This window comes from Musca vetustissima, unplaced genomic scaffold (genome assembly GCF_032173495.1).
Source record: "Musca vetustissima isolate MV318-11 ecotype Yass unplaced genomic scaffold, APGP_CSIRO_Mvet_v1 utg1079, whole genome shotgun sequence".
Taxonomy (NCBI): domain Eukaryota; kingdom Metazoa; phylum Arthropoda; class Insecta; order Diptera; family Muscidae; genus Musca; species Musca vetustissima.
The window spans coordinates 400869-665619 of record NW_026885679.1 but is presented as its reverse complement, the minus strand read 5'-3'; the positions used below and the strand labels follow the sequence as shown (position 1 = coordinate 665619).

General features: G+C 33.3%; 4 protein-coding genes across 4 annotated transcripts; 2 read left to right on the top strand and 2 right to left on the bottom strand.

Annotated features, from left to right (window-relative positions):
• The first annotated feature begins 44242 nt into the window (after positions 1-44242).
• On the top strand, positions 44243-213812 carry LOC133332905 (homeotic protein deformed). Its single transcript, XM_061541275.1, has 6 exons — positions 44243-45020; positions 47950-48050; positions 48122-48302; positions 68506-68894; positions 70052-70155; positions 213713-213812. Exons 1-6 carry the CDS (start codon positions 44243-44245, stop codon positions 213729-213731), a joined length of 1572 nt encoding a protein of 523 aa, XP_061397259.1. The 3' UTR covers positions 213732-213812.
• On the bottom strand, positions 107774-109733 carry LOC133332908 (uncharacterized). Its single transcript, XM_061541277.1, has 5 exons — positions 109526-109733; positions 108911-109460; positions 108201-108844; positions 107996-108142; positions 107774-107927 (listed from the first exon to the last, which is right to left on the bottom strand). The coding sequence occupies exons 1-5, from the start codon at positions 109716-109718 to the stop codon at positions 107809-107811; spliced, it is 1653 nt and encodes a 550-aa protein (XP_061397261.1). The 5' UTR covers positions 109719-109733; the 3' UTR covers positions 107774-107808.
• On the bottom strand, positions 168271-180100 carry LOC133332902 (transmembrane protein 26). The gene is given in 8 exon segments (XM_061541270.1): positions 168271-168481; positions 168546-168755; positions 168819-168873; positions 171837-172043; positions 172117-172271; positions 172347-172527; positions 172594-172877; positions 179907-180100. Coding segments are annotated over 8 exon segments (1497 nt in total).
• Positions 204779-219622, top strand: LOC133332907 (syntaxin-1A). The gene is made up of 2 exons (XM_061541276.1): positions 204779-205706; positions 219591-219622. The coding sequence occupies exons 1-2, from the start codon at positions 204832-204834 to the stop codon at positions 219604-219606; spliced, it is 891 nt and encodes a 296-aa protein (XP_061397260.1). The 5' UTR covers positions 204779-204831; the 3' UTR covers positions 219607-219622.
• The last annotated feature ends 45129 nt before the right edge of the window (positions 219623-264751 follow it).

Below are 264751 nucleotides of genomic sequence, written 5' to 3'. Positions count from 1 at the left end.
AATCTTAATAATCCATTTTATATAACAATTCCAGAGATTGTCGACGTGGTTAGAATATTATTTAATTGTTATATTCTCTAATTTATCACATAGTATTTCATTTTACTGCCAGTTTTTGGGCAGTAAAATGAATTTCTTATAGAATAAGAAATAGTTTTTGGCTATTTAAGTTTTATTCTGAATATGGATATCAGTTATTCCTTTTCTTGCTAATGTTGCTTTACATAATAATATTTGGTTTGCTCTAATTTTGTCCTAATAAATGTTGCGATTCAATCCAAACCAAAATCTCATAATAAATGTTTTGATAAAATATTTTTTAGATGTCGAATGGAACGGTTGTTTGAATAAACAATTGTAATTTTCAGATATTTTCAAGATTCGTATTATGAATTTTTGAATAAAAATGTGGAATATGCATTTGGTCATAATAATTTCGAACGACGAACAGTGTTCCAGAATCGCTGTTTTCAGTAAACTTTGAGCGGATAGATCATATTTTTATAGTGTGTTTTTTTTTTTTTTGTTCTACCGGTAACATAAGCTGCTTTCCGGAGTATCCAAAACGATTCTGTTCAGTATTTGCGGAGGAATTCAGTGTCAGAGTATAACTGTGAATTTTTTTAATATTTTCCATCAACATAAGAGTGTTTTTGTGAAAATATAAAAATAAAAAAAAAATCTAAAATATATTAATTTAATTTGTTTGGTAAAATATCATTCGGTTGAAATGCGAGCTCAAAATCACAAAATAACAAAATTTGGAAGGTACCTTTATATGGAGCTAAACTAAAAAGTGGACCAATTCTGATGATTTTTGGTTGGAAGATTTACTACACTATGATATCCAAATACCAAATTCCGCCAATTCAGTCAATTATGTTTATGTTTAGAATACCATACATCTTCGGATTTCGACAGACAGACATGGAAAAATTGTACATGGCAAAAATAATACATGACAAAATTGTAAGACAAACATAAAATTAATTTCAATAAATACAAAAATAGTTAAACGCGCGAAACTTGGTGGTACAAAAGTATATATGGGCTTGAAGATGACACTTGTAGGTATCTTTCGGCGAAAACTTGTTCAACACAGTTCCATAAAAGTTATATTACACTAAAGTTTGGAATTTCAATCAAATTTAGTATCTGAGTAAAAATAAAATTCCCCGTTGGTTGTAAACGCGTGTGTAATTTATTAAAGTTTTTATAAAATACAGCAGTCCAACCTACTTATCAAAAAATTAATGAAGGCATTATCTTTTACAGTTTCGGAGAAATAGTAATTTCAGTCTGGATTTGAAAAAAAGAAATGTCCTAATGGGGAATATGATAATTTTAAAGAGCGCGTCAAACCCACACCTTCCAATATTTTTAAATAATTTTTCCGTTTCTTCAATTTCAAATTAATAGTCGGTGACGAATAAAATGGCCCAAGAAATTCGATTTTTGTACCTCCGTACTACGTTACGTATATCTATACAGTCCTCTATCTATACTTTTCATCTACACAGTCTTCAAGATTGTTCCTTTAAAATTTTCGTTAAAATATATTAATAACCCAAACGTGGCCTATACCAGTGTTGCGAAGTCGTTTTCGGAGTCTATAAGTCGAAGTCGCAATGTGTAATCACCTTATCCCGATTTTCCCTGTTTATGGCCAAAGACAGCACCGTTAATGATTGGGGAATGCTCCAGGGATCCAGTGTGTCAACGCCTGTATTTTGACTAATTTTTGGCTTTGACTTACAGGTTATTGGTAGTACGAGTCGGGTTAAAAACGCGTTTAAAGTCGGATCTCGGTTACACAACCCTGGCAAAAAAAAAAATAGAACAAAATTACTGTTATTTCGTTAAATGAAATTCGATAAAACATTTAAAAAATTCCTATTGGGATGAAAGACCTTGGTGAGTAAACCCCAAACAGAAAAAAATCGCTATAGATCAAAGTTCGGAGATATGGCGTGATAATTTTTTTTTTTTTGCTGGTGATCCTATTATGCTTGAAGAGATAGCTTCATAGCTTGCTGTTGTATGTATTTTATGAGATTACAGTACAATAGAATGAGGTATTTTTTTCGTAGAACCTTTCATCCTTCTAAGTCGATTCCTTGTGTGTCATTTTCGTCCTTAATTTATTGAACCTTACTCCAATTATCAAGAGATTCGATATTACATCCGCGCAATATTCTACAAAATGTTACATTTCGAGGAAAAAGTGATCCGGTTATCTAAAGTTTAAACCCAATAACCAGCCATAAAATCCAAACTTTGGTCTATAGCGAATTTTTCCTTCTGGGGGTTTCATATACTCACAAAGGTCTTTTATCTCCAACAGGAATTTTCCACCCCAAAATTTGTCGCTCATTGATATCGGGGTTACCGACATTTCGGAGATCTGTATAAACGTGTACCAAATTTGACTGTCTGCAAACAAAAGATGCGTCGGTAAAATGTTGTATCTCAAAAATCTAGTTTGTCGTTTTAATATGTAGTATGAGGTTATTGCGAGCATACCTATAACCTTAAAAATAATAATAAAATATCTCCAATAAAAAGGGATATATGGTGATATCCAAAATTTTAGTCTTCCCTCCCTTTTCTCCTTGGGGAACAACTATTTTTTACGTTTCCCAATGATAAACGTTGCCTTAAAATCTTATTAAAGCATGCCACTTTATTTCTGAGGACCGAAAATACCACATTATTACTGAAACTGATAAATAGTTGAAAGGAGATATTCTATACACTGAGGTAGGTAATTAACATATTTGAATGGAGCCTAATATAGTAAAAACCATAAAATAACAAAAATTAAAATATACATTTCTTAGAATGCAGAAAATCATACCACGTCCACATGTACATATATCATGCAAATTATTCCCAAAAAGAAAGTATTCGCAGAAAGGCAAATTCGGCGAATGTTAAGAAAGTGCGACACAAAACATAAATAACAATGTCCCCACATCGTCCTAGTCAATTTTACATTCTTGAGAACTTATTTTACGCAAAAAAAGAAAGAAAGAAAATGAAAGCAACAACAAACAAGAGCAGTAAATGAACCTTCGCACATTCACCAAAATAGCAAAAAAAAAGAAAAAAAAACGAGGCAAAATCCAACAAAGAACGATGAATATCTGTCTGTCTGCCTGCTGGCATAAGATGACAAAAATAAAGACAAGGATTATGTATCTCTGCGTACATCGTATGATCCAGAAGTACACACGAGTGCCAGTGCGAGTTCGAGTAAGTATGGCTGGCTGGCTGGCTGACAAACCGTACTCTCGTGTAAGTGTAACTAAAGTGAGGAGAATAAGGGCGAAAAATCAACGAATCATTAATCAATCCTTTCATGATGTGACGCGGTGCGTGTCCTTTTATGTTCCAGAAGAGAAAATACACAAGACAAACAGACAAAAAAAACACACACAACTGAAAAGAAAAACAAAAAATGTGTGAGTTCTGTCAGTATATAAAGCAAGAAGGGAAAAACACACCACACATTCATACATACGTACATAAAAAAGAAGTATGTATTCATAGTGAGGGATATTTGAATACGAACTCTGGACACCTATAAATGTACAACTTTTTACAACGCTAATTTTGTTTCTTTGTGATATTAAAAAATAGTAGATTCTTGTAGTTATAGAAAATTGACTGCAAATCAAATACAGTACGATGTATTTTTTGAAGATGTTGAATATGAAAAACCATACGAAACATTCCGAAATGGAATTTTGGAAGTTATTTGAGAAATAATGTTCCATTTTGATATATTAATATCAACATGCCCTATTTAAATTTTGCCTACTGTAGCCATGTTGGGTTGCAACCAACAATTTTATTCTCGCCATAAACTTACACTTTCCCTTAGTGTTCTTTGTCGTTAAGCCTTAAATTTCATTTTTTGTGCCTCAACAATAAAGGGAAGGAAAAAATGGTAACAGTAGAATTTGTATCTTAATGCAAACAAGCTAACGCTGAAATGAAAATATACAGCAGCCAAAATTTACACAGGAATCGAGAACAAATGAAAAAAATACACACAGCAAAATGGCGACAGTATTTGGAGGCGAATTTACAAACTAAATTCTATAAATTAAATAAATTCTACATATCTATTGGTAAAACGCGAATCCTTCTTTTCGTTTCTTATTTTCAAAAAGTTAACAAAAAGTAAGAAATATCCTACTTCTGTCCGATCGACAGGAACTTTTGGTTTTGGCCAAAAAAAGGCGCGAGTTAAAGATTATATAAATTCATAAGATACCTACAGCTAATTTTGTTGAAAAAATATGTCCAAATTTACAAAATACGAACTTGGGTCAATATTTACACCCTACTCAACCATGTTGACTGGGTATTATAGCTTTGTGCAGCCCCAAGAGTTTGTAATGCCAAAATACAAGTCCGTCATTATAATTTGTAAACACGATACAGGCCACAATTATGGACCAATTTTCACGACCTTTTGTCTGTTAGATGGATTCTGGCCAATGAAGACCCCTATTGTTTTTGGTAAAGATCGGGGATGAAATGGGCCAACAACTTTTTTGTCTGATTTTGTGGTCACGCCAGAGGCCGCAATCGAGCCAAAAAAACATGCCTGTTTTAATAAAGATCGGTCAATATTTAACGGGTCAAATGGACCCTGACTATTGTTGTGAAAAATGACTATAGCGTATATATTTACCCATTAAGGACACAGACCCGAGAAGTTGATAGCATATCCAAGAGGAGTGGTTGACCTTTGAATTTATACCAATTTTATTGTCGTATGTGCTCGGATGTGGGAGTTGCACTTAAACATTTACAGGTGTTTACGTATTCATATATTATTTAGTAACTCCTTACCAACCACAAAGAGGGCGAAAATATAGCGCTGATCGGTTTGAATTTGTCCATGAGGATCCAGGTATTGTCAAGGACAACGCCTATAATTTTCGGTATATAATAATATCGCGATATAATAATATTCGGATGAAGTAGACTGAAAATTTAATTTTTGTGTATTTTTCGTACCGTTATATGGGTCAATTTTGATTCTTTTTAGGACAGGAATGTGCTATACAATGAGAACCCAAAATATCGAGTTACAACCAGTTCGGCTGACAAAAACATTCCCAAAACATTATACATAATAATACATAACATTATACATAATAATACATAACACTACAATTTCAATTGTGAGATTTGACACACAATGAGAATACTAAGTACCAAATTACAGTAAATTCGGATTAAAACGAGTCCAAAATACCGAATATATGGTGGGTACCGCTATATAGGGGCTACACTGCAAATTGGGTCAATAATTATAATTTTTGGTAGGGAGATGTGTTATATAATCAAAATTCCAAAAATACCGAATTTTGGGAGTACCATAACTGCTGCATATCCGCAAAAAAATTGTATGGTATGTTGTTATTGGGTTTTGTGGTGGGCGAACAGGATGAACATCTTTCGACTTTCCTGTATTGTAGACTCAACAAAAGCCACAGTAAACATTTCCAATGTCCTTTCGCATTTAATTTTTAAAACAAAACATTTTCATTGATCCATTTATAATCTTTATATCATTTCATCAGTCAAATTGATTTAGGAATATCATTGTAAAACAGATCCTACTTCTATCTCGACTGCTTGTGCAACTTCTTCGTCTTTTTTATCGAGCCGTACACTAAATACCACATGACGAGAATTTAGCTCTAAATAATCTACAAATTTGTTGCTCACACGATTTTAGATAGGGTCCTCAAAGACAAGCAGTTGGGATTTGTATGGCCTTTTTTACTTTTACACGATCCTAGCTTATATCTTCAAAATTTCGAATAAACTGTACATTATGAAAAACTGTCTGATTCGTCTGAGATATTTGCATAATTATATACGATTATGCTAAACACGTAATAAATCTTATTGGAGGGAGCCAGATCGCTACATTATTGAACCGAATTTCCGGATAATAAACCACATTTTTGTACCGTTTCTAATCAATCGATTAAACTTATATGAATATCATTTGAAAGCTATAAACTACTAATCACATGGAATATTTTTTTTCCTCAACAGTTAAGGAAAGATAAACAAATTATAAAAAGTTCTCTGAGAATTTTAACTTGAATGTATATAAAAAATTATTTGTAATAGTGACAAACGAAACGACAACCTCAATATACTCCGCATCACATGGTACAACCATAATACAAACACACACTCTTAACATTTTTCTCCCCAAAGAAAAAAAAAAAACATTTTAAGCAGAAAACCGCGTTGATTAGATGACATTCGTGGATTCTTGTCAAATAAGCCTATTTGACTGACAAGGAAAGAAATTCTATTTTAGCCGACAGCATGCTGTCAGATATCTTTTTAGCATAAGGATAAGATTGTTCATAGGAAAGATACTTCGTATATATGGGACACTACATGCTTCCGTATGTACTTTCGTTTCGTTTAGGTCGAAAGGGAAATTCGGAAGCGATTTAACTAACGGAGGGGAAGATCAATAGAATGTATTAAAATAAAACGTTTTCTTATTATGTCATGCAAATGTATTTAGGTAAATTAGATTTGTGGTTGGCAGAGTTGTTTGGGTTCAGGAAAGTTTTCTGAGCAATGGAATACATTTCAGGCATTAATACTACCTATAAGGTTATTCACTACTCCATCCTCAGAATTCATCACACTCTGTTGAAAGTGTTGTATTGTTACACCAAAGCTTTTAAAAAATAGAAAATTTGTGCGGAATCTGTCCGAAACACTATTAATGCACATCATATGTTTTATGCATGTGTGCAATATACTTGCACATATCAATATGTAATAACTGCATATGTATTATAAATCCAAATAAAATATTTTATATCGCAATACCAATGCAATATCGAATATGCAATGACCCATATGCAGAGCAATAAACTTCTTGGCGACGATATGAAGGATGATAACAAACATGATGGCACATAATGAGAAAGTCTGTGTTCAATTCTTCACCCCATTTCAAAATACGTGTGTACACTTACTTTCTTTTCACCCACCACTTACCCAAGAAGACTGTTGAAACAGAAGCCATTACTGAATTGTTTTGTTGAATGATGTAAGAGACAAAATTTCCATATCTCTTCCCAGCCATTTATAGGATTGTGGGAAAACATTTGGTTATTTTTTCCCTGCAACATTTCGTTGTAAATATTTCTATTCTAGTTTGTATGTATGTACAGAGTACAGAGTTATGTGTATGCGTGTGTACATATGTTTGTGAGTGTGTTTTTATCATATCTTTAATCTTGACTCAATATTCACTTGACATTTGATTTCAATCTCCTTATGTCAGCAAATGCATCCATCATTTTTAACCATTGAACGCAAAAGGGAAACAAGAGATAGAAATGTGACAGTTTTTCCTTTTCTTTTCTTAACTTTGACAAGAGACAAGTAGGAATGTTCTAAGTTACCATTTTGAAGAAAACAAGCAAATGAAAGAAAAAAACTTGTTGTTAAAAATGAAGGTTATTTTGAATATAATAACTAATTTAATTCCTAAATAAAATCAAAAACGATAAATAGTGGATTGATCATTTTGTTATATCTTAAAAATAGTTTGCCTTATATTATTCGGGTTCGAAATCCATTATAGAAGAGCTCCATCTACGACTCTGAATAATCTTATTCACATCCTAAAAACAGTACTGCAAGTATCTATTGATCTTATGTTGAACCGATTTAAACAAAACTAGTCTCACATCAAATAACTCTTTACTTTAAGAAAATGATCGATTTTTTTTTTTATTTATTTAATTATGTGGTCCGAAGCATAATTATTAGACAAATTATGCGCAACCTACAATGAAGTTTGCGAGGGAGCTTAAGGGGACCCCACCCATTCTCAGTTTAAAAAATTTTAAATTTGTTTTTTGATTTGATTCGAACCTGCACTAATTCAAGAATGGTCCTACAACATTGCAAGCGGAAATCTTAACAACTATTAAAGATATAGCCGATTTATTGTGTCGGCATCGCGATAAATCCAGTCGGTCTATATCTTCCTTACTTTTTGACTCAGTTTGTGGTCAAAAATAGGCGATTTTCCAAAAAAAAACTTTTTTTTAAACATCCCCCATTTTGTTAATTGTCGAACGATGTCAATAATTCTAGTTCGTATGACTGACTTTTCTGTAATCACAAAAAAATTTTAAAATTGAACTTGTTATTATATATACACTGCGTGTCATAACTATAGACGCACCTTTAATTCAATTGGTATGTTGACAAATAAAATGGACCCATCAAGTTATGGTTCACAATAAAACGATAAAAAAACACATATTATTCAACAAAAATAATGAATTTATTCTTTATGGTTTCGCGAATTCTGCACTTTAAAAATTACTGGTGTTGCATAACTATAGACGCACTTTTACAAAATTAGAAAAATTTATTTTTTAAAACTTAAATAAAAATAATGGGTAGGGACTCCCTTATTTTGCATAAGTTCAAAAATGTTATCCATCACACTGTTGATCAAAATTTTTCGCAAGTCTTCATCGTTTGACCGCCATTCATCGATAATCACTTCTTGGAGGTAAAATACAGTTTAGTATTGGCGGTTTTCTGCATAGACACGACGAGTCAAGATTCCACACATGTTCTCGATCGGATTCTGGTCGGCGACTTTAATGAACTAATATATATATATATATATAGCTAATTTCAATTTCCTGATTTGTGGCTAAACTACACAACGTAGGCACATGTGATCAGTTACCATGGACAATATGGTTCGATATAATCACTGCATCAACCCAAAACGGATGCGGATTTTCCGTGTTTTTTTTTTAATTTTTCTTATAATCAGGAAGCGCAACCAGATAATGGACCAAACAGATTATAGCATTTTAGAACTCGTGATTTTGCTTCGTTTAGTTTATATCTCATGAATGTGCTCACCGTAGCTTCTTTGCAATTGAATTCCAAAGCGGAAAATTTGGTGCGTACATTTTTATAAAAAATCAACCTAACACGTAAAAAAATCAACCCAACATGTAATTTTAGTTTTTTTATGTGGCGAATTCCGCCCAAAAAAACTGCAAAAACGTATTTTGACGAATTCGCGAAATCGCGTTATTCTTCGAATTGTTTTTACAGGCAATCATGCTTGAGTTATAATATTCGCGAATCTATTTGAAAATTGGTCAAAAATACATAGATACGCGAATAATATGCGTATTTTTCAAAATTGAGTATGGCGGCAAATCCGCTGTTTTTAACCAATACTTTTAAAATAGGTGTACTTTTGTGTATTTTCACTGGCGATTACTGAAATCGGATGCGCATAAAAATCTTATGTACGTTGTTTTTTTATGCATCACACTTTAGCCGCTGAATGAAACATACAAAAATGAAATTTTTGGAAGAGATTGATTTGTTGTATGGGAAAACCGCATGCGCATAAACTGATTACAATGAATGTGTTGATCATTTTAATGTTGATCATTTTCATATATTGTAGTAATTTTTAAAGTCAAAACTCTTGTCAGAGGAATCTTCTGATATTTAAGAATCATGTAAAAGAATTTGTAAAAGAAAGCGTCGCAGAATTATGAAGATGTATAGTTCGCGAACGGACTAGTTCAAATTCAGTTCAAAGAGCCAGTGAACTAGTTCAGCCAAAGTCTTTCGTTATAGTTCATTTGTTATTTATCAGCTGTTGGACTAAATTTAACGAAACGATAAATTACGTATATGTATTAAAACAATTAATGATAAAAAAATAAATTTATTTATAATTCGAATATTTTTATTAACAAATAAAAATTTTATGTGTACTATCCAAACGAATTTGCAATCTTTTTATTTACATTCATATACACAGTTATTTCACGAACTAAAGTACAAAGGATGGTTCAGTGCACGATTCATAGTCGTCGTTCACGAATGTATATCGGCGAACTATTGAACTAAAATAATAAAGTAGTTCGTTCATGAGAGTTAAACAAGAGAGAGCTATTTTATTAATGAACTAGAAAGTATAACTTTATCAAAATCAAAACATAATCAAAAACATTTTGTGCCAATTCAAAAATTAATTTATATTTTTTTCAATGTGATTATTTGTGAAAAAATCGAGAATTTGAATTACAAGATATAAAACCGCTATAACTTTTGTGCGCAGCATCCGATTCGGTTCGAATGAGTATCTTTTTCTTAGCCTATGTACCAAAAATCATGAATGAAACACTTGATCAGAATCAAATTTAATGTTGATTCAACCATGTTCGAAATCACAATAAAGCTTGCAAAATTTAGGTTAGAGCTTTGAAGCTACTATTATTGAAAATATCGGTTCAATTCATAGACTCCATATAACAGTACTCTCAATATTCGGTATTTTAAAGCTTTTTCGCACGTTTTCCAACAGAATTGGAATTTTAGCGTTTCTCAAATATGGTTCAACTAACCCCAAGCTTTAAAGCATTTGCGTACGTTTTCCCACTAAAAATGATCGTTATTGGTCCGCATTTTAGGGTTGCCCCCATTAACGCTACATCCGAAATTTGATATATTGGGACCTGTTTGAACACAATTTTATGTAATTTTATATTTTGGTTTCTCATTGTGTAAAAAATCTTCCTATCAAAAATTATTAATATAATAAATATCTGTTTTCATGTTAGTATAGCTCCCATATTATGGTACTGACCACTTTTAGGTATCTTCCCACCGATGTGACTGTAATTGCATATAAAAGGGTTATAGAAGGCTGCTATATAAAAATACAGAAAATTATCAATATAAGTCCATGTTTTGACATAGCCTACATATAGTGGTAGCGCTCCCCACTGTCTGTATTTTGAAGGTGTTATGCCCCCATATAAAAGTTCGCCACATTTTCGATGTTATTAAGTTTTTAACTGAATTTCCTCATGGAATCGAAAATCGGATTCCTTGTGAATAAAACACGTGTTTCCAGAAATTATTCAATATTGGTTAATATTTTAAAATAGGCCCACATACAAAGGTCCTGTTTAATTTTCGGTAATAGAAATATTTTGCAAACTGCGTTCATGTTGCGTTTCTTGGATTCTTATCTACTGTCATTGAAATCGATAAGAAAGGGACACTGCTCAAGCATACATGATGTATGTATCAATTCAATTTCCTACACAATACTGCACATTCCGAAACACATCATTAATTATATCTAAAAAAAAGACTATGTTGGACATTGTAGTATGTGTTCTCTATTTCGTGACTACTTTTTTATTAAACAATCACGTGAAGTGTCAGAAAAGAAGTATAATCTTTTACTTCTTCTCAACAATCTGCAAATTGTTTTTTGCGTGTCTATTACTTTGAGAGTGAGAGCTCAGATATTGGATTCGTTTTAAACTTCAATTGTATTTGTCAGATTTAGAAACTGGTCTGGTCATTTGATGCGATTGGCCGCGTAACTTACCATGAAGTTTCCAATTGTTGTTTTGCAGGAGATTCGTGTTAATTATTTGCTCTACATACATACGTCGATGCAAACACCCATGCATTCATGCTCAAACACATTGCATGGCCACCCCTCTTATGGCAGTGTGAAAATAAAATGGCCTCACATTGCTTCTTGAATCCAGATGCGTTTTATTTTTGTTCTTGTTCCTTTGTTACAATTGATATGTCAATTGTGACATTAATGGATCAATTCTACAATGAAATTGTCCAAATCTTCCGAAAATTCCAAATTGAAATAATGACAAGTATAAGTGTGACTGATGAAAGAAGGAATGGAAGGCGGACATTGAGATCTTTATGTTAGACTTTTGATGTTACAGTCTTTAAGGATATTTGCTTTGTAAAACTGAAGAAATCATTTTTCATTTTTGTTTTATTTTTAGGATTTTGATCACTTGGATGCTAAATATTTTCTAAAAATGTTTCGTTGAAAAAAAATATATTTTTTACACTATTAATTGTGCCATTTTTGGAATATTCTGTTTTAATCTCAGTTTTGTTGTTTGATGTTTGATGAAAACCAATTTAAATCCTTTCACTATAGCATGGAGCGTTTCCTTTCACTTATAACACCTCGAAGTGGTTATTTTATTTCCATATATTCCGTAATTTACGGCAAAGATAACTATAATTTGGGATTCCGAGTTCTATGAGAATTTCTGAAAATCTTGGTAAATATTAGTAATATTTACAGTGTAGATTGTAATTTTTATTTTTTGGAATTTGTGACAAATTATTTAGACACGTTTCTTAATCGAATTGGTTACAATTTATTATTTTGATTTTGTACTGGGTATAATATCTTTTCACCAAAAATATATAAAGGTCCCGAACAATTACAGCTATTTTAAGTGTCATGAGGTAGAGTATAAAAAGTTCATTCCGGCCGAACTTAACGTTTTTATTTGTTTTTTATAACGCCAGCCTTATGTTTAATGAGGGTATATACACATTGCTCCCGCAAAAATATGACTCATCGAAATATTGGTTTTAGACCCGTGTCCGGCTGGCCGGCTGGTGCGCACGGTAACTCTAAAAGGGAGTAACAGATTTCGTCCAAACTTTGCATATCGCAATATTTCTTCCAATCTTAATTCAAGTTCGAAGATTAAGAATATCGTTCCACTTCTTCTGGTACCTCCCCCACAAAATGGTCTAAATTGTGCAAAAAAATATATATATTTTATAATATCATGCCAACGGACTATCCGATTTGAACCAAACTTTGTACAACCTATTATTAAGCAGAGATCAAATTCGAAGATAACACCCACTGGTTCACCCCTTCTGGTACATGCCCCACAAATGGTTAAAATGTTCAATATTTGTATCTTATCTGGCGGATGGAATGCCCGATTTGAACCTTCTGGTACCTCCCCCAAAAAAGAGCCAATATTTTATAAACACCTGTTATATTTGTTATACCCTACACAACTATGTTGTCAGGGTATTATAGATGTGTGCAGCCCCAAGAGTTTGAGTTTGTACTCCTGAAGGACATAGACTCGAGATGTTGATATTATATCCAAGAGTAGTGGTTGACCTTTAAATTTATACCAAGTATCCAATGTTCCTTGAGGTTCCAGTTATGGTCAAGGACAACGCCTATAATTTTCGGTGATGATCTGATAATAATTTTGGGATGAAATGTACCGAATACTTAATTTTTTATGTTTTCTCGAGTCGACCTATAGGCTACAATTGAAAGCCGAACATCACAACACAACCCACGGTGAAGGGAATCTGGACAAGTCGGTCAAGAGGGTACAAATATCGCAAAATATTGTCCAAGCTCAGAACATAAAACCACAGAAAGTTAGATTTTCGTGGAAGTTGTGTAGGGTATCATATGGTCGGCTCCGTCGGACTATACTGCTCCGCTAACTGGTTTTAATATATTTAATTTTGGTCAACTTTCTAAGATCCTGAAAATTGCCCTAAAATGATAATGTCCTAATGCTTCAAGTCCGTCTGTTAAACATCTTAAAAAATGCAATACAAATTAGCATATTTAACCCACAATTCCATTATTAGGAATATCCGTATGTGTTTTGGATTACCCTCCAATGTTGGAATCGTTTGTTGATATTTCGTTTTTTCCTGACAGCAGCTCACAATGGTATATACCAACATAAAATTCCTAACCAAATTTTTATGTTTTGAATGATTACCTCAAAATTAACGATGTTTTTGTTTATTAAACAAAGATCAGATGATAGTGAATGATTGTTGAGTCAAAAGGTCTCGAGTTGGATATAGCTCTTATATACAATTTCTCCCGAGTTTATGAAAATTATGCACCAATCACCTATGACTGTCTGATGAAACTTGACCTGTTCCAAAGTTTGAATTAAATTGGTACAGATTCAAATATATTACCAACCAAAGCTACAATATTTAATGAATTTTTGTCTATTGTATTCATAGTTCGTACGACAGCTATGAATGCCTAGTGTAACGTTTTAATATTTGGAATCAATAGGATTATAAGCGTACCCGCCAGACAACCAACAATTTTTTTTCGAGGAAATCACCTAAGGGTTTGAGGAGCGCCCTCGTTGATACATAGCGATTCCATAATCTTCTCAGAAGTTGTAACATAGTTAAATGTTTTTTTTTTTTTTGACATACATATTCAATTTCATAAAATTTTATAGATTCGTCTGCATCTTTCCAATTTAGAAATACCATTCCATGGGAAAATATGCATCTTAAAACATAATATTTCTACAAATATCTACTGTTAACTATTTTTCTACATAAAAGCTTAATTTTAATTAAATCATGATTCATACAGTAACAAATTCAGAATTGTATACGAACAAGAGAAATATATACAGTAGCTGATTAAATTTCAAACACAAATTTATTTTGAATAATATCTAAGGCATGGCATCCAACCAAGCAAAGCTATGTATTTCGTATTGTAATCGATTATTTATGGACCGACGAAAGTTTTTGTAAAAAAGAAACAACACAAAAACAGAAAACAAAATGAAATTTCCAAAAGATTCTCAAAGTCCTCAAATGAGATTTTCAACATCTTCAATAGATGTTACAACATCACAGCGGTATAGCTGCGTTCATTGTCCGCTGTAAAGGTTCGCATGTAAGCATCTACCACCATAGTTTCATTCCATGTATTTTTTATACACACACAGTTTTTCAATAAATTCGATGTCAATCATAATTAGTAACAAAAGACGTTGAAATTTCTTATTAAAAAAGAAAAACAACAAAACAAAATGCCGACAATAAGCAAACGTTTGGAAATGACTACGTTTCTTAAAGAAATTTAAATGTTGGGAAAAAAATAATTTGTAGTTTTTTATTTTGATTTTTCAAATATGTGTAAAGCAGTAGCATGCAAATATTAATGTAGTTCATTTCGTGTACATAAAGTATAAACAAATCTTCGAATAACAAAAAAAAAAAGCAACAAAAATTATGCTCTGAAGAAAAAATTTTCAAACATTTTTCGTAATGAAATAGGAATGTAATCAATTAAGTCGGATTAAAAATAAAGAGCAAAATGTCTAAAATTTGTATGCAGTAACCCAGAACTTACACTGGAATTTTCATTGCGGATTTATTCTGATTCTATAGGTTATGGGCACAGGGCCAAAACGGGGATAAGGAAATTAAGGGTCGTAGAAAAATATTTTATTATTAGCCTTCCATGAAGAATGGGCAAAAGCCTAAAGATCGCCGGGCGATCTCGTAGAATGGAACACAAAGTCTAGTAACAATAATGAGTCTTCTTTGGGCGCTGTAGAAAAATTATTTTATATCAATTCTGAACAAGCATGGGTCATAGAAAGTGGCGCACCTTCTCATATGTGCAATAAGGAATCGTATTTTGTTGATCTGGACAAAAGATATAATGGAGTAGTGATCGTCAGGAAATTTTATTCTATGATTGTGTTCCCACCCTCGGAAAACACATTTACGCATTCCACCTATTCGTCAACTATAAAAACGTATTCGACAGTCCCATCCGCTCAGAGGTGCTTAAAGCCGAGTCTTCGTTCGGCACTCCTGCAAAATTGATACGCAGGATAAATTTAACTGGCAAAAGGTCAGCAATGCAAGTTGCAAAGGTTTTTTCGGAACCCTTTATGTGACAGCCTATCTTGTGATCTACTGGAAAAGGTCATTCGAGATGCAAAGGTGAACAGAAATTACACTCTGTATACCAAACAGAAAATATTTTACTCGCCTACGCCGATGACATATCCATAATGGGACGAACATTGCTTGCGGTAACTACTTGCGTTGAACAAATTGAGAAGGAGTCTGCCAAAGTGAGACTGCCATTAAAAGGTTAAAAGATCGAGCTGATAGTATCCACGCACAAGACGTCCAATAGACTCGAACCGACTGTGAAACTTGAACACGACAGCTTTGAGGAAATCAAAGATTTTATACACCTCGGTACCGTCATAAATAAAATAAATTACATCAGTTTTGTGATTCGAAGAAGATAGTGTTAGCCATAGATGCTAGAATGGTCTGAACAACCAAATTGAAAATACTTGGTCATTTCTCGCCAGATCAAATGGATCTGAAGCATCGGTAGATGAGGTAACTCGTGGAATGTTTGAGAGAAAAATCCTCCAAAAGTTCTACTGACCGATGTGCGACGACGATTAATATCGGCGTCGAATGAACCAAGAGCTATACCATCTATACACGGAGATCGACACAGTATTGAGCTGCAGGAACAATGATGGCTAGGCCATTTTGTGCGAATGGACGAGGATGCGCCAGCTTAAAAAGGTATATAAATGGATACGTATTCGATGGAAAGATCAAGTGGAAGATAGCATATCGAAACATGGTCTCTCAAATTAAAAAAAGACAGCGCAAAAGATCAACGCACTTGGAAATCTTTTTTAAGTTCGGCATATGGAACAAATGTTCTGTCTCAAGCCAGCTAAGTAATAAAGTAAAATTATGTTCTGTTTTATAATAGCAAATTGATCATACAAAATTTAGGGAATCCCTGATTTTCTAATTTCTCTAAAAGCTAAAATTATGATCCAAACAAAACATTAAAAGGGGCTTTGGCGATTATTGCTTACATCTATCAAATAAATCAAAGGCTATTTCCGGCAACACATCTTCCGATAATATCGTAGTTATCGACAGATGTCGGAAAATGACCACGCATAATTTTTACACCATAAGGATGTTAAATTTGTCATTCCGTTTGCCAGCCATCGAATTTTTTGTCGGAGACCCCAAAAAGTTTATACATTTTAATCTGAAGAAAGTTATATATATTAGCCATAGTTTTCATAGGCAACCATTGCTAATATATATAATTTCCATTTGTTGAAATTACGACAGATGTCGCCATAGTTGAGATGGATAACTACTCCTCTTAGGATATTGTTTTTTGTTACGGGGACACCCCCATTCTCGGGGTAAATTTTTTATTTAATTCGATTCTACACTAATTCAAGAATGTCTCTCAAGTGAAAATATCAAGAACTCTTGAAGATATAGCCGATTTATTGTGTCAGCATCAAGTGACGGCTAAATGGCTTCTCAAACTTTAAACTCGTTTTTCTCTTTTGCGAATGGCGGGCACGATAACTCAAAAACTAATTACCCAATCGATTCCAAATTTTTACACGTTTCTCTGTGAGTGTATAGCTTTCGTATGAACTAGGATAAAGCCAATCGGTAAAGATCTTCCTTATTTTTTAACTTGGTTTTTGGTAAAAAATCGGCGATTTTCCAAAAATATTTTTTCAAAGGTCCACCATTTTGTTAATTCTTGAGCGAAGTCAATAATCCTAGTTCATACAAGAGCCAGACATGTACTCTTTCTAACACCGTTGGAATTTTCGGATTCCGATGTTCCAGTGAGGAGTTATCATCATATATTTGTGCAAAGTTACAAACCTTAACAAGCATTGGTATTGATTTATCAGCCCATTGAAAATCTTGAAAAATTTAAATCGAGAATTGGTGGGGTTCCCTTAAATGAGATATATCGGTCTAAATTTCAGCGTAGCCCCCAAATAACGGGAAATTGTTTCGACTAAATCTCCCTACCCGCTTAGTCAGGGAAACTCTCTACACAATGGCAATCTCAAATATTAAATTACAACCATTTTGGTTGAAAAACATAGAACAATTTAATTTTTAATGCCAAAGATTGGTTGGAATAGTATTCATGTATGTGAAATAGAGTTATGGCTTTTTTGCAACCTCGTATCCCAGTATCGTACTTTGATGAGATTTAGTCATTTACATAAGATTTAGTCATTAATAGATATAAGTTTACTTCAGATTTTTATAAAAAATCAAAAATCATAACCCTAATGATCAATATTTTAAAGTTCCGTCATAAACTATTTTGCAAAAGCAAATTACAAATGGTATCTCAAATAACCCGCCAACACTACTGACGTTCTGTCTTAAAAATTGCGATCTCTACCGTGATTTTAAAAGACAGACATGTCTAAATCTACATTGAATTTTATTTCAATGAAAATTAATATACTTTCTGAGACATTTGAATATTACGAGATGTTTGACAAATTTTATATACTCTCCAACTTATAGTGGAGGGTATACAAATATATAGTCAAATACCCCAATGTTTTCTTTATAATTTTATTTTTTTTTGAAACACCCTATTACAAAAATTTACCAGAGTTACAAAACCAATGACAAACATAATGTGCCACTACATTGACACAGATGCAGCTTAGAGAAGAAGAAGCACAAAAAACTACAAATAAAATAAAAAATACAATAAGACTGTTTTGAAGACAGCCATCAACAGAGGCATCAGACTTTAACTCCGTGTGTTCCAAAAAACTCGCAAACCAAATATGTACTGGCAGCCGACCATCATCATCCATCCATCCGTCTGTCGTTGTATTGGATTTGTTGGGGTAAGTACGACGGGCGAGTAGATTTCATGATTGAAATAATGATTAATGAATTTCACTGCCAAAAAAATTCAATTCGAATTTAGTGCGCTTATAGCTTATGGCCTAAAAACGGCTCAAATGTAATGCTACAACTAGGCATTCGTATATCCGAATGGATGCTGTCGCATGACGGTGGTAGGCCGATAGTGCTGGTTTTGTTTTCATGCCTAGCCGAACCACAGAAAAGAATCTCCTTAAAAATAGACAAAAACCATATAATAGTGGCCGTTCACTTATTCCTATTCCTACCTACGTACGTACATACGATACATGCCGCATATGATGTGAATCTCACAGTGTACCATGCAGACATTGTGGGACTAGATCGGCCTACAGTGTTGCCCTGGCATCGAGCTCAACATGATGGTGGCATACGAGTACATGAACGATGGATGAATGTATGGCTGCATACAACAGCCTGTTGTGTGAGTAAAGACTTGCATATGTTGCATGTGGTAATGATGTTTGGCCCGGTGGGTATGCCTGCTGTTTTACGAAAAACTAAGCCAACGACAACAAAACAATGGCATGCAACTCCTCAACAGCGACTGACTGTCTTTCGAAAAAAGGCAGACAAGAAGAAGACAAAATGTTTTTTTTTTTCACTGGTCCAACTCTTTTTGTTTTGTTGCCAAATTATTTCAAATATGGCGGTGGTCGTTTCCTAAATATTATCAACGATTTTAATATGAAGTAATTAAACCATCTACCATATATACATATATGTAAATCCATATCTACTGCTTTGTTTCTTACTAAAACATTGGTGTATTCTCCCAAAAAAATATGTATGCCATAGTGTAAATACGCGTGCAGGAAACCATCATTTTGTTTTTCCAGTTTCAAGTCTATTAGATTTAATTATAGTGTCCAAAGAAACATCAGTTTGAATTTACAATTTAGTTAATTTGTAATAATTATCTTTTACAGAAATCTTCCTCCGTTAGACATGACCACCAACAAAAACAAAAAAGGGGAAACACAAAAACAAATAATTCCATTTATATGATTCCACTTTAGCCATTCACAAATGGCCTAAGGAAAAAATGGTTAAACTCTTCTCGCGTTCTTGTTGTGATTTAAATCATGCAACCCGAAATATGGAACAGTGTTGTCAATGTTCCTAAAAAATAAAGGGTATTAAGAGGATGATAAATTCTGTCTTCCAGTTCGTCTTCGGACGGCTCACAAGTATAATACGCCCAAAGTATAATTTTACAAAATGGCGATTTGTTAAGCCTTTGCTTAACTAAGCCTTCGCTTATTGAAGCTTAACTCGATTTTTTTAAGATTTTTTAGACTTTGTCTACACATGATATATGGCCCTATACCTTTAAGTATTAATTATTCAAGAATGTACAAATAAAGTTCACAGGTGCAGATCAGATCAGATTGAGGAACAAATGTTGGCTATTCAAGAGCTAAATTCGGAACTATCATGTACATTGTGTACAAAGTACAATATTTGCAAATATTTTTTTTTTTTATAAATTTAATATACATATTGAACCCTTTTTGACATAGCTCATAAAGCTTCTGTCACCATTTGAAATTCCGGTCTCGTGAAGGGTGAGAAGAATATTTGCGAGTATTTTTTATATATGTCCATATTTTGGCATTGCTCCCATATAAAGATCTCACCCAATTTTCGGCACTTATTTTGCAAAAATTTTTGATATTTATTTTTGATATAAAGATCCTACGCATTTTTGGTATTTTGAAAGTTATAGTGGCACATTGCCGTCAAAGTGGATGTAGAAAATTTACACATTCGGACATAAAAGTCTTTTAAACATTTCTTGAAAAAGATATTTAAATTATAAAAATATAAAAATCTTTTATATAAAATGATAATTTAATTATCCAGTTTTATTTATATTTCCATAAGATATTATTTTTTCGCTGAAAATATCGATAACATCGGAGAAATGATCGGCATGTTAGCAGTCGTAACATCGCCCAGGAGCTACAAACCGATCATAAAACTGTTTTAAACCATTTACACAAAGCTGGATTCAAAAAGAAGCTCGACACCAATTAACAGAAAAAAATGTGATGGATCGAATTTCCATCTGCGAAAGCTTTGCCAAACGGAATGAGATAGACCCATATCTTAAACGGATGTTGACTGGAGATGAATAATGGATCACACACGATAACCCTGTACGAAAACGATCGTGGTCAAGAGCGGCGAAGCACCTCAAACGGTGGCCAAACCATGACTAACGGCCAGGAAGGTTCTGCCATGCATTTGGTGGGACTGCAAGGGGATTATTTGTTATGAGTTGCTTCCATATGACCAAACGCTAAATTCTGGTCTCTAGTGTCAACAATTGGACCGTTTGAACATATCAATTGACCAGAAACGACCAGAATTGGCCAACAGTAGAGTTGTCGTATTCCCCCAGGACTACGCTAGGCCACACACATCTATAGTGACTAGACAGCCCTACCAGACCTTTGCAACATTCTAGTAGCACATGTGCTATGAAAGTATAAAGAAAAATGAAAAAAGTGACCGGATAGCAATTGACCAGAAACGGCCACCAGGACAACGCTAGGCAACACACATCTACAGTGACTCGCCAGAAACTTCGGTAGCTTGGTTGGGAAGTTTTAATGTATCAGCCATCGACTACTAGAGTTTTTGCAAATAGAGATCAGGGCTTCTATGAGAGAGGCATTATGAAGTTACCTTATTTGGCCCAAATCGGTCATTCGGAAGCATGTTAAATAAAGTTATATAGTTCATTGAATTCGTCAAATCTCATCATCATTTTTGGGAATTTTGCTCCGTTACTCCTGAACTACAGCCCGAAATTCTTCATATACCCGTCTTTGCGCATATGTCTGTAACAGGCAAAAGGTAACGAAATAGACACATGGTTCCGTTTGAGAATATGCATAGAATCACTTTCTAAGTCGATTTATGCATGTCCATCCGTCCGTCTGTTCATGTTAAGTTATAAACAAAGTACAGGTAGCATTTATGATCCGAATTGGATGAAATTTGGCACAGCTCATCTATTTGACCCATGACAAACCCTATTGAAATTGTGAAAAGTCGGTTATGATTTAGACATAGCTTCCATATATATTTTCGTCCGATTTAATGTAAATGGTGCACCGAAGGCCCTATATATCTTTCGATTTGCACGAAATGAATTAAGTCTAGAATACTGTATGTTAAGTTTCATGAAAATTGGTTCAGATTTATGACATATTAATAGGCTTTGGGGAAGATCTAGGCGAACCATTACATCTATATGAACAAGAGTAAAAGGAGTATTTCCATTGAACTAGTACGGCCCGGAACTACGCAAATTTTTACCAGAAAATGATCACTATTAGACCCTGTTTTATGGCTAAGGGTGATAACCATAGTTTAGCATATTTTAAATCACTCATGGTCCCCTACACCAACTACCCGCACTTATCCAGGGACTAATAAGTACCCCATAAAAACTGTATACGCTGTTACCAAAGACCCCTTACCTAGAATCATTCTACACCCAAAATCACAATATTGCCAACACTGGAAACAACTCATAGAAGTGATTCCACTGATATCTAATGAATGTCGGCTCACCGTCCTTTTTTTTTGCTACAACTATAATTCAAAATGGTTAAGAGCCTAAAGGGTTCTTAGATTTTTTAATATGGTAATTGCTATTTTTGTTATTGTTGGTAATGCTGCGACTTCTAACAAACCATCATCTATCCATTCAGCCATCCATCCGTCCATCCACATGAACAGTTTTCTCTGTGCGTTTCTATCGTTGGTCTGTAGTGGTCGTTCGAATAATTATCTCCATCTTTTAATGAGTCAAAGTGAAAATTTTGTTAAACATTTTCCATCAAAACATCACTTTAGGCCAAATTTTAAACATAATATGACAGTTAATAATATTTTTCCCTTCCAATCGCCGCCTCTCCTCGTTGCTCTTTGCTTGGCGATACTTCGGGCCAATGATAAATGGTAAACGTTTTTCGAAATTGTTCATGTTTGAACCATATTTAATTTTGTGACTGATGTTTCTTATGAACTCCGAACGGCGGCAGTCCGTCGTCCATTCCAATCCAATTGTGGTTGGAGATTTTCTTCATTGTTGTTGCTGTTGCCGTTGGTTGACCTGTCTCCTGATACAAGCCAAGTTGGTTGGTCGGTTGGTTGGTCGGTTGGTTGGTCGTTTGACGGTGACGGTTAACTTGGGTGACCGTTCGAGTGTAAATTGTCTGTAAATACTTGTGTTTATCGTTAATTATAAATCATTAGTTTTAAGGCTGATGTTGAGACTGGTGCTGCTGCCCCCGATGTTCACGTTGATGTTGTCGTTGTTATTGTTTTTGTTTAGCAGCAGCAGTTGCGACCAACTACCGATAAAAAGTATTGATTTCAGTTTTGTTTTTGACTTTTGACAACGATTTTGGACCATTTCAAATAGAACAACAAAATGCCAGGAAAACAAAGAAGATGAACGTCATTGGATTCCTTAATTATGCATAAAATATTTAAGAGAACTACTACATCATGATCGATGATGTTTGGAAATGAAAAAAAAAAATACAAATACAAAATGTAAGCCATCGTATTTGAGCAAATAAGCCCCCTTTTCTAAGGTTTGTTGCTCCATGTTTCTCCACATTTCAAAACAACGTTTAGTTCGCTGTTAATTTCATTTAAGTAGTTTAACTATAAAATGTTGTTTAATTTGCGTAGTGATCTTCGAAAAAAACAATTTGCCAATTCTGAAAAATGACTTTTTTCCGAAGCTGTCCGCAGTTATGATAATAACCTGTAATTTGCAAAAAAAGGCAAAAAACAGGCACGCAAAACTTATCTGTGGCAATAACCAACGGGCAAGTCCACGAAATGACTGACAAGCGAACATCAATGAATGAAATTTGGTGAAAATAAACGCGTGTACTGGGAAGTGCATGTTTAAACGTCGGTGACAGGTATTGATTTTATTATTAATCGAAATAAAATGCTTACACGCATCCCGTGGAGGCCCGAGGTGTAAGCAAATTTAAATTTTTAATCTATGCTAAGTGGAAAATGAGATGGCGATTTTAACCGTTTAACAACAATTCATCATTTAGTTGACAATATTGCGGTATTCTTCATTTATAATCTGATGGTATTGATTCTCCAATTCACCATCTTCTTAAAGTTGTTATTACGAGAACACCAACATATATACCGATTTTTTACGTATAAAAACAAATATTACCCAGCTGTGGCCAGAGTTTGTTACGGAAAAAATGTTTGTAAATTTGTAATTTTTAATAATAACGTAAAACTAACTAAAATTATCACAAAATTGATATAAATGTAAACAAATTAAAAATACTCGATAATCCGGAAATCTCGGTATTCCGAATAGGGGTCTGCAATCATTTATCCGGATTAGCGAGTTTTTACGGTATATACATACGATTTCCAAAAACATTATATATTTAATTACCCTGAAATTCGGTTGTTTTATATGCTTGTACTCTTAGACAAGAAAAAAACTAAACCATCACAAACAAATTTAACAAACGCCCTATGTGACAGATATCCCATTTTTGGGCATAATTAGAGAAGTTGGTCTATGGATAAAAACAAATTAACTGCCAAACCATTTCAAGTAGGCTGCCAAAATCCGGCTAAAATCCTTTTTTTATATATCAAACAACTTTTAATGTAATATATTTTTTATTCACATTTTCCTATCATAATAGACATATACTATCACCTATCCCCATGCCTATTTCAATTTACAGGTACAGAAAGTGTCTCGAAACCTGTAGAGAATCTTATAAATTTTAATGGAACAGAAGGATCAGCAAATCTTATTACACCCTTCACCACACTGTGCACAGCGTACTGAATTAGGTCCAGATTAATGTATGCGAAGTTTTTTTAAATCGATTTCTAATTCGATATATATAGCTCCCATACATATAGCTCCCATATATAGCCAAACGTGTGTTAGAATCAGTTCAGATTAGGATATAGCTCCCATATTTTCGGTCCTTAGTGCATAATTTAATTAAAATCAAACGAAAATATATTAGGTTGGGGAAGAAGAAATCCATTATTTTTCATCGAAAATGTCGATAAAATCGGAAAAATGATCGAAGTTGACCGGCATGTTTGCAGTCGTAACATCGCCCAGGTGCTAAAAATGGACCATACAACTGTTTTAAACCATTTACACAAAGCTGGATTCAAAAAGAAGCTCGATATTTGGGTGTCACACCAATTAACAGAAAAAAATAGGATGGATCGAATTTCCTTCCCGAAGCCTTGGCCAAACGGAATGAGATAGACCCATTTTTTAAACGAATGGTGACTGGAGATGAGAAATTGATCACATATGATAACCCTGTGCGAAAACGATCGTGGTCAAAGAGCACCTCAAACAGTGGCCAAACCAGGACTAACGGACAGGAAGGTTATGCTTCGCATTTGGTTGGACTGGAAGGGGATTATTTATTATGAGTTGCCATAGGGCCAAACGATAAATTATGCACAATGTATAAAATTGAGCAAAGAATGAGGTAATTGTGTTTGGTAGATATGCAGACATAGCACATATATACTTTCGACCAACTTCGAGTTAATCGGGCTCCAAATAATCAAGGGGTGTCCAATTTATATATATTTCAGACAATATCGCTTCCCAGGATATTTTATCTGCCTTCAAAAATCATCTTTTGTTTGGAACTTTTTTTGGTTTTTGATTCATGAGTTAATGATCTCCCTGGTCCAATTCCTTGCCCTGAAAACAACTCCAGATTGTCATGTCACCTCCTCTATGCTTTAACGAATACGTCAAATCCTTTAAATTGAATTTAAAGTCGTCAGAAATTGGCATAGTCCTCTCTTCTTTACATTCCAGTAGAGTTGAGCGTGTTGAATTCAAGTCTGCCTTTTAATTTTTTTTTTAAGAGATATTTTCGGTTATTCAACTGTATAAACCGACCTCTACAACATTTCCTTATTTCGCTAATTTTTAAACCTAAGCGGTTTCGAATTTAACTACAGGATGCAGTGGAATTATTTTAGATTGCCCTTTAAATTGAAAACGACGCCACGTTTCGCGTGGCCTTCTCCCAGTATGAGGTGGCGATTTGCGAACAGTTCATCTGTTAATCAAATATTTGCACCCAAGTCTAAACAAGCCTATCGAGTTCAAACCAATCCAGAACTTCATTGAGGTCACTAAATTAAACCGAAAAAATTTAAAAAATCAAAAAAGGTTTATTTGAGCCGGATAAATATCCTGGGGATATCGCCGGAAATTATTAATAATTTTATATCCTGTGGCTTTGTGACCTTAAACATGATAGATTTTATAACGTGATATGTTTTGTATTTTTTTTACCGAGATTTGTATTAGAATATAAAATGGACTTAAACCACCTTCAAAATAAATTACTCATATCTAAATCCGGCAGTGGTGCGAAATATTTTTGACTAAAATAATATAGTAATTTTAACAGGCTGATAGGCACCGCGGGTTTAGCTAATTTTATAATAAAAATCAAACAGCTGTTAAAAAACATTTTAAAAAGAAAAATATGAGATTGGAAATATTCAAAATTCGCAAATTCGTTCCTTAAAATCTTGGTATGACAGATTTCCTGATATTTTTATATGCAAATACAATACATTGTGGCCAGCCAATTTTCCTAGCACAGACATTTTTTATATTTCATTGTTCCAAAACATATTATTGTCGTCATTGAATTTAGTAAAATTCACATAAATATTTAAATCACTCACTTCGAATATCAAAATAACAGTTTTCAGAAATATTATGCCACACAATGTTTTCCAATTACCTTCTGTTATTAATGTATTCGCATTAATCGCATCTAACAATTGGAAATTTGTTGACATACTAGACAACACACAGTCAGTCAGCCAGTCAATCACACTTGTCAACGTGTCATTTTGCAAATTTACATAAGAACATCCCCAACATGTTCGATCGGAAATCAACCCCCTATTTAGATTGGCTTGTTAGCGCTACTTCCCCACAAAATGAAATGTTGGGATACGCATCATATACATCTGCTTGAGGAGATAAATGTGTTTTTGTGCGTAAATGGTGGCTACACATTAAATTTCAATTCTTTTTTAATTAAGTGAAAACCTATTTAATATTTATAAATATTGAGTGTTATTATTTGTTGTTACTAGTTTTGTCATTATGTTAATTTAAAACATTAAAGCAATAGCCAATAACATCTATGGTATTCCGCTTCACCGTGGCTCAGACACATATTTCATTATTAATTTTTTAATACAAAAATGAGTAGCTTTTTATCGAACTTAGTTAATAAGTTGTTTATGGGTTCTATGACAGTTTTAATTTTTTTAATTATATTTTAATTATTGTCTTCGGCATATTGACTGGAGCCTAGAGTATATATAATTCAATGATAGGATTCATATACATTCAAAACTATTGCATTTAGTTCGTATTGAATTGCCTTAAATTTGATTTTGAAACCTTGACCCACTGTCCCCATCTAACTACACAGATTTACATTTATATAACAATAATAATAATAAAAACAAAAACAACAACATAATAGCAATGCCAACAAAGAACATACAGAGCGTCGTCAACAGCATAATGTGCCACACAGCCAACACCACACCGGGTGTACGTACATACGTACGGTAAGACCAACAAACACAAATCCATTAATCAAAGTTGTGCAGCAAGTGAACTTCCTTTGCCGCTTGACAGTCGCAACTGATTGCAAGAGTGAGTTTGGATTGGGATTTTGTTTTACTTCTTCTTCTTCTTTTTATTCGGATTCTTATGCTCTTTTGGGCCACATTGTAACAGCGACATCCGAGGCCACCCCATAAGTTGTACAAGGCAGACATGTTGAATTTTTTTCTGGGTTCTTAGTGTCGTTTTTGTATTATTATTTTTTGAACATTCCTTTTTGGTTGGATTTTCCAAAGAAAAACGAATAGGAAACAAAAACAACAAAGAAGAAGAAAAAACAACTACTACTAACATTAACTGTCATGTCAATCATTTGACCAATGTTACTTTTTATACAATTTTTATTATTTTTTTCTATATCAACTTGCAAAGTTTAGGTTAGGCGAAGCGAGAGAGGGAGAGAGAGACTATGTTCATGGTCTTCTCTGCAAAAGTTTTGTTTTGGTATTTAAATTACATTTTAATAAGGAGCAACTGCCTGTTATTGACAATAAAAATGTTGCATAATATGTTTGTGTACTACACGAATTGAACGTTTGATATTAGGATTTGAAAATGTAGGACTAGGGGTTTACAAATGAAATACATATATGGCAAATCATTTATTCAAGTGTGACATAGAGGAAAATATTAGGTTGGGGAAAATGTCGAAAAAATCGGAGAAATGATCGAAGTTGACCGGTATCTTAGCAGTTGTAACATGGCCCAAAAGCTAAAAATCAACCATAAAACTGTTTTAAACCATTTACACAATGCTGGATTCAAAAAGAAGCTCGATGTTTGGATGCCACACCAATTAACAGAAAAAAATAGTATGGATCGAATTTCCATCTGCGAAGCCTTGGCCAAACGGAATGAGATAGACCCATTTTTTAAACGGATAGTGATTGGATCACATACGAAAACGATCGTGGTTAAGGAGTGGTGAAGCACCTCAAACAGTGGCCAAACCAAGGCTAACGGCCAGGAGGGTTCTGCTATACATTTGGTGTTTCACCAGGACAACGCTAGGGCACACGCATCTACAGTGACTCGCCTCCGCCAGAAACTTGCAAATTTCTCGGATAAAAATTGAGCTTGGTTATGGAAGAGGCATTATGAAGTTACCTTTAAAATGGCAACAAATCATATAACAAAACGTGCAAATCGGAAATCCGCCATACAGTTCGGACTTGGAACAAGCGATTATCATCCTTGCAAATTTCTCGTCAATGATAAAAAATTGGTATCTAGGGAGGATTGTGAAAATCGACTACTACAGTTTTTTTTTTCAAATAGAGAGCATCTCGTTTGACATTTTCCATCAGGATGTTTAAAAGGTTCCACGTCAAACTATCACCTTGTCTGAATCCTCGTTGGGTTTTGAAGGGCTCCGAGAGAGTAACATGTGCTGTTTGGTGTACCGAGTGCCATTTCTGTTCACCTTTGCGTCTCCCTTTTCCAGGTCCATTTAACTTTAACTGCTGACCTTGTGCCACTTAAAATTATCCTGAATAGCCGTATAATTTTGCAATAATTTAGCAGACATGGCTTTTAATACCTTTGAACGGTTTGGGCAATGGAATAGGGCTTTATAGCCGATTAATAGGTGGTTTTTCGTGGGTTTTGTCCAGGATTTGGGGCAATGTGAAATTCTGTTGGATTTGCCAGGAATGAAGCCGAATTGATAAGATCAAATTATTGGCGTCAGTCGTTCACTCAGCACACTGGATAGCGATTTATATGCGATGGGAAGGAGACTAATTCATCTATAGTTGGCACATATAGTCTTGTCTCCTTTTTTGTGCACTGAACACAGGAGCTGAGGTTCATTGGGCATGCATTCCTCCAGCCAAATTATACTAACCAGTTGATCCATGCTCCCGATCAACACCTGGCCACCGGTCTGGAATAGTTCTGCTGGTAATATATCGGTACCTGCTGCTTTATTGTTCTTTAGCCGATTAATTGCTATACTGACCTCATCTAGGCCTGGTGGTGTACAATCTATACTGTCATCTCTTATTGGTTGTGGGGTATCTTCTTCATCGCCACTATTTGATACCAGAAACTTTTCAAAATGCTCCTCCCAGACCCTCAGCCCGCTTTCTGTATCTGTCGTCAGGTTTCCTTCTTTATCTCTACAGGAGGATGTGCCTGCACCAAAGTCTTCGATTTGGTGTTTTACTCGTTGGTTACATTTTATTCTCTCTCGCATTGCGTTTTGCTACTGTCTGCAGGGTTGTCCTATACGCTGCATTTTTCGCCTCTGTAGCATTACGACACTCCCGATCGAACCATGGGTTTCTTGATGGTGGTTTTTGGTACCTAAGTGTTGCTTTTGCTGCAGTTTGTGGGGAGTGGGCAGTTCGTTGCCATTGTGCTTCTTTATTATTATCGCTTTCGTGTAGCAGGTGGCAAGGCTTTTGCTGTCGAGTTTCCGTATTATATTAGATCGCCCTTTACTGCTTTTTAGGACGATTGCGAAAATCGACTGCTATAAGGTTATGGTGCGCTTCTCGGATCGATCGAACGTCTAAAACACTGGATTGAATTTTCGTTGTTTGATCGGGAGAAATCCAGGTGGCCTTGTCTATATCGAGATGCTTGAATCTGGTGCTGCTAACTACCATGTTTTTGCTGTCAGGAAGTCATTCACCCTTTGTTGTTGTCGGATGTCTCTAAATGTAAACCAAATTTTCCGACGGCGTGTCAAAAAATATTTTCCCCTTCCGATTTTTGCATTAAAATCTCCTAGCAGAATTTTAATGTCATGGCCAAGGCAGCGGTCATATTCTGTTTCTAGTTCTTCGTGAGTACATTCGCTAAAGCGAAAACTCCGCCAGTTCTGTTCCAAGTGCAGATTTGCAGATCGTGGTCCTTTATACGTTTGTAGGGGTCGTCAACATTTGGGACGCTCGATGGGGACAACTAACCCGACGCCTCGACCCATTTTTTTTATAATTCTTATGGGTGAACTCGGGGCACATATCAGCTCACACTTTCAACGCAACTTCTCTTTTGAACGTATAACGACACATTCATATTTTAAATCAAATATGTCAGATAATTTTATATAATGTTAAATTTTATTTATACGCGTGCCATAATTAAATTTCGTTCAGGGTAAATACTATTACAATAACTAAATTTTAATTACAAATTTATTGAGCTGTTCCTGTTGTGGTCACATATGCTGTAGCACAATATCAATGAGGCTGTCTATATTAGCAAAGTCGACTCAATTTAAAATGCTATTAAGTGAGCAAAAGTGTGGTTATGGATTTCATTGGTCGTAGTTTATGTTATTAAAAAATAATTATTCGACTTTGGAAACAACAGTGGTACAAGTGAAACCAAATAACGTGGAATGGTATCGTTTCATTTATTGTTCATATAACTCTTATTTGAGAGGAATTATAAAAACATTTTACGTTGTCATTCTCTCATAGTCTCTTAAAAATTATTGCAATTATAATCCAATTTTTGTGCTAGTCACCGAAAATTTAACCTTAAAATCCTATGGAAAAAATTGAAAGAATATTAATTTGTGTCAACTAGTAAGTTGCTACATACTACGTTCTCTTTAAAATCAATTTCATATTAATTATTTCTCTAAAGTACTTCAATTCTAATTAATTTCCACATTATTAACATTTTTTATCAACTATTAACAACTTAATTATAATAGTTAACTGAACTCGACTCAAATTAATTACTGTAATCATAAATGGATCAAAACAGCATTAAATGCCACAAAAATAAAAAAGAAGAAAAAAAAAACAACAGAAAATGAAAACAAGACCATAAAAAAGTATAAACTAATGAAATGAAAGACTATTAATTATAGTCGTAATTGCAGACAGAGCAAATAAAAATCTTAGCGCCAAAATAACACTTAAACTAATTGAATACAAAAAATGAATTGTAGAAAAACAACTACACAGACACATACACTTCACTCCACAAACTCACTTATGTTTTACCTCCTTCTCCCAAAAATGTGTTGACGAAAAATTGGGTACGGCACACTTTGAGCTCTTTTCGGCTATCAAAAATGTTGCATGTCATTTTCCGAATTTATGTGTATCTCAATGGAATAGCCAACAGCAGCGGCAGACGATAACCCAAAACAGCTAACCAACAATGGACAATAATTTTCACGTTAGGGAAATGTTGCCGATCTCATAAAGAATTTACAATAAACAGCATAGCCAATAATGATGATGATAGCGGCGATGACAAGAACATCAACAACAAGGTTGTGCCGCCACCGATACAAGTAGCAGTAACATCAATATTACCAATAATTTTTGTATTGTTTGGAATATTTAACGCAATAACAACAATTATTAACCGATATTGCAAGTCAGCATAATGTCTGCACCGTCTGTGATGCGTCTGTCAGGCATTCATATCCCTTTTTGAGGAGCATTACACTTAGCAAAATATTGATATGAATTAAAAAAAAAAATATCGAATGAAAGGGAATATTTTGAACATTAATAAGGATTTTGATAATAATAATTGGAAGACTTCCATATTTATTTTAGAAGAAGTAAACATGAAACATATTAGGTGCATACTAAAAACCCCAAATAGCCATACTTTTGTTTGAAAAATCGGTGAAACTTTAAAAGTGAATAGAAGAAGCACTTTCTCAAAGAAAACATATTGTTGGCAAAATATTGAAGTCTTATTGGCATACTTCAACATATATTAATTTTTTGTCATATCCCCATAAAAAGTACCCAGCCCATTTTGGCTACACCACATTTTTCAACAAACATTTCTAGAATTTAGCATTACGGGTTTTCATGGGATAAAAACCTTCTGACAGAATTGGTTTAACCCTTACCGGCCCAATGTTGCCCAAAGGCAACAACATGTTTTAGAGCTTATATTTAATACACAGACCATAAATATATAAATTCAAATTTTTGGTCAAGTTTAGGTCAAGTTATAGAAAACAAGGGAAAACATGTGTACAGTACCAATTTGTGTATTCAGTCCAAATTATTTAAATCGCTTCGTATTCGAATAGTACGAAATGCGTCATCAGAATTATTTTTGATTCTTGTAAAAAAAATGGAGATTTATTTAAAATGATTTTTCGTCGATATTGCATTTGGTTATCTTGATATTGGACTTTTATTTTCTAGTAAGTATGTACTGGATCTCCCGAATGCAAGGATGTAGCGATGTCAAATTTTGTTTATATCCTATTCAGGACAGTTGCATTAAATCTGGGTACATTAAACCATTCTATAATCACGGTTAAAAATTCGGGGTTCAAAGGGTTAATGTGAGTCCTTATTTTGACGTACCACTCGTAGCAGTGTCCCATCTGATTTTAGATGTCCTAGCCTATTTTTCCACATGAAGTTTTTGTAATTTGGCATAGTATATTAGATATTCGCCACATTTTTTATCCGAAGTGATAGAGTTAATATTTGCCTTTCCGTTTGCAACACTTGGAAATATTCATCTGAGGCTTTTGTTATTTTGAGATCTCTCATCCTATCAAAAATTATCAATATTGTTCTACTTATTAGGGTAGCACCCATATAACGGTACGTCCCAAATTGCGATATTTTGAGTTTTTCTCACTCTACCAACAAGTAAAAAAGTTTCAGTCGATGTTGCCGACAGATATGTACCCTCAGCATATGGTTTGGTTTATTCATTTAATATAAGGTATATGTTTCTATCAAAGAGTTTTCGGGTTTTGTTCATATCGGACATTCTATTCGCCTGATATTGGATTTCTAAATAATGAAAATTTTCACCATTTGTGAGGTAGGTACCAGAAGACATGAACCAATGGGTCCCATCTTCAGAATTAATGATTGAATTGATGTTTAGTTCAAATCGGATCTTCCGTTCGCATTTTGTGGGGGAGGTACCAGAAGGAGTGTTTAGAAGAAATATTACGATGTGCAATTTTTGGATGAAATATAAGGTATATGTTTCTATCAAAGAGTTTTCGGGTTTTGTTCATATCGGACATTCTATTCGCCTGATATTGGATTTCTAAATAATGAAAATTTTCACCATTTGTGAGGTAGGTACCAGAAGACATGAACCAATGGGTCCCATCTTCAGAATTAATGATTGAATTGATGTTTAGTTCAAATCGGATCTTCCGTTCGCATTTTGTGGGGGAGGTACCAGAAGGAGAGTTTGGAAGAAATATTACGATGTGCAATTTTTGGATGAAATCGGTAGTTCTCGTGCATACCAGCCGGCCAGACAGACATACGGACGGAATATTGTACAACGACTCCAAATTGTCTGAAACAGATTTAGTCCAAAGAAACATGGGGAATAAAACCAATATTTTGAAGAGGCACATTTTTGGCGTATCCAAGTGTATATGCCCTCATTAGCCATATGTCTTAGGGGCTAATAAGATAACCCAAACATTCGGTGCTTTAGTGGATGGACCGACATTAATAATATCATGTTTTTATAAAACAATACCTCCAATTTTTGATATTTTGAGTATTGGATTTTTTAACCGAAATGTTTGGTTCTCTGTCGGTAGAAATTCCCTCCTACAAAAAGTACCAACACCGAACCAAGATAGAAGATTGCATGTCCTATTGTTAGCACCAAAATTTGCCTGTCCAATATATGGCATATATACTTAAAGGTGTACCTTTATTGATCATTATTATTAATGAGATTAAATTCAGAGTCAAACCAAAAATGTTCCGGGACAAATAAAAATAGACAAATAAAAATTGGTGCATATTCACAATTTTTAATCCATAGTCGGAATCACACTATATTAGTGGAATTATATATGTCTCATAGTCGGTAAGATGATTTTATGTGTTATATATTCATATCTATAATTCGTGAAGTCATATATGACCTCGACAATATTTTCAAGCGGACCAAAAATGGTGGCTTAATTCAAAAATGTTATTGGTACGTGATAATGATCAAATGGACCTTGCCATATAATTTACACTGTATTTAACGTATCAGCAGAAAATACCCTTTGTCACAGTTTATTCGCTCCGTCTGAGTTATGAAAATGTAGTTTCGATTCGCATTCCAAATTCAAATTTTGTTGACAATTGGTCAAGTGGCGTATAGCCGGATTATGTATATCGATATTTCTTGAAGTCTGGATAAAGATATATATTATATACTCACAACAAAGGGTTGTAGTTATAAAATAGCGTTTTACCACTTTAATTTATAAATAAAAGTTTTTGGATAACATGTTTCATTCAGTTTTGCTTACAAATGTTTCATTCACCATTTCAGTCGAATAGAAACGTAACATAGTGTTTCCTTTTGAAAATCACTAAAAATTCACATTCATTTATCGGAAAAAATGTGCTTGTCATATCTGCCTTATCTTCCGTAAATTAATCATAAATTAAAAAAATTTCAAATCTTTTAGGTGTCATTTAAAATTTGATTTTTCTAAGTGTAACCAATATACAACTTTGTTTTCCTCTTGCATATACAACAAACAATAACAGTAGCCAAAAATATAAGTATACAGTGGCAACACACAAATTCCATTCATTTATGTATCCACCCAATTCATACATTCAACCACGACGACCTTTAAATAGTCCACACTGCAAGCTTGAACAAATTAATAATAAAAATAATAAAAAAAACTTCCCAATCAATAAATTGAAGCACAAAATTGAATTTACAATGGCAGCAAACTGAAACGAGACTATGGACTGGACTTTAAATTCGATATGGATTTCGTGATACTTGGATTTTTATTTCAGAAAATTCTACCAACAAAAATCCATAAACGATCGATTTTCTTCACCTCGAATACAAAAAAGAAACGCAAATGTAAAATAAAATTTGAACTCTCAACTTGGGAGCGCTGTTTTGTTTGATTTGTGCCACACAAAAGCAATGAAACCCCGTTGCTGCCGAATAAAAAAACAAAACTGTTTCAAAAGCAAACAAATGTTTGAAATTTTCTTTTTTTCTTTTTGTTATTGTATTTTGTTTTGCTGTTGTTGTTGTTTTTGTATCTTTGCTAGGGCAGATGGCGAAGTGGTTAACACAAGGAGGCGGTGTTATGTCAAACATGATGACGTTTCACAAAGAAGCACGTCATGCGCCATTCGTATTTTTGTTCAATGAGAAAATGAAATGGTAGATATTGTTGTCTCTGTCTTCCAGCTAATCTCTTACAATTTGTATTGCATGACAGTATTGTCTATAAAACTGCATTCAGGTAGACTAGTGATCTGATTACTTCTAATATGTGGAATGAAAACAATGTTTAGGAATCTGGACATTTGTTAAGACATTCTGAAATGCAAAACACATAGAATGTGTTAGATGTACCGGAAAAAACGTGTACAATTTCAATTTTGATTTTAGCCAGAAAGTTTTGTAATTGTACTGAAATATTCTAAATGATGAAAAACTGGTATAAAGTTTTCTGAAATTATAAATGTAGTTTAACTCATTTGGTGCCTTTTAAAACAACACTAACAATTGTAATACCAATGCTAGAAAACAAACGTTTTCTTGGGCAATTTCTATCAATGTTTTATTTATACTCTCCTAGCTTCATAATAAAACTATTTTTTTTCGAAAATAATAATTTATTAAACATATATTAAAGCTTTAAAATCTAATTTAAGTATTTGAAGAAAAAATCTCTGACGTTATGTGGGTTAATATAATATATGCCTTTTATATTATAATTAAAATTAATACTGATAAGTTGTGATTAAACAGAATTCGCAATAAAATTTTCAAAATAGAGCATGTTTGGGCATATAATATTTATATAAACGGGAAATTACATATATCGGATAAAATAAATTTATTTTAGTTTAACACTATTCTATACTTTTGGGGAGATTATTTAAGTCCAAGTATTAGGTTGGGGAAAAATAAATCCATTATGAAAATGTCGATAAAATCGGAGAAATGATCGAAGTTGACCGGCATGTCAGCTTTCAAACGCTAAATTCTGATCTCTCGTCTCTACAACTGGTCCGTTTGAAGATTGCAATTGACCAGAAACGTTCAAAATTGGCCAACAGGAGAGGTGTCGTGTTCCACCAGGACAACACTAGGCCACACAAATCTACAGTGACTTGCCAAAATCTTCGGGAGCTTGGTTGGGAAGTTTTGATGCATCTGCCATACAGTTCGGACGTGACCCCAAGCGATTATTATATTTTACTTGCTTTGCAAAAGTTATTTAATGATAAATAATTGGTATCTATAATTTTTAATTTTTGCAAATAGAGAGCAGGACTTCTGGCCCAATGCGGACATTCCGAAGCATGTTAAATAAAGCTCTATAGTTCATTTAAAAATAATAGATTTCGTTTTTCCCAACCAATATGTTCATTATAGCATCTAGTTTTCTGTAAGATGACAGGGTGTAGATAAATTAAAAACATATGAAAGACAATCATTTGCATTTTAAATAATTTTCAACTCTCTTGATGTATGTGGTCGGATACAGGGTACTATAAATTATGATATTTTTTACTATTATTAGAGGTCCAAATATTGAATAACAGTCGACCTCGTCCACCTTACTTCGCCGCTCAACAGTTTTTTGGCTTTATTTCAAATCGACATATTTTGTATTTAATTAAAACTGATTTACATATATAACATAGGCCAATATATTATAATACAAATATTTTGGCTTTTCCAAAACCCGGAATTTGGAAAATGTTTCTATACCAAAATAAATACCTATACGTACTTAAATAATAGGTCAACATTATATCGAAATTTCATTTATATCGTCATATCGAAAGCAAATGAAGGATGAGATGATGATTATTTCATTCACATTGAAAATCATAAACAAGGTCTAATATAGGTCAATATTTCGAAATACTGGAAATAATTATCCAATTGTTTTGTATCAAATTATTAAATTCGAATTTATAAACGTCTTTATGACAGTTGCCGATTCTAAAATAATAAAAAAACAATTATATTCTTCTTATTGCATCGATATGTCAATGTTGGTCCATTTACTCTTTTCAAACAATAATATTTTACATAGAATTCAAAAAATCATTAAGTAATAATGTGTAAAGAGAAGTGTGCATTGTCATTATGTTTCTTACAAAAATATAGATCAGTCACATTCCCAATTAATATGGCGCTAACCCTTAAAAGATTCCTTTAAACAGCTGTCTTACATCTATTCAAGTCGTACCATTATTTGCAAAAATGTCCGAACACACTTCCAGTAGCATACAGAAGAACACTAGACTCAAGGTCAAGAAACGATATATTCTGAAGTGGTTAAATTAATTTAAAACTACTTTAAATCTACTGGTTAAAGATGAGTAGGCGTTTACACCTTTGTATGAAAGTGTTGTTTGTCTTTTGCGAAAAATTAATTGTGTGGGCGTTCACAATACTGCACGAAGGTGTTATGTTTTATGGCATTTAACCTTGAATTTGCAAAACTAGATTCAATTTTTGAGAGTTGTTTGCAAAATGGAAACAAATGTTTTGGAATAGGATACATGCGATCCATTGTTGTTATTGTATACCAAGGCGTCATTATTTTTCTATTTATGTGATGGAGGTCATAGTCCGAGATGGTAGTCCCTAATGAATAATGAAATGGCGCTAACCCTCGCACGATGCTACTTTAAACATTTGCATTAAAACTACTCAAATAGCCACATTATTTGCCAAAAAAAAAGTCAGAGCACGCGTTTAAATTCATGCAGAAGAATTCCAAATGGTAGGTCAAGGTCAAACATGAACTATTATAATGTTCGATACTTTATAATTTAAAACTACTGGTTAAAGATGTGCAGGAGTTTACACTTTAGTATGAAAGTATTGTATTTTGCGAAAAAATAAATGTGTGAACGTTAGCAATTCTACATGAAGAAGTTGACATAGAATTTTCAAAATGAAAATAAATTGCAGACTAAACAGCAAGTAAATATTTCTTAGGTGTAATTTTCTGAACTCTCACAATTCGATAGCTGTGATTTTCAATGAGTTTCTTATAGGGAATATCCCAAAAAAGTGTTTCGTATAGCATGAGTAATTATTTCTGCCTTTATGCCAAGTTTATTCCCTAATGAAATAATTTCTATTTGCAAATAATGTCAAGCATTGTTCTGCAAGGAATCATCTGTTGATATCAAAATATCAGGTCGAGGAACATCATATTTAATTATGTATTATTAGTTATTTATGTTAATAATGCTTCATAAACTTGCAAAAATTAGATTACTGTAAACAGCTAGTCAAATCACATTATCTCCAAAAGGTCCTATCACACATTGAGTAGTAGCACACAAACTGAACTCAAGGTCAAACTAGAAATATTCGGAAAATGCTTAAACCCATTTAACACAAACCTATTTTAAATGAACTGATTAAAATTGGGTAGGCGTTTACCTTTATATGAAAGTGTTGTATTTTGCGAAAAATTAACTCTTTCTGTTCGTTTGCAATACGTCATGAAGGTGTTGTGTTTATAGCATTCAAATGTGACATTTGGTTGAAAAATGTTAAGAAAAAGTGAAAATGCCTTAAGAAGAGCCTTTCGGATCGATTTGTTCTGAGTTCTTATAATGCTAGTTCACCAAAATTCAAGTTCAGTAGCATATCAACATACTGGTTCAGATATGAAATATTTTAATTTATTTTAGAACTACTTCAAATAGATTGGTCACGAGAATGAATAAGTCAAATAACCTATTTTGCAAAGAACATGTTTATATTTTTTTAAGAATGACGCTAACCCTTGCGAAATGCTCGTATCCGCTGCATTACAACTATTCAATTCGGCACACTTTTTTTTCTAAAATACCCAATCACACGTTCAGTAGCACACAGAATGCTACTGGCCTCAAGGTCAAGAAATGAAATATTCTGAAGTGCCTAAATTAATTTAAAACTACTTTAAATCTACTGGTTAAGGATGAGTAGGCGTTAACACGTTTGTTTGAAAGTGTTGTCTTTTGCGAAAAATTAGCTGTGTGTGGGCGTACCCAATACTACATGAAGGTGTTGTCTTTTACAGCATTTAACCTTGACATTGCAAAAACTACAATTAGTTTTAGCATTTGTTTGCAAACAAATGTTTCAAAAGAGTCATTGCAAAAGGGAATGTAATAGACATTTAATTGATTGTGATATAAATTTTCTTATACAAATTTTAAAACAGCTGTATTATTTCGAAAATAACCTAATCTAGAATCTAAAAGTATAATATCTTCTATAATACTACTCTAAAGCGGCATTTACATTAGAATTTTATACCGGGTTAACCTACATTACGAGGATTAATTTGAAATATGTACAATGAAATAGACATTTAAACCCACTGGGTTAACGAAATCCGGTACAATGTAAACGTACTTTAGGCATGACTGTGGAATAGAACTATTTTGAAATCCGACACGAAAGTCGACTTTGAAAATATATTTGTATGTACTATAAGTGAAATAGTTCGTATTTTATTTAAGGCAAAGCTAAAAAAATTAAAATTACAAATAGAATAAATGACCTGTATTTTTATTTTTAAATAAAGTTATAGTGAACGTTTTTTCAGAAATAAATATGTTTTTATTCAATTAAAAATAGTATAAATACAAAATTTATTTTGAAATAAAAAATCTGTGGAAAAGCAAATTGACGCAATTTTTGCTTGGTCAAAACTAAAGATTTTTTTATTTTTTTCTTATGAATAACACTGTGCGACACGAAAATTTTTCAAGGGTTCTAATGTACCAAATACGTTTAGTTCCTTGGACCACGAAAATACCTTTGGTTTTTCTGGGTCACTTCGAAAATTAATTTTATAACGGTAAATATAGGGAAAAACGTGGTTTCATGGATTTTCAATTTGAAACTTGAATAACTTATTTACTTTATAACGGATTTATATTATTCTTTTTTTCTTTCCCTAGAGTACAATTTTTCCTTTTAAACAAGATATATATTTACGGGGAAGAAAATTAAATTATCTTTCGAAAATGATAAAAATCAGAAAAATCGGTTAAAAAATGTATAACTTATACACATTTTTGTATTGAATACATAAGCACCTGTAAATATTTATAGGTCTATCTCGTTTCCTTTTGCCTGTTGCAAACATAACGGTTTGTAAAATTTAAAGGTCAACCACTCCTCTTGGATATAGTATCAACTTCCATATTTCCTTTAGAGAATATACGCCATAGAATACAAATTTTGTCACACAAAATGTATATAAGTCCCATGTATATAAGCCATCCATTTTTAACCGATTTTTCTGATTTTTATCATTTTCGAAAGCTAATTTAATTTTCTTCACCGTAATATAATAAAACTTATATGGCTTGATGTCATAATTTCATCGTAAAGTCCGAAGAAAAGTAAATTTTGTCTTTCTATGCGTATTTTTTCACATTTCAACTTCTGTAACTCAGCCAATCCTCAAAAATTTCGATTTACCAAATATATATCTTGTTTAAAAGGAAAAATTGTACTCTTCGAAAGAAAAAAAAAATAATATAAATCTGTTAAAAAGTAAATTAGTTATTCGAGTTTAAATTGAAAATCCATGAAACCACGTTTTTCTCTATATTTACCGTTATAAAGTGAATTTTGGGGCTGCACAAAGCTATAATACCCTGACAACATATTTGCGTAGGGTATAAAAATCTTTGGAAAAGCAAATTGACCCAATTTTTGCTTGGTCAAAACCAAAGTAACTTTTTCATTTTTTCTTATGAATAATCAAATATGCTAGTGATCAACAGCATATTGATTATGCCTGTTTGTTTGTGAAACTATATCTTTTTTTGCTATTTGTGATACTACAAAGAATTTTCTGAAAAGTGAATATCTGATTATTGTGCTGGGCATTATAAAACCCTGATTTTTTTACTCCCGAAACACACCTGTGGCATGTTTCGATGTATGTTTGAGGTTATTACCATGCTAAAATAACCAAACAATTGGTATATTTTCATTTGCGGAGGTAACCAGTGCGTTTTCCAACATATTTTTATAAAAAATCCCATCAATTTCTTTATAAACTTGTTAAAAGATCGAACACCATACAAAAAAATCCCATTGTCATTATTGAACAGCCTCTAGTGCCATTGCAATATTGAGGCCTGAGTCTTTCACCTTTAGGCTTTCTCACCGAAATTTTGTTCGCGTTTGAGCCTTTGGTGGTTCCTGGTATATGGACCTGTTACCAAAGCTCGTCTACAATCTGTTGCTTAGGTTATATCCAACGATAAGCATCTCATCAATTCCGTTGAAGTCCAAAATGACTGTTTTTTTTATTTCTCCGACAATTTGTTTATTAGTACGAACTGATGTTCTAATGCAGTCTTCCATTGCTGATAAAAAATGATAGATTTTGTTTAAAAAAGTGCTAAAAAAATAAAAAGTGCAAAATAAAAGTGCTACAAGTTTTATAAGAGAAAATAGTATAATTGGCTACAATTTGATACTTTGGATTCTCTTTAGGTAAAATTGTTCATACTAAAAATTATCAATGTGAGTATATGTTTCGGGATAGGCACTAGAGAACAAAAGTTTTTGAAACTTTTAATTTGACACGTCTCCACTAAAAAGTATTAATACCGGGTTTTTGATGTAATGCTAAATCTGCTGTATTTTCAAGGTTTTAGATTCATTCTCTGGGTTTTTGCAGGGTAGGATATATTTATGCGAACAATATTCTATATAGGTATATGCTTGGATTTAGAACCTTTTCTCGCCGAAGTGGCAGTAAAGTAAAAAAATTACTGACTTTTTTCTGGACGTACATCGAAAATTTTCGGCAAACATAACCCCATATAAAGTTGAACGCGACGCATTTTTGGTACTCTGAAGTGTCTATAATTTGACATTCCAGATTCTCGGGGACTTTTTAACTTGTTTACAGATGTAAAGACATTTTTTTAACATTGAAAATCAAACTCAACTCAGAGCTCATATGTTTGTACTGTAGTGCTGCTTTAGTATTGTCCAAGCACAAATTGAGACCTGATTTAAAACTGAAAAAACAGCTCGATATGTTCATGTTTTATTATCTTTACTATTTTAGTTGATTTAGTGTTGTGCTATATCAAAGCGTGGATAAATATACCCCATTAACTCCTAGGTGTTATTAACAGAATGACAAATTTATTATACATTCCAAGTTGTTGTGGATGGATCCTAAAACAAGAAATTTTTGGTTGGGTAAATTTTTTCTCCGGGTTTTTTTAAAACGCATCGGGATATAATGGATGTAAGGTAAAATTGATGAATCATTTCTTCTTCAAATACTCTTTGGTTTCATTTTTCTCTCTTCAATTTTAGCATAGCATCATTCATTCATGGTTTTCTTTAGCTGGGAAATACAAAAAATAACATGAACTTGGGGCATTTTTTACGATCGTTTATAAAAAATCGTATTCATTTATTATAACCTATTTTTATTATATAATAAAAAACCGGATTTCGTTAACCCGGTGGGTTTAAATTATCAATTCTTGTATTTATGTCACCTAAATTTTTAACCACCAAATATATAACTGCAAAAATTTAAAGTATTCTTTTTTCGAACTTTTGTTAACAATAAAAGCCTAAACCAAAAAACCAATCTAAATATTATGCGGTTATCGTCAGAGTTTGATCTGACGATCATATGTAACCAAGCTATACGATTAAGCCCCCTTATTAACACCTCAGCATATCGTAAATGTTATCGAGACTTTACTGTTATGGTATATTTTAAAATTGTAAAAGAATAAACGTATTTTCTCTTTTTGTATTTATAGGGGTGTGTTTCACTCATTTTATGCATTGTCTCACTCTCTCCCTTTTATAATATATCTCTCCCTTTTCAACATACATGCCATGTTGTGTTAATTATACGAAGCAAACATGGTGGTGGTGGTTCGCTTTTGTTCACTAAACGATGAGCAAACCAACATGGTATGCAGCTCAATTATGGCCTCTTCTATTGTTGATGGGTGAGTATGAAGTGTGGGCTGGCCTAAACTACTATAGGCATTGAAACATTTTCTGTGTGTGTCGTGTATGATGGACGACCGACGAACAGTGAAATGTTTTTGTTGCTATTGAAAACCAGTAAATCATGTTTTCTCGATACAGTGTGTGCGTGCGTGTGTTTGTTGTTGGGGTTGTTGTTATTTTTTCGTAGAGAGTCAAATTGCCAACTGAAGAGATGGTTGGTTGTGTGTTCGCTGCCATCACAAAGCCTGCGAGCACCGAATGAGTACGGCTTACTGTTTACCGCTGTCAGTATCTCTGCAATCAACAGTGAGCGTGTATCTTTGCGAATGCGTACTAATCGAACAGGTTCGCTAGCTGGCGTTTTTCTGCCGTTTGTTTATAACAAAAGAACGTCTCGTCACGAACGGTACGGACGGATTGTCTGATTGAATCAATCAAGCGTCGTTTGTTTTCTATACAACTGCCAACGTTATTTGTTTTGTTGTTTTTGTATGTCTGTCTGAGGGCATTGCATTTTTCCGGAAAAAAGCGCCGGCAAAGCTTGTGTGTGATCCAAGCTTTCGAATCCGTGTAACATTACACATAACATATGATTTAGATGTTTTCCCGCTACGAAATTTGCAAACTCATCACAATGTCATGGAAATATTTCTAGAAACAAAAAGGAAAACACCAAACAAAAATTTATTGAAAGTGAAACAAAATACAACAGCACCATGCAAAAAATATATTTAATTTAATTAAACAAAAAATAAAATAATTATACACATATTGTATAATTTGCTAAAACAACCGAATACCTCCTACAGTGATAGTGTTAAATGAAAAAAAAAGAATTAAAATATTTATTATAAATATATAAATTAATAAAAAGAGGAATATAAAAAAACAAACAAAAGTGCAAAGAATTGAAAAAAACAAAAAATTTTTTTTCACATTCACAAATTTCGTTTTATAAAAAGTGAAAATAGAAATAATTTGAAATAACGACCAAATAAAAATAAGTGTTAAAAAGATTTTGAAAATTAAAAAAGAAATACAAACGAAGAGTTTAATTTTGATCCCCCTAAAATGAGTTCCTTCATAATGGGTTATCATCCACATGCACCGCATCATGTCCAGAGTTCCATGGGCATGAATAATGGATTAGATCCGAAATTCCCTCCAGTTGCTGATGATTATCACCAATACAATAGCCATTATTCGATGACGGCCTCAACGGGTCATATGGTACCGGGTAATGGTGGTGCGGTTTGTATGCCACCAACACATCCTCATGCAACACACCCGGCGGATATGGTCAGTGATTATATGGCTGCGGCGGCACATCATCATGCGGCCAGTACCCATCCACATCATCCGCCACCACCACATTCCCATGCCCACACCAACAATGGCCTAACGAGTCATCATCAAAATTCTGCCTATTCAAATTATGCCTCAACAGCAGCGACAACACATCATCCTCACCCGCATCATGGACATCATCAAAATCTCGGGTATTATGGTCATCATGCAGCAGCGGCGGCGGCTGCTGCCGTTGGAGTCCATCATACACCGGACTATATGACATCCGCTGGTGGTTTACACTCCGATCCATCGGTTACATCACTAGGATCTTCAAATCTATATGCCCCCGCAATTACATCTCCCAGTGGTGGAGCGGGAGGAAATGGTACAACGGCAATTACCTCAAGTGGTTATTACAATAGTTATTATGGTACAAATGGTAGTGTGGGTAGTACTCATTCTCAGGGTCACTCGCCACATTCACAGATGATGGATATGCCGCTGCAATGTTCGTCAACGGAGCCGCCAAGTAATACGGCACTGGGATTACAAGAGTTGGGTAAGGAAATCAACTATTAAATGCGGAAGGAATCGTTCTATGTATACTTCTAAGTTGTTATTTAAATGAATTTGGGAAGGTTGGACTTTTCACTTTCAAGATCAAAAGCTCAACTGGTATCTTCACATTTAGAACTTTGGAAAATGATATATTTTCCAAGTTGTCCCCTTTATAACCTTTAAGGTTCAAGAAAATAAGGACTGAAAATACTCACAAGTATTCGATATAGAATACGTATTTACGAAAATATTCCTCATTCGATTGGACAAGATGTCAGTCATCCCAAAAATAATATACAATAGCCCCAAATAAAGATTTAAAGCTCGCGATTTCAAATTTATCATCAAAAAAAAAAAAAAAAAAATCATAACGCCATAACTAAAAAACTTAAACTATAGCGAATTTGTCCCTCTGCCTTTCATAAGGAGCTCGATTTAGTTCCTAGTGTTATTTATTTAATATCGACCAATTTCACATATCTATTAACAATCGTTATAAGCTATGAGGGACATACAATTAATTTTAGTTTCCGAATTGGTCCAAATATCGAAAATATTAATATTTAAATATCAAGCATTCACAAATATATTTGTGATCGACCCAATTTGCCACGCTCTGAAAAATTATCTTTAAAGCCGAAGCTATATTAACTGTTCATCAAAAACCCTAATCGATCTTACTAATATTCATAGCCATTCAATATTGCCACCACTCATCGATCATAAAACTTATTGTCAATTTTTTACGATTGGCAATTTTGTGCAAATGATAATCAATATCGTTAGGTCAATCACTTCCAATCAATCACTCAGTTAAGTATATTAATATTTTTTTAAACATTTTATTCTTACATACATCTCATAAGCTGCATTAAATAATATAACAATAAATTTGAATATAAATTGAAGGAAATTAATAAACTTAGCGACAGGTGTTATGTTCAAATTATAATGCCAATTCATAGATGATCGTAAACGTTAAATTCCTCGATTAATTCAATTTTCGAGATGCCAGTGTGTTTAGGATAGGGACAGTAGTTAACTATTAAGACCCGCAACTTTAGGGACAGTAGTTAACTATTAAGACCCGCAACTGGAGTTTTTTTTTTAAAATATGTTTAAGTAAAAATTTCGATTTTACCCATGCATATTTGAACAAAGAGGAATAAAACCTTATTTTCATTTACGGTACTGAAGTCTAACATCGAGCAGTACCCGTTTATGTATCAACATTTTATGAATGACATGGGATATACTAAAGTTTGAACCACGAGACATTTAAAAGTATTAACCACTTACTCCAGCTCATTTTGAGAATAAAATTTCTTCGAGCTATACTTCGTATCTTTATCACTCTGTGGTGTTTTCTAGAGTTCTTTAATCTAATTATTTAATTATTTTATCTAATTAATTTTTATCTTAGCTTTTATTAATTCTTTAATTATTTTCATCTACCTAGAACACATTCTCTTCCAATTCCAATTTACAGAATTAATACATTTAAATACCAGAACAATTTTCCAACAGGATATTATTGGTTGTCAAAACGTTAATGCTCTTTTTTTGTTCGGATCAATATGGATATATGTGGTGAAGATAACAGAAGGGGTGTATCGGTATTTTCAATCTTCGAACATAATTTAAGTTTGGTAGTGCAAAGTTTGAGTCAAGTCGCCACAGTCAGCGGGACGGACAGATGGAAAATTCTATCTCGATTTTAAATTGTCTGAAACAAATTTGGTCCAAAGAAACTTTTCAGACTTAATTTTTATACCCTCCATAATAAGTCGAAGCCTATATTAAATTTGTCATTACGTTTGCAACACCTCGACATGTTTACCGGAGACTCCATAATATGCTATTCTATAAAATTCTATGTAAACGTTTCGATCGATTTAACCATGTCCGCCTTTGGAACTCGAAATAGAGCTTTGAGTTTGGACGTATGCATCGCTAATCCTAGTAGGATGTTTACTTGGTATTTAGATAATTTTGGACACCGATTTCAATCGAATTGGCATAATGGATTCTCATTGGGTAGCAAATCTTCCTTCCAAAAATTGTCAATACCCTAATATTACCCCAAATTTTTGGTATTTCGGATTTGGCTTCACACCCAAGTGTCTGTTGTTTGATATTTTGTTTTCTCCAGGGTATAACAATTTCGGCCGCACGATCGATCTTAACGACATTATTAATTGTATAACGCAAGAAAGTGTATACTCCTACGGGTATCCTTACCCTAAATTTTTCAAGTTTCGAAAGGGTTGGTTCGTCTTCGATTTTTGTGCCATAGTTTATTAATCACAACAAAACAACTAAGAAGACAGTAGACGATGATTAATATTGATTTTCTTAAAAAAGATCTGTGTCTGGATTTATAAAAAAAAATTTTGCACAATAATAATGCTCCTGCTCACACAACATAGTAATTTTTTTCTAATGACAGAAGAACGGACACTCAAATATAATCGATGAAAATAAAACCATTTGTTGGGTGACACATGGATCGAAGATCAATATTTCACAGTGTTACAAACTTCTGCGCCAATAACAACTTACTTAAGCGATACAGGTGTATAATGTTAAGCATACTCAATAAATCCACGGATCATATCGGAAATCCATCATTATCCCTATTGCCAAATTTCAGTCTGTTTTAATCATTAAATTTGCTCTTCAGCACCTAATGGCAAGTGTTATGAGTCATTATTAGCATTCTGCATTATTTTTTCAATTTATAAAAAATTTTACTTCCAAATTGTGTCTAGATTTTGAGGGATTGCCATTTGGTATCGTTCTGATTCCGACTATTTTTAAAATTAACTCTTTCAATATTTTTGTTACTTGTTCAGTAATTACGATAGTATTTCAAAATATTTATAAATTTTACACTATAATTTAATTAACGTGTTTTCTATTTATTTAAGGTTTAAAATTGGAAAAACGCATCGAAGAAGCTGTACCTGCTGGACAACAATTACAAGAACTCGGTATGCGTTTACGCTGTGATGATGATGGTTCGGAAAATGTAAGGCAATCTTCTTTACAATTCTTTAATAATTAAATAAAAATAAATTTGTTGCAAATTATAAATTTCAGGATGATATGCTGGAAGAGGATCGCTTAATGTTGGATCGTTCACCCGATGAACTTTGTTCGCCGGGTTTAGATGATGACTTGGGTGATGATTGTAGCGATGATGATATGATGTTGGGCGAAACAACAGATGGCGAACGGATAATCTATCCATGGATGAAGAAAATTCATGTGGCCGGTGTTGGTAAGTACCTAAATTTAATGCAAAATTTAAAAATAACCAAAAAAGAAAAAAAAACATAAATTCTTAAAATACTAAAAATCCGAATAATTAATGGTGTGAAAAATAAGTGACAAAAATATATGTGCTATGTAAAAGCAAAACATATATCCAAAAAGTGGAGGAGTATTCGTTGTACACATGTCAAATAAATCATTAATCATAGGATTCCTGAAATGTTAGAAAACAAACATGTGTTAAAAATATATATTTTGGTTTTTTATGTTATATTTATTATGACTACCAAATCGAATTATTACAAAAAATAAGAATGAACGAAAGTGGATTTAAAAGAATATTGACATAAATGTCTCTATTAATGAAAACACCACTCAATCAGTACAAACATAACAAAAAAACACAAAAACAAACACCGGCTTAATGCCAACAACAAAACTGTCAATGAAAAATTGTCAAAGTAATTATGACAATTCTTATCACCTCTCATCGTTCGAATTAGTTCCCCAAGGTATTCAAAAGAAATTGTACACCCTCTGCATTTCGTTGCCTATTTCCTTTTGCCGCCTACTTATTTTCTTTTATTTTGTTCTTTGTTTTACCTAAAGCTAAATTTGTTGCTGTGTTAATTGGCGGTAGCAATCACAGCCTAACAAAGCGTGTAATATCGACATACATATTTTACATATTTCCTATCCAACCCTACCCAATATTTAAAGAAACGACAGACACTAGCAACCAAAACAGAAATAAAAAACATGAAATGAAATGACAGTTGACAACTGGGACCACACGCCAATCGTTGTACATTAGCATGCGGCCTTTATTTCCCCCAAACCTTAATATCAGATAAGAATCTCTTTTCAAGTTGATTTACCGGTACCTAATCTGTTTGACAGTCTATGATTGAGAAATTACACTGGGAAAAAATTTGGATATTTTATAAATCTATAAAAAAATGAAGCAAAATTAGGAAGTTCAAAAACGGTTACGGGAACGCGTTATTGTTATAAAAATAAGGAGTTAAAATGGGCGGCTAACCCTAAGATTTTTTTATTTCAAATGGGATATATCGGTCTACGTTTTGGTATAACTGCCATATATCATCTGAAAAAAATGGAATTAGCTTTTCCAGGTTCGTTATTGGTCCAGGTCATTGACATAACCCCATATCCAGAAAATTTTCATTATTGGTCCGAGGTCATTGACAAAAAAAAATATTAAATAAAAAAATTATCTTTGAGTAGCGACCTTCTCCAAAAAAACGGCTTTTTTGCATTTCGGCATATTGGTGGGTAAAAAATGTTGCAAAAAATTGTCAATATGGGTACGTAATTTGGCATAGTCTTTATATAAAGTTCCGATTTTAGGTATTTTAATGTTTGGGTTAAATTTGGCATTCTGGGTGAAAAACACCTTCGCACCAAATTGTCAATTGTCCAAGATTTTACATAGCATATACAAGAAGACCATTTATGGAACTTTTTAGGGATTTAGCCTCATTTCGCCATCGATAGGGCTGTAATTTTGCATTCCGGTTTCTTGGTGTTGTCTTATCAGAAAATTGTCTATATCCGATCCTATTTTAGGTATTTTGATGAGCAAAATTAAATGTTGGGCAAAATTAAATTGAGAGCAATTAAATTGAGAGCAAACGACTGACGTAAAGAGAAAGAAAGAGACAATTTATTTACCCATCGACCCTCAGTTACGGTAGCGTATATGGGTAAACATGCGTGTCCTAGGTGCATTCTCCAACTGAAGTGGTTTTAATTCGTGGAGGGTGAAAAACCCTCCACAGTGAATGGTCAATTGTCTCCGATTTTACATATCCAATATAAGATGGTTCCGCCCATTTACGGTACTTCTGAGGTTTTTTGCCTCATTTCGCCACCGATAGATATGTAATTTGGCATTCACAGAAAATTGTTTATATAAGTCCACTTTTGAGTAGCCTAAGTATATCTAATTTGGCATATCGTCTTCTCAGGATTTAAAAAAAAATCTCACATCAGCCAAGTAACGAAGACATAGCATCCATTTAAAGATGCGAAACAAATTGGGATATTTTGAATGTCAAAACGTCGTTAAGTTCGGCCGGGACTAACTTTTAATACCCTCAACAACGCGGCGTACATTCAAAAAGAAACCCTAAATGAATCGTTTATTTTAAAAGTGCCTTAAGTCCATTTTATGTTCTGATACAAATCTTGAATCTTAAAAAAGCGGGGTGCCCCTATATAGGGAGTAGTCCGAAACTTATGCCAATATTGATGATTTTTGAAAGGTAGATTTTGATTGTTTGATAATTTTAGGAAGAGATGAGTACCCAAAATACTAAATTAAAGCCAATTTAAATAAAAACCTACAAAATTCGCATTTTGGGAGGTTCTTTTTATATGCGAGCTACCCTAAAAAGTGTACAGATATTGAACATATTATATGCCTCTGTAATGTAGTTTTTAATTATTTACAGTTTTTTATATTTGTTCCTTTAAATGTTTTAATCTTCCAATCAGTTTTTTTTTCTGTGTATGCAAAACATTTCAATGTTTTGAATTATAAAAGACATTCCAAAACCCCTCGCTCAAAACAAAAGAAGAGAATATCAGCAATCATTATCAGACAAGTGATGCGTTAATCAAGTTCCAGATGCACCACCAACATCAGCTAGCACCAACAAATATTCCTCGGATGTGACTGTCTGAATGAGTTATTGAGTGACTGACTGAGTGACCGGTTGCTCGCCTGAAGTTCTTGTTGTTGTTTTTTCTTAAGTGAGGTGAGGTGTGTGTGCGCCTTATGCCTAATGATAAATGTCACAACATTAACATCGTATGACATGGCTCATCCGTCACTCGGTCGGTGTCATCAATGTGAAATTTAGATTTTCTTGTTCATCATCTTTCTGGGTTGAAAAACAGAAACCCCCAAACAAACAGAAGGTAGATTGGTGGTCCAAGAGACAAACACTTGTCATTTGAAGATGTTGTTACAATATTTCTTTAGGATTTTTTTGATGGGGAGATGTTATGACTTTGTCTAGTTGTTATTTAAAAAATATTTAATCACATGCAAAAAATAAGAAGAAGAAGAAAAAACAATTTAACATTGACAACATTTCATTTTAATATTGTCATTAGTTATTTAATAACTTTGATGTGCTATAGGAATCAGGTAGGGTAAAACAGTTGGGCGCCACATAATATTAAACGATTTTAGTAGCAATTGCTACCAGACAACAAAGTATAATGTTTCAAAACACAAGATCATGAACAAAAAATAAAAAATATATAAATTATACTAAAGAAAAATTAGAAATATTACATAAGTATGTTTTCGGAGAAAAAGGGTATACTATGTTTAAACAAAAAATGTTATGTATTCTTGTAGTTTCCAGAAATAATAAAACATTTGAAGTCACATTTACACTTTTGAAATATGTAGGGGTTATCATTATTTTTTTATTTTGCCAATTTGTTTCCAATTTTTTCTCCATATAAAGTCCAAAGGCTTATAATATACATGGCATATTTTTATATGTTTTATGCAAACAGAAGTCACATTATTGATTATATTTAAAAGTATTTGTTGATATAATCCATTATAATCTGTGGCCCCCTTTAACATACAAGGTTTGCCCTAACTGACCTACACATTTAAGTTAATGAACTAAAACAGCATGACACTTGTTTTCTCAGACATTGCACACCGAGTGTGTGTGTCTGTCTATTACTTCGAAGAAGATGGGGTAAAAGAAAACACACAACAACAACTAAAACATTGATATGTTGGTTTGATATATTGACCCCAGCAATTTGTAGTAAAGAAATTAGCTACACAATTTTACAATATGCCCACTGGGAATAAACAAATCATAGCAGAAGCAGTTCAACACACACGTTAACCAGCAGTTTTACAAAAAAATTTTTTTCGGGATTTGGATTATTTTCGATTTTTTAATATTTCCATAACAAAATTCCCATAATATACATTTGTATTGAACAAGAAATCAATCGAAATTAACATAAATCTATAACATATTTGATAGACATCATGGCAACTGTAGTACAACTCCCCTACAGCATACGGGGCATACCCTATGAAGAAGCTAATATTTGTTTTGAAAAAATTCAGATTGGAAATTTTCTGTTCTTTCACACACGTTACATATGACACTTTGTATCCTCCACTCTAGAAACCCAAAAACTCATTTAAAAACAATTAATCATAAAATATGTTTATGTTCCACAAGGAACCTCCATGTAACGTGTCATTAGACATTTACATTAACTAAGTTAGTCCATTTTACTGTTGGTTGTTCGGTCGGTTGCTTTGGTTAGTTAAATGGTTTCTCACATATGCACGATGACCCTTTTGCTGGCCAAACCAGAAATTAGGCCAAGAAATGTAAGCGTACATAACACCTTCCCATAGCGTGTTTTACAAATTAGGTATTACATCTGTGGAGAAAGGTGTAGATGACTTTTAAGGGAAATACAACAAAATAAAATATACAAATAAAAAATATAATAATAAATATATATATTATATATTTATTATTAGTTTTCTTTTTAAAAAAATTTTCTTTTCATAGAAAATCAAAAGCGAAACATTTTCCCTGTGACTATACTCCGTGAGTTTGTCCACTGACTGGCGATTTATTTGTTTACAGACGGAGAATTTTTTTATATAAAATAGTTATTCTCAGTGAATGAAGGCATCAAAAACAGGAGTTGATTTTTTTTAATATTTCTTTTTTAAAAGACACTAATAAGACGAAGATTTTTTAGAAATATTTTAAAAGGCAAATAGGGTAGGTTAAAAAAATTAGGGCAACACAAACAGGTAATTATTTTTTTAAAAGCATTTTTAATGCTTGGATTTTTTTTAAAAATATTTATGAAGATCTGGTGTTTTTTTAAAAATATGTTTGTAGGGCGTGGATTATTAAAAATATTTTTTTAAGTTGTGATTTTTTTTAATATTTTGTAAGGCGTGGATTTTTTAAAAATATTTTTTTAAGGCGAGGGTTTTTTAAAAATATTTTTAGGGCGTGGATTTTTTAAAAATATGTTTTTAAGGCGCGGATTTTTAAAAATATGCTTAAAGCGCGGATTTTTAAAAATATGTTTTAAGGCGTGGATTTTTTTTAAATATTTATGAAGGTATGGATTTTTTAAAAATATGTTTTTAAGGCGCGGATTTTTAAAAATATGTTTTAGAGCGTGGATTTTTTAAAAATATGTTTTAGGGCGTGGATTTTTTAAAAATATTTTTTAGGCGAAGGTTTTTGTTAAATATTTTTAAGGCGTGGATTTTTTAAAAATAATTTTTTACTGCGAGGTTTTAAAAAAAAAAAAATTAAAGGTGTGGATTCAAAACAATTAAGGCGTGGATGTTAAGAAACATATTAGGGCGTGGATGTTTTAAAAATATTTTTATGGTGTTTAATTTTGAAAAATATTTTGTAGGGCAACACAAATATATGTGGATTTAAAAAAAATTAGGGAAACAAAAACAGCATTGGATTTAAAAAAATGTTTACGGCAACACAGAAGGCCGTAGATTTAAAAATATTTTTGGAGCAGCACAAACGTTTATTTTTTAAATGGTTTTATAAATCTCATGTTCGAATTTAATGGAGGTAGAAGAATTGGTTCCATTTTCGGAAATATTACGATGTGCAATGTTTAGATTAAATCGGACACTTAAACCGCTTGATATTGAATTATACTTTTACCAAAATATTGACAATTTGTGGTGGAGGTGCCGGAAAAGGTGAACCGATGAGTCCTAAAATACGAGATTGGTAAAAATATTAGTACTGAACTGAATTGTAAATGCCCTCATTAGCCTCATTAGAAAACATTCTCATAGAAAAATTTACCCTTAGTGTCTGATATTTTATAAAAAAATCCTCAAATTTTTCTGTTATTGAGGCTAATCAACAAACGAAGTTAAGTTCGGCCCGGCCGATCTTTTTATACCCTCCACCATGAGGATGACAATTAAAATATCTAAAATTAATGATAGAACTTTGAACTAAGCGAAAAATACCCGTGAAGAAGATGATTGAAATATTTTTTCAGTCCCGGACAGTCCTGAGAACATTTTTAGTAGAAATCAATGTATTATTATCAATGTAAGCAATTTGTTTCCAAGTCCATTTTTTATATAAAAAATCAAAGCCAATAAAAAACATTCCACAATATTTTATCTAAAACATCTTCAGTGACCGATGGTTATTTTCTGTAAAAAAGTATTCACAATGGCCACGGATATTTTTCTAAACCAAAAAAAATCTTCCCAATGTAGTAGGACTTTTTCAATAGAAGTGACCTTAGTGACAATTTTTTTTCTATAAAAGTAAAGAAGGATTTATTCAAAAGAAGAACATTACCCTTAGTCCTTGTTTTCTATAGAAAATTGTCTTCAGTAACTGAGCGATGTTTTTATTGTCAGTATTTATAAGAAAAAAAGTTTTCGCAGTCGACTTTTTTCCTTGGAAATGAATGGAGAATGGTCCCATTGAAATCTTGCAATAGTAAAGATTCTCATTTGTAACCCCTACAAAAGTGTAACGCATGCATTCATCACTTCTTCCACCACAAAAAAAGGAAGGGCTTGAAAACTAAAGTTAAAATACCAATCCTCCAGCCCATTCCCATCAAGTTAAAATACAACAACAGCTACAACACATAAATGATCACACCCCAACTATATTGGATTACTATAATTATCATTCTCTCCTTATCTTTTGACTTTTGTACTTAGTTTGATGGACAAGTGAGTGTGTCATTGAATAATTGCGTGTTGACTTACATATTCGAACATTCGTAAGTATATAGCTCGGGCATGTTATTTGCTGTAGAAAGAGTTTATATTGTGGTTATATCAACAACGTTGGCTGATGATGATGATGGTTGAGGTGGTTGTTAAATATGTAGCACATGCCAATAATTGATACCTGTTTTTGTTGGATTTGTTAATAACTCATATAATCACTTATTGTCGGTAGGTAGGTTGGTAGTTAAGGAAGATAGGTGGGTTGTTCATTTGTCATGGCTATATTAAAAATCTATCTATTTTGTAGAGCAGTTAATAGCATTGTCTTTAGTGGGTGATGAAATGGTTGGTAATTTGAAATATGTGTTTAGTTGTAAGGGGCTTTTTGAGCAAACATTAGTGGACTGCAATTTGGACATCAGGTGAAGAAAGCACATGCCAAAAATTTTAAATAAACGAAAACTTATTATGAAAATTTCAACTTAATTGTTTTTTAAATACACACAATATTATGAAGATAAATATATAATTAATTGTGTATAAGAATTCATGCAATTTGAAAATACAAAAGAAGACATAAACAATTGATATTTTTCATAAATATATTTTGATATGAAGAAGAAACAATAATCAAGCATTGATTATTGTTTCTTCGTTATAATAATAATAAGAAGAAGAATAATAATTTTAACATTCTTTCCCTAGATGCTATCCGTGCAATCTATGACTAATTTTCATGATTTGATTAGAACTTCTAAAACTTTGATTCTCCACACCATGTTAATTAATATGCATTTAGTTTATGCTTCAACTTCCACCATTTTCTTTTTATTTTTTGTATTCTAAGAAAGCAACCCAGTACCGAATCATTTGCAAAACATCTCAATGCCATTTTGCACTTTAGTTGAGGTTCATGTCCTATTCAATGTCAAGCAATGATTATGATTTTCATAGATTCTAAAATGTGAACAAAAGGTTCAGATTTTTTTCTTTTTGCATTGCAATGTAGTATTTTTCTATGAAATAACACACCAATGGTCGCAATCAAGACAACATTTTTATAGAATACAGAAATTTGAAACTCACGTTTGTGAATGTCCAATTGTCTGTCCTCTGGCCATCATCTCTATCTAACTATAGCTAGCTTTAAATAAAAAAAAATCATTTTTTGTTTTGTTAGTTTGCAACGACCTTGAATTTACTCTCTGCACAATAGAATTGATGAACTTTTAGAAAAAAAATAAGAAGAAAAAACGTTTCGACATACTAATAAACAAATAAAAAACACTTTTAAATTTTGCTACTTGTTGTTGAACAACAACATTGGTGTACAACAAGTTATGAGCATACACAATCATACAACAATAATATTCATAAAAGTTTATAACAGGGGAGATGTGTAGTTCTTTTTTATCTGTTTCCACCTAATCAAGCACCATAAAGTACACTCTTGTGTACGGAGAATTCTCTGTTGGAATCCTTTAACAATAGTAATTTTAATTAGCATCAATACATGATACTTAAAATGCGAATAAATCGAAAATAACAAATCGCCGAATGGCCACAGAAAATAAAAATTAAAAATCAATTCCTCCGACCATCACCACAACCAATAAATTAGCAATATTGTTGTGGGATTGTGTGAAGTTCGTTCGGACAGTGGATAGAATTGTATTTCAAAAAGGATTACTTTTTTATAAAAAAATCTCAGTTATATGTGAATGATTTTTCTCTATAAGAAATAACACGAGTTATTATTGATTTTTTTTTTTTTTTTGTAAAAAAATCAATTACTGCAGCCAATTATTTTTAAGTCTATATTACTCTCGCCTGACTTTTTTGTATAAAACCATGTATACTTAGACCCCATTTATTATAGAACACGACCTTCTTTGTTACTGAGGCCTAATCTGTTTCCAATGAAAACAATTCCTTTGTGATGAGTCCAAATTTTTTCTATAGTCCTGAGTTCTGATTTTTTTTAATAGAAAAACTCCTTAGAACCTGATGCCTTTTTTTCTACAGAAAAAACTTTTGTTGCGGTGCATACAATGCACATTTTGTAATTTTTTTACACAAAAGTTGGGGTGCATTTGACCTGCTAAATATTGACCGATTCTTATGTGCCATGATTGTTCATTGGTCAAATACTTTCAATTTATGTAAAATTATGTAATGTTCAGGTCATAATTCTGGTTTCCAGAACAATAAACAAAGAAGAGACGAACATAATGTTTATTAACGAATCATTACCAAAACAATAAGGGGGTTCTTTGGTCCGAACCTACATTTACAATTTACTCCTGAAGAAAATAGACCGCATAAATTGGCAGTACATCCACGAGGAGGGGTTGAGCTTTAAATTGATACAAATTAAATTACTGTATATCCTCAGATAGGGGAGTTATACCTAAACATTTACAGTGATCTTCCTATTTGGATATTTTTTAGGATTATTACAATTAACATATTGTCTGAAATATTACACGAATATCCGGTTATGGCCAAGGACAAGGTCTATAATTTTAGGTGATGTTGAGATGCTAGTTAGGGTATGAAATCGACAGAAAACATCCAGAGGCCACAATTATAAGCCAAACATCATAAGTTTAATACGGGGAAGGGGATTTTGCCATATAATTAGAATAGCTGTTTTGACAATCATCGATCAATATTTAGAGGGTTAAATTAACTAAGACTTTTGTGTGAAAAATAATCTTATGGTGTACATTTTCACTCCGAGCTAAATTTATTCGGAAAAGATGCCTGAGTAAGACATAGGATCTGTTGATTTCTAATTGGTTAACAGGTTGAAAATATGACAAAATATTGCCCAGGGTCGGAATATAAAACCGCAGAAAGTTAAAGTTCATATGGTCGGCCGTTCAGATTATACTGCTCCGCTCGCTGGGTTTTCCGTGAAAAAGCTTGAAGTATTGATGTAAATTTTTTCTATAGAAGATTTTTTGTGGGAAAAGTAGGTGAAGTTTCAACCTAATAGCTATCGGTTTCACTCCTTCTACATAGTACCTCCCTCACGTAGGACAAAAATTTTGAAAATGTGTATGTCCCATATGAAGCGAACAGAATATCCAATGTGATCCAAATATTGCACATCCAAATATTGCACAAATTTTTACCAAGGCTAGATCTTATTCGAAGATGGTACCCATCGGTTCACTCCTTTTGGCACTTCTTTTACAAAGTGTCAACATTATGAAAAATTTACTCAAACATCGAAATATTTATACCAAATCTAAATTAAATTAAGAATTAATTGGTCCACAACTTCTGGTACCTTCCCCACAGAATGCCAACATTTTAGATAGTTTTTTTTTTAATTTCATATGAAGCTAATTGAAAATCCGATTTGATCCACTGATTGTTTAAAAAACTTAAATTAAATACGAATATGGGGTCTATAGGACACATTCACCGAGGCCAAAATTAAAAATCCACCAAAACCTATCCTAATCCACTGTACCAGTTTCTCCTTGTGAAGTGAATATACGTACATACGTGTATACATATATAAAAAACGTTAAAGTGCTAATTGTGTTAACCACTTCTCCGGAAAGGGTGGACAGGGAGTCTTTTTAAGCCAATAACTCAAATACACCAACAAAAAACCTGGGTGTATCCTTTTCAATTGGCTTATTAAGGAAAGTTTAGCATACAATTCACCAACTGCTTTGCTGTTAATGAATTAATCAATTATAATGTTCCCTCTCTTGATGAAATTATATGTTTGCATAAACGCCAACACACTTTTGCCTTCAACTTATTTTAGGTTTGAGTTCAATTTTTTTTGGTTGTACGATTTCATAGAATGCCACAGCCACAGTTCAACATTTGCTGGGGGATATGGGCTCATCTGTCATAAACTGCAAACTTCTTAATTTTCAACAAGTCATTGTCGACAATCGACCGGGGCTGAAGTTTTTCCCTTCATCGTTGGTTATTTAGGTGGGTTATGAGGTTGGTGTTGCTGTTGTTGTCGTTGTTTGAATGCTGTTGTAGCTGAGTATTCCATTGTAGTGCTGTGTTCTTTGTTGTCTACTACTGGCTGGTCCCTAGTGCTCTTGTTCGGTTTTTATACACCCAGCTATGGAGTTTGAATTCAATACAACAGATATTTTTTCTTTAGGATTTTTTTTTTTTGTTGAACTCATGGTGTTTTTGCACCATCAGTATGAGCTTGTATTTTATTCGCTATTGTAAATGTTTGAGCTGCTGCAACGTTACTGTTACTGTTGCTGTTTTATTTATTTTTCTTTTCTTTATCGTTTCCATAAAACAACTCACACAGCAATTGATGAATTATATTGCCAAGTCATCAAACATCAGTGCTGGCTGTTATGATGATGATGTTGCTGTTGGTGTTGTTGTTATTCTGGTGGACCTTGCCTTTGGTACTCTAAAACCCACTGGGGGAGACATGCCATTGAAATTTGTTACAATATTATGTTTAGTTCAAATTCGAAGGCCAAACATGTTCGCAGATTTATTGAATGTAATCATGTTTTTGTTCTACAAAAAAATCTATAACAAATTTTTTTTTATAATTTAGTATATATTGTGGATGTTGAATTTAAATGTATTAAATTTAAACTATTTATTTATCCGTACATACACACTCTATGTTGTTATTTACTGTTTATTAACCTGAGTTCTTGTAATCCTCATGTTGCAAGTAGTTTGCAAACATCTCCAACAAATGTCATAAACTGTATTATGACAACAATCATTGTGTGTTATCCAGACACGCTCGTATGTACTTACATCTATACATATGTATATGCATGCATACTGGTTACATGTTCAGTACATGACTCTCGTGTGTATACGACGAGTTCGAGTACATCATCAACATGATATGTGCAACTTGACACAAAGCTCATGTGTGAAACGTCATCATACCACATGAAAATGTTGTTTAAAATTGCATTAGAGTGGAACGTTGTGAAAATGACCTTGCCACAAGGTATGCAGCAGGTGTTGTTGTTTTTGTAATACACATTTTTATGCTGTGCCATAAAAAGGTTTTTTTTTGTGGAAATTGGAAATTTTTTGAATAGATAACAACAGTGATGTATAATTTGAATGTTGGCTACAGAAGTTCAATTTTTTTCTTATAATAAATCTATCTCTAAATTTTGAAAATTTGTCCAAATGTCGGAAGAGGTCGAATTTATGATACCCTACACTATTTTGGGTATTTAGAAGAGATACTCTATTTGAAATCTTATGTCAATCAGGCATACATAGTGCTTTTCGTGAAATGTAATCGAATCTATACATATCTAAAACCGAGAAGATTACAACCAATTTCTAATATTCTGTACCCCAAAACTGAAGTGGGAACAACCAGGGCCCAGTACCTGAGTCATTTCTTGTAGGAATCTGAGACTTTTTTTATAGAAAAAAACAGTACGTATTTCTCTATCGGAGTTACTTTTCTATAAAGAAACAGTCCTTATTGATCGAAGAGTTATATTCTACAAAAACCTTCCCTTACTTACTTACTTAGCTGGCTTGTTACAGAACGGTTGTTCCATAAGCCGAGCTTAAAAAAGATTTCCAAGAAATAAATAATGATGTTTTCTATGATTAAATAAATAATAATTATGACTTAGTGATTTTTTTATAGGAAAGTCTGAGGTTTATAGTTATACCCTTCACCATAAGATGCGTGTATATTACATTGGACAGTCCGCCTCGCAACCTCTCGTAATATCCGAATATATTCTTGAACAGAATTGTCGATTTACTCGTTTTAGAAAGTTTGGTATTGGCAAATTGGTATATCAGGTTACGTTTTGGTATTTGATATTTTCGGTATTTTGAGGATGTTAGCGGCATTTTTCAGGGCTGTAATTTGGCATACCGCGTTTTCGATGGCTGGCATTCGTTGTTCGGATGTCCAGCAACACTCTCTGAACAGTACTCATATATACGAGTTATTTTGTTCTGTTCCAAATGGTAGCCATCCCGTCGTTATTTGAAAAACCTTTAAAGCCACTTTGAATTGGGCATCCGTTTACCCGTTCCTGGTGAAAAATATACATTCCACTGTCTCCATAGATCCCGACCTTTTAAAGAAATTTTGAATGTACACCACGCCAGAATTAACCACGTATTTACTATTAAAATTAGGGTCTTGATGACTGAGGATATTTTTTCCGTAAAATGTTTTAAAAATAAAATAGTTATTGCATCAATCACTGAGAATAAATTTTTTATAGAAAAGCTCTTTCCCCAACGTCAGGATACAGATACACGAAAATATGTTTTAGTGCCTACAGTAAATTTTCGGCAATGATGATTTTTTTCCTTCAAAAACAAAAAATGGGTTATGTACTTCAGATGGGTTTCTATAGAAAAACATCAGTCCACAGGCACTGAGAATGTACAAATATTATCGCTGTTGGTCAATCTCAGCCTCTCATGGCCTAAAATTCGTGTTTTTACATTTGGAATCTCAGATTATATTTTCCAAATATGTAAAATATGTCTAGACTTTACATTTAATAGGGATATTTTAGAACAAAAAACTAATTTTATTTCAAACCCTTTCCACATTGTTAGCATTTTTTCTACCAGTGTATTTTTCACGCTATGCCAAAGCGCATAATGCCACATACAAACTAAGACAAAACAACAAATTAACAACAGCGGGAGCTGCATCAGCAGCTTGTCAAATGACTTTGCAAAAAATTTGACATTTCTTTGTGTTAAAAATAAATATGAGCTCACTGTCATAAACGTTTCATTTTGGTTTGAAAGATACCGAAAGTTTTCCTACGTTAGCAGGCATGTGTAAGGGTTGGCATCCACTAAACCAAGCCAAACCAAAAAATATAGTCATGATTCTGGAAAAGGGCAAATGAACGAAATCAACACTTTGCTGTTTATTCCACAACAACTAAAAAGAGGTGATGAAGGTCTGTTGAAATGTTATTTAGGAATTATGAAACGTAAATGTAGGAGGGGTTGTTTACTTTCAACAAAAGAGATGAATATTAAAAAGTTATTAACTATGTATGTATATATTCATAGCATACAAAATGATGACACCTAATTCCATTTGCAAATCCAATACAATTTAGTAAACAACATTTTTCTCATTACAATCAACACGGCACACATTTGTCTCTATGAATTTACATACCTACTCGTGCTTAGGTACATACGTACTCGAATATATGTATAGCATCTTAGAAAAACGAAATATCAATTAATCATATTTCAATTACTTGACCGAAAAAAACTAATGAATGAAAAACAAATTCTTCCATTCACTACTGGATCTATGCATGCATGGCAAGCTACTCCAGATTTGTATTCATACGAGTAACCACTTCAATGGGTGTTTGTTATTTTTATTTTAAAGCCCGGAAGTTGTAGTGGCAAAGTCATCATAAAGTATTTACATGCTTCGATATATCGATAGGTCTTTTGTGTGTGCGTTGAAAACCTTAAATAGGCAATGTCGATCAATCAATGAATGATCATGTTTTGTGAAAAGGATTAAAACGAGATAAATCCACGCCAGTGGAAGATCACAAGAAAAGGGAAAGAAAGAAAAAATAACAAACACGCAACGTTATTCATTTATATTGTTGAATGGATGTGAATTAAAGCTGGTTTATCGGCATTCATGATCCATGGTTTAAAAAAGAAAGAAAAAGAAAAGAGTAACGGCTGACATAATTTCTGTGAAATAACAATTCAATGTAAAATTCGATTTTCAATATGTGGGTACAAAAGAACTTTCCTTTGGCAAATATTGTGGGGGTTTGTTGTTTCGTATATGGTCATGCGGTATTTTTTAAATTTGTAAATTTCAGACAATATGTGAAGAATGACAAAAGGGCTTATGTACAAATTATTGAAGCAAAATTTTAATTTCTGCAAAATTTTGATAAATTTTAACAAATAATAATCCTGACATGTCCTTAAGGTAAGAATCGGATCCAATATTATAAATTTTTCCATAGAAAAGTTTGGTCTCAGGGTCTGTATAATAAATAGGATGCAGGCTCAGAGTCTGAGAATTTTTTTGTATAACAAATTGAACGCATTCTTAAGTATCTGAGTAATTTTTATACCAGTTTTACGAGTGAATTTAATCAATTAAAATAATAATTTAATAATAATAATAATTTATTTAAATAATAATAATTTATTTAGAATTGTTTTCATATTAGCAAAATTATACCTAGGGTTTTAGGATTTTATGTATATCCTTCACCATAAAAATACTTAAAAACGATCGAGTGTTGGTTATATGGGTGGGTGTTATGTCGAACTCTCAGTTTGAAAAAAATTGTAGAACCTTCAAAAACCGAAATTCATAAATTACCAAAAACCAATTACAACCCAACATATTATGTTACAATACATACCGAATAATGGCAATGTTACAGACTCTCAGTTTGGAAAAACGGACTAGGAATTACAATATACAGGAAATTAAGCCGGCCTTTGTATGAGGTCTAAGAAAATGGATAGTGGTAAAAACCGAAAATGGTCGGGACTTTATATGGTGGATATGTCAAAACATGGACCTATATCATTATCATTTTCTCATCCTCTCAGAATGCCAATTACAACCCCAAATTGAAAAAAAAAATGGACGAAAAATATTGAAAATGTCGTAAACAGACCGGCAGGTTTTCTCAAGGCATTAATCTATTTTGAATATTTATTGTAGAGATGTTTATCGCCCTCCGAATACACGGAGTGTAAAATTACAGGTACTTCGTTTGGAAAATGTGGCTAAAAACTCGAAGGTATCAAAAGTACGTGGAGATTAAAATGAGGGTTATGTAAAAACATGGACTTCCAAAAACGCGGTATGTCAAATTACAGGTACTTCGTTTTAAGAAAATCTTATATATATCGAAAGTGCGCGGGAATAACATCAAAAATTTTCTCCAGATATGTTTCTTACCCTCCAATAAGCCGGACAAAATTATTCTCAATATCTGTGTAATTTTTTTTATTAAGAAATATAAACTCAGTACTTGAAAAATTATTTTTCTATAGAAAAAATCTGTCCGCAAGTAATTAGGAATTTTTCTACGCGAATAAATCAGAACTCATGCCGAAGCACTTGAGCAATATTCAAATTGAAAAAATCAACTTTTTCGAATTTTTTTATTTGAAAATCAGATTTCTTTTTCAAGAATTGTCGGAGGATTTCGTTTCATTCGAAACAAGTCTGTGCTTCGTGAATAAGGAATATTTTACTATTTTTAAATATATATTCGCAAATTAAAGACAAACATATCGCAAATATGTGTTCAGTATTTTTGCTTAACTCACTTTGCATTTCAGCTGGCATTACATGCACAAACAAAAATGTATGTATGTATATAGAACTTCAATACACCCGTCGACTACGTCCATTTGTCTGGCAAATGGCAAAAATTGTTTAGTCATAATCGAGTAATAAATCATTGTGCTACATACAAGTCAAAAATTGTGGGGTATGACGACAGCAGCAACATGCGGTGGCGGTATTTTTTTCATACTTTTGTTGTTGTTGAAAATATCCAAAAATGTACGAACTTAAATTGAACGCGTAATTGTTGTAATGTGTAGTAATAAATTGAGAGAGACGGCAGGCCAACAAAAAAGTTGTGAATGAGCGCATGTGCTATCAGATCGTGTATGTGAGTTCATACTAATTCCAGCATAATACAGATGTTTCGGACTTGGTAGAATGAGATTTTAATTGGTTTCACTGATAAAACAAAATATTTTTTACTATTTTTATTAAAGATAGTGCCGCAAAAGGAAAAAGTTGCAAATAACACGCACAATTCTCAGATTTAAAATTTTAGATCTTCGAAAATGCGGAACAACAATTACAGTATTAAAAAATTAATAAACATTTTGGAAAGAAATCAAAATTGACTCTGAATGTCCGATTGTAAATAACCGATCAATCGAATATTGTTTCCTTTGATTTGATTTCCACGGTTATTATCTAGCTCATTTTTGATATTGAAGTCCTGTCTATTTTTGATTTTGTTGTGTTTTCCATTTCCATAAGTAATAAACAAAAAATGTTTCTAGTTCAAAACTCCCAACTGCCTCTCTTTTAAATTATTTTAAAATTAACATTCTTAATCCCTATTTTCCCTCCATCCCATTCATTCACACAACTCAAACTGACACAGCATTTTTTTGTAATTCCATGGATTTCATTTTCATTTCATAAATTGGCCATTTCATCAGTGAATAAAAAGCGAAATCGTCACAATTGGCACTCTTTGTCCATTGTTGATGGCTCGTAGCGGTTGTTGTGATGAGCCAATGTAACGTATTCCCTTTTTTCGTTTGTAATATGTATCATCTGCATCATCATTGTCCTTCTCCTATTCATATGCAGAGACATATACAATGACAATGCAGTTAATTCATTTCAACGTTCCATATTTTTGCGGGAATTCTCTTGTCCGTTAGCCAACCATAACCGTATACATAGTCATATCCATTTCATTCCATTATTTTCGTATAAATTTCGCGTGTCGAAGGAATTATAAAGGCGTCCGTCATCAAGTGTTTGTAATTCTTTTGTATAAAATTGTTTGCTAGATATTTTTATTATAAAAGAATACGAGGTCTGTGGAAAATGTAAACCCACCCAAGTGATTGCCCTCAGCATCTGGCATAGGATAGGTGTATGATAATTTATCCTTTGCTACTGTCGAGGTGGAACAATTTTTATTAAATTCACAATTATTTAAAATTGTTACGGCTTTTAGGTGATGTACTAAAGATAATAGACCTATGTAGCCTGTAGTTGCACAAATTCTATACTAAGGCCTGTCAAGTGTAGGCCATACAGGTTTCGCCATTCCATTTATATTATGTATACGTTTTTACCAAAGAGTAGCAGGGGTAGCAGAAGAAATGACCGTATATACCCATCTTCGAATTTTATGTAAAAAGAAGAAAATAATTCGTATATTATATGAATATTATTCAGAAAGTGTTTCCAATGTCGGAATTTCGGCACCCCATTGTTTTATACATTCTATTTAGCATTTATATCGAATTTTCTTACACAATGCAAAATCGGTAAGAGTGTCTTCAAAGATAAAATAAAGTTTTTGAATGTGCAATTTTTGGGTAATTTGGGCTTCGTGATAATGAACCAAGTATTTACGAAGAAAATCGAAAGTCTATCTTGAAAAGTCGACTTTGCAATTTCCTCAAAGATCAGAAGTCGACTTCGACTTTTAGACTTTTCAATACAAAATATAGATTAGTCGAAAGTCGATTTACTTATCCCTCATCGAATTAATTATTTCTGACATTGTGTAGAAAATCTCACAGCCATAATATGTTAATATCGGGCCACGATTAAAATATCCCCCATATAATGTTCTCCCGATTTTCCATGTTTTGAGGATTCTTGGATCTCTACTAAATTATCTGCTTAAATTGGTTCTATAAATGACCAACAACAAATTCGGATTTATTCAAAATCATACATTTTTAAAATAATAATAATAATGTTGATAGATGAGTTACAAATTAAAATGGGTTGACATAATGAATTTATCAAATGAGACTACCTTCGATAATTCTGCCATGGCGATGGCGATACAAATATATTTTCGGAATTGTATAGCCCCATAATTGTGGAAATGTTGATTTCTTTCTCGTGGTGGAGGGTAGCAAAGTTTTATTAACTTTGTAAATTTCCAAATTTTATATTGAATTTTCGTCAAAAAATAAATAAATAAAATCGTCCAGGCAACAAAATTGCTTTTAAATTTGACAATCATTAATTGGCTTTAATTTATTATTCAAATCAAAAAATAAATAATATTTTCAAATTTTTAATGACCTTACAAATTTTCATTTTACAATTAATTACAATGTCAAACTTTCTTCAAATTGTATTTAGGCATTTTTCCTCACCCTTTGAGATCAATTGTCGGATATCTGTCAAAAGCGTCGAAGCGAAATACTTCATTGAAAATCAACAATTAAGACCACAGCTGTGTGCATTTAGAGGCGACCACCCACCCAGTCACACAAATTTAATTTTATCATTTGTTGTATTTTCCTTTAACTTCGTAAAGAGTTATATTTTTTGACCAGTTATTTCTTGTTCTACGCTTCTGGCCAAAATATGGTGAGAACATTGAGAAATGTCTATGAACTTAAAAAAGAAAAGAGGGCGGTTTCGTTTGGCACATGGACATAAGGAAATAAATGAAAATGTATGGCATAGTGGTTATAAGCATTTTAAAAAATACTTTATTCGATTTCATTTTCCTCTATTCTTAGCCTTGAAATTCTTATGAAGTCACACAATTTATTTTGAAGAATATTTTTTTTCTTTTTCAATCTCCTATTTGGAACCACTGTCCGTTACCATCTTCTGTAACATAGAACCAACAAAACAAAAAACAACAACACAGAGAACGCCGAAAAAAAGAGTTCTGCATTAGTTCACATTTCCAATTTGACATTTACGCGTCAGGATAATTAATCAACTTCAAAAGATATGACGAAATTGTATGGCAAGCAAAAGTAACAACTGTGTAACAGATAACCCCGTCGTCTATGGCAGTATGCGGCGCTGATACCATGGCCAAGAAACAACGGTGGTCGCGCCGCCTGTAGGTCTGTAATTTTTTGTTTTGTATGTATACGGGATGTGCGTAAAGAATGAAAAAAGAAAATAAAAAAACTAAAATCGTGTAACTTCTTCTACGTTGATGTGGCCCCTTTTGTCCACTATTCATGGCAACCCCTTTTCTTCCACAGTTGTTGTTGTAATATGACCATAGCTGTAAACGAAAAAAAAAATTAAAATTAAAACGGTTTGTGATCAAGTTGAGTTAATTTGAAAATAAAATTCATTTCTCACACCTGCTGTTCCCTTCTGGGCCTGTCCATTAAATAATGAGAAGAAAAAAAAACTAAGTCTATTTATATCCTAAGTACGTTTCGGTTAGATACAATTTCCTCCATTTGTATTCATCTGAAAACTTTGACAGAACTTATCAAAATAAAAGTTTTTTCTTTCATTATTGTTATTGGAAAGGGTTGTTAGGGGTCATAAGACTAGTAAAGATTTTACTTTATTCAAGTTCAGTATCAAAACTTATTTGAACGTAATTCCCATTGACAACTATATTAAGGGGATTTGTGGTAAAGGGTTCCAACTCAGCCTTTGAGATAAATAATCCAATAAAGGGAAGAAGTTTTTCAGAACTTTTGGATACCGCATTTAAGAATGACAACGTTATAAACGTTTTCAACTACTTTTCTAATTGACAGCATATTATTTTTTACATCATTTATGTATATTAAAACATTCAAACTTATCCTTATAACTAATTTTAAATAATTTAATAATATGTGGTTTATTTTTATTTCATTACAGCAAATGGCTCATATCAACCCGGCATGGAACCGAAACGTCAACGCACCGCCTACACACGCCACCAAATCCTCGAACTGGAAAAGGAATTCCATTATAATCGTTATTTGACACGTCGCCGACGCATCGAAATTGCCCACACGTTAGTGCTGTCCGAAAGACAAATTAAGATTTGGTTCCAAAATCGACGTATGAAATGGAAAAAGGATAATAAATTACCCAACACCAAGAACGTACGCAAAAAGGTCGATGCTAATGGTAATCCAATAGCACCAGTTGCCAAGAAACCAAAGAGAGTTAGTGCTAAGAAGCAGGCGCAACAGCAACAACAACAACAGCAGCAGCAACAACAACAGTCACAACAAAATTCACAACAGCCTGTGATAAATGAGGTAAATATATGTGAAAGCTTTGAAAAATAAACTTCTTAAAAGAAAGAGTAAACTTTAAGAAAAAAAATAAAAATTATGAAAAAATAAGAAATGATATCAGGATACGAAAGTGAAGCCTACTTGGGTTGGCTGCGTAGAAAATATTTTTTCAAGGATATTATAGATTGAGAAAAGTTACTTTTGTACACAAAAGAGGGCATATTTTGGAAGGTGACACAGTTGGTTTTGCAAATGTGAATTATAACCTTGGTGGCTATGCCATGATAAATTTTTTTATGAAGATTTAACACCCAATGTAAGCTTAAACATTTAATTATTGCCCATTTGGTTGAAAAATAAAAATATCGAAATTTAGAATGCTACCTTATGAGAACCCAATATGCCAAATTAAAGCCAATTTGGTTGAAAAACATGCCAAAAATACCTAATATTTAGGAACACTGTTATATGCCAAATTTGTGTACCAATTTTAAATACCAAACATCGTAAGAGTATTAGCAATTAATGTGTGGAATTCCAATGATCTATCTTAGATATCGTGAGCTCCATCGTGATTTCAACAGATAGACAGGCGGACGGCTAAATCCACATACAATTTTATTCTGATAAACTTTATGTGCCCCGAATGGAAAGACAAGTTTAATACACACGCCACCTTATTGTGAATACTCTCATCATTTCTTTAGAAATGAAACCTAAGGGAGGGCTAATTCGCCATATGTCAAGTTTATGTTTTTTTGCTGATGACCCTACAATTCCTCCATTGAGGGATATCTCGAGTCCACAAAACGCAATATTTTGGCATTCAAATATTCTAAATAAACGTTGCTCATTATATTTTAGGTAAGCTTCTCACAGCTAAAAAATCAACATTCGCATCTTTCCGGGGTTCTTTTCCACTTTTTCCCGGTCCTTGCTCAGAAACCCTTATATAAATTACACTATGTCACTATATCCCGCATTTGCGGGAGACATGCCCACATTTTGAGATAATTAAACCGATTTTTGTATTGGTTTCCATCAATGGAATAATATGTCCGATTAAAAGTTAACTCAGAGTGTAGGGAATAAAACCCAAATATTAAAATTATAAACAAATTCTATAAATTTGTTTCTAAAAAACTAAAAAATGTTCTTCTTGTTTTTTTTTCTTCCAGTGTTTGCGCACAGACAGCATGGAAAGTATGGGCGATGTAAATGGTTCGTTAAATAATCCACCCTATATACCAGCTGCTGGTGATAGTGCAAATTTAATGAACCCTCAACAGCAAACAAATGCCTGTAATGCATATAGTAACAGCAACAACAACAACGGATCTCAAACGGCACAAAGTCAACATGCCAACAATGGTGGCAATGTCAACAACATGGGTAATGGTAATCCCAGTGGTAATGTGAATGTGAACAACAGCCATAATATTACCAATGGCAACAATAACAATAATCTGCATCTCAACAATAATGGCAACAACAACACCAATGGAATGCAATCAAATCTGCATTCACATCAAACGCATATGTCACAACAACAACAACAACAACAGCAGCAACAACAACATCATACACAGGATATGATGATCAATTTACAACACATAAAACAGGACTATGATTTGACCACACTGTAGAATTAAATAGTCCGTAGAATTATGAAAAAAGTAGATATTTAGGTTGAAAAAAGGAAAGGAGGAATTTCAATAAGAGCTTAATAATGTTTGTAAAATATTGGGTCTAATATCAAAAAACTAAAATATTTACAAATATTATTTACAATTCCAACAAATTTCAAAATACATTTCATGGCTAAAATGAATCATTCATTGATTTGGAGTTGGAATTCATATTAACCATGTGATTCTGTATCTGCTGGCATTTGAAAATTCCCCCACCAAATCATGATATTTAAGTACCTCAAGCTTTGTAAATGTTTTCTCCCATAGAGAAACTCTAACGAAAAACAAAAAATTCTTTAAATATAAAATATTTTAAATAATTTTAAACTATGTTTGCATTTGATCAAATTGTTCTCTATTTTTTAAATTCAATATTTTTTTTTCTAAACCAAGTGATTAATTGTGTAATATTTCTAAAATTTTTATTTTTTTACGAAATTCATTTTTTATTTTAAGTTTGTATTTTATTTCGTTTAGGACTTAACAAGCATGTGTGTGTCCTACAAAACAAATTGAATTACTTCGGAATATACAGTGAAATAGTTAAGAGCCGTTGATCAAGGTTTTGAAAATACTTTATTTTCAACGACCGACAACAACAAGAAAATTAATTCTACTTCATAGTTATAGTAAGCAGCAAGTCTTTAGTTTTAGGTTAGCTGTGTAAGTACTGTGTAAAATAATAATTAGTTAATTCCCCCTTAAATATTAAAATTAAATCAAATCTGCTTAATTAGTTTACTACAATATCTATAAATACGTAATTTAATTGAAACAACAAGAACAAACTCTTAGACAATATTAAATACCAAATAAATTATAAATGGAAATTTTATTAAATATATATGTGTACACTTTAATTGGGGCTTTATTTTATAACAGTGTGTTCAAAAACACAATCGATTTATTTTTCCATTACGTCAACATTTTGGTATTTATATGTTCTATTCCGGTTGATTTCCAACAGCAAAGTTTGTGGCTGTGGTGTCGAGCTACTTTTGAGTAGGATCCGTTTTTTACTCGATTTCGACCATTATTATTAATTTTTAGACACAAACCCCCAAATAAATAAAATAAGTAAAACGCCATTAATTCATTCAAAACGAGTCGTATTTTCTACCCTATGGTGAAAATTTGAAATACCTTAGTCGAGATACATTCAGGATGGCAATTTGGAGCATTTGTATGAGGGCTTTGTCAAAATTTTGCTCAATCGGACAACTATTGGGAGTATGGTGTGTCATTCACAAAAAATCGCATGAAACTATACATGGGAGCTATATCTAAATCTGAACTGATTTCCAAAAAACTTCGCAGACGTCAGTCTGGGCCTAATACACCACTCTGTGCAAAATCGGACAAATATTGGGAGTTTGGTGTACCATTCACAAAAAATCGGAGTAAACTATATTTGGGAGTTATATCGAAATCTGAACCGATTTTAACAAAACTTCGCAAACATCAGTTGGACCTAATTCTTTACTCCGTGCAAAATGTTGTCCCAATCGGACAAATATTGGGAGTTTGGTGCATCATTTACATAAAATCGGACGAAACTATATGGGAGCTTTATCTAAATCTGAACCGATTTCCCACAATTTCAATAGGGTTCGTCCTTGGGCCAAATAAGTGAACTGTGCCAAATTTCATCCAAATCGGATCATAAATACGAAGTGATTCTATGCATATTCTCAAAAGGAACCATGGATGTATTTCGATTCCTTCCATTTTGTTTTTGCAAAATAGTCAGGCTGAATCCCAGTTTGTTGTTTTTATGAAAAACAACTATTTATTAGTGGGGAATGTATGGCATTGTTTGCCGAGGGGTAAGGCAGGGAAGACTATAGTTTCGGATCACGCCACTGATACTCATCAGTTCCCTTAGTTTTTTGTTGGGATATTCTCCCCAATGCCCCAATGTTTTTATAAAAAACAGTTGTTTTTTATAAAAACAACAAACTGGGATTCAACTTGACTATTTTGCAAAAACAAAAGTTGTTTACCACTAACCAAGTGGATTGCCAAATTAAGACACTTAGAAATACATATAAAGGGGTGAGACCTTACTTATTTTTTATAAAAAATAATAATTTATTTTATTTTTTATTAACATAGACCTATATTTATATATTGTGCAAAGAAGTTTTTTTACCCACCCTGAACTCAAAAAATATATTTTTATTTGGATAAAATTGATATTATTACACCTCACAATGTCTGCAATTTTTGCAATTAAATATTCCGCTTGAAAGTTTGTGTGACCCAATAGTGTCCAACACCACGATATATTGTTTAAAAGTCCACTATAACTTGTAGTCAAATTACTGTCCATAGTTATTCACCGATTGTTACAACGACGTTACAAATTAACCAAAAAAACCCATTTGAAGATTTGTAGGGTCGGCACCGTCCATTACTTTCGAGCTTTAGTTTGTAAGATATATATGGGCAATAGTGCCATTTTTTTAAAATTCCATTTCAATCAATCGGCATTTTTTTTTCGTACTACATCAATTATTTCTGATACATATTTAAAAAATGTCCTGACTCCGAATACTTTCGCCTTCAAATAGTTGGTTTGTGCGCGCAAAAGTTGTCGAGGTTTTAAATTTGGGCGTAAGAAAAAAATCTTAAAATTACGCTGTTCGTTGACCCAACTTCGAGGAAGTCCACAAAACAAAAGCCGTCATGCTGATAATTTGTACATGCAGATGGTCAAAACCAATATTTATTACATGTTCCCAACTAGCAAAAGTCCTTTAAAAACTAATAGCTGACAAATGTATGCGTACAAAACAAATACAGACCTGATTACGAGAAAACAGTCTTGCCAAACATTATCTTATTTCATTTGTCAACAACGGAAGCGGCAAGGGACCATTTAAATTGGAAAATTATAATTTGCTAATGAATAACATAGTTTCCATTTGAAAATCTGCTAACATAAGTGGTCCTTGCCAATTTGTACCGCTTCATTTGATGACATGGTGAAATAAGCGAATAATAAGCGATAATGTATTTTTTTAAACCCAAACCGAATTTCTCGCGCTGGAAAATACCAAGTTGACCTATTATTTAACTTCAAATGAAGAGATTACTATATATTTCCACATATTCAATTCCTGTTGCAAATGTTTTGTGTGTCCATAACGCCCCGACTTGACGGTGATAGTCGTTCCATCGTTATTTTGGATGAAATAAGGTCCAATCACACCTACGGAGCAAAGAGTGCAATAAACAGTGGCTATTTCTGGATGTAATGTGCACTTTTCAATTAATATATTAACCCACCTATGGCGGATGGAAAAAAGGATTGAATAAAAACAATATTGATTTTTTTCTCAAAAATTGAAATACGCACTTTTACAACATTTCTCACAGTCTAAATATAAGCCAGCAATATAGTCGGACAGGCAGATCATATGATACCACACACAACTACCACTAACTAATTTTCTGTGCGTCTAGAACGACTTAGGCCCTCTTGTGTGGCAATGGTAATATAGGAAGTTTCCTGTATATTTACGCATAACTTCCACATCAGAGTACATACAACAACATAATTGGTATACAACATAATGGTATATAATTTATATAAAGGTCAAACACTCCTCTTGGATATACTGTCAATTTTTCGGTCTATGTCCTTCAGGAGTAAATATATATACGCCTTAGAATACAATTTTTTATTTTTTCACAGAAAAGCCCATTTGACCCGCTAAATATTGGCCAATCTTAATCAAAACGGCAATGCTTATTCTATGGCCATATTCCCTTCCGGGTGTAAAACGTGGTGGTGTTCGGGTCAGAATTGAAATTATAAAAGACAGACGGACGGACACACATTACTAGATCGACTCAACTAGTTGATATATGACGATCGGTACACTAAAATGATTAGATTCGAATAACATTGTGGATATTATATATTTATGGATCAGAATTTTTCTCCCACAAACATGTTATTAACCTGTATTGAATAACGAATTTTCCGGTTGAAGACAATAAGGACAAAAAAAGGCTTTGAAGCATTTCAGATATTTTTATAAAAATATGTCTTATTCGATTTTACTGAATATATGACATATGAAAAATAATTACAGCAAAAATTCATCACGTCATAACTAAAACACTTGACCTATGGCGAATATGTACTTCTGGGTTCTTAATATTAAGTTGGGGGAAAAGAAATCCATTAGGACGGTCGTCGATAAAATTTGAAAAATAATCGCAGTTGCCCGGCATGTTAGAAGTCGTAACATCGCCCAGAAGCAAAAAATCGACCATAAAACCTTTTTTTAAACCATTTACACAAAGCTGGATTCAAAAAGATGCTCGATGTTTGGGTGTCTCACAAATTAACAGAAAGAATAGGATGGATTGAATTTTTATCTGCGGAATGAGACCCATTTCTTAAACGGATAGTGACTGGAGATGAAAAAAAATAATGGATCACATACGATAACCCTGTGCGAAAACGATCGTGGTCAAAGAGCGGCGAAGCACCTCAAACGGTGGACAACAATCACTAACGGCCAGGAAGGTACTGCTATGCATTTGGTTGGACTGGAAGGGAATTATTTATTATGAATTGCTTTCATATGGCCAAACGCTAAATTCTGATCTCTACTGTCAACAACTGGGCCGTTTGAAGAGAGGCATTATGAAATTACCTTTAAAATGGCAACAAATCATGCAACAAAATGGTGCATTGGACATTTCGGAGCATGTTAAATAAAGTCCTATAGTTCATATAAAACTAATGGACTTCTTTTTCCCCAACCTAATATATTGGCAACGATTTTCATCTCCCTAAAGAATTTATCGCGCCAACATTTCTTTTTTTTTTTTTTTGTATATTTTTATTAGTTTTCAGAATATATTTCACATTAAGACCGTGAGCATTACGAATCTGTGAACATCTTCCAAATTTTACTTTGGTATAACTATAAGAAGTAATTTAACAAATTCATTTCAAAACACTGAGACTACTTCGCATTTCCAAATCCTCACATTTGTGAATATAAGTAGAACTTAATCCGTTTATCACCTCTGTTTAGGTATGTCAAAATATAGTTATGAAAATGACAATATGGGTATTATTTATGTTTATGCATTCTTAAGTAGCAGCTTACCGCCACTTCGTGAGCACGCAGTCAAACAAACAATCAAGCGCACGGACACGAACAACGACATCCTTGAAAATTTTGGAATATGACATTTATATGTTTTGCCATCAATGCTTGGTTTGGTTACTTTGTGAATAAAAAGACTCGTAGCACAGCAAATATACCGACAATGACAAGCATCGCCCTCAAATGGCCACAAGAACTCAACAAATTCTTGTTATCATTGCTGATACACCACCACCTCTCAGCTAGGGACACCACATAAGCCATCCTCCTCTGCTCCATCGTATAATGTGCATGGAACGCATTTGGGGGATATGATTGTTATGGCAGACGTGCCGGAAAGACAGAAGGCGCAAAAAAGTAACGACACACGTTCGTTCAGCCCAGCGAACAAAAACAGATCTCTTTGCGATGATAAATTAATCGCTAAGAGTATTTTCATGTTCTTGTAAGACAATCCATTGTCAAAACGGGTAGATTGATTATGTCCAACCGGGTTTTGGCATGGCTTTCATGCAATTTATACGAAATGAATGCTGCTGCCTTGTCGTATGTGGAGGGCGAAAACAGTACAAAAATGTTGTTGTTGCTGTTCTTGTTGTTTTTCATGCATGAAATGTCACCAATTCCATGAAACAGTACAGAAGCCATAGAAAAATAGAGATGACAAGAGAGAAAATAGGAATACACAAAGAATGTACTCAATTTTTGGTGTCCGTGCTGCAGAAACCGAAGGTTTTCATCCGAAAATATTCAATTAAAATTGTATTAAATGACTTTCCACTCACTCGATTGTGATTAGTTTTGCATTCCATTGTTTCTCTATTTCAGACACTCTTATGGGAATATGGGAATTTTGTAACACCATTGCAGCGATCGGTCTGCATTGGTGTTACAGAATTCCCATATGTATTTTCCAAATTATTTCGATATAAATGCTAACTACAATATATCAAACTAATGCTGATTTTATGAATAGGATTCATAAAATGCAGACTTTCTGAACACTATTCATATAATATACGAATTATTTTCATCTGTGTACACAACATTAGGAAAGTATGTGGTTCTGTGTATCCGGTTTGAGGATGGTAACTCCCCCGTTCACGTGAGTCATGAAGGATCTGTAAGATCGTATATGAGAGATCAAGAAAATTATGAAGCAACGTCATGGGAATCCAACCGCACCCTCGTGACTACATTCCCAGTTGTAGTTTTTATACCCTCTTTGAAACAGTAGTAGTTTATATTTTGTTGTTTTCTGAATCGCTTTTGGCCCTTTGGGCTAGATTCTCGTTTATGAAATAAATTGAAATTGAAACAACACAAAGTCTGCCCCGTCGAAATACCAGATTTAGACCCCAAGTGTCATTGGTTTTAATTAGTTTTGGTCAATTTGGAGTCGATTTAGAAATATCAGTCCGCCCCTCTTATTGTGATTCTAAATATTCAGGTCTTTCTGCATGATATCATGCGAAATGAGTATCCTATTTAATGCGAATTGTTTGTACGGTTATATATTTACCAAATCTATATCCTGTGGTACATCAAATACGGCGCATGAAGTTTCCGATTTGATCCAAAATATGTTTACTAAGCTTAAATTAAGTCCGAAGACCGAACTGATCGATGCACCACTACTGTTTCCTCCCCCACAAAGGTTCAGAATATTTATTGAATTATGCCCGACTTTTTCACATGGTACCAAGTATACAAGAGGTCTTCTCCTTTTAGACAAATAATCAACATTTTACATAAAGCGGATTCTCCAATCCATACCATAAAATTTATACTGAACACTTAACATAAAAAATACCCATATTTATTTTCAATATATTATCTGCTTATTTCACATGTACCACATAACAAAAATTCCCTTTTCCCTAATCGCATTCCCTACATTCATTCCCATTTGGAGCAAAAACAAGGTGGTGATGGTAACCACTGTTATGTACCTCACAACAAAAACAACTGAACAAAATCTTTAATATTTAATAATATCATTTTTCTTAAAAAATTTGATTTAACTACTGAAACTCACTTTAAATCACGTTTAATCATCGAAAGTTTAGCAGGCGGACTACTGCCGTGTAACACAGTAAGCCTTTCCCCACATCACCACCATTAAACAATTCTTCGCGAGCATTTGTTATTTCAAAATACGACCAGAAGTTGGTTAATTTTGTTACTCTTCTTCGTCTTCTTCTTATTTTGAAAGTTTACTCGAGCATTACATTGGACATGATGATTGCAATACAATGAATAAGTCGTGGAGAGGGATAGTCAAACGAAGTGAAACTCGGCCTGGCATTTCATTAGGACTTTGGCAATGCGACTGTTGTGCCAATTTGGCCTCGTGTTAAAGACATCTCTACATATTTCCAGAAGCCAACAGGTGCCAAAGAGTTGCGATCAATCATCGACAGAATCAATTTTTAATTAAGAATTCTTGTTATGGCCGTGGTAGCGGAGTATTGTCTCTTATCTGTGACCAACATCGATCCGTCGCTTGACATTGATTGGTGACAATGGGTTGGTGGCTGGTTTGTTGTTTCGCAGTAGGTCGAGGATTGCAAGGATGGTTTGATGTAGTCATTGCTTCCTTAATTCGTCGTACGTCTGCGTTGAATGACAAGCTATGTCTGTGTGTTCCTTGGTGTTTTCTGAATAAACTAAATGTCAACAATGCGAAGTATCCAATTTCCAGGAATGGGTTGGGTGCTAATCAGCATGACTTTGGTATATTTTGAACAATGTTCGCCAACTATGAATGAATGGAATGGAGTGAATGTATGTACATGTTTTGTTTTTGTTGCTAAATGGAATTTGTTCTAATTAGTTAATCATGAACTATAATATAGTTTGTGCCATGTTGGTATATAAATATATATTCTTTTCGCTATGCCCCAATATAATTATGTGATAATAATATTGGGTGGAAGTGGCCCAATCCATGTAGAAATTCGCGGTGTTTGGGCCATAATTGCGGCCTCTAGAGCGACCAGAAAAGCAGACAAAAATTTAGTTTTTGGTCCATTTCATTCCCTAAATATTAACCGATCTTTACTAAAAACAATAGGGGTCTTCATTGGGCAGAACCCATCCTATATGCAAAATTTCGTGAAGATTGGTCCATAACTGCGGCCTGTATCGTGTTTACAACTTATAATGGACAGACGGACGGACGGACACACATGTCTAGATCGACTCAGCTAGTCGAGATATGACGATCGGTATACTTAAAGGTGGGTCTAATATTTCGCGGCGTTACAAACTTTTGGGGCTGCACAAAGCTATAATACCCTGACAACATAGTTGTGTAGAGTATAAAAATGGAACAAAAATAAATGTATACTATCGCATCAATTGAGAACGGCTGTTCCTATTTGACTCAAACGTCTTTCAGTTGTCAGTAATTACAGTAAGAAGGATTTTATAAAAGAAAATTTTGAGAAAAATCCGCGAAAATCTTGCAAAAATTATTTTAAAGAATCGTCTGGACCGATTTGACTTAAATTTTCAGTTAGTAGTCTGTAATTGAAGTGGAAAGGTTTTAATGAAAGAACATTTTTAGAAAATCGGCGAAAATGTTGCAAAATATATTTTAAAAGATATTAGCAAAATAAATTTATATTTTCATTATAGTTAAATTTAATAATAAGAAACCGCGAGATTCCGCAAAAAAAAAATAAGTAATATTTATAATGTTTAATTTTTAAATAAATTACTGTTTTGTAAGACATATGATTTTTTCAGTTAGTTAGATTAAAACTTCTAATTTAATAAAATATGTATATGTTCCAATATTAATAATGCGATCATTAACATCGATGAAAAGCTGTTGGACATTAAATCTCATTTTCTTATTAGTCAAAAAAATGTATTATTTTTACGACAATGTTTCCTTTTTTGCCGACCACTTGAAGTTTAAATGTTAAATTGAAATCAAATTCTAAAAAAATGTGAGGATATTTCAAATCCTATTACATTATTTCACGATTTAGAGTTAAGATATAAAACTAGCATTTACAATTAAAAGAAGGTATACGGCGTCAACTTTGGCCAAATATTTCCCCCATTAACTGTCAAAAACCCATATATAGAATATATTACAAAAATATGCAAATCTATAACTGAAATCTGACAACTAATTAATAATTTGTTTACAAATGAAATATACCTATAACTGAGCAGAAACCACTAAATTTATATGCCCAATCTAAAATTTTGCACATGAACAAAATGATGATGAAATTGTAATTACGAATCCTTCAAGAAGGGACAAATTAGGTAATGTAAATATATTGAAACAATAACAAAACATGATCTTCTATTGAAAACAATTTTGGTGGAAAAAGTTCTACCAAATTATAAACTGTTAGGTGATTGGGCCGGCATTGGCGTACCAGTTAATACTTTTTATTGACATAAACTTCGTGGCAAATGGTTTTTACCAAACTTATATTAATGCAATATTGACAAGGTAAAACAACGTTTGCCGGGTCAGATAATCAATGTATAAAAAACACTGTTAGAAAACATTTTTATTTTAAAAAATTTCCCGGTGTGAAATTTCAGCTAAAAGACCTTCAGGAATTCTAAATGTTTCCATCTTCCATTTCGGCATAAGTCAACACAAAAACGATAATTTGTGTTGATTATTATTGATCTGTTGTATGTAGATATTTGGTTAAATTATTTCGGCTTAAGGTCATTGAAAGACGTTAAATTTGTTATTTTAATTTTTTCCTTTATTCAATTTTCAATATTTCGTTTGACATCAAAAACCGTCTTTATATTACATTTTTGTGAGAAAAACCATTAGTTACTTGCGTTGTCAGAGCTAGACTAGTAATTTTAAAATCGACCTTGATGTTGAATTTGTGTGAAATCGAATATATTTTATACACTAATAAATTTTAAATCCGCATTTATGGATCTGTTAACTATGGCAGCATATATGATTCTGCCCTGTCCCACATACAATATCTATTTATGCCTATATTGGCTCCATTAAAATGGCATATTTTGTGGACAAGGGATTAACATCTTATCGAGTTAGCCTATTTCATAATTCGTCTATTGACCTAATAAGTGGATACTTGTTTTATATAAGCTAAACCCTTTATTTTATTAGTACATTATGGGAGACATTTAACAAATATAACCCTTTAAATAAATTTTAATTTTCATACATACTACACACATTAATATTTTCATGCAAATTCTCCAACAGAGAGCAGGTAAAACGAATACATGGTCAAAAATTAAAATAAAACGATTGACTTTTAACCAAATCCAAGTTTAATGTGTTTTTAAACGCTTCCTTAAATCGCAAATCCACATCTTCGGCTAGTTAACTCAGTCCCTTTAACAACAGACTTAAACCCTTTTTAAGCAAGCCGACAAATTGCCAACATTGTCCCAAAGACAAACAAACAATAGCGCTTAATCCCCTTTAAATCCCCCTCTCAACGTTATTCATCCCGGATTATCTGTGAAAAATCAGCTACACATACAACCCTTTTCCATATTCTTAATATGAAACAAACAAAAAAATCATCTTTGGGTGAGGACTTCCGCGACAATGACTCGACAAAATTAGCATTTTTAAGGAAACAAACAATTAAATGGCGATGTCTGTCTGTTGGTCGGTCTGTTGCTGCTAATTTCGAAAAGATCAATAAGTCACGACTTTGCATATTGATGCAGTTGCTGCACAACAGTGAACGCTAACGCCCACTCACTGTATAGATACAAAGGGAAAGAGAGGGTGTGCGAGTAAACATGTACACAGCATGCATGCAAAGTGACCAGGATCAAAGTAAAGGATTGTCGATGGGATTAACTTTAGGCTACATAGTGCACAGAAGCATTAGAATATGACTTTAGTCATGTTACCAGCTATGTCGGGAGCATTGTTAGCGATTGATCGCTAACTTTTGTAGGGGCGTTTATATGCATATTGTGAACACTACTGACGGACGGATGGTTGCCAAGCAAAACGTATCCTTTGGTTGAACCGCCGCAACTAAATATATTCGATGTGCCCCGACTACCGTACAAAGTTAAATACTTTGGAAAATTATTCATATTTCTTTGGAATACTTCGTCATGTATTTGACAATGCTTTCTATTAATCCTAGAAACACTTTAACATCATGTAAAAAAAACACATTTGACAATGCTTTCTAAATTTAATAATATTTGAAAACACTTTAAAGGTACAAATAAATAATTTTTTATTTTGGAAAAAACACATTAAATATTGTTGGAAATAATGAGATCTATTATTAGTAAATATTTCAGAATAATCCGATATTTTTTAATTTATCCGAAATGTATTTATGTACGTGGAAATAATTTTTTATGAACAATGTAAAAGTGGAAAGGACGATGAAAACATGCGAATATCGACTTCTTGTCGTTGGGGACCATATATAAAACCTTGTCAGCGACATTTTTGTAGAATATTTAGAAGTCACTAAATCTCATATTGCGGTGAATTTACCATTTTGGGTCCTTAATATGCACGATTATCACTTGTTAACGTTTTGTAGAGCTATGGTCACTAATTTCAAATGTGAAATCAAATTTTGTAAAATTAATACAAAATGGCGGATCAAACAGGAGAAAATGTAAATATTTCATTTCTGAGCGGTATTTAAAATCAAAATAGCATGAACTCGTAGTTTTGTGTACTACGGTCATACTATTGCACTCAGGGGTTTCACGGAAAATTTTTGTTGATATATCATATATAAAGAATGTTACAAAATTTCAAGTGAAAATCTCGAAGATATAGCCGATTTATTGTGTAAGCATCAAGTGACGGCTGAAGGGCTTCTCAAACTTTAAACGCGTTTTTATCTAAACATTTTTTTGCGAATGGCGGGCACGATAACTCAAAAACTAATAATCCAATCGGTTCCAAATTTTGCAACGTTGTGGGAGTGTATAGCTCTCGTATGAACTAGGATAAAGCCAATCGGCGAAGATTTTCCTTATTTTTTAACTTGGTTTCAAAAATTGAAATTGATCAAAAATCAGCGATTTTCCAAAAATATTTGTTCAAAGGTCCGCCATTTTATTAATTGTAGAGCGAAGTCAATAATCCTAGTTCATACGAGAGCCAGTCATGTTCACTTTCTAACACCGTTGGAATTTTCGGATTCCGATGTTCCAGTGAGGAGTTATCATGCCCACCATCAAAAATAAGGACTTTTCTTTAATTACAAAAAACAACAACAAAACAATAACAAAATTTTTTTGTAAATTATTTTTCTTCTCTTTTAAATCTTCAATTATATATGTGCAAAGTTACAAACCTTAACAAGCATTTGTATTCATTTACCAGCCCATTGAAAATCTTGAAAAATTAAAATCGAGAATGGGGGGGGGGGGGGGTTTCCCTTAAGTACTGATATTAAGGGAACGATAACTCATGTCCGCCATCAAAAATAAGGACTTTTATTTAATTACAAAAAACAACAACAAAACAATAACAAACATTTTTTGTAAATTATTGTTCTTCTCTTTTAAATCTTCAAATATATATGTGCAAAGTTACAAACATTAACTAGCATTGGTATTTATTTACCAGCCCATTGAAAATCTTGAAAAATTAAAATCGAGAATGGGGGGGGGGGTTTCCATATAGATTTCAGATGTGAAACTATAAACTATAAATATTTCTGTCTGTTGCAATCATGCATTTTTGTGCATGCATTGTAACCACTTCTAGGACGTTTAGTATTGAAAATGGGATATTACTTTACTTAGCTGGCTTGTTACAGAACGGTTATTCCATAATTGGAAGACCACGTTCCAAAATGTTGTTTTCTACTTGGTCTTTCCATCTAATTCGTGGCAATCCACTTCTACGGGAACCATCAGAAGACTCGCTTTTATATGCCTTTTGAGCTGGGGCATTGTCATTTACGACTGTACCATGGTATATAATGTCTTTGACTACCTCGAAGCTGTAGTTCTCAAGTTCCACAGTTGGCCCGAGTCTACTGGACGTCTTGCGCGTTGATACCATCAGCTTGGTCTTCTCGCCGTTTATATCGGTTAATATTTTGCGGTGGGTACCCCCATTATTCGATATGTTGGTTTTTGGCGCCTGCTTTTAAAACCGAATTGACTGGTATTTCCTATTTTAGGTTCTTTCTAGGTAGGAAATCTTCATACTAAAAAGTATATTGGTCCACTTTTTAGGATACGATATGTTCAACTAAAATGACTGTATTCTTTAATTTTAGATTCTCTACAAAAAAAATTCAATATTTGCCCAAGATGCGAGGAAGTCGCCGTATAACGGTCACGTTTTCCATTGAATAGATTCAATTTTATGTATTAAGTTCTCGTCGAGTTCCATATGTTCCTACCAAATATTTAGTTATATTAAATATCACGATTTTAACAAATGTTTCACTTATGGCTAAATATACACTCTGTTACGCAAAAATGTGTCTCATCGAAATATTGGTCTAGACCCTTATATTTCTTTGGACTAAATTCATTTCCGCTTGCAATAAATCTCAAAAAGAGTAATATTTTTACCAAACTTAAATCGAAGATGGAGAATATTGGTCCACTCCTTTGTGGTCCCTATACCATAAAATGGTCAAAATGTTGCTGAAAATTAATTGTATAATACCGTGCGATAGGTGTACCCGATTTAAATAATATTTGGCTAATATTTTAGTCAATTCTGTATAATGTTTGAAGATGGGGCATATCGGACCACTCCTTCTAGTACTGTCCACGTTTAGGAATAGTCACCATATAAGGGTAATTCTCATTTTTTTTAATTTCATCTTTATCGCTTTACGTCGGTACTTTGGTTTGTTATTGGGTACCACTAAAAATTATAAATATGGGCCCAATTTTTCGTAAACCCACATACAAAGTTAATCCTAAGTATTACGTATTTTGAAGATTTTGACAGCATTTTTCGACAGAATGCTTATAGGGTACTAAATCTTCCCGCCAAAAATTGTAAATATTAGTACAATATTTAGGTTAATCCCCATATAACAAATTTTGGGCATGTTAGGGATTTATAAGTCTTTTTAAACCGAATTCTGTGTAATTTGGTATTTTGTATTTGGTAACAAATCCACCATTTTGCCTGTTTATACCCTAAAAAGGATATGCTGCAATAATTCTATCTCTCAGAAAATTTCGGGATGAAAAACTAGAACGTCTGGTTCGAGAAAGAAATATGTCAGCCCGTATTTAGGACTAGCCACCTCTCGATTTTCGGTATTTTTAATAACTACACCTTTTTCACATGTTGTTCAAATCATATCAAATGTAATTCGAGAATTCTATTTGTAATTCACAACATATAATTTGCAATTCGAGAATTCCATTTGCAATTCACAACATATCAGCTGTAATTCGAGAATTTCATTTATAATTCCTAGAATACCTTTCGAAATTCATAGAATTCCATTTGAAATTCATAAACTTTCATTTGAAATTCCAAGTATTTGCGTTTGAAATTCATAAAATTCCACTTGAAATTAATAAAATTCCATTTGAAATTCTTAAAATTTGTTTTGAAATACATAACATTCCATTTGTTTTTCATAACATTTAATTTTAAATTCGAAAAATATTATTGGTAACACACAAAGAATATGTATGAATTTTAAATGAATTTTTACGAATTACAACTGGAATTTTATGAATTACACGTGAAATGTTATGAATTTCAAATTCGATTCTTTGAATTTCAAGTGGATTTCTTTGAATATCAAATGAAACTCTACGAAATTCAAATTGAAATATTCGAATTACGAATGAAAGTTTTTAAATTTCAAATGAAATTTTTTGAATTTCACACGAAAAGTTTAAAATTACAAATGAAATGTTGTGAATTACAAATTACATACTCGAATTACAAGTGAAATGTTATGAATTGCAAATTGAGTTTTCGAATTACAAATGAAATTCTCGAATTGCAATTGAAATGTTTTGAATAACATCTGAAAAAGGTGTAGTGAAGGAAGGAATTGAGATACAAAAATAAGAGATTAGGTCGAAATAGATATATATCGTCCCTTAATCAGGCATAGCCCCTCATATAATGATAACCCCAAATATTCGCTAATTCGCTACAATATGTAATCAATATTGGTCCCGTTTTTTTTTGGCATAGCCTCCAGTGGCGTACGCATAAAAAATGTATTTCTGCAATAATGCTGTATACCTTGCTAATAGCCTCATATAATTTTGCCCTCTAAACTGCAGTATTTTGCATTGTCAATAACGTTCCACGTTTTAGAGTTTTTAGATTTTAAGAAAAATCTCCATTAAAAATTGCTTAAATTTGTGATTGATGTATATTAAGCTACATATAGGTCCACTTTTTTTGGTATGTTCCCTATATTTTAATTTCAAGTAACTGTCAGTATACCTGCGGTGGAGGGTATCCAACCTTTGGCTCGGCAGAATCACTTGTTTAAAATATATGCCTATCGAAAAATGAGGGGACCTGATGAGAAACTGCTGCGAAGTCCGAAATTTTGCAATATGTATACACAATGTTGATTCTAGAACCAATAATTCAAAATATTGGTGGAAGTGTTGAACACAAATTCCAAATTTTCTTTCCTCCACAGTTTTACAATTTATTATGTATGTGCGTGTGAACGAGTTCAAACATTGCCTACTTTAAATGTTCTACTTAAAAATACCCATAAATTATTATTTTGTATTTGACCTTCACAACTAATGATTACAAAATGCATTTCTAATTTACCATTGTTCTGACACACTGTTCTTCGTCGACAACAAACGAGGTAATGTCAGTGCAACACGAAAACACCAAACAATAGTCGATCAAAACGCTTAGTGTGGTCTCAGAAATCAATCAAGGCTCATCAACAAATTGCAGCCACTTCACCAGCACCACAAAACACATCATAAAGTGTGGTTATTTATTGCTCTAACTCTCCCCTCGAACATTGATATTGTTCTGGCAATATGACGAAGACAACGACGTCGATGATGATGATGATGATGAACTGGCCATCATAACCCTCAATGCCAAATGGAAACACCTATCCATATTGAAAATAAATAAAAACAAACACACATTCTAAATTGTGATGGTATTACAGGGCTTTAGCCCTTTTGCGGGTAGGTGTGTTTATCTTCGAAAACCAATAATTAATGGGAGGCCATTTATAAAATTGGCAGTTTTGAAGTGTTTTGGGCTTTTTTCATCTTCTCCCTCTGCTGCCTCACTCGAAGAATATAGTTTGATTTTTGTTTACGATTTTATTCGGCAATTCTTGGTAACAATGCTTGTACTCCATTCTCACATCTCTTCGGCATGCACATCTAGCCGACACGTATCTAATTAATAATCATTAGTATTTAGGGTTCCACTATTCTACTCCATTCCATTCTACTTGGGTAGTCCATTAACAGTGATAATGGTTCATTATTTGTGATCTGATTGTGGCCATAATTTAATTATTGGTTATTGGCGGGCCACGAAGAGTATTCTTGGACAAATCGTCCTAGTTCACACTGTTGTGAGTCAAAAGATAGTAATTATTTTTGAAACGGTATTTGCCTACATTGAAATGGTTTAATTGAAAAACTTTTATGTATTGTAAAGACACCGCCTATTTTTGTTTAATGGTTTTGATTATAAAAGTATTTAATTTATTATTTATGGAGTTTCGATATTACAAAGAATAGATTTTCACATGTCTTATCCTGGTAAGAAAAAACCGATGGATAATCGAATTTCCAATGGAAAAATCAAAACGTTATGTATATTAAAACGTGCAAAAGAATGTTAAATTAAGGTAAGCGGTTCTTTTAATAAAATTTCCTCCATAATACATCAAAAATGCTTCTAGGAACTTTGGCATAAAGACCAAATGCTTGCGTCGGTATGAGATTATAAAGTTGAAGCATGTTTGTATGTTAAAATGTATCATTCCGATGGAACATATTCTTGATCAGAATAGTTCCATATAATGAAAAATATGATATATGTTTCAAATCTATAATCTTTGAACTGTACACCATTCATTCGAATTTGCTGCAAATTTGGAAGCAAATCTTCCTACTAAAAATGATCTATTTGGTAATCATTTGGAGATTTTGGGCACGTTCTTCGATATTCTTACAAAAACTTTAAATATTGACTTAAGTTTGGGATTTGGCCCGATATAAACGGAACCCCCAATATTCGGTAATTTGGGCTCGTTTTTCAACCGAATTGGCTATATTCAAATTTAATTTTTTCTTACGTTTGATTCCCCATTTCACTTGATTTTCAAAATCTGGTTTCACATTTGTTATCAGTGATAAACGTGTTCAAAAATAATTTGTTTATTTTGAATTTTTATTTTTTCTTGCAGAATCGTAATCAGCGTTCCCGAAACCCTTATATTTGATACTTATAATTATTTCAAAAACACTTTGCTCTAATTAGTTTAATTTGTTTATTTTATTTTTTTTTATTTTTTTTTTATTTTATTTTTTTTTTATTTTTTTTTTTGAAAAAACGAGAAAACCTTATATATATTTTGAATCTGGGGATAATATCAAAATAATCGTTGAAAATTGCTTTTAAAAATTTAAATACAAATTTAGTATTTTGAAAATTATCAGTAATTTGAAAATAATGTAAAAAATTAGTAAACTCATAACTATAATTTTTTTTCCAAAAATATTGAGTTTCTATCCAATATTGATAGCAGAGGTTACGAATTTTGGGTATAAATTTAAGAGTTATCGTCGATAATATAAAAATAATTGTTGAAAATTGCCTTTAAAAATTTAAATAAAAATTAACTTTTACTAACATAGCATTTTTTCTTAGTGCACGTTTTTTATTGTCAACCAAATTGGATATATTGGATATAACTAAAATTTAATTAAAGCAAACATTTAAAAGGGAAGAAATATAATTTACAAAATTTTCTTGTTTTTTTTGCTGTTCCTTTTTTGTGATTAAAGAAAATTCCTTATTTTTCATGGCGGGCATGATAACTCCTCATTAGAACATCGGAGTGCGAAAATTTCAAAGGTGTTAGAAAGAGTACATGTATAGCTCTCGTATGAACTAGGATTATTGACTTCGCTCAAAAATTAACCAAATGGCGGACCTTTGAAAAAATATTTTTGAAAAATCCCCTATTTTTGACCACAAACCAATTTAAAAAATAAGGAAGATCCTTGCCGATTGGAGTTATCCTATCCGATTGGAGAAATCGATTGGGTTATTAGTTTTTGAGTTATCGTGACCGCCATTCGCAAAAACGCTTTTTGGTAAAAAAGTCGTTTAAATTTTGAGAAGCCCTCTTGCCGTCACTTCATGCTAGCATAATAAATCGGCTATATCTTCAAAAATCGTTGAGATTTTCATTTGAAATTGTAAAGGGACATTCATGAATTAGTGTGGATTGGAATTAAATCAAAATACAAAATAAAATTTTTTGAAACCGAGAATGGGGGGTCCCCTTAGGTATGTCATACCCCCATTCTCGGTTTCAAAAAGACCATAATACATAAAAATACGATTTCATGATATTCTTATTTTAAATACTGCCAAGAAATAAAATATTTATGTTTTTTTTAATTTGATCTGATTTCACATTTGTAATTAGTAACCATAGCTCGAATTAAAAAAAAATTGACCGCCGTTTTCCGTCCACCCTATTGAATTTTTACTTTTTTCTAGCTTAATCGTAACCAGCGTCCACAAAACCCTTATATGTGATTTTTATATATCTCATAAACCCACTGCTCTAATTATGGCAAAATATGGAATCTCTAATCCATAAACTATTTGAGAATTCCATTATTTACTTAAAAAATACAACAACGGGCTTTTTAAGTAACGTGTAGCTAAGTCATCAAACTTCGGTTTGCTTTTGAAGATCCCTGTGAACGCTTCAGCTGCAATTTTTAACGACGAAAGTCGTTGACCACGTTTTTTTCGTGATGTGCGGATATAAAAAGATGTCATTGTGTACCAATATATGGTTGCATAGCTTATGACAGTAGCTTATTTGAGCTGACGTGTGAATGCTCTCATTGTCATGTATTCTCTTGTTTGTTTTTCGAAATTCTTCCGAAGAATTCTGATATCTAATATTAGATTTATAAATATTGAAAATGTTGACTCTTTGTGGGAGAGGTGCCAGAAGGAGTAGACCAATGAATCCCACCTTCGCACGTGATATAGGCTTGATAAAGATAATAGGATGCGCAAAATGTGGTTTATAATATTATAAAATTAACTTTTTTTGCAAAATTTCGATGAGGAAAATTTTTGCCGCATCAAAGTGTATATGTATTAGCCATAAGGCTGAGGGTGCAATACGTATTTTCCCCAATGGAAGAATAGACACGATTTAGAAATCACTGAGCGTCGGCAATGATTGAATTCACAAGTAAGTTAATTTTTTTGCGAAATTGATTTACGTCACTGGAAACTGCTAGAAAATATCGACATTTCATATGAAAATGACAGACAGCGATAGGTAACTACAATACAATTAGTCTTTGAATAAACTAATTGTATATCCAATATTTCCTAAGACTGAGGAATATTAACATCAATGTTGTCACCCATATATAGCTCCTGATTTTCACTTTTCCTTTTAACATTCCTGAGGTTTTCGTTCATAAATTTGTTTAAGGCCCTTAAATATTATTTCTTAAACTTTTTGCAAAATGCTTGACGTATTTGTAGAAAGACGAAACCCCTTGGCTTAACGAAATCCGGTTAAATGTAGATGTACTATAAAGAACCTTAAAGTTTTTTTAGGATTAGTTGATAATCATCTATAATACAAATACTATTCTGCCATAATGCTTAGCAGTTGGCATAATTCCCCTAAATTCAGGATAAACAGCCATTTTTAAGTGTGTTGATAATTGTGTGTGAGTGTGTGCGCTATAATTTGCACAACTGTCTGTCGTAGACACAACACACAATAGTACTGACAGGATTTTCCCAAAAAATTAAGAATCGCACTCACACACAACCATGTGCTTACATTCTTATATGAGTGTGTGTGTGTCTCTGAAAAAGAAATGGGGGAGAAATTGCAAATGGATGAAATTGTTTTCGTTTTCATCATGGCATTCTTGAAATGATACACTTTCCTTTTTCGGATGATGAAGGTTACGTCGCCATAAATATAGGGTGGCAAATGTTTGTGGTATGATGGCTGATGGTGGGTGGTAGGGCTGACATGTGATGCTGCCAAGAAAATTACTTTAAGGACGTGTGGGTATGACAGGGAATTGCTCTGCTGTCACAAGCGACTGGAGTATAAATAAATAAGTATCCTTGCAAGACGTATTATATGTATCTTATCATTACTTTACTAGTCTAAATACGTAGGATGTAAGACAACGGATTTATAAATGTTAGAAATAGAGAAATAATGCAGAAGAACAAAATATCAAATGTATTTTAAAATCTCGATGATTAGGACCCCGCCAATGAGGATTATCCGGTACTCCGGACTGAATTTCACAACTCACAACCCATTCTATAAAACAGATTGTTTGACACTACTTGCCTCTAAAATCCGAATCGTGAAGAGATATTAGTTTTTATGGGGTTTTTTACAATTGTTGCAAATTTTTTGTGAAAATGTTACCTATTATATTTAAAGTTCATATTTTTGCGATGAATAATTTTATTTTTGTTTAATAAGAACATAAAAGTTTTTAAATCATCACTAAATGAATAAAAAAATTAAACCCTTGATAATAAGGAAATTTTGGCAATTCGCAATGGGGTCTGCAATCAACTGTCCAGATTAGCAAGATTTTTATGTATTTAAATTCTGTCAGAAATAAAATTATTAGTTATATTTAAAAGTTCAACCCCTAACCACCACTATAAACCCCCCTCGTATTTCTGACTGAAGATAAGATGCTATAAGATGTTGTCGTATGTGAGGATTTGAAATGTCTGTCATGAAAAGAAACAAGTATGTGTAACTTTAGTAAACTCCTACCACGTAAAGTAATACATATGCATGCTAAGCTTACGGAATACCTTAACAATACTATTTTTATTACTAGGAAATGTGAATATCGTGAATGTGAATATGAACCCTGTTCAACACAAATACCAGGTACTTCAAATAGAAATAGTAATAGTGGCAACTTTCTGCTGGCAATCCTAGAACTGGACATTTTTATTTCCTTTAAAATATGATAATGGTCAAAAGCAATTTTGTCCCCTAAACTTAAATATTTGACAGGAGATGTATCCTCCTGAACTAAAGTTCTGGAATTTGATATATAATTTGTAATGTTGTGAGGGCATTATAAGTTTGTGTGGCGCAAAATATAGTAATGTCACGAAATATTACTTCTAGACGACAATTTTTAGTACCACAATCGTAGTATTTCATTGTAGTATTTCAACGTCGTATATATCACTGTGCAACAAGATTTTGGGGCGTGGAAAATTTCTTTGGAATGTGAGTATATTAAGAAACCGAAGGACTAATACCGGCATAAGAAATTTTTGTAAAGGATATCCTCATTATGTTTCCAGCCTTAGTAGATCCTTTCATCCTCATTTTCTTATATTGTAATTTAAATACAACATGGCAATATTTGTTGACCTATAATCCCACAAAAATATCGCTCCTAAGATTTCAGGACACCTAAAGGCAAAAAAATCGTATGTATTCATATGCCCTTTCCCATGTTTACCCAGAAAATCTTACATTTAAGACTGTCTGATTTGTATTAAATACTTACTTACTTATCTCGCTTGTTACAGGACGGTTGTTCCATAAGACGCGTCGGTCTTGTCCGCATCTCCTCCAATTTGCATGCCCATGTTCCGAGATGTGGCCTTCTACTTTGGTCTGGCGGGAGGTGGCATTGTTTCTAAACTGCTTACTTAGACAATAGTAGCATATGTTGGCTAACACTATCCTTCTCCGAATTTCAAAACTGATGTCATTAGTATTATTTATGGCGGTACCAAGTTATATAAAGTCTTTAACTACCTCATCTGTTTGCGCAAGTACCCATGCTTTAGATCCATATGACAGCACGGGTAATATCAGCATGTTTTAGAGTGTGACTTTGGTCTGGCGGGAGGTGGCATAGTAGTAGCATCTATAACTGTTGACCTTGTGCCACTTAAAGTTATCCTGCATAATCGTATTAATTTTGCAGGAATGCCGAACATGGCTTTAAATACCTCTGAACGGATAGGGCTGTCGAATGCGGCTTTATTGGTGACGAATAGGTGGAATGTGTCGATGTGATTTTCGTGGGTCTTTTACAGTATTTGGTGAAAATTGGGTCAATGATGGATTTGTCAGGTCTGAAGTTGCATTTGTACATATCGTCTTGTCTCCTTTTGTGCACGAGGTTCTAAACATTGGGCATGCATTCCTCTAGCCAAACTGTACTAATCAGCTGGTACATGCTCCTGACTAGCATCTGACCACCAGTCTTGAATAGTTCGGCTGGTAACCCATCGACTCGTGTTGTTTTATTACTTTTCAGTCGATTGATTGCTATACTGACCTCATCTTGGCTAGTAATATACACTCTATACCGTCATCTCTTATTGGTTCTGGGATATCTTCTTCGACGCTACTAATTTGATACCAGAAGCTTTTCAGAATCCTCCTTGCAGATCCTCAACACTATTAATCTTAAATATTTACCATTAAAATATTTCATTACTCTAACCACATTAATAAAAAACTTGCTGAAGGGATCTCTAAATTTTTGAACGGAAGTTTCAGATAATATGTCCGAATTTGTATTTTATCATTTTAAATCTAACAAGTAAAAACAATGTTAAGTTTGGCTAACATTCAAAATGCTTAAAATAATGGGAGCTCCTAGGAAAAAATTCATGTTATGATAGGACCTTGGACATGCTAAAATAGACCCGAGAAAAATATGTTTTAAATTCTCAAAATACTATAACAAAACGGCGACTGATTTTGATAATGTTTATACCCTTCACCACACTGTGGTATAGGGTATTATGCCTTAGTACATATGTTCGTAACAGGCAAAAGTAATCAAGATGGAACCATGGTTCCTTTATTCATGTCCGTCTATGTAAGTACAAGTCGCATTTAAGATCCGATTCGGATGAAATTTGGAACATGTGGCCCAAGAACGAATCCTATTGAACTTGGAGAAAATCGGTTCAGATTTAGATATAGATTCCATATATAGTTTCGTCCGATTTTATGTAAATGGAACACCATACTGTCAATATTTGTCCGATTAAGACAAAAGTTTGTACAGATTACTGAATTAGGTCCAGATTGATGTATGTTTGTATGTATGTACGTTTTGTTGGAATCGGTTCAGATTTAGATGTAGCTAATCTATCTATATATATATATATATATTTAATCTTTCTATGACCACGAATGTGTGTAGCTCCACAATAGTATTTACTTCAGCTCGTCCAACTATATGAGAGAAACATATTCAAAACCATTTGATAAACATCAAGAAAGTGTCAATTTATGAATTTTATGCGGGCCAGTAACACAGTCTGATATAAAATATCTTATAAATTAAAGAATATCTTCTTGCAGGAAGTATTTAAACAAACAAACAAAAATTAAAGAAAAAGCTGCAAAATAAATAAAAATAGAAACAAAATACGAATACAGATACGGCTGTGACATCAAATGGTAACAACTGCAACAATAAAATAACAAAAAAGGAAAACAAAAAACACAACAACACCACCAAGAATTGGCATGTCTGCAACAGCAGCATGCATTTTGATTAATGATCAATTGTCAATTATTTGGAAAGAAAGAAACTGCTATACAATTGCATGATAGAAATGCCCAAATACTACTGGCTCAGACACACACAAACATATATGGGTATTGGGATATGAATGTATTCCGTTTTACTCTCGTATATGGAAACACATACATATATGTATGTGAACAATATATGAACTTCTGCTGTTCTGTTTATTTTCTCGATTTTCTGTTTGAATATTCTACCCTGCAGTTTCCATGAGAAAACTTTAAAGCAGATCAATACAAATTATATTAATTGAAGAGCAATGAAGCAAATAAAGTACTGAGTAATAATTAATTAATATTTGTATGTGTGTCTATACACAAGTAAAAAAGGAAATGTCACAAATCGTGATATACATATATGTATTATCATATTGTCCATGAAAATATCATTAGATAGAGAGGTAGATAACGCCAGAGATTTTTTCTTTAATGATGCTGAACATTTTTGTATGTTTTTTAATAGAACAGTGGTAGCAATTAATTAACATAAAAATGTAAGAGTTATTATCGATTAAAATATTCTTATTATTTCTCAATTAAATTCATAACATTAAATATAGATCTATGAATAAAATTTACGATTGGTACGCTACAGTATAGCGTCTTGTACAAACAAAAAATGATGATGGAAGCAATTTCTAAAACTGAACCGATTTTCTCCAATTTCAATACGTTTCCTGCTTGGGCCAAATAAGTGAGCTTTGCCAAATTGCATCTCATTCGGATCATAAATGCGATCTGTAGTTGGTTTACAATTTAACATGGACGGACATGCCTAATTCGACTACGAAAGTGATTCTATGCATATTCTCAAAAGTGGTCATTGGTCTATCTCGGTTCATTTTGCATGTTACAAACATATGCACAAAGTCATAATACAATGTACTACAGTGTGATAAATGGTATAAATATATACAGAGTATAAATATATATATATATATATTTCCACATTAAATGAAACCTTTTACAAATTAAATGAACCCTTTTCCAAATTAAATGAAACCTTTTCCAATTGAAATGAAACCTTTTACAAATAGAATGAAACCTTTTCCAATTGAAATGAAACCTTTTACAAATAGAATGAAACTTTTTCCAAATTAAATGAAACATTTATTCTTATCTAAGGAAATATAATATTTGCAGTAATTTTAAACCAATATTTAAAAATTAAATCAAAGAATAATAACAAATATAGTTGTATGGGTATGTAATTAACATAAATATTCTTTAATTCGGTGTGATTTCATTTAATATCTTTACTACATAAAACTAAATAAATAGTAATACAAACTGGGGTATTTCTTGACATTTTAATAAATAAATATTTAAGAACAAGAATTGAATACCCGGTCCTAAATGCGAAATACATATTTGACTTAATAAATTGTTGATGATAAGGTAACTGCTTATCTTAATGAAGGGGTTCCCGACTTGCAGCTTGTGGGATTTTCAAAACCTTGTCCATAACGTAGTTAGAACATGTCCATAACGTAGTTAGAACAATGTTATGTTCCATTGAAACGTCACACAGCTCAGCTCTTGCACATAATTTTATTTTTGAAAATGCATTTTCAATTGGATTTAGCATTGGGGAAAAAAGCGGTAAGAATTTAAGGTTGCATCTTTTGGATTCGATAAAATTGTTTATGTCATGTCGCTTGTGTATTTGAGCGTTATTTTCCAACTCTGGATTGATTATCTCAAAAAAAAATTCTATAAATAATTTAAATCTGTCTGCATTGACACTGGAATTAGAAACGATTGTGTGATGTACAATTCCCGCGTTGTTTATTGCTGCAATTATAGTGACATGACGACCTCTGACCGTAGGCAACACAATGTGTGCTCTTGTTCCTTGTCTTGAATGGGCTTGGGTTCTTCGTATGTGAAGATTAAATCCACACTCATCAATGAATATTAATTTTTACCTTGTTGGGGTATCCATTTTGTAAAGTCTTGAGCATATTTTTGTCTCAAGCCTAATGTTCTGAAGTCATTCTTTCGTTCTATTTCAATAGAGGCCATCTTAAACGTAATTTTTAATTTCCGTAATCCATATTCTATGCAGCTTGTGGAATATTTATATCATTTTCCAGGTTGACTTTCTACATAGAACTCGATCAGACTTAAAACTTGTGGTGTCAACAACTTAATTCTATTTCCCTACGCTTATTTTCCTTCAATGTTTCAAAAGATATTAAATGAAATCACACCGAATTAAAGAATATTTATGTTAATTACATACCCATACAACTATATTTGTTAATATTCTTTGATTTAATTTTCAAATATTGGTTTAAAATTACTGCAAATATTATATTTCCTTAGATAAGAATAAATGTTTCATTTAATTTGGAAAAAGTTTCATTCTATTTGTAAAAGGTTTCATTTCAATTGGAAAAGGTTTCATTCTATTTGTAAAAGGTTTCATTTCAATTGGAAAAGGTTTCATTTAATTTGGAAAAGGGTTCATTTAATTTGGAAAAGGTTTCATTTAATTTGGAAAAGGTTTCATTTAATTTGGAAAAGGGTTCATTTAATTTGTAAAAGGTTTCATTTAATGTGGAAATGCTATATATACCGAAACACTGAGTCTAGAAGGACATATCTAGACTCAATCTCAATCGAACAAACCTTTTGGATTGTATAGCATCATTTAAAGAAAACCGGCCGAAAATATATATGGGAGCTATATCTAAATCTGCAATAATTTCAACGAAACTTAACACACATCATAAATTTTGTATATCGAGCAAAAAAAAAAGATGTTTTATGTACCATTTAAAGAAAATCGGACGAAAATATATATAAGGGCGGTTCATTTAAATCTGAACCGATTTCAAAAAAAAACTTACGCTTATATGCGCTTACTTCGGAACGTTTTGAAAATTTTTGTCTCAATCGAACAAAAAACTATACGAACAAAACGTTGGGTTTTTGGAGCTTCATTTACATAAAATCGGTCGAAAATTTATATGGGAGCTATAACTGAATCTCAACCGATTTAAAAAAAATCTTCACATACCCGTATCTGTACCTCATTAAGGTCGCTTTGCAAAATTTGTTCCAATCGAAGCCACCTTGGGAGTCTGGTGCACCATTTACATAAAATCGGGCCAAATAAATGACCTGTGTCAAAATTCATCAAATGCGGATCATAAATTGCTCACATTGTTCACAAATTCGGGATACTACCTTGAAGTTATTGAATTAATTCGACAGGAACGCAGAGAACTGTGGGAACCCAATCACAATTTTTGTACGATGATAACGCACCAGCTGACACTTTTTATGCTTCAACCGCCACATGCACTTTCCAGAAACGCCATTATAATGTATTAACAAAGTGCCCGCTACTTCGTATTCGGAATAAATAATATTATATATGTAAATCGTGAATAATGTATATTTTTGCACTATAATTCCGAATATCATCTTTTTTCCTACATCTAACATCAAGTTTATTGCAATTTAGTACTTTTCATACTCATAAGTACGAATTTCCAAATACTACCCCAATCCCGCTTTCACTAAAATCTAAATTGGACCAGATTTGGTACCATTCTGCACTTATCGTGCCCATATTGCAAAAATATCAAACTCCAACAGTAATCTTAGTTGCCACTTTTAGGATTCCAGTTCTACCCGTTCACCAATGTGCAAGTTGTACCAAATTTAATACTTTTCCCACGAATTTCCAATAATATTCGAAAGTCCATATTTAAATATTCCATCTCTATACGTCCACCAACATCCAAATTGTACCAAATTTAGTACCACTTGTTAATTTTAGTAGTGTCATTTAGAACTTGTCGTGCCGTAATTTACGAATCAATTCTACTCGCCAACAGTGTACCTTAATCCTACACTTAAGCCGTAATCTAAATTTTAGAATTCCAACTCTATCCTATTATCCAAATACGAATTTGCAAAACTACCTCAATCTTACACTCCAACAGTAATTTTAATTCCAAATCTATCTATCCGTTTAAAAAATCCAAATTGTGTAATATTAAGTACCACTCTATCTGTTCACCTAAATCCAACATTTACCAAATTTAGTACCATTTAGTACTTCTCATGCAGATATGTACGATTTTTTAATGCTACCTCAATCATGTACTCCAATAGTAATCCTGATTCCTATTTGAGGATTCCTATACACCAACCACAACCCAAACTCAATATTTCAAGTTTCTAGCTTCAGCTATTTCGTGTGGGCGATGATCTGCGCTCATTAACTCACTTATCACAAAGATCTTTTATATATTAAGATTTTGCATAAAGACTTGGGTCTTATGGCTTATAAAGTCCAGTTAATACAATAATTCAAGCCGAATGATCAACACCGACATTTATTTAACACCTTGCTACATTTCTTTGGGAGCTACGGATAATAAGGATAATGTCGACGCCAACAGCCTAGCTTCGATTCAAAATCTAATTTTCCACTTAACGTATTGAGTATGCTAAATTTCATGAACGGAATGTGTACCCATTTCCGTCTGTTGAAAACACAATAAAGATCGAAATATTTTAGATAACGTTTTTCTAATACTTCTATGTTGTTTTGTATAAAAAATGGTTTACATTGGTCCATGTTTGTCTAACGATACATTTACATATTCTAGATTTTTGGCACGAATTCGAACCGAATTGGCTGTAATTACTGTATTTTGAGTTGTCCTCGAGTAGAAGATTCCCCCTTGCATCTATAAAACGCTACAATTTATTTATTTTTTTGTAAAAATAATATAAAATAAATATAACCGAGTTGTCATTCGATCATTGGGTATAACTATATAAAAGTGCAGTCCCCATTATATATATATATGGTGGTACTAGCCTCAAATTAATATAGTTTAGAATTACGAAGTGGATGTAATTTGGATTTCCGGGACATTAATGGGTAAATAACATCTTTACTGAAGTTCATAGTTTCCTACATTCGTAGGAATTCGTCTGAAGTTTTTTTCAGAAATTATAGATGTATTTTATACCAACGTAATTTTGAATGTATGTCTCGAGGAGGAGTGGGTGTTCTGCCCGTATGGTGCTTAACAGTTTTCTAAACTTCACCTATGTAATTACATACTTCAAATAACCAAATAATAAAATGGAATCAATGAATTGTTAAATACCTTTCGACTCCTTAATTAGAAATCACTTTAAGTAAATAAAATTAATAGCATCTTCAAAACTTCCACCAATAATGATAATGCAATTCATTTGTACGCCCACTGAATCAAGTTGAAGAAAATTAAATAGATACAAAACATACACTCCTCCCTCCCTACATCCCTCCTTTCCTCAAATAAAATTATCCCAAATACACTCTTCAAGACAATACATGCACGCACACCTTAATTAAAAGGACACTTTGACAAAGTGTTGAATACGTCGGGCAGCAGCAGCAGAAGTCATAGCAGTAATTAAAAGGATTCTAAGACTAATTTTGTATCCATGCTAAAGTTTGACCATTATACCATTCATTACCGATATTTAAGTAGCTGATGAGTAGATGAAAGCACCACAAAATACCCCCCGACAAATACTGGAATACAAATGTTGTCCACATTATGTTTTGGTTGGAAAGGGAAGGGGAGAAGTTAATTTCCCCTTCCCAAAATGAACGAAAGGAAAAAGCGTGGAACTTGACCCAACTAAGCTTAGAGATATTTTTCGTAAATACATTTGGTTTTTTGGGTAAAAGTCCATCATTAAATGGCCTACACCATCCTGTTCTACTCCCACACCACACTCTCGAACACATCAAACGTCAGGCTGTTGTGGGATTTAGTCTATGGACAACGGTTTGATGTGTGGCATTGGTGTAAAGGTGGTGAATGACATGTGATTCTCAGCAAATGGCCAGTTGCAAAACAAATCACACGGTATCGCATTTTTGAAATATTTTCTCAAAACTCATAGCAACCACGGACGGATGGATGGATGGACATTGGTACGGATGGATGGCTGAACAGTTGTGATGGCACCGAGACAGATACATAAACAGGAATAGTCAACCATTTTGGTTCATTCGGAATCCACCATGTTGTCCTTTTTTACAGTTGTTGGCTGTTGGTAATGGTGGTGGTGGTCTTGAGTTTGTTCCTTTTTCCCTCTGTTGCCTTTGAGGGTGTTTCTCTTAAACTGGTCCTGCTTTTTATTTAACAGTTGTGTTGTTGTTGTCGTTTTTTTTTTCTTGTTCCCCTTGCAACACACAAATGTGTAAAGTAAGCGTAAAGAACGTTTAAAGGTTCTTCACACATTGTGTAGTCGTAGTTGTTGTTCTTTTGGTTTAAATACAAACATCCCTGTCTTCGAAATTCCTACATTCATACAGTCTTACATAAAGAACAGCATATTTAAAGTCTGTTGGTTTATGGAGGATTATTTAAAATGGAACAACCATTTGGACAACAAAACCCTGCATTACTAACCTTCATCAAAGTGACTGACAGGTCTTCAAAATGTTCACACTGCCAACGGTTTCGTCATCTTGGACCATGCTTAATGTCTTCTGTTGTCTTTTAAATGTAATTTTTTCCTTACATTTATACCCAACACCATAAGGTGTAAAGTTTTTTTGTCATTTTTTTCCAACACCCCAAACTATTTGTCGGAGACTCCATAAAGTATATATTCTTGATCATAATTATATTCAATCACGATAGAGATCTCAATATTTAAAATAGAGCTTTGCCGTTGAGATATTGCGGACCACAGCCGCTGCAATATGACATACATCTATGCAGAAATTATCAATATATGTTTATGTTTAGTACCGCCCCTTTTTCGGTATTTTTAATATTTTAGCCGCATTTCGCAACATGATTATTATTTAGCATTTCTGATGAACAAAAAACTTCCTGCCAGAAATTTGAATAGTCCCAATGGGTGATACTGTTTAGTATTTGGTACCTTGAAGTTCCTACCCCAATGTCTATTCCATTGATCCCTGGTTTGCCTTGAACTTTTTTCGGAATGTTGACGGTTTTACCCGCAGTTTCCCACCGAAGTGGCTACAAATTGTCATTCCAGATTCACGGCGTATAAAAAATTTCTTCCCAGAAATTTTTTAATATAGGCCCTTGTTTTTAATGGCCCCCATAAATAGCTCTATTTATTTTTCGTTGTTCTTCCTAGCCCAGTTTTCCATTCCGAGTGCCTATAATATGATGTTTTATTCTCTCAGAGCCTAAAGAACCTACTATCAGAAAATTTAGCATGATATCGTGGCCATATAAATGACCCGAACTTGTTAAGAAATTCCACACCATATGGTTGAGGGTTTAAAAAGTTCGTTTTTACTTGATTTATAGTAAAAACCAAATGTGAGAATGCCAATGTGGTTACTTTAAGATACTAAGATACGTTATGAACTAGCCGTTTCGCCTCATTTTCGGTGCCTGTTTCTTTTCAAATCGTGGGTAGGATAAAACACTTTCTCGATATAATGTTAAATATATTTCAACTGTTTGACACAGACCCCATATTATGGTTCTATCCCATTTTAAGTTTTTTTCTATTTCTGAAATTTAATAGTATATTCCTATCATTGTTACTGGGATTTAGAACATAATTTATGACAGAGCTAACTAAACGCACACCATTTACATTAAGTCACACAAATCGCAAAGTTTTTTATCACCCATAAATGAATTGCTAATATGCTTATTCTATGAAACTCAACCTTACCTGATGTATAAATTTCTCTCTATTCGCGTTATAAAATATTTATTTTTCCGCTCTCAAATGTCTAAATCCTCAAAATATTTGCATCGACGAAGTAATACATGAAATTCAATATTTAAAATACAACGCTTTATATAGTGGCGACATCTACACAACTCGAGCAAAATTGATTAGAATAGAAATTTAGTACTTCGTGTAAATAAGTTGTCTACTATATACCGCTAGATGTCACTAAAAATAAATATTATCTGCATGAGATACATTGTTTCAGACATGTTATAACAATATATCCACAGACATGTTTGTGTGTTTGATGCTAACAAGTTGAGTTGAAAAAAAAAGAAGTAACGGGCCTTTAATAATTATGAAACAAATTCATTGGGGTGCAATGAGTGGAATTCAAACATGCCTAAAACCCTTCCCAAGTATTACGATCTTTAATGTTTAAACATAGCCTAATGAAAATATAGACGACGAAATGCTCTCACCCGTCCTCTCTGAATTGAGTCTGCTGAATGCGCTACTCAATTTTAAATGTCGATTTACTTAAATATTTGAACCTTTTACTTTGGAATGTCACTAAATATAGTTAGTTTTGATCAAACACTATATCCTCAGATAAAAACATTAAACAAAAATACGCTCGGACTTGACAAATAACATCACTTTTCAACTGCAATGTAAAAATAATGTTTTTAAATTTATTTACGAATAAAAAAACAAAACTTCAAAAGAAAATTAATTCTTTTTTCACCGATATTATTTCATATAGATTTTTACTAAATAATAACTACTTGAAAATATCATTTAATTTACTAAAATAATAAAATTGGTATGCTGTGATTTCAAAAATTATAAAAAAAAAAAAAAATATTTTAGTACTGTACTATTGTACTGGATGAAATAATAAATTAAGTCCATTCTCAGAGAAGACACATAACGTGGAGTCTCCCACAACCACTCCAAGACCTAGATTATGCGGGTAATATCTGTTATATCTCTCACAAGATGTTGACTGCAGTCAAAATTATAAGATCTGGAGAAACTGACTCGCCATGTTAGACTTGAAATTAATATCAAGAAAACAAAAGTCATGAAAATTAATAACGGAAGTACTGCTATCTAGGATGTACTGTAACAAGTGTTGCCAATTTAGCACTTTTAGTGCTAGATGTAGCACTTTATAAACTCGATCTATCACCTAGCAATTTAAAAAAAAATTTGGTATCACCCACAAAAAAGTGCCGTTTTTCGATTTCACATTGATGTGTCCGGATGTTTTAAATTATAAATTTGATTTTCCAATGTTTAAGCAGTGAGCGGAGCAGTGAACCACTGAACTTGAGTTTTGTGCGAAAATAATTGTGTGTCGTTGAAGAATTTCGCGAGATATCCATCTACTGGTGTGATATTATTACAGTCGACGCCCGGTATAACTAATACTCAGTTTAACGAATTCGGGATATTACGAATGAGGAAAATGGTCGAGCTTTTACACTGACTATCGCATATAACGAACATTTCCCAATCATATATTTTTTGTTGGAAATCCATTGAAAAGTGGTTTAACTTTTTTGTTTTTAAATAAAATAGCACCTTAAAACTTCGCGATATAACGAATGGGCCTGATTCGCTATATCGGGCGTCGACTGTACTACTAAACAATATTATAATGTAAAAATTCTGTAACAATTTTAGTATAATTCACATATCCGTGTATATAAATCATAGATCCTCATGTAATGTCATGCAAAAGTCCTGGTTCATTTGATTAGAAACATATTTACCGATCGCTATGATATAATGACTGAGCCAGGCTTTTTCGTTGACTAGATTCCCTTTCCGTATTTATTGGGTTATAAATGCGACCTCTTCAGCGACAGGAAACACTGACAAAAAAAAACAACTTTTTGGTTCATATAATCACCTAAATATCATCCGATCTCCACCAAAAACTATAGATATCGCACTTCAGCACAACCGGAATCAAGTGATGAAAAATTGAATAGATCGGACCAAGATTTGGTAAAGTTCTCACATAATGAAAGTTAAAATAAAATCGTTTAATATTCAGGCAAAATCGCTGAAAATTTGCAGTTTTCTTCTACGTTGGGAGAAGACAGAAACAAGTATTGTTGTTGGACCACGTTTCAGAATAGCCTATATATTCTATAAAATCGTTATATTCAATTAAAATAGTGTGTTTAATTTTTTACCTTTTATTAATAAACAACAAATATTTGATATACATTTCTGACTTATCATTCATCAGATTTACAAAACATACAGGTATATATTGTCTTCCCTAATGTAAGAAATAGTATATTCCATGTAATAATATCGGGCCTTTATTTTATGGTCGTTCAAGGATGAACAGAGTGGGATTTATATAAAAAATACTGAAAATAAATCCTTTTTTGACTCGGTTCTACTAAATTTTCGAGTTGTTCCTAGTTATTTTGTGATATTTCTCGATTGCATCTTGTGAAAGCCACTCCGAAGGTAGTGTTGTGTATTTTTCATATCAATGCCATGAACAAAATTGTTTATAAGGTGGTATCTAAAAGGTTAAATAACTCTTAGATCCGCAAGCATCTGTAGCTGAATTTACTTTCCGTTGAAAACACACTTTTCATACCAAAAAAAAAAATCGGTTCTTTGTTAAAACTTATTTTCTACTGCACTAATTTTAAAATGTACTTTACAAAGTATATAAACAAAGTGCCAAAGGTACAAATAACTGTAAACATTTACATTAAAGAACAATGAATCCTAGTTTAAAACATCTACAGCAAACAAAATAAAAACAAAATGATCAGATTTGAACCCCTTTTATAGCCAAAACTATTTGATATAACAATATAAAATATTATATTAATTCCAATTACCAATTCTCATTAATAAATTTGTTCTCCTAGGACGTAGGGTAGGTTCGGTCGTGGCACTATGCAATGCTTTGTGGAAGACATATGTTCCCAATAGGAGTAACAGAAAATATCCATTAGTCCCCGTCCACACTAAATTTATTTCATGAATAATTTACTTGAAAGTAAATAATTTCATGTCCAAGGACATCAACATAGAATGCAAATAAAAACAACAAAAATTATTTTTTATTGAATTACAAAATTGTTGGATACAATAATTTTTATTATCAATTATGATTACATTAATATGAATGTATGTAGGTACAAATGTAGTATTTAAGCAAAACACACTTATATACATTAAGCCTAATGATAACATTTCTTAAATCTAATAGTTTTTAGAATTTTGTGTTTGCATAAATGTATGTCTGTATCATGACATGTCTGTATCATGACATAAAATTTTATGGAATTTATTTTACATTTTATTTGAAATAGATATATGAGTAAAAAATTAAAAAGGGTTTCCATTATAATTATCTCAAATGAGACTATCTTCCATAATTATGACATGGTCCGAATATAGAAAAGTAATAACAATATTCATATAAATTGTTATATAAAAAGCAATAGAAAATTGGTTCTAAATATAAGTATATTAGTTTTGCAGCTACCCGGTATCTGGGTAGACTTCTCTTTTGAAATGTTTTTTTTTACGTTGGTCAAGTAGAAACTACGCCATTAGTAAACGCGAAGCAAACGGATATCTCAAAAACTTGAGGTTTGCTCTATATAAATATAAAACCAAACCTGTTTGCTCGTTTTATGACAATTGGAGATTATTTCCAGTTTTTACAAAAGAATGGACATTAAGGCCAGAAAAAATAAACCTAAAAAATTGATATACAGATTAAAATTATGTAAGATTTTTAATTCAATTATTATTATTTAATAGATTAGAAATTCGTTGCTTGTATAAAACAAAGGAGAATTATTTTTGAAGCCATGTTGAATTCGGGAAATAAACAGATTTTAAGAAATAATTTGATCTTACAATTAACTCAGCGAAGTCTGTAAGGGATTAAATATGGGAACAATTATCAATTATGTACAAACCCGTTTTCCACTTGTGAGAGAACCAATATTGACATTTTTCAGTTAGAGTTTATTCCATGTCCAACATTATTTTTCAATGATATCCCCAAATCCAGACTGTGGAGTCATGTTGGTAGTATTTTGGAAACGTTCATATACCAATTGTTAGGGAAAGGAAATGGGATTCCAAAGATTTTTTGGTAAATCGCCTATTATCCACCGAATACCAAGCTATAAAATATATTAAGCTAGGTAAAAAAATTCGGTTAAAAATTACAGAATTTCAAATTATGGCTATTGATTACGATTTTATTTTATTTATAGAAATGTATACTGCAAACGTAGGTTTTTAAACCATCATAATTTGTACATAAATGGTGTGTTCCCGTAAGGGATTTACTAGATTATACTATTTTTTTTTTCAATATCATAAACGAAAATTCGTTATCGTATTAAAAAGTAGTTGATTCCATCCATGCAAAATAGCCAGTTCAAGTTGAAAATGGACGACAGCGAACCTTTCATTCCTTAATACATAATCCCTCCAATTATCATGACTTAAAAAACTACGTTTATACACTTACGTTTTACGTTCAAACAATATTACATATCTTCATAAAGAAAAAATTGTTATCGTAGCACAATTCTTACATTCTTCCAGTTTCTGCAACAGACAAATAAAATAAATCATTTAACATCATTGACATTACAGTTTATTGAAAAAAAAAACAACTTTAACAATTTAGCGTTATTGTGCTCATGCTTTCGTTCTCTAAAAAATAATTATGCATGAGAACACAATTAAATAACATGTTCAGAAATTATATATGGGCTTGATCTAATTACAAGTTGATAAAATAAAATCACATTTTTAACTTCTTGTTAAACGGTGTATGTAAAACTATATTTTATGTTTTATTTTTTAAGAACGGAAATCTAAGAAAACATATAGGAATTTAATCCCTCTGTATATAAAAGAACAAATTTACAATGGATTATATTGGTGGAGTAACAGAGGGATATACAATCATACTTTAAGTTAAATGTAGTATACATTGGGTTTCACAAAAGGAACAACAGTTCCATAATATAATTTTTAATTATACGAGAAACTTCATAGAAATACTTCAATACTATCAGAAATTGTTGCCCTGTAATGTTCATCTATAATTACAGATTTTATAGCATTTTATCTCTCCTTATAATGAAAACATAAAACTCGCTGCATACACTTTCCAAAATACAATTATCCTTAATTATTATTCGTAATAAAAGAAACAGAAAAAAATTCTATTTTATTTTGAATATCAGCAAATCACATAAATCACATTTCACTTTTAAAAAACAGATCACAATTCGTGTTTTAAACAAATCTTGGTACATAATTTCCTGAATGGATTCACATTTGTAATGTATAGTATTTTTTGTTTCTTCTTGTTTTGTTTTTTATCTGTAAAAAAATATTTGTTTCTTTTGTGTATTGGTTACCTTAAACATAAACTAAAACTAACAAATTCAAATGGCTTGTAGTTATTATAAAAAAAGTGTGTAAAAATATATGTATGTTTGTATGTTGTTCTAACAAACAAATAAAAAAACAACAACATAGTAGATAGTTGTTCCGCTTAACAAACTTTGTTAATCATATTAACTAATTGTTTGTACAAAATACAATCACGATTGCGTGGTTTACAAATTTCTCGATGGTCCAAACGTATGCCGCAGACATCACCAATGCCAGGATCTGAAAGAAATTTGTGGATATTGGATTATACTATAGGATGCCAATAAATATAAATAACTAAAACTCACCTGCTGAGTCCACACCAACAATTCGCAAATATAAAACCGACATTAAGGTTAATGCCGTTTCCACAAAACTGAACACTTCAATTTTCAAATGGCCCAAATGATAAAGGCCAACAAAACGACGATGTAAATCCAAGAGATATTTGCTATCTGCAATAAAACAAATATTTAATTATTTCCACAAAAATTAGTAACACATCCCACTTACTCTTTTCAATATCTATTAACTCTACGGAACGCGTTAAGAATGGAGCTTTGATACTGGCCAAATGTGAACCACGATGCGGTACCGAATAAAAGAAACAGCCTTTTGAGGAACGCCAAAATGGAGCCGTTGCCGGGCGACCACTTTCCCAGGCATCAACAATAATTTGTTTAACAAAGAGACCGCCCTTCGAATGGCCAACCCAAACAATTGGATGGCCGTAGCCGACACGATGTTGTATGAGCAATTCGGCCATTTCTCTGGCCCGTTGGGTGAGACCCGAACGTGGCTCCTTTTTCTTCCACAATGGACGCCACAAATATTGATCGGTGGTATAGTTTACGGCAATCACGCGAACACCTGGACAATCAATTGGTAGCCAATCTCCGGGCCAACATTTGGAATAGTTGGGATCATTGGGAGAGGGTTTTGTTGATTTTTGTTTTTTGTTCGGTGTGTTGTTGGTGGTATCATCGGCATTCTCTTTGTCCTCAGTCGAGGAATTTTGAACTTTTTGGAGTATGGAATCAATTTCACCTTGCAGCAGACGTCCATTGTCGTTCATGCGCAAACGGAAAGTGGGAAAACTATATTCAACGCCATCGCAAACTTGTACATCCTTGGGTTCTCCACACACAAAGGAATATCTGAAAACGATAAGACAATCATTAGAAATACATTTTTCAAATGTTTTCACAACATTTCCCACTTACTCAGCATCCTCCAATTCGTCTATGGATTCAATATAGTAGGACTGTTTATGTTCCGGGTGGACAAAACGTGCTCTTTTCTGCTTCAGCGGGGCATGCAGAGGTGTACTACGCGAATGTCTTGGCCTCTTGGGCGGACGTACTGGTGGTTTCGGTGGACGATCGAATTCAACCGGCTTCCGTTCATTTTCCCACAAGCCCTGCTTCCAGGTGTTCACCAAAGAACCATGCAAACCGTGTATGAAAACAATATCAGCCCGTATAGGCTGTCCGGGCGGTGGTTCGGCCAAAATATTGATGGTACAACATTTGGGAGCCATTTGTTCCTCGAGGGCAATCTGTTTGCGTGATGCTGCGTGAAAATTCGGTAATGAAGGTCTTGGCTCACGGAAAAATGGCGAAAATACCGGCGATGTTGGGGTACCCGGTGTTGGCGGTGTCAACATTTCAGGGCTACTGGGCAAGGAATTGGGTACGTCGGGTAAACTTTCAATGCCGTCTCGAGATTTGCGAATTTTCAGCAATTTTAATATGGGCTCAAGACGATGTGACACTAAAACGGTAGCAACTTGTGAAACAACATTCGACATTAGCTTGAATCTGTACGATCCAACTTACCTTGTACGGAGGACAAATTCATGGATATGGTATTAGCGGCAAAAGCAAATAGATTAGATAAAGACTGGCGGCTAGAAGCTAAACTACGGAAAACTCTTAAAAATCGCACATCTCTGATGCCTTTAATACCTCGGACGACACCATTGGCTAGGGGGAATATCAATCTGAGTATCACTCCGATTGCCACACGCATACTCTTGTTCTCTTCTCTGTGGGTGTTTTGGAAAATATAAGAAAATAGTAAATTAATGATATTAACTGAGTTTTCTCATCGTGAAAATGGAAACCTACACTTGCATTAGTTTATCAGCACCAGCAGCATTGACCAGCTCCGTAATGGTTTGCTCTTCCTCATTTCTGTCAATTTCCACTTCGTTCAGGTACAATTTGGTGAGACCACATTCGTCACCCTCCACCTGTTCTTCACTGTCAATGAATATGTCATCCTCTACGTCCTCCAAACTGTTGATATCTGTTTGTGCTTCGGATAAACTATAATTGTTGGTTGTGAAGAACTCATCGTCGTCTTCTTCCTCTGCCGCTTCCACTTCATTATCATTGTCATCGTGGGTGGCATTATCATCGATTTCATGGCAATTGGCGATTGGATTTTTATCACATTTTAAAGTTTCAGGATTCTCTTGCCGAGGGAGGTCATTTTGGTCATTATTATTGTTTACTTGGTGGTTTTCTGTAGTTACAGTTATTGCTGTTGTTGTTGTGTTTCCAGTGACGTTCAAATTGTCATCACTAATGTCCATGGGCGAAGCCCTATCACATGTTATTGTGGCACTCACTGTTTCGGTGGATAACATTTTCTTAATGTTTTTTTATTTTGATTCTGCAACTATTTTGTTTGCTTCAGGATATCTTTTGAATTAGTTCATTTTTATCTGGAAATAAATAAGCAATTGATGTTTGATTATTATTGTATAATAGGTTATAAATAATAAACGTAAATTAATAAATTAAATTTATGGAAAATAAATTTTAAAATTATAAAAACCGTGTTTTTGAAAATATTAGGTCTGTTTCAGTACTTGTTTAATAGTAAATCTAGTAAAAGGGAAACATTTCAAAATTGCTCTCAAAGTACAAAATAATTTCGGGAACGCAAATCTAGTAAATATGCCAAAATTAGATGACAATACTTCAAAATCAACATAACAGCCAATCAGAAGTAGGCATTCCTGTTTACCATTTTTACTCGACCAAATTTCTCGAGTAAAAAGTTTACAAAGAGAACGCGATTTTGTTTTGGGCTCTCTTATATTTTAGTCAATGTTTTACCAGTATTGAGGGTTGAGGAACGGATTTCGAGTAAAAAGTGGCAAAACTTGTAAAATTAGTAGATTGTTTTAGGTTCTGGAACGGAACTATTTAGTATTAGGTTTGACATTAAAAACATGTGAGCCAAATTTTAGCAGCCTACGTCATGTGGTACACCAGTTAATAAGTTTATACCCAATTTTCGGGTAAATACTCGGGTATTTTACCCACGTGTTTAATGTATTGCAAAATTATGCATTTTAAATTGATTTGATAACAGAAACCCGGAAATAGGATATAAGATGTGGTATAAGCGATTCGATATAGTAAATACCGGGTATTTACCCCATTTTCCGGGTATTTATCCACTGTCCATCTCTAACCATGCGAGAAATTTCAGAATTTTTTATAAATCAACACAATTAAGATGTTTCATTTTTTTCATTTTATTTTCTATCCAGAGCAGGTTTCTTTAGAGTTTTGTCCAAAATTGTGCAGAAAATCGAAAATTGCCTCAAAATTTCCATTTTTCTCCCGAATTTTGTAAAGAAACTCGAATGCTCCTTCCGATTTTTTTTGAAAAACCATTCCGAAAAATTTTGGAGGGAAGTTTTCTACTCAATGAGAACCCAAATTATAAAATTACAACCCAAAAGCCTCAAAATACCATACCGATTTCCCATTTTCAATACCAACCATCCAAGGAGTATATCAAGGAGTCGAGGACTGAAACTCCCAAATGCAGGAGGAATTAGCAATTATCTTGTGCACAAAGATGAAAACTAACTCATAACTCCCAAGGATAGCCCTGTACTTCCCTCTACTTTCTCAGAAGTGACGAAGAGGATTAGGTCTGCATAAGAGTAGACAAATACCAAATCTGATTCCCGAAGAAAAAACAAGTTCAATCCCGAATCGAAGAAGATTGCAACGAGACTCCGTTTGCAGAGAGCGGCAAAGCTAGCTCTAGTATCAAGAAGACGATACCAGCCTTTCGTAAACGAAAGGAGAAGGTGATGGTGAGGTGATACGAAACAATAGTAGGGAACCATCATGGGTCCATGTTTTAAAATAGGCATTAAAGGGGTTCGCTCCATGTGTGTCCTTAAACATAATAGAATATATAATGTAATTTGTTATATAGACTTTTCTAGAAACCCGAAAGTCGTGTAAGTGGCCACGAATGTGCCCATATCGAGTTTTCAGAAGCCCATACATCGAATTAGTCTCCATGAAAATGTCCACCTTTTTTATAGTGGTCCACATTACCCGACTTTAATTTTTTATTCAAAAATAATATTCCGTTTAAATCAAAACTTAACACAATGTTTAATGTTTGCTTTCACTAATTAGAAAAACATATAGATAACTTTTTTATATTGTGGACAGAAAAAATTAAAACAACTTGTTTTCACAATATAGCGGTATATTTGTCTATGTGTTATTGACAATTAAAAATATCTTGGTATGTGTGGGTAATGTGGATCAGTAAGTTAAAAGGTAGGTTGTGATAAATTTAAATTTATTGCAATTTTGGGTAACAAAGTATGCAAAAATATTTAGGTTCATGTTTTAAAATAGCAACCAAAATAAGGCAAATGGGGCGGTACCCTTACCATTTGCCTTATTTTGAAGGTCCTAGCTTCATTATCAAACCGAAGCAGCTGTAATTTCGCATATCGAGTTTTCAGAGGATAGAATACCTCGTCGCATATTAAATGCGCCCATGTTTCGAACACGTCCTCATGAAAAGGTCCCACTTTTTTATAGTGGACCACTTTACCCGACATTGAATATTTTTATTTAAAAATAATTATCGGCTTCAAAAATTAACAAAAGTTAAAAGTCACCGCTTATAATTACAGTTATTCGAGAAAAACAAAGTGTTCGACTATTGTGCTAAAAAAATAGAGCTTATAGTACGTTTACATTTAACCGGATTTCGTTAAACCAGTGGGTTTCATTTGTCAATTCCTTTGCATATATGTCAAATAAATCCTCATAAAGTAGGTTAACCCGGTAAATAATTCTAATGTATATGCCGTTTTAACTACATTTACAACATTGCAATTATTTATTCTAAACCAAGTTTGATTTTTGTTTTCACTAATTAGGAAAACATTTATCAACGCGGCATATAAGAAAATAGTTTATTTCCGCTTATAATAACAACATTTTCAATTTTTTTCGTTTTTTTCGTTGACTACTGTATGGCATAAATCCATAATGATGCTAGTAGGTAGCATTGTCTTGCCATGATAGTGTATTAAACTCATGCTGGTGGAGAAGAAGGACATTCCTGGTTGGATTCGGTATTCGGTCCATTGAACAATACATTGAAGAAGTGGAAAGTCTTCCATAGTGAATTCAGAAATTTAGATTTATTTCCTTTGATATCCTTCTTAATTTGTTAACAGTAAAATATTTTCATCAGTTTTTTTTTTTAATTTAATAAACAATATTATTATACATCGAAAATAATTATTATCCTTCGACAATATTTCACAAACTACTAATTAGAATTTCAGCACAATAAAAAGTCCTTTTTTGATTTACTGAAACATTTAAAAAGTTCATGTGAAGAATAGTGTACATTCCTTTATAAGGACATACATTTTTTTGGCACTAACATACCATGAAAACGATTCATTTCCACATTTTGAACTATGACAAAAAGTTCAGAGGTTATACTTTTGAATTGTTTTTTATATTTGTATTGCATATATGTTGTCGAATGCATTTTTTGTATATTAAAAATCCACTAATTCATTTAAAATATATTATTCAAATTGAATTTGTATATACATTCACCAAATTCATTTGAAATTCACACAAGCCATTAATTAAATGAAATATGGCACACTTTTAATAAAATTAAAAAAAATAATTCTATTATATTTGAAATTTACCGTTTATTAAATTAAAAACTATAAATATTATTCCTTCTGGGTGATTATTAATGAAAAATAGGCTGCATAGGCTGGTCGGAACGAATTCCCTAGCACCAATGGTGCACCCGTTGTCCGTATGTGATGTTTATTGTACGCGGTTATAGTTCACACTGGAAAGCAATATTAAGTTTTAAATATTTTTTCATAAGCCAAACTTTTTTTCAGACGATCACCCCATTTTACGCGGGGATTATAGTTTTTCCATTTTCCACCAACACTTGTTATATTATGACGTTTTTGTTGTATTTTCAACCCGTCGGCTACACAAAAACTTTGTGGGGTTACGCGGCCGGACACATAAATATGGAAAATTATTTATAATGCGAACAAGAATATTAATCCGCTTAAAATACAATGCACTTTTTTCCTTTGCCCAGAAAATCAACAAAAGTTTTTACTAAACATTAAAACAAAGACCTATCAGAAGAAACGTCTGCTGTCGACTGAATCAACAGACAGTTGTACAGGCAACCGAACAGCTAGTACGAATGTGTGTGTGTTTGTTCTTGTAATTGACGTTATGGGCAATCTATAAAAGAAGAAAAAACACAAATAAGAATGGCGGGCTATTCTTGAACTTGCTCAGAAATCAATGAAAAACCTAAACAGCCACCATGCAAAGAAGACGAAAAGCTGAAAAAACAATGAATGACAACAGCAGGAGTAAAATAAACCAAAAACAAATCGAAAATGCATTCGTTTGTAAACAGGTTTACATCTTAATCGCTTAGAAATACTACGGCAAGTTCGGTCCCATTCACACAAAACAAAAAAAAAAAATCGAAACCCTCTGCCACCCACCACAAATGTACTTAGAATGTGACGACAATTATTATGTATCGTCAATTACTATTCATTTACAATTATATATTATATGTATATGTGTATGCATGCCAGCAGATATATATTTATATGGAACGAGTATTTAACAAATCGACGATATAGACATTTCTCATATCATTCAATTGCTCAACAATTTGAATGCACCGGAAGAAATTTGAAGAAGGCGTTAAGATTTAGCAATGCATAATCTAATATAAATTACACTACGCAAAAAATTGTGGTATTGTGTTTTCCGTTCAAGAAAAAAGGACGAAAAAGACGCACAAGGACTCGAGATTGAGGGAGGATATGTTTCAAATGGAGAATATGTTTGGCTGAAATCTCAAAAATATAAAAAAATGCTACATCCGTAAGTAAAGATATAACATTTTTATACACTTCACGACACTGTGGTACAGGGTATTATGTCTTTGTGCAATCGAGATAGACCCATGGTTCCTTTTGAGAATATGCATAGAATCAATTTCTGAGTTGATTTACGCATGTCCGTCCGTCTGTCCGTCCGTCCATGTGTTTTTGTTAACAAAGTACAGGTCGCATTTGTGATCCGATTTGGATGACATTTGGAACAGTTCACTTATTTGGCCCAAGAACGAACCCTATTGGAGGAAATTTATATATTGGAAGAAATTTATATACAGCTCCCATACATAATTTTACTCGGTTACTACAAATGGCACCCCACAGAGTCTGTCCGTTTGACAAGCAATTTTTCATTGATTTCAGATTAATTGGTTCAAATATCGATCTAGATAACACATTTAATTTCGTTCGATTCCATCTCAATAGTCCTCCAAAGATTCTATGTCTGTTCTATCTACAGGATATTGTAAATATTAACACCTCTTGTATGTACCCAAAGTGGTGAAGGGTATCATATAATCGACCCGTCCGACTTTTGTACTTTCCTTACTGGTTTATTCATGAACTTTAAAGGTAACAGGAAAAAAATCATTACGACATAATTCAAAAACATCACCTTTTATAAATGTGTCCTTCTAGGTTCCCAAAACCAAATTTTTCACTCTAGGACCGCTTCCTGCTTTTTTTGCATTATTTAATTTGTCTAACTTTTTATTTTCGTTTATTTGACATTTAAAATTCATTATTGATTCCGCAATATCCATTTTCCGCTTACGAAGTAGATGGTAAATGTTAGTTCAATTATAGTTAATTTTTATTCCATCTCAAATATATCCTTTGCTTTCGCAATATTAAATAAAGTATCTGTAATATTTAATTGTAGAATGAACCCTTTCTTCTACGTGTATTTATGTACAGAACTGTTGATTTAAATCATACCGACAGACATCCAATAGAAATGCCACAATGCCAACAAATGGAAAACCCACACACGCAATGTATTTTGTATTCCATAATATTATTGGGGAAGAAACTGTAATTCATATAACTATATTGGCGAATTTTGACATATGTTTTATTTTCAAATTCAATTCAATAAAAATACTAACTAAAAACAATTTTTTTCATTTTTTGAAATGTATATCCCATCTAATATTGTATTTATATTTAAATCCTCTTTATCCTTCTTTTTGGTTTAGGCTGATATATTGGGTGTCAAATCTTACTTCTTACTAAAACGATCAATATTGATCTAGCCCCAAATATAACGAAACTACTAATTTTTACGATTTGAGGAATCCATTTCTATTGGCTTTAATTTGAGTTCTTATTGGTTGGTCAAATTTTATAAATATGGTTTGATCTTTGGATGTAAATCCATAGGGGAGAGGGGGCACCTTTGAACACTTTTTTTCTTTCGAGCCTTATAAAATTGTTTATATTACAATCGTTGATTTCTTATAACTTTTAACTAATAGGTACATATGTAATCTTTACACAATTAATATACATATGACATAGTTTAAGCTTGATATAAATATTTTATTACTGTTTTAATGGACGATGTCAAAGTGTTCAAAGCTGTAAGAGTCACGGCATGGTACAAACGACCAGCTCGGTCGTGGCGGGGTATCTTGACTCTAATCCTTCCCTCGATAACAAAGAAATAATGCCCTGCCTATTGCTATGTAAATTTTCAAAAAGAAAGTAATAAAAACCCTTGAACAAAGCGAAGCGTAAATCCTGTATCTAATTGATAAGTATAGATCAGAAATAATATCTTTCAACGTAGTATGGAGGATATAGAACATTTGGAACCCACAAAAACATAGAGAAAATCCTACGACGACTTCGAATTGGTCCACTTTAGATATGGTCCCATAAAACTTTTTTCCGTATTTCTATGATTTTTTACCCGTTTTCGAACCGAATTACTTATAGATTGTGCAGCAAATTCCCACTTTTTATCTTTCTGTGATTAAATAATAAGTCAAATTTGTCAAAAATGTTTACTGGGTTTTGAAAATAGTCCCTCCAATTCTGATTACTAAATATATGAGTTATGGTTGTCCATTAACATCGTTCAAGATTATCATCAGCAACTAATCAATCATATATGCTTGGCTATTATTCTTCTCTATTCACCATATCCGCCAATTTATATTTAGAAATTAAAAAAAAATCGATAACCCAACAACAAAATAAACAACAAACCAAAAATACTACAGGTAACTGGAGGACAACAAGTGCATTATCGCATCGTGTCACACACAGAGGTAATAGGTAAATGGATAGCGTCGTTTATATGTTGTAATAGATGGCACAACAAGGACAAACGTCTGCTATTACGTATCCTCAGCTTTTCTCCGGCAACAGGCGCACTTTTGACACGCAAAACAACAAAAACACGAATAGCTTGTGTGAAATGTAGAACAAATGTTGTAACGCAATTGAAATGGAATGTGTAATCAGGACAAGTATTACCAACCAAAGAACAACAATAACAAACTGCATTGTTATTTCATAATCCTTTGTTATTAAACAATGATTCACGAATGTGAACACATGCAAAATATATTATGTCGATTATCGATGTGGACAAAAGAAAAAAAGAATCAATTGCTTAATTGAAATAAAAACAAACAAAAAAGACGAGGAAGCGATGGTAATGGTAAGTAACAGGGATAAATTGAGTTTTGAACGAATAAGAGATGGATAATTCATGTTTTCCTAATCATGTTGTTGTTATTCTAAGGAATAGAAAAAAATGCAATCAATTTATTTTCAATCAAAATATTTTAAGATTTTTTGGGAAGTAAATATTCATATAAATTTTGTTTTTCTTCGATATAGATTTTTAGTAGTGTTTTTTGAGATATAATTTGTATATTATTATTTGAAATTCTGCCTAGGACCACACGCCGGGTTTGTGGCTTATATTAAAAATTTACTATATATATTCTTCTGCAAATATGTTTGTTGTTCAGTCTCATGTCTAATAACAGCCATTATTCTAGAAAAATAAATGGGATATTACCATTTTATATACCAAAAATATACTATGTGGGATCTCGAACGAATATTTCGAAAGCTTGCAAACAGAATGACACTGTTAGTAAACACTTCACCTTATGGTGCAGGTCATAAAAATCTTAAATAAATTGCAAACCTTAATGGCTTGATAAATTCGAAATTTCTATTAATTGATAAGTTTATTAAGCGATAATTGTTTCCAGAAGTTTCATTTATAACAGTTATGATAGTCTACACAATCTGTCTAATATAAAACATTTTTATTATTTCTATTAATAGACGTTTTGGCAAGCCCACTGGATATAATTCTATGACGTCACTACAACGTACCTATTTTTTAGAGAGTATATAAAGAGATCCATGAATGAAATGGTAACACTACGACACGATTGAGATGATAAATTAAAACATGTGAAAAAGGCATTAAGTTCGGACAGGTCGAACTTTGGATATCCTCCACCATAGGTATACTGATAGTTAATTTAAATGAAAATATAGCAAACATACCAAAAAGTATACTTATACCAACAATTGTACCACGCTATATTTGTATACCATAATTAGACCTCGGATTTTGCATATTTGCATATTTTTTAATAATGAAGATATCGAAATTCTGATTGGACACAAATTCGTTTCAAAGGATTTAGAATTATTTGAAGGGTTCATATATTTTTAATTTTTTGCATATTTGCATATAATGCATATGCACGAGATATGCAAAAAATATGCAAAATATGCAAAAAATATGCAAAATATAGGCAAAATATGCAAAAATATGCAAAATATGCAAAAAATATGCACGGTATGCTAAGTCGATATGCGAGAAATATGGAAAAAATATGAAAAATATAGGCAAAAATATGCAAAATATGTGCAAATATGAGCAATATATTTCACATATGCAATCATTTTAATAAAAAAAAAGATTTTTCATGGTAGTTTTCGAATTTGTGTGCTTTATTTTTTTTAACCTATAGAAATCTAATTTTGTATGTATGCGTTTCATGGTTCAACTGTTAGATTTTTGGGGCATTATGAAAAATTTGCTAAATATATGTATAAAACATGCAAACATATATAACCGTTATATGGGGATATACTAAAACGTGGACCGATATATCCCGTTTCCAATACCAAACATCCTAGGAGTAATAATAATATATGTGCAAAATTTCAAAGTTCTTTCTTTAATATTGCGACCTAGCATACCGTGCATATTTTTGCATATTTTTTATATTTTTGCATATTTTGCATATTTTTGCATATTTTTGCATATTTTGCATATTTTTGTATATTTTTGTATATTTTTGTATGTTTTTGTATATTTTTGCATATTTTGCATATATTGCATATTTTTGCATACTTTGCATATTTTGCATATATTTTGCATATTTTTGCATATATTGCATATTTTGCGTGTTTTGCATATTTTTGCATATTTTTGTATGTTTTTGTATATTTTTGTATATTTTTGCATATTTTGCATATATTTTGCATATTTTTGCATATATTGCATATTTTGCGTGCTTTGCATATTTTTGCATATTTTTGTATATTTTTGCATATTTTGCATATTTTTGCATATTTTGCATATTTTTGCATATTTTGCATATTTTTGCATATTTTGCATATTTTTGTATATTTTTGTATATTTTTGTATGTTTTTGTATATTTTTGCATATTTTGCATATTTTCGCATACTTTGCATATTTTGCATATTTTGCATATTTTGTATATTTTTGTATATTTTTGCATATTTTGCATATATTTTGCATATTTTGCACATTTTGCATATTTTTGCATATTTTGCATATGTTTGCATATTTTGTATATTTTTGCATATTTTGCATATATTTTGAATATATTTTGCATATATTGCATATTTTGTATATTTATTTGCATATTTTTGTATATTTTAAATATTTAGAATATTTTTGCCTATATTTTGCATATTTTGTATATTTTTTTTTTTTTTGCAAATATTTATTGCATATCGACCTAGCATACCGTGCATATTTTTTGCATATTTTTGCATATTTTTGCATATTTTGCATATTTTTCGCATATATTTTGCATATTTTTAACATGACCCCAAATATCGATCAATTGGAGCATGAAACGCCTAAATACAAAATTTGAGTCCAATCGGATAAAGCATAAAAAATATGCAAAAATCCGAGGTCTAACCATAATATACCATGTACCAAATAAAAATTTCAGCAATTTTTAATGGAGATTTTTCTAAAATAGAAAAAAAAAATTGGATCTATATTGGAGACTTGTAGAAAATGTTTATAAAATCCTCAAAATATTGCAATTTAGAGGGCATAGTTATATGAGGCTATCAGCAACGTATACAATATTTTATTTTATTTAAATATTGAACCAGAAGATTTTACCCACTGCTGGTTCAATATTTTGCATTGCAGAAAAAAGGCTAAACGTAAAGCAAGACCAATCTTGATTGCATCGTGTAGGAAATACCGAACATTTGGAGATATCATTGTATGAGGTGCTATGCCTAACATCACACTAAATATTAAAAATACCGAAAATCGATAGATATCATTATATGAGAACTAGACTCAAATGCGGGCCGATATAGTATATTGTCGAACCTGACGTTCTAGTTTTTTACCTCGTTATTTGCCGAAGGTAGAATGATAACAATAGATGTCTAAATCGGCAAAATCGTCTTACAATTCCATAATTTCGAGTACAGAACATCCAACTACTATTGTGGGACACACTGAAAACACGAAACAAATCACCCCTAAAAGGAGGGGAATATTACTAATTTTTGGAAGGGAAATTTGTTACCATATACGACTAGAAAATACCAAATTACAGTGATTTCGGTTGAAAAGTCAGCTCAAAATCCCCAAAATACCGAGAATTGGGGGAACCTTTATATGGGGGCTATCCGGGAAATTTAACTTATATTCATATTTTTTAGGAGAGATTTGGCACATAATAAGAACTAAAAACATTAAATTATAGCGAATTCGATTCAATAAAACGATAGAAACCCCCAAAATACTGAAAATTGGGGGATACCGTAAAATATGGGCTACTAGAAAAAGTGAACCAGTATTTACAATTTATAGTAAAAAAATGGTACCCAATAAGAACCCAATGTGACAAATTTCAGCGAATTCGGTTGAAAATGAGCTCAAGATCTCTAAATGCTGAAAATTGGGTGCTAGCCATGTATGGGAGCTATGCCATAATGTAGCCGATATATTCCATTTTCGAACTTGACCTGCCTGCAGACACATGACAACTCTATGCTAAATTTCGGCGATCTATCTCAATTCGTTTAGAGGCTAGAGTGATTACAACAGACAGACTGACCTGTTTAAATCGTCATCGAATTTTACGCTGATCAAGAATTTATACTTTATACACGTCCGAATCCAAAATCACGATCACGTCCGAATCCAAAAAATCCAACGGCATTTAAAAGAGTACATGCCTGGCTCTAGTTAGGATTATTAACATCGCACAAAAATGCCGGACATATGAAATTATATTTTTGGAAAACTCCCTATTTTTGCTGACACAATAAATCGGCTATATATTTAAGAGATGCTGAGATTTTGAAATTTTAAAGGGACACTTTTGATTTTTTTTTCATTTTTTCAATTTTGATTTTATTTCTATTCTTCCTTGTTATGTCTTAGCTCGTTATTTCTTATTTACTTACATGTTCATGTTTCGCGTCATTAGAACAATCATATACAATGTTAAAAATTCGTTTGGGCTTGTTGTTCGTATAAACAAACGTTTGATATTTTTTTATTTAGCATTTATATCGAAATAATTTGAAAATACATATGCGAATTTCGTAAAACCAAATACGAGGTTGGTATGAGTGTCTGAAATAAGAATTAATGCACAACTAGTCAAAATCATGTAGTGTAAATACGGCGGATGTTAGCAGTCAATTAAACGGTTGAAAATACAACAACCACCAAACCAAGTAAAGAGGGAGGCGGAGAACGATACCAAAACAAAAAAAGCCGAACAATTATTGGTAAAGTAGGAAAATAGTTGTAATATTAATGAAAGTGGCTTCCTTATAACTATAATCAACATCTAAGTTTAGTGTAAATTTGATTAAACGGTATCCCGGTATGCAAGGCCAGGGAGACAAGTGAACCGACAACTTCGAAATCAAATGTTCGATGCTCAAAATTTGGATTAAATTGAATACAATGTTGGCCCTTTGCAGCAGGGTGAACGAATGAGAGAACTGATTTTCACATTTTATTATTAGAGTGATTACGGATACTCAATAAGATTCATATATAGTGTTAATTCGTTGTGGATGCGTACTTGAAGGAGTTCCCTCTTCAGTACAAATGAAATCGGATATTTTGTCCACATGATATTATACATATAGTTTTCATCAGCATTTTGTAAGAGAGGTAAAAGGAGTGGACCGATATTCCACATTAGTAATTATAATCGAAATCATGTTATCATTGAAAACATTTAGACGAACTTCTTTTTAATATAAGAGTTATTACATTATAAGTAAAATAAATAAATAATAATTCAGCAAATAAATGATATACTAATTTCTACGATAAAAATTCCTTAACGTCTTAAAAAAACTCACTTTTCGTAACATCTCCAAACTAATCACAAATACCATACGAATTTAGATCTGAAATGGAGAAGAAAAAAATAATTAGTAAAAACATTGATCTTCTAAACATGATTATTAGAAGTATCCTTTTGCGCCAGAACCGAAACCATATTTAAAATTGTCATCAGTTCATTTCTGCGGTCTGCACTTTACAATTCATGATGGGCAGATGGTCTAATATTTCGTGGCCTTGCAAACTCTGTGCCACACAATCATAAAATAAACCCTACAACATTGGGGTGTAGAATTAGAATTACTTTGAAAGTATTTAGTCGACAATTTTAATTAAACCATTATTATATTATAGTTATAAGCCGGATAGCAGACTTTATATACCCTCTCATCATATGGTGGTAAATTTTAAAATCACCTTAACCCAAATATGAGAAAAATCATAACTCTCACAAATTTGACCTTCATATGTAGGTTACGCTTTCGCATGTGAAATGCTATCCAGACAAGTATGTCAATTATTAATTCAGTATATTCAGTATATTTTTCCTATTGAATCGACAGAAAAACTTTTCGAAAAAAAGGTTTCATTTCAATTGCATACATATGTATGTACGTAAACACAGATTGCATTCAATTGAAAAACTTTTTACATTAAACTGACACAGAACCACACAACTGTTGTCCATTATTACTGGATTTTCAGTTCATATATATATATATATAAACATCTCTACAAGTAATCACGTAAATCAACACATACATATGATATCAATTGTTATTTAGTTTCTATTCATACCCAATTCAATTAAATACTATATCTTCTATTCTATTTCGTTCGATATTCGAATTCTGTGGGCGTTTTTAGAGTGAGTGAAATGTTGTCAGAGAACGAACTGCCGGCGAACTAAATCACTATGTACAGCGAACGTCAAAGTTTATTGACTACAACAAAAGGTAATTGTATTGCTAAAAAGCTGACACACAATACTCTCACACACGTTAGCATTCGTTTGTATTGTATTTATCGTCACAGATATGTTAAATTCAACAGATATTGGATAAATAAATTTTGATTAGAATGTTAGTAAAATGATAAGAAAGTCATTGGAATATGAAAATCGAGATTTTTCCCGAAACCATTTTTTGTTGTATTTTTTATTAAAGACACAAAAAAATGTGAATAAAACACTATTTCTGATACCGATCATACTAATCTCCTAAAATAGAATGGCACACTTATGCCATTTGTGAGCAAATTTAAATTCATTGAAAACGCCGACAACGATAAGCGTTATCATTTAATTTATCGCAACGATAAAAATAAATAGGATTGAAGAAAATAAATAAAACTTACATTTTATCATAAAGGATGTAACGTTTACATGAAGATGATGATGCAGAAATAAGAGAGGATTTAGAAATAGTTACATTCGGAAACACCGACTAACACTTCTTTCTTTGCTTTCAATTATATTGACTTAAGTTTCGGGGTAGGTCCCATAGAGCAGTTTCTCACATTTTAGAGGTTTTCAAACAAATTGGCTATATCGCATTTTAGGTTTTCATTCGGTGTGTAGTATTTCTACCACATAAACTTGATTCACGATTTTTGAATGCCCCTCAAATGATGAAGGATATAAAAAGTTCTGGCTAGCCGGACGTAACGACGATTTTACTTCTAATAAGAGTAATTTAGTATTACTCGGCCATAATATTATAGAACATTTCTAGCAGAAAATATTTAGAATGAACCGGATGTAGAAGCCATTTCGGCTGATAGACTCAATGGATTGACAGGCGGAAAGAACAATAGGGCGATTATTATTGAGATCGACAGTGTTTCGATAGAATTGGGTTATGTTGGAACTTTCTTCAATGTCGTTCGTGAACGACCTAGTTCAATTGACCGAGTCAGTCCACTGAACGAGTGAGCGACATAGTTCCGTTTTAAATATTGTCGTTCACTGAACGATTTTGTTTACCAAACGCAGTCGGTCTCTGAACGACTTTGCTCAATGAACGCCGTCGGTCACTGAACGACATTGTATTTTCTTCTACACCTTCAGTGTTGTTCACAGGTGATCGGCGTTAAATATGAAAAATTTTTATATAAAATCTGTTAAATTGAATGAAGGTACGTGTAATATATTGTTGTCCCATTTCATGGAATGCGGTGCTTAAATTATCAAATGCTGCAGTAGTGTTTTACGCGTAGCTGGAAGGTCAGTAAAAAATGTGAAGCGACATTTAAAAGCAAAGCACCCACATAGACAACCCTGGAGCTGGAAACCACGGAAAAGAGACAAAGGTGTCCGGAGCAACAACTGCAGCGCAAACAAGTATGCCATCGACCTCCACACATTAAAAAGTGGAGAAAATAAATAGAAAAGTCCGAATGATTGTGAAAGGTCATCATTCTTTACAGTTGGTTGAACTGCAGACCTTAATTGGAATGCGCTGTCATACCAATTAAACTGAGTAACCATTTGAAAGATATAAGCAACTGAACGACCTAGTTCGCTTTTAAAAAATTATGTAGTTCGTTCGATCACTGAACTGAACGAGATTGACCAAGACTATACGTTGGAACGTTTGCGTATAAATTCCAGTCTTTTGGCTTTGATAAGAACACCTGTAGAATGGTCGCTAATTCCTTAGAGTTCGTGTTTTTAGACTGAGAGTGGATGGTCGGCTCTCTAGCCAACGCCCAATTTAGGGTCCGATTTGACCGGTCCGATGTTGTACAATATTTTTTCGTGTGACATTCCGGTACATCCCCTGTGGTCTTCTCTTGACCTATGCCAATGACGTCCTATTAGCATTTTCTGGTCTACTTGCTAGGGCGGTTAATAGGAGCATTAACGAGTACATTGATGCACTCCATCGTTACTTCGTTAGATGCCATCTTAAGTTGAATGTAGGGAAATGTAGCGCTGAGGTCTTTCTTGGTAGGCCAGGCGCTGTTTATCCTAATTTTAGAAGGTTTCAACCTGTTCTAATGGTTGTTTCGGAGCAGGTTTCGGCCTCTGAAGTGCTTAGGGGCAGTATTTTTCCTAATAGGGCGAAAGGTATTTTTTCAGATATGGTAGGGTCTTGCGGATGAGAGGTGGCCTTTCCCAGGATGTTTGGCTCTTAATCTACCGGTAGGTGGTCAGCCATATCATTGTCTAAGTTTTTCCTTTCAGGAATGGCATTTCGTCACAGCACATGGAAAATTTAAATAAAAAATCGCTGCTCTTGTCTGAGGTTGCGCCCTATTCTGTAGGAGGACGATTACTGTAGGTCTCACTCTTGTTGGACGATCTATTAAAAGGCACATATTGATAGGATTGATGTTTTCATGACTAAGTGTGGTCTCCCATTCTGGGATAGGAGAGAATAGCATCGTTCAGGGCTTAATACGCTATGTGGAGGATGCGGAACAATTTTTTACCATTGTTATCCTCCTTCTGCTTCGATTCCTTGTTAAATTCGGGTCATTGGAATTTTCCAACCAATAACATGTACTCAAATTTGTTGCATTGTGCAATATATAACTCAAGAGCACCTATAGTCCACCCCGTCTGTATTTTCCTCTTTTTATAAACAGACCAAACACTTGAAAATTGAAGTCTACAGTCTACGCAACTCACGTAACTCAAACACGTTAGTTTGCACCCAATTTTTCCTTTAATAGATTTTGATCTTATACAAATGTGTCTCCTCCGTAAGCAAGCCTAGGTTCCAATGTAGCGCACATGCATTTGACTTTGGCAACGATGACTTGTCTGACTGGCATAAATAATTTTTTTTTAGAAATTAATTTGCATACATTAAACGCTTAAATGCTTCTGCCAGCTATATTCGCTATACATGAAACACGATATGCAATGATGATCAAGCCACGAAAGTGCACTCTCGTCCAAATGTTCGAAGACATGCATACACATGCATATTACTTGTGGGTATGTAAAATGTAATAAAATTAATGTAAAAATGTATGAACAAATTGCTACACATTGCTACAAATGTATGTACTCGTATGTATGCCAGTCTATTATGAATGTCGAACTGATTTTCTATTTCATATGTATGTGTGTGTGAGTTGATTGATATATCGTAAGTCATCGACACGTGACTGACTCCCCTTTGGAACATGTAACATTGCGTTTTTTCATTATTTGCAACATCTTCAATGGACCGTAGCCAATGGCAACAAAACTGGGATGTACTTCAGACCAAACGATAGATGTTGTGTCGATGATGATTTAACAGTCTGGACTGACTGACTGACATGATTGTCAGCATCATCAAAATTAAATGAATTGATGCTAATGAAGGTTGCTACCGTCGTTGAAGACGCACATCTCTGACATCAATTGTCGTTGTGCATTGGATGCTGCAATGATGGAATTGTGTAAGTATGTACATTAGGGTTATGACTTTTTTACAAACTCGTACATCATATTTCGATGAGTTTTAAAACTAAAATTAGGAAAAATCTTAATGTTTACGTAATTCCATAAACACCCTTACGCTTAAAATCACTTAAAAATAATTTATGAGAATTTACTGCAACACCGCTGTAAATAAAAAAATCGATTTTGCAGAAAACGCGTTTTAATTTTTTAATTTACTCACACCTTATAAGGAACGGAACAACTTCTTCTAAGAGCTTCTAATAGTGTGTAAGAGATTTTTAAAGAAACTTTTTATACCATCCACCATGAGGATGACATTCAAAATATGTAAAATTAATGGGGGCTCCTAGAGAAAACACATGTTAGGACCTTCAATATACCGAAAAAGACGTAAAAAAAGGAGATTACCAAATAGGGGGATAGCGTTTTATGGGGCTATACAGGAAGATGAATACTTTCAGCTCTCCTATAGGATGAAGAATATCTGCAGGTCTTTCACAGGGAGAAAAATACTTGCAGCTCTCCCATAAGAAGAAGAATTCCTGAAGGTCTTCCACAGGAAGAAAAATACTTGCAGCTCTCCTGTAAGAAGAAGAATACCTGCATCTCTTCCACAGGAAGAATATTACCTGCAACTCTTCCTTAGGGGAAAGAATGCCTCCAGCTCTCCTAAAAGAAAAATACCTGCAGCTCTTCCAGAGGAAGGAAAATACCTCCAGCTATAGAGTAGTGACGTCATGGGAGAAACACTCAAACTTGGTTCAATATTAATAATTTTAAGCACAAGGATGTGCTATACAATGTAAACCCAAAATACAAAATTACAGCCAATTTGATTGAAAAACGTGTCCAAAATGACAAAATTACCGAATATTGGGGCGCCGTTATATGGTGGCTACCCTGAAACGTGTGTCAATATTAATAATTTTTGGTACGTAGATGTGCTATACAATGAGAGCCCTAAATATTAGGTTTTATAGGCCAGGAGCTAAAAATCGACCATAAAACAGTTTTAAGGGGACCCCCCCCCATTCTCGGGGTCAAAATTTTTGTTGACTTAATTCCAATCTACACTAATTCAAGAATGTCCCTGCAAAATTTCAAGTTAAAATCTCAAGAACTATTGAAGATATAGCCGATTTATTGTGTCAGTATCAAGTGACGGCTGAAGGGCTTCTCAAACTTTAAACGCGTTTTTCTCTAAACATTTTTTTGCGAATGGCGGGCACGATAACTCAAAAACTAATAACCCAATCGATTTCAAATCGGTGAAGATCTTCCCTATTTTTTAACTTGGTTTTTGGTCAAAAATCGGCGATTTTCCAAAAATATTTTTTAAAAGGTCCGCCATTTTGTTAATTTTAGAGCGAGGTCAATAATCCTAGTTCATACGAGAGCCAGACATGTACTCTTTCAAACACCGTTGGAATTTTCGGATTCCGATGTTCCAGTGAGGAGTTATCATGCCCGCCATCAAAAGTAAGGACTTTTCTTTGATCACAAAAAACAACAACAAAACAACAACAAACAATTTTTGTAAATTATTTTTCTTCCTTTTTAAATCTTCAAATATATATGTGCAAAGTTACAAACCTTAACAAGCATTGGTATTCATTTACCAGCCCATTTAAAATCTTAAAAATAAAAAATCGAGAATGGGGGGGGGTTCCCTTAAACCATTTACACTGGATTCAAAAAGAAGCCCACACCAATTAACAGAAAAAATAGGATCTATCAAATTTCCATCTTCGAAGCTTTAGCCAAACGGAATGAGATATACATAATAAAACTCCTTGTACATTAAAGGTCGTTTACATTTAACCGGATTTGGTTAACCCAGTGGGTTTAAACTTTCAATTCCTTTGAATATATGCCAAATAAATCCGCATAAAGTAGGTTAACCCGGTAAAAAGTTCTAATGTAAATGCCGTATTAGAACTTTTTACCGGGTTAACCTACTTTATGAGGATTTATTTGACATATATGCAAAGGAAATGACACTTGAAACCCACTGGGTTAACGAAATCTGGTTAAATGTAAACGTACTATAATACATAATTTTCTTTCGTTGCAAAATTTTTTTAATGATAAAAAATTGGTATCTAGGTAGGATTGTGAAAATCAAATCATACAACAAACGGTAAATATTTGGCCCGAATCGGACATTCCGAAGCATGTTAAATAAAGTCCTATAGTTCATACAAAAATAATGGATATTTTCCCTAACCTAATACCAAATTAAACCAATTCTGTTGAAACACATGCCGAACATCGCCTTAATACCTGTAACTTAGGTCAATATTATTAGTTTTTGGTACGGACATGTGCTATACAATGAGAACCCAAAAAAAAAAAAAAAAACTAAATTACAGCCAAAAATCCTAGGATTACTAGCAATGTCTGTGCAAAATTTCAGTACTCTCTCATAAATACTGCGATCTTTAACTCGATTTAAACCTCTATTTACACAAACGGACAGACATACGGACACGTATAAATCAACACAGAATTTTATTCTGTGGGCTTTGCGAGGTATTGCAACCGGAATGACAAATTGGAGATACATTATACAATATGGTGGAGGATACATATATATAATCAAAAAATTACTTAATTAATAGAGCAAACAAACAAAAATTTCTTGACCTTAGATATCACTAAGGAAAACATAAATATTTAAATATTTGCAAAATATTTCGCCAGTATACCATCCTTATTCTAAAATTCTTTACATTTTCGCTGAGTTCTACATAAAATATAAAAAAAACGATTTAACCACAAAAGACATCTATACCTTCATATCACTATGGATATCCTATTGTCTTTCTAAATACAACGATAAACTACTAGAATAATGGGATGAGCATATTTACATATATTAAATAGACACTAAAATATTATAAATAAATTCTGTGTTGCTAATTCCTGTTTTTATTGCTGTAGAACTCACACAATCGCATGCAAATGTTTCAGCAAGTCAGTATTTAATGTGGTCCATTTTATATTTTCAATGTTGGCTTATTTTCTATGAATTCAAAATTAGTATGTAGACACATTGTAGTTGTTTCAAACGCTTCAAAAAACATAACTTTGAACTTTGTTTTTTTTTTCAATGACATTCATTTTGCGACCCATCCATTAACGGCTCGCGTGTTTCGAGCGAGACTTCCGCTACTAATTTGTCTTCATTTTCGTTATGCTTTATTGAAAATAATAGTATATTAATAAATTTGAATAGAGAGGAAGTGATTACAAATCGCCAAACATATCTATTGATAGGAAAATATAACGGAGAATACAAAAAAAAAAATTGAAACCGATATTCTAACATTTTGAATTATTATCATTATGAAAATATTATTTAAATCACAAATACGCTGCTGTTGAAGCTCCATAATTATTACATTTAACAATATTTATTAATGAAGAACTAATTATTCGAGAAAAAAATCGATTAAAATAATACAAATAGACCAAAGGCAAAATTCTAGCAGGATAAGCGACAAAAGTGCCCATGTAAATTTTACTTTAATAGTGTTTAATTTATTTTAAGGCAGAACAAGTAAAATCGTCTTTAAGAGACCGATAGGATTTATCCTAGTTCAAACGATAGCTATACACTCACAGAGAAACGTCCCAAAATTTGGAATCGATCGGATAATTAGTTTTTGAGTTATCATACCCGCCATTCGCAAAAACGCAGTTTGGAGAAAAATGAGTTTAAAGTTTGAGAAGCCCTTTTGTCGTCACTTGATGCTAGCACAATAATTCGGCTATATCTTCAAGAGTTGTTGAGATTTTCACTTGAAATTTCATAGGGACATTCTTGAATTAATGTAGATTCGAATTAAAATACAAAATTAAGTTCGGCCTGGCCGAAATTCTCAAATTCTCCAACTTGAGTTGGACATCCAAAATACCTTAAATCGATGGGGACATTTATTTGGGGTCTATTTGTGGTCCAATAATACCATACTGAAAATGGTCCCCGAAGTTTGAAAAACAAATATGAAAAATCCCGAAAATTCTTGGCTATGAGGGCTATACCCAAACATGGTCATTATAGGTCCGCGTTTCAAAACTTCGTTTTTTGTACGAAGATTTGATAACCAATAAGGATAGAACTAGTTAAAACGTGTAATTCGGAGTTGCCGTCAGATAAATGCCTTCGGCACACGGTTTGCCTAATTATTATCTAGTGTCGGGTCGAGTTTTTTTTATACAGTTTATAATTTTTCATAATTGAGACCGTTTGTGAGGTAGTTACCGGAAATGATAATTTTATATAGACGATAATTGCATAAATATTAAGGTCTGCCATGTTTAGACCACATAGAATTAAATATTCGCCATATAGAATGTATGTATATATTTTTCTTTTCATGCATTTTTTCATTTGCTGTAAGACCGGTATAAATAAAAAAATCGATTTGGAAAAAAAATAATTTTTATGTTTTTGATTGACTCACACCTTAAAAGAGACAGAGGAAATTCTACAGATTCTCCATTAGAGATATTCATTTTGTTTTTTTATACAACATGAATTCTGGGATAGCGAAAAATTCTGCATCATTAACTCAAAAATCACGATTTTTTATTTATATCGGTCTTGCAGCAAATGAGCGATATGTGCGGAGTTAACAGAAGACGTTACCCAATATACTACATATTCGTATTTGATCGCTTACACCATTCGATGTGCAATCGGTTTACAACATTTGGATACACTCGGGCGTTCCATTAGATTCATATTGGATTTACAAAATCTCAAGATTTTGACCACCATTATCCAGGATTGCTTACTTAATTAGGTTTAAATTGGATAGTCAGTCCGTGGATATTAGCTTGATAATGCTTGAAATATGTCAATGTCCCCTTGATAAATGTTTTCCTAATCATTGAAAACAAACATCAAACTTGGTTTTTAATAAATAATTGCAATGTTAAAAATTTAGTAGTAGAAAATGTAGCTCTGATTGTAAAAGTGTGATTTGAAATTTTTTTAGCACAATAGTCGAAAGTTTTTGCAAAATAGTCGAACACTTGGTTTTTCTCGAATATAAAGAAGTTATGTGGTTTTCTTGTTTTCTTTAACAAAAATACGTTTAGCAGTAATTACAATCGGTGATTTTTAATTTTTATTCATTTTTGAAGCCGATAACTATTTTTAAATAAAAATATTCAATGTCGGGTAATGTGGACCACTATAAAAAAGTGGGACCTTTTCATGAGGACGAGTTCGAAACATGGGTGCATTTAATATCTTCTGAAAACTCGATATGCGCGAATTACAGGTGCCTCGGTTGGATAATGAAGCAATGACCTTAAAAATACCGCAAATGGGGCGGTGCCCTTAAATGGGGGCTATTCCAAAACATTAACCCATATATGTTTGCATTCATTGTTACCCAAGAGTGCAATAAATGGAAATTTATCACAACCAATCCATAACCTACCTTTAACTTACTGATCCTCATTACCCACACATACTGGTCCACATTACCCGCAAATTTATTTTTATTCGCATTATTATTAGAGTTTTTGAAATATAATGCAATAACATTATATATATATATATATAATATTTGACCTGGAATATATTTGGCCAACAAATCTACTATATTGTCAAAACAATTTGTTTTTATTTTCCCCCGTTGTTACGCCCACAGTATCAAAAAAAGAAAATGGTGGTCCACATTACCCGAAGTTACTATAAGTAACTTCGAAGTGTTATTATAGTTTTTATGATATTAAAATAATAAACTAATAGAGACGATCTATTATATTTTCAATTATCTAGATTGATTTTAAATGTTGATAATATATAAGTACTTGTTTGTTTTTTCAATGCCAATGCCAATTCATAAATTTATTGACTAGAGTATTAACCTGCATTAACTCTGGCAAAAAGACATGTTTTACAACCTTCTTATCACTTTGCACTACCTTAATGTAACAAGTAGTGCACTTTTAACAATAGTTCTCATATTTTTATTCATTTATAATAATTGGCAATAACTAAGTAAACAATAAAAGATTTTTCATTTGTTTTTGTATTCCACTTATCAGAACTAGACTCTTCAAACAAAAAAAAAGAAAAACCCACAGCTGTCGTTAACCGATAAAATGCAAACAAGCAGCGAGGGGGAGAAGCGGTAACTCTTCACAACCACATGATTGTACCAATTCCAAAGTGGAAAGAAAATCAACAACAAATTTCAAAAAACAATAAAAGAAAATCAAAGTACTTTTAGATAAGAAATTCTATGAGAACTTTTGTTGCTCCAGTAAAGAATTATTAAAAGTACCCCGACAAACTTATGGCTGTTATTATGGAAAACCGAACAAAAACTGCCATTGTGCCAGAAAAACAAAAGTGACAACTTTTTTATCATTTGCAATATGTGAACTTTGTTCTGTAACATTAAGTACTGTATGTTCATAAACATATAATTATAATTTTACAAATGTGATTGTAATGAAATCAGAAATAGGTTTCTTGATTCTGTTTTTCATCACGTACTGATAGATAAATTAGTTTAAAAAAATATTTCATTTATATTTTATTGATGAAACCCCATTTGGTTAGAAAACGGTGAAAATAGAGATAAAGTTCAGAATAAATTCATAAATCCTATAAATATTTGCCGATTATGCTCAAGGTTGTATCAAATTAATTTTCTACGAAATTACAATTGGTAATACCTCAAAAATCATCGATTTCACATTTCATGCAGAATTATCATTCCTTTTGCATCATCCCAACATTTTCGTCTGAGACCATATAAAGTATATATTAATGATCAAAATCAAATTGTATATTATATATCCTAGACCCACATTTTAGTATACCGATAATCATATCTCGACTAGCTGAGTCAATCTAGCATATGTGTACGTCCGTCAACCTGTCCATTAAAATTTGTAAACACGATACAGGCCACATTTATGGACCAATCGCCACATTTATCGTCCAACACGGCATGTAGGACGAGTTCTGGACAAAGAAGACTTCTATTGTTTTTTTAACGATCTATCAATATTTAGGGGCTGAAATAGAACAAAACCTTTATGTTTGTCTGATTTTCTAGACGCAATTATGACCTGAACATCACGAAATGGAGAAGGGGATCTGCCAAAGGATAGGCATAAATGTTTTAATAACGATTGGTCAATATTTAGCGGGTCAAATGGGCCTGACTTCTGTGTGAAAATGGCAAATTTTGCATTCTATGGCGGTATGTATTTCCTCCTAAACGACGTGGACAGGATATGTTGATAGTATATCCAAGAGGAGTTGTTGGTCTTAAAATCGAAACCCATTATATTGCTGTATGTACTCAGATGTTGGAGTTATACTAAGATAAACAAATATAATGTTGTATATAGCTCCCATTTAAATTCCCGCTGTGTTTATGGCCTTAGCCGAATTTTCCAACAAGAGTGTCTGTAAATTTTCGTTTTCTCAGAGGATAAAAAAGTACTGGAAGACATTTATAATATCCCCCAGGTTTTTAAATACCCACCCCATGATGGAGTTTTGTTTTAATTAGTCCTTGTAGGTTTTGTGATTTAAAAAATCTTCGTTTTTTGCATTGGACAGGATTTCAGCACCCTGCCACGGCAGCAATTAACCTATTAAAAAAACAATGTGGGGTGCCGTTACGCTGAAACTTAAGTCACTGAGAATCCAAACTACTAACTACGGTCAAATTCGTATACCAAAATATGGACCGCTATATCCCATTTTCAATACCAAACATTCTGGAAGTACTAGCAATGCATGTGCAAAACTCTATAATAATTATTGCAATCTCTGTCGTGATTGCATCGGACGCACGTGGTTAAATTGACATAAGTTTTTTTTTTTAAGAAAGCGCTTGATAGTCACTGAAAAACGTATATTTAGAAGATTATCCTCAGGTCAAGATTGGAAATTTGAACGGAACTCGTAAAAGCATTCCAAATATATGCAGAAAACAAATTAATAAATATTTGTTATAATTATTTTCGTAATGTACATGTACCCCGCTTAAAATACAATTAATAATTCTTATAATCATGAGAAAGCTACTATATTTTTTTTCAAAAATGCAAGTATTTCATTAATATCACAATCCTATATCCTACGCTCATTGCTCTCTCTCTGTCTGTCTTTTGACAAAACAAATGTATTACAACTAAAAAACACCACCACGACCACTATGCATTCGTCTGTTCTTTCCCTGTCGTCAAATGAATAGCTAACTACAAAAAAACCAATTTAAAGTTAGCTGGTATAGACTGGCTACAAAGCCACTACTACGCAATGGAATAAAAATGTATGAAAATATCGGCGATCGGCCACCAACGCCGTTCAATTTAAAAGGCGTAAATTTTAATGTACGCCTTGGAAGTGTAATTTTGTAAACAACAAATCCCGCGTTTATTTTGTCGATTGAAAGTCGTTTGTTTGTGAATAAAGTGTTGTGATTTTATCTAAAGTTTTACAGTGAGTTTTTAATTAAATGTAATAAATAATGCGGTTAAATGTAATGTGGTTGTTTGAACACACATTTTTTTTAATATAGAAGAAAAAAACAAACATGAGAAGTGCGAGTAAACGACATTTGAGGCGGCTTTATAAAAGGGAACGAATTTTGTACATCGCAAAACTAACATCCAGGAATGTTGCAGATTCCCAATCAATTAGCCCAAGCGATGACTTACCAAGCACAAGTGAAGGTTATAGTCAGGTTAATAGTGCTGAAAGTGTTCCTTGTGAAGATGTTCCCGAAAAATCATTAAGAGAAAAACTGAAACTGAATGGTATTTTAAACACAAGCCATCCCGAGATTGTTTTGAGGATCTGCTAAAAATTTTGATTGAAGAAAATTTGAATCTGCCCTCCAGTGCAAACGCTTTTATTAAAAAACGAGACAAATTGTGTTTGAGATCGGAGCCTCCGGGATTTTATTGCCATTTTGGTGCCTGTTTTATGAATTCCTTCTACTTCATTGTGCTACCAGAATGTTGTCTTGTCCGAGAACATATGAAAAAAATTTGGAAAATGCGCAAGTCCTCTTTGAACTGTTCATGGAGAACTTCCCAGTGATTTTTAAAGAAGACAGCTTATCATACAATGTACATAATATGTTGGATATAACTGAATGTGCGAAAGTATTTGGCCCAATTCAAATTCTTTCTGTTACCCCTTTGAAAATTATCTCCAAAAACTGAAAAAATATGTAAAAAAACCTTCAAAAATTTTACAGCAAATTCATATTCGCATGCAACATGAACAAATGTTTAGTACAAAAAAAGAAGTAAAAATCAAGAACAAAAACGGGGTCATTGTTGGCGTTGAAACAAATGAATATTTTTTCACCTATTTGCCCTAACAATTTTTGCGCCATCAAACCATTTATACCATATGAAATTACTGCTTTCTCATTAACTACCCCTGTGTCAGTAGTGGGTCGTCGATTTTTAAATATTGAGCTTTTTTCAGGAGCCATTTAATTCAGCTGATGTTTTGGGCACATGTGTAGTATATCAGAATGATCTCTGTGATGAAGAACATTTCAACATTGAAGACATTGAGTTGAAATTTGCTGGATATGCATTTGAAAACAAGTATCTCTTAGTACCACTTTTGCATGGCTGTTCAAACAACCACATTGAAAAATAAAAAACTACGAAAATATTATTAAACTTACAAAAAAAAAAATCAACATTTAAATATCTAGATGTCTCTCCCCCAAATAAATCGAAAAACTCCTGGCCTAAAACCCGTAGCTACATGTAAGTAAACATCACACCAACATGTTTTTGTTAATAAATAATATATTTCATTGCAGATCAGAATAAGACAGAGGAGCCCTGCAAAAATTGTGCCAAATATTTTGAAGAGCAGTTTAAACAAATTAACAGTAAGACAAATAAGCAAAAATAATTTCCTAAAGCCAATATATTTATGTAAAAATGTATGTTTACTCTCTTTTAGATTCAATACAAAATCTTCAAGGTAATTACTTTCAATACCATTCAAATCGATATTAAAAATGTAATTTTTTCACGAGTCCTAGCTTACCACAAATATCTTCATTTTGTTTATATTTTATATGATTATTATTCTCTATTTACAGAAACCATTGTTAAACAAAATGAAGAGATTATGAAAGCCCTTTCTGAACACAAAGTGTTATCAGAAAGAATTTTATATCAGTAGGTAACTCAAAATAATTTGGCCTCTGCATTCCCGTGGAAAATAAAAAAATATATATATATATATATATATATATGATTTAAATCTAAAATCATGTACACATTTTCATACATATTTCTCATTTAAACAGATGCCCTTGGCTCTGAGGATGTAGATGCGGATCTACGCAACGCCCTAGAAATAATCAAGAAGCGTAGCATCCATTCTAAGTGCATCCAAAACAAAATAGGTAAAACTAATAAATAATTTAATATTTTTAACAATTTTTTATTTAAAATACAAATGTGCAAACTATTTTTTTCCATTCCTAAGATTTTTAAAACCAAAAACTAATATTAATTTTATTTTTATTATTAAACCGCAAATGTTCAAAATATTTATAAAAATCTTTATGATAAATGATGTGATCCTTGTTATGCTTTTTTATAATAATAAATTTTTGTTTTATAATAATGTAAATTTTTAAACCTCGTTTTATTTCAGCAAGATACAAATAGTGGCTTTTCACCTAACGTGCAAAAAACTAACTTTTCTCCGACTACAATTTGACTTGCAAATAGTTTAAAAAAATTAACTGAAAGCGTATTTAAACAAGTAGATATATAGCTAACTGCAAAGAGTTAACTATAAGTTAACTGCTGGATAACTGACTATAAAGTTAACTGAAAGTAGTGCAAATTCGGACAATTGACTACTTCATAGGACATCACAATGTTAAAATAGTCAGTTGGTTACAGGTAAAAAAGTCGATTTATCAACCACTACTAATTGAAAAAAGTTAGTTGAATGTACGACAGGGTTGTTTTATTTTCGTCCTCCCTCTCTCCGCTCAGTCGGTAGTTGTTAGTTTTGTAACCATTTAATTGACTACTATTTCAGTTGTTAATAACCGCCGACTTTTTCTCGAACTGTACAAACATTAGAATTAATTACCATTTCTAATTGTTTTGATTTTATTATTGTTCTGATCCTTGGACACAGTTTTTAACACCCCACAGTCTTTGGGACACAAAAATTACATGTAATCAAGTCCTTTTTCCATCTGGCGCAGCTATGCATTTTCAAATGTCCTTGTTGTCAATATCAGGTCACTTGAAATATAATACCAGCTCTTATATTGATTTGATTTTTTATTTGTAGGGAGAATTTCCCTAGGCTGTAATGTATCTCCTGCAAAACTTCCTTTTTTTAATATTATTACGAATACAGTCTCGCCGTAAATTCAAAATTTATTTCACTTTGTAATTTGTAACTGTGTGCTGATCGACATATAGCAATTACTGTCCGATTTACACATAGTTTTGACTTCACTCGTATTTTTTCTTGCAATGTCTTTAATTGCTTTATAATCACCTTGTAAGCGATGTGTCGCAATGGAATTAGAACAATTTTAATTGTGATATTTCATGTTCACGATAGCAAACAACCACAGAAACATCTCCAATGAGAATTAAATGCAAATGTACAAAATAACATTATTATATTGGAAAAGTTGTCTGCCAAATAAAGAAAAATGCTAATTTAATCGGAACACCAATAATAAAACCAAATAACGGCACCAATTAAATATTTATTAATGACTTAACTATTTTTGTTGTTGTGATAATTAATCAAATGACAACAAAAAGAACAACAACAACTTAAGTCGTTAAAGTGACAATGACGTTGAAGTCCGTCTGTAGAGCAAAACGATAAAAAAATTACTAATAAACCACGACCGTCCTAACACAACAAAGCCACCCAGTCAATTTGCTAGTTGCACAAAAGTTTTGTCTGACCACCGGTGATTATAAAGCAGTGGAACAGGTTAATCAGCATACACGAGGGATGTTGGCGCGCGGAATAAGAGTCGCGTGATACACTTTGCATTTAATTTAAATACTATCAAGTTTTGTTGAAATGAATTAATAGCATTTGGAATTTTTCTGCAAATATTTTATTTATTATAAGTTAAATATATAGCAAACGATTGAATTGATACTACATATATGATACAGAATCACCAACAACGCCTTATAGGATCTTTTAAAATGACGACATCGCCGAAAAAGAAGCATTTGATGAAAGAGAAAGTTTTGCTTGCCCAACACAATGCAGAGTGTAGCAGGTCTGCAAAAAATGATAACAAAAATCAATAAATTTCTCTTAGGATCCGACGGCCTGTGACTATTACTTATTTTCGGATCGGAACCCAAATTGGAGACTATATGGAACTCAACTAGTTAAAAAGTCGATGTTGCCGATTAATATACACTCTCATCCTATGTATCCTACATTTGGTAGGTATTTTCTACCCTCCACCATAAGGTAGAGTATATATTAAAAATCCGTTTGCAATATATTCTAGATCAGAATAAAAGTCTATGTCTATTTATGCATTTTCGTCTGTCTGTTGAAATCACCATTAAGATCGCAATATTCAACGAGATCTGTGTCAACCTTTTTAAATGAGTTAGTACACTATATTGAGTGCACCTTCGCTGAGAAGATGTATACCTTAGCGGTATGCATTGACATTGAAGGAGCCATGAACAATGTCAGCACTAATCCAATCTTAGATACCTTCCAAGTTGACCGGGCAATCATAGACTGGGTTAACTATATATAGATGGATAAATAGATGGATAAGATGTAGCATACATGACATAACAATCAGAGACAATGTAGGTCAGGGAACACCACAGGGAGGGATTGTCACCGCTCCTGTGGATAACCACCATATATGGACTCTTAAGGATCTTAACCGATGAAGGATTTTAAACAGTCTGCTATGCAGATGACGTTATAATACGTCATAGGGGAAAGACTCCTAACTTATTATGCAGAAAAGCTGAAACGGTGCTAAACATCGCCTATAATTGGGCTAAACAGAGGGGGCTTAAACGTAAACCCGGACAAATCGGAGATATGTCTTTTCACCAGAAAGACAAAAATATGTCGGTATGAAGAGATCATCTTCCAAAACAAATTGATAGCCATATCGAATAAAGTTAAGTATCTGGCAGTAATCCTAGACAAGCAATTTAATTGGAAAGACCACTTACAGCAAAGGGCTGACATGGCCTATAGATGCTAGCCAACCAACTAGCTTGAAGTCACAGACAACGTGATAGCCAACCAACTAGCTTGAAGTGCCACTGCACTAGCCACTAGCCAAATGAAGACAAAACTAAACACATCCTAACGCTAAATAAAAAAGAAATAAGCAAACTGATGGGTATTCTTACGGGACACCTCAGCCTGAAGGCACACAGACCTCGACTGGCTTAAGTGTATGTCTTTCTTTTTGTTGGACATGGGATGGCATTATCCACCCCTCTTTTCAACCTAACCTATAAACTCTTGGAGTCAAACAAACCTATAATACCCTTATAATATAGGTCCACACAAATTTTGGGAATTTTGAACATGCACCACGTAATGGATGAAGTTCAGCCTGGCCGAATATAACGACAGGTTTCTTATCAAATTTGGTCTTCGGAAATTCTATCTTCGTATTCGAAATATATCTGATGTAGTTTGACATACATTTCCGAAGATGTTTTGGACATTTCCGACACATTGTAAAATATTGGCGCGCATTAACATAAATTCTCCACAGACATTATTTTTTTTAGTTTCCTTTTTCTTTTTTGTATGGTTTAATTTTCAGTGCCTTGAACTTTATAGAAATTGATTACAGTCATGTATGCTAATACCAATAATAATAGTATTGAAGTGTGGTGTACTCACGCCAGCTTGCCTATACCCGATACTATTATCAATCTATTTATAACCAAATGAAGCTTGTTCTAACCAATTTAATCTTAATTGTACTGCTTAATCAAAATAGAACATTAGTCGTATAATCATTGCAATAGACCGGAGGTTGTACAGTCGAGTACGCTTATAACGAACACCGGTTATAACGAACTTTCTTTATAGCGAACACATTTCCTGGTCCCCAAGTTTTAAGACATATTTTTATATAAAACTTTACTCTTATAGCGAACTCTCAGGTTCATCAAATGTTCATAGTGAAAAGAGAAGCAGCTAAAGTATTGCCAAAAAGAACACAAAAATTACATATTTTGATACTTAATATATTTTTGTCTGCTAATCCAGACCTTGGATATAACGAACTTCATCTATAACGAACTAATTTGCTTTGTCCCTACTAGTGCGCTATAACCGTACTTTACTGTATTAATTTATTCAATTCGTTTTGACCTTGGGTGAACTATATTTTTTCCTACTAGGAAAGACATTTTTAAGATCACAAACTAAGATTTAGATAGCCTATTGAAATCGCAAAATTTAAATATATTTAGGCCTGATTATATGCCCTTCATATTGCTGCGTAGGGTATAAACAGTTCGCAGTATTTTGCCACTTCAAATACTTCCCTCAGACATTAAGATTATATATATTCAAATAATGAACAAATTTCCACATTTGCTTATTGAGATAGGCTCTTTGATAACATCGTTAACATCAAACTATTTTCAATATACTAAAACATATTTATGTTTAAAATGAAGATAACAAAACTTAATTCGGCCAGACGTCCAAAACCTATATGACCAGGTGGTGAACAAAATAGCTTCCGTTTTTCGTTATTGTCGGTGCATTTTTTTAAAAAAAAGTACTCATGCCTGATAAGACGCTTCAATAACCCCCATGATAAGAAATTAAAATTTTGACAGTGACATTGATACAATGTTTCGTTATTAATTAATTAAATAATAAAACCTTTGGATCGAAGAAAATATGAGTCGTTTATTTTGAATGTGGTTTAAGTCAATTTTTTCTTATATTGAAATATTTTAAGGTTTGGATTTGATTTGTTGCAAAAATATTGTTAAGTGGTATTAATTTTCTTTGTGGCTTTGTATAACGTAATATGTTTCAAAACTTAAAATGGACTTAAACTACTTTCAAAATAAACGACTCGTACATCTGAATTGATTTAATTTAAATGGACATGCCAACTATTTGGAATATAATTTCATAAAATGTTCTTAAAATGTATGATATTGAAAAATGTATATGAAAAAAAAACATAAAATAAAAAAATCACAAACATATGTGTGCTATTGATTTTGGCTACCCATTCTGTGTGAACCGAAAGGAACCGAACAGAAATACATGGCCATTGAACCCGATCCACATACATTGTTGCCTCATATTGATGCGGAATGTATGTCACTGTGTGTTGCTAAGAGCAATATTTATGAACTTTCGTTTTATTGGGGAACTGTCTGTCTACTTTTGATACCATTTAATTTGTTAATGTTTAAATAGTAAGTAAACATAGGATTTCTTTTAATTGTTCTAGTTAAAAACACGATAAATTTAAATGTAGAATATTGCTACGGTTTGGCATGTTTAGACTTTAAATTGTGTTATAGAGTAGAGTAATAGCCTAGACAGACGACAGCCTTAATTTGCATTAACAGCCTTAATTCAAATTAACTTGTACATTATCCTCATTTTTATGTGTTGTTAATGCACAAAATCAAACTGAATTTATACTGATTTAAGCAATTTCAGTATGGCAATGCTGTTGAAAATAAATTGATTGTTGTCAAAATAGTTTACGTTTACGAAAATAAAAATTAAAAATAAAGGCAAAATTCAACATTTCTTCAAATTTGGAGCTGTTTTATCTTCATTATAGCTGTTAGTTTTCCTTCCTGCCATGTAAAAATTTCAAAAAGATGTAATCCTAAAAAATATTGTAAAGAAATGTCAATATTTTCTTCCTACACACAGACAAACAATAGTTTTGAAACAAAAAACTGGTTCATAAATGCAGAAACTCTCGTCTGTCAGGGGTAAATTTTAATTCAAATTAAGAACTTTTTAATGCAAATTAAGGATGTCGTCTGTCTATGGTATAATTGATATATTTTTGCTATACTAAAACTACATATTTTTAAATATTCGTATTTACTGGTTGTTGCCATCTTGTGTATGTTTATATAAATATCTTATGGATACGATCGAATATAATTCAGTAGATAAAGTTGACATTTTTTCGCTTACCTATAAAGACAAAGAAGAAAGGAAAACAATTAGCATTATACTTATATATAATGATAAACAATTTAAATATAAAATTATTGTATGAATGGAAGTATAAAAAATAAATATAAGAAACATATTATTTATTGCGCGTTTTGCTATTTTGGTTTGCGGCGGTTGTGTTGAAAGGCCATACGTTTGTCCGATTGAGACAAATTTTTGCATAGCGTATTGATTTGAGTCTGCAATGGCATGTATTAAGTTTTGTTACAATCGATTATGATTATGATATAGCTCCCATATACATTTTCGTCCAATTTTTTGTAAATAGCGATCCAAATACCCGCAGCCGGTATTTCTGACAGATATATACCCTCAGCCTATGGTTTGCAATCCCTTTGTGGCGGAGGTAACTTAAGAAAAGCACCGACATGTCGCACCGTCAAACTTGAACTATGTTAGGTAATCATACTACGATGTGCAAAGCTTCGATTAAGGGACCCCCCCCCATTCACGGGGTCAAAATTTTTTTTGATTTAATTCGAATTTACACTAATTCAAGAATGTCCCTACAAAATTTCAAGAGAAAATCTCAAGAACTCTTGAAGATATAGCCGATTTATTGTGTCAGTATCAAGTGACGGCTAAAGGGCTTCTCAAACTTTAAACGCGTTTTTCTCTTTTGTGAATGGCGGGCATGATAACTCAATAACTAATGACCCAATCGATTCAAAATTTTTACACGTTTCTCTATGAGTGTATAGCTGCCGTATGAACTAAGATAAAGAAAATCGGTGAAGATCTTCCTTATTTTTTAACTTGGTTTTTGGAAAAAAATCGGCGATTTTCCAAAAGTAGAAGTGTACCAATATTCCCCATCTTCAAACTTGAAATAAGTTTGGACGAAATATTGCGATGTGCAAAGTTTCGATGAAATCCGTTACTCCCTTCGAGTGTTATCGTGCGTATTCGTTTCAGATTTAGATATAGCTCCTATATATATTTTCGTCCGATTTCATGAAATTTTGACTAAATACCCAACGTTTGTTTGATTCAGATGAAATCTTGGAAAGAGTGCACCAAGTTTGCTTAAGTCCACCCGATTAACATAAAATTATGCATAAATTTTAGAATGACATGTGAACGGGTTGATTTAATTTACATTACATGCTTCAAAGATACTATGTATGTTCTATCGACAGGATATTGTACGTAGGGGCATATCTGTATGTACCCAATGTGGTGAAGGGTATTATATAGTCGAACCCGTCGACCATACCAATGTTTAATTCACATGGAAAGGATTTGAAAAAAATTGCTCGACTTCAAATTTCTGGCCTATATCGTACAGCACTAAATTCAGTGTGGAAAAAGTAGTAACATTTGAAAGCTAAAAAACATTGCTAATCATATGAAATGAAATATTTGCTTAAGAGGACCACCCATTTCAAAACATTGATTTTTTTATTTAATTCGAGCCTACAATAATTTAAATATGTGATTTTCCAATGAAAAATCTAAACAACTCTTGAAGATATAGCCGATTTATCATCAAGTGACTGCAAGAGTGATTCTTAAACTTTAAACTCGCTTTTTCGAAGCAGTGTTGGCGGGCAGGATTACTCAAAAAGTACTAATCTAATCACTTCCAAATCAGTTCCACTAAGATAAATCCAATCGGTAAAAATCTTCCTCATTTGTGGTAAAAAAAATAGGAAATTTTCCAAAAAAGTCCCTCATTTTGTTAAGTTTTGTGCGAAATCAATAATCATAGTCCATACGAGCCCAGTCAATTGCTCTTTCTAATGCCGTTGAAATTTTCGGATTCCGATGTATCATGCCCGCAATAAAAAATAAGGACTTTTCTTTAATCACAAACAAAACAAAACTTAGTGAATTATTTTTCTTCTATTTTAAATCTTCAAATATATATTTGCAAAGTTACAGACCTTAACAAGCATTGGTATTCATTTACCAGCCCATTGAAAATCTTAACAGTTCTGTGCTACACAGTAGCTACGTTTATTGTTCGAAGTCGTAAAAATGGTTCTATTGTGATAAAAATGAAAAAATGCAAAGAAAATATTCGAATATCGATTTCTTGACTTTTAACTGTATCTGATATCTTATGAGCGACATTTTTGTAGAATATTTGATTGTCAATAAACCTAGTCCTGTGGCATTTAGTTGGCGGTTCCGATAGAAGGAGGAAATGTCTTACAAAAAACTCATTTGACTGAAGACATGTCATCTGCAAACCTGCAATAGACACAAAGATATAAAGTTTTTTCATGAATTGTAGGATTACCAGCATGGCTAGAGATGGGCAGTGGGTAAATACCCGGTAAATTGGGTAAATACCCGGTAAATTGGGTAAATACCCATTTGTGGGTATTTATTTGGGTATTTACTATATTGAATCGGTAATACAACATCTTGCACCCTATTTCCGGGTTTCTGTTATCAAATCGATTTAGAATGGATAGTTTTACGATACTTTAAAGACGTGGGTAAATACTTGGGTAAATACCCGAGTTTTTACCCAAAAATTGGGTATAAACTCATTAACTGCCGAACCACTTGACATAGGCGGCCAAAACTTTGCACACATGTTTCTAATGTCAAAGCAAATATAGAAATTCAACATGGGGACCCTGGGTCCAAGTTTTGATGTAGTTGTAAAATGTGTCTAATAAACAAAAAATACCTTAAATCGGGAGATATGGTTATATGGGGGCTATATCAAAACTTGGACGCAGGGACCCCATGTTGGATTTCTATATTTGCTTTGTCATTAGAAACATGTGTGCAAAATTTTGGCCGCCTATGTCAAGTGGTTCGGCAGTTAATGAGTTTATACCCAATTTTTGGGTAAATACTCAAAATAGGGGTGCCTTTGTATGGGGGCTACCAGTAAACGTGGACCTACATACATAACATTTTGCATGGATATTTGGTACCCAAAAAGAACACTCTGTGCCAAATTACAGCCAATTTGGCCTTAAAATGTGTCTAATAGGCAAAAAATACCTTAAATCGGGAGATACGGTTATATGGGGGCTATATCAAAACTTGGACCCAGGGTCCCCATGTTGGATTTCTATATTTGCTTTGTCATTAGAAACATGTGTGCAAAATTGTGGCCGCCTATATCAAGTGGTTCGGCAGTTAATGAGTTTATACCCAATTTTTGGGTAAAAACTCGGGTATTTACCCAAGTATTTACCCACGTCTTTAAAGTATCGTAAAACTATCCATTCTAAATCGATTTGATAACAGAAATCCGGAAATAGGGTGTAAGATGTTGTATTACCGAGTCAATATAGTAAATACCCAAATAAATACCCGCAAATGGGTATTTACCCGGTATTTACCCACCCCTTGGGTATTTACCCGGTAAATACCATCTCTAAGCATGGCATTATTAAATAAGGAAGTTTCGTGCAGACGTATGATTTAATTTTTTCATAATTTTACTTTTGACAACATTCCAAATGTGCGCACAACACGTGTTGAGTGCCAAAAATTACAAAATTATTAATATTGTTTAATTTTTTATATAAATATAAGTTGTAACACCTATAAATATATCTTGAGAAAAATTTACATCCACAAATAAAGATATTTACTTTATAGACTTTTATTGACCACAAGTTCCGATTAAAATATATGTATGTCTGTACATAGCATGCACATTTATATGTGGTTTTATAAGGACACATCCTTATAATCACAATCACAAACTACATAAAAGCTTTAGAAAATATACATATTTATTTTGTAAAAAAATGTGTCAATCGACATGCATAAAATTTTTGGAATTTATTTCTCATATTATTTGAAATTGATATGTGGGTTACTAATTAGAAAGTTTTGTCATTATTAATTTCTCAAATGAGACTACCTATGAGAGACTTTAATTATATCATAGGTTACTAGCACCAAATAATTCATGTCATATGCTTATATAGAATATTTTGAATATATATACTAATTACATACAGTGGCAATAATTCCTCACAACCAGAGATGGTCCGTCAGAAGCAGTGACGTAAATGACATACATTTCCGACGTATAATACATACGTCAGAAACCTCGGAAACCCACGCAAAACCATTAGGTTTTTGACAAAATAGCTATTTCCATTAATAAATTTGGAAATTCCGTATGCTTTACTGAAATCCATATCAAATTTCCAATTTTATTCTCCAAAAAGTTTAAAATTTTTTAATAAGTTCTAGTAAGGAATACTCATATTTATGTAAAAATAATGCATATTCCTGAAAATAACTCTATATGGTAATAATATTCAAATAAATGACGTTTACTACATTTATTACATTTTATACAGGTATATGACGTTTTCGACGTTTACACCTTTTTGACAGTCGAAAACCTTAAAATTCGTCATACGGACCATCCCTGCTCACAACAAATGCAAACAGTTTTCTGAAAATTTTTCTCGTTAATAAATTACGACGCCTAAAATGTTTACAAATTCTATTGTTGTTTATTTTAAACACTTTAAACGCCAGTATACGTGCAATTCAACTATTCTATAATGTACGAGTATTTAGTTTTTGTTTTTCCGTTTAAAATGCTATTTCCTTACAATGAATCACTCCGTATTCGCTGTGAGTTTGGTGGCAGCAAAATTGCATTGTTGTCACTTATCCAACATCTTTGCAATCTCTAGAAACAACAATGTAAACGGTCATTGATCCCATCGAATTACATCCCATCGCCATAATGACGATTACAAAATTGTTTATTCAATAGAATTGCAAAAATAATTTTTTTTCTAATAATTGCTCAATTTTAATTGATACAAAAACGACACCTTGTTAAATGAAGTTATTTAATAATTATTAATAACAATTAGTATATAGTTTTGCAATACAAAAACTCACAAACACACATACATATCTATGTATGAAAGTGACGCAAATTATCCACTATAAAGTGGGTAACCTTGAATTTACTCTAAGAGCGCCACATGCTTGGTACGAAACGTTTTGCGGACTGCAACGTCACATAAAAATAGTTGGTCATATTTGTTATTCAATAAATGTAAACACAAATTTGGTCAACTATACTAAAAATTGGTTTCATTTGTGACTTGTGCCATTCGCCGCGGTTATAATGAACGTATCCAAATTGAGATTTTAAGTCATCCATTATAAATTTTACGGTTTTATTGCTCACAAAAAATATGGTAAAACTGGTATTTTTTAAATATATGTTTTGACAGTGATTTACTTAGTTCTTACTAGTTTTACTGCGAAATGTCACCCTTCCAAAAATGATAAATGACATTGTTTGATCGAAATCTATCAGTACAGCCATCTGCCGAAAGTAATGGATTTATTTTTCCCCAGCCTAATATAATGTTAAACATTAGGTTGAGATTTTTTGCTCGTATCAACAATTCTATGATATATTGTATTTGGTATTTTTATCGAAATAATTTGGAAAATACATATGCGAATTTTATAACATAATGCAGAGGCCGTGTCAAAAATAAAGAAACAATGGAAAGCAAACCTAACCATAATCGTGTGAGTTGGGAGACGGCGGCTGTTAGCAAAAGAATGAGTAGTCTAACTAACAACCACCAAGTGAGTGACGAATTGTGGTGGTGTTTTCTCTTTTTTTTTGGTATACATTTGTTTTTGTCAAAGAGACGAAGATAGAGAGTGAGAGAAAGGAAAAAATAAGCGCTAATAGCGGTAAGGTAGATCAAAGTAGGAAAACAATTTTGATATTAATAAAAAGTTTGCATTTTTGAAAAAATAGTGGCTTTTTCATAATTAAAAGAATTTTTAATTTTATGCTAAACGAGTTACATCTACATTATGAAAAAAATAAACTATCAATGAAAATATGAAAATATCCATTAAAATATATTTTCTGTGTACATATTCATCAAAGAAGTATTCACTATTATTAAATTAAAGTGGATATTATTAAGAAAGGATGTATGTCAGTGGGAGGTTGTCCTTGTTACGGCAGGAATTGCAGTAACAAGGACTTGCTCGCTGCAATGATTGCTTTGACCAAGGTTGATTTTTTCCACTTTTCTTACTAATTACTACTAACTCAATGATCTGTGTATAAATAAGAATAGAACGAACAGATTTTAAGGAACCTTTTCCGGAATTTAGGCATCAGATTAACCTCAAGAATAGCTAGAATGACAAGAGAGTTCCTGCGTACATTGCAGATGTTGAGATCTGCTTAGTCTGGGACGAGTGAGATCCAGATCCGCCTGTTTCCCTTATCTCAGTTATACTATTGCTGAAGGTTGATTTCAATTGATCATGGAAATCCTTCACAAAGAAGTACTCGATGTTTGGTGATTAGTTGACTAAATCAAACTACAACGCCTGGCCTTTTGACTGTATTCACGTTTGTTGTATCGTCGACAATCATTTGAAGCGGCCAACGACGTGTATCTTCAGGGGCGTGCGACCCCGTTCACTGAGCGGAGATTCAACCATTGGCATTTTGCCTTTTCTTGATGGCGCTTGAAACTAGATTAGGTTCTTTGCTAAAGGAATACAAATAAAATTAAAAAGTCATAACTATAATTCTATGTCGATTTAACCGTGACGTTTTGTATGGAAAATATTTTTATACAGCCCTCATATAACGGAGTACCCCTTTGGAAATTTTACATTGGAATTTGTTGTAATTTTGCATTTCGGGTTCTGGGTGGATAAAAATATTGTTGCAGAAAATTTTCAGTGTAGGTCCCTATATTGAGAGAGCCGCATTTTCCAACCGAAGTGGATTTTTGAAGCCCAGTTTCCGCCACATTCCTTAAAACAATCGTGGCAGACATTTCTCCACATAAAGGTCACTAACCATATTCGGTATTTTAAGAGGTTTTGTTGCATTTTATCTCCGGATTTCTGGAAAATAAAATATTCTTCCCTGAAATTTGTTTAGCACAATTCCATGTTTAAATAACCGCGCTTAATTTTCGGTATGTTGAAGTTCCTACTTAGTTTTCCATCCTAGATGTTTGTAATTTGGAATTGAATTCTAATAACTTCTTTCAATTAGCAATGACGTAGTCGCTATGCAAGAATCTCAACCGATTTTAATAAATTTAGAATGCACACTACATGATGAGGTGTATAAAGTCCGATGTTCGTACTTCATTTAATTCTATAGACCCAGCAAGATGCTAGATTTCGAAGATTTGTGAATGCAATATTTAGTATGTCTCCCAAAGTACCGATGCCAAAAATTACCTATGTACCGAACGAAGTTTTTTTCAAAAAATATTTTATGCCATGAAATGACAAAAAGAAAAGGTGGTCACTGACCTTAGGATTAACAATTGAGGATCCATTACTTGATATCGGTCATTTGCTGCAAGACCGGCATAAATAAAAAATCGAGATTTTTAATTAATAATGCAACATTGTTCGCTATGTCGGACTTCATGTTGTGTTAACCATTCAGACCACTCTGATTGTTAAACTGTAGAAGAACCTCTGTTCCTTGTCTGGTGTGAGTAGATTGAAAACTTAAACCGCTTTTCCGAAAAAAAAACATTTTTTTTAATTATGTCGGTCTTGCAGCAAATGAGCGATATGGCAATCTAGTAGCGGATTAAAAATTCAAATGTGATACATGACAAGGTATTATCCACATCGGCCCAATTCATAAGGTATAGTTTTAGAAAGTTACAAGAGTAATCGGGATACAGCACCCAAAGCCATTTTACCGATAGTTACGCGGCGTATTCACTGTTCTCTCTGTAAGGATGATCACAGGTCCAAAACAGGTTTAGAAAAAATATTATTTAAAAATCCAACACAATGTTAGATTGGAAAAAATAATTAAAAAATCCACGCCTATGTTAGGATGAGATAAAATATTATTTAAAAATCCAAGCCAGATTTGGAAAAAGTTAGGTTGGGAAAAAATTAATTAAAAAGCCACGCCTATGTTAGGCTGGGAAAAAATAATTAAAATGCCTCGCCTATGTTAAGTGTATTAAAAAATCCACGCCTTTCGCTGTATGGAAAATGGAAAATTGAAATGAGATGATTACGTAGTTGACTATTATCATCCAATCTAACATCTATAGGAAGTGATGCAAATGTGGTATAGGTTGGTAATGTGGTATAGTCACTTTTTTGTAAACTGAAAATTTTAGAATAACTGAAACATGTTTTATGGTTTGCTGTTCTCAAAAAATAAGATAGCAATGATCTGTTTAATTTATTTAACTCACGTTGAGAATCAGTAGCAAAAATTAAAATTTTTCATGAAATTGACTTTTTTCGTTTGAAGTTTAAAAATAATTTTTGTTTTACAGATTTATTTTAATCTTTATTATGAAATCATTAAAATAATCAGTAAGTACTACAAATCAAATAATATGCGCGATTGCACCACATATTTACCAATTTAGGAAAAAACTAGACAATTATTCAGTGAACACAAGTGCAGGTAAGGTGGTATACCTGGAGTCTGTATGAAAAAATGCCAGCACAAGACAAAATTTCATTACTATTTGAAACATTTGTCCTCTACGAGCGCCTACCATGCATCATAAGGGTGAAAAACAAAGGTTATGGAATTTTAACTACTTCTCCGTACAAAAATTAAATATTGCCATGTGTAGACATTATTATATAATAAAAATTAAAGTTCCACTTCACGTATCCGTTAAAAATCTTAACATACATAAATCTCGAGTTAATTCACATTCATTAAAAACAATGAATTATATAAGATATCAATTGCAAGTGAAAATTATACTATACCACATTACCTACACTTTTTTTAAAATCACTTTTAATGGAATTTCAAATATTTTCTCAAATATCTCTTAAATTGTTAGAATAATATTATTTTCAAATTGATACATGGAAAGACAACACATGTTGCTTGTTATGTGTAAAATTTCAGTTTAATTGGATAAAAAATAAAAATTTGGCGATCTAAAAACAAATGGGTATAACACATGTGCATCACCTCCTATACTTTCACATTACACCATCATTCTTGATCAGCTTAAACTTATAATTAGATTAAGCCATAGCCTTCTTCCGTTTCAGGTTTTCATTACTGTGGAGGTCTACACATGCGTTATTACATGTGTTTTTATTTGAATCCAATTTTAATATTGTCTAGAAAATGCCTTTAGATGCATTTTCTAGCGATGAAGCGATGAATGCCAATCATAGTCCCTTTAATAGATTACGAATAAAAGTATCGTTTTATTTGACCTCGACTTGGGTCATACACAAAGCCCTACAAATTTACACCCTCACCTTGGTATCTGTTTTATTTATAAGTACCAATAATGGTCTAAGTTATCAAATGATTTCATCTATATATTATATCCTTCATACCTCCTCTACTACTTTAATTATCTTCCATTGAATAGTTTTTCTCAGTGTACCAGTTACATATTTATATTTTCTCAAGAGTACAAGAGTAGATAACAGACATCTCATTCAATGCATTTTCATATCTAGGCACTGCACAAGTAGGTACTGACTATCTGACAGAGTGACTGTCTGTGTACTTTTTTCGTTTAGATAAATGCCATTGTTGTTGCTGTGCCTGACAGCGTCGTAATTTTCAGATACAAAGAATAGCAAAAAGAACTGATGAATTAAACGTGATTGTCAAAGAATGATAAGTTGTGCCATAGAAGGAATAGATGGAAAACAAACGATGAAAACAGGAAAACACCAACCAACGACAATAAGATGAAAAAACTTAGAACGATAGAAAAAGATTATTTTAATCTTTCATACATACATATGAGTACGACGAGTATACTTGCTGCTTGTTACCTGCTATAGGTCTCTTGCTATTGTCACCTAAACAAAGGCTGAAGGCTTACAACAGGCATTTGCAGTACAGATGCAACAGAAATTGATTGCAAGTGAACAATTTGAAATTACAGTGGCTCTTAATGGGGAAAGATGTTTTTTTTTTTTTTGTTTGTTAATCCAGATTAATTTTCATTGAAAACACAGGTTGGTCTGTTTTGTCAAATTTCAATTTAAGGAATAGAACACAGTGGAATCAAATAACATTAATTTAGAATAATCCTTTATTTGGAGGATTTCACGTTTTTCAACCGTATTGGCTGTAATTATAGAATTTTGGTTTACTTTGGGTGGCAAATCTTTCTTACGAAAAATGTCGTGTCATTGCTGATTGGGTTCTTCAAATGCACGGAAATGATCCGCAATTCCATCGGCAAATAATCTGGACTGATAAGGCCCATACCAAAAGTGAGTGTGATTGGTGCGGTTTATGGTCCGATGGGGTCATTGGACCTAATTTTTAGGGTTAAACATTTACGGAGAATGATTTACGCTTTCAAAGGATGATTAATGTATTTTTTATTGTTTACGGTCGGAGATGAATCGTATATACATTGTCCTTAAAAATACGACGATACGCGGCACACAATCAACAAACCCATTACTCTTTTTCGGAAAAGATTTCCAAATTGTGTTATCTCTCAAAGCCGGACTTAACGACGGTCTGAATTTAGAATACTTCCCTAGGGCTTGGAAGGGGGCTTTGTTATTTCCCATACTGAACCGGGGTTCCAATCCCATTTAGTGTGGTACCTATAGGCCTATTTACTTCCCTCGCCTTTGGGGAAATTATTTGAATTCTTTATTTTAGCCAGGATAGGAAAACTATGCTTGACTGCAAGCTCGGTTTTATGCCGGTTTTGAACAGATAGGAACTATAACTGTGTCGTTAGATATTGCGAAGGCTTTTTATTCAATCTGGCATGATGGAATTTTATGTAAATTGCAGTCGTTTGACTTTGACAGTAAAACATATGGCTAATTTCCTTAGAGGACGTGTTTTTAGGCTGAGGCTGGGTGATCGGCTCTCTAGCCAACGCCCGATTTTCGCTGGTATTTCTTAGGATACTTTGATCGGTCCGATGTTGTAAAATATTTTTTCATGCGACATTTAGGCATTCTCCCCCTGGTGGTCTTCCCTTGGCCTATGCCGACGATGCCCTTCTGGCATTTTCTGGTCCACTTGGTTGGAGTCCATCAACTTGGCCAAGCGAGGTTAATAATCTTAAGCCTTTAATGTTCGCTAAACGAATTAGAGTCGGAGAGTCCAGACTCGGATTGTAGCGATTTTATTGAAATTAAATTGAGCTTAGGTACTACTTATGAGAAGGGAGATTCGAATCTAGTATTGGTTGTATAAAAATGTAGTAATATCAGTGTTGTAGTTTTTGGTACTATTTACAGATTATTTACATAAGTAACCGTTACTTTCAAATATTTAAATAAGAGTTGCATTTTAGGATTTAAATGATTAATAAAACGTATGTGTTTATACCATAGTAAATAACATTTCAATGAAAATAGAGTTGATCCGCTTAAAAATTATTATATTGAAAAACACTGTCTAATTTCCATTAAAATATAACCAAACACACAACCGGCAACAACTTATCGCAACACTCAAATGCTTTAAATCGTAGTAATGTTTTAAACCAGAAATACAACGCCTATTTGTAATATTGTCTATTCAGGTAAACAAATATACCTGACATTAAATAGCGACTACAATTGAATTTCCCGCCATAATTCTAAAGCCATATGGATTTTTGTTCTCTAATCTCATTCGAATATATTTTCTTTTATGTGTTTTTCTTCACAAAAACCTATTGTATTTGTACAATAATAAAAAACTTAGGGTGGATTATTTGGCGGTTCAGTATCACTGTTTGTTTGTTGTATTAACAGTCTTTCAAAAATCGATTCGATTATTTATAACAACAATAAAAATAATCCAGCAACAACGACTAATTTGCGAATTGAAAAAAAAATGAATTAATCGCCGCCCTATAATAATTGACCGCAACCATAAAAAAGACGAAAATTAGAATTATAACAAGACGCTCCACTCTCATATACTTTGAGAGAGGAAGAAACGAAAAAGTGAATATTATTTTTTTTAACCACAACAAAGGAAAAAATTAATTTCTCTACTAGTTTGCATAATTTCGTCTCGTACATATGTATGAATATTTGCATGTGTGTCGTCTTTCTTTCTCCTTTGCTTTTAATTTAATTAAACCGATGATCGCGTAGCATTAAACTATGAAATAATCGCAAGTGTCGCGAGTCTATTGAAACACAGTGTGCATCGAATAAGTGGCACAACCACATAATACGTAGTTGTATGTAAATATTTTTAAAACAGTGTGAAATCGAATTCGCAATGATGTTTATATGGGCGCTGCAGAAGAAACATGAATTTATGTGGAAGATATTCGATGAGATGTTGTTTATCCACCAATGCCCCGGAATGCATAATTACAGCTATTATTTAATGCAATCTTAAACTATTCTAATTTTAGGATAAACATCCAGTTCCGAAGAAAGGTTCGGAGCCTGTTTCGAACTTGGGTAAGCTGTAATACTTAGAGGTAGTTTTTGAGGAAAGGTTCGATTTTATCCGCCATGTAGACTTCATCCTTTTCGAATATGGTAGGGTCTTGGGAAGATTGATAGGATTGATGTTTTAATGGTTAGCTGCGTGCTCGTAAGCGCATGCCGCCCGTAGCCCTCGCCAGATTAAAATGAGCTGGGCTTGCTCTACGGAGCGGAGGGTATTCTGTTTAACCACAGAAGATTTTACTCTTCGGGCTGGAACAATTTGGTTTAACCAATAATAGATGTATGACTTGAATCAATAAAATGGCCGTAGGTTAAAAGGCCAGTATATTAAAGGTCTAGCCCGAATTTTCCGAGTAGGCTAAATATATGTATGTTTGCAAACAACAAAAATCCCAAACTATGTTGTTATCATGGTGGAAAAGCGATCATTTGTGTTTTACAAGTATTCAAAATATTGACTCTTTTGTGGGGGAGGTACTAGAAGTGGATCGATCTAGGCTAGGTAAAAATATTACGATATGCAAAGTTTGGATGAAATTTGGATATTTCGTTTTTAAAAATGTTGACACTCGGTGGGTGAGTTAATAGAAGTATTGAACCGATTGTTTTCTGACTTTTTGCTCATCGATATATTTTTTCTAACTTATATCAATTTCAATGATAAATCCTTTCGGGCCATGCTCATTTATACCTCCCTACAAAGGGACAATATATTCATTTAGAAGGAATGAACATTTGTTGTCAGGCTCTATCCAGCGCCTTGATTTTTGACATTATACCATTGTCATATGTATGGATGGTTGACAATATGATAAAGAAATATGTGTCTGGAACGATAATGTATATATGGGCACTTCCGCAGTCACTTACACGACTTTCAGAGGCAAAATCAAATTTTAAATCTTAAATAAATCGAAAACAATTACATTTTTTACAATTCTCCCATAATACTTTTTTATAGAACTTTAGGAGTACTATCAGTGGTAAATAATTGAAGAGCCTCCAGTTTTTACCTTTTGAGATAAAGGCCACAAAAAAGCGGTCACTCACGCGACTTCAAATACACATGACTTTAGACATCACTGCTAATAATGGGAAAACTCTGCGAATTGTGTGAATATTTTGAACATCTTATATTATTTACATGAGTAAGGGATATCAAGCTTTATTATTGCACTTTCAAAATTTCAAAATTTGGCATATACTTTATTTGCGAAGGATTTTTCTCGGTCCCCCACGTTTTTTGATTTTGCTGTTTTTATTTCTGCAGTCTGGGCATTTATAGTCATTAAATTAGTATTTATGATAATAACAAGAAGAAAAAATGACAAATGCGGCATTTCTTTGTATTTTTGCCTTTACTGTACGTACTTAAGCACAATTAAAGAAAAAATTCTTCCACTTTGGTTTACCTTTTTCCGGAAGTGCCCATATGTTTGAAAACGGTTCCTGTATAAGCCCAAAGTGGTACGTACGCCTCGTGAAATGTTGGTGATTTCCTTTTGGTGTAGAATCAATTAAAAATTTCTATATTTATTGTTTCATAGTTAACATAAAACAAAATAAAAATAATTATTTTTTTTCTATAATGTATGTAATTCCATTCCATATAATTTTACTTAGAAGACATTGTCGCTATGTAACAAAATCATACCTACGAATAAAAATACAAAATTCGATGTAAATAAACTCATAATAAACACTTTATTTTTAACACCATTATTAATAGTGATGTTTCGTGGTAACATCCTTTAGGCCAAAGATCAACCTTGTAGTTAACCCACCAACACCTTGTATTAAAGCCATGGCAAATGCTGTCCTAATTCATACCCATATCACACAAATATAAATACAAAATAACAATTGTTACGATAACAACACAAACACACCAAGAATCATCCTTTCACAATCAGAGGCACACAACAAATGTGAACTACAAATGTCAAAGGATTCCTTTCTTCCTGTCGTCTTTCGTCCTTCGCCCTTGAATTGTTTATGACGCCAAGTGAACTTCTTTGCCGTCGACATGTGCTCGAACAAACAATCCGGCCACGTTCAAGAAATGAAAAAGAAAAAAACAGGAACAAATAAAAAGGAAGCCTACACAACAAATACGAGAATGGGTGTGTACGTTAGTGGGTATGTAAAACTGTAGGGTATGCCAACACAAAAAGGCGATGAGTTGTCATGGAAAGTCAGCAACAGTCAGCCTGAAGGGAAATCAGAGCTTCCAAGAACAGTGATTTGTTTTCCTTTTTTATTTTCCTAATGACATATTTTATATTATAATTTGTGTTTTTTTTAGAAATTAATTATGCAAATAAAAAAGAAGGAACAAAATTAAACGCATGACTGCTGTGCTGTTGTAACAAATTCCGATTAATTCCTAGAAGGGAAACCTAAGGCGTTATAGAGTTTATTGGGCTCTGTTAATTACCTTTACTTTGGAGATTCAATTCAAGGTGGAATTATGTTTAATCGACAGTGATGGGATTATGGTATATTATATATAGGCTAATAATCATTATAGTCTTTTTTTATACCTTACTGGTAGTATCGCGAAATATAAGTCATAGGAACACCATTTAGTATACCGATCATAATATCTCGAATAGCATAAATATAAATATTTTAAAGTGTTCCAATGGCATTCACATTTCTTGATGTGTTCCTTATACAGATAACTTCGGTAAAATTGTGATACTAATTCTAAGTAATGTTTTACTATTGACAATGTCATACATAAAAGCAATCGTCAGTATATAGATGGCATATGCTATATAAATGTGGAGATAAAATCGGTCCAATTATTTTAATTTTTTTAGCAAGTAATGAAATTCTAATCAAAAAGTTCTACCAGCAAATAAAAAAACTAAGGAATAATTTAATAGCTTCCAGATAAAAATTCAATTTAACCATTTTCTATAGAACTACCATATGTCCGCTACTTCGTTAGCGAATGTGGGAAGTATTTTAACGTATTTCACAGAAATCAGCATATGTCAAAAGAACTCATCAATCCACATACAAATATCGATCATAATTATAATTTTGAGTCCTATTTAAAACCAAATTTCATGATTCGAGCTCTATAGGTACACCCAAAATTCAAATTTTTCAACATTAACATAAATTTCCATAATTACTTCCCCTCAACAACCCAATAGAGATCATATTTCCCAATGTCAGGATTCCAATCCAATTTGTTCACTCAAATCCAACGGGTACCAAATTTGGTACCACTTTGTACACATAAGTACAAATTCCCAAAACTTCCTAGATACGCCAATCATAAACTTCATTAATTCCAAATTTCAGGACATGTACATAAGTATACATTTCCATTACTATCATACAACCAAGGTTCGATTCACCCAAATCCAAATTGTGCCAGGGATCCTAACTCCAAATTTCAATATTCCAGCTCTATTGGTTCACCCAAATCCACATTTGGTACCATTTAATGCACATTAATTTGAATTTCCAAAACTTCTTACATATCCCAATACTACAGCCCAACGGTGACCTAACTTCAAGTTTCAGGATTCCAGCTCTATTGGTTCATCCAAAATTTAAATTGAACCAAATTTAGTTCAAATTAGTAGGAATTTCCAAAACTTCTTACCTAGCCCAATTCTACACCCCAACAGGGATCCTAACTCCAAATTTCAAGATTCCTACATCCAGGACTCCAGCTCTATCGGCTCACCAAAATCCTATTTTTACCAAATGTAGTAACATTTAGTATACATTAGTACGAATTTGCAAAACTACATCCATACCCCAATCCTACACTACAACAATAATCTTATTTCCAAATTTCATTGTTCCAGCTCTATCGGTTCACCCAAATCCAAATTGAACCAATTATATTACGATTTAGTACCTGTGGTACACATAAGTAAAAAATTTCCAAAACTACGTACATATCCCTACTACTACTCTCCGACGGTAAATATCAGAATTCCAGCTTTGTCCGTATTTCCAAATTAAAATTGTACCAAATAAAGTACCATATAGAAGATTTCGCCTATTTATCAACCTTAATTCGCATTCAAAATTCCAAGTTTTTAGCTCTATCCGTTCATATGCTACGAAACTCTACCAAATTTAGTACATTTCGGATATTTATGAATCCAATATCCAAAAAATCCTTTGGAATATCTACTCTACAATCCATCAGTAACTCTCACTCCATGTTCCAAAATTCTAGCTATACCGGTTCGCCACATGGTACCACATTTAGTACCCAGCCTTATCTGGCACCGTTGGACTAAGATTCTAAAATTTCAAGATTAAAGCTTCAGCTGTTTCGTCGGGTCATCTGTTTCGTCAGTCAATCACTTTATTCTTTGGCTTAACTCTAGTTTAGTAAAAACGATCAGATTTTTCTGAAATTTTTTCCAGAGGTAGGTATTTTTACCCTGATTATGGGGATATATTTTTTTCTTGGGGGACGTACCCGGTTACCCGATTATTTGACCCGGATCCGATTAATACAAAATGGGTATCATTTTAATGGTTATACCTTTCCAATGAGTGGTGATATGATAGGGTTATCTCAAACCGTTTTGGAGATACAACCAAAAAAGTAGATTTTGGACTCCTATTTTTTGAAAAACTCCCTAAAAGTCGAAATTGGGTCCATTATAGTCTCTCTCCAAAATGGTGTGATATGTGGCTTTATCTGCTGTGGATCAAAAGATATGGGCTTTAGAACCCTACAAAAACAAGAAAATTCTGTCGCGTAGCCGGTGTTGGTATCTGTCCATAGGAGAAAGTGTTAAATCCCCGGCCGAAGGCCGGCTACCCAGAAAACTATTCTTTATAAAAGGAGATTCTGTCGCGTAGCCGGTGTTGGTACCTGTCATATCTCATATCTTTGCATTTGCATATAAGACATTCATGTTAATACTAAACATGAATTTGACATAGTCGGTTTGCAGGGTTCTAAGGCCCATATATTTTGATCCACAATAGATACACATGTCGAACCATTTTGGAAAGAGCAAATTGTAGTCTATCATTTGAGTCATTTTGGGAGTTTTTCAAAAAATAGGTGTCCAAAATCCAGTTTTTTGGCTGTGTCTCCAAAACGGTTTGAGATAACCCCAGCATATCACCACTCATTGGAAAGGTATTTTTATAACCTTTTGTATTAATCGAATCCGTAGAACCTGGTATAACCGGGTACCCGGACCCGAACTTTCGGGTCAAATATCCGGGTACGTCCCCCAAGAAAAAAACATTCCCATGATTAGGGTCAAAATACCTACCTCTGGAAAAAATGTCAAAAAAATCGGGTCGTTTTTACTAAACTGGAGTTGTTCCGAGACCCGAATTGCGTCGATTTTTAAACAAGTAGAAAAATTCGTGCTCTAATTTGGTCTGGACTACAAAATATTATCGTCTGCTATAATTCTGAGCATAACTTTAATAGTAATATGAGGGAGGATGGCAGGGTTTGACACATAAAAATATCTATGTGCATATGTGGTTAATGTGTTTGTTGTAAACCCAACAACAACAACAAAGGCAACAACTAAGACGCAATAACAAAAAGTAGTGTGTGCGTTCTATTCCACTGCAACGAACTTTAATCCAACCAGTCACACTTGAATCCGCACAACAACGAGTTACTTATTTTTTTTTTTCTTTCTTTCATTGTTGGTTTCTTCTTCTTCCTCTACTTCGTAGATTTTTGTTTATTTTCATTTATTATTATTTCATCTTTTTTGTTCAATAAAATACATAACACTCTCATTTTTATAACAACAACAACGACAACAAATAGGGAAACACCATAAATACTCTCTTTTTCGGTGATAAGGCACAGTGCGAAATAAAACGTGATTATTTTTTTGGTTGATTTTTTGTTTGTTTTTTGGCTCGAATGCATCTGCCGTATCCAATAGATTGTTTGTATTTTTTGTTTTGTTTTTGGTGTTGCTGTTGCTGTTGTTTGGTATCTACAAAACTGAATACTTTTTACAACAAAAATCTTCACTCACTCACATTCAACAAGCTAGTTGTAGGTAGTGTGGGGCCAGCCAAACAGAAACCAACAAAAATATGAAAGAAAAAATGGATGGATAGATGTTGGCGCGAGCACCAACTGACAACTGACCGACAACCACCACGACGCGTACGAGGAAACGAACAACGGCAATGACAAGCGAACCGTCTGAACAACAACCGACCCGTTTGATTTCTCACGCTCAACTAAATGCTGGATAGCTATTCGGCAGACGACAAGGCAGCCCCCAAACGAGCAGCAGGGCTGCCAGATTTGACGATTTATCGTCATTTTGACGATTTTTTTGTCAAAAATTGAAAAATGACGATTTGACGATTTTTGCCCAAAAAATGACGATTTTTGGTCATTTTAGTAATATTGCAATATTTGAGTTCTTTTTGTTATGGCAACATCAAAAATGTATAAAGCGAAAGAAAAAGTAAAAAGAATTTGAATATTTGGCATATGTGTGTGTGAGGTATACTTTGTACTGTTACAAAGCCAACAACAGTTTACGTTTACCCAGATAGATGAAAAACTACCAATCAGCTGTGCCGTTCTCTGGGTAGACAGCAACAAAACAAATAAAAGTTAACGGTTGATGTTTTTTGGCACGGGCATATTGAAGAAAATTGGTGAACGGAAACGTTGTTATATTAAATTTAAGTTTCAATTTATACAAAGTTATTACAATTTTAAAAAGATTCGATTTGAAAGCATTTTTAAAATTGTATCTATGATAAGTCCCACGTATATTAGTAATGAAAAGAATAATTCATTTTTCGATATCCTTAAAGAATTTCCACATTTTGTGAACGAAGATGAAAAACAAAAATTGGATTCAGAATTTCGGGAACTAAGGTTGTTTGATTTTGATAACATTTGTGAAAATGATGAATCCGATTTATTTCGTTTTTGGAATGCAATATTTGATTTGAAACGTGGTGATGGTTCATATGTTTTTCCTATAATAACTAAATTTGTACGGAAGGTAATGGTATTACCCCATTCCTCAGCAAATGTTGAGCGTGTTTTCAGCCAAGTAAATCTTAATAAAACGAAAAGCCGAAATTCCCCCAATAAGGATTCAATGGAGTAATTTATACCAAAGATTATTTAAAAGTTAATTAAAACCGACATGTTGAAAATGATTAACACAAATATTTCTTTTCAAAATGAATGACTTTATTAAAGTCGAAATGACTATTCAAATATTTATTTATAAAATAAATGAATTTCTTGATTAGCTTTAAAAAACGTGTAAATTGAATACCTCTTTTATGTTCATTTTAATAAAAAAATATATTTAAATATATCTAAATGTGCGTATTTAAATTTTTGACGATTTTTGATAAAAAAAATCGTCATTTTGACGATTTTTCCAAAAAAAAATCTGGCAGCCCTGACGAGCAGTACTGTGACGCACTCTCAATATCTCTCTCACTCTCGGTGTGCTTGAGTTTACTATTTTGCCATGAAATGGGGTGGCCAGAGTTATGTATTTAATAGATACAAATCTTTGCATGATACAGCTGAGTGTGATACTTATACGTGGTGTCCTCTGCAAATTCGAAAAGAGTACCGAACAAAATATTTCGAAGAGAAAATGATTGTGCTGATGTTTACGTTAGCATTTTTACGATCCGTTCTGTATAATTTTTGGTAGAACGTTGAAATTTTGCACATAGTTACTACTCTTATGATGTGTGGTACCAATTCTATATTTTGGGATCTACCTACCAAAAATTATTAATATTGGCTTCGGGTTCTCTCCCTACTAAAAATTTAACATTATTGGTCTAAGTTACGGGATAGCCCCCATACAACCGTACATTTATTATTTTTGGTACGAATTAATTTGACATTCCGGGAATAAGTAAAAGGGTAAAGTGAGGGTCACTCTTGGTCCAAATGTGTCAGATAAGGCAGAGCTGATGTTGCATTTGTATTTAGCAAACGGATAGAGATAGAACTCTTAAATTTGAAATGAGGGTCACTGATGGGATGTAAAATAGATATAGCAAAGGGATAGAGCTAAAAACTTGACATTTTTAATGCGAACTAAGGATGAGAAACAGGGTTCAAAATTCATGCCATCAAAAATAAATTTCCTCTTATTTTTTACCGGTTAATTGCATTAGTATTGAAAAATAATCTGACATTTTTATAGACCCATGGTTCTTTTTGAGAATAAGCATAGAATCACTTTCTGAGTCGATTTATGCATGTCCGTCCGTCTGTTGATGCTAAATTGTATACAAAGTACAGGTCGCATTTTTATTCCGGCCCAAAGAAGAACCCTATTGAAATTGAGAAAAATCGGTTCAAATTTACATATATCTCCCATATATATTTTCGTCCGATTTTATGTAAATGGTGCACCGAAGTCCCTATATATTTTACGATTTTTACGAAATTTGGCATAGCATACTGATTTATGACTAGGATATTGTATGCTAAATCGGTTCAGATTTAGATATAGCTCCCATATCTAATTTCGTCCGATTTTAGATAAAAGGTGCACCAAAGCCCCTATATATTTTCCGACTTGCAGGAAATTTTGCATATCGTACTGAATTAAGTCTAGCATGACTTGTTTTAAGTTTCGTGAAAATCGGTTCAGATCTAGATATAGCTCCCATTGTTTTGAAATGGTGAAGTGTATCATATAGTCGGTCCAGTCCAACTGTATTAATTTCCTTACTGGTTTTACATACATATTTGACATCATTTATGAAAAACACTACTAATTGAAAGCATATGTTTATTCCTAAGGAAAAAAACGGGAGAAAGCGTAAGTGTTTAATTTGTATTTAACAATAACATTAGAAATTAATTTCGCCCAATTATGCGTGATTTCTGTAATTGAACAAACAGTTCAATTAAGCGGGTATCGGATAATTGGTTCCTCGGTTAATTGAATAAAAAATTGTGCAAATGTTGATGTGCAATTAACCGAAAAATACTGTATATTTGGTAGAATTTGAATTTGGAGAAACGGATGGAGCTGGAATCCTAAAATTTCAAATTAACATTACCGCAGGAGTGTAAGATACGTGTACGAAAAGTACTAAATGGTACTATATTTAGTACAATTTGGATTTGGGTGAACCGATAGAGCTGGAAGACTTGTTTGAGTAGTTTCGGAAATGTGTACTTTGGGTACTAAATTTGATACAATTTGGATTAGAGCTGGAATAGTAAAAATTTCAAATTAATATTTCTGTAGGTGTGCAGAGTTGAGGCATGTAGGTAGTTTTGTGAATTCGTACTTCTGTGTACTAAATAGTACTACATTTAGTACAATTTGAATTTTGAGAGAACTGATAGAGCTAGAATACTGAAATTTTATGTTAGGATTCCTATTGGGGTGTAGGATTGGCATATGTAGGTAGTTTTGGAAATTTGTTGTTATGCATACGAAAAGTACCAAATTTGGTACAATTTGGATTTAGGGTAAGTAAACCCATAAGTCTGAAATCTTTAATTTGGGAAATAAAATCTCTATTGGATTATATGATGTAGGTAGAAATGGTAATTTGTACTTATGTGTACTAAATGGTACTAAATTTTAAACAATTTGGAATGCGGAGATCCGATAGAGATGGAATCCCGAAATTTGGAATTAAAATATGGGAAGTTTCGAATATTCGTACTTATGATTGTTAAGGTTATGGAAACTTGTATTAATGTATACTAACTGGAAATTAATTTGGATTTTGAAGAAGCTATTATTTAATTTTGGAAATAAGTATTAATACAAATTATCACAGAACATTTTCAGTATAAGTCCATGTTTCTATATAGTTCCCATAACAAGGTCGTTTTCTGTATGTTCAAGGTGCACCCACATTAAAGTAGCGACTGATTTGATGTATAATCAAAGTATATGATGAGTATAAATTGTTCGGGCAGGCGGAACTTTAAAACGTTTTATATATATCCAACCATTTTCGAAGCATCTCAATTTCGAAAATAAAAAACAGCATTTTTGCCGAATGTTGATGTAATTTCGATAAAAATGCAAATTGTGGTCTAAGCGGCGAAGAGTATAAAGTCCGGCCGCAAAAAGATCATGATATGATTTTTAATGGCGAAGGAGGTTCCTGTAACAAAGAGGGACGAAAGTCACCTGGCAAGTGTCTCTGAAATCAACTGGGCAGGATGGCTCAAGTAATCAACCGGAGATTTCAGATAGTCGATGAGAGAGATTCAAAAACTTAACGAACAAATTCGAAATCAATGTATTGATCGGTTTACCCTACACATAAAGTTAAATGTTCATTCGGAAATTAGTTATAATTTTGCTTCTTGGGGAGAGTTGTAGACTGGATTACATATCGGTCGGACGAGATACCGTTCAGGATTGTTGGACAATACAATGATGATGATGAAAAAGCTGAAAATCGCACTTCTAATGAGTAACTTGAGAGTCTTAGACACTTTGTCGAAGAATGACAGTCCTCTCATTAGGTTTGCCACCGATAAGGCAATATTCTTCGTCCTACATATCTGCCTACCACCGAAGACGTTTAAGATAGTAACCAGCAAACTAAAATTAGAGTTTATAGACACTCCTCAAATATGTATATCAAGAGTCTCAGTTATATCGACATCACCTCCGTATGTCACTAATAGTTACTTGTAGCAACAACTAATAGTTACCTCTGTGTATTTACCTTACGAAGTCCCGAAACGACTACTTGTGAGAGAGTAAACCTGGTCTGCGATGCCAATGTCTACCATTTGTACTTGGAGAGTAGCGATACTAGTGCCAAAGTTGACTCCATATTCACATCTTCTATTTGAAAATGGAGTGCTTCTAATATAGGCGTTTCTTTTCGAATAACACGGTGAAATTTTTGAGATTCAAGCGGCCGCCGATGAGGTATTCTTCATATATTCATTTTTCTAGTTTGAGCTTCCTTACGAATCGTTAATCTTTAATCTTTTTAAGAGAGTTGTTGACTGGCTGCCATATCGGCAGACAAAATTTTGTGCGGTAAAATTGGAGAATGCTAATTTTTTTTGGAAATATAATGTCAAATGAAGAATGGTCTTATGTTTAAGTTTGTCGAAGTCATCTGTGCCTACCACCGGAGAAGCTGAATGTAGTTATCAGTAAACGATTAAAATTGCGCGGAGCCAAACTTCCAATATCGATATCGATTCAGTTAAATCGACATCAACATCGTAAGTCTAGACACAGGATATCAGAAGCCAATGTCTATTCACTAGAACCCCGGTTATAGAACCCCGCTGTAATCTGAAAAGTAGTCCTGTAACGACAATGTCCACAATTTCTGCTTCTACATTAAAAAGTGAGAGTTATGCCGTTTTGTATAAGTTTCCGGTTATAGCCAGGTTATTATTTACTGGAAAAGCCAAGTCTATACCATAGGAGTTTTTTTATCACTGTATGATTTTTTAAAGTACTCTTCAAATATCGATTTAATCCAAGAGTCTGTTTACTAACCAGAGGTCGCTCTATGTTTACAACTGGAGAGTATCGGAAAGGTGTTCCTTTTTGGATCGAAGGATGATATTTTTATGTTTCCTAATAACGAAGTCAAAATTATTATTTTCGAAAAAATCAACAGCATCTGAATAAATTGGTCAGTATGACCTGCAAATTGTTGGAATGTGGTAGCGATTGCGGTACTAAAGTCGCGAGCTAAACATTCAGTAGCGGTTCATGACTGTAGAGCAGTGTTGTGCGAGAGCTAAACATTCATTAAAAACGCGGTTGTGTTTACCCATCGACACTCAGTTACGGTAGCGTATATGGGTAAGCATGCCTGCTGTATATACACCCGTTCGATACAAAACGAAATATTTGATGAGTTTGCTCGATGGGGCCAATCAATTGTTAAGTCTGTACAAACACCTCTTGGCTATTATATGGGCAGAGACCTTAAGATGTCCTGCAAGAGTACCGGTATTACATATGATTTGAGTTATCTGTATGTAGAATTACTAAATCGTTTTGATCGATTATTTCACGTCGTAGATCTAGTGTAAGAATCTCAACTGGTACCAGCACCATTAGCTCAATTATTTCCAAATAGGATGTTAGAGGGGTCGTTCAGTAAAAAATACATCTAACATTTATCTTCAAAAAATATCTCATTATTGTTCATAGCTCTGCCAAAAAGCTATCCTGTCGAGGCTATAACACCTATTATCAATATTTCCTCTAAGAATATAATTAAAAAGACGTTTCAAACCGTTAGTTTCTTTATTTTATTTTTCTAAATTTCACAAAATTATCATGTAAATGCTATTCCTATATTTTTTTAGTCGATTGTTACAAAAATTTACCTTATAGTTACCATCGTTTACATGTTATATATGCAAATGTGAATATGCTATAAAATATAACAATTATACCAAAATTTATTCATTACCAAAAATGTACGCCTTCTTGGCGATTTGACAAATTTTTTCGATTTTCTTCTTTTTCTTATTCGATACAAAATCACGTTAAAAACCGTTCAAATCCAAATGATTTTTATTAACGGCCATCCAAGAGGATAACGTTTTCTATTCCCTTCGATGATGTCAAAAGGAATAGTTACCAAAAAACAAAGTAGTTAACCAATTGCAACCAATTGATTTAGGCCAATTTAGAGTTTTACGAAGATTCCGACGAAGACGTATCCGAAGAATCACTGCTGGAGGAGGAAGTGGAGTCACGTCTGCGTCTTTTCGATTTGGACTTCTTTTCATTGATAACTTCGTAGCTAGGCAATGTGGAGTTGCTGGAATCACTGGAGCTGCTGGAACTGTGCGATTCCTCAATAACGGCATCCACTCGTTTCGATTTCCTTAAAATAAAATACAATAAAATGGATTAATGTTTATATGAAAATGTTTATATGAAATTCATACTTCTTTTCTGCTTTTTCGGATTTTTTACTATGCTTGGACTTGCGTGCCTCCACAACATCACTACTGCACGGAGATTTACTGCGTTCCCGTTTGCTCTTCTTACCCTTTTTGTCTTTATGTCGAGTTCCCTTCTCAGGATCACCTTTGGTGGAATAAAGATTTTGTGAACTGGCTGTCGAATAGCCGGTATCTTTACGCTTACGTTTTTTGCTTCTGTAAATAAGAGATTTAATACATAACTTCTTCAATTTAAGCAAATAATTTCAAGCTTACTTTTCTTTTTTGGCTTTCTTCTTATAGACAACCTCGTCGTCGGAATATTCTTTGGCTCTGAAATGAAATAGATTCAAAATATATTATACGGGAGATAAAACAAAATCAAGGTCCAGCTCCAATGTTCATACGCGTCGTAATGTAGCAACAAAGGTCCGATCTAAAACAACACAGAAACTCGACATCTAAAAGCTACAAACACAACACCTAACAGAAGTCTAGTCCGCTCAACATACACACCTACTTGACTAAAGTTCTTCTTGTCCCGATAATATAAAAGCACAATGGAAAAGAATAGCCCACTTCCCACAAACTTCAGCAAAATTAACACTTGGGTACCACAGACCACCATCAAGATCAGGAGTTTCGTAATGGCACTGTGGTGAAAAACGCCGTAAATTTTAGGAACAAGTAAAACACTAAACTGTAGGCCCATTCTCCTGAAGATATGAAGAAGAAAACCTCTTGACAGATAGCGTGTTGAAGATCTGGATGGAGTATTTCGCAAAGCTCTTGGTATTAAATAGTGGGGGTAAAGAAGATACCCCGAACCAATTAGATATTACGGTATAGAGTACATACCACCTAGCCAAGATGAGGCCAGAATCAATAGACTGAAAAATAATAAAGCATCCGATGTGTTACCAGCCGAACTATTCAAGACCGGTGGTCAGATGCTGATCAGGAGCATGGAACCAACTGATTAGTATAATTCTGCTAGAGGAATTCATGCCCAATGAACCTCAGCATCCTGTTTCCCGTGCACCAAAAAGGAGGCAAGCCGATAGGTTCCAACTATAGAAGAATTAGTCTCCTTCCTATATTATATAAAGTGCTATCCAGCGTGCTGAACCCAATGACATTATTGGACCGTACCAATGCGGCTTCAGACATAGCAAATTCACCATAGAGCAGATTTCCAAACTTCCCCTAACTCCTGGAAAAGACCCACGGCTATGCAGGATAACTTTAACTGGCACAAGGTCAACAGTTAAAGTCGGAAACGACCTTTTGGAGCCCTTCAATACTGAACTCTCGTTCGGTATTGACAAGGTGACAGTTTGCCGTGTGACCTGTTTAACATCCTCCTGTAAAAGGCAGCTATATCGATATAATGGGTCGAACATTGCGAGCGGTAACAGCCATCTTTGAACGAATTGAGAAGGAATCTGCCAAAGTGGGACTAGCAGTAAACGGCGAGAAGACCAAGCTTACTCGGACCAACTGTGGAACTTGAAAACAAAAGCTTCGAGGTAGTGAATGATTTTATATAACTTGGTACCGCCAAAGGCAAAACTAATAAATCCGGAGAAGGATAGTGTTGGCCAACAGATGCTACTATGGTCTGAGTAAGGAACTCAAGGAAAAGGCCACCTCTCTCCAGATCAAACTCACACTCTGCAAGACGCTGATACTACCCGTTCTGTTGTATGAATCTGAAGCATGGGGTAGATCTATGGATCGATCTTCGTCGACGGTGAGTATCGCCGTCGAATGAACCATGAGCTGTACCATATATTCTCAGACATCGTTGGCTAGGTCATGTTGTGAGAATGAATGAGGATGCCCTAACTCAAAAGGCATATAAAAGCGAGCCAGCTAAAGGTTCACACAGAAGGGAAAGGCCACGAATCCGATGGAAAGATCAAGTGGAAGACAACATATCGGAAAATGGTCTTTCAAATTGGATAACACGCCTTGAAATCTTTTTTAAGCTCGGCTTATGGAACAAACGTTCTGTCACAAGCCAGGTAAGTCCTTGACGAATTCCAACAGCTGCTGAGCGATGTCCAGGTGATAATGTGTTTGCTCAACAAGTCTGAGGCCAAATTGATATGATGTCATAGACCATTGACGTTCGTCCTTCCACTATAAAGCCGCATCCGTTCAAAGGTGCTTAAAGCCATTTCTGCGTTCGGCATTCCTGCAACATTATACGGCTATGCAGCATAATTACAACTGGCACAAGGTCAGCAAAGTCGAAACCTCTCGGAACTCTCCAATACCGTGATCTCTTTAAAATTCAGATGCTACTGTAGTCTAATTAAGCAATTTAGAAACAAGGCCTCCTCTCGCCAGACCAAACTGACACTGGTACTACCCTGAAGCTTGTAACGCAACTCTTGGAATGTTTGAGACAAAAAAATAACCTAAAGATCCTAACGACACTGTAATCGAAGAAAAAAGTGAGCAAAAATTTCACATTTGACTGAACATGTTTCGATCGATTTCCGGTCTTGTATCTTCTGAACGTTTCCATTTAGGCGATTGGGTTTTGGTTTCAAAGTCATATCCATACAACCATGATTCGTCATAACATTTTTGAGGTAATATGGATCGTTGGTGATGTTCAACAATCTGTCTGTGATTCAACGTGAATCAATATTTTCATCGGATGTTGACGCTCCGTTGTTGCTCCGGCGACCAGGACGAGTAACGTAATTGACATCTACTCGGCCTTTCTTACACCGGTTTGAACTTGTGTCCAAATAAATGTGATCTGTACTACGTTTACAATAATCCACGGACGGACAGACTAATCGAATCGAGACATGGAGTATAATAATACCAAAATCGAACATATATACATTATCACGAAATTTGCGAATATATAGTCCTGTCAATCTGTCCGGCGCCATTTACGAAAAATCTGACGAAATTATATTTGGTTTCTATATCTAAATCTGAATCGATTAAAAGCCATTCTAGACATTCTAGGCCTCTCCTTAGGCCAAAAATTGGGCTTTGTCAAAGATTCATCTCAATTGGGTAATAACTGGGATCTGTAACATATTTATCGAAATACGTGAACTGATAGACATGCTTAATTACATCGATTCTTGGGAAAGTGATTCTATGTGTATATATTTTTCAAAGTGTTCCCCACTGAAAGTACCTTCTTTATACACATCTGGAAGCCCTTGAAATTTATGATAAACTTTCTTATTAATTATGTAGTAGGTATATTTGTCAATATATGATTCTGGCCAATAGAAATACAAAAAAAAATCAATTAACATACAGACCTCTTGATTTTCCGCTTCATTTCACTGCCACGTTCCGAAGAAATCATATAAATGCCGTTGGGATCGTCATCATTGCGTCTCTTCGACTTGTATTGGCGCTGTCTAGCAGCTGCTTTCATTTCACGGCGATTCTTCCAAAATTCCGCATTAACAACATACAGACGATATAATTGTAGGACAATGACCAACGAGTTCTTGCCTACAACGTTATAGTTGGCAATTTATTTTCTACATTCGAATCAAGAAATATCCCATTAACATATCATACTTACATGTAAAGAATACATTCATATAGCTAATAATGTCATATTGGAAAATAATGAGCAAACGAAACGTTAGAAAGGGGGCATCCTGGAGTATAACGTTCAATACAATGCCCCAGACATCGATGCCACAACAGCAATTATTACAACAATCTGTTGGCGGTCTTAAATAAAAAAGCACACACACACAATTATTTAATTATTTGCTATCCTCTGCGGACATAAATCGCTACACTTACTCATCCTTTTTATTAGAACCTCCACCACGAGGCCTGCGAGCTCTGGTGGCTGATAAAACTATTGTAAATTGCAATAGACTCCATGACCATATACCCAAAGTCAAGTAAACCAACAGCGGTATTTTCGCTATGGAATCATCTTTGTAGGAATCAAAAAATTCAATAATATCGGCAGCAGTACCTGTAAATTACATATATTGTATGTATCAATACCTAATCGTGTAGAGGTATTTTTTATGTTACCCACCTATATAAACCAATAACAATTGACTTAATTGATCTCTGGTTAGATCCCCCTTGGGCAACATCCATCGACCCACAATTAAAATCAACATTAAAAATTGTTCGATTAATGTTATCCATGTGTCTTCGTTGACTTTCGGCACACCCAGAGCTTCGGTTATAATAACATTTGTCGTTGAGTTGCCTTCAATACTTTTGCCCGACAAACGTCGTTCCACTTTGTGGAACTCCAGCAGCCAAATAGCTGGAACAATACTTCCCAAATAAAGGAAAACGGATGGGCAAAACCTGCAATAAAGAGCATAGGGTTATAATGTACGATCATTGACAAAGGCGAAAATGCAAGCCAAGCGGCTAAAATAGTGAATGGTGTTTATGGTTCCGATACTGTAACAGCAAATTATGTGCAATTTTGGTTTCGCAGATTCCGTTCAGGATGTTAGAGATGCACCTCGCACAGGCCGGTCGTCGAAAATGTCGATAAAATCGGAGAAATCATTGAAGTTGACCGGAATGTTAGCAGTCGTAACATCGCCCAGGAGCTAAAAACCGACAATAAAACTTTTTTAAACCATTTACAATTGACCAGAAGCGGCCATAAGTTGCCAACAGGAGAGGTGTAGTTTTCCACGAGGACAACGCTAGGCCACACACATCTACAGTGACTCGCCAGAAACTTCGGGAGCCTGGTTGGGAAGTTTTAATGCATCCGCCATACAGTCCGGACTTGGCACCAAGCGATTATCATCTTTTTCTTGCATAGCAAAAATTTATTTAATGTTAAAAAATTGATATCTAGTGAGGATTGTGAAAATCGACTATTAAATTCTTTTGCAAATAGAGAGCAGGACTTCTATGAGAGAGGCATTATGAAGTTACCTTTAAAATGGCAACAAATCATACAGCAAAATGGTGCATATTTGGCCCAAATCGAACATTCCGCTCTGCAGAAACAAAATACAAATGGTATCCCATATAACCAGCCAATACTACCGTAATTATATGATTTCTTTAAAATCTTTAATTAAAATTTTATAATTATCGAGGTACCAATTTAAGGAGGCAAGTAATTATTCAATTATTTTGAAACTTTTCTTACCACATTTTCTTTGATATTCACACATTATAGGTCCATAAAATGTTCCCATCTTTGTGCAAAGTTTGAATGAAATCGATTATTCCCTTCATGGGGTCTAAAACCAATATTTGGGTGAGAATGTGTTGAAACCAACAAGTTTTTTTTTTGTCTTCTTTCCTGATTTGTGGCGAAACTACACAACGCACGCACATGTGATCAGTGACTAAGTTGAAGAATACCCCATGGACAATATGGTTCTAATGTATAATTTTTTGATATAATCACTGCATGCACCCAAAACGGATGCTGACATTGTGAAGTCGAATTTTGGGTATTTTTTTAATTTCTCTTATAATCAGGAAGCGCAACCAGATAATGGACTAAACTTATTCTAGGATTGTAGAACTCGTGATTTTGCTACGTTTTTTATATGTCTCTAATGAGTTCAGCCATGTTCAATTCCGCCTCAAAAATACGGCGGATATAGGTACCTTGAAGAACTGCAAAAACTAATTTTGATTAATTCCCGTATTGTGTATTTTCATAGGATATTACTGAAATCTAATGCGCATAAAAATCATATGCACGATGGGCAATTTTTAGCCATTTTTTGGGGTTTTTGCATAGTAAAGTTCATCGAGCGGCACACTTTTGCCGCTAAATGAAACCTTAAAAAATTCATAATTATTGGAAGAGATTGATTCGGTTTATACAAAACCGCATGCGCATCTACTGATTTCAATGAATACGCGAACTGCTTGCTTTTAAATGTTGATCATTTTATATACTGTAACTGCAGTATATTTGGTCATTTTTAATGTCGAAACTCTTAATTAATCGATTTTTAATATTTTATCCACAATCTATGCTCTTCTTTACTCTTTTAATGTTGTTTGTCATATTCTCCACCAATTTTTTATGATATTATCTGGGATTTTGTTGCAATCCACCTATGTTTGTCGAAATGTGGAGAAATCTAGTGGAATTACAAATTTTCATTGTTGGATCATTAATCCCAAAATCAAAAAAAAAAAAAATACAATAGAAGCTTCTTTGTCATAATATGTTCTATACGTTTTGAAATGTCTTTAATTCTCGATATAAAGTCCTGAGTCCTCATCATCGCGTTTTTGTGGTATTCCGTTTTTCCGTTCGTGGACGGTAAAGCATGAGAAAGAAGGAGAAAATGTGTTTACCAATCGACCCTCAGTAACGGTAGCCTATATGGGCAAGCATGCCTGGTTTAAATTTTTTGATTAAATGACGTTGACACTACTATTACTGACAACAACAAATTTCCCTGTGCTTATTGTACTTGCTGTTACCTTATATTGTTATACCATACCTATACGTTGTCAGAGATTACTTAAAAAATGTATGTAGAAATTTTGAGAATTCTAATGGAATTCAAAAATTCCTGGGTCACCGCGATCGAACTCGGTGACCCGTGTTTTGAATTTTTTTTAATAAAGTAGTTTGATATGCCCACTGTAAATCGAAAACAAATTAACCGCGGATTTTTATTCAAAGCCTGGGCAAAATTTCTTCATATTTGTACCCTCTTGTCCGATTAGAGTTCAACAGCACCTCTTCCTTACACTGACATATTTTCCGAAAATTACTAATATTCAGTACAGTCCTTCTAATTACTTGTCCAGATTCCCTTGACCGTGGGTTGTGTTGTGATGTTCGGTTTATATAGATCGACTCGAAAAAAAAAACAAACAAAAAACGTTTTCGGTGTACTTCATCCCAAATTGTTATCTGATCATCACCGAAAATTATATACGCCATAGAATACAAATTTTGTCATTTCTCACACAAAAGTCAGGGTCAATTTGACCCGCTAAATATTGGCCGATCTTTATCAAAATAGGTATGCTTATTCTTTGGCTCAATCCCCTTCTCCACGTAAAAATTCGAAATGTTTGGGCCATAATTGCGGCCTCTGGAGCGACCAGAAAATCTGACAAAAATTAAGTATTTGGTCCATTTCATCCCCTCAATATTATCCGATCTTTACCAAAAAGAATAGGGGATTCACTAGGCCGAACCCATCCTACATGCATAATTTCGTGAAAATTGGTCCATAACTGTGGCCTGTATCGTGTTTACAAAATATAATGGACAGACGGACGGACGGACACACATGTCTAGATCGACTCAGCTAGTCGAGATATGACGATGGGTATACTTAAAGGTGGGTCTAAGACCAATATTTCGGGGCGTTACAAACTTTTGGGGCTGCACAAAGCTATAATACCCTGACAACATAGTTGTGTAGGGTATAATAAAATAAATTAATTTTTTAATTAAGACAAAACGTTTATTTGAATTTTCGATTTTTTAATATGGACAAGGTAATACGGGTTTGCCTTAATCTTCTAAAATATATATATTCTTTGGCAAATTCTTTTGGGTGATTTTTAAATATCGGTAGATTCATCAAATAAGAGTTTCGACGTTAAAAATTTTTAAATTACAATACAAAAAAACAATTACAATACATAAAAATGATCAATATTAAAAAGCATGCAATTCGCGTATTCGTGGAAATCAGTTGTTGCGCATGCGGTTTTCGTATAAACCGAATCAATCTCTTCCAATAATTATGAATTTTTCGATGTTTCATTTCACGGCCAATGTGTGCCGCTCGATGCACTTTACTATGCAAAAACCATAAAAATGACTGTAAATATCGCAACGTGCATATAATTTTTATGCGCATCCGATTTCAGTAATCTCCAATGAAAATACACAAAGATACACCTATTTTAAAAGAATTGGTTAACAACCGCGGATGTGCCGCCACAATCAATTTTGGATAAAATGCGCATTTTATTCGCGTATCGATGTATATATGACCTATTTTCACACAGATTCGCGAAAATTATAATGCAAGCATGAATATAGGTAAAAACAATTCGCAGAAAAACGCGATTCTATAAGCGAATTAGTCAAAATGAGTTTTTGCAATTTTTCTCACATTCAAGGTACCTATATCCGCCGTTTTATTGGACGGAATCGAACATTAGATTCGGCACGTAAAAAAACTAAAATCACGCGGGGTTCAACGGCATTTGAGTGGACTTTCTTAAATTAAGACTCAAACAAGGTTTTTTATAAAAATTTACGCACCAAATTTTCGTCTTGGAATCTAATTGCAAAGAAGCTACGATGGGCACATTCATGAGATATACATTAAACGAAGCAAAATCACGAGTTCTACAATCCTGTAATCACTTCAGCCCATTATCTGGATGCGCGTCCTGATTATAACAAAAATTCAAAAAACACTGAAAATCCGGCTTCAAAATGTCAGCATCTTTTTTTTGGTGGATGCATTGATTATATCGAAAAGTAATACATTAAAAGCATATTGTCTATGGGGTATTCTGCAACTTAGTCACTGATCACATGTGCGTGCGTTGTGTAGTTTAGCCACAAATCAGGAAGGAACACAAAAAAACTCGTTGGCTTCAACACATTTTCACCTATTTTTTTATATTACAGCAATCACAGCTTCCACCCAACTTATTATTTATTACCAATATTTGAAGATTTTGACAAGAACACTTCATTTTATAGAAATGAATTTAAATTATATGCAATATGTTCATATTTCGCGAGTTATAAATTTGCAAACCCCAGTTTCAAGGAATTTCAAAAATTTTTGTAATTTCCCATATCTGTGTATATGATTAATTAAGAAACTAATTACAAAATATAATTTTTTTGAACAGTCAAAGTGTTGGTTGTATCAAAAAAAAAATGGAAAAATGTTTGCACTAAATCCACAAACTATTTTGAAGTTTCTCACTTAGGTTGGGTTGAAAAGAGGAGCGGATAATACACCACCAACAAAATGAAGACCATACATTTACTCCAGTTGCGGTCTGTTGTGCGCTCTATAAATGAAAAAGTTAGTATTAGGGAAATTTTGGTTAAGCATCTTGGGTTTGATCCCCTATGATTCTAGGAATGCTGTGTTTTTTGAGAATTTATTCAGTTCTCTCCATTCACACCCCCTCAGATTGGTTAGTCCGTGAATAGTGTCCTATCCCAGGAATTGTTTTCGAAGACATGAGGTGGACAGTGGCACAGGAAATGTTCCAGCGTTTCACTTTCTTCCCCACACGCTCTGCACCTGCTGCTATTCTCGCATCCAATCTTGAGTAGATATGCCTTCGGGCAGAGGTGTGCGTAAGAATTCCCGTCAGTTTGCTTATTTCTTTTTTGTTCAGCGTTAGGATTTACTTAGTTTTGTCTTGATTTGGGTCACCCTAAAAAAAATTTGTGATCTTTCCTGTCCCCTCATTATCCCAAAGAGTTTTGTGGTTCTCGTTCGCCCACGCCTCATTTTTTTGCGTGTTTCGGCAGTACTCAAATCTATTGTGGGTAGTGCAGTGACACTTTGCTATCTCGTTGCTTGTTACTCCTGTGTGACTGGGTACCCATATAATTCGTAGAGGTCCTTATTGTGAGAAGTTTCTCACTAAAGGACAGTGTTTTTATGAGTATAATAACCCCACAATTCTCTCACAAAACTCGTAGATTTTAATTATGCGGAGGATATATGTCTTCTCTCACACAAGATATCCAACATTCATACAATACAACAACTTCTAAATTAGAGGCCCTGGAACCAAGCTTAAAATTCTACTTGAAGCGATGAAATCTGGCTTGTGTCTAACACTATCACGGTTATTCATAAACGAATACCTCACGGTCATATACAGAATATTCTGGCCCAACACTATTCTGGACCCATACAAACAAGTAACAGAAAAAAATTCCATTTCGCCATAACTCAAAAACTTGGCCTATGAAGAATTTGAGCAGAAACAACATCGCATGGACATCGGTTGTAACTGTAAGCGAATTGTGGGTGTATGGCTACGCCATTTCTGTAAAATGAGTTGGTTTTTTATTCACTGTTTTCTTCGACTGCAATAGCGTTGGCTATACCGAAGAAGGTCTATCGAAATTTTTTCGAGGATTGGAAAAAAGCGGGCATAAATGCATTATATCTTAGAGGATTACTTTAAATAGTGTCACATTTATGAATAATTCAAATAACAGTTATTTGAAAATATGATAAAGGATTTAAGGAAATCCCTTCGTTAATAATTCGAACCACTGCTAAGTGTTTTTACTATCGTCATAAGCTTTAACATTTTGGAGTTCCCAATTGGTTCAAGATTTTAGTGACTGATGTGTCCGGTAATCTCTCATTAGCTATAAGACTGAGCATATAACATTCATTTTCCAAGGAAGTTTAACAAAAAACGACTAATAAATTCAGTTTTGTTAGAAAGTATATCTATGGGGTTTAATTAGTACTGAAATCGGGTGTTTCCTGATAGATATATCAAAAACAGCCTATAACGTGGCTTTCAAGTATATAGCTTTTTTTCATTATATATTGATATACTTGCAAACAGCAGCCAGCATTTTTTTATGATCCAAGCTTTTTTAAACAATCGTATGATGCTTCAAATTTATCGCTCTTTACTGCAATAAAAATTCTCGTCTCCAGATGTCAGATGAATAATTAATTAGTAAAAAAATTTCAAATTAATTAGTATAAAACACTTGTCCGCAACCAATGACCCAATTTTACAATAGTTTTACTACATCTTACATGTATTGGCGTGATCCTTGAATGAAGAACATAAACACAACTTATTACCTGTCTGGCTCAATGAAAATTCTGCAAACATCAGACTACATAAGGCTGAGTTTATTTACAAACAATGAAGAAATCACACCAACACATCAAAAATCATGGCAATACAAACAAATAAACGATGGAACGAACGGACAATGGACACTAATCGCCAAAACACTAAATATTTTGTGACCCGGGAAATGGGAAAAGCGATTTAGTGGAAAGAACGGACATCATCAGTATCGACAGCGAGAGAGGGCGCATTTGTTCCATTAAAACGGGACGACGTCGTCGTCGAAAACAACAAGAAAAACAAAGGTGTGTACCGTTGTCGAAATCCCAAAAAGAGTGGGAGTAGGACATTGAAAAGTTATGCGATTTAAGGTTTTAATTGAAAATCAAAGGAAAATCCATGAATGAAATAAAAACGACTGTTAGTGGAAAATGACGTCAACCAGTTGTTTACTTTGAGAAAAAATCCATTGTAAAGAAAAATCTAATGAACTAAAATTCGAAAATAACAATAAATATATTAAACATTTTGAAAATAATTTAAAATATGATTTACCATCTCCATTCTTGTGTTTTCTTTATAAATATTGTAAAGATTCCTTCGAAGAGAAGCAGCAGCAGTGGACAACTAAGACTCCAGTACATCATATCATCTTTGTTCTTCACGACCTGCCAAATGGCAATAATACTGTGGGCACTGAAAATTATACGCGTCAGCGTTGCCTTAATCGTTGATATAATTTTGGCCATCTTGTGTCGATTTGGTTTTAAATTTTATAAAAAAAAGAGAAATTCACTTGTATTCAATTCATTTTCTTGTAATTTAATTTTTCAAAAAATATTTTTTGAGTCACCACCACCGCCGCCAGAGTTACGAAATAGTTCACCGTTTAAACGAACTTTACCGTTAGAATCACAAACCGCAACTGACTGCAAAGTCTAATCGTTCAATTAATTTTCGCTAAAAGGATCTCTCCTGGAAAGTTTAACGCTTAAAAATGTTGTACGTTACAGTGTTGTGTAAAAAAGTGGTGGTTCGATGAAAACCGGGTTTTGTTGGAAAGCACGGCGATTGTATCACTAGTACTGGGCAACGGCGCGTGTTTTTTTATCTGGGTAGCTCTAGAATACATAAAAGCATAGAGATGAGATAAAAACGTCGTTAAGTTCGCCATGGATGATTTTACACTCCATCTTTCGCGGCCCTTATAAATGGCGCCCAATGATTGCAATTTTTTGGTAATAAGATTAGACATCCAGTGAGTACAAATTTGGCGCAATTTAGCTAAAAACTAAAAACAAAATACGGAATAATGGGGGTAATATTATATGGGGACTGTCGAAAAGTAGACCAATATCAATAATTTTCGCTAGGGAGATTTGCTACTCAATTATAACTCAAAAAAATATATTGATTGAAAAACGTGCCTACACTCCCCAAAATACCGAATAATGGCGAATAACGTTATAAATGGGCTATCCAAAAAAGCAGAGCGATATCGATAATATTAGTAGGAATTTTTCCTAACCAATGATTAATCCAAATACTAAATTGTAACTAATTTGATTGGATGGGTGTACCGTTTTATAGAGGCTACCATAAAAAATAGAACGATATCGATAATTTTTGGTTGGGATATTTGCTACCCAATGGGAATACAAAGTACTAAATTACAACAAATTCGGTTAAAATACGTGCCAAACTCCACATTTAATATGCGGTTACCGTAAAGTATTTCAGATTAGACGGCTTGATCTTGTTTTGCAGACCGATTGGGACTTGATCAGACATTCAGTGCGAACCACGGTTCACCTATACAGTTTAAAGCCAGTTCGACTGTGCTGGAATAAAAGAAACTCTTTTCGTGTCAGCGGGTCGTCATGTTAGCATATTTCCCAGTGTGCCGCAATGTATCCACAGATGCGTTGCAAGTGCTGCTTGACAATGTGCCGTTTGATTTGAAATGAGATGTGGGGAATGTTGTTTGCTTTGTTGAGCTGTTGCGTGGCAGGTTAGTATTCTTTTAATTTTTGTTTTGGTTTGGGATCAGCCCGATCTGAGCAGAGTTATTCCGTAACGCTGGTGCTGAGTGCCTCTGGATCGATAGATCTAGCTCAACGGTTGATGGCCCTCTGGAGAACTTCCAGGGTGTTGGGGATTCGCCGCTCACCAAGGAGGTGTTTTGTAAGCTGATGGGCGTTAATCCACATGTGGCTCAGCAACCGTTAGGTAGACCAAAACCGCCGTTCGAGTGAAAACCATTTATAAATTGTTCAAAAAACGATGGGTCCCATCTTCGGGTACGATCGAATTTTAGTAAAAGTATTTCGATTCACAAAATAGGGATCAAATCGGACATTCCATTCGTTTGATATTAAATTTAAAAATGTTCAAAATTTTGAAGGTATCAGAAGGAGTGGACCGATGGGTCCACATTATATAGGCTTGATAAAAGTATTACGTTGTGCAAAGTATGGATCAAATCGGTCATTTCATTCGCTTGGTGCTGACTCAACAAATTTCCAAAATATTAACACTGTGGGGGAGGTATCAGTATTTAAACTTAACCCATCCAGTCAGACAGACGGACGTACTAACTCCAAATTGTCTGAAACGGATTTGGTCCAAAGAAAAATGGGTTCTAAAACCAAAATTTCGATGAAGCACATTTTTGTTGAATTAAAGTGTATGTACCCTCATTAGCCATAAGTTTGTGGGTATAACAAGTAAAAACGTTATGTGTGCCTTCGACCATGAATTGCAGATACAAAACACCTAAAATTGGTTAGGATATGCAGTCATAACAACTTTATGGCTGATTATTTTCCCACGACACTTAATTATTTAAAATAGTACCAAAAAGATATAAAAAATAGTATTAGTTAAAAAATTTTACAGTTTTGTAAAAAAAAGTCAAATTCGCCGAATGTGCCCCAACCGGGGTAGCTTCGCCATTTGATGGGGCCATTCGACACCATAGTCATAGCCGGGTTATTGCCATCGCTATCAGTCTGGATAAAATTCTGATCCTCTAAAGGGTCTATTTGGTTTTAGTACGTCACACAACGTTTGAATTATAGGACTTTATTTTCTAGCGGCGGACGTTTACATCTCAAGGTCGCACACACCATCAGAAATAGGGGGTTTCTATCGCATTTTCGTCAATACAAGCACGTTTGATCTTATATATGTAATTTCTAACCATATTAAAGGATTAGTTTTAAAGACAAACTCAAAAACATTTTAAGGAAATAATATTGCACAATCTGTATATGGCCGAATGTGCCCCACTTTAAAATGCCGACTGTTCCCCGAATGTACTTTTTATAGTTTTTTTTCATTTTTTTAGCAGTTTTGTAAAAACATTATATTTTTATTTTTTTATAATAATACACATCGTAGTTAACCACTTTTTAATAATATTCTCTTAAAAATTTAAAAAGTTTTATACACGAAATACTTACGAAATGGAATTGAAATATTACAGAAACATCTATAAAAATACAAAAACCTATGTATCTAAATAAGCTTATTAGCTAGAAATTTCAAACTTTGTGTCAGTTATTTATTTCGATATTCGATGCCTATGTATCGAAACTAGTGATGTACGGTGAGAGCTTCATATCGAAAACGCGATTGCCGAAGGTGCCCCGATGCCGAAGGTGCCCAGTCTCCCCTACTTTCCAGCAAGTATTTTTTTTAATGCAAGTTTTTTTTTTTTAAATGCCTAGAAAGGAACTAACTATTGATGAGCGAAAATAATAATTAATAACCATGAAATGGGAAAATCCAATTCCGAAATAGGTAAAATGATAAACAGAACCAAATCAGTAGTCCAAAAAGTGGATAATCGATACAAAAAAGAAAATATAACTGAAAATAAACCGCGATCAGACCGTCCCAGGAAGCTCTACATAAGAGAAGAACGAAAAATGTAATATATTATTAAAGAAGATCCATTTACCAGCGCTCCTAAAATCGCTGCAGACTTAAAAGAATCATTTGGGAAAGCAGTTTCAGCAGGCACGGTATGTAGTTGCATAAAGAAGTGTGGATTCAATGTTCGTACTGTCCGCAAAAACCCACTTGTTAACAAGACAAACAGAAAGAAGCGTGTCGATTTTGCAAATGATTATAAAAACACGACAAATAAGTTCTGGGAAAAAGTTATTTTCTCGGACGAATCGAAATTTAACATAATTGGGTCTGACGGACGATCTTTGGTGTGGCAGAAAAAGGTGAAGAGCTCAATTCAAAGAATACTCGGAAAACAGTAGTAATGGGGGTGCAGTAATGGTATGGGATGCATCTCAGCAACTAGTGTGGCAATTTGGTATTCATTGAGGAAATAATGAATAATATTTTGAAACAAAATTTGAATCAAAGTGCTGAAAATCTCAACATTCGTGATAATTATTACTTCCAACAGGACAATGATCCAAAACACACTGCTATTAACGTTAAGAATTGGATACAATACATCACACATGCTGATAATACCTCCACAAAGCCCCGATTTAAATCCGATCATACAATTTCCAGTAAAGTCCAACTCAAAGAAATATTTCTGACAGAATGGGGTAAAATATCGTCGGACTACATTAAAAAAATGTATTCTCAATGCCCGAACGATTGAATGCAGTTTTACAACTCAAGAGATATCCAAATTTAATTTTAAAAATTAAGTAATATTAAATAATTGATTATTTTTCACCAGGGGTACCAAGACTTATACTGTGCAAAAATACAGACTTGACACTATGTCGATTTTGTTTTAATAAAAAAATGAAATATTACTTTAATTTGTTGTAGTATAGGATTGAATACATGAAATAAAAATATATATTTTAAATTTTGTGAATTACTTTTTGAGGAATTACTGAATATTTTTAGATTTGCTGCTCACTGTATAATAATCCAAAAGATCTTCTTTAGAATTTCCGTTTTTTTAAGTAGGGAACTTCGAAACGGATTACGCTCTTCTTGAATTCGACGAATTATACATTGCTTTTGTAATCTAACAGGTTCTTATCTAATTGTATTGGTATTCAACACGACACAGGGAACAACACCCCCACATAACGGTACTGCTGGTATTTTGTTTTTATAGCCATATTTTTCAACTAAATTGACTGTTATTTAGTTTTTGGCAGTTCTTAGTGGCTAAGAAACACCCTTGTAGATAATTGTCAATATCTGTAATCAAGGTCCTAATTTTCAATGTTCTAAAATGTTTGAACATATTCTTCAATTTTCAAATTAATTGTAATTTAACATGTTTTATGTTGATTGGGCGCCAATTCTACCTACTAAAAATATCAGTACCCTAAATTGAGGAAAAATTAATTAAAGAATTTAGGACTGTCATTGGAAGTTTTACACGTAGCTTCCAATAACATTCACTGATATTGTACTTAGTTTGTGAACAACAGCCTTCAAACACACATCTGCACAATTACAAGCCTTTAAAATAATACGTGTTCGTTTGTCAGCCGGTTGGAAATAATCGATGTGTGAAATTGAAAACGGGACAAGACCCCCTAATCTTTCCGAATCGATTGTGACTTTACAAATAAAAAAACCGAATATTGCAATCCAATACCCGAAATCCGAATACTCTCCTCACCACACTAACATTGCACATATCATACAGGTAGGGCATTAAATAGTTACTTAAACCAACCATACAAGCAATAAAAAAATAATTCACTTCCAATATACGCTTGTCCATTTTAAACGTTTTCTCTCACTTTCCGTTCATATTCTACCCAAGTCTGTCATATCCGCTCAAAGACAAACACGAAGGAACACCACACAGACATTGTTTGTTTGTTATACCTTCTTCCCTTTATTTGTTTCCTTTGTTGAATGTCCTACATCCAACAAATCCCACCAAGTCAAGGCATTAGCACCACATTAACGTCTCATTAGTATCATGAACGAAAGTTATTAAAACGCGGCATGCTCCGCAGAATGTGCGAATGAACCTTGGCCGCCAAATGCTGAGAAACCAAACCAAAACACACCCACTCACTTTATTATCATCGCTGTCCTGGAAATAGGTATGTTTGCAGTGCAATGTTGTAAACTCAGAACTGCTCAGTCCAGCCGTGACACATATTTGCGGTGTAATTGTGCAGCAGTTAGCCACGTTAAGTTGTCATCAACCCCCCCGTTAATGGTCATAAATTTCACTGCTCTAAAATCTGTCTTCAATTCGTCGAAGGTGGTTCTGTTTGGTGTCATCTATTTTTATATTTACTTACCAGTCTTGTCGACTGTGAAACATTCAACTGTTGATTTATGACTGTTGTGGAGGTGGCCTCAAAAACCCACATGTTGCATTTGCATGTTAATAGTATTCTTGTTGCGAGTATTAAAACAAACATACCAATAACAAAGGAAATATGTACAACTTTTTATTTCGAGGAGATGATTCGAAAGATTGTTTATCACTATTCGATTTTAAGAATTTTTGAGATCTTTATTCAAATTTCTATTTTGAATATCTCTCCGGGTTAACCTCCTCTAAGAGGATTTATTTGGCATATGGGCATTTCCGGTAAAAGATAAACCAAAGTCGGAGAATTTGTTTCTTTAATCGTGCTTAAATACGCGAAGTAACGGCAAAAATATAAAGAAAGACCACATTTGTCATTTTTTCTTCTTGTTCTTAGCATTAATACTAATTTAATGACTATAAATGCAGACACTGCCGAAATAAAAACTGCAAAATCAAAAATTTCGCGTGAGTTACGTCGCGTGAGTGACCGAGAAAAATCCTTCGCAAATAATGGGTATGTCAAATTTTGAAATTTTGAATGTGCAATAATAATGCTTGATATCTCTTATTCATGTAAAGAGTGCTAAAAGTTCTAAAGTCTAAAGTCATGTATATTTGAAGTCGCGTAAAAAACAGTACAAAACAGGAGGCTCCCAAATTTTTTTACCACTAATAGTACTCCTAATGTTCTTTAAAAAAATATTAAGGGAGAATGTTAAAAAATGTAATTGTTTATGATTTATCATGGTATAATAATAGAAGGTAACAACAAGTGTTGTTGTACAACAAACGATACAATAACCCCATGGAAATTTGTTTTTGTACCTTATACTACACCTTTTTCACATGTTATTCAAAACATATCAAATGTAATTCGAGAATTCCATTTGTAATTCACAACATATAATTTGCAATTCGAGAATTCCATTTGCAATTCACAACATATAAGTTGTAATTCGAGAATTTCATTTGTAATTCCTAGAATACCTTTCAAAATTCATAGAATTCCATTTGAAATTCATAAACTTCCATTTGAAATTCCAAGTATTGCGTTTGAAATTCATAAAATTCCACTTGAAATTAATAAAATTTCTATTTGAAATTTAAATAATTCCATTTGAAATTCTTAACATTTGATTTGAAATACATAACATTCCATTTGTTTCTCATAACATTTAATTTTAAATTCGAAAATTATTGTTGGTAACACAAAAGGAATATGTATGAATTTGAAATGAATTGTTAAGAATTACAACTGAAATTTTATGAATTACAATTGAAATGTTATGAATTTCAAATTGGATTCTTTGAATTTCAAATGGATTTCTTTGAATTTCAAATGAAACTCTACGAAATTCAAATTGAAATATTTGAATTACAAATGAAATTTTTTAAATTTCAAATGGTATATTTTGAATTTCATACGAAAAGATTAAAATTACAAATGAAACGTTGTGAATTACAAATTACATACTCGAATTACAAGTGAAATGTTATGAATTGCAAATTGAGTTTTCGAATTACGAATGAAATTCTCGAATTGTAATTGAAATGTGTTGAATAACATTTGAAAAATGTGTAGTGTCAACGTCATTTGACAGAAAAATGTAAAGAAACAAATAAATTATATTTATTTTGAAAATGAAATATTTTCGAATCCTCAAAATATAATTTGAACCAGTAAGGAAAGTAGTAAAGTCGGACGGGGCCGACTATATGATACCCTTCACCACTGTGGGTATATTAAACAGATGAATCCTAACAGACGTCGCATTATTGAAGAACCATTAACATGAAATTAAACATGTCATTCTGCAACCTATACTAAATTTTGGTCAGGTATAGAGTTGCTTCTTACGATGGGACAAAATAATGTAAATAAATTTAAAGCGAAATATCGAAATATAGGTTACACTTATTTCAGTATGGTTTTTGCATTCGGCCACATTTTGAGTTCTTTATTTACTTATAAATCCAAATTTACTTATAAATCCAAAATCGGACGAAAATATATATGGGAGCTATATCTAAATCTGAACCGATTTTCACGAAATTTAACACACATCGTTCTAGACTTAGTTCAGTAAGCTATGCGAAATTTCGTGCAAATCGAAGGATATATAGGGACATTGTTGCACCATTTACATAAAATCGGACGAAAATATATATGGGAGCTATATCTAAATCTGAACCTATTTTCACGAAATTTAACACACATCGTTCCAGACATAATTCAGTACGCTATCCCAAATTTCGTGCAAATCGAAGGATATATAGGGACATTGATGCACTATTTACCTAAAATCGGACGAAAATATATATGGGAGCTATATCTAAATCAGAACCGATTTTCACGAAATTTTACACACATCGTTCTAGACTTAATTCCGTACGCTATTCCAAATTTCGTGCAAATCTAACGATATATAGGGACTTTGGTGCAATATTTACTTAAAATCGGACGAAAATATGTATGGGAGCTATATCTAAACCTGAACCGATTTTCAGGAAATTTAACACACATCATTCTGGACCTAATTCAGTACGTTATGCCAAATTTCGTGCAAATCGAAAGATATATAGCGACTTTGGTGCACCATTTACATGAAATTGGACGAAACTATATATGGGAGCTATATCTAAATCTGGACCGATTTTCTCGAAACTTGGCAGACATCACTCTAGGCTTAATTCAGTACGTTATGCCAAATTTCGTGCAAATCGAAAGATATATTGGGACTTTGGGGCACCATTTACATGAAATCGGACGAAACTATATATGGGAGCTATATAGAAATCTGATTTTCTCGAAACTTGGCAGACATCTCTCTAGGCTTAATTCAGTACGTTATGCCAAATTTCGTGCAAATCGAAAGATATATAGGGACTTTGGTGCACCATTTACATGAAATCGGACGAAACTATATATGGAAGCTATATCTAAATCTGGACCGATTTTCACGAAACTTGGCAGACATAATTCTAGACCTAAATGATTAGGCTGTACCAAATTTCGTGCAAATCGAAAGATATATAGGGACTGTTTACATTAAATCGGTTAAATATATATATATGGGAGCTATATCTAAATCTGAACCGATTTTTCCCAATTTCAATAGGGTTCGTCCTTGGGCCGAATAAGTGACCTATGCCAAATTTCATCCAATTCGGATCATAAATGCGACCTGTACTTTGTTTACAATTTAACATGCACAGACAGACGGACGGACGGACGGACATGCATAAATCGACTTAGAAAATGATTCTATGCATATTCTCAAAAGGAACCATGTGTCTATCTCGTTTCCTTTTGCCTGTTACAAACATATGCACAAAGACATAATACCCTGTACCACAGTGTGGTGAAGGGTATAAAAACATGAATGAAAATCTATCAAAATTATATTTCTATTGCTTCCACATCTTTCCTATAATTGAGCTATTGCCATTTGCTTCCTCAAACTTTCCCAGCAGGCAGATTGAGTAAATTGAATACGGGAGCATATTTAAAAGGTCGTTTACATTGAACCGGATTTAGTTAACCCAGTGGGTTTAAATTTTCATTTCGTTGGAATATATGCCAAATAAATCCTCATAAAGTAGGTTAACCCGGTAAAAAGTTCTAATGTAAATGCCGTATAATAAAGAACAATTTCAAATTGTATGTGTTCCAAATTTTCCTGTTGGTTGATTTTTAAAAACATAATTTGTCAAATTCATATTGACACTTGTATTACATTGGAATCAAATCAGCTGCGATTTGTTGTTACCTTTTATAATTTTACCATAATTATTTATTTAATATTAAATTTTGATTGTGCCTCTGAAAGTCGTGTAAGTGACTGCGGAAGTGCCCATATATGTAATGGAATTGACAAATTAGATCTACTGGATTTACAATGTAAACGTACTATTTGCCATGTCCGATTAGTCATGTCACAATAAAGCCGGTAATATTTAAATAGAGTATAAACATTTTAAAGATACATTGTTAATACTCCTAGGATGTTTGGTATTGAAATCGGGATATATCGTTGTGGTACACCCAAATATTTGGTATTTTGTATTATGGGGAGGTTGGGCATGTCAAATCTTCATACCAATAATATAATATGGCATAGTCTATAAGCGACGTCGCAAGTGATTCAAAATCGATTTCATCCTGTCGTCTGTAACTACGAAGATATTTGCAAATTTTTTACAGGTAACATAAACAACTTTCCAGCGAATCTAAATTGATCATATTCAGTTCGGATTTCTTTGACCTTGAATTTCGAACTTTAAAACTTTTTTTATAATTTAACAGATGGCGTTTAATTTCGAACTTTGAACCTTTTTTTAATATTTAACAGATGGAGTTTATATATATAATACAAGATCATTTTTGAATTTTTTGTTGAAAATCTATATACATTTTATATACAGATTTTACTTGTTCGGTGACTTATGCTAAAAAATGATGGAGAATCTGTTTGTCCCTTATACCATCCTTCTAAAACGACATCTTGTGGGAAAAATGGGTAGAAACTAGTAATAAGTACGATTTTAACCCTAAAATGATTTTTCGTTTTTTAAGATTTTTGACGTTTAGGCTGATTTTTGAGTTTTAGTCTATTCTGAGACTTAAAGTAAAACATTTCTGTACAATATTCTGAGCACCTTTAACCCCGCTTTGAATGAGCTTTTAATCACTTCTGGAAAAGGGGACCAAAAAGACCACTTCAATGAGTCGGTTGAGGGTTATAGTTGTATACCAAAATATTCGTCCATACTTTATCAGTAATATTGCCGTAAACACTATATACCTAAAATGCAAGGACTTCATGAAATTCTGAAAAGGGGGAATATTGCCCCCCTTTTTAGGTTACCCCCGACGTAAACTTTCAAAACGCCGATACACGTGTTTTATTTTCTTACCCCTTCTTTCATAATCTGTTGGAATTTCCCGGTAATTATTAAAAAAATTGAAATTTGTCGCATAGTGATATAAATGTATGGAGTAGCAAATTGTTTCAATTTTTGTTTGAACAAAACTAAAGCAATACTTCAGTACAAACAGGTTAGCTCTGAAATTTGAATTATTTTTATTGTTATAATTACTATGTTTTGGTTTCCACGCCTATTTCGATTCTTATAATTATAACTCAGCTAATAATTATACCCTCAGCCTTATGGCTAATGAGGGTATATACACTTTGATACGGTGAAAATGTGCCTCGTCGAAGTATTGGTTCTAGACCCCACGTTGTTTTGGACCAAATCCATTTCAGAAAATTTTGATTTCATCCAAACTTTGCCTATATTATTATTTATTCAAAACTTTGTTCAAGTTCGAAGATGGGAAATATCATGGTACAATAATACAAGGTAGGGCAGCTTGAGGTGAATAACAAAAATCAACTATGCACGTGAGGCTTCTTCTGCCAAAAATAAATATACGCATCAAGTGTTTGTGTTTATTTGACATTTTTTAACACAAAACTAAAAACGCGAAAAATGAATGAAAGGTTATGATTTCTTCCCAAAATCCAGTAGGGAATACCATCAAATGTTTGTTTCATCAATAATAAAGTAATTACTTCCAGGCGAACATGTTGAAAACAAAATTTTCATTTCAATTAAATTTGAATATATTTCAATTTATTTTGAATTTATTTGACATAGTATTCAAAACAATACACACACACACCTTGTGAAAAAATTGTAATCAGTTGGTAGCTTTGCCCTACCTTGTAATAATTATACCATGGGAAATATCGATCCACTCCTTCTGGTACGTTCCACACAGGGGCTAGGCCTAGGCCTAAGTCCGGGCTACAGTTCATATATATTAGATTATCGAACCTTACGTTTTATCCTCCGCAGGTGAAATGATTACAACAGAGTCTTAGAACCAAACCCAAAACGCAGAACAAATCAGATAACTATTTTAATATAAAAAGGGTTTTATATGGGGACTACGCCAAAAATTTTTAGTAGGGACTACGAAATACCATATTGCAGCGACTTCGGCTGAAAACGCGCTCAAGAAACTCAAAATATCGAAAATTGGCGGTACCCTTATATGGGGGCTACCCGAAAAAATTTACCTATATTTATATTTTTTGTGGAGAGATTTGCTACCCAATAAGAACTCAAATTACTAAATTTTAGTGGGGAAATTTGGTACCCAATAAGAACCCCATGTACCATATTTCAGCGAATTCGGTTGAAAACCGCGCCTTAAGAACCTTAAAATACCGAAAATTGGGGGTAACCTTATGTGTTTTCAGTTTTTACAAATTTCTTGAAGTAAATCTACTTTTATATTGTTCCAGGGATATTTCCTTCCCTGGCACAATAATAGGGAATACTGACGACCTCACCCAATATTAAGACATACATATATAATCTACTAATTCTTACTATTTTTCCGATATTATAAAGGAAAAATTGTTATCGTAGTAAAACAAATGTACATTCGTGAGGGTTCTGGAACAGACCAATAATTACTCTATTTTATAAAAGGTTTTCCGTATTCTTCTGTAAATTTATTCCCTCAGAACGGTGTTGAGGTTTAGGGTTCGTTCTTACAATAAACATTTCAAAAATAACTAACATTATTGGCCTGTTCCCGTACTGCAAGAATCTACGAGTTTTTACTATTTTTGTCGATATCATAAAGAAAAAAAGTGTAGTAAAAAATAGTAGATTCTTGCAGTACGGGAACAGACCATATACTTTCATAACTTTTTTTAAATTAAAAAATTTATATCGAACGTGATTTTGTGAACACGTGCATTTGAAATTATCATTTCCATTGATTGATTACATGTCAAATGATCGATATTTGTTCACAAAATGTGTTCTATGTAAACACTGCCATGCCCAATTGACTAAACAGCTGGATTCTTTGCAATGCCTTTCTGTGGTAATGCAGTGCATTATTACAGCCAAACAAGAACAACAACGAAGTAAATTACCATGCAGCTGTCATCGAACCTAATATCGATTGCAGAACAATCGATTAGCACCTCACACATCGATTTCAACTTTTTTTTCGATTTATTTACTAATAAACGTCGATTAGCCGAATTTCGACTTACGTATCCCTACTATAGGAGAGCGAGCATACTGAACACAAGAGACCTCAGCGAATCTTTATTGTCGTTAACTATTGGAATTTACTTAAATTTTTTACTTAAACTCTTTGAATTACTAAGAGTCCTCAATAAGATTAACAATTAGCGAATCTTTGAATCAGATTCCTAGTGTCGGATACAACTCGTGCCTGTGAACACCCACAACAGTCGCTTTAAGCGGTGGACGGACAACACCAATCTACCAAACCAGCCTGCCAGCAGCAGCAACACATTTAGAAGCACATCGCAGCCGCCGTCGAGCTAGCTAGACGGTCAATTAGGCAAACCAGCGTCCAAAGGAGCTATCAACCAACCAAAATCCACAAGTGTTCAACACACATTTCTATCCAAGGGATACGACTTTGTAAACAGTGCTTTGGCGGAAGAACTCTAAGTAGAAGCCCCCCAACAAACAACACCAACCAACACTCACGATAATGGAAAAAGTGTCAGCAAAACAAAATGAAAAGTAAGTGGAGCAGCTGATGTCTGTGCCTGCCTGCCTGTCAGCCAGCCTGCTAGTCATCAAGGCTGACCACCGGGTTGCAGGCGCAGTGTGACAGCCCCACGGACCAATGTCCGGACTGTGTGTTTGGGCAAAACGCCAACTTTATTACTAAACCCCTGCCCCTGTCGGTCGGACTTTCGGTTAATGATCGTAGTTTTTTCTTCTCAGCTCTTCTAAGTTCTTTTGCTGCCTGCCCAGTATGTTAGGTTATGTTACTCGTTCTGTGTGAAGTGAGTGCAAGTGTATGAAGAAAGACAGAGTGTGTGTGCGTGTGTGCGCGAGTGTTTTGATATAAAATTTGGGTCTGCGTTTATGGTCTTAGAAGAGAGGCAGGCGATATTTTAGTGAACTTCTAAGTGGAAATAAAAACGGATCTGTGAATAAAATGAATGGTCCTTCACTAGGAAGTAGTGGATGTGTGAAAAGGCTTAGAGTGAAAATGAAAAACCTGTTGAATAATGTTGCAGTGCACCCCCGTCCGTGTTTCATTGAGGGTGACGACAACGTCAACGATGTGCGAGTATTTCGAATCGAAGGAAACATTACGCACACACGCACGCACACTGACGCATTCCTATTCTAGTTAGGATAGGGCAGTTAATATAGTGTGTTGATGCTGACACGCTGCGTGCCTGCCTGCCATCCATCCCATAAGATCGCACCGCGAATAGGAATCCAATAAGAAAATTATGCGGAGAACAACTAGTTTTTAGCACAAGTTCGAATTAGAAAACATGTTTCCGTTCCGTGTGTGTCTGCCTGCATGTGAATGATCTTGTTTTGGGTAGCAGCAGAAGAGCAGCATAATAACAAAAATACGACAAACGTTTGATGTTGTTGTTATTGTTTGTTTTTTTTTTTTTACAAATTAATGGAAATTCAGAAATAATTTCTAATCGGTTTTTTGTTGTTTCTTTTTAGTTCAAAATTATCGTCTACAACTGCGGCTAAGACAAAAAAGCAGCAGCAGAAACAAAATAAGCTGGAGCAAAAATTGCAGCAGCAGAAGGAGCTACAGCAGCAACAGCAAAAACAAAAACAGCAACAACCACCACAACCCAAACCAAATCCCCAGCAGCAGAAGCAGCAACAAAAACAAAAGGAGAAAGATAAACAGCAGCCGCTGCAACAACAACAGCAGCAGCAGTCCAAAGCAAAAGAGCCACAAAAGCAAAAAGATCAGCCCACGACTCAAAAGCAGAGTAAGAAGCAGCAAAAGAAACAGCAAAAACTGCTGCAGCTGGATCAGAATGGCCAGAACGACGACGGCGAGTTGTCAGAGTTGGATTCACTTAACCAACTCTCAAATTCGCCATCGCAAAATGATTTCGGTGGAGATTCGTCGTCGCAAAATGACGATGCTGGCGATGCCTATGGGAACAATCAGGCCTCGCATTCCCTGTACGAGTTGCAGGGATTGCCTCCCCTCTCTCAATATGAGCTGCCCGAGGGAATGTCCAACAAGGCTCCGTCGTTTTGGCAGTACGAGTTGCCTAGGGAACAATCGTTTTGGCAATATAAACGAACCGAAGCCCTTACAACTCAAAATCAGCCACCCTCCGGAAAGCCCCCATCACAGCCTCAGCAGTACGAGTTGCCATTGGAGCCGTCTGTAGCTTTTCCTGAGCTACCAACGTCTTCGTCGCATAAAGCTGCACCCAAGGTGCCATCTGTATGGCAGTACGGTTTACCAATTGCTCAGCAACATGAGCAGCCAAAACCTACACCGCCACCACCAACTCATGAAGAGTTTCCAAGTATTTTGCCGAATAATGCTCAGAATGAGGTGACAACAAGGAATCTGCCTATGCCTCATATTGAGTATGCAAAGGCAGTGTTGTCGGCTCATAAACTGCAAGAGCAGCAGCAACAACATCAGCAGCAACAACATCAGCAGCAACAACAACAACAGCAGCAACAACAGGCGAAGGCTAAAGAACAATTGCAGCAGCAACAACAACAGCAAGAACAAAATAATAAGCAAGAAAAACAAAAGGAACAGCAACAGGCCGCGGCTAAGTCCAAGGAACAGCCACAACAGCCTAAAGCCACAAAACAAAGTAAAAAACAACAAAAACAACAGCAAAAGAACCAGCAAAAACCCGAGCAACAGCAACAACAAGAAAACCAACAAAGTAAACCAAATCAACAGCAGCAGCAACAGCAAGGGGAGCAAAATGACAATAAAGATGAGGTTGAGAATCAGTTGGACTCACACATGCAGCAGCAACAAAGTCAAAATGACAAAAATTCCCAAACGGCAACAGGGGATCTGTCTGAGTCATCATCCCAAAATGAATTGGAAAAGTCCATTTCCAATTCTCCTGTGGCAAATCATTTGCCCAATTCAGTGGAACCATCTGGGCAACAGGAAAATAATATGGCTCACATGAACATGACATCACATGACCAAATGACTCTTCAGCAGATCGAACAACAGCAGCAGCAACAACAGCAGCAGCAACAGCAACAACAACAGCAGCAGCAACATCAACAAGAACAACATCCACAACAACAACCACCACCGAATGATATTAACCAAATGCAATCTCAGATGCCACCCTATGGTGTGCCCATGCATGCATCGCCACATCAAATGTTCGACTTACAATTCGAACAGGCAAAGATGCAGCAACCACCTCAATCGCTGTATGATGTTCCCCGACCTATGCCAATGCAACCGTTTGATTTACCGCGAACTCAGTCTGTGTGGCAATATGAACAACCCGATGGCGGTATGCAGTCGCATTATCCATTGCCAAAACCCCCGTCAATGTCACCATTTGAGCAAATACCACGACCTCCACAATCTTTGTGGCAATACGAATTACCCAAAGCACCATCCCGTTCGTTGTACGATATGCCCGAGTCTCCTTCGCTGTCGCAGTATGAATTACCCAGAGCTCCCTCCCAGCCTCAGCCATTTGATCTGCAAGAACCTTCGCCTCAGTCGCAATACGAACTGCCTAAGATACCCTCACGATCACTCTACGAAATGGCCAATGCCTCCCTGATGTATAGATACGAGATGCAAAAGGCTGCTGCCTTGTCGCATAACGATATGTCAAAGATGCCGCCTACACCAATGCAAGCGGATCTACCAAAGGTGCCGCCACGCTCTCTCTACGAGATGGCCGATTCAACGCCCCAATCGCCATATGAACTACCCCAATCGCCATCACGGTCGCAATATGAATTGGCTAAGGCCACGCTGCAGGCTCAGTTATTGTTGCGAGAAGCGTCGACGTTGTCACCACAAGACTTGCAAAAATTACCGCCCCAAACTATATATGAACTTCAGAGAGCATTGCTGCTGACCCAGTACAGTGAAATGACACAGGCTCAACAGTTGGCAGCGGCACAGGCCCAGGCGCAGGCACAAGCCCAACAGTTGTCGCAGGCCCAACAGTTGTCCCAAGCCCAACAGCTGTCTCAGGCTCAACAAATGGCACAACAGATCCAGGCTCAACAAATGTCATCGCATTTCTCCATGCAGAATGCCCAATCAAGATCATTGTATGAACAGCAACAACAACAGCAGCAGCAGCAACAACAACAGCAGCAGCAACAACAGGCTCAAAAGGGCGGCCCTTCGCTGGTACCTTTCGATTTAAATGAAAACCAACAACAATCGCAATCCCAATATCAACAGCTGCAGAAATCGCCATCACTGTCGCAATTTGATATTCCCAAAGCATCATCACCACCCCAGTTCGATTTATCGAAGACGCCTTCATTGACACAATTTGAAATGCCAAAATCATCGACACCACCACAATACGATATTTCAAAGTCCTCGTCCTTTGAGGCTCCCAAGGCGGAAACATCGCCCTCGCAGCAATTTGAACAATCCAAGCCATCGCCCAACTCGCAATTCGATACAACGGATAACGGCGCACAATCCCAACAGTCGCAACAAAATGAACAGCCTACCAAATCGGATTCGTCTACAAATCAGGACGACGAACCGAAAACCCCTTCACAATCGTCGCAAAACGAAATGACAAAGTCAACATCGCCCTCACAGTTTGAGTTGCAAAAGGCATCGTCCCGCTTGCTCTATGAACTACCAAAGGGTCCTTCTCGTCTGCTCTACGAATTGCCAAAGGGACCGAAAACCGCTGAAAAACATGATATTTCTGAAAAACGTGAGAATCACGTCAAGTCCGATGGTCTAACCGAGAAGAACGACCGTTGGGAGCGTGGTGATCGTTTCGACAAAAGTGATCGTTTCTTTGACAGAAACGATAGATGGGAACGCAATGAGCGTTTTGATAAAACTGATCGTTTCTTCGATAGAACCGATAAATGGGAGCGTGGTGATAGTTTCATTCGTAGTGACAGCCGCTTTGATAAAACTGAACGTTTCGAAAGAAGCGACAGTCGATTCGATCGCAGTGAAAGATTCGGTCTACGTGACGAAAGATTCGACCGTAGCGATAAACTTGAAAGAAGTGATCGTTTCGATAGAAGTGATCGCTTCGATCGTAGTGATCGTTTTGAACGCAGCAACGATAGATGGGAGAGAAATGTTTCGGCTGATAGCCCCGGCAAGCTGGAGAAAACCGAAAGACCTTTTGATTTTCATACACGTCAATTTAATACGTATCGTTCGTATATTTCTAAAAAGGACAGTTCTTTGACAGAGACTGGCTTGTCGTCCAAAAATCATACTTCATTGGATACATCGAGTTCGGATGGTATTAAACCGATTATTAAAGCAAGGTAAGTAGAACATGTAATTTTAATTTAGGTGTGCGATTGAAATTCTTGTCTATTCAATTAAAAAATTTATCATTTTAGATATCAAAAGTAAATATTACGCATGGGTATTCTCAAAATATTGGGTTTATTTAATTTGGCCCGTGAATTGATTTTACTCATCATATCAGAAATGAGTCATGTTTGTCAGATTATTGACTGCCGCCCTTCAATGAGTTATGGGTTCCTAGTCTCCTCCCCTAAACTATGACTCCCGAACGCCGAATTCTTTCCCATCAGTCAGGGGTTCGACTGTATTCCAACGGTGCTTCATCGATAGCTGTGCGCCTCAATGAGTATTGGGTTTAATTACCAAGTCCTTGCCATCAATGTCTATCGAGCCTCAAACCATTTTAAACAAAAACTAAAACGAGTTCCTCGACTGATGTTGATGTTATTGCCTTGGCACCATAAGTCTCAAGTGTCATAAGCGCAAATACTCAGAATATAAACTCGGATTCGGACTTCTCCTCACAAATTAATGAGCGCAAAGGCGCCAACTTCGGAAGGAGACGTCTTTGCGTCAATCTTGGGCGACATAAATGAATATTTGACCCGACAAAGTGATTCCCTCATCATCCTTATTGAGCAAATGGCATGATACCCCAATGTAAGATGAGGCAGATGATGTTGATGTCACTGTCATCAGCAGCACTCTACCCTCGAATCGACAGGGAACGTCAAATATGTCAGACAGACCATAACTGCTGAGGCAAACGGCTACTGAATGGGCAGAAGTTAGAAGTGAGTGGTCCAATGCAACTTTGGAGACCTCACTGGCGGCTCCTGCACCCGAAATTGCCTAGCCAAAAGAAGCGGTGTATTGAAAGGCAATTTGTTATTACAGGCCCCGATGCGATAAGCGAGAAGGAATGGATAAAGAAGCACCTAAAGGTCGTTAGGAAGTACGAAAATAACTGTCCCCACAAGGCGTCTAGGGAACTTCCGATCCACCGAATTCCTACCTCGCGTACGGGACATCTAACAAGGCAACGACAAAGAAAACCCGCTGTACAGGATTAAGATATGGAGCTAACACGAGGCCAAAGACTATTTTGTATAACCAATGTATCTTAAGTGCTCATCGACGTCCCTTCTCAATTTGATGTTCTACCAAGATACTAAATTTCCATAGAGAAGTCCAAGTATATAACTATCCTTGATTGCTGTGTAGGTCTGTTATATATTTGATTCTAACACAACGTTCTGCCAAAATTGCAAGTTCTTCCACTGAAGGTTTTCCCATTCTGCTTTTCAGAACTCTTTTCGAGGCTATTACTGATTCTCTCCAGCTGTACAAAGTTGTCGATAAAATCTGCCAATGTTAGAGTTTTTCGTGCTATTTTCATAGTGACCATTCTCCTTCTATTCTTATAGGTGGATCCACTTCCTCACCAGTGTTTTATTAAATATTTAAGTTGCTGATAAATGTCTTTCGTCTATTATTGATCCTATGTAGATGTATAATTTCCCTTTATGTATTGTTGGTTTTGAATGGTTATCCCCCTATAATCGTAATCTTTGCCATTAAGAAATGATTCGCAACAAATGTTGACAACATTTAGTGTTTAACTTTCCTTCTCCGTATTTTATTTGATTCTAATCGCCATCTATTTCATTACAGTCACAATTTCAGTAATTACCGACACAGTTCGGAAATTTTCGAAAGCGATGAAGACGATATGGATGATTATGATGCTGACAAAATGCCACCCATGGAGGTGGATCCCGATGATCATCCTCTACAGCATGAATACTGGCTATGGTATTCACGCAAAGGTGCCCATCGTGCCACCGATTATAGTAAATCGTTGCGCATGGTTGGTCGCTGTGCCACCATTGAACATTGGCTGTCACTCTACTGTAAATTGAGACGTCCCACAGCCTTAAATCCCTTCCGTGAGTTGAGTCTCTTCAAAAAGGGTATACGTCCCATGTGGGAGGATCCAGCCAATTCGAAGGGTGGTCAATGGTTGATACGTTTACGTAAAAATCAAATTGATAGAGCGTGGGAAGATATTTGTATGGCCATGTTGAGTGAACAGTTTATGGTTGACGATGAGATTTGCGGTGTAGTATTGACTACAAAGATTCCGGTAAGTCCAATTGTTTGTTAATTTTTTCTTTATTAAAATTGAACCAAAGATGATGATGATGATGTCAGAAAAGATAGAAAACAAAACCATGGAAAAAATGAAATGTGGTAAATATTCCATCAAAGAAAAGACCATGTTGATAAATGGAATTGTGAATTATTCCAAAATATAAGAACCTACTCATCAAAAGGTGAAAATTATGGTGTATAAATATAATATTGAATTCATCACTAAAGTGAAAATTGAACTAAAGTTATGTGTGTTTGAGGAATATTGAATTTAGCATAATTAAACAAAAAAAGTGCAGCAGATTTTTGTTTATGAAAAGAATCTTAAAGTATCCTGCTAAAGATTACGGCAAATCCATCATATTTCGTTGCTGATTTTTAAGGTAAATATTTTGACTTTTCGTTATTTAATTTTAAAATATATATTACGAATATATGCCTACATGTAGTAGTCAGGGTCAATAAGCTAAGAAAATAACATATTTTTGAACTGGTCGACTTTTTTCAATTGTATAAGTAAATGAAGCTATGCTATTAAAATATTATAATATACTGAATTTATCGAAAATAAGGAAAAATATTTCGGTATAACCGAACACATATCTGGTGTCACAGAAAAATCATATTTTATTGGTTTGAAAGCCCCCTTTAAGGCCAATGTAAAGAAATTCCATAATATTTTTATAAATGTTTTTATCAATAACCTTTAAAACTATTTGCAGGTCATGTCCACTCTTAAAGTCGGTTCAGCCGGATTTATTCCTATCGTATTTATTTAGTTTAGGATGCTTATCAGCTTTTCGATTTAAAACATGCAGTCAATGCTTCTGCCTCAAAATGTTAGGCAATTGAATTGGCTGGTACCAACGTTTTTAAAGCGCATCGTTATTTAGGTCCGGTCATTTAGAATAGCTTACTCTTTGAAATTAGGCAATAAAATGGCCTGCAAAATGGTCGCTATAAACATTTAAAATAAAGATTAGAACATCGATACCGTTTTTATAACCGATATGTCGCTATAAACGATTTTGAAGGTACTCATCCCAGATGCAGTTGTTGGTGTTGATTCATTACACTTCATTATATGTTTTTAACACTAGGGACATCAAACTGATCTAGCCTAAGCCTAATGTCGTCTTCAAATATACCAATAGATCTTCCTATATACCCAGTGGACACACCCTTGATAACATATGCATTTTTTCTTTACGAAACGTTCAAAAATGTACAACTTTTTACTACAATAACAATTTTTTTCTTTATGATATCGAAGAAATCTGTAAATAATTGCCGGGAACATACCAAATATACATACCCCGATTTTACCAGTTTTACAAACTATTGCTTACTTCCAGAACCGGCTAGAATCTTATATTTACCGAAATTGTTTTCGATTTTTCCTTTTCAAATTGTTTAAGATTTTGTGTACGAGATATAAATTTAAAAATTAAAAATTCCCATTAGAAATGGTGTTCAAATACGTGTATTTTTTGTGACAAGTCATTACATATAGCATTGTTTAACTATTTACATTAATAACATTTCTTTAATTACAAAATGTTTAAATTAATTATTATTTTGTTTTTTTTATGTATTAACTTTATAACGTTAAGAATTCAACAATCTCTCTGTGTAACCATTTTTTCACTTTACAAATTATTTCTTTGAACTGGCAATGCTGCATGTCTTTTTCTCTCATGGTCTCTCTCTCACAAACAAACTATTTTGACATTTCATTTCTGACCATCCGCAAATGCACAGTTGCACTTTGTAGTACTCTTCTCGTAAATACATACGTTTACAACTGTCACCCAACAAAGCACACTCACTAGGGATACGTAGTCAAACTCAAAAGTCGACTTTTCAATTTTTTTTCTCTGTTCAAAAAGTCTATTTTTGACTTCGATGTTTGCCTTAGACTAAAATGTCAACCTTTCGATGTTATTACTATTAATTTTTTTTATTTATACGAATTTTTGTCAACAGATCATATAATGTTTTGGCATTTGTAATTTTTTAGCAATTTGGGTTGATTTGGGTTTTGTGATAATAATCCAAGAATTTATGAAGAAAATCGAAAGTCTACTTCGACTTTTTAATATAATCGATTAGCCGAAAGTCGAGTTACTTATCCCTAACACAGACACACAAAAATCAAAGTGACATAAAATTTTTGACGTAATGGTTGGAAGCAAATAGAAAGAAAAAAATCCACAGTGAAAACAACAAATACAAATTTTGTGGCATCGCCGAGTAAATAAATTGTGTTGAATTCTATTTATAAATAAATAAACAACGGCGGGCAATAAATGCAATGTAACAAAAAAGTGCAATAACCATTTGTGCATAACTATTTTAGACGACCGGAAGATTTTTCCAATCGTCAATCGTTTTTTTCTTCATCCTGTGGAAAGGGGTTAAAACAAAAAAAGAAAAAAAGGTTAAAGAAGAAGAATAGTGCAAAAAAAGAAGAAGAAAAGTGTCAGTGGTTCATTGCTGCTGCTGCCGCTGCAAAGACAACCAACAACAAACCGAAGAGAACATCGAAAACACTCCCTCGCTTTTTAAGAGCATTGTTAACGCACACTCTTTGGGAGCCACACGATTGTTATTATTGTTTTTGTGCGGCCATCACTCTTTGGCGTACGTCTGGCACAGCTCCCCATGTGAAAAATTCCCAAATTACAAAGTGAATGAAAGCAAAAAGAAAAAACCCCATTACTACAAGAAGGAAAAAAGAAGAAAAGAATTAAATAAAATATTCAGTGAATTGTTTAGTGGAAAAAAAGAAGAGAGCTAAACAACAAAAATAATTGCAATTTATAAAAAGAAATTCTTGTGATCCGTTTTTTGAAAATTTTTTGAAAACACAAAAATACACACCCACCGTTTGTTGAATTGGAGACAACCGACCGACCAAGCAAAAAAAAATAGTCAAATCAAATAGCCTACGCGCGTGAATAAGCAAAAGTGTGCTATTAAAACCAAACGTACCCCCGGAACGAAAACTCAGTCTCCTCTATCTATTACGGCGGCCTGACGAAACAAAAAAAGTTTTTTGCTTTAAACGTTTACGGTAGGCTTTGCGCAGAAAAATCGATATTTTTACATTGATTAAAAGTCCCCCAACAAAAACGACGACGACAACAAGCAACAATAGCAGCAGCAGGCATTTTTCAAGGCGTGTGAATCAAAGTGATTATCCATGAAAATTTGAAAGAAAAATTAAAAACGAATATCCTCCCCCTCAAAAAATAAAGCAATTAATAAGTTTTGTGCAATAAAAAAAGTTAACCATAACTTGAGTGTGTGTGATTGTTAAACAAAACGAAAAAAAATCAAATAAAAAAAATTGTAATCAAGTGTTGAACACAAACGACCAACACAAGAAGAAGAAGCAAAAGAAAAAGCCAGTGGCATTGTATGGATACCAAAGAAACAACAACAACAATATCACGAAAACCTTAAAACAATTTATTTAAAACGGGATTACTAAAAAACGCCCCTACCGCTGCCTAATCTTCCATCCTTTATAGTTCTTTTATTTTGGCTTAGTCAAGGTTACGAAGGAAACATTCCACACACATACAACAAAAGTTTATTGTTTCTGCAAATAGGAAATAAAATAAAACTATCAACTAAAATATTTGGTGCGTGAACAACGTCAAAGGAAATTATAATTAACAAAAAAGAAAATCCCAAAAGCAATACACACACAAAATACCTTAAAAACTGTCTCTTTCCCCCACTCAGTGAAATAAAGAGAAGAGAATTTAACCGCAAGAGAGTGGAGCCCTCATCACACACTGTGAGAGCATTAACACCAAAAAGAAGAGTCTGTCAAGTGTTGTCTGTCAATAAGAAAACAAGGAATTGCAAATACTTTGCAAAGTTAATAAAAACAAAAACAAAATAAAGTGAAGAATTTTTATAATAAAAATAAATATATTTGTAAAAACAAATTCAATTCATTCACCAAAAAGTGAGTCACGTTTCGAGCCATATCAACTCAACGACAAGATAGCAGCAGCAATCAACTAAACAGCGGAAGAAGAAGAAGCATAACAAATTCTTTCTCTCTCTCGCTCTCTGTCTTACGTGTTTGTATGCCCGGCTACCATCCCCCAAACCCCTACCACAACGTTTGATATCATCAGTCATCAGCACACGCTGCCTGTGCTACTCCAAAACTAAACGAAAAAAATATATGTACTCACCAACAACAAACAAGGGGGAGACCAACAACAACAACAATATCACCATACTTTTGATGCTCTCCAATCAGCAAAAAATATGAAAAAAGTTGCCAGTGTATAATCATTAAGTGGATTTTATGTTAGAGTGGCATTGAAAAAATCTTATTGGAAAGAGAATTGAATAAAAAGAACAAAACGAAAAAAAAAAACTAAACAAAAAAGATCATCGATATAAAAAAATATTAAAACAAAAATACGAGTAGTCAACAAATGCCAGTTAAAACAAGTATTGAAAACAAAAGCAGTGGAATTTAAGACACCCTATAGAATAATTAATAAAGCGGAGAAGAAGAAGAAAACCTTGGAAGTAAAACAACTAGAGGCTATTAAACCTTAAAATAAACAAAGAAGAAGGCAACAACAACGGCAAATAAACCGGTCTATACAACAACACTACCAGTAGTTTAACTTAACTTTAATACCGCCGCCACCACCAAAACCAGCATCATGACAAAAGACAGATTAGCCGCTTTACATGCCGCCCAATCGGACGATGAGGAAACCGAGGAGGTGGCCGTCAATGTTGACGCCACCCATGACTCCTATATGGATGACTTCTTTGCTCAAGTCGAGGAGATACGTAATATGATCGAAAAAGTCCAAGAAAATGTCGAAGAGGTAAAGAAAAAACACTCGGCCATCCTCTCGGCTCCCCAGTCCGATGAAAAAACCAAGCAGGAGCTTGAAGATCTAATGGCGGACATTAAGAAGAATGCCAATCGTGTGCGTGGCAAACTAAAAGGCATCGAACAAAACATCGAACAGGAAGAACAACAGAATAAATCCTCGGCCGATTTGCGTATACGCAAAACACAGCACTCGACATTGTCGCGAAAATTCGTCGAAGTAATGACCGAATACAATCGCACACAGACCGATTATCGTGAACGCTGCAAGGGCAGAATACAGCGTCAATTGGAAATTACTGGCCGTGCCACAACCAACGATGAACTCGAAGACATGTTGGAACAGGGCAATCCGGCCGTCTTCACGCAGGGCATTATCATGGAAACGCAACAGGCCAAACAGACACTGGCCGACATAGAAGCCCGTCACGCCGATATCATGAAATTGGAGACATCGATCAAAGAGTTGCACGACATGTTCATGGATATGGCTATGTTGGTGGAGTCGCAGGGCGAAATGATTGATCGCATTGAATACCATGTGGAGCACGCTATGGACTACGTGCAGACAGCAACTCAGGATACAAAGAAAGCTTTGAAATATCAGAGTAAAGCTCGCCGGAAGAAGATTATGATTCTGCTTTGCTTGACTGTGTTGGGTATCATAGTTGCTGCATATGTTAGCAGTTATTTCATGTAAATGCCATATATAAATTCTATTTAAAATCTATTTAAAACAAAAAACAAAAAGCGTATTATAATTTTCAAATTTTTATTATTATTATTAAATTTATAATTATTATTAATTAATTATATATAATATATATTAAAAAGTAAAGAACGAAAAACAAAAAACAAAATTAATTAGACAAAACAAAAAATAAGAAATCAATGAAAAGTTGCAATCCAAAAAATGTAGCATTCAGCAGCATCAGCAGTGAACGATGATGACGTAGAAGCAGAGAAAGATTTTTTTGAAATAATGCAAGAGAAGAATATTATTCTTAATAATATTATTAAAACAATATAAACTACCTTACCTACCTACCTACCTTATCCCCCTTCTACTACTACAACAACAACTACTCCTACCATACATATTATAAATATTTATCTCTGACAAAGCAAAAACAAAACAAAATTTACTACCTATATAAATATTAAAAACAAAAAAATAATTATATATCTCATATATTTATTAAAAATAAACAACCAGCAGAAGAAGAAAAAGTTGAAGAAGGAAAGAAAAGCAAAACAAAAAACAAACCGTAGTAACAATTTCTCTAAACAAACAAAAAGAAAACAAACATTAACTACACTTTACATAAAATAATATAAAACCAAAAAAAGAAAAAGAAACGTATATTCAAAACATATAAAAATTATGGAAAGGTTTAGAAGCATAAGAAGATCGGGTAATCGATGAAGAATGATGAAGAAGAGAAATAAAACAAAAAACCGAAAAAACACAATTTGTTGCTAGATTATTAATTAATTAAAACAATGAAACGAAATATAACAAGAACAACAACAAAAACAAACATTTAACAGAACAGTTTTTCAAATTTCCATAAAAAAATTAGGCCTTAAGCCTTAAATAAGCAATTATTAAACAAAAGGAAAATGTTATAAAACAAAAAAATTACTTTTAAAATTAAAGCCTAACGAGAAAATAAAAAAAAACAATTGATAAACAACAACAAACAAATACTTAACAAAATATCAACCTGCCATAAAAGGCCTTAAAACCAAACCAATCATAATTATTCTTCTTCAGAACGCGGGGATAAAACAAACTGTTCAGAAAACCAATTGGGCTGCTTTTCAGTTTTTCCAAAACTCTCCCCCACAATAGCAGCAGCAACAGCTTCCTAAGAAAAGCAAACCATTTTAAGGCCTTAATTTTCTTTTTCCAATTGTGTTCTCTTCTTCATTGTTTAGTTTCTTCTTCTATTTTGTGATAGAATTTTGACAACAAAATGAAACTACTATAACAGAATTACTTAAGACCAATTTATGGTTAACAGGCCATGTCAGATTTTTTAATTGTGGATTAGTTTTTTTTTTTCACGAATGACAGCAAACTAATTTTAGTTTTTGTCTGAATTATAAATCATAAATAAAACTCCCCCCTTTCCATCCAATACCTGTTCTATACTACTTCCCCTTTATCTCTCTTCTTGTAATAAAAACTAGTTTCAATTTGTAGCTATATACAAAATGAATATACATACATAAATATTATTATATTTACATATATATGTCTTAAAGTAAAATTTCCAATATATTTCATCTCTTTACGCTTTTCACTTGGAAAAGACAAAATCGTTTTTCAAAAAACAAAATAATAATTAGAATTTTGTTTTAATTTTTATAATTAAGCTAATTTTATTGTGTATTTTTCCTCCCTATTTATTGTTATAAAATTCAAAGTAGAATCTCTTTTTATAAGAAAAAAGAAAAAAAAAACAGACAAACAATTGGAATTTATTGTTTCTTTATGTTGTAGTTCATATTTCTAATTATATACAGACATTAATTTATTGTTATTTTTTATAGACTTTTTTTAATATTGATAGGTCAGTGTGGTACGTTGTGTTTTGTATATTAAAAAAAAATTAAAATTTTAGTTTGGTGTGTGATATAAATCTATTCTGTGAAATTTTAGATACGAATGAATGCAAGTACACTTTTCCAATACATATGGTTGGACAACAAATAAATTGGCACTGAAAACAGCTGTTTTAGCAAACTTAATAGCCAGCTTCCCGTACCGTCCGACCTTTGTCTGATCCATAGATATTTCATTCATGGAAATATTTGAGAATAACGAATTCAAGTGTTTGGGTTTTCATTTATGTTTTCATGCAAACAAATTTGTTTACATAAAACAAGATTTTGTAGAAATTGATTCATTTCAAATTTTACCGAACCAGACTCAAGGAGTTTTTAATAATTCATCATTTCGTTCCGCATCACTTCTACTAGTTTCTGTTGAAAGTATTATTTTGCTTCTACTAGTGGATGAAAGGAAAGACACTTGTGCTCTGGCTGGTGGCTTTATTGAGAGTGATTATCAATAGCTTACACACTATACAAGAAAACTTATTGCTACGAATATTTACAGTGGTGATGTGTAGGTTACTATAGGCGAACACATCGCAATTAGTCTACGCATGTATGTTGTGTGTTGGAAGTCCGTAACGTGGACATTCAATATTTACAACACTCCTCCTCAACACACATACATACATGCCCAATATCAACATCTCTCAAAACTTTTTTATTAAAACTCAAAATTGTAAACAAAATTACAAATACAATACACACAGTATTTTTCTTTAATAGTATCAGCAATCCATCTCCTCCTGCATACTTTCCCCCTCCACGGGTTCGACACTGGTTGACCTAACGGTGCCTTCATCTCATCGAAACACATTCGATGCCGTTCGTCGTGGGCTCTCCCCATCATTTTGGACCGTAACGGTATTGGCACTTCTTTGAATTGTTCTTGTTCTCGGCAGAAACACATTCTTCTCACAAAAACAACTCCCCTCTTGCGGTCAGCAAACTCCAATTGCTCGTCGTCAATCTGCGCACTATTTTCTACTTCACGACATCTTACCGCTGCTCCGTCAACCGTCATTACATTGACTTGCAGGTACACAAACAACACACTATGAGCTCTACCCCTTCCCTTTCGCCAGAGACTTCTTGTAAACAAATTACGCATCAATTCGTCGTCCCACCGTTAGGCAAACACACAATGCTCTTGCATGCATTGTTGTTGTCAAACACATCACTAACGGTGTACGCATGCTCATGGGGATTTCGCTGCTCAACCTTTTTCGCTGCCTGCAGTTTCTGCTGCCACTACTTGTGCGCGAACTATTTTCTGCTACCTGCGTTGTTGTTGCTGAATTATTCTTGTGCGCCTCGGCAATCGCACCCTGCTTTTGTTGTTGTTGCCATTCACTCGCCTTTTCGAGTTTTCCAAATATCAACATTCTTATCTGCATTTTCTTCCATAGAATCACCTCCCAAACACATTGGTGGACCAGCACTGATTCTCTTGCAGATTCTACCAGCCGTAATTGTCCTCTGACAATTCCAATGCAACACATGCATAATTCCAGATGCGTATGTTGTCGACACACGACATAACATACCCGACACTCGGTTATACAAACTGGAATGACTCTCAATGCCCTTTCTATTTCGCACACTTCGATCACACAGATCGGACCTTGTCTTCCTTTCTCACACCATCCACTAGTCTCACTGGGATTCACTCTTTCCGGGCTTGGTACTCGACACACGAATAACCACGTAAACTTCGTCAAATTACTGCCGGACACTTATACACAAAGTATTGTTGCTCCTTCCGAGTGATCCTCCTTTCTGGCTAGTTCTATGCCATGACTGGTCTACTGCGCTGGATTTATTTGCTGTACCTAGAGTCCTCCTGGGTTCAATACTATGACTGCTTCTTGGCTATGCCTGGGGTGACTGGGCCCATAACCTGTTGAAAGTATTATTTTGCTTCTACTAGTGGATGAAAGGAAAGACACTTGTGCTCTGGCTGGTGGCTTTATTGAGAGTGATTATCAATAGCTTACACACTATACAAGAAAACTTATTGCTACGAATATTTACAGTGGTGATGTGTAGGTTACTATAGGCGAACACATCGCAATTAGTCTACGCATGTATGTTGTGTGTTGGAAGTCCGTAACGTGGACATTCAATATTTACAACAGTTTCCCAGGAAATGCTAAAGAAATTAGGAAACATTTTGCTAATTTCGAATTTTCAAAATTATTTCGATCCTTTGTATTCAAGTAGTTTCTCAGGAAATGCTAAAGAAATAAGGAAAAAATTATAATTTCAAAATTATTTGGATCCTTTGTATTAAATTGCAGTTCACCTCATAGTTTAAAAAATAATTTTGATGAAAACCCACAGTAAAATTCGATTTTACTTTGGATTAATTTCAGGCTAACCCCTCTTTTTAATACCAAAAAATATTTCATGCTGTGTTTTTTCTTTCTCCAAGACACGGAAGGGTTTAAATATTCTCAACAGCTTTTGGAATTGTTAACCACATTTGAAATATTATGACCTTGTTTAATAAGAAATGTCAATGATTCCATTGATCACACACCAAACTGAATTAATTTGGAATTTAAAGACAACATTGTCTTGCACATGATATTTATTTAAAGTATTTAAAAATAATACAAAATATTCGATATTAATAAATATTTAAAATTCTACGACGACAGGTCGTGGTCTCTTTCAAATAATACAATTTTCGATATTTTCCCCTAACTCTTTTAGTTCTCAATTAAATATGAAAAAGAATTTAAGGCTATTGTTTGAATACAATTTAAAATTCATTTGGCATCCATTCGAATTCGAATATGCCACTGACTAACTGTGATGTGTGTTGATTCTCTTTTTTTATTTGGGGAATGACGTACCCACTGACCGGTCTATAATAATTTTTGGTATTTGTTTTTTTTTTGTGTTAATACAAGATATACACATTCACATCACCAATCGTTTCAAGCTAAATTAAAAACCACAAACAAATGACAAATCAAATAAATGTTTGCCATATTTATTTTTTTATGGCCATCTTTGAATACTGCATAGCAGTAGATTTATTTTGAAATAATTTGTCATATGTTTTGACCATTTATTGGAATGGTATATTGATGAATTACAATTTATTTTTTCTAACTTTAAACGGACAAGGTTTGATTGTTGTAAGAACTGATTCAGTGTAGATAGATCCCCATTTTTCCCTTTGAATACTTTTTTAATAATTCAAATCGATTTCCATAAATCCTGGCATTTGAATACTTTTTTTTTGTAAAAACTCAAATTGATTTCCATAAATTCTGGCAGTCGAAAAGCTGCCCAAGACCTCTGCAGAATTTTGAACGAGCAATTGTCATAAAAGCTGTTCAACTGTAGATACGATCCTTCCATATGAATATTGTTTCAATTCTCAAGTTGATTAACATCCCTGTTTTTGTATTGAGGCTTTTGAAGCATTTCAAGAAGGCCATATTACACTTTGTGAAAAAGTCCGGATCCAAAGGACACAACTTTACATACTTATGGTGCAATGATTAGCATACTCGACATGAAACCATAGCCTTCGATTTTAATCGTTCTATATATTGTTGTTTTTTTGAATCGCTCTTGGCCCTTTGGGCTACATTCTCATATATAAAATAAATTGAATTGAAATTGAATTAAAGCAATATCACATTTTCATGTAGTCGCTACATGGCCAGACATATTATCCGAATTGAATCAGAATGCAATCATTGATGAGAGACAAATTTAATAGGGATTTTTTTAAATTTTCTGATTTTCTTGAGCCATTTTTGTTTTTGGCAATACAAATTTTATTTGGTTATGGTATAGGGAATTAAATCAGCTGTTGTTTTTTATTTTGACTTGAAACCAAAATCTATCAATTTGTGTATTTGAATTTTGAAATATTGTTTTTGTTTTCGTGTGGTGTATATCTCCAATAAATACATTTTATATTTTTGTTTTTTTTTCTATTTTTTGTTTTCCCAATAAAGTAAATTATAAATAAATCCTGTAAAAATGCATTTACTTTTGTATTATAGTAAATTTATTTGTAATTTTTTATTTCTCTTGTAAATGTTTGTTTTCTGTTAATAGTATTTTTTTGTTTAAATAATTTTAATTTAAAAAAAAGTGTTATTAATACATTTATATATAGAACACAGAAGACATATATGACGTCACTATTTCTAGGACATACTTAAACAACAACAACAAAATCACAAAACAAACAAAATTACCTATAAACAATTATTAAATATAATGTATATTATTAATCATCAAAATAGCAAAACCTATTCAACAATGCAAACAACAATTATTAGCAAATCACAAATACTTAGAGACAACAACAACAAAACACAATCACCCAAAAAAGAAAACATGTAGAAAAATATTTAATTTTTTATAAAAACATTTTTGGATTTTTTTTCTTTTGTATTTGTTTTTATTATAGAATTTATTTGTCATAAATATTTTTTTGAATCTCTCGGTTTTGCTTTTCATCTCAGATTTTTTTATAATTTATTCCTTCTCCTCCTCTCACTCTCTCTTTGTCTTTTATGTTCTGTTTTAAGAGAGAACAAATTTTGTTTTGTTTTGCCTTGTGTTATCTTTTTGTACAATAATTTATTTTTTCTTATATATATGTATATTATTTTTTATTTATTGTTTTTTTATAAATATATTTGTATATCAAGTTAGTTTATAAGTTTATATATTAATATAGAAAAAAACAACAACAAGAAAAAGCTGCATATGTGTGATTAGATTGTGTGTTAAATTGTAGTTATCACCAGTTTGGTTTTTTTCTCACTCTCTATAAATATATATGAAAAAAATAACAGAAAAAATAAATACAGGGTGTTCGAAAATGAATTGATAAAAAACTTAGCGCAGAGAGGGGCAGATAATTCTAATATTGAATTTATACTAAATATTTAAAGTTCAGGTCATACTAAATATTTAAAGTACATGTCCTACTAAATATTTAAAGTTCAGGCCCTAAGCACACAACGTAAAGGACTTATGGTGCAATGCTTAGCATGTTCACATCCAATGGGACCCATAGCAGGTCTTCTGTAGCTCAGTAGTATGTGCGTTAGAGCACATTATTGTCCCTCTTCAAAATGAAATATAAAAATATGGCCCCTTAGTAATTTCGGCCCCAGTTCTAAGGAGTGAAGAGATTCAGTAGTACTATGTTTATCGTGAATGGGATGAATCGTCTTTTAAACCATATTTTCTGATTCGTGCTATCACTTTTGGGCTGGTCTTAGTACCATAAATATTTTAGTTGGTTGTAATTTTTTGGACAACCAAGTGATTCGGTTTTCCATTTGAAAACAGTTTGACCAGTCTTTAAAATCTTAAATTCTGGTTACTTGTACTTTACACTTACAGAAACCTCCAGAAAACATCTCTGGAACATCTTCATTAAGACCATACCCATTACTAGTTCAGGTGATACTCAATATATAATAAATACCCAAATTTTTCCAATTTTGTGTTCCTAAAAAATTAAAAAAAAAGTATGAATGAATTCATTTTCGAATTTGAAAAATTTTTTACTTATGAATTCATTTTCGAACACCCTGTTTTATGATAAACAAGTAAGAATGAAAAGAAAATCAACAACAACAAAAATCTCAAGTAACAAAATGATGCTAAAATGCTTCCTTTTGATAAGCATAATTATAATATTCCTTTTTTGCAAAGAAAAAGAAACCTAAAACCCCAATTACAAAACTACAACAACAAAAAACTTAATACTATATATATAAAAAAATTTCATTAACGAAAATAAAAAAAAACAGCAACAAAAAGCAAATAAACAAATATTGTAAACTAGTTTTTAGTAGTAGTTAATTTAAAATTCATAGAATTTTTAATTGTTTTCTTTTTTCCCAAAAAAATTAAACAAACAAAAAAAAAAACATTGTTTAAAAAAAATTAATTATACTCAAAAAATTCACAAAAAAAAACAATTTTTCCAAAAAAAAAACCCAACAAAATCATATTTAAAAAATAAAAGAAAAGAAATTATATATTAAAAATAATAAAAGAAAACAAAAATAATTATATACAACAAACCAACAAACAAATGCATAATTCTCGATATTTCAATAAAGTTTTAAAACGGACCGTTTTTTATTGTTAAAATAAAACGAAAAAAAAATTAATAATAATAAAGTATTCCATTATCCATTGGTTTTATTTCAAACTCATTTTTGCGGATCATGAAATCTGTTGAGCTCACAAATCAATAATTGAATTGAATCATTTCGCAAAAAATAAACAGGTAATCAAAAAAATCAGTTTCCAAAACATTTTTTTAAAAACAATCTGCTTCGTATTTGATTTTTTTTTCTAATTTTTTTTTTTCGTCATCAATGTTGTCTGTTTTTTTCTCTAGCTGTGTGTGAAGTGAGTGTAGTTCCATGTAGTTGCTGAAAGAAACAAGACATTGTCGTGACCAATCCCAGATTTTGTTAACCCCCTTCTTCCCCAAGTTTTTTTTCAGTTAACATTTGTTTTATTTTGAAATACATCTCAATACATTTCTTGTTATTTGGATGTGTGTGTGTATCTGTGTGCAACATACTAATTGGACATCGATTAACACTGTGTTTTTTTCTTTCTTTTTCTCTGTTTTCCATTTCTCAAACATGAGCTCGCCGACTGACCTTATTTTATACAACATATATCAGCAAGACATGCTTTTCAATTGATTACATTTTTTTTACAACTCAATTACAAAAGCAAAAGTAACTAAACATTTTTTAAGTGAAACACGGATGTTAACATTTAAATGATGGTCGAACAAAATTTCTTCAAACACGATTTGTTGTGTTTAATATGGGATATAGTCCGATGTAATTCTACTTTGGCTCAATAATTTTTTGTATAGGTCTGAATAATTATTTGAAAGCTCATTCAACAATATCGAATAGACCCTGACGATCTGAAATATTTTCAATAGATATTGGTTGAACTTGGCTTCTTGTAGCTTTGAAAAAATATTTACATATATTTGACTTTTTCATCATTAAGAAAAGGAAGGATAATTAATAATTTAAAAAAATATATTTATACTTAGATGTTCTCGAATATCAGCAACAATTCTCTTGCTTTAAACAGAAATCTATATCCATTCAAAGCCTTTTCATTAACACACCATGTCACTAACAACATTTAACATTTTTTATATTATTTCTAACATTTTAACTAACCTTCTGAGACTTTAAAGGGTCATTAATACATTTTTACAAATAAATCGAGAACAATTGACTTTTAATTTGATACCCCCTCAAAATATCTCAATTTATCATCAGATTAACATTCCAATTTGAAAATTTGTTTATTTGTTCTCATCATTTTACTTATTTTGTTTATTTGTATAAACCATTTATCATACCATCACAATAATTACAAAAATAAATATACTAAAAACTACTACTAATACTATTACAAAAAAAAAAAAAAAATACAGTAACAATAAATAAATAATAACAATTGTTACTAACATTAAATGTAAATTAAAATTATAACCGTTAAATATTGTAAAAAGCAAAAAATAAAAAATGATAAAAAAAATAAACCTTACTAACTACAAATTAACACACAATAAAAATACTCTTGTTCTAACCAAAAATTTGATTATGATTTATGTATATGTTTTTAATATTATTTTATGATGTTTTTTTTTTTCATTTATACTATTATACATAACTAACATATTTGTAATATAATACGCATTTTATATGTAAATATGTATTATATATGCTATATATATATTTTTCTGTTAATATTTTAAAAACAAAGATTAGATACTAACGCTCTCTCACAATGGTAAGCCAAATTGAAAAATAATTTAAAAATAATTAAATCAAAATTGATTCAAGATAATTTTAAATTAAAATATGCAATTTAAGAAAAATGGCCATTCAATTCGATTTTTTCTTAAGTTAACCAAAAATAAGAATTCCGCATAATTTTGTTTTTATTTCTAAAATTTTGGAAATAATTTCTCAGAATGCAAAATAAAAATGTAATATTAAATGGTTCTTCGATTTCAAGTATTTTTCAATATTAATAAATTGGTCCTTCGAGTTAATTTTCCCCATTTTTTATTGCTAGGCAAGAATTGTGAATGTTTTGAGCAAGGAAGTCATAATCCTGCTGGTCCTTCGAGTTGATATTTTATTAAATAAACAAAAAAAAATCATCATTTGAGACAATTGGATTGTTTTCATTGATTAAAAAAAAAACTCCCAAGTTGAATCAGTGTTCTACAACAGATTTAATTTAAATTAATATTGGTTAATTTTCAATGTTTTTATACATTTATTTAGGTACATCAAAATGGTATAATAGTTTGATGGATTTGACATTTTGGCTTTGGGCTTAAATTTTCGACATAGCATCTGCAGTATTGACCGAATTGAATCGAAATGTACTCTTTGAAGAGGGAGAAGTTTTATATAGCACACAGCAGGCATGCTCTCTTTTTCATTGGTACTTTACCTTGTATGTCGCTCTTCTATAACAAAATATAACAATATGATAATATGACCCCTTAGTCATTTTGGACCCAGTTTTAGAAGAAGGGGAATTCAATACTGTGTTTATTGAAGATATATAGTCTTTATTAAGGAGCGGGAGAAAGGAAACTGCAGAGGACTTGTAAGGTCGAATGTCATTTCAATTCTAATTTTATTATTTAATATTATTCCTTAAGAACTACCTAACCTAATCTAACTTAGCCTAATATTATGCACATAAGAGATAACAGTTGAGATAAGTGTGCTCATTTGTTTACATTACCAAATGAGCGCACCAATATCTTTGTGTGTGGGCTGCTATTAATTCTTCATTATCAGCTCACACGCACAGAAAACCACATTGAAGTGATCTCTATTTACTCACCCACTGAGCGCATGTTTATGGAGATATCCTTTATTAGCTATGCGTCTTCAGCAGCGTGGAGTGTTATCATCCCTTATGTGCATACATGCACACACAAATAGATTTTAGGACTTTTCATCTATTATTTACGACATATGCAAATGTCTAAAATATCCTAAACTAATACAACCAAATATCATGTTCATATTTTATGAACAGTCTTTGAACTCATATGGACTTACGATCAATATTTCGAGTGTCCAAAAATTATAAACAGGAGAGAATTAAAATGAATGATTTTATTCCCCTTCTTCATGGCTAAAATTCGGATGTATTTCGATAAGACTAAGGTCACTGGATCTGTAATATATAATTTTGGAACGTGAAAAATTAGACCATTTTTCTAAAGTTGATGTTTATATTATTTTTAGGATTTTTGGTACTACGTCTTGGTATGGGTACCATAAAATGTCGCTGTTTATTTAGGTTTTATTAAGCCTTAATCCGTATATGGAATACATACAAGGAAAGAAAATGTGCTAAAATTCGTTCTATTTTTGATGATATATAGCTCCACCAAAATATATCCTGATTTTAGGTATTTTTTTCAATTCATTCGTTTTTCCTAAATACAATTTCTTTCAAACTCCTCGGGTTTCAAACCCCAAAATTTCAGAAATCTATTATTGCAAATTTAAAAATTTGTATGGACCCTATCTTTTTCAAAAAAATTAAACATTTAAACTATTGATTCAACTTTGAAGCACACACAAATGACCATTACACATTGAAATGTCGAAATGAGAACAAAGATTAAACATTGTGTTTAATAGATTTAAACTATTAAACCCCTGGTTAACATTGAGTTCAATCAATACCATTTTTTTGCAAATGTAAACCATTTTGTCTCTGTTTTTATTTCTTTTGTGCTTTCCGCCGATGATTGCAGCAACAAAAGTCAAATTTTCAATTCTATTAACGTTCGGTTTTTTTATTGAACTTTCCGCTGAATGCAATGTAATGTAATCTAACTTAATTTCAATTCTTTTTTGTGTAATAATGACCCCAATGGCTTTTTGCAGCTAAGGCAGTTTTAACAGTACAGTGGAATCTTCTTGAATAACAAATCTAAATGCTCTTCAATGCTGTATTCCTTTTTCGTTCAAAAGGATATTTTGAAGGATATGTTGTGATCTATCAATTAAGCATATTACTTTATTAAATCGACCACCAAATGGTCCTTCGAGGTGACTTTCTTGACAGAATTTCTTAGAGAAAAAGTTGTAGCAACAATTTTTTAACTAAATAGTTCTTCGATTTCAAGTATTTTTTCACGCCAGTTTAAAAAATGACTTTAGAGCTATTTTTTCTTAATTATCAAACAATAAATGGTTCTTTGAGATGAATTTTTAATATAAAAATATGGAAAGAGATAAATATCAATGAAGCCATCGTGTATAGGATTGTAAGATTTATAAAGCATTGAAAGAATTTCTTAGAGTTTCAAAGAAGATATTGTAGTTAAGAATTTTTTAAACTAAATGGTCCTTCGATTGCATTTATTTTTTTATAACAGAAAAATGTCCCTTCTATTCGATTTTTTTAATATATCAGCCAAAAATTAGCATTTAAGATGATTTTAAAGTTTGTAAATAATTTCTCTGAACGCCAAAGAAACTATTGTATCTGAGATAAATCCAGAAATCCTTTCGAATTCAAGTATATTTCAATGTTTAAAAAATGTTCCTTTAAGTATGTTTTCTCCATTTTTAATGCTGGAAAATAATTTTGTTGATGTTTTGCGCAAAGTTATCAAAATTCTGCTGGTCTTTCGAGTGTATATTTTATTAAATCAGCCAAAAAAAAAAAAAAAAAATCATCATTCGAAACAATAGGATTGTCCTGAATGGTCCTTCGATTACAAGAATACTCTTAATATGAGTTTAATTTTCCCCCATTCTTGTTAATTTTTTTACATATGCTGTTCAATATAAACTTAACTGATCCATCGATATAATGGATCCATATGATTATAATGTATTCAATTAAGGAAAAATGGTCATTCCATTTGATTTTTTCGTTGTTGGTTCTTAAAGTTTGGAACTAAATTCTCTGCCAAAGAAACTTTAGTATCTAAGATAATCATAAAGGGACCTTGCTCTGAATGCCAAAGAAACTGTTGAATGTATGATGACCCTAAATGGTCCTTCGATTTCAAGTATTTTTCAATATGTTAAAAATGGTCCTTGGAGTTAATTTCCCCCTATTTTTTAATCGTAGGCCATAATTGCTGCGAATGTTTTATGCATAATAATACTTCTACTGTATCTTCGAGTTCGAGTGATACTCGATACTCATCAATGTTTATAAAATGGTCCTTCGAGTGAAAAGAAGTCATTCTTGTCAATGGTCCTTCGATTTATTAAATTTGTGGAGGAATTCCCATTTTTTGTAGCAAAGTTCCACTGTATCTGTATGCGGTTAAACATAGTATCATATACCAGAGTGAGAGAGCGTTGTATTTTTCTATCGATTATTTTTAAATCTGTAATTGGCTTTATAACAATTGCTTTGTTGTTAATAACAAAAAAACAACAACTACCATTCTAACCCACCAGTTTTATTAATCTATTATTTCTCCCTCATTCTTTTTCTCTTTCTTTTTTATTTTCTTTTTTTCATTATGTTTCATTTTCTTTCATTTACCTTTATATGTATATTTATGTTGGTTATTTGTTTTCACCATTCAATGTCATTCTTCATCTCTTATATTTTTTTTATCTTGTATTTTTTCTCCATTTTTTTCTGTAATAAAAACTATTCTTGCATGCTGTTGTTGACATTTCAATATTCTTGCTATTATCCCCACCCACCTCGTCCAATGCTCTTGCTATCACTCTATATATTGGCTAACCAATACAAAAAAACATAAAATTATGTTTGCTGCAATTAATTAATGCATTAATCGAAAAAACCAAATGTTGTGCAAAAAACCACAACAACAACTGTTGTGCAAATATTTATCGAACAATTATGGAATTTTCACATTTCCATATATTATAGCATGTTATCCAAATAAATTACATAGTACAATTTATTTATAATAGCTATAGCCTAGCCATCCCAAAAACACACAACATTCCTCCCCTCTTTCCGAGCCTTGAAATATTTATAAATATTTGTTCCTGCTAATGTTTAATATTAATCCGAAAAAATATATAGAAATAATAAAACCAAAGAATTGTTTTTAATTTAAAAATATGAATCGTTTTTTTTATTTTTGCAAGTTTATTTTGTAAAAATTGTTTTTTAGTTTTTTTTTTCAACAATTGGGATATTTTTTCCATTTCTTTGTCAAGCACTTGACAATATTTCTCTCTTTTTATAATTATATACTATATAAAAAATAACATGTTGTAGCATATATGTACCTTTCACAATCAGTTTTTGAAAATATCAAGATTGCAACGGTGGGAATGCAACCAACAACGTATGTCTTGTTTAATCCTTTAATCCACAAAAGCAAAGCAAAGCAACAGCAGCAACATCTAACTTCATTTGAAATATAAAAAACGGGCAACGTAAGCAAGCAACACAACCATTCGCCTGGGAATGCAACACCGCCTTTGTTGGACCAAATATGTGTTTTTGGTTTAACCCAACAAAGTTTTTTTCTTTTCCACTATTTTTATTCTCTTAGCACTTTTCTTTTTCCACAAACACCCTGCAACACACTCAGTTGACACATGTACCTAATACGCCTTCTTCTTCTCTGTGCACCGTCATAATAAATGGCTTTAACACCAACTCGACAGCAAACCGAATAAACCACCAACCACCTCTACTACCAACAACAGTTTTGACACATACTCCTCTGTACTGTCTTTTTTTATATTCCTACAACACTTCTGTCTGTGATTCACACACACTCACACTACATTTGTTTGTTTGTCTTGTAAATTGTCCTTTGTCAAGGATAACAACGCACACACCCACACATGCCAGCAACACATTACAACTACTACTAACCACATTAACAAACATCAACAACAGACGTTCGTTCGCTCTCTCCTTCGTACACTCACCATACAAAATGAATTCAAGACAGATGACAAGCCAACATTCTACTATTCTATGAACTACAACAACAAGAACAAGAAACACCTATCTATTCTACCACCACTACCACCCTCAACTTCTATCTACTTTGACTTGTAACAATAAATGCGGGGGAAAATCCTATTGAACTGCAATGCGATTCAAACGGGTGTTGCTTTGAGCAAAAGAACAACAACAAGAATAAAAAATAATATGGAGTAATTCTTCATACCACTACTACCACCAACATGGCTTAGCTAATTATGACTACCAGAACAACAACAACGACAACAAATGAACATATAAATGTCAACAGTATCTCCGACCTAGACGTTAACTTCGACGCATCTCTATTCACCACCACCTTGACATATTAATACAACAAACATTTCTCATCAGCAACCTAATCTTAACTTACTAACAACAACAACTACATCTTATTAACAACTCTATGCATCCTTCTCTGCAATCCTACCTACCTTTAATCAACAAAAGCTAGAAATATTCGAGTGGCAATGACTAACAAAAACGGGAAAATGAGGCAAATGGTGGATATAGATTTACATAAAGAGGTAAGTTGGTTTTTTTCTAAACTAAAAAATATATATTTTTTGGAAATTTCTCAAATAAGTGTTTTAAATTGTGTGAATCTTTACAACAAACCATGTATAAAAAATTACTGAACCCATATAAAATTGCTGAATTTGAAAATTTAATTAAAATATTGGGTGTGTTTCGATACGATATACGATTCTTGCCGGTTCTGGAACATAACAAATATTCATATATAAAAGGAAATTTATTACAAATGAATTATTTTTTTTAAATAATTTTCTTATATTTAAAGAAAATACTCATTTAAAAACATTTTGTTTGTTTATACTCAATATTGAAGGCTGTGATCAGTCAACCAATCAATCAATATTAGTTAATTAAGGCGTCAAAAAATGGTCCTTGGAGGTGATTTTCTTAATTTACAAAGCATTGAAAGAATTTCTTAGAGGTTTAAAGTAGACATTGTAGCTAAGATTTTTTAACTGAATGGTCCTTCGATTTGAAGTATTTTTCATAACAGTTTAAAAAATTACCTCTTAATTACCAATCAAAAAAAAGGTCCTTCAATGAAGCCATAGTGTATAGGTTTGTCCTAAATGGTCTTTCGATTTCAAGAATGCCTTCTATATCATATTAAAAAATGATCCTCAAGCTAATTTTTCCCTCATTTTTGCCAAGATAAAATAGCCCATCGATATTGTATATATAGATAATGTATTAAATTTAAGAAATTTTTTATTAAATCAACCAAAAAGGAGCATTCGAGATGATTTTGTTTTTAGTTTTTAAACTTTGGAAATTTGATTTTCTTCAAAATGGTCCACATATCAGTTTTAAAGATGACTTGCGAGTTAATTTTGTCTTAGTTATTTACAAAAAATGGTCCTTCGACATGAGTTTTTAATTTAAATATACCAATGTCAATGAAGCCATCGTGTATACGTTCGAAATGGTCCTTCGATTTCAAGAATGCACTTTATATCAGTTTAAAAAAGACCTCCGAGTTAATTATTTCTTCATTATCAGCCAATAAATGGTCCTTCGAGGCGATTTTTTATTTTAAAATGTATATCAATATCAATAAAGCCATTGTTTATAGGTTTGTCCTAAATGGTCCTTTGATTTCAAAAATGCACTTTATATCAGTTTAAAAAATTGTTCCTCAAGTTAATTTCCCCCATTCTAGTCAATGTAATCTTAAATGACCCATTAATGTATTAATATAATGTATTCAATTTAAGAAAAATGGTCCTTCGATACGTTTTATTTTAAATAAATCAACCAAATATGAGCATTCGTGATAATGTTTTTATTTTCGTTCATGACGTATGGAAATAATTTCTCTGAATACCAAAGAAACTATTGTATGTAAGATAATCCTAAAGGGTCCTTCGATTTCAACTATTTTTTCATACCAGTTTAAAAAATGACCTGCGAGTCAATTTTTTCTTAATTATCAACCAAAAGAAATATATGGCCATTCGAGATGATTTTTAATTTAAAAAGTATGTCAATATCAATGAACCCATCATGTATAAGTTTATCCTTCGATTTCAACAATACCCTTTACATCAGTTTAAAAAATCGTTCCTCAAGTTCATTTTTTCCCTATCGTTGGTAAAATTTCCGGACTCCATTCTGACTCCTGTACATCTCGCTTTGGTCACGCTCACGTTTTTCTTGTTCTTCCTTCTTTTTTCGGGGACGAATTCATTTTCCTGAATGTCAAAAAAAAAAAACTATTGTATCTAACAAATCCTAAAGAGTCCTTTCGATTTAATTTTCCCCATTTTTTATTGCTAGGCAAAATTGTTGTAAATGTTTTGCCCAAAGAAGTCATAATCCTACGTCTGTCCTTCTAGATAATATTTTACTAAAGCAACCAAAAATTCAAATTCAATTTTCTATACTTTTATGTACTTCATGTACAAATATATAGACGTGTGGCCATAACCAAAGCAACTGAAATTGCAAACTGAATAAATGACTTGTAACTTTTTTATAAATAAATTTATAGTGAAAGTTTTTTCGGAAATAAATAGGCAATTTATTAACTTAAAAAATATAAATGCAAAATTTATTTTGAAACAAAAAATATTCTATGGAAAACTGAATTGACCGAATTTTTGCATGGTCAAAACTAAAACAACTTTCTGATTTTTTTCTTATAAATAAGGAAATTTTGCTAGTAATCGACAACTTAGCCATAATTTTTGATTACGGCAGCACACCTAGGAGGCATTGAATCTATAAGATGTTCAATTTGATACTTGGGTATTATATTCCTCAAATCCTGAACCTTAGGGAAGAGGTTATGTTTGTATGTTTCTGAATTCGTTTTGCTATCTATGATACTCAAAAGATTTTTCTATAGGGTGAAAATATGATCATGGTACTGGTGAAGATATGATTATGGTACTGGTCCTAATCTTTGACTCCAGCAACCAATGTTTGGTATCTTTCGGTGTATGCTTAAGGTTATTGCCAAGCAGATAGTTTCCGGGCATATATGGCTGCTACCGTAGCTCGTCCATGCTCTTTTCTTGAGGTTATATCCAAAGATAACTGTCTCACCAATTCCGTTGAACTCTTAAATGGATATTTTTTTACTGCTATGACAATTTTTTGATCAGTACAAACTGATGATCTTTTGAAGCCTTCCTTCGTGCTGAACTATCACTACTGATATAGTTGCATAAAATCAACTTATAATTCGAGAAATCACTAATTTATTCATCGAGTATTTCTCCAAAATCATTTTCTGTGATAAATTATATTCATAATCCATGATAATTTGCTGTTTATAGGTGAACTGTTTTTTCCTAGCCATTTAAATATTTTGTTGGCAATAATCAAAATCGTAAACAGACGCATGTTATTGTAAAAAAATCCATTTAAAAATTATCTATAAGAATCGAAAAAGGCTTAGAAACCAAAACATAGTAATCATAAAGGTAAAAATTACTAACATTTTAGAGTTCATCTCTTTGTACTGAAGAGTTTCTTATGTTTTGCCCAAGCAAAATTTCCCTTATCCATAAATTATTTATTATTTTTAATTATTAAGTTGGGGCTGACGCTCATTTCAAAGCCTACCAGTTCGCCAAATACAAATGGTAGCACATTTAGTGCCTTTCCCAGCCTTGACACTTTTGGAGCAAAAGTGACCCTAACCCTAAATTTCAAGACTAGCTTTCGTCTGGGCGTTAATGGATCGTTAAGTCAGCCAGTCAGTCAATCTTTTTACTTTTTTATCTCTAACAAAGTTTAGTCATCTACATTTTTCTAGTACAGACTACGATAATTCTTTTGTTTACAATCAAAAAAATCCCACACCAGTTCTAGACCATCACAATTCTTTTCATATTGTCTGGTGTTAATTGAAAATGCTATCTTACTAATCATATTGTATTTAAAATTTTATTGTTACATTTGTTTATTTATTTGCTTAGACGATTCGTCTGTTCAATTTTTCCACAGAATTTATCTGAGTCATAGATGAAAAAATCCGGCGTTCTTTGCGATGCATAAAAAGTTGATTTTAATTGAATTTTCATTTAATTCATTTAACACAAATTCAATATTGAACTTGTGAGCGAGCTCTCGCTCCTGACTAATTGACGATTAATGACTTCGATCGATTGGCGGTCAAATGATAAAAAGAAAAGAGAGAGGGAGAGAATGAGAGAGTGCTGACACACACTTTTTGATGACATTGTTCGTTATTAAAGCACCCAGATCAATTGAAGTGGGTTAATAATTTTATAATTGTGAACAAATGCTATGAAAATTGGATTATTAATGTGTAACAAATGGAAAATATAATTTATAATCATTTCTTCATATATGGAAACTCAATGTCAGTGAAGCTTGAACATTTTTATATGCTTTTCATAAAATCTGACGCTTCGGACTCTTTTGGTAAAGGATTCTGTACATAATACCCTCCCACGAAAATTCTAATTAGATTAATAATTATTTTTGAATTTCAAAATCATTGAATGAATAAGTTTTTTTATATTTTTGTATTCAACATCTTTTGATAATATCAAAGTAAAAAGTTTTCATTAGGAACTTCTAAGTAAGACCCTAAGACTAATTAATGACATTTCAAAATACTTTCAAAGAGTATTGCTCATTAAAAAAATAAAACCAAAAAAATGTTTCTGTTTTTTGTTGTTGTTCTCTATCAACCATGATGATAAATAATTTGATGATGAATCATTCATGGATAGCATGATTAGATTGTTTTTTTTTCTTCTTCTGTGTTTTTATTCGTTCTATCGATTCAATCTCTTTGGAAGATGAAATGACAGAGCAATGTACTTCAAGCGTAAACGACAAAAAGACAACAACAACAACAAGAACAACAAAAAACACCACATCGATGACAACAATATCAATTTAGAAAACGAATTCATTTAACCCTATGCCAAATTCTATTGACATCGAACTTTTGCGCTGCGATGGGGAAACAACATTGGCCAGAGGCTATATTTGCCAGCCAGCCAGTCAGCCATCCAGACTATTGTTGGGGATTGTGAAGCTGATAATTTTTGTTTTATCAGAAAGCAAAAAGGCGAAATAACGAATGTGGCGCTGTACTTATTTGAGTAGTTGATGAAATGTTGAAAGATAACAATTTATTTGTTTCTAGATATGGGTGGTAAAGAGAAAAAAGAGTGTCACATTAGTTCATGCTACTAGTTTTTGGCTAGGAGTAACCGAAATTAAAAAAAAAATGTGAGATTAACAGTCACGAAAATTAGGAAATTTTTTATGAATAGAATGTCATAAAAATCCATAGAAAAGTTCCAGAAGAGTTAACAGATGGACTTTGAAAGAAATGATCGTTAGAAATTCTGTCTACAGGAGGTCTTAGGTGGACTTCTGATTATAATAGAGAGAAAGAAGATACTATTCGAAATCGGTTATTGCGACGGTTTTAATGACATATGGATTTTGACGACTGTATCCAAAAGTCCCACAGCAGTTTCTGCTCTTTTAAACTGTGTTAGAAACTCCAAAAAATACAGAAAATGAAGAACGACCTTTATATGGAAGATATGTGAAAACATAGACCTATACTGAAAATTTTCAGGGAAGACCGAGATGCAAAATTATTTCAAAATGTCGAAAATGGGACTAGAGCTTTATTTTTGGGGTCTTTTTTTTGCAAAGAGGTTTTTGACCTTTCAAGACCCACGAAATGACAAATTACAGTCACTTTGGTGAAAAACTGCTGCTAAAACATTCATACTACCGAAAATGGGACAATATTCTTATATAGAACCTCTGACAAAACGTGGACCTATATTTACAATTATCGATAAAAATGTGTTGCTATCAAGGACTCGTAGTGCCAAATTACAGTCATTTCAGTTGAAAATGAGTCACAAACTTTGGATGGGGATTATACTAAAACGTGGAACGATATATCCCATTTGCAATACCAAATATCCTAGTAGTAGTATCCTTATGTTGGAGAATATACAAATAGAGGAGAGGGGTTTCATAAAATACCTCTTTAGGAAGTACTTCAAAAATGCAACTAGGAAATCTCGAAATTTATTCTGTCTTTAGAAGATCACTTCTCAGCAGATCTTCTTTGTGTATAAAAACTTAAGAAAATTTCTGTTTATAAAAACTATAATGAACTTCTTTCTATAAAATACGGCGGAAAGAAACCACCTTTAGAAGAACTCAGGTTATATTCTGTTTATAAAATACCATAGTAGGTATTGCTTCCCTAGATGAATTTAGGAGGTCTTCGAAATAAAGAAGGCCATCTTTCCATAGAGAATCACACGAGGTCCTCGGTCCACAGAGGACCTTTTACGAGACCTGTCTATCTTCATGAATTTTTTCCGTCTATGGAGGATTTGTAGAAGATCTTCTGCCATAGGTGACTATTGAAAGGTCTGAAATCTATGGAAGACCTTTCCTTGTTGAAATCCTTTAGAATGTCTCAAATTTATGGAATCCCTAGAAGAGATATTCTATTACATATTACGTTGGGGATAAAAAATCCATTATTTTTATATAAACTATAGGACTTTATTTAACATGCTTCGGAATGCCCGATTTGGGGCAAATATGCACCGTTTTGTTGTATGATTTGTTGCCATTTTAAAGGTATAATGCCTCTCTCATAGAAGTCCTGTTCTCTGCAGTAGTCCATTTTCACAATTCTCCCTATGCATTAAAACTTCCCAACCAAAGCTCCCAAAGTCACTGGCGAGTCACTGTAGATATGTGTGTTTAAGTGTTGTCCTGGCGGAACACGACACGTCTCCTGTTGGCCAATTCTGGCCGTTTCTGGTCAATTGTAAGTGGTTTAAAACAGTTTTATGGTCGATTTTTAGCTCCTGGGGTTTTATACCATAACCTTATGGCTAAGGAGGGTATATGCACTTTGATACGGCAAAAATGTGTCTCATCGAAATATTAGTTTCAGACCCTATGTTTCTTTGGGCCAAATGCGTTTCAGACAATTTGTAGTCGATTTACAAATGTCCATCCTTCTGTCTGTCTGACTGGCTGATGATGCGTACGATAACTCTCGAACCGATTTCATTTTTTTGCGCATCGTAATACTTCTACCAAATTTAGTTCAAGTTCGAACATGAGGAATATTGGTCACACTCCTTCTCCTCCTTCGAACTATACGGTTTGAAACAAACATTGTACAACTTATAATATTTACCAAGCTCAAAATCCAGTTCAAAGTTGGTACCCATTGGTCCACTCCTTCTCGTACCTCTGTCCCAAAGGGTCAAAATTTTCAATTTTTAGAAACCCAATATTAAGCGAATGGAATGTGTGATTTTAACCAATCTTTTGACAACCCAGTATCTTTACCAGGCCTAGATCATATATATTTATAACCACGAGTTAATTGCACTTTTTTGGTCAAAACATGGTTGTACGTCAAACCGTCCTGTTTACGTTCACACTAAGCAATTTCGAACTTTCCAATGAAAATGTGGGATAAAGCCAGTCAATATTTTGTGATTTCTACGCCGGAAAATATATAGTAGCCCTCGTAGAAGGATACCTTCTGTCAACAGGAGGTACTTTGTTCATAAAATACCTCTATAGGCCTTCTCTTCATAGACCATCATAGCATCTCTATTGTAGACAGGGATCTTCTATTTGTGGAAGATATACAGGTTTTTTGTCAATTGAAAATCTTTAAAAGATAAATTAACATATAAAAAGTCAACAATTTCAGGACAGTTTCATTTGTCCCTAATGTGTTTTATCTTTGAATGTATGTCTAGTTCCCATCACCAGTGACAACTTCAATTAACTACGAATCATAGCCATTTGAGTTTGTGATATCTATGAAATCCAGATCAGAGTAAAGCAAAAAAGAAGTATTTTTATCAAAAATCAACAAGAGCAACAACAACACAATAATACCACAAAACAACTTTTGCAATGATTTTTTTCTGTGGCTGAGATTCGTCATTTTAGGTTAGTTGTTGTTGTTGGGTGTCATCATCATCGTCACCCAAAAAAATGTTAGCTAAAGGCAAAATGATGTAAAAGGGCGTTAACAAACGTCAGTAACATTCAATTCAAACAAATACACATATATACATACACTCACACACACTGTGGATTACATTAAAAATGGCATAGCTATGAGGTGATTGAATTTTTGTTGTATTGTTCACACGATGCCGTTAAACATATTTACACATTGAGGTTGTATTGTTGGGTAATTATTAAAAAGTGAAAATTATACAATAATTTTTATTTTTAAAAAAAACTGGAAAATAAATCATTCCATTTTATATGATCCACAAAGACCTAAAAGGCATAAAACTCTAAAAGCTTCATTTTTGGGAATTTTGCTATTTTGGAGATAAAAATACCCTTGGTTGTTATCAATTGCTTATCAACGTATTTATATAGAAAATCACAAAATATTATTTTGTTGTGAATGTGATTTATAATACAACACCCTTTATTCCAGAGCTGTAACATAAATTATCTACAGAATTATCGACATTTCTAGTTTGTACAAATTAAAGTTTTGCTTGTACCATAAGGAGGGAACATGCTAACAACCACCCACATAGTCATCCGCTCCTTTGGATTTTTTTTTTGAGTTTCGAATTTTCCCTAATCTTTTGTTTTTAATAAATCTTATTTGTTTTGATTCATATATATATTGCATTTTTATCAATTATTTGTTGTGTACTCAACTCAACATGTGATATTTTATCATGTCTCACGTTATATTTGTTTTTGTTGATTATTCATTCACCTGTGCCGATAAATTGTTTTATTGTTTACTATCAACCTCTCCACTGCCTACATACGAACATAATCTCAAATTTCCAAAGTCATAATTTTTTGTTGCTCCCAAACCCCCCTTCCGCGTGTTATTTATATTTTGACAGCAATGTTTCCAATGACGTATGCAAAACATTGACAAAAAAAAGATAAACACAGTCACACAGCCAGCAGCGCCATGGCAGGTTGCTATGATGATGAAGCGAATTGGCAATAAACTTGCCTGCCCGTGCATATTGACGGGCAATGCGGCAATATGACTGACGTTGGTGTAAAAATACAAAAAAATGGGTTAATGTCATCAAATAAAATGCTCGAAATATTGCTGCCTGCCAGTATGGCTGCGTGTGTACACAATTAGTCATATGTTTATAGATGGTTGTGTGTAGGGTTCGGTGCGGCGTTAAAGTGTTAATAAAAAATACCCACATTCGAAAATTACAATGATGATGAAGATTAGAAATTAAATAACAAATGGAGTTTGATGGCGTCCAAATCATTATACTCTTATAGTATTAGGAAATTCAAAATGGGTCATCTATATGGCAGCTTTTATAAAGAGAACTGTAGAATTCTCTGTGAAGTAGACAAATGTTCTTTACATACGTAAATGCCATCTCAAATAGATTTATGTGAGCATTTGCCAAAAAAAAAATAAAATGTTCCAAATACCGAACAAAGTCCCAGGTGTCCTGAATTTGGGGCCTGATTAATACGACGATTTGTTTAAACTTTCACTATATTCCGTTGACAACACCTTGCCGGAAAAAACATATTTTAGGTACTTTGATGGTCCTTGACGAATTTTTCAACCGTAGGGGAATAATTCGGCATGGGTCATAGAAGCATTTTTCTAAAGAATGTACTGAAATGTAAACTTCCGCATTTTTTAGCGGAATAGTTTTAATATATATTCAGTTTTGATTTGACTATCTCAATTCCCATTCCATTTTAGGTGTTATGGTGGTTTTAGCCTCATTTTTCGAAAAAGTGTATATATGTAGTCATTTCGGGGTTTCGGAAAATAAAATACCTATTAGCAGGAATTTTTCAATGTAGCCCTACTTTTTACTTAACTCATAATAGAAGGGGGCCCAACCGATTTTAGATACTTTAAAGGCAACCCATTTTGTATTCTTAAATTACCTTCGGTCTTCTGTCTATAGATAACCTCAGAAGCCTTTCGTCTCCAGAAGATTTACAGGAGGTATTCTGACTAAAGAAAACTCTGGAGTTCTAATGCTTATAGATGACCTCGTGTGATATTTTGTCTTTAGAATTTATTAGTAGGTCATCTGCCAATATAACTCAGTCTTCCATTTGAAGAATATCAAAGGAGGTCCGAAAGTCGTCTATCGGAAGTTGTATTTGGTCTATAGAAGAACTATAGAGCCTTCCTTGTCAAATCTCTTATTCTTTTAGCATAAAGAAAACTCCGAAGTTACTGTGCTTATTGAAGGGCTAAAGAGTTATTTTGTCTATAGAGAAAATTAGTTGGTCATCAGTATATAGAACCCATCGGAGGTCCTCTGTGTACTGGAATTTTAAGAGTGTATTCTGTTAAAAAAGCCTAAAGTGGTCATTTTTATGTAGAACGTTTGTAGAATAGTTCTTAGGACAATATAAGACCTCCCCGAGATCTTTGTACTACTGAAACTCCATTCATATTCTTTTTATATGAGAGGTGGTTTTGTATATAGAAGATTTCTGAATGGTTCCTAAAAGATGTCAAAGTATATTTTGCCTATGGACGAACACTGATAGCTATAGTCTCCATATAACGCATTTAGAAGATCTTCTGTACGTAGAAGAGACCTCTATACATTATTTTAATTGAAGGAGGTATCCTGCCTTTTAAATATTTTTTGCATATCCCAAAGGGTTTTCTCTCTAGGAGCGCCTAAGAACGACTTGTGTCTAGAATTTACATTAGGAGGTCGTAGTTATTTTCAAAGCTTTGGGAGGTTTTCGTTCTATAGAAAATATCAGGAGGTCTAGATGATCTGTGGGGTTGCACTGTTTTCTGGAGATTTGTTTGTTTGTCTGGAAGTTAAGTTGTCGAATCGCTATTGAAAAATGTTTTTTTTAAGAAGTCCTGTTGTAGTTCTTTTGTCTATAGATGATCGCTAAGGGTACTGTCTAAAGGGGAGGCACTGTCTATAGGAGGCGTTCAAAATGATATTCGTTCTATAGAAGACTGCTATGAGTTCGTCTGAACTTTAAAGTCATCTGTGAGATTATTTGGTTTTCGAGGGGGTTTTAGGAGGATCTGCTGTATATAAAAGTCACCTGTGAAGTATTATGACTATAAAAACGTTCATATGATTATATGTACGAAATATTAGTTGGAGGTCTGCTATGGATTTTTTATATCAAATTCTATATAAGTGTATTTATATATAGGGTATATTTTCTCAAGAAAACTTATTCGATATCATCTCTCTATAAGAAGCTCTAATAGTGTTCTGAAATTAGTAATGCCTGTTATTCAATGGTCGTTTTCGAATTTAATTTTCAGCTAAATTTTGACTTTTCATTGGGAGAGATACCAGAAGGAGTAAGCCTATATTCCCCATCATCGAACTTAAATTAAGTTTGGAGGAAATATTATGATGTGCACCGTTTGAAATTTTATAGGCACGCCAGCCTACTAGACAGACGGACGCACATTTGTAAATCGACTCCAAATTGTCTGAAATGGATTTGCTTCAAAGAAACATGGGGTCTAAAACCAATAGTCTGATATGGCACAGGGTATGGCTGAGGGTATAAAAATGGCTCCAGGTCTCCCTTATGCAAATTGCGTAAATAATATATTTTCACATTATTATTTTACTCCGCTTCCACTTCCTAATTATATTTCCGAAATCATTGTGAATCGAAATTTAGGATGCTGACAATTTTCACTCTTGAGTTCAGTATGCTGGAAATTTTCACTTTCGTGTAACATCATGTTGTTGCATAGTGTTAATTATCACTTAAGTTTTTGTTGTTTTTTAACTTCCTAAAACTTGTTCAAATCAATTAATTTTTGTGCATTTTTAATTTGTGTAGGATTTTATAATTCGATTGCATAATTTCTTTCCATAAAAAATTATCATTTCATTTACGCTACATGAAAAAATAAGATCGATTTCGAAGACGATGTATGAATTTCATTAACAACAAAACGATGAATAACAACCAGTTTTATTTATGGAGGGGTTTCTTTATGCATGCAGATGCTTGTTTTTATTTTTGTTTCATTTCCTCCGCTTTTTTCTATTTTCGGTTTCAAGCTACAACAGACTGCTATGAGAGTTAGTGTGGCGTTACGCTAAAATTCACATAACACCGTGTTTTTTTATTGTTTATGTTATGGCATTAAATAGTTTTTTCTGTTGTTGATGTAATACTTACACGCACACGAATACATACATACTCATACTCATTTATACAACGAAGAAATGCTTAACGAAATTAAGCTTCATTTCTTGTGTGTTTCTTTCTTTACTCCCAGTTAGTTTGTAAAAAACAAAAATACACAATTTGAAATAATCTTCTATTATTGTTATGGTGGCTATTTTCTGCTTAGTATTTTTGTTGTTATTCGTTTGTATTCATTTTTCTGATTGATGTCTGCTATTGTGGTTTTTTGTATCTTTACGATTTATGGGAACTAATCATTCACATACTTAGGCATGTGTAGACACTGGCTATGACTCAGTTTTTTCGTGATTAGACAACAAACACAGGCAGCAATAGCAAAAACGACAACAACAACGGCATAATTTGATTTGTGAGTTTTAACACTCTTAACCAACAACAGCAATACTCCATTTTTTGCTTATCTTTGTTTATTGTACGACAAGGTAATATCATAATTTCATTTATTCTCCCACTCTATCTCTCTTACAACTCTCACTCTCAGAGATGCTCATATAAATTCTCCCACTTTTTTATGACTTCATATGCGAAAAAAAACGAAACAGACAAGCCACCATTTTTGTTTATCCATATTTCTTGTTAGACTTCGGTTTTTTTTTCTCTCGCCTTATATTATTTCTTCTTTGTATTTTGTTATTTGTTTATAAACAAAGGTATTTATTTACTTACCTTTTTAATAACAATTTGCATTGTTGAGATTGTTTGTCTTTTTTTATTTTCATTTCTCTGTTTTTCTTGACATGAATTTGTTTTGTTTATTTACTTTTAATTGTCATGGTGTTGTGTAGACAAACAAAGTCGTCGTCGTCGTCGGACTCTCACATATTCTTATTTGAATAAAAAAAATGACAGAGAAAGACTACCACAAAGTCAGAAAACCGAATGTCGTCGTCGACAAGTGTTAAAAGTTATGATGGATAAATAAATGTTTTTATTTTTTTGCATAGTGTTGTTAGAAATAGTTTTTTTACACTTTTTGTGCACATGTTTTTATTGTTCTTGTTTTAGTGATGAATTAACAAATGAAGTCATCTTTGAAATGAAATGTTTGAAGGTGTAATTATATTCCTCGTTAAATGTCAATCATTATGGCTTTAATGATCTCATTTGTAATTTAATGGAAGTGGATACTCTCTGCTAAGATGTTAAAACAGGAATTCTCTTCTTAGAATAAATGAAGTAATTTGAATGGGATTTTAAAATAAAAATTGTATTTTTATGAACTACTGTAGCATTTTCTGACTAACTGCGGTTACGCCAAAAAAATTTTTTTGAAGAATTTTAACAGATTTTTATTTCATCAGCCCTATGGATAATGATGAGTGGTATATACACTCTGCCTTATCAGAATATTGGTCTTAGACCCCAAGTTTCTTTGGACAAAATCCGTTTCAGGTAATTTGGGGTCGATTTAGAAATGTCCCTCCGTCCCAAGGTAGAGCTGATTTCATGCGAAATGAGCATGCACATTTTAAAATTTCATCCAATATTTAATTTACATCAGTAAAATTGTATAACATTGTGCGTCACGGTTTACAAATTACATGACGTCAAAGTCAAAATTTAATATTTTTTTGTGAATATAATTTATATTTGAAAAAAGGTTATATAACATTGACATGCATCAAAATATTAACATGAAATGACGGCCAATTAAAGACAAGGGACTGGTGATTATAATGGAAATGAAAATTACCAGTAATTTGAAGATAATCATAAAAAAAATTTCGCATATAAAACTCATAAATATAATTTTTTCCAAAAATTTGAGTTTCAGAATCTAGTGCTGCCAAGTAGTGTCAGAGGATATTTTAATGGTGGCACCAATCGACGCCTTGATATGTTCTCTGTCCAGAATTTTGCGACTTTGTGGGACCTCGTTGAAAATTGCCTTTAAAAATTTAATACAAAAAAATAAAATTGACTCTTAAAGATTGGTGGAGGGAGTCAAAAAATCAGGATTTTATAATGGCTAGCAGACTCATCAGAACTTCACTCTTTATAAAAATCTTTGGAGTATCATAGATAGCAAAACAAAAAAAAAAAAAGGATTCAGGATGCGATGAATAGTATATACAAGGATCAAATTGATCGTCTCATAGATTAAAATCCTTGTAGGTGTGCTGTCGCACTCAAAAATAATTGTTACGATGGTCATTACTAGCAAAATTTGCTTATTTATAACAACAAAAAGTTGCTATAGTTATCACCATGCAAAAATTGAGTATTTTTTTAAGTGAAAAAAATCACTATAAGTTAATTTTTAAAAAACGTTGCAGGCCATTTATTCTGTTTGCAATTTCAGTTGCTTTAGTTTTGGCCACTAGTGTATATCTTACAAACTTATATTAAGTTCGAAGATGGAGAATATCAGTACACTCTTTGTGATATCTCATAAGATCACAAAAGTGTCAAAATATTGCACAACTTAATATTTAAACCAAGCTTGTATTATGTTCGAAGAGGGAACTTATCAGTCCACTCCTTCTGGTACCTCACCCACAACATGTCAACATGTTCAAAATTTGTAAATCTAAAATCAAGCACTGGAGAAACCAAGAAGTCCGACGATGGCATCCAAAGCCTCAAAACTTTAAAATTGTGTGAATTCAATGTCAGGCGAATGAGGGTGTTCGATTTGAACCAAACTTTGCTCAACCTAACATTTTAAAGAAGCACAAAAGCTACAAAATTAGACATTTTTTAAAAACCTCCTTCGGTACCTTCCCTCAGTATGTCAAAATTTCATGCGAAGCGAATGGAGTATTCGATTTGGAGTATCCAGTGATTGCACATCGTAATGTTTATACCACTACTTAGATCAAGTCCGAAGATGAGACCCATCGTTCCACTCCTTCTGGTATTCTTCCTTCGGCACCTTCCCACAATTTGTCAAAATTTACAAAACTTGATCATTTCATATGGAACTAATGGAATATCCGATTTGAAGTGTCCAGTGATTGCAGATGGTAATATTTATACCAAAATCTAGATCAAGTCCGAAGATGAGACCCATCGTTCCATTCCTTCTGGTACCTGTCTCACAAAGTGCCAACATTTTGAAAAATAGAAAATCTTTTTAAATAAATACTGATATTTTATAAAAGATGTTGTTGCATTTTCTGACTGACCTACCCGAAATTCGAACAAAACCAACTGAATTAAGATATTGTTCATTTTTTACAACGACTACTGAAAATCACTTTCAATCTTACAACCTAGCACTTTTAAAAAAATTTGAGTTTTTTTTCTACCATTCCATATCATTTATGTCCCGTCAATCACTCATCACCCAACTATTTTGCAAAACTCTTATTAGTTACATGGTAATTATTACGAATTTCATTCTTAAAACTTTCAAGCATAAAACAAACAAACACACACGCACATCCATTTAATTTCTAAATTCCAACTTGGAATCAGGTGTGAAAAAGTCCAATGCTTTTTTTTGTTCTTGTGAATTTGTTGACACTTGACGCGACTTCAATGCCGACAAGTCGTCTGACAAGTCTTTGTGAATTTTTGTTAGGTGCAAAGAGGGGTGGTCGGTTGCTGAACGCAAAAACTTGTTATATTTTTCTCATTTCCCTTTACGCTGGAACAACTAAATATTTTCTTCTCTAGAAAAGGAGAAAGAAAACAAGCAGGCAAACTAAAACAACGCTCGAAAAGTCAAAATAAACACACACAAACACATAACTACCGACAATAACTCGTAACACAAGGTTAATTGCAGCTAAGGTGAACAACAACTGAAAAAAAACAAAATGGAAAAAGGGAGATTGCAAAAAATGAATTGCTTCACACACACACACTCGCTCACACACTTAAATGTGGCAAAACAAACGTTGATGCGGCTGCTGGATAACGCTTTTTAGTTACCTGGTGCTTACACTTTATAACGCTGTGAACTGCAGAGTTCCAGCTTGTGTTAATAATGCTGTTGAAGAAAATTCAACATAGCGCAGAAAAAATGAAAGTTTTGTTTGGCAACAATATTTTTTCCAAATAAATTTTTTTGTGCGAAAATAAAAATAAACTCCGGAGTTCATGGCTACACTTAGGGCCCCAAAAACATTGAAGTGATTCATCAAGAGACCAGACCTCCAACAACCATTGTGTGTTTTCATTGCAAATTGAAAGATGATGAACAAAAAACAATGCAGCATATAAAGAAAAAAAAACAAACAAGCAAACAATGATATTCAATTTCCATCTAAAAAAATGAAATAAGAAAAAAAAAACATTCAGTCAAAAAAACTACTACTCAAGGTTTTGGAAAATTTGCAATTTGCAATTTGAACGCATGAATGCTTCTTTCAATGGGTTTCATATGATTCGGTTTGTTTTTGTTTCTGTTTTGGATTATAATGAATGATAATTCCATTGAACTTCCGAATATCAAAAGCTGTGGATTTTGTAGTTTTCTGTTTTTTTTTATTTTTTGGTTTGTTTGTAAAACTATATGAGACCATAAAACTGAAATGAATGAATTGAAATTGCAAATGATATTTTCGCATAATTAAAATGAAAATGAAATAAAAACAATTAAAGACTTGCGACTTTGAATTGCTGTAATGTGTAAAGCCATTCAATGTAAATATTTGTATTTCGTGTGTAAGTGTGTGTGGAAATGTGAATGACATTCAATTTAAAATTGTTTTTTAATAGAGATTGGGATGCTGTAAATGATTTGACTGGGTAGAATATGGCTTGGATAGATATATTTCAGTTCCTAGCATTAAAATTATGGTTTCAGCGTTGGAGTCGAAAAATATAACTCGACTTTAACTTTCAACAAAATATATTTAAATATTTAAATAAATACATTTATTTATTAAATATGCCTTTAGACCACAAATATCTTTGTACCAAATCAGCTTCAGACAATTTCGTGTCTATTTATAAATGTCCGACTGTCTGGCTGGTGCGACATCTCTAGAAGGGAGTAACCGATCTCATCGAAGCTATTTTTTTTCCAAACGCTCGAAGTTTCTGGCAAATCACTGTAGATGTGTGTAGCCTATCGTTGTCCTGGTCGAACATGATATCTCTCCTGTTGGCAGCGTGACCGCTGACATTTTTCGAAAAGTATCACAGAAAGTATCATTTTCGAAAAAAGTGGCAAAAATCTTTTGAAAAGGTGGTGCAAAAAGTGGCACACTATTTTTCTACATATTAACATGGAATCTGATGAAATTATATAGTTTATAATTTTATTGTGAGAGTAATACCCAATGGAAAACTTGAACTGAAAAAGTCGGGTTTTAGGCGCACCATCTTGTATACGGGAGCTATACCTATATCTTAACCGATTCTCAACATTTTGGATAGGCTAAACAAATGACACGTACTAAATTGCATCCCATTCGGATAATAAATGTTACCTTCATTTGGGTTACAAAAATACTATCCGTATGTCATCAAATGCACAATAACTATTCCCTGTACCACAGGATGTAAAAATTCTAATAGACAATTGCAATAAAACCAATTGAAAAATGGTGCACATGAATATTTCCTTAGTAAGTATCTTCGTGTACGAGCATTTTAAAACAAAGTGGCAAAATATAGGAAGAAGTTGCACCAAATTTCTAAAACTGGAACATTTGGTATCAGAATAAAAAAGTGGCAAGACCGAAAAAAGTATCATAATTGATACTTTAGTGGCACAACGGCCACGCTGCCTATTGGCCAATTCTGGTCAATTGCTATCTTCAAACGGTCCAGTTGTTGACAGTAGAGATCAGAATTTAGCGTTTGGCCACATGAAAACAACTCATAATAAATAATCCCCTTCCAGTCCCATAAAATGCACAGCATAACCTTCCTGGCCGTTAGTCATGGTTTGGCCATCGTTTGAGGTGCTTTACCGCTCTTTGACCACGATCGTTTTCACACAGGGCTATCGATTTTATCGACATTTTCGACGACCGGTCATCTCTTTAAGAAATGGGTCTATCTTCGCAGATGGAAATTCGATCTATTTAATTTTCTTCTGTTAATTGGTGTGGCTCCCAAACATCGAGCTTCGTTTTGAATCCAGCTTTGTGTAAATAGTTTAAAACAGTTTTATGGTCGATTTTGAGCTCCTGGGCGATGTTGCGACTGCTAACGGGCCGGTCAACTTCGATCATTTCTCCGATTTTATCGACATTTTCGACGATCGGCCTAATGGATTTCATTTTTCCCAACCTAATATTTAACTAAACCTTTATAAAGTTTAAATGGAATGTCCAGTTTGACTGTGCTGCATATCGAAATATTCTCATATAACACAATGTCATCCAAACTTTACGTCTTGTATATAGTCCTACTCCTTCTGGTACCTCCCCCACAAAGTGTCAAAATTCTAAAAACTTTTAAATTTAATTTCGTGCTAAAAAATTATTTTTCAATATAATTTGAATAGAGAAACTTGCATCAACGTAATATTTTAACTATGCTTTTAAAATATTTGAAGATCGGGTTAAACAAGATAGTCTCATGCAAGATAGTCTCATGATTCAAATTTGTTTCATAATTTTACTTTTGACAACATTCAGCTTTTAAAATTAAAATGAGAATATCCTCCTCGGCACAACATGTGTTCAGTGGGGCACAACATGTGTTCGGTGGGGTCCTCAAAGATGAGAAATCAATACTTTATTTTCTATTTATATGTATTTCAATAAATTCAGTATACATATATGTATGTAGAACTGTCGGATTTAACATTCTGCGGAGGAAATTGCCGTTTTAGGCCCCTCTGATTTCCAAGTATTAAGCGATAATTACCAACCAATATCGGACCTACATGCAAATTTTTCATTAATTTTATAAGAAGTTATAATAGACCCTAAGACTAATTTTGCAATCAAAGGCTTCCCCCGAAACAAAATTGTTCATTGAAATTAATTGTTGGCCTTTTTAAATTTAAAAAAAAAATCGAAAAGTTGCCGGATATTCTTTAATTCTACATGCCATCTATATATAATCCTTATAGAGATCTGATGTAGACAAAAAAATTATTTCCTAAATAAAAGCCAACCATAAACTTGGTATTTCTGTCGAAACACTCGAATCCTTACGATCCATAAACCGAAATCATATGTTTCAATTTTTTACTTTCACCTCGTACTCGTATATGAAAAAAATGGATGCAACGTAAAAGAGCATGGTCGTCCCGATCCGAATTTGGTTCAATCTGGAAAGAATAATACTTTATAGAGACAATACACTTGTAAATGTTTTCTATATTGTAAAAGACCGACCTTACTAATGTGTTCTCTAGTGTAAGACTTACTCTCCTGTAGGCCTTCTATAATTCGAAGATATTCTAAAGAACTTTTTTGAGCAAAATGCCTTAAAAAGGTATTCTCTAGACCTTGTGTGAACTGAACATTTTACAAAGGTCTTCTATATAAAGGTAGGCAGAATACCTTATAATAAATTATTTTACTTTCGCTAGAAGTCATTCTAAAGGTTTCCTATAGATAAAAGACCTTTAACAGGGCGGGAGACCTTATCAACAATTTCTGTGGAGTATACATCCTGCTAAAGGTCGTTCATAGGATATATGTTCTTCTAAAGTGTAGGAACATCTCCCACATTACATCTGTAGCTAGAATACGCCCTTCAGGTCTTCTTTGAATATTAAACCTCCTGTACATGTAATTTATTTACATTCCCAAAGGGGAAATTACTCAATTTAAAATTCCTTTTAGCTAATTTAAAATGTACAGCATTTTCCAAAAATACTTTACAACTTTCTATTACACTATTTTTTCTTCTTCTTCTTCTTCTTCCAAATTTCTACGCAAATGAGCAAAATAGAAACGTGCCACATTTGACTTTGTTTCAATCAAATTTCTGGTTAGTTAAGCAATTTGTTTTCTTTCTTTGTCTTCCTTGTTTTCATCGTCGTTACGTTTTTTTTTTTCCGAAGTAGATTGCCTTTTCATCGACTTCCTTTTCCTGTTTTGTAATATCAAAGCTGTCGTTTTGATTGGAAAACATTCAAAAGTTATTACCCTTGTCTTCTATGAGGGAGGGAAGGTGTATGTGTAAAAATCCCTGATTTATTTTGATTTAAAGACAGACAGAAACAAACCAACAAAAACAATGGAGCAATATTGACAATTTAATTTATTTAAAGTTAAAGGATTTTTGGTATTTTATTGTCGTGTATGGGTTTGTGATTTTTTTTCTGGTGGTAGTTGTGTCACATTTTGTCGAAATACAAAATGTTTGATGGCAAAAATTGTGTCATAAAATTCCCATTCTCTCTTTCATATGGCATTAAATGTAGAAAAAAAACAACAACGATAGCAGAAAATGTTATGTTATGGTGAACGGATGGAAGCTTAATGCTACCATATCTTTCATTTTTTCACCGAACCATCCAATCATCATTGTAGCACCATCTCTCCCCATCATCTTCCCCCTTCAATTTGGTTTATTTGTACAAATGTGTTATAAAGCATATAAAATACTTACACGCATACATTCATGCTTACACACAGGAACAACTCCCTTCGTTTTTTTGGCCACAGTCCTTTCGTATTGTAAGTGTATGTGTGCGTGTGAGTTAGTGATTACACTCTATGAATGAAGTTGCGTCATCTTGTTGGGATAGAATCTTATGATTTTTGGCCACTACGCTACATACTTGACCCATTTTCTTGTCTTTTCTCGTGCACTGAATCATTCCCCCTCCCCAAAACAGGCCTCCTCCTTAAGCAATAAAGAAAATTCCCTGCCAGGAGGGCATTACTACACCAACAACCAAAGAAAGGTTCATTTTGCTTCCTTGTTTCACATTCTTTTTGTTGGTTGTTTTCGGAATCCTTCATGATTTACATGAAAGCATTTAGAGAGGCTTGTAAGACTCCTCTATATAATCGTTATGTTTTCTTCAGTCGCTATAAGAGAAGGTAGGTGGGGAAGGCTTTTTTGGAATGTTCCAAAAATATTATATAGCTAAATGTTTACGACCTTACAACAGCTATTCTGTATTGCACACGCTGCTGGAAGAAGAAGAAGAAAAAATGCTTACACATTCAAGCCTCATTGACTACAGCCAATTGCCTCGAACATACACACACACATACACATGTATATACCTATAAAAAGGGGTAATAATGTCCTTGTTGTGTTGCTGTTTTTGCTCTTCTCGGAGTGCTTAGAATACAGTTGTGTTGGGAAAATTAGCACACATTTGTTTTTCTTTGTTGTGGAAATTGGAAATTTGGTATGTATATTATGGCTATGGTTAGAAATAGTTCCTGGGGCGTACGATTTATAGCGTTCTCTTATCAATTGTTATAAATCATACGTCATGGTTCAGGAATAGTTTCTGCTACCATTTCCAGAGGTTAATGAAATTGTAAGAAATCATATGTCATGGTTCAGGATTAGCTTTTTAATGATTGTTTCACAATCTAATGTTGGATATTATTAATGACAAACACAGCATTCGATTGATATAATTGTCGCTTTTTTGACAATACAAACATGTGAAGGAAAATTACAGAAAGTTGGGTCCAGTTATTTGAATTAAAAAACCAAATATAAAAATCGGAGGAACACGATTTCTCTTCATTCTCATTAGCTATACGATCAGATCCCTGATGATCTCGTTTTTACATGATAAGAAGAACCACATAACTCTGCAGAGGTTTTCTGTAAACATCTGCTAAGTTAGGAAATAACGTTAATCTGTAACAGCGTCAGATTTTTCATTGGTATTTGAAAAGTTCGATCATTCAATGCAGATTTTTGACATCATGATTTTTACTTTTTTAAGCGTTAGTCTCTCAATTTAGGAAACGTTGCAAACTTTTTCCGGGCATTTCCAGAAACATTTTACTTCCTGAATGAAGAAATCAATCAGCGGCAATTTCCTACGGCCGAAAATTTTTATTCCTTCTAGCCACATTAACCAACCTGGAAGAACAAAATCTTAACTTAATGACACCTTCTTGGGTAGAAATATGGACAAATTATCAATACCATGACCGTTCAAACCCTAATTAATTATGGCGAACACAATCCTAAATCTGCACAAGTGGTTTAAAACTAATGATGAATAGGCCGTATCAGACTACACGAAAAAGTTCGATGGAATTTAAAGGCTTTGTTCCAAATAAAGGTATTATATTAAGAGATACGTGTTTAAAGGTCGTCGTATATTTGCAAACGATCAGGAGAAACTCTTCTAATGGTCTTCCGTAAATTGAAGACCTTCTATAGCGTAGAAGACCTTCTTATGATTTTTTTATATAATTGGTTTATTTAAAATAGAAATAGAAAATAGAAAATGTTCTACAGATCTGTTATAAGTTGCCAGGTTATCTAAGAATGTGCTATAAGATCTCAAAATTAATATTAGAAAATCTTTTTACCTCTAACATCTGAACATAGAATTTGATATTTTATAGAACCTTTGCTCTTAATTTTATTTATTTATTTATTTTTTTCTGTTTTTAGCGTCGGTCCTCGCGAATTAATATTGGTCAGATTATTTAGAAACTATCTGCCAAAAACATTCAGAATTTTTTGGAACAAAAAAAAAGTATTGTTTTAACCAAAATTTTATTATATCCCAGCTCCCCATTTTTAATTAACCACGACTTCTAATAGATGCCCATCTTAGGGGCATCAATGGAAAAGTCCCATTTTGTCCGAAGTGAAATGATAAATATATTATTTTTTCCGATGTTTTTCTACACATATATATATATATATATATATATATATATTTGGTCATCTTTTCAGTACAGAAATCAGATACATCTTAAGTCTATTAAGATTCGAGATATATGCACTTATCTCGGAAAATTCAGGAAATTGTCTATTTACGTCAATTTAATAATTTAATAAATGCATTATATCTAGAGGTGTTTATTTTGAAAGGGTCATACTGCATATTTACGGCAAGAAAAAGATCCTTCTTAAGAAAAAAATTCAGTAACACCTAATAGGGAGCACAAAAAAACTATTAGACATTTAATAGCGTTTAAAATACATCTTCCCGTTTATTACAAGCGTATCATTTATATTGTATAAAAATACAAAATATATTCATACGCCAAAGTACCCCGCCAAATGATACTGATCATACGCTCCCCTGTAATATCAATACAGTAGTTTATTGAAAACTATTTTTTAAAACAAAACTGTTTATTCGCTCTGAAATAACGGTTAAATTACCCATCAACCAACCAACCTACCTACACTCACACACCAACATCATATCTACACGATGACTTGGTTCCGGTTCCATGCTAAAAATTGCAATAATATATTGTGCCATAAAATTAACATATCCTTGTAATTTTATGGATACCCTTTCTATACTCTGTATATGTATGTGTTGTATGTGTCTGCGAAAAGAAAAGGGTTTTTTGTATTTAAAATGCTTCGGTCACCTGTTTTATATTAAAAAAACGCCTTAAAGCTATTATTAACTGTTTGAAGTGGAAAAATGCCCCTGCTTGAACATTCTAGAAATTGTTGAGAAAAAAGGCAATAATTTGCATTAATTAAAAAATATAATAATAATAGGCGCCATGTAGTGTAAACTAATTTTTTGCTTTGATGTCAGTTTGAAGTGCCTGAGTTACACTTCTCCAGATATACGATGAATCAACCTGCTGTCGTTAGGAGTAACCCGTTGTGATTTAAGGGATTGGTGTTTAGCCACCAAAGTTTTGAGTTTATAATAAAAATCCCCCACGTGATTACTAATAATATTCCATTTCTATCATAAAAATTAATTAACAACAAATCCTTTGGAGATATTTATCAACACCACAAAACTTTATGCCAGTCTTCACACCATTTACTTATTAAAAAAAAGAAGCAAACAACAGCAAAGTTTAATGGTCTGTCCACATTTTATAGCCTTCATAACAGGACGTTAGTAGTGACACGAACATTTCGTGCTCTAATGCAATGTATTTCAACTTCGCCTCCCTCCCCTCCCTCCTCATTCCCCTTTTAATATAATGCAACTGAAAATAATAGTTGCCCCGAAACTGAGGAGAGATAGGAGGAGGGAGGGAGGGGGGTTAGTGGACAGCGAACTATTTGCTTCATTTTAGAGCGCAAATTCCCTGATCCCAAAGAATGTAGAAATCCTCTTATTGTTGCAGCGTATAATTAAATTTATGGTTTATTGGCTTTATGAAGAAGAAGAAGGGGAGAAGAGAAAGAGTTGGAGAAAAAAACTTCTATGAAGGAAAAGCGTAAATATCCTTTTGTCATTGCCTTATCTATGCCATGTGATCCATTTTCCACAAGTTTCTCTTTGTGCATCATTAAATGCACACTCCCTCTCACCCACAAACACACACACACCCAGACGCATATGTGTGGGTTGTGTGCATTAAACGTAGAATAGTTGTGTTGTTGTTGGATGGGATGATATGGAATTCTTAAAGTTTTATTATTATTAGTGGACAACACCACCCACACACGCTCACCCACACACATTATCATATTTCAATGTGCAACAATTTGTAACAATAAATATCCACACACACACACATGCACACCGAAAAAGCTATGTCCTTCATGCATTATTGTGTGTGTGTGTGGGTGCATAGAGTATATATAGAAGAGTGTGATTGTATATGTGCGTGTTTGTAATAAATGCTATTAAGTCTTGTATAATTCTTTTACAATTCACGTCCTATCTGGGTAAATATAAGCGACTATCATCGCCCTGCTTCTGTGTGATTGTGTGTGTGTGGTCGGTTACATTGGTTTTTGTTGTTGTTTGTCCCCTTTTTCTCATTTTCACTTTGGCGTAAAAAAGAGAAGCATGAATGCCAAATAAGAAATGCAATTTTCTATGTGTCACTAACACACACGCACACACTCGTTCTTATAAAGAAGAATTGCCAGGGCGAATCTGAAGAAGCAGAAGAAGAAAACCTGCCTCGAACATCCTGTGAAATGAAACATTATTGTTCGTCTAGGATGTTGCCACCCAGCCAGCCAGTCAGCCCTTGATGATGTAGCCCAAAACCACCAGACATTTTGCTGCATCATTGCAGCACTACTATTTTCCGAATGTCTTCTTCCTTCGTCCACAAATAAATGCCACGCAAAAACGAAAATGTTAAGATGCCATCGGTAAAGAACTCTTGTGGCTGATGGTGGCGGCATTGCTGCTGTTGGCTGTTGGCATTGTTTGCAAGCAGCGACAGCAGCAGCATGTCCTTTTTGCGGTGGCTTTGGCTCTTGTACAAATATAATTGAAAATGTTTTCTGTCGTTGTTGGATGCACTTGTTGTTTGCTTACTTGTCTGATTGCCGGATTCATTTTTTTCCTCGCCACTGATTCTGTCGTTGACGCCGCCAAGTTTATTTAATTGCTCGACTTTGCGTGTTTTTTTCTGAAGTATTTATTTTCGTTCGCAATTATATTCGTCATTATGTCGTAAATAAATGAAATGGTGGCCGTTGAACTACTGCAGATGTGTGCGTTCTTTTTTTACGTTATTTATTTTTCGGCAAATTTAAGAAATTGAATTAAGGAAATGTTACTTTTTACGATTTAATTGAAATATTGACATATTTCTGGAATATTCTTTTTAATCAGGATTTGTAAATAACAAACTATTGAGCAACCTCAACAAATTCTATATGATGATATGGTATTTTCCGGAATGGGAATATTTTAGCCTACATTTTTGAGACTAATTTTAAAATATTCTTAATAACACCACTACAATTTGGCGTCTCTATGTAGATAGCAGTTATATATTATTCACTATTCAACCAGGACGCCATATACAACCAAAAAGGAACTGTAGATTTACTGTATCCGTATTCCATATGTGCCAGATTCAAGTAAATAATCGACAGAATCTATTCTTATAGAAATAGAAATTCTGACCTCAGAAACCTCGAAGTCATAAAATTATTCCATAATATTGAATATTGATCTCCGTTATCCTGTGTAGACGACCTCTGAAGATCTCTAAACCAAGACTGAGAACTTTTGTGAGTTCACACACAAATGAGACTCTAGACAACAACAACAACACAGCCATGCTAATTCGTCAGTCAGATGCTCTTCCTTCGTGGTCTATGGTAAAACTTTCAAATTTGACCGAATTTGTTGTAGCCATATACCGATGATTCGCCACCGAATTCAAATTTAATTTATTGAGCCTTATTTTCAAAACGTTATAATAATAAAGTGTGTTAATAATAGTATGTAATACTTAAAATTGATTAAAATTCCTTGCTCCCGGGAATACAATTTTGAAGAGTGTTAAAAACTCAATTTATCTTAAAAACTAAATAACAAAAAAAAAAAAAAAAAAATCCAGTCATCACTGAACAGCTTTATCGTAAATATACCGAATGTTGGTATTGACATCAAAATTCGGCGGGACTTCATTTAAATCACTGCTTCAAAGTTTTCGTTGACGTACCATCAGGACGAGCATAGCCAGTCACAACTTCTCGGAATTTTTACATCAAATTTAAAACCGTTGAATCCATTTTTTCGCATTGTAAAACAAAATGAGAAGCACACCCCTTTATCATGCGCCAAAACCTATTATCGTCTCATTTTTTTCACTTCGATTGAGACACCTCCAAAAAATGGGGTTTGAAGGAATCAGCAGTATCTGCTTCGTTGACCACGAAATTTTGTTCTTAATTTGTGGGAATAAAAAGAAGACATTATGTGCCAAGGCAGGACTGTACGGTAAATGATTCATTATTTTGACAGATGAAAATAGTGCTGGTTTCTGCCGATGTCTGATTCAACTTCTCTTGTTCATTTTTCGAACTTCTCCGAGGACTTCAGGCTAAACAAATTCTGGTGCACCACTCAGAATTTGTTATCCTACGTTACTCAAGCGTAGCAGTTTCCACATGACATTATTTGCCGATGACACATGCTACCACATGTCCCGAAGTGCTTCCTACAGGAATAAACTTCCGTTGGATGATTTGGTAGGCTTCGAAAACTCAAACGGTCGATTGCTGTTTTCTTTCGCGCTTCTACGGCTAGATCCACAATTCGTCGCTAGTGACGATATTATTTACATCTTCTGAAGTACCGCGAATATTTACTTTTTTATTTTCGTTCATCTTTGCACCAATCGATACTAACCGGTTTATTTTGAGCCCTTTTTAAATTGTGTGGGATGCAAAGGCCCAAGAATACCATGTCACATGACACGCCATTTTGCATTATCGGTTCACGCAAGACGTTTGATTTATTTATATTTTTTCACACATGTTTCCTCGCTATACAGAGATATAGGTTCGGTCTACGTCCAAAATTGTGAAAAATAATTGCATGAAAATTTTATGAACCGTACCTATGAATCGATCCTGGATTAGTGAGAACGATTTTTCATAAAAATTACGGTTCAAGCTCATTATTCGTGAAATACTAGGTGACGTATAATTTATGAATAAAAAATACAACATTACGTATAAGTATTATAAATGAAGATATACTAGATACTTATACGCAATATTGCAATTTTTATTAGTATAAATTATACGACACCTGGTAGTTTGACAAATTATGAAATAAAATGTATTATACGCCACCTGGAACTTAAAGGGCCATTCATTCATCTTACAATCTTTCGATTGTTAAAGGTCAGTATTTCACTGTAATTTTTAGAAAAAAAAGAGTTTTCTGCAATAACAAAAATTTCAATTATTTCAATTTTTAGCCTGAATCTCATTTCAACAAAACATTGAAGGTTTTACATTAAAACCGATTGTTCGAATCCCTACTGTATATTTTACGTTTTTTGATTAATAGCTGATGTTTAAGCAAAAACAATGCTTATTAATTAATATTTTCTATTATTATTACTCATGCGCAACATGGTAATATTTATTAATATCAGTCATACGTCACCTAGTAAATTATTTCTTATTAATTGCCAATTAACTTATTGCTTTTAAAATTATCATAAAAATGATTTAAATTTTTTCCTCTTTAAATTAATGGATATTTCCTTAACATTTTCTCTTGTCATTCAATTAAATTTAATTGAAATCATTTGTGGTTTTACAATGGTTTCAGATTATTCCTATTTTAATGTGCCCATTTTTCTTTAACTGTGAATTGTCCTTTAAAATTTAAATATCTTGCTTTTCAATAATGTTCTTCTTCATGGGAAACAAAAACGTGTTTGATTTGGTACAGCGACTTTTATTTAAAATCGTCTCAATTTACATTTGAAGTTTTTTTTTAAACAAGAAATTACTGAAGGCACATCCATCCTGGACATTTTACATCATTTCTTTCGTGTTCTTGTTTGGTACTTTATTTTCCCCCACTTGTACAATGGTCAAAAATAATCTCTTCCGGCCACAAACTTTTTTATGAACAGGATCCTGTTAATTAAGCACTTTTTTCTTTCGTTTCGTTTCTTGAATTTCATTGAATTGTTTGCAGTTTCTCCTGATTTTGTCCATTTTATGATTTTTAATTTTATTTGCTCTCCTTATTTAAGAATATAATTATTTAGCTTTTGGGCGAAAAAAGGGAGGAGGTGAAAAAACGAAACCTGCACGAGTTGTTCCAAAGAGGTATTCTGTGCAGCCTTGGGGATATTGTATTTTATTCTTTCGTTTTTTTATTCGCTTTCGTGCTTGTTTCTTCTTTTAACGACACTACAACAAGGGTTTTAACAACGGAAAGTGTATGAGTGTGTCATTTCCATTCTAGATTCCCATACACATTAAATGTATATTAGGGTGATATGACCATTGAACGTATGATGAATATTTCTACTAATGTGAATTATACGCCACCAGGTGTTGCAAATAATAACAATCATACGCACATGGCGAGAACAGAAAAATTGTTGATAAAAGAGATTTTCAATTATTATTTTAAATAATCCTGTTTCATTTTTAAAAATAATTGAACAATTACAACGGATCTTTTGTAATAAAAACAATTTCGAAAATAATTAAAATTGCGAAACCCACCTCAATGTTTATTGCTTTAAGTTTTGCATGCATTAAGATGATTATTACATTCCAGTATTATGAAGTAAATTTATTTTATAGTTTTCGTTTTCTCTCGAACGTTGAACGTTGAACGTAACTTCGCAAAGTTACCACAAATTGTTGAACCATAAAAAAACATTTCCCAAGAAATTGCCAAACAAAAAATCGTATCTCCCTCCAGCTCTCGCACACTTCTTCACATTAATTTTTATTTTGATTTTATCATTGTTGAATTTTTATGCTTCTTTAAAGTTGTGATGTTCGTGATAATGATAATATACCGAACCGAGTAACAGAGGGAGAGAAACTAACCAACCAACCAAACAGCCATCCAAGCAACCAACAACTGTAAATGTCATAAAAACGTATTAATTAAATCACATCCATAGCAGTAGTAGTAGTAGGTGGAGGGGTTTCTGATTTCAAGGATAACTTGAAACACGTGTCAAAAATACCACAAATAGAAATAGCAAAAGAAAAAAAAACATAAAGATTAAAAGATAATAAAGGAAGGAAGAAAGAAACAGTTTTCTTTTTTCGCTCCTCATTGTGGTGAGTTCAAGTTAATTAGCAGTGTTATACAAATATTCATTAGTTGTTAATTTTTGTCGTAAACATTTATGTTAATATTAATGAAATAAAAATATTTATTTTGAGACATTATAGGCTGCGTATTCATTTGATTGTTCATTTATTTGTGTTTGGATAATGGAAAATATTTTTTTGAAGCTTTAGTAGTTTTTAAAGGATTCAAGCAATTGAATTTGGAAATGATTTTATGGGGCGTATAATCAACATTTGAATTTAGTTTGTCACACGCCGCATGGTTTAATGAAATAATAACAATCATACGCAAGGGAGTATACCAAAGATGTTTTGAAACTATTTTAAATAAAATTAAGATTGTTAAAGGGTATATAAATTATGAATATAAATGCTTAAATCGATTTTGCAAAAAAAAATAATATTTTTGAAAAAATGTATGCCTCTATAACTTGTGAAAAATAAGTTAACAAAAATTAAAAAAAACTCCGCCTTAAGGTTCTTTAATTTTTTTTTAAAATTAAGTTCTTTTGATGAGCTATATATACACCATCTGATACGGGCAAAGATATATAAGAAAAGAAAGAATGAAATAAAGAAAGCTGAGTGTCAGGGAGTCTATATCAGGGATGGAAAATTAAAAATGTGAAAAGGAACCAAAAGTGTACTTTTTTTAATGAAAGAGTACTTTTTTGAAGTAAATAAAAAAACAAACATTTTATTCAATTAAAAGATCGATAAAAAAATCTATCTTTTTTATACCAAAGAAAATATATAAAAATTTCAGTTTGCTAAATTATGGAAGTAATCACAACCTATGAATGTAATCATCTTCAAAAAAATATATGTTTTTTATGTTTTATTAAGGGTTAGTTGAAATAAATTAAAAAACCTCGTTTTGAGGGTTCTTCAAGTTTTTTTTTAAGTTACTACTAAGGCGTTCAACCTTGAGGAACTCAAACAGAAGTCTTTGTAGACTAGCTGAAGACGATGTGGTAAATACCCGCTAAAGGCCGGGATGTATTTATATAACAGCTGAAGACCATAAGGTTTTTATATATAAGCTAAAGGAGATCAAGAAGTCTTTATATAGCAGCAGAAGATCAGGGAGTCTATATAGACGAGCTGAAAGTCAGGAAGTCTTTGTAGAAGAGCTGAATGTCAGGTAGTCGTTATAGACGACCTGAAAGTCAGAAATTCGTTATAGACGTTCATATTAAAAAAAATATCCACCTAATAATGGTTTTTCAATAAATATGAACGTGTTCTAAACAAATATTTTTCCTCTCCCAAAATATATATATATATATATTATTTCATCGTGATGATGGTTATAAAAAAATAATTTCAAAATATTCCATAGGGAATCTTATTTTATTAATGTAGGCCTTGCGAATTTGTTGTTGATTTTTCGACAAAACAGTTTAAGAAAATTAATTTATGAACATTAAAAAAAAAATTAAGGGAAAAATATTTAAGAAAAACCATGTCTTAAGAGTAAGGGAAAGGGATGGTTTGTACCACCATCCCTTTTCAATTATCCCAGTTTGGTGAAACGAAATTACTTACTTTTTGACGTTATCTTCATCGTTACAAATATAGGAAAACACCCTCAAATGATGAATCTTCTATTCTTATCATTTTTATCACAATTATTATCTGCTGACTGTCTAACAACAGACTTGACTATCTGACTGCCTGCCTGTCTGTCTGTATATTTGTTTCAATAAAATACAAAAATCCAAAAATAAATTATACAATGCAAAATTATCATTCCAACTAAACGCCCACCTACAAATAACGCCTACAAGCCAATGTCGGATGACTGCTGATTTAAATCCAGAGAAAAACACAACTGAACTTTCAATTCGGTATTGTGTGACAACAACAACAACAGCAAAAAATTGTTACTAGCGGCAAATAATTTGTTAATGTTGTCATGGAAGCTCCAGCGGTACTCCTCCATATTCAGCACCCACAAAATGACACGTACACACACACCAACACACACTGACGCACACACAATTGTCCTTATTTACGCAAACGATAGTCAATTGCTTCTGTTCGGAGTGCTGTGTGTGTGTGCGTTTGACTGTTTATGAGATAAGAAATAATGCCACCTACATTGACATTATCATCCATCGTCTATCTATCGATGAGGGTGTTTGTTTGTCGTTGTCGGTTGGAGTTGTTTGTTTGTTGTGTTGTGTGGGATGTTTGATATGCACGTGTGCGGTACGGTGCGTATGCTGTTCAATGTCCTTAAAAATGCAAATATTAAACAAGCTTTAAATGACCTGATCCGATATGTCGCTCATATTCCCCAATTAAAGCCCGACCGTTTTGCTTCATTATCAATGAATGACAATTCCGCATTAGGATAAGGGTACTAACTATTTGCATTGTGGTGTAACACTGCCAGGGAAGGGGAGATAACTAACTTCCAACTCTGGATACAGTAGCCATTCAAACATCATCCTCCTTATCCATTGCCTGTAAAAAGTTGGTTAAATGTAACGATGCCCGAACACAAAAAAATCCCCGACACCAACACCACCACTCTCTCTAATCCTGAATGGCGATGATAAAGTTTTGTTTCGAAAAATCCTCTAGTTGCAATAATACCCATCGTTATAGTAGTGCCAACAATAAAGGATATTCTCTTATTGTCCTGTCCTTTAAGGAATGTGGAAACATGTAGTCGTAGCTGGATTGTGGTCGCCATCTCTACAGGCACATACAACGATATGCGTGAATTCGATGTGTGTGTGTGTGTGTGTGAGTTCGTGTGTGAATTTGTGTATGTATGTAAACATGTGGGTAGTTACGTTTTGTGTGTAGCCGCTTTGTTGCATTTCCTTTTTCGGTTTCCTTTGTTTGTCATTCATGGTAGCAGCCGGGCAGCCATCTTTTACAAGTTGCTGATGTTACGGCTAGTTTAACCACTGAATGATGGAGAGGCGAAAGAAACGAAACAGGCATTCAAGGGAAAAGTTTTTATACAACGAACGATAGGGCCATTTGGGTGTGTGTGTGTATGCATATGGAAAAATGTCTTAAATTCGAATACAATCGCATCATCTTTAGATTTCGGATTTAAAAAGAGAAAATCAACTGATGGAATATTTATTGATGTTACTGAAGCAGAAGACTTTATAAATAACAGCTGATGTCTGGAAGTCTTTATAGACGAGCTGAAGATCAGAGAGTCTTTAAAGAGCAGCTGTAGGATGGTCTTTATATATTGGCTGATGGCCAAGTGGTCTCTATATATCAGCTGAAAGCCTGAAAGTCTTTCATAGGCGAAATGAAGGTTAGGAAGTCTTTATAGATGAGCTGAAGGTAAGGGAGTCTATATAGTCGAACTGCATAATCGGGAGTGTATATGGAGAGGCTGAAGGACAAGAGTCTTATAGACTAACAGAGGCAAATGAGTCGAACTGAATGTTTGGGTGTTTTTATAGAATATCTGAAGGCAAGGGTGTCTATATAATCGAACTGAATGTTCGAAAATCTTTATAGACGAGCTGGAGATCAAGGAGTCTATATAGACAGGCTGAAGGTCTTTATACCCAAACTGAAGGTCAAGGAGTCTTATTGGCAATTATTTCTAAACAGCTAATGAACCGAAATTCTTTATACAAGAGTTGAACGTCAGGGAGTCTTTGCAGATGAGCTAAGGTCAAGGGGTTTCATAGCCGAACTGAAGATCAGAGAGTCTTTATAGACGATCTGCTCGTCAGGGAGACTTTATAGTGTCAGAAAGCCTTTATAGACAAGATGCACATCTATGTGTATTTATAAACGAGCTACAAGACAGTGACTGTGTATAGATGAGCTGCAGGTCAGTGGGAATTTTTTATATATGAGCTGAAGAAGTGTCTTATATGCGAGCTGGTGACTGCGAATGTATTGTTGAGAAGCTGTCTGAGGAAGAGAGTACATTAGAAACGAAGCATGTTTTTATATAACAGCTTAAGAAGGTGGTCGAAAATCAAATGCTTTTTAGGCATTATGGAAAAGAAATACGTTTCATACCAGTACTGCGTAATGGAACTATTTTCGCAAATTTCCGATTCTAGAGTCCACAGCGGAAATAAATTAAGAAAAAAATATATCCAAAAGGAATAAATGGAATTTAAATTGGTCAACAATGTGGTAGATTCACTATTTTTTACTAAGACCACATACTGATATGTTCTCAAAGTTGTCCGAGTCCAAGTCGCATTCCAACTGTAATGTATTTTTAAGGTCCAGCCGACTTCAGCTAAATTGCCAGGCCCCACATCACTGTTTCTAACATCAAGACAATTTTTATTATTATTTTTTTTTTTTTTAATTTCGGAAATATTTTTTCTTAAATGTGTCGATTAGAATGTAAGAACTTTTAAACTATTTAATTTATAATCTGAGCTATTAATGTATTCAACATTCACGTTCCGAACAACAGATAAGAATATATATTTCTATATTATCATAATTAGTCATGCAAATCAGCTACAAATTACATTTGCCAAAACATTCATTTATTCATTATCGCTTTACATGAATCAATGCCTGACTGCGAACCTGACCTGAGTAGCAGCAATAATAATTTCCGTTCGCTATTTATCGCCACTAAAACCAGCAATAAAATATTGTTCAGTAGCGTTCAGTGCTACAGACAAATTTAGTAATTTTAAATGCATTTCAGTTTCTGTGTCTAGTGTAAAAAATTACTATTTCAAAAAATATTGATTAGTTAATTAAAATCATCCACAAGAAATTAACTGTATATGACCAAAATTCTTCGGGATTATAATAATTCAAATAATTATTTAGTCACAAAAAAGTAGAAACGTCTATTGGACCTTTAAAATACCCAAAATCGGCTGGCCCTTTTAATGCAAATGGAAATTATGTCAACACCTATTGAAAAAGTCTGCGAATATTTTTAACCGATATAAAGAAATACAGAAACTCATGTTGGAGAATGCAGCTAGAACCTTTAAATTGCATAGTATGGGACGGGTCTTTTCTGTGTTGATAAGTGGTACTTTATCCTCTGTTGGAAAGTGAGGATAGAACTATAAAAATAACTAACATTGGGTGAGACTTTTATTACAGCCACATCGCCTAGGACCAACACTTTGTCAAAAAAGGAAAAAACTAAATTTTTACACAAGGTTATTATGTTTGCTGAAAAACTGTCCGAAGTCAGCAGCCTCAAGATTCTTTGTTAACAGTGTCTTGAAGGGATTTTCCAAAAATTAGGTTCGAATGTCCCATCTTTTCGAGATAATCTGAATTGTCGTTGACGATATGTTCAATAGATCCTGAGAGTCGTCCAGGAGTGTATAAAATATTTTCGAATTTTCCTTCATAAGGTTTACGACTTTTTGGGTACGGAAATCAGACATTATAAATATTATGGTTAAACTTTGAATGACGATGATAATTTGAATGAGTTTTTAAGTCACATTTTTCTCTTTCAAGTTGAGCCAGGATAAGAACCTACGCGTTTCGCCGTTGCTTAAGCTATAAGCCTAAAAGTATGCAACATGTTTTATATAATTAACTCCGTGCAAAATCCTGGTATATACTGCGTATAATTCTCATTGACTTCATGAATATTTTTGATACAGTCGAACTTTCACTCGAATCACCATTTTTCAAAAATATACAACTTCTGGGGACTTCGAGTTATAGAATTAAGTATAATTTGCATTATTAGTGCTGCCTTCACACATGTGCGTTTGAAATACATTGTAATCATTTATTTTTAACTTATTTAAATAAATCCATTTTAATAAAACTGCCTTGAAATTTTATAAGTTTTATATTCGAAATTCTTACGAAATGGAATGGAAATTTTACAAAAACTTTTGTAAAAATAAAAAAATGCGCTATAAGAAGGCCATAAAAAGGTCAACTATAAAAAGGTCTAAAAGTCGAAGTCGACTTTTGATATTAAAGACAAAGTCCAATTTTCGAGATCGACTTTGGATTTTCTTCATAAATACGTGGTTTATTATCACAAATCCCAAATTGTCAAAAAATTACTCATTCCAGAACTTTATTTTATCTGCTGTCAACAATTTATACTATAAATCAAATTTTAAGTCGATTTGACATTAGTCAGTAGAAGTCAAAAATCGATTTTGAACAAAAGTCTGGGTCCATTTGACCACTACCAGAAAAACAGACAAATTTCATCCCCTAACCCCCTAACCCCCTAACCAGCAAAGTGTAATAAGAAAAAGTTGAAAATCTTATAATTTATTGAGTGACACCCACTGATACTTTTCCTCTTACGCTTTCTTACCTCACCGTCCCCACCAATGTTATTATTCAGCATACCAACAAAACCCCCGTTCGTGTGTAGAATTTTACGCTTTTATTACTTAAGAAGATATTTAGATGTGTTTAAAAAGTAATCACCAACGTCATTATGTGGCGGAAAAAATATTCCAGAGTCACTACAGCGAGCTGATGCGCGGGGTCACTTTGTGGATGTTTTGAAATATAATCACAAATGGCGACAGGAAATTACGATTATTTTCTGCTGTTCCGTCTTCCCACAACCTTTTTGTTGCTAAGGTATTTTCTTTGTTTGGTAAGGTAAAAATCACGCAAAGGTATCAGTTGACAGGAGTATTTTTCCAAGGAAAGTTTTCATTTTAATTTTCTGAGTGAGAAATTAAATTCGATTTATTTTAATTATTGAAAAATATTTTCTAAAGTTTTATTTTTTACTTGCTGGACCAAAATTTGTTTTCGCGGATATTAGAAGAAAGAGAGCATAAGAATTATATGTAATTTTTAAAAGGATTTATGAGGAACATTTTTTTGTTTGGTATCCTTCTAAGATGACAAATCCACAATTCCTATGAATTATTGCTGTTGATTAGGAGCAATGAGGTCAATTTTCATTCTTACCCTTAATGAATATTTTTTTTAAGGAATGTCATACTCTTTCTTGTTTCTGGCCCAAAAATGTTCCAATTCAATTACTTTAATTCGCGATATGGCCATCATTTGGGCTCTTTTGGACTAAAAATGTTCCTGGTTTCTCGATGATAACCTTTTTAGTATTTTTTCCGAATCATGCTCAATACCTATATTTAAATAAAAAATGTGTCTGCATTTTATCTCTTCGTCCCGATAATGTAGCAATTCCACATTTTTATTGCGAATTTCATACCCAGCAGAAATAAACGTACATAAATATTAATTCTAGAACATTAAACATTAGAATTAAAGCTGCAAATGTGGTTTTTCGCCTTCTATTTTGTTGTTGTTGCTATTTTCTGATTTAGATATGTTGCTGCTGTCATTTTTATTGTTGCTACACACAGTGAGAGTGTCCACAAGCCATATTGACAAACAAACACACACCCGTACATACCTACATCAATGCACGAGGACATCCAAAAAAAGGACATTCATAAATTATAATGCCATACACATACATTTTTTGGGGGGTTATATTTTATTTATTTATATTTTTGCCATCCAGCTGCTGAGTGGGTACTTACCCCTCCCTACCACCTATCATGTTGACCAATTTTTTCTTGTGCAGTTGATGTTATTGGTCGTTCAGCAAATATCTGAATTTTTTGCTGTTGTAATATATATTTTTCATAAAAAAAAATATTAAATATTTTCTCATATTTCTTGTATTAAAAATCAGGCAGACACATCCACACACACACTCACTCGAGCTAGCCGGCAACAATTGCCACAGCAACTGAAAATGTGACAAAAAACAGCGGCATGTTGGCGGTCATGCAGTTGTAGTTGATGGCAGCACATCGGGATTCCATTCATGAACATACTCACACACACACACACACACTCCCAGCTAGGGCTGGGAAGTAAAGTGCAAACAAAGTTATTTAAGGATATATGTACATTGCCCACACACACACACACACACTTTGATACATACATACATATGTTGGCTAACGTGGTCTCCCAACAACTAGTCAGCAACAGCTTCCGATAGTTTCCAACCCGGATTGTCTTCTTTCTCCCATTTTGTTTGGGGAATACGAATGTGATTGTCTTGCGTAGTCCCAGTAGGGAATTTTTTCCCCCAATGGGGTTCATCGACACCATAACGTTTTGTAGGTAATTAACAGTGGGCATGACAAATGGGGGATTAGTTCAAAACAATAATATAAATCAAAATATCCGGAACATTTTTACAACGAAAATAATCTGCGTCCTCAGGTCTTAGAGGAAAAAATAATAGATTAAAATCTTGAGACTTGTGGGCTTTAATTTTTTTCTACAGAAAATAATGTGGGGACCATCAAGTCGCATTTTTTTTAGAAAAAATCTAGGCACCCTTAGATCGAATTTTTTCAAAAATCTCAGGAAGCTTTAGTACGCATTTTTTGTGTAGAAAAAAATCATGTACCTTTAAAGACATATAGAAAAAGTCGTGGAACGTCAGGTCTCAAAAAAAAAATAAATAAATAAAATAAAAATAAAAAAAAAATAAATAAAAATCGATGGGACCTCAGTAGGCCTATACTGTAACTTTTAACAACATTCGATATTGTTAAAATTTCTTTTGTTATTGTAAAAACAATAAAACAAACAAATGAAATTGTTGTAAAATAGACAATATCGAATATTGTTAAGGTACAGAATACAGGGGCAGGTCTTTATAGAAATAAAAAATTTCTGAGGACGCTTAGGTCTCATATTTTTCCATAGAAAAAAATCTGTGGACCCTCAGGACTCATTTTGTTTTTACCGAAAATTTTTAAAATTTAAAATAACACAATTGCCACTGTTTTATGATGTTTATACTTTCCACCAACTCAATGATGTCCGCAGAGGAAATGTCTCTCTCGCTTTAAGCAGACCCATTGAAGTTTTCATTCACATTTGCCGGCATGGCTTCTCTTTCACGTCCCCGCCCTTCTGCCATTTCTGTAACAATCGTATCCTGTGTCATAAATATTTTACAGAGGACTACTTAATCTTGGCACACAAAACAGTGTTATTTTCTCATTTTCTATGCCACTACTACTAATACTACTACGATGACGATGAGTAGAGTGTGCGATTTATGGCGACATCCGACCATCCTCCCCACACCTCACCTTCAACCGACAAACAATAGTGAAACAAACATGGCATGTTTCCTTGTCTTAACGGCGAAGAGCTTAAAACAGAAGCAGAGAAAAAATGGAACATCAAAACTCATTTCATTCATAAAAACAAAACCAAAGCAACAATAACAACAACAACAAAAATATGAAAGTGAAAGAAATAGAAATTTCTATGACATACCAAGCGGATTATGAGATTTTGTGGTGTGATAGGATCGGATGCTACAGAGAGAGAGAGAGAGCGAGGAAAAAATGTTGAGGCAACAATAATTGCATTTCTTTGTGCAACAACAACACTTGTTAAAGTTTTCGAAATGCAGTGGCTTAATACAAAGCTTTAGAAAATATGAAATGGATGGCACAAAGACAATGAAGTTGTATCAAAGGATACTAAAATTATTTGGAAGAAATATGCAAAACTTGAATTAAATTCAAATTTTGGAAAAAAAGAGGAATATAAAATAAAATTTTGAATTGCTATGTTAGCAATCAATAAAGACTGTAGAAAAACTCTGTGGGACCTCTGGTGTATTTTTTTCTATAGAAAAAATCTAGATGACCTCAGGTCTCATTTTTATAGAAAAAATTGTGGGACCTCAGGTCTCATTTTTTTCTATAGAAAAAATAAGTCCTGTGAGGTTTTGGTAACCTTAAGTCTATTTTTTATAGAAAAAATCTTTCACCTTTAGGTCTAATTTTTTTATAGAATGGAAAATTAGCTTGGGACCTAAAGACACTTGTTTTCTATAAAAAAATCGTGGGACCCTTTATAAAGGAAATCATCAGTCCTTATGGACTGTGATTTTTTCTATTTGTTTTGTCAGTCCTGAAGAACTATATTTTTTCTAGAGAAAATTGATTGTGATTTTTATTCTATAGAAAATCATTTACAATATAGAAAAAAAAACATTCTATAGAAAAAAAAATCAGTCATGGTGCACTGTAAATTTTTTCTATAGAACAAAGTGAATTTTTTTATTTGAATAAAATCAGTCCTTATGTACTGTGAATTTTATTCTGTAGAAAAAATCAGTACTGGCGGATTTTAAATTTGTTTCTATAGAAAAAATTAGTCCTGGTGGACTGGGATTGTTTTTCTATGAAAAAAATTAGTCTTAGTGGTCTGGGAATTTTTTCCTATAGAAAAAAAATCAGTCCTGGTGGACTTCGAATTTTTTTCTATAGAAAAAAAAGTCAGTCCTTGTGGTCTGGGAATTTTACCCTATAGAAAATAAAACAAACCTAGTGGGTGGAGAAAAAAAATCAATCCTTGTGGACTGGGATGTTTTTTCTACAACAAAAAACAATCAGTCCTAGTGGACTGGGAATTTTTTCTATAAAAAAATCATTCTTGAGGAATTGAATTTTTTCATTGGAAAAAATATCTCCTAGAGGGCTGTGAGGATTTTTTTCTATAGAAAAAAAATCAGTCCTAATGGACTGCGAATTTTTTTTTATAGAAAATAATCTGTCCTAGTGGAGTGGGAATTTTTTCTGTAGAGAAAAAAACTGTCCTAGTGGACCAGGAATAATCAGTTTTTTTATATAAAAAAATTAGTCCTGGTGTACTGTAAATTTCTTTTTCTATAGAAAAAAACCAGTCCTGGTCTGCGATTTTTTTTATACAAAAAAAAAAAAAAAAGATTCCATGTGAAATGGACAATTCTTTTCTATTTAATTTTTTTCTATAGAAACAGAAAAAAACCATCATCACAAGAGGACTGGATTTTTTAATGGATTTTTCAATTTTTCTCTGAAATCGAAAATGTTTCCAGATTATTTTTCCTCTAGTCTCCTTTAAATATGCTTAGCTATAATGACAAAAGTTACCATCCTTCCTTCCCTTTCTCCGAAATTTGATAACTTTAAATAGAAAATTTTCCACGAATCATCCGCACAACATAATACTGCTAATCTCTATTTGATTATCCGCTCTCCTCCCAAACATAATTCCCACTTATTGGTTAAAATCTTCCACACTTGTCTTTTGATATGGGGCTGCTATGCAATCATCAACTTTAGTCCACAAACTGTGGTTTCACATACACCAACATGCGCACACATACACTCACATACATTTATTCAATATGATGTCTAACATTTCAATTGTCAAAAGGTCAAAGTGTTATTGGACTACTAGACTTGTAGTTCCTGGAAATTGTTGCCTCAAAGCTAGGCTACACAAAACTAGAACCTCTGCATGTCGAGGAGGTGGAGTTATTTACAGAGGCGTGCACACATGTTGCCCGTTAATAGGAAAAATATACAAAGTAAAACAAAACGTGGTTAAATGTCAATGATTGGGAGAAATAATTTTCAAGACACGTTTTGGGTTATAAACTTTTCTTTGAAAGGCCGATGTGAATTTACTTTTTTTTTAAGAACTACTAGCGAAACTGAAAATTATAAAAAAAAAATATTTTCCTTAAAAAAATAATCATTAACAAAACAAATTCCCCCCTTCAGAACACAAGCCAAAACGAATGCTGGCCGTTTAAGAAAAAATAAAGAATTTCTGTTTTGGCCTATTTTAAAGATATGCAGATAGATGCCAGCCTTGCCCAACTCAAAATGTTTTGAAGGCAACAAACACTCTGGCTCTGGGTATCGTTGTTAATTTTTTGTGTGTATGCCTTACACACAAATACCAACACGAATACTAATGCATACTACGACTACTAACACATTGATACGTTTCCAGAGGCACGCAGAAGATAAATGACATAAATACATTGCTAACACACATTCATTCATTCGGCTGAATCACAGAGGCGCTCATCTTTCGATTTTGTCGGTGTTATTGCTGCTGTTGTCATAGCAAATGTTTCCTATTTTTGATGGGCCCAAAACGAGCGACCAACAAAAAGAAACGGCAAGCGGAGGCCAAGGGGGTTTGTGTTAGGAGTACGATTTTTGTTTTAATTTGAGTTGCTGAGCCTCTTCTCTTGGTGTGTTCGTGTGTGTGTGTGTGAGTTAGTGTGTTAATGTGACATGGCTTGTGCGCATGTATGTTAAATTTCAATAGGAGGTCGCACACACACAAACACACTCTGGTCCTTAGACAATTTCATTTTATTTCGCTCATGTTGTTTGGTACGTTTTTGCTGTTTGTTACATTCCACTTTTATTCCTCCTTCATTTTTGCATTTCCATTTTGAACTTGTGTACGTACTTCTGGTATTCTTTTTGTGTGTGTTTCGGCATCACCCACCGTTGTTTGCCAAATTTCATTTGGCTTTTTTGTTTTACTGTTTCAATTTCGCTTCAATTTTTGTTTAAGTTTGTGTTCGACTTTCAAAGGATTTTCCTTCAAAACGACAACAAGCCAAGGGAAATGAATTAAGACCATCGCCGACCATTGATTTAATAAAAATTTTGGGAATGGGAGGAGGACGTTCTTTGGTAATGAGAAATCGTAAAATGTTACAAAAGGCAGGCCATAAGACCTACTTAAATGTGTGTGTGTGTTAACCAAAGTGTTGTTGTGTGTGTTGGCTAAATGAAATTTCCCAAAATGCAAATATACAGGGTTAGGATAATAAAAATGCTTGTCTTTTTGGTTAACATCATCTCCGGTTTTACTATTTTTTTGTTTTTCGGCTGTCGTTCCATTCATTGTCTAATTTATATTCATTATTTGTGTGCACAATGGGAAGGAAGACAAATGAAAAGCAATTTGCAATATTTAAAGGATATTTAAAGGATAATCCACTTAGAGGTCCCATCTTTTTTTAAGAAAACTCAGTTAGCGGAGTATTGTAGTCGGACCAAACATAATAACCACATACACAATTATCACTTTGATAAATCACGACCACGAGCTTCAATTTCAGGTTGTCTTGGTACTATAACGGTACCCATTGGAGGTACGTTCTCTCCCTTCGACATCATTTTTGAAGATATATGGACCAATGATTCCAACTCACAATCCGTTCCTTTTTTCCAATGAAATGAAAGCTATTGAATCTCATCATTGTTCAAAATGGGACAATTTTGGTTGTTTGGATACTCAATATGCCAGAAAAATACTTTATCTTTGATAAATATCAGGTCAGCCTTGCGTGATCCTGGAAATTAGGATATTGAAAAAAATATGGCTACTTTAAGATTTGTCCAAAAAACGGAGATAATTATTTTTATTTTTACCTGACCGTTATCGAAAATTATAGGCATCGTCCTTGACCATGTCCAGAACCTCATGCAAAATTTCCTAGCAATCAGCGTTACATTTCAGTGGTTTCGTTTTAAAACACAAAAGTCTTGAACCATTTGTCCCGGTTAATATTGAATAAACATCACTAAAATCGCTTTCCCCTTTCCAATCTCTAGAGCGACAAAAAAAAAAAAAAAAAAAAAAAAAACGAGAAAAAATGTTGGTCTATTTGATACTCTAAGTATTAACCGATCATTTGATCAAAAATTATAGGTGTCAGCCTTGCGTGATCCTGGAAATTAGGATATTGAAAAAAATATGACTACTTTAATCAACCTATGTTGTTTTTATCTCTTTCACACCAGACTTAATACACTTATAAAAAAGAGATAATTATTGAATTTTTAAACGGAAATTGCACATAACTTGCAGGTAATAATCCGTAGTGGCAATCAATAAGCTTTCAAGATAACATTCACAAACGTGCGAAATTAGGACATTTTTAAGTTTTGGCATAGCATCCATTAAGAATATTCACATTTGGTTTCCTCGTTATAAATCTAGATCCACGATTCGTTATGTCCCTTTGGAAGAGATTTGAATCATCCAAAATCTTCTGATATTATGTTTTCCCGGAGTAATGAATATTTCACAAACAATTTTTTTTTAATTTTCGCCTTATCATTGTGGGGTCTAGAGCGACTTGAAAAACTCACGCAAAAATTATGTTTTCGGTCCATTTTATCCTCGAAGTATCATCTGACCGTTATCGAAAACTATAGCCGTCGTCCGGAACCTTATTAAAAAGTTTCTAGCAATCAGCGTTACATTTCCGGAAATTGCACATACCTTGCAGGTAATCTTTAGTGGCAATCAATTAGCTTTCAGGATAACATTCACAAGCGCCGAAATTAGGACATCTTTAAATTTTGGCATAGCAAATTTTGGTGCTTGAAGCATCATGAGGATGAATTTGAAGATATGACAGGGAGATAATGTGTAAAAACAGTGGGGCTGCTTCAAACAACAAAAACTAAAAACGT

Excerpts from the sequence above, each read along its gene's own strand:
- LOC133332908 (XM_061541277.1), bottom strand. The coding sequence starts at position 109,718 with ATGCGTGTGGCAATCGGAGTGATACTCAGATTGATATTCCCCCTAGCC. Across the intron at positions 109,461-109,525 it reads GAATTTGTCCTCCGTACAAG|TGTCACATCGTCTTGAGCCC; the intron begins GTAAGTTGGATC and ends CTACCGTTTTAG. Across the intron at positions 108,845-108,910 it reads GACGAATTGGAGGATGCTGA|ATATTCCTTTGTGTGTGGAG; the intron begins GTAAGTGGGAAA and ends TATCGTTTTCAG.
- LOC133332907 (XM_061541276.1), top strand. The coding sequence starts at position 204,832 with ATGACAAAAGACAGATTAGCCGCTTTACATGCCGCCCAATCGGACGAT.
- LOC133332905 (XM_061541275.1), top strand. The coding sequence starts at position 44,243 with ATGAGTTCCTTCATAATGGGTTATCATCCACATGCACCGCATCATGTC. Across the intron at positions 48,051-48,121 it reads ATGATGATGGTTCGGAAAAT|GATGATATGCTGGAAGAGGA; the intron begins GTAAGGCAATCT and ends TATAAATTTCAG. Across the intron at positions 48,303-68,505 it reads AATTCATGTGGCCGGTGTTG|CAAATGGCTCATATCAACCC; the intron begins GTAAGTACCTAA and ends ATTTCATTACAG.